The sequence below is a fragment of the Hylaeus volcanicus genome, chromosome 1, assembly GCF_026283585.1.
Source record: "Hylaeus volcanicus isolate JK05 chromosome 1, UHH_iyHylVolc1.0_haploid, whole genome shotgun sequence".
Classification (NCBI taxonomy): domain Eukaryota; kingdom Metazoa; phylum Arthropoda; class Insecta; order Hymenoptera; family Colletidae; genus Hylaeus; species Hylaeus volcanicus.
In genome coordinates this window covers 32,211,611-32,494,161 of record NC_071976.1, presented here as the reverse complement: position 1 = coordinate 32,494,161, position 282,551 = coordinate 32,211,611, and the positions used below count along the sequence as shown (strand labels likewise).

The following is a 282,551-nucleotide window of genomic DNA, read 5'->3' as shown; positions in this document are numbered from 1 at the left end:
CTTCCCGGCGAGAGGTGCACCGATAATAACGCGCTGACCGTTTACGCGATCGCTGAATAATTCCAATGTTTCTTACAGTAATTACGATTTCCCGTCGTGTAGCCAAATCGATATCGTCGATTAGCCTTAGAGGTCAAAGTATTCCAACAGAAGGGACTATGCTAATTGCAAACACCGTTTCGACGCTCCGACGACAAACCAAATCATCCCCCGTAAAATCCCCCGCTCCGCCCTGGTTGTCGCGACTCGTACAACAAACCGAACAATCGGCCACGACGAAACAACGGAACATCCATAGAGAGAACGAGCGAGAGTCGCGTCAGAATATATCGGTTATATTCCCCGAGATTTGTCTCGAGACAATCGACAGATTTGTAGAGCGGAGGTGAACGGCTCTAGAAACGAGAGATCTCGAGACGAGACAAAAGGCCGGATCGTCCTCCTCGGCCACTCTTCGTCGCTTCTGAATTTCAAATTTTCACCGAAACCCCCGGGCAGCCCTCCCGCCCCCTGGAATCGCGTCCTTCCTGCTTCGAGATTCGCGAACAGGGCTCTGCGATTCCAAGACAACCTCTCCAAAGGAGGAGAATCGTCCTTTGTGCTCTTCTCTCGCTCTCTCTCCAGCCTCCTCTTGTCGAGAGGCACTCTCTTCAAAGGTCCCAATTAGTCTCGGTATTCGAGGAGCTCCCCCGTCTTCGTCTTTCTTTCGGCACGTTTCGGTTCCTACGTTCGCGGCGGCGACCGCCGAAAACGCGGCACGGTCGACTTTAATCCGCCCCAGCGATCGGGAACGGGCATTCGAAATAATTAGCTGATCTCGCGAAGATACCGCGGATCATCCAGAGCGAAGGAGGATCCGCGGAGATCCTTAGCCAGCCGTTGCGTAACGATCTACGAGTATTTGGTAAACGATCTCTTTGCGATCCGATCGTCGCTTTGGCGTCGGCTAGGCAGCAGATCGTTTCATTATTGAAATCCCTTTAACGAAAGATTTTCGGAATACAAATCGCTTCATCAAGTATATTAGTCGACTTTGATTCACCAAGAAAAAATGTAACGTTTTTGCCGTAAAAAAAAGCGTGATCGGTGAATTATTTCGGAGAACGAAAATGGGGCAAGATTCGAGCCGGGCAAAGTCGGCGTTCGAAAGAGAATTCAATTGAATGCATTTGAAACAGGAACAAGAACGTGTCGATCTATGCATACCGATCGCAGCGAATCGGTAAAAACGTAACCTTTCGGAACGACTTTCATGCAAATTACTGAAATAATTAGCTGATCTCGCGGAGATATCTAAAACAGTGCCGATTGTATTGAAGAAAAGGCAAGGTGAAATCCCGTTCGTCCGGGAGAGCGCTCTTTGTCGGTTGCGTAACGTTTTCATGGGCCACGATTTCTCGCACAGTCCTATTAGCGGAGTCGATCGATAAACGGTAACGCGCATGAATTTGCTCGTGCAATTAATAGAAATCTAACTTCTCCAACCGGCCGCTCGACGTTGCTCGAATTAAAAAGTATTCGTCTCGTTTACTCCTATTGAGTTACCGCGAGAGTCACAATAAAGTTGCACGTGTTATTACGCTTTATAGATGTCGCGTTCTCGGAGTATGAATTTAAGTGACTAATTGATTTGTGCAAAAAAGTGTTACGTTCGTTTGAAAAACAATCGTAAACGTGTAATATCGCATTTGTACAACTGCGTCGTAAGAATAAATTGCATCGTTAAACTATAATTTCTATTACTAAATTCAACTTTGTCTATACAAATTTTTTGTTTCCTCGCTTAGAAGAAATATGCAACTTACACGATGTAACGCTACGTCATGCTTCTTACTCGAGCCAACAACGTTATCAATTTTGCTAACGAAAGAATGGTAGCAACACAGGTTACGATTGAAAACATTTCCTGAAGAGCGTTGCGAGAGCGTAAGTGCGAAGGCAACCCCTTGGCACTCCATCCCTTTTCGAGAACAGTCGAAGTAGAGTGCGGCGGAGTAAAGTTTGAAGGGTTATGCAATCTGCGAGAGCACCCTCCACGAGAGACCATATTTCAAAATTACGCTTGTTTCCCCTTGCGCGACTCGTCCGTTGTACCTCCTGCCTGTTTCGCCGCTAAGCGATTATGGGCGATTGTGTTCCGCATGCGGAACTCCCTAAATTGCGGCACAATCGCGCAACAATGATCAATAAATTGATACGGTGACCGCGGTAAAAGGCGATATCGCGCGTTAAAGTTCCGCTGGCTCGTAAAAGGATCAAAATCCAACTTGATTTTCGTCCTTTGCCATCGATATGGATGCACGTACTCGAAAAAGAGCGACGATAAAAAGTCGGAGTTCGTCTCTATGTGCGTTGCTATAGTCGAAGCAAAATAAACTGGCCGCTCGAAGCCACCGACGCAGCCCCCTCACCATTCGATAATTCCCCCTCCCTTCCCCTTCCCCTTCCAATTTTAAAGATACCACAGCGCGCGTGTCAATTGGCGGATAAAAATCGATTTTTTTTTTAGCGAGCAGTTTAATTTGCAGTTGCAACACCTTTTCGTAACAATCTGCCATTGTTGGTGTCGCCTGGATTCCACCGACTCCGACAAGAACCGACGCTCTGTTCGATCGCTCTGCCTCCGTGCGACGAAGCGAGAATACTTTGATTGCCTCTTTAACGAGAGCCTCTCGCAATTATCAAGCCGCGACCTCAATAATTAGTGTTAACGATGATTCAATCGCGACGAGTCATCCGGCGCGTTCCGAGAACTGCATTCCTTTCGCGGTGATTTTAGGTGAGTAGGTTTCGCCCCGTAATTGAATTGCAAATAACGTCGTCGCGTCGATAGAGTGTGTCTCAATTTATCAATTAGCGCTCCGCGAACTCTTTTCGCTCCTTTTAAACCAAACTTTTGACACCGATTCGCCGCGCTATCCGTCGCTCGTCCGTCTTAAAAAGGTAAATCGGTATAAGTTTGTTGGAACGGAAATGCCACGTCTCGCAGCTATTCGACGCAACGCGAAAATAGAGAAGAAAAGGATCGGAGGTTTGTCAGACTTCCGTTGACCGGTCAATGTTATGCCAAAAATATCCGAGCGCGAAGACGAGAACGGCAAAGAATGTCGGAGCCGTCGGCTTCATTGAACGAATCGCGACCGCGTTCACGATCGCGCTAACAGCCGGGACCCTAACCACGGACCGAGCCGCTTAACGAGTTTACAATCGGACCAGTTTCAGGCCAAGCGCGAACTACGAAAAGAATCCCACGACGAAGATCGCGTCGATTGGCGGCCAGCCAGGGGACCGAGTCTCAAAGACGAACCGTATGCGGCTGTCGTCGGCCCGGCAAATGGCAAATAGCTTCGCCAACGGGAAAAAGGAGAAAAGGAAAAGAGAGAGCAAAGTACTAACCGTTTAGTGGCGCGTGATGAGAGAAGTGCGAGGGGAAGAAGCTGGCGGTGGCGGCCGCTGCGGCCGCGGCCGCGGCTGCGGCTGCACCCTGATGACCGCCACCCCAAACAGCCGGATGGAGGCTAGGCGGAATGCCAGAGATGCTCCCCAGGCTGGAAAATCCACCGATGTAAGCTGGCGTCGGTCTCACGGGGGTTGGGCTGCTACCGAGATGCTGATGTTGGAGCTCTTCAACGTCGACCAAGCTGTTCTCGTCTTCTTCCTCGATATCCTCGGTCTCGGAGCACCTGGATCGAGCTCCGTGCGAGCTGCTCCTCGGGGACTGCGAGCCAAACTCCGGTTGACTGGCCGTTGAGGTTTTGGGAGACGTGGAACACGCCACGTCCGACGTTGACGCGGAGTCCGTCGATGTTTGAACAACGTAGTCGAGAGTTCTGGACGCGGAGCGTCGATCGGACGACTCTATCCTGTCCAGTTCCGCGTCGTTTAACCTGGTGAATATTCGTGCGTCGATGGCGTTCCTGGACGACTCGCAGGCAGAATACCGATTCGGCCTCGGCTCGTGAACATTGGGAGAGACGGAGAGGTACCTCGCCCTGTAGTCTACCGGGTACCTTTGTATCGTCGGATTTGGAACAAGCGTCGAGTGTTCTTGCCTGACGGGCGAATAGGATGCGATCGGCGACGACCTTGGTGACACCGATGACGTCTCCTGTCTGGGATCCGGCCTCTTGGTATCGGCCAAGAGCGCGGCGACGGAGAAGCTTAACCGATGTACCGGCTTCGAGGTAGGTTGGGGCGCTTGTGCCTCGTTCGAACCTGGACTGGTCGATGGAGGCGTCACCGGGGAGGTCATCCTTATTACTGTCATTCTTGGACCGCGATCGAACACCTGCGATGCGCGCGTACTCTTCGCAAAGTCACTCTATCGGAGACGTTGATCCCCTAACGTCTCATAGTCCGGAGAACTCGACGTAAAATCTTCTCACTGATATCGAGGAACGAGGCAACAGCGTGCGAATATCGTATCGGTAACTTTGTTTGTTTTCACTGATCGACCGGCACGTCGATTGGTTGCGTGCGAAAGAAACGATTCGTTGGTAAAACGGAGTCTCGATCTCTGATCGCGTGACGTGTCGACGTCGATAAACAAGCGGTCGATGCGATGTGATGCGCGTTTGACAGGTGCCGGGATCGACGGATCGATGGATCTCCGACCAGCTGACCTGAACTACCTCTACTCGACTCGAGCTCTCCGTGTGAACTGACTTTGACCATCGCCTGCTGCGGCGCTCCGAGTTTTTCGTTTTGGAGCCGGTGGCGCCGTGTTTGCGGGGGAAGAGGGGCGCCCACGGCCTCGTTCATTGGAAAGAGACAAACCGCGGGACTCGGGGAGGGGGATAAAGTGTGAGAAAGGGGAAATCCAAAAGGGGCGAGGCCTCCGTGAGGCAGAAGGGGCATGACTCGATTCGCTCCGCCTCTCTGGCTGGGTTCCTCTCCGTGGAACCGGCTGAACGCGGCTATAGACCCGCTGATTTTTCCTGTCAGGGATAAGTTTCTCTCTCGCGAATGCGACCCTGCCGTTTCAGGGGAGGCACGGAGGGCAGAGATTACCGTGCTCGGTTTCTGGTGGGGGTACCGAGGTCCGCATAGCGAGAGGGAGAGAAGAGATTTTATCGTTCGACTCGTTTCTCTACTACGGAGACGGTAATGAGCGTAATTGACCAATTAGGGCCGGCGATTAAGACTCAAAAAATTCAGACTCGCCTGGGGAATTTTCGATCGTCGTCTCGTTATCGATCCGACTCGAGGCTCCGATAGTTCGCGCATCCGGTGCATCGTTTTTGCGAAAGGTGCACCTCGAGTACTCCAATTTCACGACCGAGCCCGCGAGCAATTTTTGTTCGGACGCGAAGCGCGATCTCGATCTGAGAAACGTTCCGTTGGCGGTGTGTCGCGTCATATTTCGAAAAGCGTAAAAAGTAAAGACACGTTCGGACAGAGTTTTTCCCCGTAAATTTGGTTGGCTCGCGCAGCCAGGTAATATCGATTCGCAGTCGAACGCGGAGCGAGTGGGTCCCTCGCGGCGCGGAGGCTCGCCTCTCGGTCGTTCATCCCCCTAAATCGAGCACGTCGAGATTTTCGGGCCACGTCCGCGAACGCTCGTTTGTTCTGACGGCGTTGAGATCCCATCGTCGTATCCGTCCGTCATATTTACGGTGGCCACGTGACGTAGCTTTTAACGATAAGCAAAAACAAATGCCTGCCGATAGGGGCTGCCGATAACCGGACCGAATAAAACCTCATAGATGTTCTTCCATTTGCACGGAATTGGCTCCAGCCGTAAATTTCATCGCGCGAACTTCCGCCGTCTCGCGCTGCCACCTCATCCGCTCTGCAAAGGGGATCGATATCTTTGCTGGAATCGATGGAAACCGTTCCGTTCGTTTCCATCGCGCGTTGTCTTCCACGTTGCGCAACAAAAGTATACGGATGCCACGGTGTTGGTGGAACCAGTCGATCGAGTCGGCGCGATTTGCGTTTCTATCGTTCCTTTAAATTACTCCCTTTTCTAGTGATTTGCGTTCAAAGATTATCAAAGAAAGCGAAGCGTAATTTTTCATCCCCCTACGTGCATCAACCGTCCTAACGATAATCGTCGTCTAAGACGAAAAGCCTCGGAGTTGAAAATCTACTCGAACGTTTTTCAACTTTTCTCCCGATACGATATATTTGGATTTTCTCGTCCGACCACGAAGCACGATGGCAATTAATTGTGCCGCGAACACGGCGACTCGGCGATAACCGAAAGCAAAGCCAGAGGCCCGATTGAAGCTGTCGATAACGCGGCGGAATAAAACCTCATAGACGTTCTTCCATTTGCGCGGAATCGACTCCAGCAATAAATTTCATCGCGCGAACTTCCCTGTGCCGTCTCCCGCACGAACCCCGTTCCCTCTTTGTCGGTGTCGATGTAAACTCGTAGAAATTTATGGCGCCAGAAACTGCAGATTAAAACGGTAATTGTACATAGTTTCGCGCGGACAGATCGCTCTGTGCCAGGAAATCGGCTCGAGCGCGCGCGCGCGCGCGCGTGCGTTTATCGCGTCGTTATAGCTTATTGAATTTTTGATCGTTCGATCGTCGTCTTTTCTTTCAACTTTGAAACCGAGTTATCATGCGGAATGCACACGCGCGGCGTCACGAACCTGGCCGATCGCTAAGAAATCGGCACGGTGCGTTAAAGGTGAACGAGGTTATAACAGAGCGCGCTTCGCAATCTTTCATTACCGGAGGTATTACGGCTTTACGGACCATTGCCTTCCGAATTGGCTTCCGCGAACGTATCAATTTCGTTTTCCTTGATAGATAACTTTCACGTTTCGTTAGGCGACGATAACGCAATTGCGAAATATTTTCGAAGAATGGAGCTGAATACCAATTTCCATGGAACACATGTTAAAGGGTAGAGATTATGGATTACAAAACGTTACTTCGATCGAACCTCGATTAACGACAATAAATGAAATAGGCAAAATAAAGCGAAGTTTCCCTCTTCGTAAGCCAAGGAGTTTCTTTATTTCTCTAAAAGGCTTGAGTAATCGTGGTATACTCGCGCAATCGTCGTAGGATTCTCTGTCAGCTTCGGAACAACCAACTCCCCTGATTGCAACCGAACCGTTCCCAATCCCATCGAGCGTAATATTAACCCTAACGAGTATCGTTCGATTTCAGCGAAACGGCTCCCCGTTCTGGGATTAATTTAGACTCGAGCGCGGGCGAAATTCGAACTCGATACCATCGCTAATCATTTCTATAAATGAAACGACGCTCGTTGCTGGTAATCAAGCGTGTTTGCCGACACCGTGGGCAGGAAACGAGTGTTTTCTATTAAAGGTCGCGCGCGCGGAACCGGCGTTGACATTATTAAACATCGGCTTCCTAATAATTAAGGAGAACACGAGCAAGATCGGGAGATGTGGCTGGCAGCGCATAGAGAGGGATGGGCCAATTTGGATGGTTACCAAGGCAAACGATACGTTAAATAGATAGGACGGCCGAGCGGTGGGGAAGCCGACATAATGAGGACCACCCGCTAACTCCGCAAGACCTACTCGGTACACGTACTCGGTGTGTCACCGAGTTTCGCTTGCCCTTTTCGCTCTGCCATTCCTCCGGGCAACTATCTTCGCGGCATCGTGCGATTCTCGGAGAAAAACAGACGTTTCGAGATCGTCCAACGTCAAACTTGTCCAAATATCTCTCGATAACAAAACGTTAGACGAAAAGTGTCATTCTTTACTTTTGATTTATTTTCGTGGGAAGAATTATACCTTCCAAGATTCGAAAAATTCTGAGTAACTTACGAAGAAATATGTAAGCTTCCGGACACATCGATCGCTTCGACTTCCCCGAAAGATAAATTCCACGCTACTCGTGAATAGGACAAAATTATTAGGCAGAGGTGAATAATTGAGATGCTCGACGACTTCCTGATTCGGTACGCTCGAGACACCCTGTACACGCGGACGACAAAGTGCCACGTCGTGACCGTTAATTATTAGCGCGCCGCTATATTGAGCATGAAAACACTATTTCTTTCGTCCAGGAGAGATTCAAGTCAAATTGGCGTTAAAATTGCAATCACGGTGGTCCGTCTCCAGCTCTTCCTCCACCTCTTAACCCCAACCGCTGGTGCTTTCACTGTTCCTCGCTTCCTCCCGTTCACGGAATTAGATCGTCTATTCTCAGAGAAGTTCCACGCGCCGGACGTATCTAATAGCCGTTTAGACAGATAATTTCTTACCGTAAAAAAAGAGTACCCGTCCCGTTGGAGTACGTGTTCTTCTCTCCTAGCGGAGGGATCGCGGTCGATCGCGCTCACGATAATGTTCATTGTTGTTTCGAGCAATCCCATTAGCGTGGATGTATAAGGGATTCTCGATTCACGGTTGTCCGATTTGCATATCGAGTCGGTTACCGTAGGGTTCGACGTTTCATTTTCACAAATCATACTCGCCTGCGCGATCGCGGTCAAAAAGGATACTCGTAATTAACCTGTGCCGCGTACACTCGGAGTCTTCGTCAAGTTAATCGAGAAATGAGCATTCCACGATTAGCCGATGGAACCGGAATCGAATCACGGCACGCGTCGCGACGACAGATTCGAAAATTACACTTTACGATCTCTCGTTTCTCCTCGATTGGTTCCCCGTTCCGATGGAACGTCCCGAACGTTTCGATTTAAACGGGATACCGTGTCGCGGCGAAAAGCAACACGAGCGCGTATAACGATCCGGACGAACCGATTCCGCGCTTCCATCGGGACCGCGACGTAATCGTTGCTCGTTTGTTTCGGATTTCTGCGAGGAGTCTGCCGTCTCTTCGTGCATATTCCCGCGTCATTGAAACGAACGAGCCCGGACACCGTAAGCGCCTTCGTTTCCCGGTTTTTGCGAACCCTCTCCCCCCTCCCCCGCGCGCCGCACTCGATAATTGAATATCGAAGCTGGAATGGCGCGGCTGTTGGCTGCGCGACGAGGATGTTCGACACGGAGATGGAAACGACGCGCGAGGGTTGGAGACCGTACAGAATCGATCGGTTAATCAGTTTTTTGACAAACTCCAGAATTTCAAATTCCTGCGATGACAATTTTCGGTAGCTGCTCTTCGACGTATCCACGCGATGTACTTCTCCTCCTGTCATCCTTTAGCCGCTATTTTCCGCGAAAAAAATCACGCATCCCCCTCGAACGGGAAACAAAAAAGAACGTTAATCCGTCTGAAGCGTTGGATTCGGAATCTCGAAAAGTCTACGTTCACCTCTGTCCAGGGGGTGTCCATCGGAGAACAAGGGTCCGAACCGTTGGTGGGGAATCAGACGAGGGGCGGCACGGGCCGAGGGGAGGGTTCAGCGACACGGCAAAAGGCTAGCGTACTGGCGAGAGAGCCGCGACGGGGGAGAAAATCGATATTTTAATTGGACAAAATAATTGGAACGAGCGAACGAATGGAAGATCGTAATCTCCGGGTTCCCTTTTGTATTGGCGAACCTGCGCGTCCCGACCACCAGTTCTCGTTCCTCCAACCCCCTCGTCGATTTCGCTCCGGCCTACCGCTGCATCCTCCCCAGCACCTCCTCTTCCTGCCGTATCTTTCCCACCCTCCATTTCCTACAATTCTATGCGAGCCATTTCACGTCAAATCCGCGTATCGAGTAGTTTTCGCTTCTTAATTTAGATTCTTTTTCTTTTTTTTTCATTTTCAACCCCTTGGTACCGCTGACCTTCGTCAGGTTCATTATCCCAACGACTTCCATCCCGTGACCTCGCGTTTATAGCTTGATTAATAGTTTAAAACGAAATTTGCTGTGTCGGGAACAGCGATTCGTAAAGCTCGCGGAAGCCGTGCCTCGTGGATTCGTGATAATGGTCCTGCGATAATGGTCCCGCGAGCGCACCAAGCGTCGAACGGTAACGCGCATGCGTCGTTCGCTCGACTCGGTACTGTTCGGTAATGTTCGATAATTTCTCGTTGTTTCCAGTTAATTAAATTTCATTTTCCCCCTGCTAAGCCGCTTTCGCGTCCCAGCTGATCCCCGAGCGGCGCGACAATTGACTATTCTCGTCGCGGTCGGTGCGCCCTCAACGGGGTCAATTTCATCTCGGTTCGCTCGCGAAATTAGAATACACCTGCGCGGAAAACCGCCGTCGGCCCCTTCTCGAAACTTCAAAGAGCCACGGGAAATCCTCGAGTAACTGGCTTAAGATGTCCGAGATTTTCGAGACGGGCTTTCCTCCCCGACTTGAAAGATCGTCGTTGCTCCAGCAATTTCGAAACTCTTCCCTCTACCGAGGGACGGTTTGCCTGATTTCGAGGCTATCGCGTACGAAACGGGATATAAATTTGTACGATTAACCGTTCGATGCATGGTCGATCTTTCGTAACGAGATAGAGCTGTCCGTCGTATAACGAGAGGTGTAAAATATGATCGTCGTCGTTCTACGTATCAGCGTTTCGTTGATCGTTGGGTGATAAACCGTGACCGAAATCATCGGCGCGAAACGAGTCGCGCGGCCAATTGCACGAGGCGCCCAAATATTTTCGCTCGAATTTCATGCCGCGTGAAATGGAGCGCGACGCGCGACGGAAAGATCAAGAAAAAAAAAGCGAACGGGCGAAGGAGAAGGGAAGGAAAGGAGAAACGAGAAGGGTCACGGTCGAGAAAAAGGGTCGCGCCGAGGGCGCTAGGGCAGTCGACACCTCCACACGTGTTCGCCATGCGTGGCTAGTTAGAGAGGCGCCTAGTAGCCAACTCGAAAGCTAACAAGTATATACGGTTCGATGCATGTTCGTAGCCCACCGCGTATATAAGCTTGTTAGCCCTTAACTGGTCTACTCCCCGCCCCGTTACTTCCAACTTTTGCCTGCCCTCTAATAGTTCATTTGTTCCCACTTCGCTTCCGCTCTTTCACTCTCGACCCTCGATTACCTTCTTCGAGGGAATCTCGAGATTCGTAGGACCTACGTTACTTTTCCTTGGAAAATCGTTGCGAGGCGCGAGGGCAGCTGCGCGAAGCGGTCCAAAGATTTCGAGGACCCGGTCGAGCGGTGAAAGGACAGCCGTGAACCGCTGATCGGCGCAAACAGTTTTCACACGGCTCGAGAGTTTTGGGAAATCATTAATATCGCCCCGAGAGGGTGTCCCTCCGAGTAGAGTGCGCGAGTCGTTAATGGCCAGGCACGGAAGCGTGCGCGCGGTTCTCCGCGTCGCCACTTAATGCTTCCGCTTGGTAAAGGTTTTGTTGCCGCTTTTTAAGTCGTCGTCCCCCGAGATTTATCGCGTGTTTAGATCGCTCGACGCCTCGGGAGATTAAAGCATTAAATATAACCGTGCCGGCAACGCCGGCTTGCAAGCAACCAGAAAATTACCTCCCGTTCACGTCCTGGAACGAAAAACTCGCGTTTCCTTTGTCGCTCGGCACCACCGTTTAACCCGAATCGCTTCTCGAACTTCAACGAAACGACGATCCTGGCTCTCCGCGCGATTCGCGTGGTTTTTCTTTATCGCCGTAAATCATGCGTATCCGGATGATGGAAGGAAACATTATCTACTCGGCTGTCGGAGATGGCTGGGAAGGGTTGCGAGCGTTTAATTCGTTATACATATTAATCGCGGCGCTGGCAATTACGCGCTGCTAACGACCAGAGTGACGTACGAGCCGACGCGTTTTCGTAAACACGTTTACGGAGGCGTAACCGGCGCAGCTGCAACGGCCGCTCGTGTTTCTTGAATTTCATGGACCGCCTCGACGGTCATCTTGCAAATTGCACCTGTCACGACGCGTCGTAATTAGCGGGACGCGGCTGCGTGCGTTGCAAACGAAAAGAACTCTGGATTTTCGAACGCGTGAAAAATCCTCGAGAACCGCGAGCGAATCGTTGAACTGAAACGTAACTTAATAAACTTTCAGGCGAGAAACGCGAATTCCTGAACGCGAGGACGCATGGGAGCTCGAGTGGCGAGCAGAGAACGGGTTTTTTAATAGATCATTGAGGCATTCGTATATCACGGGGAACGAGAAGCGGTAACGAAGTGTTAATTGCAGGAGAAAAGGAAAGCGTCGCGGGGAAACTTCATCTCGGTGATTTAGCAAAACGCGGCCGTGGCTTGTTAGCGTTTCTCCGGGACGCGTGTAAAAAGCGCGAGCTCGAGCTAGCCCGTGTCGCATTAGCGTTAATTTCTCCGTTACGTTGGGAACTCGAGCAGCCGTGGCTCGTCGCGAGCCTTCGATTCTTTTTATCCGGTGCCCACTTCATTAGCTCTCGCGCTTAATCTTTTTGTTCGCTATTTTTGCAAGCACCGGTGGCCGATCGTTGCTATTCCAGCGACTTCGCGAAATACGGAAATCGTTTCTCGGAATGCTTTTTATCGACGACATCGGTTACTCGCTCGGCACGCTTGGTTTTTCCCGTATTTACGAGAAGCGATCGCTGACGACAACTCGAAATATCGTCGACGCAGATTTTGCGGAACGATCTTCTCCGAGTCGAAGCGACCGAGCACGCGCCGGTCTGGCCGCCATTATTTCGAAGACTTCAAAGAATGCCCCTTGTTCTGTTATCGGTACAAGATACCGGCGTACGCAACTCGTAAAACGAGTCCCTTGGCTCGTTTCAAAGCCTATGTTTAGCCTGGACGTTTCGGAGATGAATGGTCGCTGCGCGTCTCTTCGAGCCTCGTTTTCAATCTTTTTCTTTGGCCAGTGCAACACGCGAACTATTCTGCTCTCGTTTCAGCCAGAAAGACTGCTCGCATAAAGAGCTGCGAGGATTTCGCTAATTAGAAGTGTCAAGCGTCGTGCGTTCGACCGATTAAATCGACCTCCGAAAAGCCTCAAGTACCACCAAAATTGAAGGATTGAAAGGTGATTATCAAATTACGAAATGTGCATGCATATGTTCCGAGGCGTGCAATATTTGCGTTGATATTGCTTTGTCTTGAAACGAATTTGTCTCTGTTGGTGTTTGGTGTTGGAGCACACGCAAATTGAAACGGCCACGCGTAAACGCGCGTAGTTGCGCTAACGTTTAACGACAGGAAGCGTTGGTCGAGAAGAACACGTGTTTCGGGGGTTTCGCGCGCGTTCTTAACGATTACACTCGTGTTCGACAACTGCCTCGTTATTTCGCTCTTAATTATACCCTCGGTTTTTGCTCCTTTTTTTATCGCGTCCAAATTTAATTTAACGATTAGATGTAAAAATCTACTGAAGAATACCGACAAATTCCGGGACTTATTTACAATGAAATTAACTACCTTTAAAATTAGAAGCACGACCGCTGGCGAGTTTCGTTTACTTCGAAGGACTCGGGTCGAACCGGAAGCTCCGGCTTGTTGAACTCCGGACACTCGGCCGGGATTGCTATAAAGGAATTGGAAATAAAATTTATAACGGCGATTACGGAGTTTACGGCGATAACCTTATTAATTCAGTCGCATTTATCTTTTCGTAAAAATTCATTAAAACGCCGCCACGGCTGCGATCCCTCGTTTTATCAAAGGAATTATGGCGATGACATGAGTTTATCCACCGTTTATCTCGATTATGGTAATAAGCTCGCCGAGTTTACAGCGCTAAACTCCAACCAGGATAAGTTGCCGACGAGCTGGCCAATAAAATCTCCGCGATAATGACATAATCATCGATATCGCGATACGCGCCAACAGGCAGCGTGGAATCACGGAACGGCACGACACACGCACCGGCAATTACGCGCGATTGGCCGGTGCCACATCGGGCACAGATGAATCATATCTAGCGATGGGACCAAGCGTGTCGCAAGTGCCATCCAACCGATCCATTTCGATCCTCGTCGACCAGTCAGAAATAATACGAAAGAAATCCTTTTTCGATGTTTTTCCATCGACACGTTTTATTCGAAATCTATTACTCGCGCGATCACTTCGTTGGTGGACGCGGAATACAAGGAAAGAACCAACGCTCGAGGTTCTCGCGCGAGCAGTCGGTCGCTTCGCAATTTAAATTCTGCCAGACACCCTTAAACGTTCGCGAAAGAGAGAACCAGCGGAGAGCCAGAAGCGAATGGCGAAAAGAGAGCAATCGGAGGTGTCCGGTGCAGGCAGCGGTGGCTGCGACAGGAGAGTTTGTTTTTTGAAGTCTGTATTGCTTACAAATGTCTCGGTGTAAAAAGCGAACAGCATGCTCCTAATGAGTCTGGTTGTTAAAAGACCTCTCCCGCCTTTTTTACGCCACGATCATCCTTTTCGCTCCGTCTTCATTCTCTCCTTCTCTCGCCCTCGTTCGTCGTCGGTTCTCCGGTTCCATTAAGCCGACATTGTAGCGTGGAATCTTAATATTTTCGACAACGGACTCGCAACTCTGCCAGTGAGTTCCGTGGATTCGTTTATTTCGGGAAAACGAGCACGCGAGTCAGTCGGTCGCCGGGAAATAAAGTTCGGAGAACATCGCCTACGGTCGCGCCAACTGAAAAGTCTCGACGGTTTTTATGGGGCCCACGAATATTGGATTCCGTTTTCGGTCCAACAGAGGAATGTTGAATTTCCTCGAGGAATTCCATCCGGTGTATCGAGTGGACGTACGAGGCTCGATTAGGTTGGCTCGAACGGAGCACGGGCGAGCGAGGAAACGACTGTATGCAAAAATCGATAGCCTGCTCGGTGACCGAAACCTTGCCAGGAGCAGGCAGCGCTAATGTCGGTCGTTGTAAATGGTTCTTGGGCGCACTTAAACGCCCATTTCCTTCGAAATCCGGCCAAATCGCTTAGGTCGAGCAAAGCGTTCCAATTAAGAGGTATGCGTCTCGCTTCTGGCATCTCGGCAACGAGACGATATATTTTTTTCTCCGACCCTCCCTGCGTCTCCCTTTGTCTTTCCTGTTGAGAGCCAGCCGAGAGCCAGCCCGGCCCCTTCGTCTTCTTCTTGGCCTCCGCGCGAAACTTGGTGCGTGCACGCGCGAGCTGCTAGCCGTACCAGTTAAACAGATGAGAATCTTTCGGTCTATTAGTGGAGCTGCCACCGTTTTGCCCCGTAAAGAGAATTGATATCTCGTCTCGCGCACTCCGCGTCCATGGTCCTCCCTTTTCCTTTTCTTCCCGTTCTTCTTTATGCTTCTGTTCTGGACCATTTTATTTGCGATCCATCCGTGGCCTCCTCGCGCCCTTCGTTTTCCACCGCGTCCTCGTGAGCCGTGGTTCCTTTCCTCGATGGAAAACTGATACGATGTCGCTTCTGTCGAATTTAGGTGCTAAATTACTATCCATCCGAAGAGGATCAACGAGAAAGAAAGATCCCGTTATATTTAGATCCTCGTTCTTTGTCTCGTATCCGATCACGTGCAACGCGTACTGAAATTCATCGCGCAGTTCCGTCGACGATTCGCGAGGATCGTAAACCTGGAGCGCAACGTCTACGAGGAATACTTCTTGGAAATGGTTCGCGAACACGTGTTTAGAATTAGGTGGCGTAGCTCGTTCGAGGGGACAGTCCTCCGCGTCGCCGGTAAAATTTCTTTTAATACCGTGCGTGCGAGCGATCAACGTTCGATGAAACACGCGATGAAGTTTGCCGTTCTTTTTCCCAAGAATCGACGTTCGGATCGCGAGGAGAGCGCGTATCGGTAACTCGGTACGCCGCTAATCGTCTGAATCGCACGCTTCGGCTCGCGCGAGAAGGCTGTCGCGTTTTGCCGGGAGCGCGTACGCTCGAAAAAGCTTAAATCACGCAACAGGGAGTTAAGTGGCCGGTGTCGAGGAAGGGTGAAAGCGACGAACGCGAGCGAGAAGGGTGGGACGAGAAAAAGGATAACGAGGGAGGCAGAGCCAAGTATTCGCATTCCAAGAGCGCGTGCCACGATGTCAGTTCGGAAAGCGAATGATACGTAATTTATAACGGCGTGAAACTAAATACCCCCGTTAGGAGGAGGAGGAGGAGCGCGCGTCTTGAAAGGACGGACGTGAAACGGATCGTGGGGGAGAAGCAACCAGCGGGGAGAGAGAAAACGAGAGAATCTCTCGAGATGAAGAGGAGCCGCGCTACGAGGATGTCGCGCGCGGAACAAGGGAATCCGAGGCCGTAGACGAGAGTAGACGGTCGGTGTCTAAATATCGAGCACATGTCGACTTCCCCTGAAACGTGCCAACGAAAATAGAAGCCACAACCGCGGACCACCGTACGTCATCTCGCTGGATAGCGGCTCGAGTCGACGAGGACCGCTCGGTCTTCTGTTTTGCCGTATCGCGGCCTCGTGTTTGCTGTTAAGCGGTCCTGTTTTCACGTGTAAAGTCGTCCGTCTTCTTCCTGCTTCCCCTTTTCTTCCTTTTTTTTTTCCTCACTCGGAGGCGGACGCGTTTCTGGTTTTCCTCCGCGTCGACGGCGAAGCGACGCCTCGTTTCGCGGTACGTCGATCGAACTGATCGAAAAAGAACCAGAAATAGAAGGGAGAAAGGCGGCAGTTGGAAAAGAAGAGACACGGGATTCTCTAATAGGCTGGCTGTCTTCTTAATTGACTAGACGGCTCGTAAGTGCGCGATGAGTTACACCTCCCGAAACGAAGAAACGAGCCGCTTGGATCCCGACTGTGAAACTGTCGCCGCCGAATGGGTCACTCCGTTTTATATCGTTCCCGCTAAATCAACACGGCTGGATAGCAAGACGTATCGGAGCTCTCAACGAGAGAGGACGGCGACCAATTCGAGTATCGGGTAGCTAACGATGCGGGAGAAGTACCAATGTCACGAAATTGTCGTCGCAAAAAAAAAACGCTCAACTCCCGGTCGACGCCAGAAAATTGCCGCTAATGCGAGCAACGAAAAGACTGTCGACGATTTCCTTTTCTTTCGATTACCTCTCGTTCGTTCTTCCGTCACCCAATTTTCTCCCGACTCTGCCTTCTGGTTCTCTTATTTCATCGCGAGACAGACGGCTGAAAAGCGGAAAAGAAAATAAGACGGAGAGACGGAACGGTAAAGAGCAAGAAGGCGGAGAGTTGTCAGGCATCCTCTAATAGATCGGCTGTCTTCTTAATTGACTAGGTGGGTCGTAAGCGTCTGACGGCTCGCGCCTCCCGACTCGTAGAAATAAGCGGCTGGATTGACCGTGAATGCTAAACGCGGGATACCGTCGCTCGTACCTCGCGAATGATGGAGATTGATCGTGGCAATTATATAATCGACACCGAACCCATCCCCGAGCCGAGCTTCGACGTTATCGACGCTACCTCCGTTCAGAGAAGATCGCAATGCCATTTACTCCGACCGCAGGATAAAGAAACCTCGCGTAGACTCTTCGGTGGAAAATCCTTCGCGTGACTTTTAACGCGGCCACGACAACACCGGGGCCCAAATTGTTCGATTGTCCGTCTCGAGTGGCTGCGGCATTGTCGACCGGTCGCAGCTGTTCGGAACCTCTTAAATCGCAATTATGCGAGGCACGCCGAGCCGCGAAAAATAAGAGGGGACCATTTTCTAGCGTTTCGCTCAAAAACTGATTCTTCGAGTGGCTGACAATGGGCGCAGAACGAATCGACCCCGGACTTACCTTTATCTGCCCTTCTTCTCTTTCTTCGACTCGACCTACCACTTGGACCGAGATTGCCGTATTGTCGAGGGCGTGAGGCCTTTCGGAGAGACCATTTTCCTCCGTAACGCCATTCATCCCGACGAAAAATACCCGTTTCAGGACGTACGCGGTCAACTCCTGTATCTCGTGCACGTTCTGCTTCAGCCGAAGCCGCCGACCAAGAGTATCGTGCACGCTTTACGATTCTTCCGTATCCGGAATCTTTCGTAGCTCGTGCAGGACCGAGAGAAACGTACGAGACGGATGCTGGTCGAACGTACTTTGAAAGAACGAGCTTGTAGATCGAACTCGATAAAATTCGATCAACGATGGCAACATTTGCGATCCAACCTAAATACGATCAATGCTTACTACATCGACACAAAAGAGTCCAAACGATCCGTAAAAAAAATTCTTTTGCCGAACTATGGTCACCGACTGAGGTCTCATTTCCAGCGTTTTAATGAACCGAGCGTGTGGTCCTTCGAACGTCCTTGTCTCCGAAAACTATCCAATAGAAACGGTATGCCTCCGTGAATGACGAATTCGCGTCGCTGCAAAGGATCCAGTTGTAAAAGATCCGGCGGTGCTATTGTATCCCGTGCCGAACCGTGGACCATTCGAAGTTGTTTAAATCCTTGTAAAGCTCGAGAGGATGCGGCCGAGGTGTCGCTTTCCGCTCTCGAGTGGCTTCGATTGTCGACCTCTTGAAAAGAGTGAAATTGAGTCCGACAACCCAAACCCGCAGAGCTCGAGCAGGTGCTCGGAAACTTCCTCGTCTCCTGCGCTTTTCCAGGAAGGAGCCATAAACTGATGAACCCCGAAATGGATCCAGAACGCATTACAATTTACAATCGTGGTGTAGTACATCGGTATTAGTACATGGTAGGTAAAAATTTGTACCTCGAAACTTCCAGTTCGTGCATCGGTATACGCGTCGAGTTATTTTACCAAATGCACGTTCAAAATCCGAGTTCCTTTCCATCGTGAAATTTTTCGAAACGAGTCATTTTTCATGTCGCGCGTCAAGAACGTACGCTCCCTGTACCAGCGCGACGACGTTCGACGTCGCAAGTATGCGATCCGTAGCATCGATGGATCAACGTTTTAATAAAACACCCCACGGCAAGGTCCGACGGACCTTAAATACAGGTATTCTTCCAGTCGAGTGGCTCGAAATCAACGGGGCCCCGCTCGTCGATCGTATTAACGCAGCGTTTGTGAACTAACGAGCGGTTTGATGGACCGCGCGGAAAGAGCATAAAGGATCGAAACCTCGAAAAACATCCTCGAGAAATCTCGAATCGTTCTGCCTCGCGTCGCATTCATTTCTCCTACCCCGATCCTTTTCTCCGACTGTTGGAAGAAAATCTGGGGGCCGGCCTGGTAGAAACTAATTTATCCCCCCGAGAATAGATTCGATAAGTTTTACAAGGATTTAGTAGTCGCCTTTGCATGAGTGTACGGATGAACGACTCGGAGATTTGATCGTGTAGATAGTATTCGACGTACCAATATCTTGAACAGACGTAAGCCGATGAAATACGGCGGATCGCTAACAAAATATAACTTTCGATTCTTCATTGGGTTTGGGATAGCTGGTAAAAAAGAATGCCACGAATTCAACAGGTTAATGAGCGAAATTAAGGGGGCCGCGAAGTGTACGTAGAGGACGCGGGCTGAAGCAACGCTCGAATAGAAGGCAATATTGTGGCCAGAGTGTCGGGGGCCCCGAAAGTGATATACCGTTTGGTAATGGTGGCGGACGAACCGACACCTGGTTTCGTGGCCCCCTTTGTGAGAGGTGGCTGAAGACCGAGCCCTATGCCACCAGAGGACCCCCATAAACTCCGGCCGCGCATTCAGCTAAATGGTTCTAAAGTGCTTTCAAAATACGAGCGGTGCGTCGCTACGAAAATCGTCTCTTTCTCTCTCGCTTTACCGCTGGAGGGAGAACCGATCCCAGTTTCTAAACGATATGGGTGGTTTCTCGAGGATAAAAATGCAGATTAGGATTAACAAGCCGGGACGACGATTCCCGGCTTCCGTTGATTTAGTGTCGTATAATTTTGCCCCGCCGCGCCGCGTGCTCGCGCGCTTGGCCTAACTGGGGAACGTGATTTTTTTTCTCAACGGTTCGCCCCCGAGTTTGTCGGGATACGTTATTAGGATTATTTGCTTCCGTGTAATTTTCACTCGGCCGGGATTAGGGCGGAGACGCTTCCACCGTGGAATTTCCAGCGTCCGAAGATCGTTGCGCGGGAAGAATCGATTCTTCTTTCTAATAACCAATTGACCAAGTGGCCTTTTTTTTACGCGGTAGAGTTAATTTACGCGAAAACTAAGGGGCAATCAGCCAAGAAAGATGGTCGGCCGATAGTCTCTCCGACGAACGTTTCGACGGACGATCGTTAAAAGGACAGGGTGAATCCAGCTTATGAGTTTGGCTCGCTCGTTTAAAGGACTATAAAGCGGATAGCGAACGAATATCGAGAGAGGAGAGAGCAAAGACGATCTATAATTTTATTTATAAAGTGCCCGCGTGCAGTCGTTTACTCTGGCTGAAGGGACATTTTTGACGATGGCGGTGAGAAAAATTTGAATGATGCGCGTGCGTGGGTAGAAAAATGTGTATCGCATTCACGGCGCTCCATTGATCTCGGGAATCAAAGACGACGAGTCAGGTACAGCTGCTACGAAAAACGCGCGTTACGATGATCGATCTTTCGGGTCTCGATCGTCGGAGAGATCGTCGAAAATTCCTTCTAGGCCCGTCGACTGTTGTCCGTTACTCTTCTAGGTATCGAGAGTTGACGATAATTATAAATAAACGATACAATTTTTGTTTTCTTCGCGTACGAAGTCTGCAGATGTTTATCTTCGATCTTCGTTGCTTTCATCTGCTCGTTATCGCTCGGACGAGCAATTCTCGTTGAGTACGACCGACCGACCAGAGATCCATCCGTCCTTTTCACGGTAACTCTTGCAAGGATCTGCGAGCGGATCCCGAGGTAGCCGCATCGCTGGGATGCTTTTCGCTGTGGCTGTACGCCGTCCCTCGGCAAGAAGGTGTGACTATGTTTGAATACACTGTTGATTGGGCTATAAATGTGTCTCTCAACAGTACAAACAGTTTTTTTTTTCTCTCTTTTCCGGCGCAGTCATTTTCTCGTTCGGGTACCTCGTGGCTCTTAGGCCACACACAAGACCACCGGGAACTCTCCGAGGCGTTTGATTGGTACCTCTCAGGATAACGCGGCGTGACGCAATTGAATTCTAGTTTGAAGGATGGTCGTCGGACAATCGTCTCGCGGCCGTGGCTGAGTTGAAATTACCGTTTCTCGATTACTTTACACGAAAGGCATTTTCGCCTTTTGTGCTCCATCCCTTCGCTCGAATAGGAATGGGAAAAACGAAAAACTGACGTTCCTTTTATCGATCGTTATTTTACACACCTGTGATCGTTAACGGAAATTATTTTAAAGGAGCGCTCCGTTGAGGATAATTCTCGAACGATTCACGACTCTTTTGTCGCTGCCAATAACGAAGTTGATCGGGTGTGAGTCGTCCTCGCATGGAAATTTATTTATTCGATGATTACGCCCGCGCTTTCGATCGTTTTATATCGTGACACATAAATAAACAACTCGGGAGCTCGAAACGTCCCAAATCGTAGACGCCGCGATGCAATCGAAGCTTTACGTTTGAACGCGTGCCAAACGCAAACTGGACCGTTAAATCGAGTCGGATAATCGCAGCGACACGCAACGTAACCGCGTCGTCGCGACGACAGGCGTCCGAACGGGAAGTCCGTTCGAGAGGACGGTGCCGCGTGATTGCTTGGCGAATTCTTGGAACTGTCGACAATTCACCGCCGATGGGTGGTCCCCTGCGATGCAACGTGGGGTCCGTAGCGTGCCACTTAGCGGTGCATCGCGGTCGCTGCACCTTACCTTCCCATCGTTTACAGGAGAAAATGATCCTCTCCGTCCCCGCGTCCGGCACGATCGATGGCAAGCTTCGAATCGGTGTATTTCCAAATTTTCATAGGAATTAAAATGCCGCGGTTCTCGATGGATGCGTATTAGCTGCCTGGAGATATGTTCGACGATAGATCACAGAGAACGGTGTAACTTTCGAATAGCGTCTGTCTCGTCGTAATCGAGAGAAACGAGGTAGAAAGGAATCAATGATACGGTGAAGAGCGCGCAGATGCATTACCGGATCGGTGAAAAGGTCGCGCCGTCGATTGCATCACCGACAGACACCAACTTCCCAAGAAGGATTGATTTGACGGGTCCAATTAAGCGGGTACCCGGTAAGGTCATTAGCATTGATACTTAAAATCGTGTTCCAATCAAAAGGCATTCTTCGCGGCGCGCGTTCGTGCTGATGTCATGCCTCGTGGAAAGTATGGACGGTTTGAACGATCACGATCGGGTTCTCTCCAAAGAAATATCGACAAACGAACTCCAAGATCGAATTGCCCGATAATTTTGCGGGACAATTTCGTTACTGTTCGAAAATAGCCACCGCCAATTATCAACGACAGAAACGCGAGTAGAACTGGCAAACGTTCCTAACGACAACGTGATTCGGAAATCCGTGTCGTACTTGTCGATACAAAATACGAATCGATTAGGCGCGTAAACGTTGCGACGCATCCCGTCGACCGTGTCGAGTAAACCGTGATTCGCGCGAACGCGAAAACAAATGAGTTTCGCGCGGAGAAGAGGGAGAGGAAGAAAAAAGCACGTACCTCGAACGAAACAGCGCGATATTAAATCATTCGAGCGGTTGCGCGTCGATGAACCTTCGAAATTAATTTCTCTATTCACGGGACCAGGCGGCCGTGTATCAAGGTCGCGAGCTCATTAGCCATTGATAGCTGCATTCGTGGTCCAATCAAAGGGCATTCTTCGTGCGCGTTCGTGCTGACGTCAGGCCGCGTTGGCCAGGAAAATCGAAGTCCTTCGGGACGTGTGGCCGTGTCGTAGCGCGAACCCACCAAAGAGAGAGAATGCACGACCGTGGTGGGTGAGGAACGAAACGAAATAAGCCAGCGGAAGAGGGAGCGAAACGGGCAGACGCGAAGCGGCGATGGTAAAATCGATGGAAGAAGGACAGAGAGAAACTCGAGGCCCGTTCAGAGACTAGTTAGCACCTTCTCTTAAGTCCGTGCGTTCTCGAATCAAGGCTCGCATTCTGCTTGAGCCGGACCGGCCGACCCGCCACAATGCGGCATTGTACTTAAATCAGATTCAATTTGGGCCCCATTGAAAATTACGCTTAATAAATTATTTGGGCAATTCATAAATCCGACTCGTGCGGTGTCCGGCCGCTCGCCTCTGACTGCCTCCATTCGAGGCCCCGCTTACGAAACGGCGAGCCAAAGCTCCATTCCAAAGAACCTCTACTAATGGACCACGGCCGTGCCAGCGACCAACGTCCTCAGGGACGTATTTCCTTATTCCGAGACAATTTACTAACAAAACGTGCCGATAATTGATCGGACTTTGTAAACTTTAGCTCGATGCGTAGCTCGAAATAATTACGACGAAATAATTCCTCAAACCGAGATACCGAGAATTTTCTACTATTGATTCGTGTAACGATAATACAAAAACGTATCGATAATTAGGACGATTATTTTGTACGAGATAGTCGAATTTCAAAGATCGACAACGGCGATCTCGTTCCGGAAAGCCAAGTACGACCGAAAGGATCGATACGGTTACGAGTAATCCACCAAATGCGGCCCTGAGGACGATTAAGCTTCGCTCGGAGGACCACCAGGTAAATACGCACGCGCTCTTACATACGTGCGGGCCACGATTATCGACCTGCACGTGTACGTCGTTTATACTACAAATTAGTAGGCAGTTATAAATGACATAGGATCCTTATTATCGCTGTGGCCTTATTACGGGCCGCTATTCGGTGACGTTTGACCGACTGTCTGGGATCGTCCAGCTGGAGAGCGTGAAACGACGTGGTTTCTTCCGAGGATTCCAGCCATGAGAAATTATTCGCTCCATATATCTTTCAGGAAAGCCGACTTGTCACTGATTAATGCAACGCGTAACCGTGTTTATTGTCAACTGGACCCGGACGCGACTATCCGAAATGTCTTCGGTTGATTATTCCGACTATCCCGATTATTCCAATCCAACGATTGTTGGTCGATAATTAACGCGGGAACTATTTCTAGCGAGCTTTGGATCGATCGAGCCTGTTAATATCGGAAAAGATAAACGATCGGAAACGTAGAAAATCGGTACAGAAATTTATGGTTACGGAGAAGCCACGGAAAAAGGGAAAGGAGCCGTTTAACAAGCCGCAAACAAGGGACTGACACGTTCAAACAATCGTGGACGGACCGGCGAACCTATAATTAGCGTAGGATCCCTTCGAGGATCTTTTTTGGCGTTCGTTTTCTCGACCGAGCCAGCCGGTCCAGGGGGATCGAACCGAGCCTGTTTCCGTTCGTTAGATCGTCATCTGCAAATGTTCGACATGTCGGCCGGCTCTCCCAAGAGTCTCAGAAGTCACCGCGTAAAATTGACCCGAACCACGAAGATCCAACGAAAAGTTTTGTTCCGTCTATCGGTGAACAGTTTTCACAGAATGCGGTCCCAAACCGTTTCTTGGTCGTACAAATCTCGTCGAACGAGAAAAAAAAAAAAGAGGCAAAGAAAGAAATTGTTAGAGCACGAAAAAACCGAGGCGCGAAATCGAAAGCTTATTCCAACGATACGATAATTTGTATGTGCTCGATCGAGCGCGCGAGAATTTCTTAACCTCGAATTCGATATATCTAATTGCTTGGCGTAAAAAAAATTAAATGGAAAGGCTGTCGAGATCTGAACAGTTTGCGAGATATTTCGTATTTTATGTCAGGAATCTCCTCTATCGCAACGAGTTATTGATACATTTAGTATGAATTCTGAGAACGGCCGATAATCGTGTTTACAACATCATATCGTATCGTGTGCAGAATTTAATTCGCCACGTACGAACCGCGCCGAGATATTTAAGGCAGATCGGTGAAGAAAAATGGAGCGACGTCTGTCCTAATAACTTGGCGAACCCCCGGGACACAAATCTCGGATCTATGCAGAGAAAAAACGAAGAGAATCTCATTGAAATTCCCTTATCCAGTTGAAAATGGAAGAACGACTAGCGGCGTTATCGCGATCTGAACTATGCCACGTACAATTAGTTGAAAACAAGATAACCGACTTGGAAGCCGTGCCGGGAGAGGGGGACGTAGACTACCATAAACGTGCTTCGACCATGTATGTACATCACGCGTGTTCCCGGACGCGCGGGTGTGCAACCATTGGTACACGTACGCACCTGTGCCAACGTTTTAAGCGCGTTCACGAAAACCGTGTACTCTCGCTTCGACGAGATCGCGGTGAAATTCATTTAGCGCTGTCGGTCATCGTAATTAATTCCCGGCTCGTCAACGCCGGCAATTAAAATTATACGTTAACGATTCGCAAAAACTTGTTTTGTTGCGGATGGACGGCGGCATGGCTTATCCGAGGAGGCCTAATTATAGCCTCCGCCGCTCTGACACACGGCGTGAAACAAATGGAGGAAGATGAAAAAGCCTCGCTCCTTCTGGCCTCTTCTTCTGCTCGTTCCTCCCGCTTTTTTGCGCGGCTCCTTTTCTTGCTTGGCTCGTCCTGTTGCTTCGACGCGTATTTCCCTGGCTGGTTCCTGCTTTCTTCCCGTATCGGTTGATATTACAATTATTACGCAAGCCTGCGATCCGAGCTCCGAAGTTGTTTCGCGCAGAAAATATTGCGATCTCTCATTGTCGAGCTCGAAAGTTAGAAACGGCGACGAGAAAAACGGCATTCGCGTGAATCGAGTTCCCATTGACTTTTTTTTTTCACTTCTCCGCAGTGTTTGTTTACTTTCGCATGATCTCCGCTTATCGATTGTTTTCTTCACGGTTCACAGTTAATTTGTAAACGTTTCGCAATCATCCAATTCAGGTCAGATAAATTCTGCTCGAAAATATCGCGCGAACGTCGAGTTTCGTCGATTTACGTCATTCGACGGTTTCGAATCGCAAAAATAAATGGAATGTACACGAACGGACGTTTTTAGCGTTTTGTGGAGTGTTTTGCGGAGTGGGGGTGCCGGCGGGGGAGGTGGAAAATGCTTCGTACCGGGAAAAACGAACGAGCCGCGCGAGCGTTTCCGGCAAGACGGCCGCTGAACGTCGCTAACGAACCCAGTTGTTTTCCGTTTGAGCAGCTGTTAATTGGCAGTGACTAATTACAACGCGTTATCGAGAAGTTATCGCTATGCAACGCTTTTACCGAGCGTTCTTGTGATCTCTCCACGGCCTCCCTTGTCGCTAGGAACGTCGTTGTATTACGTTTCCATTTGTTACGTACGAATTCCGAGCTGCCCGATTTCATTCGTTGCTCGCTGCTCTTTCGATTATTCGCCATCCATTCACAAATGATTTACGGATTCAAATTTCGGAGTCAAATTCCTCGGTCTTCAACGAGAGACTACTCTTATGTTTCGATCCAAAATGTTCTAGTCAAACAAATCCACGACAAATAGCTGCTACCTATCTCGACTCGTTGTACACGAGGGAAATTCTATTCCTCGGCACGATGCACCCGACAAAGGTTGCTCCCGTCGATCTGTTCTGGTTCTCGTCCTAATTAGAAAAGTGGCGCCTCGAGTAGCCGGTAAGCGGATACCGGTATCGGATTTAAAACAATGACACCGATGACTAATTGCCGCCAGGGGTCGGTCACGGGCACGATTCCATGCAAATTCACCCTCGAGCCGATAGGGGAAAAGAGGAACCGAACCGAGAGGATAAGAAGGCGCGGCTGCGTTCGGACCACGGTCAGTTCTAAAATTCGAGCAGGGAAAAAAATACGGGCCTTGCGGAGGTAAAGGATGACTCGAAGACAAAAAGAAATTCGCGCCGGTCGTTCGGGTCGGAAACGCGGCTGCGCCACGCCCTGGCGACGTTTCAGCCTTCTCTCATGGAATTCTACCGCCCGTGGAACCCGAAATACATCCCGGTCCTAACCCTCTGGAAGCGGAATTTCGACCGAGGACGAGTTCCTTGGGCTCCGTTACCGGGCTCTTTTCCCGTTCAACTCGCTGGAAAAACCGGAAAACCCACCGAGATCTTCGGTTCTTTTTCGCGTAATCGTTCCCTCGCGATCGACGAATCTCCTCTTCGATGAAGCGGTCGGAAATACTCGAAATACGTTCACGATGTAAATTATCCAATTACTCCACTTACAGTCCGATTAAACTGGAATCGTACGATTGACAGCGTGTTACAAGCGCAAATACATTAGCCGCTACCATTTCCACGTTCCTCTCTTCTTTCGCCCCAACGTCAACGTGGCGGCTGTCCGTGAATGCGTTCATTGTATCGAATTAAAAGTGTTGGTAAATAGACACGATTGCGGTCATATCGCGTGCGCTCATGCGTGACAGCACGATGCTTGCTGACCGCCGGTCAAAGTTCGAGACTCTTTCTTAATTACAGCTGCCTCGATACAGATACGAATTTATTAGGCTGTGGCTCTCAGAGCCACACATATAACTATTTGCTCTTTATTCGATCTTGTGAATCTATTCGTTGACTTCGTTCGAGAATCGTTTCGAGCAATGCTTTCTTCCTCTTTTATTGAACTCGTCCCTTTATCTCGATACACCGAATCGCCCGTTGCTGGCCCATCGACAGCATCGAAAGGACCTTTTCCTCGCATTCGAAGGAAAGTTAAACATCCCGAGACGGCTAATTCACTGTAAACTCGTCGACGGTCCATTACCGGACATTTACAGGCGATTCCGGAACGGCCACTCAATGGATCCTTAATCGGCGTCAATTTCATCCGAATCACAGATGGGAAACTGTCAACGGTCGTGCATCCTTAAATCAACGGACAATACACCGCCACCCTTCCCGACAGTTTGCACGGACCATCGTCTATTGTGCGCAGCGACACGCTTGGTCGCTGTTCCGTGAAGAGCTGATTAAAAGTGTAACGCTTAGAAATTACAGGGACAGCCCTCCTGTATACGGGTTTCGGATAATCATCGTTAATGAGTTCGAACGGACGTGGCGTTATGGTTTTACCACGGCGGAGGATGTCGATGGTTCGAAGCCGTGTATCGGAGGACATTTTATTCGAAATAATAAGGCGAAGTGAACCGTCGAATCGGGTATCGCAGCGGCGAATTAGATTAAAAATCACAGGACGAAGGAACGAGCTTTATGGCGAAGGAAATTGCAAGTCGGCGAATAAATTGCATTTTTATTGCTGCTCGGTCCGGGGCCTTCGCGTTATTCGTGGAAACACGACACGACAGGCCGTCACACCGGTTAAATACATTCGCCCCCGGCTACTTAAGATAATTTTATTACGCATTTTCATGCGAGCTGTCGTGTCGCAGGCCAATTACCCGTTCCTTATACGAAGCGCGCCGCTATTAATTGCACGCCGTAATAGAAAATTACGCGTGCAACCGCGTTTCGCCACGCCGCCGTGTTCCTCGAAGTTGGTTACAACGAATTTGCAAACAATTCACCTATCTCTTTTTCTAACGGAACGATGGTAATCTCGTTATTACGGCAATTTACTCGCTGCGCTAAGAAAGCGGATATGTGAAATTTTTAAAACTAAAAGTGAGTCACGATCCTTAGCAGACGGAAATACGTAATGATTCGATGACGACGCGTCGTGAAAGTAAACAGTAAATTGGAATACATCGAAAGATGATTACGCGATCGAAGTTTCATTGAAAATGGAAGTTGGCGAGGGTACGCAGAGGACGAAAGAACAGAAGATTACCGCTTCTACCCCTGTTTCCTGAAATTTGAGCAATATTTTCCTAGAGCACGCGACGCAGGGGTCAGAGATCAACGGGGATCGATGACAACCCTCCGCACGAATGAAGCCGTTCCACGATCGCCCAGCTGTGATTTTCTAACGAGCCTTTGATGGAATAACGCCCCTTTCAATTTTCTCGAGTGCCCCAGCTTTGCTACGTTTATCGGTTCCGGGAACGAGATATACGTAAATGTTTCCATTAAATCGTTTTCTCGTGTTTTAATGTTTCACGCGATCCATTTGTCCAATTTTCATTATTGATCAAATAAAATGGATAAATAAGAAATTGTAAATTTCCGTGAAATTGCTGACGCTGAAGCAGCGGAAGGGCGAGAATCTCACCGTGAGATCCACGATCTTTGGAAACGAACCGGAAACAAGCACGAATGGATCGTACCGTTAGTACAACTATAGAAAAACCGTGGTTTCCCGCCCCTGGTATCTCGGCCTCGGTGAATCTTCGTCCGAAAACAAAGTAACGGTTGGTAGATTTTGCAAATTGGATTAGAGGACCGGGAAAGAGAAAAACAGCAATCACGAATGCGACCTAAGTCGCTGGTAAGTCGACTCGGGGGCCCTCAAAGTCTACCTGCCGGTTTGCAAATTGCCGAGGAGAGAGGGAAAAGGCAGCGCAGAGGCGACGAAACGACGCCGACGGTGACTCTAGAGACCAAACAGAGGGAATCATCCTGTCGGCAACCTGCCGAGCTCTTGACCCAGTCCCGAGATCGGATGAACCGGGCCGCCCTGTCAAAACTTGTCACCGGGATTTGGGATTAGAGAGTGAGTCCTCGAGGAGAAAAACTGCCGCGTGAAAATTGGTTAAGACGAGAGCAAATAAAAGTCGTAAGTGGCTTTCATCGGAACGATTAAAGAACGCAAACGCGCGCGGAAAAGATCGTCCGAGACCTCGCGGAACAGTTTCATAACGGATTCCATGCGATTATCGTAATAAATCAAGCCAGTGCAGCGGTTTCGACTCGTCAGGCCACGGCTCCATTTAAATCAACCGTCGTCGCGAAACTCTCGAGCGAAAAGGCGCCGACTATCGCGCGACAAATCAGCTTACTCCGGTTGCTCAAAAATGCCCACGGTCGCGCCAGCGAAGAACCGGCGTTCTTATTACGTCAAACTTATCCACCGGCATTGAAAGGATGCACGCGTTCGCGGTGGATTGAAGACGAGAATGGGCACGAGAGGGGGCACAGGAGGGCTGACTGTTAGCATGATACCGGAGCACGGGGTGCGAGGGGGTTGTTCGGCGTACCTCCCTCGTATCTCTCACGCTTCGCGGGTATTTCTATGGGAGGGAGACGCCCGTCTAATTTCCTGTCCTGAATTTCGAACGAGCAGGAATTTGCACCCTTGAGTTCACATCAACGCGACGATGGAAGAGCGAAGAGGCGAGAGAAAACTAGGGAGGAGCGAGGAAGGGACGGTTTGCTACAGTGGCGCGATTGCTCTTCCTTTCTCTGTTACGAATATCAATTCTTTAATCGTTGAGATTTTTTTACCTGTTTGTCTTTGTTAATTTGCTATGGTGTGTGGGTACGCCACTGGCGCGACGGAAATTGGCTCGTTTGTACAGCGGCCATGGAACGGGGTTGAATGCGCAAAATCGCGCGCGAGGTTCTCTTCTGGAGCGTCATTTTTCGATACCACCCATTTTTCCGGTACGTTCTCTTTTTCGGTTCAGCTTTTTCCGTTCGTTCGTCCCGTTTTCCTCGTTTTGCGATCCTTTCCAGGCGGATCCGGGCCCGATGAAACCGTGCTTTTCAATTCGGACGCGAGCGTGCGCGGACGTTTAGTGATCGACTGTCTTTATCGAGCTCGATTTTGATTCACGCGGACAGCGGGAACGCCGGGACGCGCGTTTTATCTCGAATCCAACCCCGCTGAAAGAGACTCGAACCGGGGCCACCTTTCCCCTGGATGCCGGTTATTTATTTACCCCGTCGAGCGTCGAGCGCGGAAGAGAAACGACGACGACGGAGCCGATTAATTTCCTGCGGAACCGGGCGAAAACAACGCCGAAGACAACGAACGGACGAACGGAATTCGTCGCGCGTTGCCGAAACAGGGATTTTAGAAGAGACGCGGAGAATATCCGGTAAAAGTCGTTCATTGTGCCGCTCTCGGCTAGCTCGAGCGTGACGGCGCGCGAGATCCTCTCCTTGAACCAGTCCGGACAAAGCCATTATACGCGGGATCCTATTATGCGATTGTTATGAATTTCCTATTAATAATAAATAAACAAACATAATGGGAGGCCGTCGCGGTGCGTTAGTCAGCGGAACGCATCTGGTTCCATCAGGGACGGGGGTTGCTCGACACCCTGCGTCCTCTCGACGGATTTAAGCGCCGAGTGCGGCTTCTCTCGCGCGCGATTGGACGCGTACAAGACGCGCCGCCACGTTATTGGCCTATGCTCGAACAATGATCGGTTACAAATCATCCCCTTTTATACCACGAGTGGCCAAGTACGCGTGACGATTCATTCTTCCCTCTCACGCTCTCTTTCTCTCTTGCGGATGCTCCATAGAGAGTAAATTCGATTCGCTATGTCGAACTCTGATCGTTTTACGATCGACCATGGCGATATGCGAACAGAAGAGACCCGGCGAAAGATTCGGGCAAATTGAAATTTATCATCCCTCCTTTTAGGCGTCCTTGTTCTCCGCGTGTCGCTCGAAATTTCGTTCTTATTTCAATTTCTGAATCTTTCACCAAAGAAAAGTTGACGTTCCTTTGAGCGCAACCGCCTAATAATTCGACCAGCAACTTTTCGAACGTGGCGAGTCGCACAACGCGCAGATAAGGGAGCAATCTTGCGGGAGGACAAACAGCCCGGTTAGGGAAACAAATTTCAACGTTCCGGAGGGAGAGGAAAAGGTAGAAACGTTAAAGTCGCAAAGTCAAGTTTACGCGGAGCAGGTAGAGCGGCGGTTTTTGGACAGCTCGGCCGGCAACCCGTCGCGCATCTCGTCCTAATCCTGTTTGCGGGATGAGCAAACCGTTGCAGCCTGTGTTTGATTACTTTAGAATTTCCCAAGGTTCGCGAGAGCTGGTACGCTTCCTTCGGGGTTTCGTGTCGGATAACTCTCTCGTATGTACGCCCACCGTAAATCCTCTTTGCGCTCCTGGCTTCGTCAATGGAGCCCAAAACTATCGAAATCCGTTGACGCGACCTACGGCGTCGCGTTTGTCCCTGGTGAAATCTCTCGCGATACAGACTCCGAAAATCGCAGAGTATCGTACACGCGCGAACACGTCGATTTTCTCGATCGCGCAATCTGTCTCGGTTCCCGATAGCGTGCTAGCAAGCGAAAACGAAAAGAGGTGGTGCAGGTTGGTCACCTGCGGAAAGTCCGGCTTTGGCCGCTTGCTGCTGGTACCTTCCTCGACAAAAGGTCCGGTATTTAAGATTCTATTGTACCTTTTAAACGGTCGACATTATTTCGTTAAACTGAAGGCGTGGTGCGAATTTCGGACTGCGCGACCCCCTAGAGACATCTGGATAAAGGAGCCAAAGCTGCAGGACGCTCGATGGACGTCCCCGCGGCACTTGGTACCGACGCTCTGTGCGCGTCGAGGACGATTCATCGTCGACGGCTACCAAATCCATCGACTCGGCTCTCCGAATCTCTGCCAATAGCAAGAGTAGACCGCGGAGTCGATTCCAAAACGGCTACTTTGCGTCGAAACGAGATGAGTGTCTCATCGGTGGTGTAGCTAGGGGAGTCGTTCTACCATGAAACGCCAAACTAAACGGCGCTTCGAGGCCCAAATACAAGACCCGGCTCCCCTCGAGATTGCCACTCCGCGCCCTACACACGTTTACCGAGTCCTGGTGCACGCACACGGAAACACGCATGCGCGCACCCCGACGTACACGAACAAGCGGAAACGCGTGTATTTATTCCAGTCCACGTAGGAAAGCGCAAAAAGGGCATAATGGACCCCGTAGCCAGATAGGTGTATATAATGAGGTTAGCAGAGGGGTGGAGTAAGGGAGGCTAGCGAAGCGGGGTGGATGTCGTTGTGGTACGATAGAGAGAGAAACATAGAGAGTTCGAAAGAGAGAGAGGGAGGCGACGGGAGACATGGTTGGGAGGGAAGAGGGGATCGTTCCCCTTCGGCCGGGACGCATCTGCCCCATTATGCTGCCCCGGGGCACTCCCGAGACCATTAATCCTCGCTAAACGACAGCCATTTTGTACCTAAACTGGATTGCCGACTCACTAACTGGTTTTGAGGACGCTTAATAGACTACTCGGCGCTCCTATTATGGCGATCGCGCATCCGCGCTATATTTCGGTGTCGTTTATTCCCTGCTAATGTGCAAACGGCTTTGAGAATGTCCCGAGAGGAGGTAGCTCCTCATCGAAGAGAACGAGACGAAAAACGATGCGTTCCTCCGGTCGTTCGATGCGACGACGACCCTTGGATCATTTCGGAGATCGTCGTTTCGGGTACACGAGGCGGTGTAACGATGACGACGACTTCTAACCAAGGACACCCCATGGGTTTCTTGTCGTGCAGTTGTAACAAGATTTTGGTTAATCGGCTTGACTCCCGAGGCTGCGACCGGAAAATCTTCTCCTCGCTCTACCAGGTATTCCCTAGGGACGCTGGTGGGGCTGCTGTCACTCCGGGACTATCGCCACCAACCTGCCAATCGGATTAGTTTAATCCTAAAATATTGTTCGTCTGGTGTACAACAACATCGCGAAAATCCGGCGACCCGATAGACCGAAGCTCTTTGGTCCCCTGTTTAGTTTCTTTCGCTTCCATCGAGTAGGTATCCAATTTTCATCTATCGCCTACGATTCAAACTTTTTCCAAGCGAAAGCTGCTGGCACTCGCGACAGCACCCAAAAGGCGATATCTCGACAACATCGTTATCCCGTCAAACCTCTAGACGCTCGGTCCGTGGACGTAGAGAGGAGCAGCGGTCTTGTACGCGCAGCCACGCTCGCGAGCGCGCACACAACCACAGACGCAACGGAGGATTGCCAATCAATTCGCGCATCGCGCCCGGGAATTAGACAATTAGGAGTCGTCACGTTCCCCGAGCAGTTGCCTCGTCGCGTCGTCCCGTTCCCCGCTTCGTCGTTCCGCTTCACCCCCTTCAACCGACCTTCCCCCACCTTGATAAGTGGCGTTCCATCCCCGCGCGCGCGCACCGAATTCGAAGCGCCACCGCTTCAAGTCGGCAGTGCCATCTGGCAGATGCCCGACGCGCGAAACCGAGTTAGGTTTCGAGATGGAAGGAGAGAGGATTCAAACGCGCGGAATGGTTCCCATTGGCGGTGTCAGGCTGCTAGGTACACGCCTCCTCCCGAGGGGTCTGGGTTAGGTCTGTGGTGTGACTGGAGTGGTCCGCATTGGCCGAGGACACGACACGGTACCGGTTCCACGGGTTCCGCGGGGGCGGCGCGCGAGCATCGGCGGCGAGCACCGCGACGCCGGCCGCCACCGAGAAGAGAGAGAACGCCTCGGCAGGCCTCTCCGCAGTCGAGCTGGTAATCAGTGTCGTTTCCGCGGCAGCAGTGGCCACCACGCGGCAGATTACGCAGATTACGACGCTACACCCCCCGCGTATCCGACGCCGACGGTTGTGATGCGGTTGTGACAGTGTTGGGGAACGGTACGCGAGCTTCGACTATCCTATTCGGACAGATAATCGCCGGAACTTCGGCTTCTATTTCCTCGTAAACGAACAGGCTCGGAGGAGATGAGCCGCAAACTTTCCGAGGGACCAACACTTTGACGCGGGACAACCCTCCATTTCGATCGAGACGAACGTTGGACTCGCTTCGTCTCTGTCCCGATATTCGTTGCTCAGAGTATCGCGGTCGATACGATTCGTCGTCGTTGACACGGAATAAATTCCAAAAATGGAGCCGACGGTGTGACGATGTCGTAGGCTTCGACCCTGGCTCGAGACAACTGACAAACGAACGGAGACCTGGCGCAAAGGTGGATGTCCGAAGAGAAAAGACATTCGATCCCCTGGTAACGAAGCAGGAAGATCTTGGCGTGCGTAGAGGGTTGCGATTATCGAGATCGAAATAATGAGTGCCTGACATAAGAGACCACAAGGAGTAGGGACAGTCATGCTGATCTCGTAAAGAAACTGATTTGTCTTTAATGGGGGGATCCGCTCGTGCCGGCTCGGTCGGTCCGCGGCGATGCAGCGGATTCCGAGAATAACGGGCTCTGGAATCAGCCGGGATGGCAGTCCGTGAACATTCGCGCTGATACTGCGGCGCAACCGATTACAACACGATAGACAGCGATCCAAGATCCGCTGTTGCGATGACAGTTCTCTGCCGCTGGTTGTCCCGTTGATGTTTAATAGTTTGCGTCGATACGAACCAAGCAGCGGACAACCGATACAAATAGAGGACGATGACCGCATCGCGGTCGATCGATGTCGTTGTAAACGAGGCCCTCAAACAATCGTACCGGAACTAAACAATCGTGTCGAGCGAGCGTAAAGTGTAAATAACGATGCGTGCAAAGTGAACACCAGGTGAAATCTTGCTTTGTACATAAAGGCTGAGACAATTGTACTCCAGATCATCCCTTAAACTCGAACCGTCTAACGAACCGTCTAGCAAACTCGGTTGAATCCAAGGTCCGAGGCTCCGCGAAACGCTGACTCTCTCGTCGAGCGTTCGTCGGTCAAACGTCGAAGGAAAAAAGTGGAACGGTATGAGCGGCAGCGAGGGCGTGGTGACGAGCCAGGGTACCGGGAGCGATCGGCTGTGCGAAGACGTCGATATGGCAACTCCGACGTCAGCCGCTTCGAACCTGAAACCGCGAAGCGGTAAAATCAGCTTCAGCGTCGACTCCCTGCTGAGCGACATGAAGAAGACAGCCGTTACCGGCGGAGCGTTCGCTAGACGAGAGAGCGAAGACCGAATGGAGTCCGAAAAGAATCTGGATATGGAGGTTAGGTACCGCGAACTAATGATGGAGCAACAGAGACTTCAGAGCAGAGAGCTGCTAGCGAGACTCAGTCCCCACGGGCTCGCGTTTACCAATCATCATCATCACCCTCCGAGTCGGTTGGAACAGGATCACCCATCGGCGGGGCGGCAAGAGATTCTCACGGTGAAGGACTTTTCTAGGACGACTAGCCACGACAAATCTTCGTCTCCCATTAGGATAGATCAGGAAGTTCAGAGGGATCGGGACGATCGACGATTGTCCGGCGGTTCCCCAGGCAACAGGATCGCCGAGTCCATGATCCAGAGGGAACGCGGTCAAGAGGAGGACGAGAGGATCGACAGGATCGGGAATCCTCGATCCGTGTCGCCGGTCAGTAGACGAGAGATCATGGACGATAGAAGCGACTCCGAGGCGAATCGATCCCTCGAGGGCGATAGAGCCGATCATCTGGACCTCGAGGATCAAGAGATCAGAAGCGTGGGTCAGTCCGAGGATCTGAATGTGATGGACTCGGACTGCGAGCTCGAAAGGGACCTCGACAGTAGCCAGGAGAAGGAGGAGAAGTCGAGTCCTGTAGTGCCTCAGCCGATTCATCCTGGGGTTCAAAGGCCCTCTCAGGGACCCCCTTACCTCACCGGGGCACCCGGTGCTCCTGGCTGGAATCCCGCGGGATTTCCGCATTCACTCGCGGGGTTCGCGTGGCTACCCCCACCCCCGCACCCACACAACCCTCATGGACATCTTTATACACCGCACGGAGGACCCACCAGTCCAAACGGTAAGCACGACGTCGATCCTTCCGATCTTTATCCGCTGTGATCTTCATCCTTGCGACTATTTCGATCGTACTCGTTTCTCCAAACTACTAGACCTGAAATTTAACTAGAAAAAGGGAGATCAAATACAGAAGTCTCTCTATCCGAGAGAAACGGAGAGAAACTTGAAATTGATCGTAAGATCGTTTGGTACCGGCGGAAGATGCGAGTGGTTATTATAAACCAGGCGATGAAAATGTTATCGCTCGTCTCGTATCTGGCGCCCGGCTCACGGTCCTAATTGCACGCACGATTTTACAGTTCAATTGATCCTTGCGCGGCGATTATTCGCGATAAAGTTCCCCTTTTATGCTAGTACAGCGTGCTTAATCTTTGGATATGAAAAACTCGGAGCGTGATGTTCGTAGCACGCGGAGACGAAATAGAAGCTTGCTAAATAACGAGTGGTCGAGTAGATTATGGAACGCGTACGTGCACAAAGAACGTACAAAATGGAAACCGGTTCGCGTAAACGGTTTGAAATTCAACCCGGCCGTAGAAAGGAGCATCGATTCAAGCGGCGAGCAGTTCGCCCGCGCGGACCATTATTCTTCCGCATCAAAGCCATCGCGATATTAGCTCGCGAGAATATTAGCCGAGCGTTGGGTACGCTACTTATCAAGCCGATTTACGGGTCGGCGTAACTAACTCGCCTCCGTGAATCGTTATTCTCGTTTCCTTTTCACCTATCGGCGAGGATTTCTCGGCCGGCCGGCTTACAATGTTGATGATTAGGAGGACTACGCCGACTTCTGGCGCAGCTCGCACGATATTCGTAACACGCAGCCCCATAACGCTCGATATTAGTGTCGCCGGTCACGCGAGAAGTCGGTTATTATCGGAATTACGCGTTAAAGTATTCGGTCGTGCTCCACTCTGCCGGGTCGTGTGTAATCGAAGCATGGAACTCGGAAGTTGTTAAGACGGAAAAGCCTTTCCTCTTCTCTTCGAACAGAGTTACCTCTGTTCGTAGTTCCTCGTCGACAATTATCGCGAGTATGGGGAGCCTCGTTGCTGACAAGAGTTTCACCGCGTTCGCGTAAGGCATCTTTGCTCGCAATTCAAGCTACCCTTCAGCCCTATCGGCCACCGATCTCGAGATCTCCGTTGGCGTTCTTAATTTCGTTCCACAAACGTCAAACGGAACGCCGTTCGCAGAGTTCCGTTCTTCGCTATCCACCGAGACGAGCACCGATCGAACCGATCGACCTCTCTCGATCGTTCGAGGCCGCGTATCTAGGCTATTAGAGCACGCGATCCTGCGTTTCCTGGCTTAACGCTAAACGATGATTTTTATCGCTCGTTAGGAGGACGGATTCTGTCGTAATAAAACTCTTATTCCGATCGCGATGAAAAAACGAGCATTGTAGCCTATCGGCCAAGACGAAGTGCTTCGGAGGTTCGCGAAACGAAGTGAAACGATGTTGCGAGATTATTCCACGTCTCTCTCGAGGATCTTATATTCGATCAATTACCCCTAACGACACGATCGCTCGTACGAGTCGGTTTGAGGGGGGAAAAAAAAGGACAATCGAATAGTTGGAATCGATCGAAGAACGTGGCTCGAATCGATCAAAGATCGACGCGAATGGCTTTTGTTTCTCGTCGAGTTAGAGCGTCGGGTGCGTCAGCGGCGCGAAATGATCGGTCGATTGAACGTGCCGGCTACCGGTTTCGATTCACGAATCGTTCCAGCCACGGAAACGCGCCGCTGGCGTGGCCACCTTGTGCCTCGAGCCTAGCATCCACGCCTGTTAGACTTAATTGACGATTTTACCTTAACGTCGGCCGGTTTGTACCAGCCTCTTATAAGATACTTCTCCTCGACTCCCGCTTTCGTCTCTTTCTCGTGGCACGTATACACCTGGGGGGCCAATTAAAATTTTTACCCCGGTATAAGCGACCGTTTACGTCTACCGGGGGAACGATGAGTTTTCCTCTCGATAGACGATTCGCGTGGACCCGCGTACCCCGACGCAACGTTCCTCCGAAATCCAAAGGTTTCCTCGGCTCGAAAGAAACGGTAGCAGCGAAGCGCGGTACTCGAGGTTTCAACGGACGAAATTACGAGCGGCGCGTAATGAGAAACTCGCACCGTTTCCAAGAAAGAAATCTCCAAGACCATTACGGGAGCGTTCACGGCGCGTAGAAAAGTCGAGGAAGGAGCGAACGGCTGGGTAGAAACTTCTCTCCCGTGTTTCCAGCGAGTCCGTTGCTGGATGAAGAGGTGAAAGGGGTGGAGCACGGGGAGGCTTCGTACACGAACTCGTGCATGATAGAGTCATACATAACTCCGAGCATCCATAATGCATTCAAGCCGGGGTAAAAACTGCCCTTGTTAGGTACGCCCTGGCACACCCAGCTTCCTGACCAACGTCATCCACTCAGCGTTTTTGCGGATGATAACGACAAACCGCTCGCCTCTGTCTCCTCTGTCGTTACTCCTCTCTAGCGGTGATACGTTCTGCTTTTCTTCCCTTGGTACCACTGCTCCCCATCCTACTCTTTTTCGTTCCCGGAGCGCGAGACCAATTACCCGCGTCTCTCGACTAGGGTTGAAACCTCGTCCGTTATGAATTTTATTCCCGCTGGTTAACGCAATCGTCCCCGAAGCACGTTTCTTCGCTGTTTCCCTGGATGGACGCTGATTAGACAGCCTTCGAGTCGACCAACTTTTTCCACAGGTACGTACATCGCGATTGTGGCTGTAATAACCACGTTGATTTTGGTGTTCCTTTGTCAACGTTAACCTTTCCACGGTTTACCAACGAAATATGGCAATTAACGCAATCCATCGATCAACGCGTTGAAACTCTATCGCGCGAGTAATCGGACTTTACGGTATTCCGAGGAACGTGACACCTATTATCCGTAGCCAGGTATGCGTAAGATAAAATATTTGCAAAGTTAAATACCGCCGTTGGCGATACTCAAGCCAAGTTTCCATTGCGGCAGGAGCACGCTTTATCGTTAATACCGGTTGCAGGTAATTTCGAGAGATCCTGAATCGAAAAATTTAGCGTTCCATCCCCGAAGTTGCGCGACGGTGATCATCGGTAAAAAAAATTAGACAGTGAAAACCTCATTAGTCGTGGGGGTAGCGTTTATCGGGGAGGTGAGGGGATACGATACGAGGCTCGCCCAGCCGATAGATAATCCGGAGGCCCGCTGCCGGGCGGTGGCTTTCGAAAATTATGAATACGGAGGTCATTTATAACGCTCGAGCGCCACCGTCGGCCGGCACGCATTTATCTGTCGGCCTCCGCGACCAGCAATGAATTAACGACGCCCGTCCCGCGTCCAATGACGTTCCACAAAATATTTGGAACGATTCATCATTCTCGGCCAACGTAATTATCGTCCATGGGGTGTTCCACCGACGAACCGTCCGTCGTTCGCGGTAGGACACAGTTTTTCCGGAAGGTCCAGCGAGACAATTCACCCCCTCGACGCGTTAATTGCCGTGAAACGAGTTTCTCCTTCTTGTTTATCGACGATCAACGCCGACGATTCCGACGAAACTGAGCTTCTCCAAGGGTTGTCATCGTGTACTCGTTTCAATTACGCTTACGTTATTTTGTATCGCGAGACTCGAAACTCGAAGATTAAAATTATGGGATAAATACCATCGGTACAGCTGCGAATCTCGCAGAAGCGAGGTGAACGTTATTGGGACGTCGCGTCATGGATGATAATGTAGCATCGCAGGGATTCCGGGGAAAATGATGGATGGTAGAAAATTGCAACGCTCCTGGAAAGGTTTCTAACGCGAATTGGTTTCTCGTTTACGGGAAGCTTTAAAAATATTGTTACCCGATGAAGTTTATACCGAAGGAACTCGACAGAAGTTGTGCTTCTTCTACATGGACTCGAGCGATCTGCGTTCCACTCGATTTTTCCTGTTAATTATCCGACACGTTAGTCTCACCTCCACGCGATTATTAACGAGTTAATTAGACGCGTTTCTAAAACACGTTGAAGTACGCGTTTCCTCCGTGAGGATGCTCAAGTTCTCGGCGAAACGACGCCGGAATATTCGACAAAGAGGCCGAACAATGCGATCGCGCGCCTAATACGGTCGACCTCGTTAGCCAGGCGCAACAATAATCGCGCGTCTACGAGCGTGTGGTAATTAACAGAAATTAATTAGCAACTGAGAGGTACGTATCGATCGTCAGAGTCGGTGATTCGTGGAGACGCGTTCATTGTGGGGTCTGTATATTTTCTCTTTCGGGCCTCAAGATGTGTTTCTCCTAGCGAGAGGTGCCGAAGTACGAACGTCTTTATATGGACGCGAATAAATACCGAAATCTGACTTTTAACGCTCGTTCACGCGTTAAAATATTTTAATGCGTTACCGTTCGCTTACATTTACAAAATATCGCCGACAGACGCGTAAATTCGTTAAAAGATGGACGAAGGGAAATCACGAAGGAAGGGATCGTCGTATAGTACGCCCGAGGACGACAAGTATAAATTATAATCAGCTGTAATTGAGTGTAGAAAGTGCGGAAATTTGAAATTACCCGAGTAACGAGGTATGACTTAATAAACGCATGAACATTTTAATGAAGCCGTTCGACGTCCATCCCCGTCGTAAACCAGAGGCGCAAACCACAGGATATCTTTGCCCGTCGACATCGATCGAGCCAGTCAATCAACGACGGCGCTAGAATATCGCGAGGAACGTACATATATATATATATAGTACATACGCGTGTATACGTATCAATCGTAAATCATGCGAACATTTAATTAGCAGGAATTAATTGGCGTTCATAAGAAACATATTGAACCGGGGCTGGTCATTAGTAAGATACGCGACTGGCCGCGATACGCGAATTGTCAGCGCGATAGCGCGAGAGCAAAAGACGAAACCCGTTTCATCAGCGACTATTTTACTCGGCGAGGAATTTATTACCCCCACGGAGCAACTTCATTGGGAATTCATTACGCTTTTCCCCGGTTCGATACACTTGGTATCTCACGGCTCTCGCCGATACAAATGAATTACGACAAATAAGCAATTAATAATGAAAATTTCTATACGACCTCGCAATAGCAATTATCAGCGGGACTAAGAGAAAAAACGAAAAAGCTCGCGAGATTTCGCGAGACGTTATCGGTCCTCGTCGAAATATTTCTACGGAACGGTTCCCATTCCAACGTTAATTAACGATCAGGCCGTCTCGATTTTACGGATACGTGATTTCGCTCGATCTTACAGCGGCCACGACTAATTGCTTTCTCCTATCGTTCACTGTCCCGATTACCGTGAAAACTCCAGCGATTCCAGTTCCCCGCCTTATCGGTGGCGCGCTTTACTTCTCTCCGAATTTTATAATATATCCCGGATGTTACGCGCTACCTGATACCGAACCTGGTAACGAGCTTTTCATCCGGTATCGATTTCCAAAACCTAGACATTCGCACCTCTTTAAACATCTACCTACCATCTACGGCAAGAGATCTCCAAAGTGTTGAAATGTGTACCAAAATTTCACTGCTACGTCTACCGCTGGTATTCGTTGCAAGAACGCGATCGAGACTACTCAAACCGCGCCGTACTCCATATCCAGACACCGCAAACGTACCGAGCACCCACAGGTTCAGACTTCCGTGTATCCCCGTTGGTTCGCCTCGAACAATGCTTCGATCGAACGAATACGAAAGAGAGCAAAAGTTCCGGCGGATTCGAGACAGCGGCCGACCGCAGGTGCTTTGTCCACGCGCTACGCGGAAAGTCACGGGGCGCAAGATATATTTCCTCGGGGATCCCACCGAGCGTTTAATTAGCAGAAATTAATTAGCGTCTAAGAGGAACATATTGATCGGTTATGTGAGCGGACTAGCCGACTAGCCGGCTCGATGCCAGCGAAACGGGGAACGCCGATCAGAATGGAAGACGTAATACCGATGTCGCGACAGATCCGCTCGACAATGCCGCCGGCCCGTTCCCTTTTTTTGTCCTACGGCCGATCGTTAATTAGCGCGTGGAATTCGCCGTTGCCCCGCGGTTGCCGCGAAATCGTCATCCTTTCGACTCTCCCGGCACCGGCGTGCTTTTTGCACCGGCCAGTCGCGAGAAGCGAAATCCTCTTCGAGTACTCTACCGATTCGTCCTTAATACACCGATCGACGATTAACCATCCTCGACCGATCGATCATCCCCTTTTTTCCCTCGAGCAGCCATCCCGTCGACCACGATACACCGAATTTTCGTCCCTTTTCTTTTCGCCGCGATTCCAATTACTCCGAAACGCGACGCCAAAACTGACGTCGTAAAAATTAATCGACGGACACTAACGGGAATTCCAAGATACTCATTGCCACGCTAAGGAGGGAAACAGTTCGAAAAGCATATCGAGTTAGGATAAACGTAAAGCCACCCGATGCAATCGCGGTGACTCGCCGTTCAACCGCAGAGTGTGTACAATTGTTCTGTTTACTGCAAGCGCAAACATTCAAACACGCAAAGTAGCGTTTTCTATGCAACGATCTTGTCACTTGGAGAAAATTTATTCCGAACTTCTACTTCGTTCGGAAGGTCGAGGTTAGCTTTCACCCTTTGGAACCGATCCGCGTACATAAAATATGTACAACGAGAAGATAAATGGGAGTCTACGAATCACTGTTAAAATATGATCGAACAAAAACGGCGTATTCGCGTGGATCGGCCTGACGTAAATGTCTGATTTCGAGTCGAAGCCTGTTTGTCGCGACGTGGTCGCAGTTGTTGGAAAAAAAGGAACATCTCGGGTCGGAGAAGAGAAAACTCGGCTAATTGCGCGCGTACGAGTCAATCACCGAGCATCGACACGACGATAATTATCGTTGCGAATGAAACGGACGCGTAACCAGGGACAATTTATTTTTTACGAATCAATTTCACCGCTTGTTGCCGACCAATTGGAAACCGTTCGTTCGCAAACGGTCGCTGTCGATACACGAACGGACTGTATAAATTGGGGATCAACGACGCTGATTGCTTGAGAAACGCGCGCGCGCGCCCTCGATCGACGACCGAGTAATTTATGTAGACACCGACGCGGAGCCTGATCGTTAACGCGAAACAAGACTGAATTTTCGCGTGTGATCGCGTTTTTCGACGAGTAATCGAGTTTCTTGCGCGCCATGAAAGTAATCGTTGTCCCGCAGGTGGCTCGTACCGTTTACGAACGAATTTGTTTGAAAATCGCGTCGACGGCCTATAGTTGGCTCCACTTTGAATTACAAATTTTTAGAACTATCGTTTTCGATTCGTTCATCCAAAGGTAAAAGAGTTTCGAAACGCAGGAACGTAGGCATCGAACGGCACGCGAGGTAACAGTAATTATCGTGATCAGTGGAAGATGGCGAAGGGAAAGTCTGTCGAAAATTCCTAGAGAGAAGAGCGCGTTTTCGATCGATCCGTTCGTCCCGCATTAATTAATGCTCGCTGGTGGACGTTATCGCGGGCTCGCAGATAATCATTATGCAATGCGTGCACGGAAATAACGAGCCGATAATTTTGCACCATTCGAACAAATCTGCGCAAACATGATTAATATTACAAAGCTCGTAGCGTTATCGGATATTCTGAGGATGGTTCATTTGTATCGGTGCTTGTGACGTAATTAACGATTACAAATCCAAAAGAAACGAGCCAATTATCGATTCGATTTGACACCTATATCGAAATAAATCTGCAAACACTTTTATCGGGCCCAGACGCGATACGCGACAAGAAAGAAAACCCTCCCATCTCTCTCCTTCTCTCAAACTGTGGCGACGTCGATGATTTATCAATCGACGATAGTTGGGCAATTATCGCGCGAGTTATAGCAGCGCGGAGAAAATATTCTTCGGGTTGACGGGCGATATCTTAATTCACCTTCGCAACGTAATCGACCGTATTAATTATTCCAGTTGTACATTGCTTAATCGTGTACCGCCAACTTTTTGGCCGATCGAGAACATATTCCCTCGCGCGACGCGGTCGAACGATACGAATGATTACGTTGTTGCTGTCAAACACACTCCATGGAATTGACGGCAGCGCGTTGGTAGCGAATACTTGTGTCTTAACGTGCCATATTTTATTTCGTCGTCTCGACAATTAGCCAAACATTCTCTTTCCTTTTCAGCGCGGAAACGTTAGCGTAGCCTATCTTAGCTCTGAATTCTCGTTACATCGAATTCTTCTCGATCGATTCGTCATCTTTCAAAGGCCGGCTCGACTTGATCCAACTTGCCACGAGACTTTCTAACCCGTTAGACTCTTTTACCTCCGACGATCCATCTACTTGGTGGTTTGCGTCTGATCCATAGTTTTTTGGATTGATTTCAGGCGATTTGAGGCTACCGGGTCCAGGACCAGGACCAGTCAGATGCACCCTGAGGAAGCACAAGCCGAATCGCAAGCCGAGGACACCGTTCACCACGCAACAGCTGCTCTCCCTCGAGAAAAAGTTTCGCGAAAAGCAGTACCTGACCATCGCCGAAAGAGCGGAGTTTTCGTCCTCCCTTCACCTCACGGAAACGCAGGTGAGACTCGCCACGAGCGGCCATTAAGCTCCGAACCAATTACGGATAACGATCAACCGCCAAAGAATCGTTTCTTTCGCGTCTCCCATACACCTAGGTATTCGGTCAAGACCCACCGTAGGTTACACCTACGATTCAATCATTTTTGTAATCGCGCCCTCCTCTTTCATTTCGTTGCAATTGCCCGTCGAGACGCAGCCGAAACGAGCAAATTCCCGTCTGCCTTTCGCATCGTAATTACACACCCTTCCACGAAGCGGTTCGCAATTAACATGATTGACGTTAATTAAATTGAACCATACGAAACGGTATTATACTTAATTTTTGTATCAGTCGAAATGATCTGCGCTCATTTGGCGTGGCGTTCTGCCAATGCCGCCACAAGAAGTTCCCAAACACCGCCTTCGCGTCCACGTAACGAATGTTTGCCCAAGTGCACGATTGTATCTATATATATATATATATTTAAATAAAATTAATACAGTTTTACGAAAAAGTAGACTAAATAAGGTATCGCGACAAATGAAATTCGTTCGAAAGATCTCGCCTATACGACGTCTGACTCGTAAAGGGAAGACTGACTGTCGCGCCGGAGTCGGTGTATCGCCAATTTAACTTGTAATTCAAACAGGAAATGCTCTTCGACACCTTTTATCGAATGAAAAATTCATTCTGAACGTTGCTGGACATACGTTGTCTCGTGACACGTGTAATAGCCAAAATGACCGTCGCGATGCGGCTATTATCGTGCAGTTAGCGTGTTCAGATACACTTTGCGCATTCATTACAATGCATCAGACGAAATGAAGCTTCGTCGTATTCATTTGCTTAGATAAGCTACCATCGTCCCGCCATCTCCTCGCCTCGTGTCCTCGTCGCCTGTCCGAAACACCCTGGCCCGCCACTCCGAGCTCTCCTCCTTTCATTATTCACTCGCGACGAAGAGGTATGTTCGCGATTTAGGCTACGATATTCGCGCAGTTAGAATGCAATAGGGGTCGTTCGTGGAAATACCCTCTAGTCGATAGTCGAAGATTACACGTCGGCAACGGTTCTAAATAATTTCTTTGTGTACCGTTAATCCCATAACGATTTATGCAATTAACGTGGGTTGTGGAACGTCTCGTCCATATCTTTCTCTTAACGCATTTAAATTACCATTATACAAATAAAGATGATTTCGGAATGCGTTACGTTTCTATTCGCGTGCCTGGAAAATTGTACGCGAGCTTCGTACCGCGTTTGTTTGCAACCGTGAAAAACAGGAAGCAGTTGCTGTAGAGAAAAACCACGTAAAATATTACGTTATGTATTTCCTTCGAGAGAACCAGTAACAATTTGATTGCACATTGTCACGCGACGCGAGATTTCTACTTTCTAAGCGACGAGTATCCTCCGACCGCATTACGTACCTCTACGTGTCCGACATCGTGTCTGATTTATTAAGAAGTTGGCGATTTATATCGTTTTTTGCGATCTGCATTTTTATTTACCCTCACTCCCGCTACATTATGCCGATTTTAGCGATCAGATTACGGCTCCTTGAACTCGTTACGCGTGCTAAAGGGTGCTTAATGCTAATTCCTCGGAGAGCTGCGTAGCCAGCGGGCATAATAATACCAGCGTGGATAATAACGATATCGTCTTCGGTAAACGCGTACGTCTGTCGATTATATTTCCATAGTCGATTAACGCACCGGGTGAATTTCAAAGGCACGATCGAATCGAGAACTAATTTTCCTATTTAAAGGAAAATATCACCGATTATAGTTAAGAAAAACAATAAGGAAAAACATAGAGCGGCACGAACGCTGAACGTATCAGGGAATCCAGACCTTACACATGGAGAACATTTGGAAAACATATTACCGTATTTCGTATCAAATTTCTACTGTTGCTTTCAGCGTTTGATATTAATACGAACAATTATCTCGGAATCGTGTGGTAACGAGGCTAAAAAAAGTCATTGCGAATGCAACTGTTGCAATTAGTTGCGGTACCAACGCAGCTAAGAGGCGCCAATTAATTCGCTGATTCTCAAACTCGTTAATCGTTCACCGCTCCCGTGTGAACGAGAAATTTTCCGGCAAACGATTTTCAAAAGGGAAATCGTTGCGACGACGAAACGATCGCGTGCACTCTTCCTCGACTCGGCGATACGTTCGCGCGCGTGTCGTAATTCGGTGGTCGATTCGCGGGTCCCATCTGTCCAAACAGAAAATCGGCCGCCGACTGTGCAAACGCAATTAGTAGGCGAGAGTGTTTACTCTTGGCGGGGCAAACGTTTGAGACGCGTACATATTTTTCTATAGCAGTCACTATCGGCAACGAATTCCAGCAGCCACGCTGGATCGCTGCTTTCACCAATTTGAGGCGGCTAATTACGCGCTAAATAGCCGTTCGTGTCCCACCGTGATCGGCTATTTTCTCTGCTCGCTGTTTGCCGATCGCGCGTCCCTCGTTAGACCGTTTACGTACGGCTGATCGATAGCGTAATTATTTAATTACGCTCAGCCTTATTCAACCTCCATGCCCGCCACCGCTGATCGCTGCCGGTTTTCTGCTTCGATACGAGTACCGAGACGATATCGAGCGAGAAGGAATACATAGAATTACGTACGTAACAACGAGTAACGTTCGAGATACTAATAAACTCTATCACGATCAGGGACGGAACAATGGCGTCTAGTAGTCATCCTCTGACCGATGTTCCATTTGCCGTGTTTCAGGTGAAAATCTGGTTCCAGAACAGGAGAGCGAAAGCGAAGCGACTGCAAGAAGCGGAAATCGAGAAGCTCAGGCTATCCGCGAGGCCGTTGTTGCACCCGAGTTTTGGCTCGGGCCTGATGTTCTCCGGAGTGGGGCCCCCTGGAACACCAGGAGTGCCTCCCTTCATCGCGGCGGCCATGGCTAGGCACACCGCGGCAGCCATGTTCATGGGGCCCCCTGGACACAGGCCTTAATAAGGCAGACTCGAGCTGCGCGAGCTCGAGTCGCTCGCATTCTGGCTAGTCTGTCTCCTCGGGACGGTGAAACGCGTCGAGCGATCCGTCTATCGAATTCGGGCTGGTGACCCACGATGATGGTCTTCTCTGGGAACGGTAAACCGAAGACGACTTCTCGGAAGCGACGATGGAATACCGTCTGGCGCGGCTGCAGGCTCGAGGTGAGAGGATTCTGGAGTGGTCGGGTGGACGGCGATGGCTTCGAGGGTTTCGAGAGGGACCGATGGGACACGAGGATTCTTGCAATTAACCAGAATCGTCGGGACCGTGTCGAACTCGTGTTATCGCGAACGAAAGCTCGATCGAGTTCGTTCGAAAACTGACGAGACGAACATGCGACGACAAAAGTGAAAGAGAGTTCAACGACGAGTCCGTGTACGGACAAGAGGATGGAAAGTACGACGAAGGGAGTACCCGAGTTCCTAGAAGCTGGAGCACGAAGATCGAGAGATCCGTTGGATTTGCGTATAACAGCGAATGGGATTTCGAACTCGCGTGACAACGAGAAATATAGAAGAGAGGAGGGGAATGTGTATTTTTTAAGGCAACAATCTAGATACAAAACGAAATTAGAACGCCAAAGCATCGAAACCATCGTCGTCGGAATTCCAAACTGATCGGCATTTGCCATTCCACCTCGTCGTCGAAATCTGACACAGTGCGATAGGCGAGTAAATCATCTTTATTCGTTGTAAAAAAAAAAAAGAAAAAAAAAGAAAACTTAACGACGAGAAGTTGAGTGTGCCGCGCGTGTATGCGAAACGATAAATCGACGATGACTTTTAGCGTCGCAATCTTTCGTCGGTCGGGGGGTCTTCCAAAAAAGGAGGCAATTTCGCGTCTCTTCGGTTCCCCACGTTTCGGATCGAAGTCGAAGCATTCGCGAATAACGACGGCTTCGCGGACCTCGGCTGGCCTGAATGGTCGCGCGACAAAGGGCGACGGCATTTAGAAGGCATTTCAAGGCACTGATCTCAAGAGAAAACCGCGAAGCCGATGTACATGTTGTAAATAGACGTCTGACAGCGGATAGATCGTAAGTGTACGTATGTATATACGCGTGTACAGGACGTTCGATTTCCGAGCAAGAAGCAGCAAATATCTAATCCGCAACGATGGACGAAAACGTGAAAACAAAAAGATAGGATCGAGGCAACGCGATGTTTCGATCGAACCTGCTCTTTTGGCTCGTTTATCTTTGGGAAAATTGATCGATCAGACACATGAGGTGGGACAAATTGACGTAAATAATCGCGAAACATGCCGTATCGTCTCGTTAACTTTCTGGTCGCGCGTATAAATGAGCGATCGTCTTGAACAATAACATCGTTGCTGGGAAACGAATTTCGCGTGTTTTCGGCAAACTCCGGGGAAAGACGAGATAGCATCGGTTGCTTCTATTTTAATTTGTATATAAGCGCGAGTGTCCTGGATGAAGAGAAATGTAAATTCAGTAGCTACGTGTGGCCACGATCGATCGAGGGAAACGGTGGTCCGCAACCACTGAAACTAACGTTGCAAACGCGTCGAGATCCCGAATGTACCTAAGCGCCCTGTATAAATGTAACATGATATAATTTATCCATGGAAGTATACCATAGCGAAATAAAAGTGATTTCAGTATTTACACCCTAACTTGTACAAATTATTGCGTCCAGTGTGGAACGAGAAGGTTCGTTTACGATCAGTCCTACGTAACGAAAACGAGGTGGAACGAAAGGTAAGTCCCGAGTCATCGAACCCGGATCAGTTGATGGACAATAATAGTCGGTCCAAGGATCGAGGGAGAGAAAAAGACTAGGAGTTTCGTTGAACGAAAGAAAACGTATCGCAAAGTCATCGACGGGGAGAGGTGCCGCGACGGCCCCTCGTACATGGCAAGTAGTCGAGGCAACGGTATAGGGCGGCCGAAAGTGTTCGACGGATAATTAGAAATATGTTAATCCGGCGTAGCCGCTAATTGGTTTTTGACTAAATTTTTAATTAAGTCTTAAGCCCGAGCGGCGCGCTGATTTATCGAACGCGGGACCCCGACTAATTATAAAATATACACGTACAGGACCCCCACGCACACGGAACACCGGCGTGTACCTACGCAAACTCGGGGCCAGTGTGCGCACCTGTCTCGAATAATCTGTCCATAAGCGTCGCCGTTGATGTTCTCGGCTGAAAAAGGATCGCGTCGCTTTAGTCGCGAATGGCCATTTCGTCGATTCGCGCGTTTGCCATACGGGCTTACAAATTCACGCGAACAAATTTCTAAACGGGACCAAGGTCCAGCTAAGGATGATCTTAACGTAGCGGAATTAGGTCTCGTACATTTTTAGGACAATCGGGACCTGGATATTTACACGAATTCGACGCCAATGAACGAATTCACGTATACATGCGCGGGTCCACCTTCCCTATCCGCAAGAACGGGGTAGCCAGAGAAGTCAGCCACCTTTTCGGGCTAAAACGAGAAGGTCGGGGATCCGTTCCACTGGCACGTCCGATCAAAGGACTTTGCCGCCTTCTTTGAATCCCTCGCTCGCTCGTAAATGTCGTCCTTTCGGTTGAGACCAGTAGCCTAATTGTTCGTACCGGTGCCACTGATATATGGGTTATTAGAACGGGCCAAATCGCCGGAAGTTGTCGCCGTTTTACGAGCGGTCAAGAAACGAACCCTTCTCGCTCGATGTTTGCCAGTCACCGACGTATTTTCGTTTCTTGCCTGAGTTGGCTCGCGGGACGTCGATATCCTCGCATCTTCGTACGCAAAAAACTGGGTAAACCGATCGGCAATTTAAAGGACGCCCACGATCGAGCTCAAAGTTGCTCGATAGCGTGACTATGGGCCGCAAACTATGCTCGAGTCCTCGTCGAAGCGGATGTTGGTCCGGCGAACCGACTTTCCACTCTTAATACGGAACTTGGTCTCGTTGGAAGCGCACCTACGCTCGCGTCATAGAAATCCCGATGAAATAGAGACGAAAGGAAGAAGGGAACGAGTAGATGCGCAAAGAGACCCTTCGGAGGGACGATTTACCGTTAAAGGGTTTACGAACAGGCGCCAGGTATTTGCTAGCTCCGTGGATCGGAAGCTCTCTCGACTCTCTTTATTTCTCTCGCACTCTTTCCGCGGCAGTCTGCGTTTCTCTGGATCCCTCTACGCCGAGGCTCTTACACGCGCTCAGTCGGCGCTCCCATATAGATGAAATTTATGTACGAGGCCGACCGATCCTACGCATGCGGCCACATTGAACGCTGACAATTAATTAAAGAATAATTTCTTGTCTTCGCGATACCCGGAGGAGCGTCGCCAGTTGGCGGCCAATTATGCCTCCGGACGAGAACGGAATACCAAGCAGGCCTGTCGACGACCATCGAGCTCCTTTCGATGTCTGCTTCGTGCTACTGCTCCTCACCGTCTCTTCTCCGGCCCGGCCGCGGCCGTCTCCCCGTTTTCTTCTCTCCCCGCCGCGTCGCGCCGTGCCGCAACGTGTGCTCCGGTACAATGAGAAACGCGGACCGCCGCTGATTTTCTGGAGAGCGGAACGAGTTCCAGGAGCCGATGCCGGTTCGCACCGAGAAACAACAGACCGATTTCACGCGCCATCGACGATTTCAACGGCTCGCAACTCCTGGCAGAAACAGACGCTGACGTCGCGCGCAACCTATCCTTTATACCGACGAGTTACTACCAGAGATTAAATTAACAACGGGAATAGTTTATCGAACGTATCGAACGTTAATTCGAGTCTTCTCTGGGATTAAACTACGATTACGCGGGTTACGATTAATTATGTCGGTTACTCGATCAGTTTCTCCGGTGCGGACACGGCGTCGTTCATCCCGTTCGACGATCCTCCGCGTCTCATCCCAATTACCGAGAAAATAAACGCGGTCGCTGCGAGAGGTTTCGCTTCCTTAAACGACAATCCGTATCGAGCGCTGACGATCGAGTCGTCTCGATCGGAAATTACAATCGTGTCATCGAAACCATCATCCCGTTGAACTCGAATCGCCGGTTTTCACAGCGATTCGTCGGGTCGTCGCGCCTGAAAAGGTTCGGGTCGAGTCGTCGGTGTCGACGCGCCGTGTGCTCGACTCGTCGCTGGACCGGAAGGCGGAGAGGGAGGGAGGGAGGGAAAAAATTCACGGTTAACGCGTGCATCGAAAGCAGGCCTCCCCTCATTCAGTTTATCCAAATTAATTGGTCGTAAATTAAGCGGCCGGTCTGACGAGCGCGGCGAAACGAAGCGCGAGGGGAGTCGAGTATCTCGGGGCCCGGAGAGAAGGTCTCGTGGAAAGAACAGGGATAAGGCTATTCGTCGATGGAGTCGCGCGACGAAGAGGACCGAGGAGAAAGGCTGGTCGGAAGAAGACGTAGATACGACAAAGAGGGCCCAGAAAGAGGGAGTTACCTGAGCGCGAGGGGAAAAAGAGAATTAAAAAGGTAATGCTAGCCGGGGGACAGTAGCGCATCGACACGCCATTATGTGGCGGCTGGGACTAATTTATACAAGAGAAAGACGAGGATGCCGCGGAAAGTCAATCGTGGCAGTGGCCGAGGGAACAGAGACGGAGCCAGGTAGGTGCCACTTGCCGGAGCAAGAAAAAGACAGGGAGAAGAGATCGCGGGCATTACTTAAAAGAGGGTTCCTAATTGGGAGCCAGCCACTGTTTCGACGGGTGTACCGATGCTCGGATTCGTGTCCTCCAGAAGGGAATTAAGGAGGAAGAAAAAGGGACCATGAATTCGGGGAAGGAAAGCTTCCTTTCTGCCGGCCCTCTAGCCGATACTTTGATCGGAATACCAACATCCGAAGATGTTCACCTTTCGATGCGATCTTCGACTCGGCCGCGATCGACTCCGAAACTTTTTCGATCGGTACCTTTCCGCTCATCGGGAAACCATTTTAAGTCAAAGAAGAGACCTCTTCGTTCGAATCCAGAGAATTCTTACGAGTTAAGCCAGCCACCTTTTCCGCTACCTCTTTGGAAGAAAATTATAAACGTCTAATCGAATATACCGAGAGGATATCTCTTCCTCGCTTAAGATCCTTCGGCACGTACGAGCACGCACTGCTACCGGTCGAGGAGATGTAAAAAGAAAAAAAGGAACGATCCCCCCGCGTCAAGTTCGACTTTCGAGGGAAGCGCGCGCAAGTAAAGTAATCGTTTCTTCCGAAGCTTACACGCGTTTCCCATAAATCGAGCGCATCGGTAGGCAGGTACGCGGATCATGTGCCGTTGCCGGTAATTGCCGGCAAGATGAATCGAGACGAAATCCCGTTTCCGACTTCGTAGGAAATTTACGAAGCCGGACCGAGAACGGCTGCCCAGTCGCGGCGTTTACGGCGAGAAAGTTCTCCGGCAAGAAAGTCGCGGCCAATGCAAACGCCGCGACGCGACGAGGCAGACGCTTCAAAAAGCGCGCGCCCGCGCCGCGCCGTTACGTGCTCCTAATTAGGTGCAACGCGATGACTGTTCTTACGCGTTCGAAAACCATACAACCAAATCGGTCGCGTATCCCACGGCGTAAACGACACCTTGTAAAAATCTATTCGACCACTTGTTTCGACGGGCGTATGTCATCGAGTCCGATTGAATATTCAATTTTGGGAGTTCTTCTTTGTATATTCGAAACTGACGCGGCAAAGGAGCTCGCCGGAAGAAGACTATCGAGAATCTTGAATTTCCAAGCAGCGAAGATAAAATATCCCCAACTAGGCGTTCGAGTTAAGCGTTCGTAATTTCGAGAACGAGGCTCGTAGGCCTCGAGAAACATCAAGAATCGAGATCACCGGAACGATAAGACGTTTGTTTTATTTTATCGTCGCCAACATCGAGAGACGAAGACGAATATCGTTCGTATCGATACGAGGCCTAAGGCGCTACGGAATGTCGAGAATCTTTCCGAAATTTCTCCATTCGCCTGTACGGTGAATTCCACGCGGCCAGCTCCAGCGAACGGTCTTCCATAATAAAATTTTTTATTGCGCTGCAGACGGGATCGCGTTAAAATCGAAGATGTCTCCGAACTTGTAACCGATCAAATTTATTCACGACGGGTGTCCGTTGTCGAACTCTAATACAGCGGGCATAAAATTAAAAAATTATCTCCGTATAACGCGATAGGGGGTTAGCTCGTCGACCGAATTACAACTTTCTAATTACCTATAAAACGGCCCCTAAAAAGTTTTAAATTTCGGATCGACGGTGCCGCGTCAGCCGAAGGAGAAGCGCATAACTTTCATACCTCCGCTCGACCGACAATTTGTCACCATTCGATTATCCTTTGCCGGTTCTTGTTTCTCGACGAATCACCGGCATCGCCATCGACGCGCTATCATCTCTCGCGATGGATTTCGATTATCCCGTTTCCGCGTAAACGATCCGAGTAAACGTAAATGCCTCGCGCGAAAAGAAAAATTGCTAAGCTTTCGCGATAAGATTTCAATTCGAACGGAACCGTTTCCCAACCTTCCTTTCCACCCTTCCGACGATTCGACCGCGAAACTCGTTTCCACGTTTCAAGAAATTACTTCGGAGAATTCGAGGGAGCCTCGGGATCCACTGTCGCAAACGACGGGACTTATCGCGGTGGGTTGATAGCGCGGACAACCGAAAAAGAAGAGTCGCGTAACAAATTTGCCGATTAAGAGGACGGAGAAGCTGGCTTCCGTTGATGGGCGGCGAAAAAAATTATAAATTCACGAGGCTCATTCTGGGAAAACGGAATCGGCAGACATTCGCGTGGCCCCGTCCAATCGGCAATAATTTGTCAGATACCGATGGCGATGGCTGTTTGTGGTCGTCGTTCAATTATTGTCGCCGGAGTCGATCCGGACCGGCACTCGAGACCTCGAAGACCGGACGTTCGCCTCTTTTTGCACGAGCAACGCCGCTCGCTGAGTGGCTCTTGCGCGTAAGACGATTGTCGCGCGGAATGCTAGTTTAAATAGGTGTTTCTCCGCGAACTACTCCCGGCATTCGAGAGGCAATTAGCCGGCCGGGACCTCGTGCACCTTAACACAAATTGAACTGGTCGGTGCTCGCGAACCGAGGTTCCAAGCTGTACGACTTCCTCTTCTGGCTCTCCCGAACACCGGCTGCCAAGAAAAGACCATGTCACCCGATACTTGTTAACTCCGGTTGGAATTTTACTCCCGACCGATTGTCTCGCGTTTGACCAGAAGCAAATATTGATGTCTGAATTGACACTGCTAAACGGTGATTCTCAGGGATAATCTTCTTCCGCCGATACGCGTTATCTATAGCTTGTAAAATGAAGTTGGAATTTTACGCGTCGCTAATATCCTCGAATTAATCGACAGTAAATATCGAGATTGAGCAGGTATCCGTAAGCAAAGGTTTCGAATGGTATGTTGCAACCTAATCAAGCTTTCGACTACCCGACCCGACCAGGTCAACGTAGCCCGACAAGCGCCGAACAAAATCGCGTCTATTCGTTAAACGGTAGACATCGAGCGAGATCCTCGCGACGAGAGCTCGTACGTTTCGCTCGAAACGCGACAAAATGACTTCCCCTCGAGAATTCCTTTTAACGAACCGAATCCTCGAAGAATCCGAACGACGCGAGACCGATACGTGGTTCTCCGTGCGAGCGCGAGCTCGTTTTAAGGGACGCGCGAAGGTTAATATCGTTCTTTCTCGACGCCCGTCGCGGGACCGGTTTCTAAATAGAACGTAACGCCGCGCCGGTCTCGCGTTACGAATCGTCGTCCCACAGCTCGACGGTTTCCGCGCTACCTCGTTCCCATCTCGCAGCGTGAAAAAGAATCGTTATGAAATCCGCATTAATTGACGAAGTCTGAAAAGCCCGCGGACGCGAGCCAAGCGTATTTCTTAATCGTGCCACCGGTTGGATTCCTCGGATGACGGAAATTTCTCGGGCAAGACACCACGGAAACGAGTATGGTAATGCGCTGTACCTCTTCTACAAATCCGTCGAATCAACAGTTACATTATCGTCGTTGTAGGGAATCGTTTAAGGGAATAAGGACAATTTCACCATGGTCGAACGCTTCCAGCGGTCTAGATCCGCGGGTGACTCTCATTCGAGCGGAGATTCGAAACTCCGACGATCCAACTAAGAATTTAGTACGATGACCGAGGATAAGGGTCCCTAGGGCTCTGAAAACTTCTTGGAATTCGACGACCTCGTTAAATTCGAGGGTCGTAGATCGAATCGTTATTATCATCGGCAACGAGGAAATATGCCTAGCGCGCGATGACAGCGATGCCACTGATCGACTAGGATAAGACGCTTCTCGCGTAACTAAAATGTTAATCGAAACGACGGCCAATGACGAAACGGCTCGAAAGCTCTTCTCGAAAGAGAGAGGCAGAGTTTACCGGCACGGTTACCGAGAAAAAATCCGAAGCGCGAATGGCAGTCGAATTGGAAACTCGGGGAATATTTCGGTGGGCCGGTCACGTTCGAGAGACGGGGTGCTCGTACGAACGAGCAAAAACGACGTCAGAATCCTGGGGCAATTAGTCGATATTTTAATGCGCAAAAAGCCAGGCGCTCGTTAGATCCTCACTGCGAAGGACCGGGCATCCGCCACTTCCCAAAGGGCCATTGATAAAAACGGACTCGGTTACTCGACCGGTGCGGCACCTTGTTAGCGCAAGGATTCTCGGGTTGACAGCTCGCAGCAAAAATAACACGGACGTTAACCCGATTCCGCTTGCGGACGAACCGTTTCGTGAATCGGATCGGATCGGATCGGATCGACTCGCGAGGCTGTTTCGTCGAAGAACCTGGATCTTCGACCGGTATCGCTGAGAGTTTCTCGCATAATTTCTTCTATTTCTTTGTCCTTTTTCGTTTCGATTCCTTTCCGCTTCTTCCTTTCCCGTTAATTTGTTCGACGCACCCGTCCCGTAAATCTTCGCTTCCCCGGCCAGCCGTTAATTTTCTGTGTAACCGTTTAGCGTTACACTAGCTCTCTCCAATTTATTTTGCTGTTTATGACCGCGGCTATGAATATTCAAATGGTTCGACCGAACCATGAGGAGCCCCTCCCTGCCCGGTTTTACGACCTTTAATTACTGTTTTGCGTGAATTGAATCAACACCCGAGACCGATACCATCGTCATCGGGCGCGCCTTCGAATACGTCGAATCGAATCGGGAATACGTGCATACGTGTCTCGAGTACCGATGAAACGCATCACCCGGATTCGCGGTCGGGAGTCATCTCCATCGCACGTAGGTAAAGATTTTTAGAGACCTCGAGTCGAAGTCGAGCAATTCTGCATTTCCAGATCGATGAAAACAATCGAACAAAATATTGTGTATACCAGACGTAAACCATCGCGCGCGTGGGTTATCTCGAAGATACTCGCTAGGTCTTCTCGTTCCACGATACGCGACGCATTAGTGCGTCGTTCGTTACCGTTATCGCGATTAGAATAAAATTCTAACGTTTCCCGTAATTACAGCCGGGGTATTATCGTTTCGACGGTCACCGTACAGTTTTAGGTTTCAGCCCACCCACCCCCTACCCCCTCACGGTTGCCGCTCGATAACGCGTTATTAAGCAAGCGGAGCTTTAATCCGGTTCCCCGGTTGGCGTTTCAACGGACCATCGCCGCAGAACATTTGTATACAAAATGCACAGGAGCTCGGCGTCCAAGAGACGTAATCGCTGCCATAACTGTTTCAACGATATTAAACGTACTTTATCTCTTTTATGCCGCATTACCCTCGAGAGTGCTCTCAATTCCGCTGGTTTTTACCTCTCTCGGTCTTCGGAAGGACTTTATAAAACGCCGCGAAACCTCCATCTAAATGTTCGTAGCGCCAATTTAACGTCCCGGTCCCGTATTTCCATCATCGTCTTCCACCCGCCCACTCGCGTCCCGCGTTTTTTCCCCTTCGTTTCGCGGATTTTCCGTGCGATATACTCGTTCGCGTCGTTAACGAGCTCGTCGGTGTTAATTTCACGTTTCGCGGGTAACACGAGCTATCGGTGTTAATCGAGTTGTCGACGCGGTGAACTACACGCGTCCGCTGGCCTCCAATTAGATATGCGAGCTACCAGTTTCCATGCCACGATTAATTGCACGCGCGGTTTTCTGCGAATCGACGCGTCGCGAATTAAGCCGCAGCGATAGACGGATCCGATCCTCGAACGTTAGGCAACGTCGCGCCGACGCCTCTCGTTCTTCCAACCGGTACCGTAAAACGACCCGGCCCAGCAGCCGCTGTCCAGCAACGTTGAGACTCGCGCAAATTTCGAGACCGAAGAAAGTCGGATCCACGTAGAAGGTGCGTAAGTTCGGCCACTGCTCGAAGAAGCGAATCGAAAGCGCAAACAACGCAAGCTCGTGTAAATGGAAGATGAATCGAGGTCGGTCGGTTCGAAACCGTTCGCGAGAAAATCGGCGCGGTTCGTGTCGAATGCAAAGCACGATTCACACTTTCGTTTCGCGCGGACATACCGGTTTCGAGTTATCGTTTTCTCGGTGCGGCGCGCCGTGCGAGACGACGCGACGTACGCGAACAGCCAGCCCGGAACGTGTAAGCAGAGGTCATTAAGGGACTTCCTACATTCCCCGACTTCCCCTCCGATCGGCCGAAAGCTCTAATTATTTCTTGCTCGCTTCCGCGCGGCCAAGTACGACTACAGGTGTACTTTATCTAACCGTTTACGGGAAGAACGTTCCCGATCGCGCGCTTAATTGGAATCCGATAAGCGTATGCCGACGTTTCGAGAACGGTTTGTTCGAGTGGGAGACGTCTAAATAGTCGTACTTTCGACCATTCGATGAAATAAGGTCGAGGACTCGATCCATGCCAATACACGGAAAGAAGAGCAATTTCTCGACCCAGAAACGAACCAAGTTCTCGCCTAGATACAAATTTCGAATAGCTTGCGAAACGTAAACATCTTTGAATGCATTTCACCTTTGGTTTACGTAACGAGAGATAAATGTTGGTACGCGATGGGCGTACGCCGACCGACTCTCTGTCTACGCATAGATGATTATCGATCGTACGCGAAACGCGATCCACGGAGAGCGGAGCAATTTGTAAAACGTTTGCGTACCGCGCAAAATGTGCAGGTAATCGCGCGGTAATTACATCTTCGTTTCCGAAATCACCGCCCATCCTGTTCCCGAGGTTCCGGCGATTCGATCAAATTACGCTAATTCAATTTTTAACGCGACCCTGACCGTTTCTCCTGGTAAACGTGCGCGGAACGTACAGCGAGCTTCGCATTGTTTTATTTTTCGCGACGATACGTCATGCGTTCTTTACGATCCTTGGCGAAAATTGAAGCCGAGAGATCGCGCGATTATGGCCGGTAATTGAACGAGTCGATTAATTTGCCGTATAAACGCCGTTACGTCGGCGTGAGATAATTAAAACGGGAAATAATTAAAGCGGAGCGAACTCGCTGTAATAATAATTGCCGCGGCACGGTGAAGCGGGATGACGTCGGAGACGACGGAGCTGATGAATTAGTAGAAGAAAAAGAAAAACACAGTTCTGGTTATGCGACGACAAATCACCGGTTGACCAACATAGATCTCAATTTTCATAAATTGCCGTATTTACTTGTCGACGGTGTACAACGAAATGACTTTATCGAATGGATGATTCACTGATTACGTATTTTCCTCGTCGTAACAAGTTTGTACTCGTCCAGGGGGCAGGGGATGAGTCGTCGATCGGCGAACGCAGCGGCTGCAGCGGCGGAGGCGGCGACGCACGTCGGCGTCATTCGGTAGACGCGATGACAATCTCTCCGCGGCAGGACCGGCTAGGTGTGGTCCTACGCTCGAGGCAGCGGGGTTTCCAGGAACGCGAGCCATTAGACCTTCTGGCTGGTGTTATAAATTGTACATCGTTTAATTAGGCTCTCTTCCCGCCCGTGTCCGGACGGCTCAGTTATTTACCATTTACTACCGTGGCCCCTTACGCGGTATCTCTGGGAGCTACTGTGCATCAAATTGGATCGGGATTGGGCCTCGGGGGCGAGACGGTATCCCGAGTCTCGTTCTAGGAGACGGTCACGGCATTGTCGCCGCGGGAGCAAAGGTTGGAACGCTCGCCTTGTCTGACATTATGACCACGGACTATCCTCGAAAGCGGGAAAGTCGGCTTTTTTCAGCGCGTATACGTGGAACCGTTCGAACCGAGAATTCTCTAGTCGTTCGGACATTCCTCGCGCGGAGAACATCGATCGTGGCATCGTCGGTATCTCGACCGGACGATAAAGTAAAAGTGTACAAGCGTTCGAGCGTTAAGCGTACTGTTCTCTGTCCGAAGACGATTAAGATGAAAGCGTTAGGTCCGTCGTTCGTTTCTACCGATACTTTCACGTCGATTCTCATTTTTTTATGGATCGCCAAAGCCACCGGGAATCCGATACGCGCTTCGGAGCAGATTCGAAAGTGCGAAACTCCTTCGAGAAGACTGTCGATTTGTCCGTTCGAAAACTTCTTCGCTTCCATCGGCGTGTAACTTTGTATCGATACAAGATTTCGAGACGTAATCAGGGATGCGGCGCTGCTTACTAATTTCGCATTATGTAGAAGAACGGTGAGCACCGATACCGAGGGCTCTAAAACGAGCACAACGATCTCCGGTGGAATTTCCACTTCGGGTTGTCGCGTCGTGCCGCGAAAATGAAGAAGTCTCGATTCGAAGGCGGCTCCGGCCGACTGAGAAAAATTCCGAGCTTATCTTCATCGATGAGATCGAAATTAGTAGCTCGGAGATCGGGACGCGCGGTCCGCGGAACCAGCCGCACGGTAGACTGAATAAAAACCGGAAATTATAACCGCAATTAGAGAGGATACTTCAGGGAAGAGTGGCTCCACCGGCGAAGCGATAAAATAATCAAATTTAATACGTCCATTTATTTTTTGTCCGCGCGGTGCCGCTTAAATTATAGCTAGTTAGCCTGGCTTCTTTTCGATCGCGTCCCTTCGACATTCACGGTTGACAAAACGAATCGCGCAATTACCGTGCCCATCCCACCGACCGTTCGGCTAATAAAAATTTCGAAGAAGTCAATTAGCTGTACGGCGCATGAACCGTCTCGCGTTCGGTGAACATCTTTTGCCAAGCACGCGGACGCGAGGAAAGGTGAACGATCCTGAACGCTATTCATTTTTGCTCCTCTACTCGTATCCCAGCCAGATTTTTGCAAACGTCTTCGATTTCTTATCGCGTCTCGGCCGCGGCCAACTAATATGACGACCGTGAAGCGAGATTTATCCGATATGAAAAATTTCGGAGAGTCGCGATTCCTTTGATAGCTTCATAGAATTCTCCTCGTTTTTAATGCGATCCGATATGATACAAAAATAGAATCTACTAATTACCGGCATCGGAATGGCTACACGATTCCTCTCGTGGACCGAGGTGGAGGGAGGGCAGAAAATTAAGGACTCCCAAAGTCCCGTGTTAGCGCCTGCGCCGGCTTCCTTGGATCGCAGTGGCAAAAATTCCGGCCTTATCTCGGCCGATGAAGTCGAAATTAGTAGCTGGCTACCGTACACGGCTCCGGCCCCGGCGAGTGTGTCGATGGTGGTGAGAATGGGTGATGACACCGTCCGTCGGTGGTAGTAACGACGGTAAGGGAAGCTCGCGGTGACCGTAGCACGGGCCGAGAATGTGTCGCGTCGGTGAACGTGACAATATTAATAGCCGGTATGCCAATAGCGGCCGTGCTGGTCGTGGTAACATCAATGCCGAAGTTCCGGTAATAGCGATCGTTCCATGTGGAAGGGGCAAGCGAATTAATTATCCTCAAAAATTCCTCGATAACGCAAACTCCGCGTCGCTATAAAACCACCGTTGCGAATTTCGGCTAATAATGGAAGACTCGTTGGTCCAAAAATATTTACCGCTGAAAATTTAAACCGTTTAATTAATTTCCGCGCAGACCCCGCTATTCTTTGCTGTTTTTAACGAAAAGGTGTCTCAACGAGCGCGAGAAGGGCAAGGAATTTTTAGGTGCAAATCGCATCGGTAATTCGCGACTCGCTCTCATTTTCACGGACAGGCGAACAATGCTTCGGACGGTCGAACAGCAACGCGAAACCGCATTGTTAATAGCAGGGTAATAACAGTTACAGGCGACGTTGGTAGCGAGCAACGATCGGCCGTGCTGCTGGTGGTTGTAATCTCGGTGGTAATGGCGCTCGCAAACCCACACAAATTTACCCCCTACGATGCGACACACCGGTTGACGTGAGAGTGGTCCACGGCAGCGTGCGCGAGAGCGCGCTCACACGTGGACATCCGTAAGTGTTGGATTCTCGGCCGTTGTTAAGTAAATTGGGTCCCAACCGGTTTCTTATTTCGTGGCCACTGTCTTACTCTCCGCACTCGTACGTCGAGCACTCACGAGCAAGAACCGCTCGGCCCGATCGGTTCCCTTCTTTGGGTTCGTTCAGGGCCGTACGATAATTCCGACTATTTTCGGCCTGCTACCTCGTGAATCTTCGCTTTTCGCGATCGCTTCTTTCACCGCGAGGTAAGAAATTCTCTTTTCCTTCAAGGAGGACGCTCAACGTCAAAGTTCCCTTGCCGTCTCGTGTAAAGTCAGAAAAATGGCAAATTTTTACATAAAATGCAACAAGACCATCATCAGACTCGAGAAACGTTGCGTATCGTAAGAAAGGAGCTCTAGTTCCCTTTACGCATTACCGTTTGAGGAATTCCTTCTCGGAACGCTAAACAAGATGGAAACATCGTCGAGCAGCGCGACGTACTACCGTGATATCCCTCTTGCCCGGAATCGTATCGATCATAATATTCCTCCGCGACGACCGGGTATCTGCGAAAAGCATCGGTGATATCTTACTTAATAACGCGAACTTTTCACCGCGCGAAGTCAAACGCGAAGACCGTAAGCGGGCACGAGCACCGCTCGTTTGCCATACCTAGCAGCTACCGTGAAAACTCGTTAATTGTTCGAGGTTCGTTAACTCTTCGTGGAAAAATCCGTTTGGACGTTAAACGGGCAGCTCGCTAATAAGGCTATCCGACGCGTTAAGGGAGAAGATGAATCGTGCGAAAAACGCGGGACGAGAACCGACCAAGAGTACCGAACGATAACGCGTCGGTTCTTACGAAATTTTAGCGAAACGAGAAACCTTTTCTCGGATTTTTTTCTCAAGGCCCATTTAGCATCGAAGAACGGAATGCGAGCATCGTAGGTGCACCGAAAACTTTTGTTCGACAACGTAAATCGCGCACGGCCGTGCACGATGTTGAAAACGGACGCGTGCACACGTGTTTCGAGAACACGGTAAGCGTGTGTGGGTGTATTCGCAGGCACGTGCGTGTGACCAGAAGTATGTGCCGCGAGGTGGGTCGCCTTTTGTTTTAGCATGGGGAACCAAGGGAGCCCTCGAGCGGGTTACCACGAGATCTCGCCAGCTGATATCCCCGCTTTTTTGTCAATTTATAAGGATTTATACCAGCGACCCGCGGATACGGTGCCTCCCCCTCGTCCTCTCCCTCCAGCCGCGAGACCAACGTTTTACCAAGGGGTGGTCCTCGTGGCCGAGGATCAACGAGGCCGGCCAGGAAAGGGAGAATAAAGCTTCGTCGAAACGAACACGGGGAGGAGAGAGTCGTGGAAGACTCCGACAAAAGGAACCCGGACCTGATCTTCGTCCTTTAGCTACAACTTTCGTTTCCAGAAAGTCCCGTCGTTTCGAACGCCGAGGTCTGATGCCCAATGTCATTATGCGGCAATTAATTATAACGCCCGGAAAGATGTGCGGTTCGCGCGATTAATTTCAAGCAAAATCTAGCGAAATCCGCGAAAGGAGCAAGTACTCGGACGTCGGTGTGCTCGAAGCGTGACGCGGAGATTCGCGAAACGAGTGAACCTGGACCGGGGGTTGACAATTAAGCAATTATCTTCGCCGGTGTCTGGCTGCTGCGGTCGTTTCTCCTCGCTTCACCCCTCCATCGCTGGGAGGAGAAGGAACAAGGAGAACGCGACAAGAGGGAAAGTGTCGGACGAGAAACGAACGGAAGCGGGAGGAAAGGCGAATCCCTGCTGCAAAAGGGGAAAAACGAGCCGTGTAGCGAGAGGAACGAAGACCAGGCGCCAGAAAGAGCGAGCGAAGATCAGCGAGGGGAGGGACCGTATCTTAATGATATTGTAGCCGGCGTGCACACGCGCAGGCTTCCTCTAATTGCGCCACTGAAGCGGCCATGTTACCTAGCCGGGGGTGCAACGGAGAGGGAAGATCCTCCGTCAGGACCACGTTCTCCGCGTGTACACGCTGCGCACACGCGCAAGCGGACGCGCGCGTACATGCACTCCGCGACATGCACGGCCATCGGACAAGGACGGAACGTCGCGATGAAACGCGCAGGAGAGAGACGGAGGCGAATAGGGGATGTACGTCGGAGGAGGACGACCGTAGAAAGCGGAAGATCGCTCGGAGAGGACCAAACGCGAAAGGACGAACGAAGATGGAGGTAAATAGAAGATGTTCTCGCGAAGAAAAAGGACGGCTAGCGTCGGAAAGGAAACGCCGGTGTACCTAGTCGAAGGGCGAGAGGAAGAGGAACGCGTCCCGTCGGGTAGAAAGGGACGCGAAGAGGGGACGCGAGCGTAGGGGGAGTGCGGAAAGACCGAGGAAAAAGACGCGAACGAACGAGCAGGAGAGAGACAAAGGGAACGGGTGGGAGATGCAAGCGAAACGGTGGGGGATCGCGGAGGTAAAAAGCTGGAAATGCAGCATGGCGGTTGAGAATCGGTAGCAATTATTACGAAAGGACGACAGTTGAATGCGAATAGTCGGGACCTGGGGGAGAATGGGGAATTTCGGGCCACCTCGTTGGACGCGGGTAGCGAAGCGTCGCGACAACTGTCGCGGAAAACTCGATTAGCTCTCGTTAGATTCTAATTGGTCCCGTGTATAAGTCCGCGAGTCTGCGTTTGTACTTTTTTCGATACAAACGGATCCAGCGACTGCAAGTCGATGACGCTGCTAAAATTCGCCTACAGGACGTCTTTCCCGTAAAATATATTCCGATACGATCATCGAATGGTGAAAACTCGAGGAGGTGGAAACCATACGCGCGCGACATTCGCTCGAATCGGGGAGAAGCAGCCTGGAGCGATTTTTATTGGATGCCGTTTTACAACGGCTGCCTTTTCACCGTACAAATGTTGCCTTTCGAAATAAGAGAGCAACTTAATCTCACATTAGCCCGACCATATCTCACGTTTAAGGCGAGTGCGCGAACGTGACTGCACTTCTGACATTTCGAATATCGTTGTGTTCGCCCGACGCGTATCTCGGCTACAAATGCCCATGCCTCAAACTTATCTGCCGCATGCCTATCCGTTTGTGATTGCTTGGCCCGACCTCGCGAGGAAACAATGCAAAGTAATGAGAATTTATTCTTCCCACCCTTCCGCGGAGTCGTGCGGAATTATTTACGGCGGGTCGCCGGGGGAAATAAAATAAAATCGCGCGCATAAACTATCGGTCGGAACGTCGATTATTCAACGAAACGCTGTTAACTCGAATGGCGGGAAATAAAATCTCAAGGAATATCGCTGACGGATTTGATAAGTACATTTAGAGGCTACGATCGCTAATAACGATACGCGGAACGATTTATAGTTTCGTCTCGTTGTCGAGCTAGAAACGATGTTTCGTTTCGAGCTGTTTTAACTAACGATCGGAAGGGCGTCGAAAAATTACCAAGTACGAAGGAAATTTCAAACCGAGACGATACAAACCGTGTACCATACCGTTGGCAGTTATCGCAATTCCTTCGGTGCTTATCATGACATTAACCGTGGAAGATCTCTCCATTTGAACTTCGCAAACGTTGGCTACGACCTGGCCGAGTTTGCAATGGGGACGCGTTAAGATAACAGGATTGTTTAGACATGCTGTTACTTTGGAACACTTACACATTGCCGGTTAATTGTGCCGTCGAGAATAGTAACTTCGTCTTCGGCCGGAAGCTCGGATAGATACGACGTCAGGAACGTTATGTAATTGTACGACACCGGTGTAGCGTAAAGCGATCCATCGATTACCCGAGCATCGAGCAAATTTCGAGACGAAACATTTTTAATCGCGACATTTCGTTATCGTCGATACGTTATGGCACAAACAGAGCGAAACACAAACAACGAAGGTAATGGAAGAGCGATAACAAGTAGTTGGAACAAGCATCGACGAATAAAAGAACGCGAGAAATTTTCGATGAGAGAAAAAGTCGCGCAGTTTTTACGACACGTGTAAAGTGTGAAAAGTAAATTACTAGAAAAACACGATTGCGATGGAAGTTGGAAAAGCACGCGCCATGAGCATCGAAGGGCCGGCCGGTGGGGTGGTCGAGGTTTCAGGGGATGCGAGTTAAAATGGGAGGGTTGTTCGGGCAAGCAACCACTTTGGCGCACGCGTAACCGCTGCCAGTCAATATTAACCGACGAGTCAGCCTCGAGGCTTCGGTGTCACCGGCGTAAAAACTACCCGCACCGAAATGAATTTTATCGCACCGATGAAATCGTTCAATGCTTCCGAGTACTTTTTCGGAATAGTCGCAAGTTCGATCCTGTTACTTCGAAAAAACGTATCCTACCGTTTTATGATAACACGATAGACTCCGATTCGCTCAACGATAACAAAAAAGCAACGAAAAGCTTTGACGAAAGCGACGCGCCCCAAAATAGAAAACGAAACTGAAAATATTCAAAACTTTGGAGGATCCGTTGAAGAAGAGAAGAAGGGAATGCGCGCGATGTCGCAAATAATTGGTCAATAACAGTCTCGCGGGTGGCGAAAAGCGCAGTGCTCGGGGACAAAACGTCGCCGGGTCGTTATCGTGAACAGTTATAGCCGTGTTCAACGAATACCAGCCCCTTCCTCCGGTCGAGCCGCCACCCGGACCCAACGCTGACAACTTCTCATTGTCTGGGATTCAGCTTGACGTCGCGGGGACGTGCTCATTGTTAATTAAACTACGCGTCGCCGCGCCATTGCCGCAGAACTCGGTGTTACCGATAACTGCGGCCTGTAGTTGCGCGTATCGAGCCGACCGCGTATTTTCTCTGCGCGATTTTCTCCTCGCAGCGCGACGGGTTTGCGGATTCCCGTTAAATACATAGCGGACGCGTTTCATCGAGCTGTCGCTAATAACGAGGCGGTTTAATTACCAGACCGAATTAACGTCGCTGCTCTACCGGTGAAACGTAGCCGAGGCTGCTACTTATCGAAATTGGTAGAATGTCTTGGTTTTTTCTCGTCACCCAACATTTTAACCGCGCGGTCGAATCGTTTTGTTGTTGAAGAGGGAAGTCCTCCTAGCGCGTAACAAGAGATCACGTATAACACGGGGAGATCGCGACGCCCATCCTAATTCTCACGATCGGGCGTCCCGATGCTCCTTAAGCGACCCATAAAACGCAGGAAATTACCGGGTAGGAACGCCGTGACGTTCTTCCCGATACGGGCCTTATCGCGCTGGGGCGACATCGCCTCGGGCTCCCGTGGATCGCGGAAGGGCGCGGGGAGAGTCGGGAGCGAAAGGCGCGAGATAGAGGGTAGTTTCTTCGAGCCTTTCAGCGAACCATCTCACGTGCAACGATTCCTCTATTGTGTGTCGTAGCCAAGCCAGCTTTTTCTGTCCCCAGGAATCTTCGAACTCCTAATTTCGGAGTCAGGGAATGGAAAGAAATATCGTGGCATGAAGCGGATATAAAAGATTCCGGACGTTTGCCCTTTTCCATCGAAGGCAAGGACAGCTTTTTAAACTTCTCGCGGAGGCTGCCGGTATCGCGATCGAGCAACGATCGGGAGCTTATCATCTTTCTTTCTCGACGATCGCGTAATCCTACTTTCGCGGCTGTTAACGAAAACGTTAGAGAGGCAGAATTGCCGGCTGAGTCTGACCAAATACATCGGAACAACCCTCCGATTTGATCCCCGAAGGGAACGTGTCCTCGGTGTTCGTGATCGAGCGTAAGAAAAAATTCCGAGAGACGGAGAAAACACGGAGAATCCCACGTGGACCGAGGCCCGCGTTCGCAGAAACGCGAGCCAGCAAGCTGGAGCGGAACGTTCGAAGAATCCGGATCCGCGACATTCGTGCAAATTAGCAGCGGCCGGTGACAGTATCCGTGATCACCGTGACACCGAGTAACCACTCGTCGCTCCGTACATTCCTATCTGCGATCCTCCGCTGGCCGTGACAGCCACGGGATGGCTGTCCGTGCGATCTCTCGGTGTCGGAGGATCTCGAGGAGCAAACTCGAAGAGAGTCGTCGTACGGTCTCTCGAGGAAGCCATAGAACGAGAGAGGTCGCTAGCTCGTAGTCCTCCGCTCCGGTCCGCTCCGTTCTTCCTTGCAACTTCTCTTTCGCGCGCGCACGACGCCTTTTGTCTCCCTTCTCCTCTGGCAGTCGTAGTCGTTCGCTTCGTTCGTATTCGCGTCTCGTTCCGTTACCGTTGCCGTTTCCTCGTCCTCCTCGTCGAGTTCCCGTATCTTTCCTCTCGGTCCGACCACCGGAGCTTTCCGTTCCTTCCCTCTCGTCGATCCTCCTTCTCTTTCGTTTCGGCCGCGTCTGCGAACGATAGTCGGAGCCAGAGGCACCAGAGTGGAGTAGCTACGAGCTCTCTCTGGAGCCCCGACAATACCCAGGAAATTACATAACTGTTGGAAATATCAACCAATACCAGTGCTCTGGCATAGCCGCGAGCCGGCGGCGGTAGCGGCGTCGGTGGCATCGGTGGTGTCGGTGCCAACCCCTCCGTGCCATTATTATAACTGGGTAGGTGGCGTATTATACGCGGCCGTCGGGGGAACTCAGGCGGGCGAACGAGATAGCACCGTGCTTGGAGAATGAAACGAGAAATTGAGTTGTGCTGAAACGGGGAAAGGGGCTGCACGGCGCGGCAGGGGTGGCGGAGATGCGGCCGAGCGCCTCGACGACCGGCGCGGCGCCGGCGTCGCGATGGACGCGAGCCCCGTCTGGAAACGAACAAATTTCTTTCTGGGTTCGTGCTTGCTCCTGCTCTATATTATCACCGACGAAATCTACGATTCTAATTGCACTCTAGTCGAACAGGTGGAGTAATAGCAACTCTTTTTCCAAAGAGTTTCGCGCATTGCTTTTTTGGAGAATTCCTTCGTTTGCCTCCTCGATCCAGGGTAGTCGATTCTCGAGTTGCAAAGTCGTCCTCCGGAATACTCGAAGGAGGACCGCGGACGTAATCGAGAACGCTCGGGTCCAAGATCGAAACACGAACGCCTCGAATCCATCGCTATTTAGGAGAGACGAGCAACGAGAACGAGGAAAGATAGTGCTCCAGTTGCGCGTATACCGGTGGCAGCACGTCGACTGCCGAGTAATTCGCAAAAATTAATTACTAACTTGTTCCACGGCGAGAAAGGAACTCCCGTGCCGGCTGCAAGCCGGAGACAAAGGAAAAAGGAGTTGCTTCAGGAATCGTCGCACAATGGAACGGGAACGCAACCGTTCCTCGACGAAACAACGCGTACTTACGGTTGCGCGTTTCGTCGACGACTTCGGCCAGGATTTCTTGGCGCTTTAGCTTTAACGACAGTTACGAGTACACGAAAGAAAACGGAGTAACCGATGCGATATACTAGGTTGCGAGTTTATCCCTTTATCGCTTCGATGGTAATAAAAATTACTTAACGATCGACGAAACGAAGGTGTCGTAAACGCGATAAAAAAGAATGTAAAGTAACTCGAGCACGGTTAAAGTACCGGCCGCTCGAGAAACACCGTGCACCCGATCGACCTGATACTATATGCATAGAGATAACGCCGACCCCTCCAAGACATTTCAATTCGTAGATACGGAAGGGTCCATAAAAACTGGTCGACGATATAAATAAGCGTTTAATGTTGCGCGCTCCTAAATTGAATCTCGGCCACCCAACGATCTGTGGACAAGATCCTTAGGGGTGAAATCTCCGGGAAACTACTGTCCACCCACCGGCATACGAGCAGCCCGTGCCGACACGCGACGGTCGAGACAAATCTTTCCCGACCCCTTATGCACCCCATAAAAGCTAGCATTACATACGAAAAGTCAAGCGCCGCGACGATGGACCCCATACGTTCTCTGTTTGCCTATTATGTATGGTTTACCGTGGTTTAACCAGGGGAAATCTGGTAGCGTTAGAGGGTCCCGGGGAGGGAGTGAACCCCCCGAGAGACTTACGAGTGTGATTAAACGTGATGTATCGAGAAATGGATATCAAAAGTTCGGGACGGATTTCACCCTCCCGCGACCACTGTAATTTTTTCCCTTCGCGCCACACGTTTTTCTCACGGTAGAACAATTTTACAGCTAAGATACTACTTTTACGTATCGATGTAACTTTGCAGTATCGAACCGCTCGACTGCTCCTCGAAATTTGTATATTTCTGGAACGTACCGGTCGATTTCTCGAACTAACCACTCGTTAAACGATCTCTTATTGTAAACGCGTGAAAAGGCATATACGTCGCGGAACGTGGCATTTAAACGCGCAACAACTAATGAGGAATATACCCGACGAGAAGGAAATGAGCTACGAACGTATCTACCTTACACACGGTTGAATGTATTATGCCTGCTTTTATTCGTTAAGAGACAATCGAACGGTCCACGTCGAGGATGAGAGACTGCTGTAAAAAGTCTCGCAGAAACGAGGAAATTCAGGCGTCTGCCTCGTGACACGATGGTATTCAATTATTACCGTTTAGAAACAATTCTTCTCTGAATTCTCCGCGGACCGTCGGCTGTGTGTTTTATAAAAAGCATCGTGACGTTTCGCTTCGAGCATAGCGCTATTGACGTCGACAGCCCTACGCGCAGGACATCGAGAGCAGAAATTCTATTCGCGTAAAGTTCAACGTTGATATTTATTTTAAACGGGGGAAAAGAACATTTTCAACGCGTCGACCGCCAACATCGAACGGTTCGTTACCGCGAAAACGAGACTCATTGTTAGTTTACGGAATAGGGGTAAGAAAGCACGGCAAATTCGATGAGAAATGATAAAGTGCGGATTCGAGGAAAAGACACGGACGTAATGTCCCGCGGTAAGAGAATATTGTGCCGCGTAGCAAAGGGGTAATTCCGCAGTAGGAAACCTTATTGGAAAACGGTAGATAAGGGGGTGGTAGGCGCTTCGAGGATGGAGGATGGTCCGAGTAGGTGTGAATGGGCGTGCAGACGCGCCGGTGTAGGTGGCCGCACGAATAAGTGCGGGAGCCGCGCGCGTGTGTAAGCGAGCGGGATGGGTGGGACGGCAGCGTTGAACGGAAATTAAATATGCCTCACTCGATAAGTCAGAGAGTAGCATAGGAGGGCTCCGTATCAACGCCGGGAGATGAGCTATTGTGCTATTTTCGAGCGAAATCTCGGCGAGGCCATCCCCTCGAGTTCTGTCTCTGTAAAACGCTTTTCGCTTATTCCGTCGCAGGAGCGAGCGGATATCGGGTATCGCCGCCAGTTCGACCGAATTTGACGAATTTTTCTTTCAAAGGAAGTCCCTGTACCGTGCAACTTTTTTAATGAAAACTTGAGGAAATATTCCCAAAACGTCGCTGTACAAGCTCGCGATGAATCGTTTGCGAATTATTCGTTCGTTCGTTTTATATATTTTTCAGGCAAACGAGAAAACGAGGTCGGCGCGGATACCGTGAATTTCCGGGAGCGAGAGGGGTGCACGAAACGCCAGGATCGATCGTTTCGTCCATATTTTTCTTCTCGCAGCTAACTGGTTTCCCAGCTTCCCCGACCCTTTTTGTTTGTTAATTAAGAAAGACAGGAAGGAAAGAATCGAGCGCGAAGACGTTCCCGGTTCGAAACGTTCGGGGTTCGTTTTATTTGCGCAACGTAACGAGAGGAAAGAAGATAATTTAAGCGTGGACGATAAAGTTCGCGACGCGAGCGAAATAATTATATCAGATTTATTATCAAACTCGGCGCAACGCGGCGAGCCCTTAGATAATAGGCTTTTTACGACCGGGTCGCCCGAACTGCGCGATTCGAAAGTTACGATACTGTAAAGCCCTCTTTACGAGGCCATTGCCGGGGGCTGTTACTCATATTTTTTCCACGAACCAGTCGAGAGACACTTGGACGGTAATACCGTGGACGAGTAGGAATCGTAAGAAACACCGAATATCGATTCTAGATGCCTCTCGAATATCCAAACGTCCAACTCGATGCCGGCGAAGAAAATTACGCGGCGACGAAAAGAATCGCGTACGTCGCTCTTAATTCACCGGTGTAAATAAACTAAGTGACTCGAAACAATTTGACAGATAATAATGTATAGGTTTTTAGTCGGCGGGGTTCGCATTGTGTCGAGCACGATACGATCCTGTCCGGAACACAACGGGGCCCGAAACGAAGAAGATGCTCTCAATAACGATTTCACATAAACGTATCTCGCCTCGCCGGGAATCGTTTGTGCGCGAGGACACTTCGGAATACAAACGTCCACTCGAGCTGCAGAATCGATCCTCTCGAGATCATAACCGCGGCCAGAGAGCGGCCATTCACGCCGAACAACTCTTGTGAATGAATTCGTCCCGTGAAATCCCGGACAAAGCCTCGCTCGACCGAACATCTTCATCCTCGAAATGATTTTCCAAAATCTCTCGATGAAAGGGACTCGACGTATTCATGGCAGTCGAGTCCTCCTCGAGTTGTTCGCTGTTGCGAGCTAAAGTTAATGAAGTTACCCCTGAAAAGGGACGCGACGGACGCCCGTCATCGTCCTCGAACGCGCCCGGAAACGCGAGCAACACTTTCTGAGCGGCGTTTCGCGGATCTTGGGGTGAATCTTCTAGCGAACTGTTGTACTTGCAAACAGAATGCAAATTCGTCGAAAAAGCGCAACGTTCGTCAAGGAAGACCAGCCACGAATAAAAGAGACTACCGGCCAAGTCTCTGGAGTACGAACCCTTCCCGAGTGAATGGAGTTTGGACGTTGACACAGACAATTTTCCCGATTTACCCTGACGAAGCAATTAACATTCTTGAAAGAAGAATCTCCAAAACGAGCCGACGCTCGTTCCGTACAATTCCAGTGATTCGAACCGAAGCTAATCGTGCCGAGGCGACGCGACGTAACCGTACACGGAAAGATGAGGTTGAAAGCGTCCTTCCCTCGATATATTACCGACACATTACTCCCCATAAAGTCATCATTAGGATCGAGTCCATGACAGACTCTCGATCGAGCCGAAGCGAAGGCGGCGCCGGGGCGAGAAATCGAGGCGAAAAATGAAACAGCCTCACGGGCCAGTGAGCTCGAGCGAATCGGGGCCGACCTCTCTCGGCCGTTTATAAATCCGACATAATGCGACCCGAACGAGATTATTTCACGATTTATCACCGAGTTCGCTGAATGCGTAGGGTGGTCTATTAGGTATCGGGAGGGTGGCCGGCAAGATGGCGGCCGAGGCTGGCGAACAATTGCGCCCTGGCCCGATGACAAATGACGCGGGAACCGTCTGCCGTCTTTGACTTACGACTTTTCCTTTGTGCAGCCGGCGTCCGATACCGCGAAACCGACTCAGGTGTTTTCTTCGAGGGGGGATTTTTCATGGACCGCGACGCTCGATTCATCCGGCTCCTCCCTTCGTATAAAACTAAAACTGTTATTTCGGACGCCCAGCAAGGTTGCTCGGTTTGTTTAAGTATAAATCTGAAATAGTTGATCGGAAATTGCGACGCGTAAATTAACTTTACCCCGATTTCAATATCGAAAACGCGACCCTCTATTCTCGTTTCGTAATGATCGCAACGGTATAATGACGGACAAGGTAACAACTTCTCACGGCCCGCTAATCGTATGCAAAACAATTACGAATTATATTAGCATCGATGAACGTCGCGTGATATTTCCACGGTGACGGTAAGAGGGTCATTCGTCGAGACCGCGGCACGTATTACCGATTCGAATTACTCATAGTTGCTTAATCGATGATAGAAGGAAAAAATGATTTACTATTTTTCAACGCGGTTTAGATAAAAATTCGTTTCCTCGACGCGCAACCGGGCTCGCAAACCAAATTTATGTATAAGTGTAATACTTCCGGCGATTGTCGACCGATTGTCGATTCGATTAGAATCGCTGTATAATGAAAATAATTAGAATACAATCACTTAACCGCTGGCCGGAGGTCAATGCTTTGGGCCAGTCCAGGGCAGGCATTGACATTTATGCGTCACATTTGTATGCATCAATCGACAGAAGGACGCGAACCGTTGAGTCTCGACTCGACATTTACCAGAATTAGCTACGACAACAACGGAAAGTTTTTCTCGATGAGTCGTGTAAATAATCCAACAGAAACGGGAGTCCTATTCGAATCCTCCGCAAAAACAAAGCGACCGCGTCGGAAATCACTTCGAGAAACATACCGTGTCACACCCTCCGTCCGAGAACCGTGTCCGAACAATCCCTTCCTTCGAGGTACGCTCCCAATGATCCTCGGAGAAAAAACCATACCGAATCAAATTTGCCGTGGTTGTGTCGACAGTGGTCGCACGATCGCGCGGCAAGATGGACGTGCGCGCCACGGTTCTTGTTCTTTCGTTCATCCCTTCGAGGAACAGCGAGCGGATCGAGGGAGAGAGCGAGAGGGCAGCGAAACAGGGAGAAGAAACGAGGCGAAAAAAGAGCGCGTAGAAGGAGTAAGGGATAGACGATATCGCGAGGAGTTCGCTCGAAACGAGAGCTGCCAACGAGCGAACACGGGCCAGGTGCAAAGTGACTCTGGTAGAGTTCCCTGAAGACAGAGGAAGAGGACCATCCCGTGGAGCTGGCCCGAAGAGGAAGGAGAGAACACCGGACAGAGTTCTCGTATGTCGGCCAGAAGTTTCTCGGAACACAATCGCATATAATACATATGCAATAGTCCCGCGGAGTCCGGTGGCAGTCGACCGGGAGTCCTGAACGAGTGTCCAGAATGGACACCGAAGGTGGACATCGGATCGTGCAACATGGCCGCCGTCAGGCGAGCCGCGCTCGATAATTGAAGGGCTGCCCCCTGAATCCCTTCCTCCTTCTTCTCCTACCGTTTCTCTTTTTTCCCATACTCGCTTCCCTCCCAGCTATCGGTAGCACCGGAATTATGAGTCCTTCGGATAATGTCGCTTGTTATTACGGACCCTATCGACGTTTCCTAATCTACGGTCTACGGTCCACCGTGGGTTGGACCACCTTACATCGGGGCTAATTAAGATCGTCAGCCTCCGGACGCGGCTCTAATTGAACTCGCGATCCTCGAACGTTCCACGAGCTCTTTGAGCCTGTTTCCCTTTCGGTCTGGACTTGGCTACTGTTTTAGAAACGCCAGGGATTACAAAAACGGACGAGTTCATCGAAACGTGACGCGTCGTAAACTTTCAATAATTCAAAACGAACCGAACGACGGCCACGACAGAATCCACTTAACAAACAACGCTTAGTCACCGATCGCCTCTCGATAGCGATTCCGATTTTCTCGCGCACGCGGCCTGCGAATGGAACAACGGGGGACGTCGCGTCGGGACGCCCGCACCCGGTCGACTCGGTTATCTCCCGACTTATCGTCAGATACAATAATGGCCCGGGAAAATGTCCCTGGCACACAATAATGGCCTGTTAAAAGAGCCACTTTCTCTCTCCCTCTCTCGCCACGTGTGCACCTTTCCATCCACCTCGATCGCCCTCTATCCCTCCGTTCCCTCGTCTTCTCCTTTCGACATCCCCCGCAACCTCGCGCGCAATGGCGTAGCTCGGTGATCGCCTTGGAAATTTGTGTAGCCTGATATCCGATTAATAGGGTTCGTAAAAGAACAAGGACGACGGGGCGGGTGTCACGTCTGCTTGAAACCGACTGGTTGAAACAGAGACGAACATTAAACTTACCCCAATAATACACGCATATGCGCGTATTCATCCGCCGCGGTCAATGGACCCGTCTACGCCTCTGCAGATATTACACGCGCGCGTGTGTAACCACGCAAAACCCTCCGAAACGCAGTTACATGCGCGCGCGAGAGACGCGAGCAGCCAGGAGGGGTGAAGAACTGCATCCTGTCGGGGGGGGGGCTGATTCGTATTACTCGTGTTTGCCGAAGGGATTTCGAGGTTTCTGTCCACGGGGGAAAAATAATTAAAAGCGTTTATCTTGCGTAATCCTGGTCACGAGCGGCTGATGGAACCCAAGGGGAGGATAGTGGCGTACGCACCTGCAATTTCTATACGAGATATGACAGATCGTCGAGAAATATCGCTTTCGACGACGGCCATCGGAAATAAGCAGCCGCGATTTATGTTCGAGGAATGAATTTTCCATTGTCGTACTTTTTCGAAACTTTTTACCGACGTGTTCGTTTCATCGTTAGGGACAAATCGACGGGGAAAAAAAGGATAATCCACGATTTCATTTTCGTACAAACCAAGGTTCGACGATCGAGTATATATTTAGTTTTCGAAGAGACCGAGATTTCGATTCGAACGGAAACGGTCGCTACAATTAACACACTAATGCCGTAGTCACATACGAATTTAAGTTAACGAGTTCGGTTCAAATTCAGGGTTCCACGATTACCAAGTACTTTCCCCGATGAATATTTATTAAATTTACCGATCGATGTCGCACGGCACGGACATCGCCACCCGTGTATCCCATGCATATGCACGATACGCCATTGATTTAGAAAACAATATCGCTATTTGTCCTTTCAGATAGAATTACCGAGCACGAGTTCACAATTTAATAAATTCTTCCACATCGAACGTGATTTCCATCGATTGCCGATGGAATTAAAATTGGTAATTTCCATTGTTGCGCGAGTCCCCCTCATTCTTCTTCTTTTTGTGTAAATATCGTTTCCTCGTAGCTATTCGCACCGACCGTTTGTTATTACGGACAGGAAGAAGAGCTGGTTATGACAAATAAAAGAGTCGAACGCGTAAATTACCCGAATTCTGTTGTATAACAAATTCGATATTTGCGCTGTTCGGGTTACTTCGGTGGCACAAGGTGTGACCTACGGCAATACCCGATTCTGTAACTCCTTTAAGGTAGCGTGGGAATTTCGTTAAGTAACCACCGTTTTAAGCATCGATCGTAAGAAAGACCAGGAAAAATGCAACGAGTCGGTTTCGTAATAAGCTACGTTGTGAAGATAAGATTTAAAAATGAATCCCCTCGCGCGCTCGATGTAAATCGGGGGCGATCGCTACTCTGAAAATCTGCAGCCGATGTTTAGTCACCGGCATGTGTCGAGGAAAGGGTTAGACGCGTTCCTCGGTCGAACAGCGAACAGCAAATAGTCCAAGGAAACAAGTTTACCGCTCTACAAATACAAATTTAACCGCAGTCCGCGTTTTACGACCGAGACATAGTGTTCCAGTTCGCATCCGCTGCACCTTCTTCGTCTCTTCGCCATCCTACGCGTATCCCACATTCGAGACAGCGTGTACGTATTTACGGTGTGCGAATCATACAGGGTGTCCCTCCAGACGCGAGCCTTCGTTAATAGCATTCCGTACCGTAAACGATCTTCGAGTTAGATTTTGTCGGACAAACGTTGAAACTAAAAGTCGAGATGCGTCCATCCTAAAATTAATAGTTGCCGAGATATCGAATATCGAGATGTAAAATTAACATCGCATAGGCTGAGCATATCGAAACACGATATAATTAACTAGGTTAATTTGTTATCGTCGCTGACATTAATATCGGTTCGTCGTAACAAGCGGTAAGCATGAACCGTCGACCGGGTCGTAAATTTGAAATGGTGGCGATTGGTTCGCTCACTTGCCGGCAATGAAATTAAATTTATCTCGATTTTAACGCCCCGCCATAACGGACGACTTTCACTTCGCGTTGCCATTGACTATGACTACTTAGTGGCACGCACCGATTCCGTAGAAAAGGTCTGCGATTTCCGCGCTGAAAAATATAGGCTTCCATATAACGTGGAACCGGTGGAAAAACGACGGAACGCCATTTCTTTCGAGTGTGCTACTCGGGAACGGAATCACCGGTATCGTTGCACCAATCGACGCGCAACAAAACTGTTTTCGCCGGGACAATCGCGCGCAACGTTCGTTAAAGATGGTGGAGAAATTTTGCGCGAAACCAGGATTAAGCGGTCGGTAAACGAGATTGCCGGCGCTTCATTGTTTCCCTTAATTTCGTTGACCCGGGGCTTAAAGTTTCGACGCGTTAATCGGCAATTTCGCGGGCGGAGAAAAAAAATTTCGACGATGTTACCGCGAACTAATAACGCAAATACAGGACGGATATATTCGTGGAAGGTAAAGTAAAGCCGCTTCAGCGCGGCGGACAGTTAATGGGACCACCCGTAGCCGCACTCTAATACCGGTACGATTAAATGCAGACAGGATATTAAACTAGGCTCTATACACCGTGGCCATAACACATTTTGACAATGCATCGTCCCGGCAATAAAGTAAAATCGTAAACCTCTTGCGTCGCTTATCCGCGCGCGTACGAGCTTCCACCGGTGCCGTATAAGTGGCCCGCAATGGCGCAACTCGAAAATTTGCTATTTCTTTTTTTTTTTTTTTTTTTTTCTTTGCGGCGATAGAAAACATCCGTTTCAGCGAAAAGAAATTAAAGGTGCGATCGGTCAAAATTCGAGCGTGCAAAGGTACAAGGTAACCGCGACAGTCGTTTCTCAGCGGTGCAACTGAAATTCGAGTCGGCAGATCTAATGGCGGCGGTGGCAAGTCATCACGTAGAGCTGAGAACGGGCCTGACCAGAGGCCACCGTTACGGGGACACGAAACAGAGAATGGAAATCACGAGCACGCGAAAGGGCCCGTGTCGTGTTGCGAGCATTAGCTAACGCGCGTGTCATCGCGTCGCGGATCGAGCCGTAGCGGCGCGCAACACGCGAGAATTCGCGGAAAGAAATCGTTTGCGAGGAACGATTCGTGTAACGAGCCTCGGTACGTGCATTTGCCCGGGTTGTTCGAGTTGATTGCTTCCACTTGGAATTCGCTGGAACGCTCGCAAGAAATTATCAAAAATTACTTATCGAATTAAGCGTGCAGGCGGTAACCATTTCGACTATTAGGCTTAAGAAGAACGAATTCTACAGCGCGTTCCAGAAATAATGACCGCTCGTGCCCATCTAACGCGAAAAGCCACCTCTCGAGTGTCGAACTTTGCTCGAGAATCAAAAACAATTTTGGAGTTATCGAGAAAATTTATGGCGGCGCCACGTAGACGGGCCCTTAAGAAATTCCGAGGGAAAAGCTTCGAGATGGCCACCCCTATTTTCACCTCGCTTAATTCATGACTCGCTTAAAGCGTTCCGTACATAAAAAGGGACACGCGGAGCGTCCTTAAAATGAAATACCGTTATCAGGATCATCGTCTCGAACAACTTTGGAGCGCTCGCGCATTCGACGCAACTGTTCTCCACGCTGACAAATATATTTCGCATAATATCCGGTCCGTTCGCGACGAGGATCATCGCGACGCATTTTTCATTTTCACAATATAACGGAACCGCCGCGAGATCGAGCATAATAACGTCGCGATAGCCCAAGGGGCAAGGTTCTCGCTTCCCTCCTTTCATTTCTCACGATTTGCATTTTCCTTCGTTTCGTAAAAGGAAACGCGCGCTTGGCCTTGAGAAATAAACGATCGACGAAATGATTTGATGGATGTCCGATTCTTTTATCGAGGTCTTCGCACGCGTGGACAATTATCGTATTCGATAAAAAGTCGTAAAAGTCGTGAGAAACGCGGAACGGGATCTGTGCTACGGAATCGTTGCTTTTCGTCGATCCGACTACCCACGAATATTACCTCTTGCGAGATACCCATCCGTTTATCGAACGATTAATTCAAGTGAACCGTATCCGCGACCAGACTCGAATCTCCGAATCGATCGCGTCAACTATCGACGTCTCGCCGACGATCGTCGATTCGAGATGCAGGTTTCAGTGTTTCGCGTGGACTCTCGATTACACGCGTTCGCGCGCATCGGCTGGTAGCGCGAGATCGCTGCCCACGAAGCGCTTTTTAATTTTGTTTCTTCGAGGGTCGGGCATTTTTCTGGGAACGCTCGGAGAGGAGGGCAGCCAGCCGTCTATTTTCGACGATGGTATACGCTAAACGACTCCAACGGTGACAAACGCCACCGCGAGACAGCCCGGGGACGACGGCGACGGAGGCTCGCGACGCGATTCCAACGGATGCTTGTATGTACACCGTTAACCGCAGACCGTGGATTAGGATAGATTCGTGGTCTAATGGAATCGTTGTAAGCGACTAAAGTGAGGAAGGAAAAAAAAAAGGGAACATCTCGTATCTCGTGTCAAACAAATATCGTCGTTCCCACGATGCATCTTCAGGGTGCGCACCATCTGTTTTTCGCCGGACCATTCGCCGTTACCGTTGTCCCGCCTTTGCGGTCATACCATTCCGTGATCGTTCATCGTCTTAGCCGAATAGGAAACTTTGCGATAAACCGGTTCACGCGATTGTCGACTTACTAAATCAACGTTTCGAAATTCACGTTACAGCAGATACGCTTAAAATATGTTTCCGCCTATTTAACCAATTATAACACCACCCCGTTAACGAAGGTTACGATTTAATTTCGACTCGTCGTCGAAGAATTCGAGAAGGGGTTCCTTGTTCGAAGAAGATTTCATTTTGAAGGATCGCATAGTTACGGCACTGCACTCCTCTCTCTTTCTCCGTCTGTCTTTCTTTCCGACTCTCCGGCGAGGTTTTAACCCATGTGCCGGTCTTTGCCGGGATATCATCTGGAAGGTGAGACACACCAGAGAAGCGCACCCGGTACGGTGGACTAATTGGCCGATAAATCAACCTCCGGCTTACCTTCTCTTCCACCGTACCTCTCCGCTGGACCTTTTAGACTCATAGGTGGACTTTCCGGACGTAAGGTATACACGCGCCCCGAGTCTAATTTTGAACGGCGGCTGTTACCTCGGATAAATTCACGATACACGACCGTTTCCGACAGCCTCTTTTCAACGCGAATCGTGATCGATCTTTCCTTGATTTGGCGATATTATTTCACCCTCTCGACAATGCTATTCGTACCTCCTCGAACGATAAAGTATTCATCGGATACCATGATACGTTGATTTTTCGGCGTCGTCTACAGACCCATTATAAGCCTGGTTTATAATTTTGACAGTTTTAGCGCAGTAGGCTTATACGGAGTAGTCTGGCACAAAACGTAAAAGAATGATTAAGTAGAGGAAGTCATTTCGAATCAGCAACTACCTAATCGAGGGTAAGAGACTCGTTAGGGGCAAGCCTTATGACGGGCATTCGAGTGTATCTTAATTTTTCGACACGGAAACAAAAATTTCTCTAACGGCGATAATTATTCGGATGGAATTACCTTCCCATGGATATGTTCCGGACCTATAAAGCACACGGTATGCCCTTGAAGTTTACGCCCGCCGTCTTTCACGATCCCGAGTCCGCTACGCATACGTTCGCGTATTTAATGCACCAATCAAGTCTCGGACAGAACGACGCGAGTGCCTCGGCCAAACGAGGACGACGACCAAGATATTTTATCAGCGAGCATCGAGATCACCACCGATAGCCGGGAGGCGAGTAGACCGACATCGCGATAAACTTTCGAATACGGTCGAGCGAGCCGACGAAAATTGGATATTCTTTAGTGAAAAACCGCGAGAAAGTATACGAATCCGGGTAGGATCGTCGAGACACGAGCAAACGACGTTAATCCTGATTATCGAAGTCGTCGTGGATTCGAGAACGGAAAAAGAACCGCGCGGACGACGCGACGGGATCGGTCTCGTCGCGGGACGGATCTAATAATCTCTCGTCGACCACCGGGAACCCCGAGTAGATTATCGTCCCGAGACGATCGGCTCGCGGTGCTCCCGTAATTTGTGTTTTCGTTATTGCCTTCGATTCCTGTTCGCCGTAGCCACGGAGGAACAACGACGGTATCTGGTGTCGCGGGAGCAGCCGAGAATGCGAGAAACCTCCACCGCGTGTGGAACAGGTTCTTCGTTTTCCGGGGGCAGATCGGCGTCCACAGACTTTGCTTGTTACCGCAGAGCAGAGCAGAGCACAGAAGGAGAGAGGACAACGTGTATGCGCGCACATCACACCGCACCACCACGTACGCGCACTAATCGCACCGAGCGAACTTGTTGGAATTAATTGGTCCGGCCAATTAACGCTCACGGCTTGAAACGCGTCGAAGGCAATGAAGGCGCACGATTGGCCTCGTCCCCGCCACCCTTCGGTGCTCGATATCCTTCGAACCGAGCTCTTCCTGCGAAGGACCTAATTAATTTCGACTCGCGGCAGTTCGCAGAAAATTGAGCGACCCTTCCTCGCCTAGCTAGGAAACTGCCTGGATTTCACGAACCGACGCGACGTATTATCGGTTGTTTACGATATCCCGAGTGGATTGGAAGTAAAAAAATGTCCAAGTAGAGGCTTCCGTGAAAACAGACGCATTCCGGGACGTTCCTGAGACGGAGAACGAAGTCGTTCGCGCGTCGCCTGTTCCTTTATCCCTTTCGCCGAAGGAAAACGTTGCATCCCGCGATAACTCGATTATTACGGAACATATTGATTCATGTGCGCTGCACGAGTCGGCGAGTAAAAAGCGAATTTGAATCGACCGGTAAAACAATGAAATAACGATGTAATCTTCGACAATGGATGGCATAACCGGGCCCGCGTCGCGCGTTGTCCGCTTGTTAGCGATGAAATATTACGTATGTACGGCAGCTGTCATCTTACTTGTCCTTTGACGGCATATTTATACCGGTTCTACCCTGTTCCACGGCGCCCGATCGTCGATAACGGATGCCCTCTCGCTAATGCGCCTTGCTCGCGAGAATCTTTTACGCTTCCGAATTCGTTGCTCGTCGAGCCGAGCGTTAAACTCGATTGTCATTTTATTTCCTCAGGTTAGAAAACCGATATATGCATTTCGCGACACGAACGTTGTATCGCGATCGATCGGGGAAATAGAACGATCGCGACCCGTGCGTGAGGTTCAAGCGACCAGCGCGATACGATATGTTCGGGAGTCGTATTTTTCCACGAGCTGAATAAACCGGAAAGCGTTGATATAATGGAAGCTGGGGGAGGGGGGGTGGTGGTTCGCTTATTGGGAGCTATATCGATCGACGTGTATCGAAATCCTTGGCGGATCTACCGGCGCGGGTGTCTTTACTGGCGTATTTATGCCGAGTTCGCACCATACATGACGTCCGATGGTCGATAACCGGCGCGCGCACTAATGCCTGCAATCAGGATCCGCAATCGGGATCGACGGTTATATACCCCGAGCCCATTACTCAAAGATCCGACGCATCGGAGAAAATATACGTCACGTGACGATTAAACGCGCGTCACACACGGCCCAGGTATACAAGATTCTCCTGACATTCGACGAAACGTTCTGGCCCGCGTCTAGGAACATTCGAAAATAGAGACGTTCGATTTCGCGTCGATTTTCTAGAAAATAGTAATAGTAGGTCCGTCGGGGGCCTAAAAAATCTGCAAACGTGCTCCAGGCGAAGGGGGAGAAAAAGAGGGGGAAAAAAGAGAGAAAAAAAAAACAACGAAGAGGAAAGGAGAATTGTTACGGTAGCGTCGAGTTTTCGATCGCGTATGATCCCCGTGGAAAAAACACGAAGTGAGAAGAAGAAATGGCGGATCCGTTTAACAAGGTGCTTCGCCTACCGGATAATACATAAGGGGTATTAAGGCCGCTACTCAATTGGGTATGAGCTCACCGAGAGGTGGACGTCTCAATTTTCTTCGCGACTTAATGACCGATCGTTAAAACCCGGCTTCGCCTCGAACCGGCTCCGCGGCGCACGAGAACCATCAGGAGGAAACGAGACGAAAACACTTGGCTCTTCTTCGAGCCATCGTTCTACCCACACCCTTGCACCGCGGTCTCGTCGTTCTAACGTAATCACGGCCGCTCTGTCGTAATGACATTTACAAGTATCGAAGCCCTACTGTTTTGTTACACCGGCCTTTACTTTAATGCGAATATCGTAATTCGGATTACCGCGAATTTCTTTCGATTAAATCCTACTTATCTCGTTTTAACCACGAAGACTGTATAAGAAGATCCAACTCCCTAAGAAAGTTACTAAAAAACTGTTGGCAAAATCCCGATCTTGAAGTTATGAATATTTCGTTCATTCGCGGCGCAAGGGCGCACAGACTACGATATTGTATATGTATGTCATATGTGTATATATTATGCGCACAGACTACGATATATACATGTCATATATGTATGATAATATATACACATATGACATATATATATCGTAGTCTGTGCTCACTTGCGCCGCGAGTGGTAGAAATATTCATAACTTCAAGCTCGGGATTTTGATACACTTGTACACTACACAGTTAGGACTCCTTGTACAGTCTTCATGGATTTAACAAACTTCCGGAGACTAATACGTCGCAATGCTATCCGAAGCACCGGTTTGAAACATTTATATACAGACAAAACATTGAACTGATCAACTGAAAATAAATAAAGAAACTAAGAGATAACTCGCCATTTCGCGGCAATGACAACTACATAAACAACGATGAAGGTTACTCGAGTAAGGTATTCTAAATATTATTTCGCCTACATATCCCTATTCGTTTCTGCCATCTTCGCCTGGTGTTTCGTCCTTTGGAGTCATCTTTTCATATTTTCGCAAAGAAATTACACTAAATTGATACACGTTGAAATATCAAATTTCACGACTAACGCGCCCTCTAGCGCAACGCCCGAGAAACGGTTTACTTTGATAGCACTTCAATCGGTACATCAGGTTCCAACACTCCGCAGACGGTACATTTTTTTTTAACAAAAATAACAAGTATAAAAAGATATGAGCATTTACATTTGTACAAAAGCGTTTTAAATAAATTTGTTTGTTACGTATTCGTGGAAGCATCGCGAGAGCCAACAAAAGAATCTGTTTGAAGAATCGTCGAGCCACTTGGTTGAGCTTTCGTCCGAAAGATTTCCGGGGCGCTATGCGCACGTTCCTTTCGGAATTCGTTAGTTTCTTCAGTCTGAATTTCTCGTACCGCGGTATTTACCTGTTTTCTCGAGTTGCTCGATTGAATTTTTGATATTAATTTCGCGTCACCAGAATAATCGACGGGATCTTGATAATTCGGAAGTTTATCGAGCGGCGCAGTCTTCTCGGTCTCGTCTTCGTTCGACCTGACGATAAACGATCGGTGATTTCGATCAAGTTTTATTAGAATTTTGAAAAAATGTCCGAGACGAACCGAATCATTTTCTTACCGGAGCGGCAGCCATCTCGTGGATTCCTTCCTATACTTCTTCCCGCTATGCGCGGCCAATTTGGCGATGATTTTAGCATCCACGTTAATTAATTTTGGTTTCTGTGAGTAACACTTCAATTTTTCTATATTTAGAGTGAGGTGCTGTATTTGGACTTTGAGCATCGCGTTCTCGTGAACTAGTCGTGCATTTCTTTGCACCACCTAATGTTCGAGACGATAAACGATTTATTTATTTTGCGACGATTATAAAAATGATCGATAACCAAACGATGTTAATTTACGAACGAGATTTACCCGTAAGAATTTTGCTTTGCTTAAAGGCAGGGGTTCTTGAAATTTTTCGGATACGATAATGTTAAGTTCTCCTCTACCCTCGTCTAGCTTTTCCATCATGTCTGCCATTACTTGCAGGTGCTCGTTCAACAGCTGATTTAGTTTTTCTCTCAACGAATCTTTCGCGTACTTCATTCTTAAAAACTTTATACACAAATTGTACGTTGTCTCAGCTTTTACGTTTAACTCTTCCCGCAACGACTTGTTTTCTTCTTCCAAGGAATTTCGTGCATCTTCCAGTTCCTTTTGTTGTTGTTGCAGTCGCGACGTTCCAGTAACGCAACGTGTTTTCTGCCGCTGTAATTCATCGTTGTAATAATCTTTTTCTCTTTGATAGAAAAACCTTTCGTCGTCCAACTGCTCTGAAATTAATTCGGTACATTTAAGGGTTACAATAAACTTAAAACAAGACTTTCAACAAATCTTACGTTTGATGTTCCTGATGCATCTTTGTTGCTTCTTTAGCTCGGTCGATAATCTCTCGTTATCTCGTTGCATATTTTGCAATTGCCCATCCTTTATATGTATGGTGTTTTCTAACGATACGACCGTTTCTTGCAAGTTACTCACCTTTCAAACATAGGTAAACTTTGATTAGTTTATTAGCGATAAACGATAGCTCGCATTATCTATACCTGTTGGCGTAAATCGACTAACTCTTCGTTAGCAATTTGACATTGTGTATTTGTACAAAAAACATTCGCATCTGTACTTTTATTAAAGCTACTTCTTGAACTGATATTCTGCATGTCATAATAACGAATATTACGTTCAACCGACGAGGAGTCTGAAGATGAATCGTAAAATATTTTTTAACGTCCACTGTTATATAGTTAACTTTAGTAATAACGAAAGCTTACCTTAATTTACAAGAATTATGTACTAAACTAATTTATAAACTTTTTAGGTTCAATTTATTCGAAGACAGTTTCAGAGTCCTTGTTATAGGATACAGGATATGTATACTTTTTACACATTTAAAGTCATTGACATGTTCTTAGTTATTTCCTCGAGAACCGTATAAACGAGCAATTTCTGGCGATCACATAATGACAAAAAATCATTTTCACTAAATTATTAGACGTGTCCAATTACTTCGACAAATGACGAACGTCCAAATGTCACGATATTTCTTACCCTTAAACTTTTTAAATACAAGTTTTTTTATTGAATAAAATAACATAGCAAACGATACTTCAGGAAGGGAATGAGGGAAGGATGTTCGAATAACCACTACGTCGTGCGATACTGATTAAAAGTTGTGAAATTTTTTATTGTATCGTATATGTACAAAATAGGTGTACAGACTACTTATCAATCGCATGAGCGCGTTTTATACACGCTTTACATATGCTTTCATTGCATATAACATTGATGTACGAGCATCATATTGTGTAGTACACCTGCAACCCCGTCTTCTGTAATCTTTCATCAAATGGAATGAATATCGAGATGACGCGTAAATGTTTTTTTTTTTTTATTTTATTCTGATCTTATCATTTCCTCCCGTCTTTAGTCATTAATAACATTCTGGTATAAGGGTTTCCGTGACTATTACCCTTTTCCCCATCTTGTACACACGAAAATAATAAATTACACTGGAACGTTATCTTCGCAATTATTTTCTTTAAGGAGCATAGTAATTCGTTTCTTGAATCGTGTTTACATAACTACGTTAGAATAGTGTACCTTCGTATATCACTGGAAGTGTCGATGTGTGAACCACGGCATCGGAGAAGACAAAAAGGAAATAATACGAATACACCTCATTGTAGATCCGTCCGCACTTTCCGCTGGTTTTACCGACAACAACTGGTCCGAACAATTCTTCGCATTTAAAAACTGTGTTCGCGTAAAATAAAACAAATTCTTCTGTACGAACAGCTCTCGGAAGAATACCCTCTGACCTTTCAGCTCCATAAAATTTTGTCAAAAAAATAATTTTCGATTCACATTCTTAATATCCCGTAGAGTTTAGCTAATACGATTTAAGGGTCATTCCTCTAAGGCATTTCGAAAAATGTACACATAAACAGACCTTGTTAATACATTTAAAGTCAACTCAAAGTATTGCTTATCTTTTATGTTAAATATAATATTATGTCAATCGATTGTAACGTATTGTCCACGAATCAATAAAACGATATTTCATTCAAACTATACAAGCTTAACATCCTATAGTGGTTCATTGGTCCAGTTGTGTCGTAAAAACGTGAAAGGCAACATATGTCGTCTGATAATCTGATGAAACGATACTAAATTCGCGCAAATGCGGATGATAATGATGGACTTACGCTTATTAGCCTAACTTAAAAGTTTTTTGTGTTTCCATAGTATTAAGGCTCGTGCTTATTTTTTCTTGTTCTTATTAGCTTGATTTTTGTATTTGGCTGCAGTTGTTAATTTGGCATTCTTCTTCTTGGGTTCATCTTCATCATCTTCCTCGACGTCTGGTTCCTAACATATTGAAATAAATAGAAATGTAACTATAAAAACTGAACTATTATTTTATTTACCGCCAAAGATTGTATTACTGACATTCTAACGTAACTCCCTTCCTGTAATCTTGAAAGTACTGTTCAAAGACAGAAATGGAAAAAGAGGAAACAAGATGAGTAAAGAATAAAAGCAACTGTTTCAAAATGGGATGATTTATTATGCAAAAAAAACCAAACAGACACATGGAATGAGAACACAAACGCAGAAAGTATATCCACGACTTTCATTTATTCCTTAGGGAATCTTCAGAGCCCTCCCTCCCTAAATCATATTAAAATAACGCGAGTTTAAAATATTCTCGATAAAATCATTTTTGGGGAACGTTTAAATAGTAGTATTTTAATATTAACATTCTATTTGTCTACAGCTTCATCCATCCTGGCACGCTTCGTACCATTTTTTTTACCCTCTGCAGAATGCTTTCGTTTCTTTTGCAGTGCCTGAAATTCGTATTCCTTGTATATAGAAAATGTAATACTATTGCTTCCGACAACATACATAATAAAAGTGTAATAAGAATTATTTGTTTGAAATGAGACTACTTGTATGTCTGGAGATAATTTTCATCGAAAATATTCTGCATAATTCTTTTGTTTGAAGTCTTACATGCTTTTTTGTATAACGTAATCAGAATGTCAGTTAGGAATACAATCTTTTCCTCAGTTTTAACGAACTTTTAATATGTACATGTACAAAATTGCATGCAACTATTAAACTTATTCCAAGTAATTAAAAAGTAGCTTATACCTTATCATCGTCATCGTCGTCGATGTTCTCTTCTTCCATTTCATCGTCCATATCGTCGAACTCTTCCATGTGTGTCCCTAAAATATTAAAGTTAATATGAAATCACTTAATTGTACATTACAATATGTTGCGATTTTCCTAAGAAAATATATTACGTAAATAATTTGAAAACATTATAGACTAATTCTGTCAACGAATAATTATCTCATAATCACATTTTTAATCATTAAAATGCATTAACACATAAACATATGAAAGTGTATCGAATGGGAGAATCGAATGCTTTGTGTATAATCCAAGATAATGGAAGTATGATATGTATTTTTTGAAAACGTCTCGTGTATCAAAGTTCTTTTACAATTGCATTTTAAACTTGTACAAAAATTGATTGTAATCTATTGTAAATTATGTTAAAAGGCGCCCAGCTGTAATTATCGCCCTTTTCCGAACAATCGTTATTCGCGATATAATTTAATACTTTAAGTAAAAAAGAATGTTATTAAATTAACATGCTTAGTAATTGTTACAAAGTAGAGTAAAATGTTAGCAATATTTCTGATCACACTATCTCTCATTCATATAAATAAGTTAATGGTAATGTATAATATAATAAGTTCTTACCAAGAAGATTGTGCCCTACTATGTGAACAGGACCACTGCCTTTAACCAAAGTGAACGTAACAGGAGGGTCGGGAAAACTGAGATCCAGAATAATCTGTGCTGTCTTTCCCATTTCCAGCAGAGCGATTGGTGTTTTAATTGGTCCCTTTAACCCCATTGCTTCTACCTGTAGTACGTTAAGCTCCCCAGGTTTAGCCTCTGGACCTAAAAGTGCCTATAAAAAATTGACACTTGTAAAACAGTTGAAACTAGATATTTCTATCAACAAATAAACTATTATATTAAATCTTCTGTAAAATGTATATGCATATAATTATTAAAGTAAATAGTTGAACATCATAAATTGTTCACTTTATTTAAGTTCATTCCTAGACATTATATTTAATTACACTTATGCATAAAATTTCTGCAGCTTACAAAACAGAAGTAGCACTAAAAGTATCTATTTGATATGACGTTGTAACAAACGCATTCAATTTATATAAATTTGTAAACGTTCTAATAATTACACAAAATCGGAATACAATGCGTTATCGATGTGTATACAGACGTTCTTAACTTTGATGGAACATGTTTTTGTTTTCTCGAAGATTCGAAGATTGAATAGGGTTAGATCAATTAGCGAAATTAAAAAGTTAAAGGTTACGATAATCTCCAATTCGTTACTTTTATATAGCAGTTAAACATTCGCGCGCAAATCTATGAAGTGTTGATGATAGCGGACAAAAAATCGAGATTACCAGTGACGCCAACTATTTGTCGTCTATTCTTATACAATAACAAAGGTACGGTAAACTGTTCGGAAAATCAGAGAATCCGTAGCAACAGCGTAGCAAAACGTTTATGTCTTGGATCGAATGGAAAGACCGTTACCGATGAAATCGCGCGTTAACGTGAATCCGCCTCTCGTAACAAAAGAGTACGTGAAATTCGATGCCTGGGGCGCGTCGAAAAACGACAAAGTACAAAGCAACTTGATGTTTCTCCTCGATATCTTCGACTTACCATTTTTATAATAAGCTTCTGATCGGCTCCGAAATGTTGGTTCGTGCCGTCTGCGTCATCATTCTTGTGCTCCGGATCCCATACCTCGCTGCAATTGGGTCCTTCGAGAGTGATTCCTGGACACACAAATCACAAGAGTACGCACACGAAATATAATAAATGCTTGCCGTTGCATTATAGTTGGATAAAAAACGCGAATTCGTTAGCTCAAGGGACAATGGGGATTCGTCACAATGGCCGAAAGCCAGCCGGCGTCCCGACCATAGTACCGCTCGCGTCTAATGGCCAACAATGACGAAAGTATTCGCGTGCGGCACAAAATAAAGCAGCCATCACGATTACGATATCGCGACTTCTGATATTTACCGTAGAGATACTCCTCTGCCATGGCGATCGACTTGATATTAAAGGATTCTCGTTAGCGGACGTGTAGACGGAACCCGATGGAGTGTGCGTGCCGAACGAAAGTGGAGAAGCTAAAGACGCCGCGCGCACAACGGTCACTGCGCGAAAGAACAGTGGTCGCACGTGCTAGACGAACGCGTAGCAAATGAGTTTCGCGTACTCGGCCTTGCGCGCCTAGAATACGTTCTCTTCTTTGATTGGTCGATACGCTCTCGGATCTTGTAAGCGACGTTGCCGTCTTTAATATCGAGAATCACCATTGAGTACTTTACGAGGGGTATCTTACCCCTGTTCATTACACCACTTACGAAGCGAATCAAATAGAAAATAAACGTGACCAGTACAGAGTCCTTCGTGATTCCTTTTACGCAATCATTTTAAGAGTCATTAAATAAAATAAAAATTTAGGTATATAAATTACTTCTACATGAATGTAAATATATATTCGTTAATCAGTTTAATATCAATATAGGGAATTTTTTGTTTTATAAACTGTTGAAGAAATCAATTTAATCGTGAAATACTAAGAAAACAATTACTTTCTATTTCTTAAAATATTAAACAATAGACGTACAATCAAGAGTTATCTTTATATATTTATACAGTTAAAAATGTCAGAAACGATATGGATCTGTGAGCAAGCACTACACAAGATTGGCAGATAAAAGTTCAGAGATATTTTTTGTATTCATCGTATAATTGTTTAGTCATCATTTAAAAATATATTAATGAATAATAACACAAATTGAATAAGAAGCTTGACAACATTGCATCAAGAACCTAGAGTGCGTTTCATGGACCAACAAATGGTATCAAAGTAGCTCTGTAGCACTATAAAATTTTCGATCAGCGTCATCGGTGGGAAAACGCCCAAGTTTGTAGTGAAAATAGTTCCGATTGTTTCTGCTGGATGATGCCACTAATCAAAAGATCGATAATTACTGCTGAATTAAGTAATTAATTATAAGAATGATAAATTGGATATATTAACACTTTATTGGAGTGTTATAAACCAAGGAATCCTATTAATTATGCATTTATAAAGAAAGAAAGAAAAATTGATTAAAATCTTTCGATGGCGCCATCTTACAGAATCGGTGGGAACTATCTTCACGAAAAACTTGGACGTTTTTCCACCGATGGTGCCACTGGTGTACTAGATCACTCGCCATCTAGCATCAAGAATAGAAACTAATTTTACTACAAACTTTGGCTGAAGATTCAAAAATTAGTTCGTCCCTTTGACCGGGAGATGGCTATACCAATCCACGGTACCCCCCACGGAACCCCACTCGCGACACTCACGAACATCGACACATTGACTGCTGTTGACTGCATAAATATCGGGCGCAACACGTGAATAATACTTTAATGGAACAAAGGCGTGACGAAAGAGTTTTATAAAAAAAAATTGAGCAATGCCCCGACACGGTTGACATAGATACATTATAAAATTCAAGTAATTTCACCAAAAAAAAACAGCAACATATCTCTAAATAAGCTGTAACCTTCGGTCAACGACAGGAACTCGTCAGAATGCGGGCCAATATGATTATTCTAACTTGTTTATATTTGTTACCGGTAATTTTGGGCAACAACGAAAAAAACGAGACTAAATTTGTACCAACCCGAGAATGGCAATCTATAAACAAAGGTGAGTGAACGTTCATTTAACGTTGTGTATACTTACGTTTTTAGGACTATTTTTTACGCAACTAATGTGCTGTCCGTAAGACCACGTCAGTAAAATTTGACGTCGCGTTTCTTCGCGAAAACTGATCGCCGTTTTTCTGTTATTATATACTCTGTACTTAAACGCATGATAACTGTTAGTATAAAATGATGTTATAAATATTTTTAATTCATTATTATTGAAAATATGCTGAATATATTAAAACGTGGCATAAATGATATAGAACAGTGACTTATTCAGAATTTGAATTAAAGGTGCTAATGGATTCATGTATTAATGTTATATTCCATCTTTTCTTAGGTACTCCTATACCAGCAGGATCACATGTAAGGCACAATTTTCGAACTGGAGTAACAGAAGTTAAATTAATGGACAACAAAGATGCAGAAAAAAAAAGTTCTAATGAGAGTTCTAGTCACTCTATTTCAAATTCGTTGACATTACATCCTGATATGGCAGTGACAGAAGACCATGATTCTTCTATAGCCACTGAAAAATCTGACTTGTTTGACTCTCCAATAGAAGAACTAAAAGCCAGATTAAAAAAAATTAAACAAGGTGATACAAAGACACCGCCAAAATTAAATGTAATCATTTCTTATTTTCATAGGATTCTTGGTATATAAAAAAATCTTCTGTTTCTATATCATTTATATTTCCAGGATGAGCATGTTCAACAAATAAAGCAAAAGTTTCGAGATTATGATACTTTGAAAAATGAGCTCAAAATGTTAGATGTTAACATTACATTAGACTCTGAGTTACTAAGTAATTATTTACAGAAATTTCAAACGCATAGTAATGCAATTACTATGGGAACTTTAACAGTTTTAGAAGTGGAAGAAGTTTTAAATATTCTATATAATTTGGAATACTTAGTTCACCATATTGATCATGCTAAAGTATTTACAGATATGCAAGGGTATGTATAATAATAATTTTTTTTAAATAAACTTGTGTACAAATTTTTATTATACTTTTTCAATTACAGTATGAGTAAAGTTATATCTCCTTGTCTCAATGCAACAAACAATGAAATAAAGGCTGAAGCGTTACGACTTCTGGGTGCAGCTGTTCAGTCTAATCCTAATGTCCAACTTAAAGCATTGGAAAACGACTTTGTCGAAAAACTTTTGCATATATTGTCTACCAGTACTAAACTGGAGGTGAAGTCGAAATGTCTGTTTGCTCTGGGTGCCTTAATCAGACAATTTCCAGCAGCGCAAAAAGTTTGGATCGATCACGGTGGCGTGGAAATATTCGGGAAAATTCTAACGGACGATCAGTTGCAAGTGCAAGTGAGAGTAATGCAATTGATCAGTGATCTGATCACAGAGAGACAAAATTTACAAGAGATCACAGATCCCGAACAGTTACAGCTGAAAACAAAAGCATACGCGGCTGCGGATGTCGAACAAAAACTATTAACGTATGGTTACTGTAAGCATTTAAGCAATTTAATGATAAAAAGCTTCAAAGAGGAACTCAGTAATCAGTTTAAAACCGAGAATTATAACTTCCTAGAGACCATCACCGAAAGTATGATCATTGTTGTTCCTGTCTGTAATCATCACTTTAAAAAAAACAAAGAAACGTTACTACTTATTATACAACATTTATTAAAATTTTATCAGAGCTCCGATCCTGCTATCAAAGAAGATGAAAGTGATATTTTGAAAAATCTTACCCTATTAATTGAAAAATTACAAACAACAGTTACCGAAATACTTCGCGACGAATTGTAGGTACAAAAGAGTATAATTGAACTGAAACATTCGCGGGGAAGAAAGTGCACTAATTTAATTTATGTCGCAAAGTTATAATCGTATAAAGTTTTCTGTCTAATGGGACATTTCCTCCTTAATATTTTATGAAAATTGTTACCGAATCTACAGTTGATAAACAATATTGTTATTTTTTAGATGAGTAACGAAATTGCTGCAAAGATAATTGTTATTTGATAGAAACGGTACTTAGTCATTTGTAAATAGATTAAAGAGTGAGGTCGATTTCGTGACGAATGGATGAATAACATACTATAAAAGAATGGATGTATATTAATCATACGTATAGCATGTAAGACATTTAAGTTACCTGTCCATACTTATATAGTAAATAATTGTTACATTTCTTGTGTTTTAAGATGTCATTGTTTTGATAAATTATTTTGTATTGTTCATACTTCTTATTATTTTGTAAAAATGTGATACCAGGATACCAATTGTTACAGAATAACATACTTTATTTACAAATTATAATTATTACATATGAACAATCTGCTCGTGTAGTCATAGTTCATAAAAAATATACTCGCCAAGTCGCTGATTAAATCAGCTTCATAAGTTTAAAGACTTCTATTTACATGTGATTGAAAATGATGCTCATGTACCAAGTGTATTTTTTTACGATGAAAGAATACCTTGTTTTCTTTTAAGTACAAGGATTATGTTTGTTTTTTGTGTGACTTGTAAAACATGCACTTGTAAAAAGATACATGAGCCTATGGGAGAAAACAGATAGACTCTTTCACGCCACTGTCTCAACTAATCCGTAATCGCGCAACATTTCTAAAATGTCTCAATTTTACTTACCCTCGCAAGTTTGATAATTATATCGGCTTTATATTTACCGATCGAATTTACACACGTTTTAAACAGTGTTTCTGCAAATTATTATTATTTTCTTTTGGTAACCTAACCTATAAATTTTGTTTCTTTATTGGTGCTAACATATTTTTTTTGGTTCCACTATAGAATGGATAAATTTGATGTCTTATTTACAATTACCTGTAGGAACTTAAAATATACATTTGTCGATGTGCACATGTCAAATAAACTGATATTTGCATTCGGAAATACGCTTCAATTACAATGTTTTTTTTTTTAAAGTAAACAAGGAAGCATAGACATTATGTACATACATGATTATTCGTTTTACAACGTGAAAGTCATACGTCAATACTGGTTTCGTAGATGTAATTTTTAGGCAACGTTTTAAGTGCGTCGACATCTTCGGAAACAAAATGGCGTCTCTCGCAAACAACTCGTTCACCGATATCTTACCGAGGAACATACGTACATTCGTGTATAAACTATATCAGGTTTCTAACAATATCTCTTAAAGTATTAATATAAATCGATAATCTCAAAAATGCCAATAATACGATTCCTCGATAAATAATCGAAAAATATAAAAGTAATTCGTACAAATACTTCCTCATTATTTGTTACTGCTTTTGTCTTGTTTTTATGATTCGACTATCAGAGAAACATTAACTATTTACCACGACAAAAGATCGACGATCGAAAACGCGTTAGACCGAGTGAAAAAATAACGATTCAGCCGTAATCTTGCAAAAATAAACAAACTACAGACTTTCGTTTAAAACTAGATTCAATATAACACGTTACATAATACGTGTTTGTGTTTTTAATCAGTTACCAATCGTCGTTCCTCGTTTCTCCGCTGTCTCTACACGTAGACCCATCTCTATTGAGCAATAAGTATTAAATGAAATAATTTCCTTTCTTATGGCAAACTCTGAACCTAATTCTACTTGAAAAACGAAATAATCCTAGTCGCAAAAAATCGTTAAAACCACCATCACTACGATACCTAAGAGTAACGAGGCGGTTTGTTTCAAAGATTCCTTCGGACTAGTTTCTTTTATTAGCTCAGGTAAGATGGTCACCATGCCAATGTGCAGAAAGCCACCTGCTGTGAATGGTAATATCCAACTCGTCTTCGCACCTAAAAATAAAAATAATTATTAATCAGAAATGTCTCCCGTGATTGTTACGCATAATTTATGAACAAAACGACGGATGCTACCCACCTACTTCGCCACCGGAAAAGAACACCGCGGACATGGCTCCAAAAATACCACCGCTAGCAGTGATAAGCTGCGCCCGCGCAGCATCCCATCTGTTAAATCCACTGCGTAACAAAATAGCAAAATCCCCGACTTCGTGAGGTATCTCGTGTATGAGAATAGCGAAAGTGGTGAGTATTCCTAAACGGAGAGACACGAGGAAAGAACCACCAACGGCTAATCCGTGGGTGAAGTTGTCGATGATATTTGCGATCAGATTCAGATATCCGGTTATATGCTTTGATTTTTCCTTCGTGACAGTCCTTTTATTAGCGGAAATATCAGTCGCGCTTGACAATTCGTCGGAGAACCCGTTCACTTTCGATCGGTTCTTCAAGCAATTTTTCGCTTCGTCTATCGACAGACCTCCATGGCTACTTGAGAATTCGTTGCAGATCAGTTGCTTGATGCCATTATCGACGAAACAGTTCTTGTTACGTGCGTCTTTGTAACCGTTCGGTAGTCGGGAGTATCCGTTCTGCTTCTCCAAAAAGGTCTAAATCGACAAAAATATTTCACCGTATAAATAGTTGGCACGCGAAAGATTTTTATGATACTTCGTTTCTGGAATGTACAAATTACCTCGTTGATGACATTGGACAAATCCGTGTCGGTGTAACGTTTCGAAAACCCGTTCTGTGGTTTGCTCCCAATTAATGTGATGCAATTGTTATTCTCCATTTCTTTCTCCGTTTCCATGCCTGTGTTTTCGCTATCGTCCTGCTCATCCGTTATCGCAGACTCGTCCTCGGCTTCGGATTCCCTCTCGATGTTGAAGAGTTTCTCTACTATGACGAATACTAAAAAACCACCGAGCACCCAGAAACCACACGCCATCGACGGATGGCCGCTGTCCGTAACTGAAATAATTCAATTTTACATTGTTACGATTATTATCTGTACTTCGATGATGTTCGAATCGCTCCGACAGCTGTTTCCGAGGCAATGAACGATTCGACTGTGGGAGGGGTGACTCGGAAATCGTACGTGGACTAGGATCGAGTCGGTTTAATTTAGGAGAGGACAGCGGCCAATTGAAATCGGCAACTGAAGCACAATAGGGGTTTGCGTCCGTCGCTTGGCCGTTCACAAAGCGCACGACGAAGGTAGACGATCGCTTCAAGTCTCGCTTAGCATAGATCTAATACCATGAATTGCCGTCTGGCTTAAATGATAGGCAATTTAGATACATAGAATTCGATCAAAAAGGAGTTCGATCGTGTCGATGTTTGCCCGGTGTAACCGCGTCCACAGCGTGGATTCCCAGGAGCCTGCGGATATCTTGCTGTGAGAAACGGTGATCTATGCGACACCGATAGGGGAGGAAACCGTGATCTTTGACCCGTGGTTTTCCCCGAGATGGTTTCTCCTGTCGAAACGTTGCGCGATAAACGATGATTCATCGACTGTTTAAACAATAGTGTCTAAACACTGCTTGTTTACAAGGTCACAATTCGCGTTTCGTTATTTACACCAGTTACCCAATTGTTTTGTCATTGAAATATAAACTTATTACAAGTTTTCAGGCATTCTAAACGATGTGATTTACACACTCAACGTTCAAAAGTTTAAGATCGATACATTAACCTTCCGTGTGTTTGCAAGCGTTCGATAAACCTTGGTCGACAAATTGTTACTTCGAAATTCCCGCGTGCAATGTCTGATAACTTGAGAAATTTTCCGAGAATTTCAAAGGAGGAAAACAAATGGGTGGAATTTCCCTCAAAGTTCACTCCCGCGGAAACGCATCTGATTCATCCTCGTATCTGTCTCAGTCATGCTTCGACTAATTGCAAAAGATTGCCGTTGACAGTTTGTATTACGTGATTGTAAACGAGGATAAACCGCCGATTCTAATACCTTATTACCGCCCGACGAAATTGTCAACAAGATTCTCATTGCCGAGGTTTCCGTACCTTTGTTCAGCGAGCTGTTTCCCCATGCTTCCGGTAGTAAATGCAGAAAAACGTCGCCCAACAGGCCCCCAACTGCGAAGCTCAATAATACTTTCAGCGTGCCAGCACCGTCTGCAACAAAATCATAAATCGGTTATTGTAAGCAATTACAAGGATTCCCAGTTTGAAATATCGAGTCGGTATAATCTGTACGATGCCAAAGAGATGATCGACTACTTCAAATGGCATTATTCGCTCGTGCGAATATTCTCGACAATCAAAAAAAAATATCGACACGGATAATAGGGTTCTCCCACGCGTCGATAAATTTAAAGTCGTGTAGCGCGACGCTGACAATTTCACTGTTGGTTGAGTTCTTCGAGCGCAAGGATCACTGGCCACGTTAAAGAATGATCGAGTCACGCCGATATCTTTAGCCAGCACTCGAGTCGTATTTCGTAACCCGAAGAATTAAAGAAACTGAACATTCGCCTGGAACATGTTTCCCTTATCGATTAAATAATGGTAGTCGAATAGAAAAATCGAATGGAAGATGGAGTTCGTGGTGTTAACGAGAAGAAACATAGTGGCTCGACGGTACTTGAGCCACCTCTTGTAAAACAGATTATTGAGTGCTTCGAGGCTTCTCTACTTCTCGAATGATTTACCATCGCACAGTATCGGTGGACCAGCTTTCCGTATGCTGTTACTCACCCTGAGTCACTAACATCTTCCGGCGAACAGTCGGAATCTGTACGCATTACATGGCATAGTGCACTTTCCAGTTCTAAGGTCAATTTAAAGCTAAGTCCGATTTCCGCCTTACGTAGCGATTAAAGGATAGATTCGTCCTCTCTCCACCGAACAACTTAGTACATATTTATATTTAAAACTGTACCTAGAAAAAGAGATTCAATTTGAATTCCACGAGCGTTTAATTTGATTTACTTCGCGTCATGTATCGACAATTAAGGAACTACCGTTGGAATATGTTATACTGTTAACGTATCAACGGTCTACGAATATTTTCCTCGGCTTCCAATAACATCCAGGGAAATTAAAAGAAACAGAGCAGTTGCTCGCGGCGATTTCCTCGTGAGAGTCGTTCAAGACATTTCCGTTCGTTAAAATGTACACTGAAAAAGAGAATAAAATATTTTCACGATTAGTCATTTCGTCTGTTTACGTTGTAGACTTGATCACTTTTCGAATATCGTTAAATCTCGAAACTATAATAAGAAAATTATTCGATCGACTAATTCGTGTCATTTACACCGCCGATATATGGAATAATAAACGGATTTATCTCGGAACGTCTGCCAGTCGGAGGTTAATAAAAACGATATCGCTCTATTTTTAACGTCTCGTCCCTGCGAATTTATTTGATTCGAGTATCGAGATATTTACTACGAGACGATGCGTTTATTCGTCTTTCATAAATTTCCTCTTCGGCTACACGAACCTTGCACCGACCTCTCGCAATCGATGTCACATCAATAAATGTTGCATTCTTGCGAAACGGGTCAAGTTTAAGCGTTGCACACGTTACAAACTCGATGTAACTAAAACTATTTATTTACGACAGAGACGACAAAATTCCGAGTGTACAGCACGTAATTATACGCCATTACAAGTATCGCGTATCGAGGAAACAGGTGCAACGCAGAGATTCTACCACGAGAACAATAAGTAGTTGGTAATCAAATCGACGATGAAACATCGCCGATAAATATTAACAGCGACGGAAAAACCATTTCGCCGTTTCATTTACAATCGCAAAATGCCAGACGGCTATTAAGTTACGCGAACTGTTTTCCATGATGCGCAACTTGCGCGTAATCTTTAACGATTATTTCACGAGTCGGACACTATACGATACAACGAACAAACATCAACGACATAACCGCAGCAATAACGACAGTTGCTTGAACCCTGTATCTTGTCATCGACCGATGGAGTAACATTCGTTATAGTTTCGTGTCAGCGTCCAATCATCTCGCTCGGAACAAACGTTGATTGCACACCGATCTGATTTCGCGCATTGACAATTAAGCAAGAATAAAATGTATGCGAAGTAAAAGGGCGAGATTGTACGAATAAGGTTAAGGTTGCTTGACGATCTAATCCAAAAAATAAATAGAAATAGAACATGTAGTAGACTTGTGAAACACAGTTGGACGTATTCCGCGGATACTGCGTTTCTAAACAGTTGCATCGAGGAAATGAGCGTATCTCGTGCCGCATGACCAATGACAAGTCCGCGTTATCTTCGTCAACGAGCTCTCAAGTTGCATCAAGCGAAACGAGTCAATTTTTGCTACTGGATCGAACACGGCGCCCCGTTACCTCGCTAATCAACGTGTTTAGCCAATCCCTACCCTGTGCGGAATCCTACGAACCATTAACATGAGCCTAGATCACGCTTTGTTCTTTTATTATTTCCTTCATGACGAAACATCGTACCACTATTGCAAGAAACGATATCTTGGAATCGAATCTATAATTAACTGCAATTGGCGTTGTCTTTGCATACCTCGAATCGATGAAAACTCGCCGTGATTCCCAATCGGGGATATTTTCGCGACTATCGCAATATTTGTTAAGTTTTATACAATTTTAATGCTAATCGCTTTCCAAAAATACAGCGAATGCAACGCTTAACATGTTACCAAGAATTGCGCAATCCAGAAAAAAAAAAGATAGTAACCGAACAAACAACATGCCGGTTCGATTTTATCGAAAAATACCATATCTCGGTACCATATCGAGATTGATATAATATCGATCTCCATTGTTTCGTTCCTTTTTAATAAGAAAGCATCTCTAATCTCTATTCGTTCGAATTACATATCGAGATAATCGCGATTTAATTACATGTTGGAAGATGATAACGACGATAATGCTCATATCGTTCCCTATCGTCGAATGTAAAAATGAAGTGTTCGTACGTAGACCAGCTTCGAAATGTTTTTGAGCGTCATTCGACGTTAAAATAGAAAACCGATAGGTTAGCGTGTACGAATGCATTTAGAGAAACCGTTTGTACGCGTGTTTCGGTGCAGCTGGCACTGTCGGATTACGAACGGCAAGTTAAAGTCCAATTTACTTACACGTAACGCGATCGAATCGAGCGAAATAGAAATGGAGAATGCATCTCCGTGATGATGCTCATGGACGGAACGCCGAGAGAACGAGGTTGATAATGGATTCAGTCCAGAACAGTCGGTGATGCGATAGACCAGCAGAACCGTAATTTAGTGCACCACAAGTGCGACGAGTCCCGGAATTTTTCCAGACACATCGCCTTTCATCGGTTAATTTCAAAAATACGAAATAATGATTTTAAATGTTAACAAAAAAAAAAAAAAAAAAAAAAAAAAATGAAAAAAAAATGAAAATTGCCCGGGATTAATGGAATTAGTCGAAGTACGCAGAGGCGTTTCAAAGCGGATTCAGTTGCCGTGCTTCGAATACAATTTACCATTTAAATAGCTTCGTCCGCGCTATCCGTCGTGCCTAAATTGGCTCAACGATAGAATCGGGCAAAATATAATTTATCGTTACGATTACTAAGTAATCGGTAACCATGATTAATGCACAAGCAAACGTGGTTAGTTCTGTAAGATCACAAATTACTAGTCTACGATTTCGGATTACCATACGTTACACATAACGGTAAGCCGATGCGTAGCTCGTCTAAAGATTAAACACTTTCGAAGTCAGCGTCTTATCTCCCGAATAAAGTCACCTGCATATTGCACAAGAATTAACGAAACCGCAAGCGACGCGATAACAAATATCAAAGTTTGGTATCAAGTTCGGTTTGACAACAACTGTGCCTAATCCTTGCGTAAAACAGGAAACCCGTTTCCGTACAAAGAATCAATAAACTGAAAATAATAATAACGGTCGAGCAAATGATCCACAGTTCGTTCTCGTTCTCGTTAAAATTATGTTACACGCATATGTACATTCCTCTGACGAAGGTATCAGACGTTCCATTCGTATTCTCCATTGCGTTCAATTAACCCAATCGACCTTGGAGATTTCACGTACCGCAACATAGTATCGACGAGCATGAACGTCCAACGCTGTTTTCAATTCGATTGCATTACTTTGGTAAAATTTTGTGACATAGAGCTCGTGGACTTGCTCTATCGTGTTCAACCACCGGTGACCCTGATATTATAAAAAGCAGCATGTGTGTTTCCTTTTGTTCGTCCATGAATTCCATTGTTGCAACGCGTTCCACGGAGAGCAAGTTCCACGACCTTGTTCGCTCGCATTGGCGTGGTAACAACTTTGCGTGTTAGCAGCGCAGCAGACTTCGCAAAAGAAACGAGAACAGCGGAAGGGTGATGCAGCCAAATGATACGGCGAAGATGGTCTCTCGACGAACGACATACACAATCTTGACACGATGCGTAATATTTCTCGATAGAAGACGAGAATATCCTTACAGGGAAGATGTTGGCACGCTGTGGTAGATAGCGACGCAGTAAACAATATGCGCAGCACAACCTTTCCACGTGGTCGAATGCATTTCTGTTTAAGCATACTACCCGGTATTTACAACGCACCATTATTTTTATCTCGACCTAGCACCGAGAGTTATTCGAGAAGTATGACAAATTTTACCAATTTTCGAGGCTAAAAAAAAAAAAGTCTTAGTCGACTCCAATTTCGAGTCAATCGAACAATTCTACTATCTCGTTTATTTATCACGATATGAAAAAAAAACACACGACAATGGAACTTGTTTCGAGAGAACAATTGTTCTTATCGCGACGGATATTTTGTAACCGCAAATTTTTTCGTTAATACATTTCAAGGTCTCTCCTTCCATTTTTTTTTTTTGTATTGCTAACGAAAAAGGTAAAATACAGTAATTCTCTCAAAGTTGTTACTCGCTCCAGGCTGTAACAACTACATTGCACAAGTATGCAATAGCCGAGGTGTTTTTTGACAGATTCGGTTTACCCGCGATTTCTAGTGAAATCACGGTACAGAATGCTATTCTATTACACAAGACTTCTATCGGCACGGTATTTGAACTGAAATGTCAACGTAAATATTACGCAAGTCCATTGAAATGTAAATTTTTGATGAATACGCGATTGAAAACTATAAAAACTGTAAAACCATGAAAGAACCGATTATCCTGTTTTAAACTATCATAACTATTTCCCGCGTGCGCGTGAAAATCATTGAGCTCTATCCTAACTGGAGTGTGAACTCCTGTAGGAAGAAGTAGAGGCGACGGAGGTCCGAGAGAAATGCAAAATGGGTGGTTCCGGTATTATCCTATAGCAAATTTATTTGTAGAGGGGAAACAAACGTACGCCGTAACATAACCTACCCGAACATCGCTGAGCATTGTCGAGTGAGTTACTTTCAGATTCTTTTCCGCATAAATATGGATAAATACAATATAAATTGAATTGTGAAAAATAATAAAATTTAGCTCTATACCAAATTGTATATATGTGTATGATCTAAATTCTGGTATGTAAATTATGTACTATTTCATTATTATGTCATTATTATAAATGTTGAAATAAAGTTCAAATCTGTACATAATTAATCTGTAAATAATTCCTAGAGTGCCGCGAAATTCAAACAAAGAGGAGTCTGTTCTCCCTCCACACATACATTTGCTATAGGATAGTACCACCGGAATCACTCATCTTGCATCTTTCTCCGACCGGCTTCTCTCTCGCAGTTCATACTCCAGTTAGGATAGAGCTCAATGGTGAAAATATACACATAACCTCCCTTGGCGAGGTAAGGAATCTCACCAAGCTAAAAATACTATACTGTATAAGCTGATAAGAAACACAACACGATAACAAGGGAGATCTTTAAGTGGCAACTTTAAGTTAACATTAAGATTAAACAAATGTATTACCTCCTGTTTTTAAATCGACACCTTCTCCGATAGGGATGATCCAAAGAGGGAAGATGCCGGTTAGTCCGATCACGGTGCTGCCTAGCAGGGAAAACAGCCACGGGGTGTACTGGAAATATTCCATCGTGGCGTCCCAAGACGTCCACATATCCTCCGTAACAATTTCATAAAAATATCCAGCGGTGTCGGTGCAATTCTCCATGCTCATATTAGCCGCCATGTTTGTGCGTTTTGTACGTAGATCACTTTGCTGGTCAAAATCTTTCGAAATAACTTAACGTCTCCCAGATTTCTGTGTCTCCCTCGACGATTACGCTTTCTCTGATTTATTTATCGTTATCGACAAACGATGAGAATTGTTAATATTTAACGTGCACCGATGCTATATTTCTTCGCGCGCGATCTGTTTACACGAAGATAACCTCTCCGCGTGCGAGTACAGCCTCGAAAACGTAACTATTCTCGGGTATATCGTTCACCAATTCAATAACAACTTTCGCGTACTAATTGTCTGTCGAGATATGTGGAATGTTTTTGTTCGAAGAAAGACTGGTAGATGAAAAAATATTTGGAAAAAATCGTCGGAACAACTACTGAGCGACCGACTAGCCTACACTGAGGACTGAGTACGGACGCTACGAATCAGACGGTCGTCGCCTCTACTGCCGCCGGTTTTGTCTATCAAATCAAGCCTCTTGTTATTTCATATCGCCGCAATGCGGGGACAAGAGAACCGTGATCAAACCTACGACGATAAATACACGATGACGGTCGTCAGACTATGCGTCCTACTCCTTGGGAGATCTCTTTCGTTCACTCTCGTTGGCTTCTCTAGTCTTGTTCTTGCTTTTCGCCGCGTGACTTCTTTCTCTGATCATTCGATTCGTCTTCGACGCGATGGTATATCATTCCATCGAAATAAGGGCACAATGGAAAGTGATGGTTAAATGTCAACCGAGTACGTACTGTAACCTCCGCTAGATTCTCTGCCACCTGTATTTCTTCAGTAATCGTTCTTAATTCGATCCAAGTTTGACCACAGATGAATCGAAGTGGCCACTTTTACCGCCAGAAATAATAAACACGATTACACAACGGCGCACACAACGAAACGCACCTCGCGGCGTTACGTCTCCTTGACTTCTCTTAATTTTCTTGGTTATGTTCGTCTCGTACTAGATTGTACGTACTTTCGTATGGATCCCAAGTGAAACGCACGAATCGATAGACAGAATCGCACTGTTGTTAATTATCTCCTCCTGTTACTTTACTTTTGTCGGTTAAAAAATAATGCGCAAGCTCATTCACTCACCACACCGACGCAACGTATAATGCGCATTACGACCAAGGCGGCCCCTTTTATAGCTACCGAAACGCCACGCTAGGCGGGTGCGCGTGCAAGAAAGAGAATGAGTGCGTAACCATTCCACGAAGAAGAGAGATAATAAATGGAAGTTCGAAACAGAGACAAGGGAGAGAAAAAAAAAAGACAACGGTAATGAATTTCAAGTGTATTATAAATATAAATTATTTTTCTTAGAGAGTGGATAAAGCCTGTATTTTGAAAAATGAAGAAGATAAAAATTCACCTCTTGTTGTTGAGTAACAAAATCAATAGGGGCGCTGCTGTACTTCCTTGCAAGTAATCGCAATTATTTGCCAATTAAACGGAGGATTATATCTGAATTTTAAATACACATATAATGTTGTTGGACAGAATATTTAATATTTTCGAAGCTACGAAAAATATACGTCTCAAGTCGTAAACGATTAGTTTTAATTTTATATTTGAATATATTTTATGAAATAGTTGCCAACGATAACCGTCTTTCTTTGCACAGATATTTAGCATTTTTATCACCGTACTTGTAAACATAATCCGACAGTATCTCTGATGACGCTGTCGTAGAGATAAAATGGCAATTAACGCTGCCCAATTTTAACAGTAAAACGATTGGAAATCACAGAGATAATTGTTTGATTTAATCATTTTGATCGTTATAAAGATTGAAATTTGTGATCGTTCTGCGTTCTTCGGTTTGAAAAATAATTAATTTCTGCGTAACTGTAGGACACTGCAATGACACGCGCTTTTGATTAAAATTATAAATACCACTAGCATAAATCGCAACGTGATTAGAAAAGAACGTAAACATCGTCGGTAAGTCTGTTACCATAACATTGTGAAATGCTGGTTTCCGTGGACGCCATTTTGATAATCGACGTGTTCTTTTACTTACTTAGATAACAACCGACGGGGAATAACAGTTGCCGATGGCAAAGAGCGGAAACAATGAACCGGTATGATAACATATCAGATATTACAATTGTTGTTGCAATGTATGAAGACTAGATCGAATGGAAACTGAGTTTTCAATCCAATGTAACATATAATAGCGAACATAGGTAGTAACAGTCGTTATAAACGGCCAATAAAGGCTCTGACTTGGACGTATATTATATTACTTTACACATATTCAAAAAATCGGCGTTAAAATATGAATTAAACAGAAAAACTTTTTTACCGATAGAAACATGTTTGAGAACTTGAAATTTTAGGTTTGGACATCACCGGTTGGTAAGGTGAACTCACAGCGCCATCTTTAATGTAAATTCTTAAATGTATACACATCTGTATCGATCGTATACATACTTTTTGTAATAATTTTCATGAATTTACTAAAATAAAAATTCTGTACTAAATATTATAGATTTCCATTTTATAAATATATACAAGTCCCGAATACGTTGCTTTAAGATTGCCTCGACGAAAAAAAAAGTTTAACAAATTGGTCCTGTAGTCGTAAACAACGTGTATACAATATATTTACGTTGTACAAGATTCTGTAAGGCGCCGCCGCTGTATCAGCATTATGTGTGGCCTTAATTAATCAAATTGCTAATGGCGCTGAGCCAAATGGTACCTATTTGGCCTGCAATCAAAAGGATATTCAACAACTGTCAGGCGTACGCGGCACTTGTCATACGTTCAATGTTTTTACTGCTTAACGTAGAAAATAAAAATCACAAAAAAATTGTTCTCGATCTAAAACTTATTTCGCATAATCCCAATAGTCCATTCGGAGTCATATTGTACGTATTTAGGTATTTGCATTGATTAAACTTATATTTCCGCGAAAATACTTTCTCTTCAAATTAATTCATCCAGATGTTTAGTCCACGCTGTTGAGCGCTGAACAAAACTGCTATGTATTACGAGTATCAAATGGTACGGCAATTAACCAAGATTTTTATAACTTTCGTAGTTTTTTTTGCGATAGAATTTTCGAAAAGTCCCGCAACGTAACATGACGGCCCTCTGTTGGCTGTGCATCCTTGCGTAGCGGAGCACTCCAGCGAATCTATTTTAGGAAACGACAGAAAGTTAAGATTATTTCAGTTACATTTTTTACCTCCGAACCAGAACACAGGTTGCTTAGCACAAGAACATCACGATGACCGAGTAGGTCGATTTTCGGCAACATCGAGGATTGCATACGCTTCGAATAAACCGGCGGACAGTACCGGATAGAAAAGAGCTCGCGAAAAAAATATACGCCAAGAAAGATCTTTTCGCTAGAAAAATTGAATCATTCTCGTAAGGAAAACGAAAACGAAGAGCGTACGCAATCTCGATCTTCGCCTTACGCTATAGATCGTGCACGGTTCTCAATCGTGCATTTCCGTGAAATCTTGTCGCACGATTGCATTCTTCTTGTTTGAGAGCTATTCTGTGACTGAACTGTATCGGTGTCATCGCGAAAGTGTATTTAGAATTATTCATTCGTTTGAATAGAAGAAATAGTGCGACATGTAGAGTGCGGTTCATCAACGGATGTACAATGTTTCCTAGTTTACATAAAGCAAAGATTTCCTTTAACTTTTAACATTCTAATGCTCGAATCTCTTCTTGATCGATCGTTGTATTTCCGTCATGGATGTGCGAAGAATGTCCAATTGGAACGTCCTAAACGTGGAGGTGGCTCTTCAACAGCGCAATAATTTCGAAGATGACAACGGCGAGACGATAAGACGACCGAACACGGTAAAGGACTCGGACAAAAATTATTTCTATTCCCTCCTTAAACAGCAATTCTAGAATTCTAAAGGGAACGAAAGAAAGTAACACGAAATACCCATGTCCCGAAAGTAGACTTCTTTTTTAGATCGCGTCGCCTATTCTTATCTCGTCTGCTTGCCTAACTGACTGACTGCTCGTCCGTATTTATAACTAATTAAGCTAGACTCGGTTCGAAGTGTATCCTGGTAAGGTTCAGTCAACCAGCAATGTTCTGACAAGTTGGACTCGGTTCTAACCCACGCCCTCGTGATTCACTAAAGCGCGAAAAGTTCAAAATGGAAACAGGACATCGAACATTGTGATTTTTATACATCGCGACGTTATTTCGTTAGCGTGCAGTGTACTGTGTTTGGATCGACTGCGAGCTTCCGGATAAACCGTACACGATGATGAGCACCTGGCATCAATTGAACGTGGAGCATGCCACGAGCGCTATTTCCAGGGAGGATCTCGGTATTCATGTTCATCGATACAGAATTGTATCGACTGCGGTAAATGGTTTATCGAACTAAGACAGCGAATAGTCGAACTTCGTTAAGGGCGGTCGTTCGTTAACTCCGAAATAGATTTTTTAATTGCGATAACAACATTTACTTCTGTATTGTGTAATCGCGACCAATACAAATGTTCGATCGTAATACGCAATCCGATTGCCACTTCAGGAAGCCTTTTAAGCGCGCGTGTTATTGATCTCTGCGACGATGTATGCTGTCAAAATATGTAACACGTGATTTTTCCTAATAGAAACCAATGCTGTAGGGGCAAATATTACACAGTGTGCATGTTGCTTGAATACTAAGTATGCAAAGTGATTAAACACCAGACGGATGCTGCTTCTACTGTTTGTTTCGTTAATCGATCGAAACACTCGAACCCTTTGTATCTCGTAGCAACTTTATCGTCGATCGATCGACAAATATTCTACACGGTATTTTAGAAATGTTTGAACCATATTTCAAAGAAAAATCGAAGGTTTGTTGCCTCGAAGAGAGACTTTTTATTACACTGTGACATATCGCCTTTCATTACCACGTGCATGAATTTGTTTCATTGTCGGTCTCGTGTCGGACAAGTTCCAAGTCATCGATCAACCAGGACGTCTTGGCAGATTTTTCAAAAGTTTACGATCCATCGAGAAAGTAACAAGAGTGGGTGGGCAGTTCCCCCTTAGTAACTCTGTCGTTTTTTTATGTACCATAAACGTACACGTTTCCATACATTGAACGTTCACAGACAAATCTTACAATTATTTGAAGAAACTTTTTCATACATCTTTCTGTCAATGTTAGCACGTGGAAGTTCGAATAAACTGTGTAAGCGTCAACGGTGTTCGAAAGAAACGCTCGAAAAATCCGTAAGTTCAACAGAAGCTCGTCCCGAGTTTGACGTTTCACGAGAAACACGAGGAAACGAACCTTGGCTGCGTGTGTCGAGTTTAAAATTAAAGCCGAGACGGACCTTCCAAGTCTTATATTTAGGACGACGCGCAAGCGCGATCCGATTGGACATGCTGCGAAGACTTAGAACTTCTGGTTCTTCGAATTCCACCGTGTGCCGCGATTTTCGCAAACCGTCTCCATCCATCGCGAACACGTAAATATTCTCCATTTCCTATCGGCGGGAATCGGAATACTTTCTCCATGGTGCAACGTTCGAGTTGCCCACGCCACGTCGAAACGCGAGTTCATCCGATAAATCGATTTCCGAGATCTTGAAATCTCGTCGTAAATAGAATTCGATCGAGCCTAAACCCATCCAAGTGCGCCCTTCGGCACTATCCGTGTAAAAAAAAAAGAAAAAAAAAATCGTCGCGTTTCGAATTCGTTTCGATAAACCAACAAGATGGATCTCGGGGGTGTCGATGTCTGGGGTCAGATCGCTGTGGAGACGTCCCAGATGTTCGTTTCCGAAGGTGGTGTGATTAAGAGTCGTTTCGCAGGAACAGTAAGTGATCGAGACGTATTCGAGGAGTTTGGAAAGATCGCGAGAACGTCGAGGCTTCGGTCGAGTCCATAGGATTCTCGACGTTTCCGGCGCGAACGTTTGAACGACCGGTGCTTTTTCACTTTTCCAGACTATAGAGAAGCTTCCGGACAAGGTGATTCTGAACGCCTTCAGCTACCTCTCCCACCGTGAAATATGCAGGGTGGCACGTGTTTGCAAAAGGTGGCGGCAGATCGCTTACGACACGCGCCTATGGAAACACGTATCTCTGCGCCCGGAGATTAGCGGGTTACACGTCAGCTCCTTGGACAATCTGCTGCACTTGATCAGGTAGACGAACACTTTCACGGGCGAGAAAAATGCAAAGAATTTTGGCAGTTGACGCTCGTTCCCGAAATACGTCTCCGAGGCGTCCTACTTGCCAAAATAATTTGTAAACACCGACGAACGTTTAGGATAACGTAAAAAAATGGAGATAATTTTCGCGCATTTTAAAGCCTATACCATTTCTGTAAAAGAAACGAAGAAATAATAACGGATAGATCGGTTGCGTGTGTCTGTGTGTGTGTGTAACAGTACACGGTTCGGCGCGTCGCTGAGGTACATCGAGTTGCCGATCGAATTAATCACCCACACCGTTCTTCACGAACTGGCGAACAAGTGTCCGAATCTCACCCACATGCTTCTCGACTTCTCCACCGCCATGCAGCTGCACGATTTCTCGGAAATGCAGGCCTTTCCCACCAAGTTGAAGTACATGTGCATCTGTCTATCGGAGGTGATTTTCATGGAGGGTTTCATGAGAAAAATTTACAACTTCATCAACGGTTTAGAGATCCTTCATCTCATAGGTTCGCAACTACTTAAATATCTAGTTAAATTCTTGCATCCTATATTTAACCATCTATCGATAGAGGGATAGACCAGCGAAATATGCTATTGATTAGACGTGATTATCGCGCAGGGACGTACGAAAAGGTGGAGGAGGAAGAGGAAGAGATCTACGAAGTTATAAACGTTCACAAACTAAAATCGGCCACTCCTAATTTAAGGGTGATCAATCTGTACGGGATCAACTTCGTAGACGACTCGCACATCGACGCGTTCTCCTCGAACTGCATCCAGCTCGAGTGTTTGGCCGTGAATTTCTGCTCCAAGGTCACCGGCTCGACGATGAAGACCCTCTTCCAAAGAAGCAGAAGACTGAAATGTCTCCTTATGCAAGGAACAAGTACTTACGCTTACCGCGACATAACTCGACTTTCTTTTATACGAATCATCGAAGACGTATCGCGAAACTTGTTGCAGATCTCCAAAGCGAGTACGTGATGCAAGTGGAGTGGGAAAAGTCGAGCATTCAGGAGCTGGACGTTACCGCAACGGACTTGTCCACGGAGTGTCTGATCGATATGCTGTCTAGGATTCCAGGACTTCGTTTCCTGAGCGCTGGTCAGCTGAACGGTTTCAACGACAGCGTGATGAAAGCCTGGGCCGAACTCGGCAATCCCCGAAACTTGATCGCTTTAGACTTGGACAGTTCCGATAACTTAACCGACGACGGTCTACACAAATTTCTATCGAGATACGGCCATCAGTTGTGGGGACTCGCTCTGTCCGGCATGCCACATATCACCGATCAACTTTGGCAGAGTATATTGCCGATATTAACCAATGCCAAGTAAGGCATTTGTCGATCGACGTTATTCGTGTTTTATAAAAGAAAAAAAGAAACAATTTCGAACAAATATTTCCAGGATTCTCGTGATGGGAACACAAGAGAGACTAGGCGTAAACATTCACGTGGATCAGCTGATGGACGGGATCGCGAATAACTGTCCAAACTTGGAGCGACTGGAGTTACGTTGGGATCCGGAGAATTTACGATTCTCGGACAAGAGTCAAAAAGCTATAGACATACTCCGCGTCAAGTGCATCAAATTACGATGCCTGAGTTTGAGGTAAGTTCACGATTCGATGTTCGAACCGAAGGGATAACTGTCGCGTACCATCGTCAGTTCGATATGTTCCAGCGATGGAAGGTACTACGAAATCGTTAAAGCGAATTTCGAACGAGCCGACAGAACGACTGTCGTCCGAACGTCGACGTGCTGCAGAGTGTCCAACTACTACTTGCTAGCCAATTACAAGGATTTGATCTTCAATTAATGAATATTTTTTTCTAACTACTACTTGTATATACACTACGAAGAACACATGCATAGGGTTTTCCATATCATCGACCAATCACCGAGGCAGATAAATATAACAACGAGGTAACGCGTTAACGTTGAAAAATAAAACTTGAAAAGGTTCGAGCGAAGCACGTTATCCATGATGCATATTTATTCCAGATAATGGAAATGTGACAATTACGACCAAACAAGACATCCACCTTCGACTCGAATATATTTATTCCTAGGATTACGACGAGAAACTTTACGCGACACATTAAATATATATGTGTATATTTTTATATACCATTTTTGAACATGTCCATACACGACTAATCGCAGAAGACCTGTAAGCAGTGGAAATATATTTGATCAAAATGGAGTTTTCCGAATGTGTACCTAATTCGAATTTTAACAATTTCAAGATCATTGTTGTACTTGTAGAAAAATTGATTACGGAAGAATATAAAGATAATTGTTTTCCCGATACTTTTTCAAAGAGCGATATCGACAGGACAGCTACGCACGACGGCGTTCGCAGCACTATCGATTATTCGGTAATTTATTCATGCAGCCGTGTAGACGACGACGACGTCGCACTGGCCACGGCCGGTCGGTCGATTCGCTCGATTTCATTCGCAAGCCACATGCCAGACCCTTCGTTTATATGTTGCGTTATAGTCGACGAAGAACCGTCGTGGCCGCTACAATTTTTCGCATGACTTTCGAAGTGTTCGCCGACGAACTTCTTCCTCCCCTGTTCTGCTACCTTGATCTTCCTCAATGTGCGACGTCGAGGAAGACTTGATCGCGAAGAGGCTCAAGATCGTCCTCGTCGGTGACTCCGGATCGGGAAAAGTGAGTTTCGAAGATCACGAAATGCGTACGATAGTGCGTCGTTAATGGTTATTCGTAATCGTTTACTTCCCGTTTTACTTGATTATCTTCTTACGTTTACGCCGAGGAAAGTATCGATTTCTGATCGTGATTTTTTAAAGGATGTTCGATTCTTTATTATTATTTCGATTCAAGAGAAAAAGATCGTCGTATGTGACACGACTTTCAGGCGGTCAACGTGCCGATTTAAATCCTTGTGTGCACACATCGAGCCAGTTATAGATTTATGCTATACGAACGTAAACATTATTGGTAGAATGTTCAATGTTTGTTTCGTGTTAGGGGTGGCTGAACGTGAAAGAACAAGGGCAAAGTATCGATTCATTTCTTTCGTGTGAAATGGTCGGTGTCACGGTTTACAATATGCTTTCACAGGTACTGGCAAGCGTTATCTGATAGATATTAAACTTATCTCTTCACTTATTATGACGCCTTTGAACTTTTTCACATTTCTATAATATTTAAAGCAATTACTTTCATCGATCGAGTTCATGTCTCTCCCTCTTTCGCTCTTATAATTAATAACGCAGAAACTTCATAAATCGTTTCAAGCAACTACGACGTACTCGCATTGTTAAGTAGGAAACGGATGTACCATGCAAATTCCGATCGACGCAAGATTTTCGTCGTACAATTCGGGTAAAAACACAAACTTCTTCCGATGGGTGGCAAAGAATCGAACGAAAACTTGGATATGAATGATATTTTAATTGAAAGAATGGTAAAGCAGCAATTCTCGATAACTGAAATTCAAGGATCCCTGTTTAGACGAGCATCGCCCAGAAATTTTGCAGCAACGAATTCACCAGACAGTACACGCAAACGTCTGGAATCGACTTCTTTTTGAAGAACATCAGCATCGGTTATTACAAGAACGTTAATCTACATCTATGGGACGTCGGTGGCCTTGCGCTTCACGGAAACATGCTGGATAAATATGTCTTTGGTGCTCACGTAAGAATACAAGAAAGGACTAAGATTTTCAGAATGTTTCATCTACATCTAATCGCTCTGTTACGAGAATGCTTTTTTTCAGATTATTCTTTTCGTCTACGACATCACGAACAGTTTCAGTTTCGACGTCCTGGAGGAATGGTTGGATAAAATCAGAGAAGTGAACAACAAGTACGAAGAAACACCTCTGATGGCTGTGGTTGGTAATAAATGCGACATGGAACATCAGAGAACGGTGAAGAAGGATCGAAGTCACAAATTCGCCGCGGAGAACGGATTTCCTTCTCACGATGTGTCAGCGAGGACCGGCGAGGCGGTAAAATTCTCAAATTATACGTTTTCTTGCCGCTCTCTAACATTAATTCCATCTTCTGGGTTTTACCGTTAATCCCGAGAAATTGCTTTAATTTCAGGTATCGTTGTGCATAGTAAATTTGGCGGCGCAAATTTTGGGAGTTCGATTAACGAAAACCGATCAAGACTACCACAAACCCATAATTACCGCGGAGATAGGCGACACAGTCGACATGGCCGCGATTCACAAAGTTGTGAAAAGAATTCCGAATAAGAGACAAAACCAACTCCCCTTCTATCCTCACTTATCCTCGTCGAAATCAACGGTGTGCGAATTGCAGTAAGAAAAAATTATACGAAATTCGATTGTTTTCACGCACAGAGATAACACGTATCGGACAATAGAAATTACAAGCGTGAAAGATGGAAGATTTGTAGATAAGATGTTAAACGAATATTTTTCGTACGTTTTCCTACCGTTACCTGATGGTTCGCTTGTATTCCGAGGGGCCAATGCAATAAACCACTGGTGTCTTCTCAATAGATTTAAAAACAGATTTATTTATCGATAAAATCTTACTACTTATGGTAATTAATGTTAATATAGTTTGACATAACAATATTAAAAATACTTTTACAATAATAATAGTATACATGAGTAATGTACATACACATCGTAGATTGACCTACATCTGCGATCTCGATATATCAGACTTCGGTAATTTTACAAACGATCATGGAAAAGTTTTTCAATTTCAATTAACAGAATATTGTGTCAGTTTGTGATAGAATCACGATAATATCGAACGAAAATCATTCAAAAGATCTATTGAAATTTATATTATTAAAAACTATTCGAGAACTTTCTCCCTGATACGTTATATTTATTAATGGCACTATTCATGCAAACGTTACGTATACGAGAAATGAAACACGTCAAATTAAAACACGTTAAATAAAAAAACATGTCAATTAATAAGAAAAAAATAAGTAAGACTGTAGCGTGTGCGTATATTCCAAACAATCAACTGCATAATGTATATGTAAAATGCAACTTGGAAGCATCAAAAGGTAAAAGTGTTAATAAATAACGATTAAATTAGTTGGCATCTTTTTTTCTGGGAATTGAGGAATTAGACATCCGTAAAATAATATGCAAGTAATTTTTTAAACGGCACTATCAACACTACAGGTAATCAACTATAAAATCAGTATCACGATCAACACTTCGTAGAATGAAGAGATTTTGTATCGATATATACAACCTTCGAATTCATATTCGCATTCCGGAAGTGCTGATTGTAAAATTTGTTGTTCGGTTTACAAAAGCTCGAATTTCATTGTTTGTAGAAGAATGAACGAAACTAATTTACGGACGGTGGAATCGATCGATTTAGAGCACACGTTTGAATCGAGGTATAGAAATATACAATTCTATGGTAGGTGGTATGCAAGGTGCAAAATTATAGTTCTGATAAGTTATTATAAACCTTCGATTATTACTCGTCCTTTTAGAAAAAAAGAATACCGAATACCTCGGCACATCATCTTTTGCTTTTAATCCTAATATGGTCTTCAGTCTCTTATTATGTATTGCGGTATCTATTCGTTTTTCAATGTCAGAATTGATCTCACTATAATTCAAGCTTTTTTAACGGTCTCCTTGGCCATACCATTTTTTCTAAAATTTTTTCTTTAGCTTCCCACAATTGAGTGAATTTCTCGTTCAAAGGAGCAATATAAGTTTCCAGCCATTCTTGGATCGTATAGTTGTCGTATATTTCTTCCATAGCTGATCGCATATCTTTCTCGATATACATTAATTCCATTTTATATCTGTCCAGTTCCACTACCGCGCGCTCTACATGACTAGGACTCGAAAATGAATACTTTAAGTTATACGGTTTCAACCATCCCTTGAACGTATTGTCCTGTTCCATTTTGGTAACCTCTTGAGTCAAAGAAACGAGTCGCAAAAGAGCAGCATAGATCGCTACGCCATGGTAATTACATTTGGTCCAACCATACTGTGGTTCTGGAATACTTAATGCAATTTTTCCCTCGCATTGTAACGCTTGCAATACAGAAGGAGACGCATCTCCTGGAAATCCGTTTAAATCTGGAGCTTGTAGAATGGCTAAATTCACAGCGAGCGATGGTATAGCAGAGGGTAAAAGTTCGCAAAGTACGCTAAAATGATCATATCTCTGCCATCCTGTTAAGATGGCACCCTTGAATGTAATTTGGGAAGAGTACCTATTGATAATTTCTAACCAACGTTGATGATTTTCCATATGATAAGCGATATCCGTGTAATACCTATCCGGTGCTGTGGCACCCTTGAAAGCCGTAGCTACCCAGATATCTTTCCAAACAGCTGCATAACTGTCCCACAATTGATCCGTTAACGACACTCCGGGATCGGTGGTGTATTTCCAAACGACCGGTTCTACCATTAAATGTAGTTCTCTGTCTATTATTTCCTCTGGAGAAATTTCTCTAAATTCGTCGTCCCACATGAGAATCGTGAGCTCTGGATATCTATCTTTGATGTATCTCGCTACTTTTGAAACATGATCCAAGAATAATTGCTTTTTACCTAATTGTCCTTTAATCATTGCATCTAAACACCTAGAACATTCTCCTATTTGATATACTTCGTCTGCTCCTATGTGTAAATGTTTTGCGTTAGGATGCGCAGCCACAACTTGATCTACCATTTCGTAAATTAACAGAAGAGTTTTGTTATAGGTAGGGCACAAAGCTTGAGGGTAACGAAGTACTTCTCGATAATCTTTATATTCGTCCAGCTTAAGTACAAATTCCATGTGACCAAAAGTTTGCACCAATGGTATGACAATGAGCTTGTTTTCGTTAGCTATCTCTTGAATATTTACGATATCCCTCTTAGTATAACAATTATGAGCACTGATATTTTGAATCTTCCCTTCGAAGGGAAACATATCTTCGTATTCAATGAGTATACCGGTTGCACCTAATTTCTTGAGCAAATGTAACAGGTACTTATAATAACTTGCTTTGAAGGGAGCACCCTTTAAATCTAGGTGCACGATTTTATGACCTTTGAATAAGGGGACAGTTTCTGCATATGATTTATCGTAATTGAAATCAGGAAATAATTTTCCTCCGTTACTTTTTAACTTTCCCATCATGCGAGCCTCTATCTCCTGTTTTCTGGCAAAACTACGAGGATTCTGCGTAAGATCGTTCAGTGAATATACTTCTTCGATTTTCAATCTTGGATTGAGCTTATTAGCTGAGATGTCCTCGACCTCTTTACTCAGAATAAAATAACTAACAATCAACAAAGTGAAACTGATCATTATGATGGCCATTAAAGAGGCTCGGCCTCTTAGACGTGTCATGACTGTCAGTACAGCAGAACATCAAGCTCGAATCACTTTGATATTACTTTTATTTAATTAAAGCTCTTATTATTTGTAACACGATAAAATTGCTCTTTTTCACCGAATATCGGTACTCGTATAAAAACGGTTAATGGCACTTGGTCGTTTCATTTAATGGCACTTGGTCGTTAAAAAGTAACTTAATGTCATCTAAGAGATTGTTCTTGCAACACAAAAAAAAGAGTTTTCTTTCTTCATCACAGTTCAATTAATGATAGAAATAGCAGATACCAGCAGACTGTTCCTTCTGACTATACAACGATAAACGTTATCAAGTGTCAAGAATCAGGCTGGGCAACTCTTCGCAGTGCAAATAATGCACGTTTTCTAACCTAGATTTTGTCAGATGTTTCAAATTTAACGATCGCTTTAAATGTTTCCGTTTACATGATGCTCGTAGATTGCATCTCAGAATGTCAGAAATATTGTAAAAACATTTCAAATTTAGAAACATATCTCTACGTAAGCGATAAGAATTTGACAAGAATATTCCCTAAACCGCGTACATTACCATCGCGATAATTCATAGTTTATAATATAATTGTACTTCTGGAAATGAATTTACAACATCAGAGCAGTAAATGTCACACGTTGGATCTACGAATAACGAAACGTTATTCCATATCAGATTTGCTTACCATCATAGAGTAAGGTTTTGGATAATAATCTTGGAACTCTGAATTACGATAAATTTACCATACCATCTGGGGAAGTAGCGAGAATGGTGAACACACATTAATACACAAACCGTGTACATTTATGCTCCTGTATTAGTATGCGTCTGTTTCTACTTCTTCACTAGGTAGTGTAATAAATTCGTCATAATTCAGAACTTCACGCTTAACTTGTCCCTGACTTAACAAGGTCCATCGAGAGCATCGTAATTTAGCAACGATTCTAAATCATGATCTACTGGGCATACTGGGAGATTTCTTTGCTACTCAATATCTCGCAATGCTCGATATTCATTTTCCAATAGAAGACGATGAAACAAAACGCTTCGAACATTCGCCAATTTATGTCCGAAGTATGTATCGATTAATTCATAAAATACAGAACGAAGGGGCACACCGGAGGAAGGAACGAAAACAGTTCTCGCGCGGTTTAACGAGAAAAGAATCAAAGACAAGCGAAACCGGAGAGGCTCGGTCGTGTAATCGAATCCTCTGCCGCGAAATCTTAAATCCTAGTCCTTTATCTCGTTTCCAGTTTCCGCGAACTCTCTGGCCACCCGTTACATACTTAATGAACGTGACTCACAGCGTCTCTTTAGTTATGACGAGAGTAGGGGAATAATTCTAGACAATAAAGCTGTTTAATGATGCCACTTTACGAGAGTTTAAACCACGCGCTGTGCGAACGCGCGTTTCGAGCACATCGCGATTTTTGCACGTGTTTCGAGGATGAAATATTCGAAGGCAAACAATATTATCTAACGTTTAATACGGCGCAATATACGACACTTGAAAGAAAAAAATATTTACCTTCCGAGAAAATATTGTTGCCAGTGTTTGCGGTGAAAGTTGAATTTTGAATCGCCACGTTCCTGCGCAGTAGATCGTTGCTGCGCAGTTACGCGATCTATAACCGTGCATGGAAGAATGAATGCTACATACATCGCAGCCGATATAGCTGTTCAATCTTTTACGTACAAAAACGAATTGGGTACGGCACAATTTGAATAACTTTTGAACGGTTCGGTTCTCTTCGTTGAAAATTCTCCGATAAGAGCGAGTTCTCGTAACTCGACGAAGAGGATCGAGTTATTATTATCGGTGACAAAAAACAACGGCGACGGCTGTGCTGGCCTCGGTGAACGAAACTACTCGATTCCTTCGTATCTACATTCGCGTGGACGCGTACCGCAAAGGCGTCAACGTGCTTCCGTGGCAACCGAACCGGGGACAAAGACTGACTTGAACGATTATTCAGAAATCATGACTCAAGTCTGCATACGTAGTCGTTGAAACTATGTTCCTACAGTTTTTCTTTCTTTCGCGTATGTGTGCGCAGCTGTATCGCAGAAAAAAATAATCGTATCGGAGAAACCGAGGAGACCGTTTCTCGAAGGCAACGTAACCATTAACGCACCTGACTTGCGTTACACATGCGATGACAACTGATGCATGTGGTCACCGAGCAGAAGACAAATTTTTTTATGAAACAATCATTTCGCAATTGTCAAACGAACATATTTCGACGATCGTTTCGATTAAGCAATGTTAATCACACATACGCGCAATGAAATCATATCACCTTCTCCCGATGAATTTCTCGTCTGTAGGTCGAACACGATATTAAAGCAGCGACATGCATTCTCAAGTGTCTTTCACGGCTGATAGGTGCGCGATAACGCGTTATTAAAGCAAGTTACTCGATGTGCTATGAAAGATTCGGTCGATTAGAAATAGTTGCGTTGAAATGTTTGGAGAACAAATGTTTCTTTGTTGCGACTGTACGAAACGATTAAATAGTTAGCGATTGGTACTTGTACAGAAATTACAGAAGAACATTTCACGATACGTAATTCTAATAAAAACTTGCCTCGCGGGATAAAAAGAAAAAGGAGTCGATTAACGTCGATCGTCGTCGATTAAATTGGCGCATTCGTAATAGCATTTCTTTCGAAACACCCACGAAATGATACGTAAACAAAAGAAGGACAACGCGCGCAATGCAGTTTTTCGCTGACAATAAGGAAGCCTTGCCTCCGCGCACTCACACATCGATATCTTTCATTAAAGGAAGGGCACGCACTCTCGGGGCTCTTTCGAGTCGTCCTGGAACCTCCCGAGATAACGTGACATTACGGTCAGCCGTATGAGCAGTATGCGCGCGAACGTCGGAGAACGCGCACCTTCTTTCTTATTCGTTGTAGAGTCTTTGTTTCGTTTCGTTTCATTCGGTTCCACCACGGACTATCGTTTCGTACAAGATCGTTCAGCGTTTCTTAGTGCTTCGCTAGAGTTTTGAAGATGCAGTGACTCGTTCGAACAGTGATTTAATATCGGTGTCAACATATAATAACAGCCTCGACTGAAACCGTAAGTTGCGCAGCTCGTTAGTGTCCGTCGTTTCGATTAATCTTTCGCGGTTCCTTTTTTCCCCCTTTTTTCCTCTAAAGTAACGAAACGCGTAACTCTTGAACGTTTGCCGCTGGGAAGAATGCGGGAAATCGTGTCGAACGAAAGTACGCTCGATTACGAGAACGGCGTTTGACGGCGTTCAACATCCACTAGCGCGAAACAGGAAAAGTGAAAGGACTTTGTCGACTTTTCACGAAGGCGATCGCACCGTATGATTCCGTAGTTCCGTATGCGAATAATAAGAGGGCGGTTTGGTAATTTCGAATTGAAATATTGATCTTTTTTAACTTTTTTTTTTTTTATTTTACATAAGAACAACGTCTCGTAAGTATTATCCTGAAGATTTGAGGATATCACAGAATCTCGAATACGAACTCTTGTATAATCGGCGCGATGTAAAATCGACGGAAGTTGGTTTCAAATCGAGCAACGATGCGAACAAGGCGATCGATTGAATCGCGAGTGGATGGCGTGGTGCACACGGAAAAGTGCAACGATCTACGTGACCGCCGACCTGCGCGCAGAGTCGACACTCGTATGACACGGCACGTTCGTAATTATCATTTCGCTCTTCCTGAAGACAGTGCGTTCCCTCTTCGGTCGGGAGCACGCTCGAGCTCGGGAGAATTAAAAATAGTCTTGGTCACGGGTAAAAATTCCTCTGGAATCTTTGGTATTCCGTTGAATTGTGTTGGCGCGTGCGGTACGAAACTGCTAGACTGCGGGGTCTCAGCGATTAGCCTTTCGATAAATGGTAGGAAAGGTCTGTGGGCTGATTAAATTTCATGATCAATTTTTTTTTTTTTTTTTTTTTTTTTTTAGTAATATCAAGTATGTGTAAAAATTCATCCAGCTTCGGGGTGGTAAGTATAGTACCGAGGGAGAAATGAAAATATTCGAAAATAGGACGGTTGCGTGGCATGCGCGAACGCGCCACCACAGAAACTATTCTGCTGTAGCGTATACGGGCTCTGCAGCGAACGTATTAAAAGTCCAATGTTAAAAAGCCAGAAGGCACTCCTAAGAGGATAACTGTGATTACGATTTGTGTAATTTAAGATCAACACTCGACTTAGCGTCGATGATAACGATTTGAGACGAGTGTGCATCGTCGATAGCTTTCCTGGCAGACTCGCCAAATGGGAGAGCCTTGGGCTTTCGATGCGCAGAGAGATCGTTAACCTGGCCCTTGTCCAAGCACTTACATCGCGAAAGTGGTCGGGACGTCAGACTTTCCTGAATGACGTCGCCGTAGGTTCCGTTAACGATCATCCTCGGTAACAGTGACGCACGAATTCCGGCGAAATGACTTCGAAACGTTTGCGGGAATCTCGCCTAACTCTCGCGACGGCCAACCACGTGCCTCGTAATTTCGAGTAGGGGAGGGGGGCAATGTTTTTCTTTCGACATTCACGTGTAACCATCAGGACGCGTCTGTTTCGCGAACAACATTATCAGTGACGATAACAGAGAATTATCGAGAAGCAACGCAGTGTGTTAATAATATTCCAAATTCGTGGAACTCCTGCGAGTTGGTAAATATCCGATTAGAATTTAATATTCTACCGATTCGTCGATCGACGGTGCGAATACAAGCTAGTATTTTCGCTTCCTTGTTAACGCTTATCGAAGTTCGAACGTGAGATCTAGACGTTAGACTGCAATTGGGCGGTAACTCGATTCGAGGTTTACTTTGCGTAACGTTTATCATTTCCAAGTAAGTATTCGTGACTCGAAGAACATCTTATCTCGGTGCTCTGTACTCCGAGATTAGCCACGGATACGTTTTGATAGCGTAGCTATTTCTAACGTGTTTTGACTACGGGGGGTGCGACCAATACGCTTATTTTTAGGGAACGCCGACGTTACCAACCCTTTGAGTACATTTCGATAGCGATACTGTCTCTTTGCTACATACAGAATCGTTTGTACTATTCGCTGGAAAGCAAAGTTCAATTGTACCCTTATTCGCAGAAGCGACATGAACAAAACGGAGCTGAAGATCGTTCTGAGCACGGAGCCGACGAGAACGACCACGGGCGTAATTCACTCGCACATCCCAGTGCCGAGGGTAACGAACGCGATCAAAGCACTAGAAAGATGTCCCCCGGCTCGCAGAGGATCCTTCGAAAAGCTGTCCAGGGGCGTGTCGGTGGCCGCTCAAAAGGCGTCCTTCGAGAAGCTCGACGCTTCCGTTCAGCTGCGTCCGAAGAACAACAATTTATCGGCGTCGAGCATCGAGATGCGAAACACCGAGGAGAAGCTGACCTCGCCGGTGTTTGCTAACTGGAGGACGAACGAGACGACCGGCGGCGTCGGCGTCGCAAAACTGAACCGGAGCAATAGTCTCGAGAGCAAGTGGAAGAACAAATACGAGGAGTCTGAGAAGAGACGGAAATTGTTGCTGCAGAAGAGCGAGGCCGGTAATTAATAATTAGCGATAAGTTCGACGGGCTAATGCGCGTTTGTATACACGCGCCTAAAGTAGCGAAGTTAGGGAACTTTATTACGATTTCCATTAGTCATCATTAACGAAGTGACGAAACACGGCTTCTTCTCCTACCGGCGTCGAGCATTAATTCGATTAAACAGCTGCGCGATACGAAGTTTGGTAAATATGGGACAGCGGCTGCACCCTTCTTCGCCGGATGCATCTTTCAGAGATATGTTCAGTTATACGACGATGCGAATTAATAATTCTCGGAGAAGTGGAATATTTTCTCGATCGTTTTATCGTCAACGCGTACACGCGAGATATCTTATGTGTCTTGTAACTCTGTGCTCTTATTTCTTAAATTCGAACGATTATTTCGATATACGTTGACTTCTATTGATTTGTTATTGGGAGAACGATCGGAGGTGTTTTTAATAGACTTACGTAAAAGAAGATATGCATCGACAAAGATGCACGGCGAAAGGGAAGTGGCTGATGCGTGATTATAGTTCACGGCCAATCATCTGTAATGCGACTTGACCATTATTCGGTCGTGATTCACTCCTGCATGCAAAACGAACGCTGTGTCGTTTTATTAGTCAGCGATCGTACGCGATAGTGTTATAAATCGATCGGTATAAAATGTCGCCAGAGATTCGAGGAGTTGTCCGTGAGATGCATTTACGATCTAATGATATTTTTTTTTCTAAATTGCAGCGAACAAGGACCATGTCGACCTGGAGAGAAAGTACCAACATTTACAGAAACAAAATAGCGCTTTGCAATCACAAGTGCAGGAGAACGAACAGAAGCTTCAAAAAATGCGGACAGGTAAAAACACCGTGCATACGATATTTGTAATCTTCATCGTGAACGTGTACACCAAAAAATTGTATCTCTCTCGTTTAGTTTCCGAGGCTGTGTGCAAAGAATACGAGCAACTGAAGCATCAATACGACGTGGAAACAGGTGCGATGCATAAAGCGATGCAACAGGCGTCACAGGTAAACTTGAAACGATTCTAGCCTCGAGCGTGATTTATCAACGGAATGAAATCTTTTTTAGTGGTACAGACAAAACCGTGAACTTAAAAGAAGATCGCAGATTATAACGCAAAAGTTCTTGCAAAATAATCACGACGGTTCGTTGGATATCGACGTGTCGGACGAGGTCGACTCGAATTTCGAAGATCTCGATCAGCTCAGGGAAACGGTGAAAGGTAAATTCGTGATTTTATTTCTATTTCATCGCGCAGCGATAAAGATTAATCGCGAAAACGTACGATTTTCAGAACTGAGCAAAGAGATAGCGAGGCTTCAAACAGAGTTACACTCCGCTCGACTTCAAGAATTCGAGGCCCAGGAGCAAGTGACGCATTTGACCACACAGTTGGAGGAGGAAAAATCTCTCAGGCAAAAATGTGATCGAACGATTTCCTACAATTATTCTAAAACATTTATCAAAGAGAGAATAGACATTGATTCGAATATTTCCTTTCAGGCGAGGAGAAAGTAAACGAAATGAAGGTGCACAAAGAGAACATGGAGAGAGTTACGAAGATGGTCGCGGAGGAAGTGCAGTCGTTGAAGACGCAGTGCGATCGAGAACGAGAAAACGCAAAAATAATGAAAATCGAGGCGGAAAGGGTACGGCATCAGTTCTCGTCGACTATACCTTTCGATGGAGTGGATCGATTATTAAAAGTATTTTGATTGTTAACAGGTACAAAAAGAGAGGAACGTGCTGGCGCATCAGAGCGCGCTCCTGATGGCCGAAGTCGGCGACGACCCCAATGGAAGATTATTGACGGTTCTTCAAGAAGTGGAATCTCTAAAGAGACTGTTGGAGGAAGAGCAACAGAGCCACGCCTCTCATATACAAATGCTAGAAGAAAAACTGGAAGAGAAAGAGTCAAACGTAGAGTTTGAGATAGTCGAGGAGAAGTTGAAGTTAGCGGAATCGGAATTGGAGGTGGCAATGCAGAGGGCTGAAAGAGCGGAAAAGTCGATGGAAAGTCTGGAGAATGTGATTCAAAGTTTAAAGGCGAAAATTGGAGAGCTGGAAGAGAAGCTTTCTAGGCCACCACCGCCACCTTTGCCTCCGCCACCGCCACCGCCAATGTTCAACAACGGCGGTCAGTCGTCGATGAAATTGCTGACCAAAGAAAAAATGAATTCGGAACGCAATGCCGTAACCGATATGGAGAACATGCTTGGCATCGCAAAGAAAACACCGACGGTTGCACAACAACCAGGTAACTATATTTTAATTATATTGTTGACTGACGAAAAAATGTGTCCAAAATTCGTTTGTAGAGCAATTTTGTTTTTGAAATCTTTACAGCTATCGACGATATTATTAACCAGATAAAAGGTGGACGTTTCACGCTAAAGCAGACAGACGTGAGTTTAATAATTGTGGAAATAACGCGTATCCTTGAATGGAATTCACTTTACGAAATGATTTATTGCAGAAACAAAGGGAGGAGGAAAGAAGAAGACGACAAGAAGCAGAAAGCGCACCACCAGCAGTTTCGGAAATGTTAAACATTTTAGGAACGATGAGACGAAGAGCCAAACCGGTAAAGCAATCTTTTCAATCGACGTGAAAACAGTTACCGTTAGCAACGCGCAAAATATTTTTAATAAATAAAATCTGAGGCACGCGCCACCTGATTGACCATTGTCGATACAAACAGACTTGTTTTACGGAGATGCTGTTCAAAGTAACGTTATTTATTTACCCGTAAAATAAATTTGTATACCATCGAATTAACGTGCGAAACGTATTTTTATATGTGTAAAGAAAATGAATAAATGATGGTTAAGGGAGAAGTGACTGACAACATGTTGCGGTAAGCATTACGAATAAAGGTGTATTATAAAAAGCCGATTACATGTTAGTTCAGTCATTACATACATTTTTAGGAATACAAGACGAATTTATTGTTAGACTTTTTGATTGTTTTTTTTATTCTATAGAAAAGAAACATGTACTTTTATTTTATCAATAATTTGCTGTAATTTCGTCGCTTCGAACAGAAGAATCCTTTTATAGGGTACCATCTCGTTATCCGTTTCGCTCCACGTTCCGGACAAACCACTGTCCGATTCTTTTTCGACGGAAAATTCAAAACTGAACGTTGCTTCCTCTGCAAAAATTTCTTCCTCTGGATTACTCCACAAAATTGTTGGTTCTTCCATGTTACTCTTTTTCTTATTTTTCAATTGTTTTCCAATTTTTTGGTCTTCCGTTTTGTATAATTTACAGATCAGTACGTAGTAGGAAAAGTTGAATGGCATTTTTTTGCTATTCGCTCGCTTTATTTCGGAAGTTAGACTTTCCAAAAGCGGCACGGAAATTCGTGCGGGAATGTTAACGAATCTTTCGTTAATTAATAAGCCTAAAGCTTCCGAATCGTTCTCGAGAACGTGTTTTATCATAGTATTGGTCGCATCTGTCGCATGTTCATTCGCTAACTGTCTTAACAGATCTCTGAGTTGTTGTATGCAGAGATGGTTCTGAAACAAACATTTCAGCGTGATAACGTGCCTCTACTCTCACCCAAGATATATGCTTACCTGTCCATTAGATAAATTAATTACTGTAGTAATACCAAACACGTCGCTATTATCTTCGTTGTCTTCGTCATCTGTATCTTCTAAATCTTCCGATTGTTTAACAACGGATCCCACATAGTTTTGAGAAATAATCAAATCTGTGAGACCACCTACATCGATATGTGCTTTCAAGAACAGTTGCTGTAAAAGAGTCTTAATCCCATGATAATCTGGGTCTAACGGACATCTTCCCTCAAAGTCTACTTGAATTACCATTCCCTAATCGTAAAAATTCAGCATTTTGATTTCTTGTTAAAACGAAGTAAACTTAAATAAAAACTTGCAGCACTCGCTCGTTCTCTTTATCCGTCATATTAAATGTAACATTGTACTTTTCTAACGCAAACTTATACGAAAAGAATGTATTTTATTAAAGAAAATATGTTTAACGTCGCCCCTGTCGAATGACGACCACGTTGGTTACAATGACAGTTGAGTGAATGATTTTCGAACCTTACACAATTTTCAAGTTTAAACATCATTTTTGATCATCGTAATCCATTCGCATCGAATCTAATCTTAATGACCGCGTGTTCCAGAGTAAGGTTAAGACAAAACAGACGTCCGGCGTCGTAGCAAATAATGTAAAAACATCTTACCTGTTCCTCCAATGCATCTTGCTCGTTACCCTCGCTGTTACAACTCTGATTGTCATCGTCGCTGCTTTCGGTACTTCGTTGAATATCACGTTTTTTTATCGGAGCAGTCATTCTCACCACACGAAATGACGGTTCAGCCGGATTTAAACCACGTGACACACCGTCCACAGACGCCAGATTCGACCAGAGGCACTGTCAGCGCCACAATTCTTCTGACAACAACTGGCCGATCGATAAAGTTTATTCAATTCTGTCACTTATTTATTTTCAGTTATTCTTTGGCAATCCGTGTCGAAATAGAAACACGAAAGCGCTTCTGATAGTAAAAGTAACCGATGTTTCAGAATTTTATGGATTTTTTGCAAACATGGAAAAGTTTTCAAAGATGGCGCTTCGAAACCACTAATCTCCACGAGGTCGGTATTTCAGTTCGCGAGACACGAGACATCATCGAACGATCAGTCTGTTTCAGTTTATTGTATACCATAGACGAGGTAAGAAATAGTATTTATATATATATCGTCTGACAAAAATGAAAATGTTCAAATGTATTAACAAGTACAAAAAAAAAAAAATTTTTTTGTATAAGTATGAAAAAGTAAGTGATATAGCAATGCGAGCCAAAGTATGAAGGAATGAATGATAGAACTGTGATAACAAAAATAGGTATGGAAGTATGAGAGTAAAAAAGGTAAATATTAGGTATGGAAGTATGAGAGAGGATCGGAATGGTAGGCAGAAGCAAGAGAGAGAGGTATGGAAGTATGCGAGTAGAAAATAATGTGAGGCGACAAAGACAACGAATCTACGGTAGCTGTAAACTACCTTATCACTTAAATAAAGACGCAAATACGCAAATATATCGTCTGTACTCACATATCGTCTCTGGAAGTATTTAACGCTGATAAAAACGAAAAGTATCGTGTCATTTACTTCAAGCAACTGTCTCCAGATGGCAGGGTATGCACAATTTACGCTGGAACGAGCGTAGAGCAATCAGTCACAGCTCATTACCCGCCCAAACGTTTAGTGTGCAGTGTCCTGATAATCTATTCAAGTTCTTTCTACCCGAAGGAAGGAAAGTTTCTTCAGAGCAACAAAAGGAATCCTCTTTAAACGGAATCATAGAAACGACTGTCACGCGAATGTATTATGTGGTCACAAATTTCGTATTCACCGCTTGCGACAACGACGCCATTTGCCATGCGCTTTGCAATTTTACCGCGCAAACGAACTTGTTTCTTCGAAACGAAAGCTTTCCGCGATTTTAATCGTGTCTGGATAACTCGATACTGACGAAACAAAATATCCGTTACGTTAATTGACGAATCCAACGTGTGTTTGCAATGCTAGTTCGCGGAGAGAAAAAGTTTCGAGTTTGAAATAGAACGATACATCGCGTTAAGCGCGAAAGGGGTCGTTCGACTGGTTGATCCACGAAATAAATTTTGGAAATAAATCGATGTACGGTGTTTTTCGTTCGTCGTCTGTCGTTCGAATAGAATTTCGTTTATCGTTGCACATCGGCGAGGCGAATGTGATTCGCGTGTTCGGCACTGTGATGGGAAAATTCGATTAAAGTTGACGCGCATGGGCCGAAGGAAATACTGTTTTCTCAAATTTCCCAGAGTCTGTCAGGTGGCACCACGGCGTTCACCGGTACGCATTACGGAGCAGTGCGATCGCTTTTTTAGGTTATAAAAATACGAAAAGCCTAGACTTTGTCCCCGCGTAGAGATAAATTATTGTCAAACGTAAAGACAAAGGTGGCCCGTTTTGTCGTGCTTGCCCTCCGTGAGATTTCGTGAGTGCTTTGAGCTGTGGCGGCCGGTGAGATGGCTGTCTCTCTCTGTTTCTACCTTCTTACTGTTTCTTTCCATATATTTGTCTTTCTTTCCTTTCTCTTTATCTGGTGTTTTTCTAGATGTTCCGCTGAATAGATGTTCTCGAATACTGTATATCGTCGTTGTATAGAAAATTACGCGTGCTACGTGTGCCATACCGTGTACACGCGACGCTTAAAGGGCCAGCTCGATTATCTGGAACGTACTCGGATATAATTCGATCGAAATTCATATTACTCGAGAGCAGCATGTATTCTACCTTCTTTGTTCTTCGTCTAAAGTAAAGACAATATTATTTTTTAGCATTGAATTTAATTAGATGCTTGCCAAGTGTTGTACGATAAGATATAGACAATTCCTACCCAACGATTAACCGTGTTTCAATGTAATAACATATGTTTCGACGCTCTCCAGCGTTGACGATCGCGGCATAGAAAAATCTCGAGTAAAACGATCGTTCTCTCATTCCTCCCGCGGATTTCTGCAATCGTGAATCGAGGTATTCCTGGCCGTCCTGTATACACATATCAAAAAGGAATGTTTTTCATTTTGGCTGCTCGGTGTTTATTTAGCGCTGCTCCATAGCATAACTGTCTCGCCCGCCTTGATCTGTCCTTGTCTGCGTTTCGTTTCCTGCTCTTTGCATCCCCCGCGATTACGGTTGTTCCTCGCTCCGTGGGACTGTTTTTTATCAATAATTTTCTTCCGATATTCGTCATCGCGATAGCCCACGAAAATGTGAGATATTTTTCATTTCGATCACGGTTTCGGGAACTCCGTCGACAATCGCGAACCCTTCCCGAAATGCGGATCGAACGCGATTACCGATTAATTGTCGTCGTTACTCTCCTGCACTCTAACTCGATAGCCCGCTGCCGATAACGCACAAACCGTCGAATCTTGTTTGATACGTCCCAGAAGGAAAACCGAGCATGCATTCGCGATTCGCGATTAACGATAGACGATAGACCCTAAGGACCACGTTATGGTTTTGGATTGTCAGCTCGAGAGGGTTGGTTTATTGATTTCTCCTCGCTGTTTTCTTAGATGGTCTCGTTACGCGTTGCTCCGTTCGGAATTAGGCCAAGATTCAAATGACTCGTTCCTAACATTCGTTCGACCCTTTATCTGCGCTACTTAAATTTATACAAACCACCACTACGCATAAGATAATTGTCACTTTTCGTGCAAGATCGCGCAAGTTTTTTCTCGCAGGTAAAGGGTTAGGAACGCGTACAGAGTATGGATTGATTTCAAAAATCTATTGGTCGCGCAGGTTTCGGAATCTGGGGAAAATTTTGTGTAACGCTGCCGCGAGGATGAGAGTTAATCGTTTATCGATTTCGCACGATTTTGAATGTGCTGTCCTAGCCTGTTCTATGCTGTTGCACTATTGGGCGACGTAATTCGCTCGTATCGGTATACGGCAACTCTGTTCTGGCCGTTTTGGTGTGCGTATTACGATGCGATAGATTGTAGCTGATAGATGTTATTATAGAGAACAGTACGTAAGTATTTAAGCATCTCTACATGCTACGAAAAGGTTTATATCTTTGATTACGTCGTATAAATCTGTACGCTTCACTCGCAACGATTACATCCCGACAATAAAATTAAATCAAAACATTGGTCCAACGACGTATCGTAGCTTACGATAAAATGTCGCTGTACCGAGTAGTTCTCGCAGTCCTTTTTTTTTCTCATGGGGTGAGAATTACAGGGCGAAACGAATGAAATTAAGCCATACGGTTATATCGCAGGGGTGTGCTCAGCTCGATGCGCGGCGCAACTGGTTGATTTATCGGTGCTTTCGCGTAGCGAAAACCAGCAAGAAGGCCGAATTGGATTACGCTACGTGCACAAATTGCTTTATTCAAATGCAATTTAGGGGTCGCGCGTCTTTCGCAGACTGCAAAAGAGAGTTTAAAGAGGCCATTGTGTCAGGCATCGTTTCTCGCGTGTACGCGAACCTATCTATCGATTTCTTTTTCGTTTTTTCTCTTAAACTCTCGACGTCGAGCCTTCAATAACGATTTCAAAAAATATGTTCGAGTGATGGGAGTTCGCGGATAGATCGTTCCCTCGCGTAACGCGCGGCGAATTTTGTGAAAATCGAGACGAGTTAATCGACTTTCGTTGCCATCGGTCCGTCAAAGCCCATGTGGGTGGTCCGTTCCGGCTCGACCTTTCGTAAACGGGTTCTCGTAGGTGGACGTCAAAATTATCTTAGCTTGACGTATATGCATGGCATTAGTGCCCCTTTTCGCGGGGGTTGAACGTCGGGGTCTGACGCGTGTCGCAACACGTCGCGATCGAATGCGTGGGCGAAGCTTTGCTTTCGTCGACGAAAATCTTTTACTCTCGAGACTCTTCGACGTACAAATGTCATCCGATACTTGCGGAAGGTATTTTTAGTAACCATTGCGCTAATACTCTGTACTCGAGTCGAGGGGTTGAAGATCGCAGCTTAACGTCGGTCGGAATAAATATATCTCCGCTCTTTTCAAACGTTAAGAGGCACTCGAGCGAATCACGAGTCACCGCGAGAGAATAGCAAAGGTTCCTCTTTTCGAATCTGGCTCTACCAAACCGTTCCAAGGGCTACGTTTAAGCTACGATTTATTTAAGCGGTAAGCACCCTCGGCCGCGTAATATCGTAACGTGATTCCGTGCTTTTCCGTTTCTTGACGTCCACGATGCTCGGGCTTGGGTGATCCTAAACTGTTTGCCGCGTGAGGAAACGAGCTTGGGCAAGGCCGATGGGAGGGTGGAGGTGCGTAGTTTTCGGTGATTTCGATGATCGACTGTTCGAGGGTAGTGCTGGAGTCTTGTATTAAAAATAATTTAACGAGGTTACTTTGCTATCTTCCATCAACGCACGATATCTGATTTCAAAGACGGAAATACTACATTTGCAAATTAACCTCTGGTTAGCATTCTTTACCCTCTTCGATGAAAGCTTATCAGAATATACGAGTAACGAGATTTTTGCTTTGTGCTCGCCGAGAAGTCGACGGGTCGAACTTACTCGGTGGCCCGATATAATACAACTTTTCACTAGATTTCACTTTTGCTAAGTCTTACTTAGCCAAGGGATGATATTATTCGCTGTCGTTTGTATCACCGTGGAAACTTGGCCCATTTCCCGCGCTGCAAATCATTTCAGTACGTAGCACGATTTAATGGCAGCAGCCCCTAAAGCTGGTGAATATTCTGTCGCGGATAAAGAGGAGCCCGAAGCGTTGTCGCGACGTAACTCCTGGCTAAACGGTAAATTCAATTCGATCGGAGTTAGTGAACGCATTATTTTCAACCCACGCTGTTCAACCGTTCGCGGTTAAACGGAAAAGGGAAAATATTTCACGTATTCGACATATAGCATCTTTCTAGTCGCGCCTATTAAAGTTCTTCTCGCTTTCGAAGCCACCGCGACGGATTGGGAATATCGAGTTAGTCTTTTCCGCCGTGACGTTGCAGGATCTTCATCTTCATCCTCTTCGGTTGGTTTTCCCTCGAAGAAGGCAAACGTCGTTTCCCGTTGTACATACCGTCTCTATCGTTTTATCGACTCTCCCGTTCGGATGGGAATTGAAGTCGATCCGGAGCATTATTATTCACGGAACGTTGCCGCGAGTGCAAGTAAGAAGCGTAAACCCCAGCTATTCACGAATGGTAGTTCCGACCAGTGCCGATGGTCTGTAATATTTACCTACGACGAAAATTACGACGAGTAGAATACGATCGTTATCGAGTTTCGACGACGATAATCATTAATCATACCGTGCTTGAATGGAACAAGAAGGAGAGAGAAGTCTAATAACTTGCTCTCACAAGACAGAATAGGCTTGCACGGTGAATGGAGGTAAGGCGTCGTATTACGCCAATGTTCCGAAAGAGAAATCCTCCTTATAATGTTGGACTGTTATGCAAGGAAGGCTCGAGCCGTGTATAATGCCATTGTATCGTCGGTATAATAGGGCTATTAAATTCGCAACACGAATATCGTTGGACGATAAAAATACTCGCGATCGTTTATTACAGTTTCCCGCGCTATTCGACGAATTTCACGAATTCTTTCGAGAATAAAGAGAGGATAACGCTTGGCCTTGATTTCAGCATGTACAATGCCAACGAATTTCTATGGTTAATTAACGATTCCGCATAGGAAAAGTTTCGATATTACTCGCGATATGCTCGATCCCGTCACCGACCGGGAACCAGGACTACCGACGATACAGAGGAACTAATTCGATAGCGTTTTGGGTCATCCAGGGCCGCACGGGAAAGGAAAGAGCCCCCGAAGGTTGCGTCCTACTTCCAACGTCGACGTCGCGACGTTCGGGTGGGAGTGCAACAGAAAGCAACGGGTAGGATAAGGACTGGGTGGATCTACGGGTGGGAGAGGGAAAAAACTCTACCGCGAGAGAAAACCGAATCAATAAACCTACGATCTCGCCTCCAGCCTCCTGCCTTCTCCTGCCTTGCACCTACTTATGTAACTAGGCGAGCAGTTACGACCCTTCGAACTGCATGCTTGCATTAATGGGCCGACCGAGGCACTGCGAATTACCCTGCCGGTCGGATAATTAATTAGCCAGGGGATCCTTTGGCTTCGGATGTTGATGCGGAACTCTCTGCATTCTCTCAACGTTTCTCCAGGCGTCTGTAATTATTCTTCGTAAATTCGTTACGTTCTTTCTTCGTCGGCTCGTATCGTTTATTAGTTATAAACCGAGGGTTGTTCTCGACAAATTTTTCTGCTACCTTTCAACGAGATTTTGGTTTTTCCTTTAAAGTTCGTACCAAAGACCGTTTACCGAGGCGTTTCGAACGAATTCTCGGAGAAGTTCGGAGCGTTCTCTTCCGAAATCAAAGGGAGCGGGTAACATCCCGAAGGTGTCCGGACAATGACCGATTTCATATCGCTCCCTCGCTGACGATAGACAAGGGGTGTGCGTAGCCCCGAGCAGCAATTTGATTATGTAGCGTTTACGATCTTGTGTGTTTGATGATGATCAATTAGGACGGAGCCCGTACGTCGAATGAAATTTGCGATATCGAATTTCTCGGTTATCTTTTATCTCGAACCATCGTATCGACAGGTTTCGGATGTAAAGCAGAAGGGACGGTAGGGTTGGAAAATCGAGAATTTGTTCCAATGCAAATTCGATCGTGTCGAGGCCCGGCGTTACTTCATTTTCTGCTCGGACAATTACTGTAATTCACGTGCAGCCAGACACCGTGGCAATTGTTACTCCTCTTTGTTTCCCCGAGACATTGTTCTCTCATTACGGCAGGATGTCACGAGGTTTCGATTTCCGCAGTACATTTAAATCCTTCTACTTCTCATTCGATAGCTTGTTAGCTTTAGCTCCCGCCCGCGGCCCAAGTAATTACCGAGCCGCGCTCCTCGAATTATTTTCCAAGATAAACCCCGAGACGGATGATTGCGCCTCGTGATTTCAGATGTCGCTTGTTGGAATAATACAATATTTTCTTGCAAATTAACATTCCCAAAGGGGAACGAATGAAACGATTAACATTCACAGGATCGAGGTTTAAACGTTTATCAATATCGTCTTCTATTCATCCTATTCAGTTTCGATCTTTCGAAAATTTGATTAACGCGTGCGATGATTTTACGATTCGCATAAAATTGTCCGGCTACCTTAATGGCGAGAAAAATGCGCTCGTTTGCGATGAAACGAGAGGAGAAGAAAAGGGAACGGAGCGCAAGGCCGAGGCACAATGCTGTCTGCCTTGAATTTTGATTGGAGCGTTCATTGTCTTCTACCTCTTAACTATCTTTATAATACAGGCCTCCTTTTCTCCAGTACTCCTATACGCATACCCCTAAACGCACGATTGCGTATGCACGAATTATATTCAGATCCGCAGATCTTCTCAATAACGACGCGCAATTAAAAGCAACGACCGAGATCGACGTAACGATCGCCAACGAAATATACGAAAACAACTTTCGAGTTTCCTTTACGTTTAAAGAAAAGTATGTCGAAATATCAACTTTCTTCTTGAGCCTTCCAAAATTAAACTTATGTTTGCAAACGAACAACACGGTTCGAGGAAATTGGGAAGAGAATTTGAGAACAGCTCCGCTTTTGTTCCTGGATCGAACGAAATATTTGGTTAGCCATATCGTCCACAGTCTGTTACACAAATACAGTGGCCACGTGCCGCGAGATGAACTTCAAAAGACTGCCTACGGTGGGAAGATATTAAACTTGGAACATAATACTCGCTCCCGTTCCGACTGGGAGCGTGTAACCAACGGAAACTTCGGGAAAGAATGCGAAAAATTGCGTTCCGTTTCTTCCGTCGACTTTGATCGTGAAAGCGAACGATGCAAATTTTCGCGAATTTCGTCTGGGTCTGTAAAAGCAGTAAGATGCGACGAGAAATGCCCGGGTCGTTCCGTGCCGAGTTGAAATTACTCGAAAATTTCGTCTGCTTCGTTTCCTCACGGCGTGAAAATATCATTTTCGAATCGTACCGTCGGTGGAAGCGGTTCGGAAATCGCGCGGCAAAGCCCGAGGTACGTCGACGTCGTGGCTCGCGAGCGTGAAAAAGGAACAGATTGCCAGGTAGAAGTAAATAAAGACAAAGGGTTCGAAAAGGGAGTGAGACCGAAGGGGAGGGAGGAGGAATCGTGCTCGCGCGCGCGCGCGTGTACGTGGCGGAAAAGAGCTTTTCAAGGAAGCGACGTGTGCGCGGGAAACGCGGGAGCTCGTGTGTCGACTGACTGTGGACAAAAGCGTGGCTCGAGCTTTTTTTAATTGTGTCCCTCCTACACCTGCTCCCCGGGCTGTCCCATTCACTCCCACCGTCCCGACACCTTCCACGTGGCCCCATTATCTTTTTTTTTTTATTTCGTCCTTCCTGAATCGGCTCGGTTTTATCGGAGTATCGCTCGACTTACCCCAAGGACGGCCGTATCGTCCGTGAAACCGGGACGGATTTCTACGGATTCTCCGATCAGGGCGAAGAGCACGAGGGGAGGAACGGTGACGCGTGAATCGTCGAGATAGAATTTTATTTTCCATAGCCGTGCTATTTGTGCTAGTACGTTGCGAACGGACTGAAAGACGATACCGAGAGCTCCCCCCTCTCAGCGTGAGAGGAAAACGTCGAATCGTGGGTACTCGGAGCGTAATCTTCGCGGACGTTCGATTTTCGACGCTTCGATTCCCCGGTTATCGCGACACGTTGTTTCACTTCGGAACAATGATCGAAGGATTTCGTTCTTTGCCGAACTATAAAGTTCCCTATCCGCGAGCCGAGCGTTCCTGGTAGCGAACGCAATCGTACAAATGCTCCGTCTTGCGAATACAAGGAATTAATTCGGCAGCCAGGAGATGCAACCTTGTTCCGATCCTCGGGCAACCCGATATTTTGTCGAGGTACGAGACTTTCCGCTCGCATCCTTGAGAGGGAACGCGCGACGGGAACGAGTAATTTGAAATTCAGCCTCGTCCTTTCTTACATCGCACGAACGAGCTCGCCTTCCATTGAAGAAAAGAAAGCGACGGAGAGGAAAGTCAGTGGTCAGGTAGAACCGAGAAAGATAGACGGTGGAACGAGGGGGTTAGATACGTTATTACTTTTTTTCCCGCGCGAAACCGATACGGACAGCGACGAAATGATGATGCGATTTCCTCCCGGAGGAAACAAATTTACGAAACCTCGAGTAACCGGCTCGCGGGAATCGAGGAACTGCCGGTTTATCGACGTGCGGTTGGTCGTGCGAGAATTTCCCGTGTCTCGGATCGGGGAGAAAGGGAATGGACGATCGGTCGCGTACAAAAGTTGTCGCGATGGCGGGACCAGCTTCCGATCATAAAGAAATTATGCAAACGAACGAGAGCTTCGAAGGGGAAACCTCGTTTCGACGAAATTCAATTCCTATTGTTCTTTATACTCCATTTGGACATGGATAAATAAACAAATATTAAAGATATTCTCCCACGGAGAAGAAAGATCGGCCAGGCGTCTCCAAAATCGATGCTCTCGAAAACTAGAACTCGTTTTCCGCCTAGTTTTTCCATGTAGAATCGTCGGGTGGTACCGATGCGTTACGAGGCACCTCGTATATAGTCGAAAAGTTCATTTCTCATTGAAATACCGCCATATTTCCCACCACGCCAATGCATTACGTGCGCATAGCTGACTAAGATCCACAATTCAGCTCGGTACCGCTAAGAAGCAAATCGCGGCATGCACTTTCTGTGAGTCGAATTGGAAATAATGCGAGAAACGAGACTCGCCGCGCCTGGGGACCATTTTATCGTCGATTTTAACATTCCGATAGCTGACAAATCTCTCGCGTCTCGAGACGGTCCATGCCGACGTTCGTATATTTCTTTGCGATACGCGTCGCTCTGAAATTTCACACGTTACGATTCGTCATTTTTTTTTTTCTCTTTTGACCAGATGAATTCGAGTATGCCCGAAGCACTTACCTTTAAGAGGCCTCCGCGTTCCTTTTATTTCGAATCCTTAAAATTTCGTTTAACCGTTCCGATAGAAAAAGGCGTTCGACAACCGATCGATTTAGGACACACCGGCGATCTACGTCCGCGTGTATCACGAAATTAAATCAGAAGCACGGTTTGCTGTCTATCAATCCTGGTCCACTCGGATATACGTATTCGATACGAGCCACGAAAATACGCATCGGCGTGTCCTTCTAGATATTCTGTTACGCGGTTATTATCTGTCGTTGCTCAATAATGGCATATGTTTAATTAAATCGTGGCGTGATTGAAATCAGATGGGACGCTCTCGATTTTAACGAACCTGTCAGCCTCGTCATTTTATGATGCAGCCACTCGATATTCGTTTCCGTTCGATCGGACCGCTCGAACGCGTTATTGTTTCGTTGTGTCTTTTCAAGCGAGAAACATTATCGGTCAAACTATTTTCTTTCCGATCGTTAGATATTTGCTCGACCGAAGAAGAAACGATCTCCGTAACGCGATCATTCGGTAGACATCTCTGGACTAAATCGTTTCTACGGTGAGCTTGTTTAAAAAAAAAAAAAAAAAAAAAGTAACATCGGTGCGCGAATAATAGCCGCATCCAGATTTCCCCTGTCTTAAATTCATCGTAACCAATTACAGCGCGACCGATCGTCAACGAAATCAATTAATTTTATGTGCTGCGTTCTATTTGCCGCGCATGGATTGCCATCGATTATCCGTTGCTCTGGATAGCTACGAGGTATTCCTCTGGGATGGAAAAAATCGTTGCGGGGAAAAAAAGCGGTTGCAGGCCGTGTTAAAAGCAACAATTTTATCGACCACGAAGTCATCGTGTCCCGGACATACTTAAAGTTCGCGTAAACGACCGGGGAAAGCTGGCTGCAGCGTAGCTGATCGTGGTATCGCGCGATACACACAGTCGAGAAACGTTTAAACGATAGTAACGACGGCGAAACGGCGATTCTCTTACACGGTAATTAACGCTGCTCGACCAGACGATCTTTAACGAATCGACCTCGTAACGACACGGAACTTGCACGTTGCAATTGCTCCGTTATCGAGAGACTTTCGCGGATCATCGTCTCTTCGAATCGAACCGCGATAGAAACGACGAGACGTTAACGTTTGCGTCGTTTTCGGCGTTTCGTTCTCCTTTTTACCCCGTCATCAACGAGAGTGAAGATCCACGGATTCGACGCATACGAGAAAAAAAACGAGGAAGAGATTTTTATCGGAAACGAAAATTGCAGAGGAGTGCGTTTGAAGGGCGATTAAGCGATCGAAAGGGCTATCGCTCGCTCGTTGCCGTGCGTGAGCATTCAGCAGCGCGCATCGGTCGACTCATCGGAGCTTGCTTATATCACCATTTTCGGAAAGCTGTACGAGACACGCCCATTCGAGCGAGGAGCTTCAGCGGCCACTCTGCACCAACACCCTGAAATTTGGCCTTTTTTGTTTTACGATAGCTCTCCTCTGCCTCCTGGATTATTTCTATATTTTAATCCCCTCTTTGTCTTTTCATATGCTGCCCATAAACTGTTTCTTTTCTCCCTTTTTCTTTGAATGCTCCACGTTTCCCCGAAATTAGCGTCGTTTCCCTTTCGGATCAATTACAATTATTATTTTTCTCTTGCTCTCAATTTTTCCCCTGGACTTTTTTGTCTCTTAATTCCTACCTCCACCCCTCCGTTTGCACCGTTTCGTCGTCTCGGCCACCCTCCTCCGCGAATACCAACGCGGCCGAGGAAACAGATAAAGCCGTTGAGCTGATTTCGAATTCTTTGCTGAGACAACGAAATCGTATTACATTCATTAAAGGCTACGAGCTGGCTAAGAACGCAAAACACGAGGGAGCGAGTCGCATCGCCGGGTACGCCGGAAACGTATCGAAGGACGAGGGATGCAGAGGTCCGAACCGGCTGAGACAGGCCAGAAGGAGAGAGCGAAAACTCTAACCGCGGTTTGCTACAAGAAGGCACTAGCTGCAGTTGCAGCTGCAAAAGGCCACCCTCCTCTTTTCGTCTGACCTCGCTTCCTGGTGCTCCGCCGAAATCCTCGACGTGCTTGCGGTCCGTTCCTCCTAGTTCAAATTTCGTCTACGTCTACCTAGCGATAGCGTCGATCCGATGATTCGCAATATCTTACGGAACGACGTTTGACTTTAACGGTGACATTTTCCGACGTGGAACAAAAATCAGCATCGACGAGAGTAGCTTTCAGCCGACGAACACTTTTCTCGAACTTTGGCCTATTCGAAGGACGTAGGTGGACAACGTTCGACAGCCTTGTGACGTATACGGTGGAGAATCTTGTAGCGATTACGGTATTCGCCGAATGCGTGGGAGATAGGTCGAACAGGCGCGCGTAGGTTGAGCCAAAGGTTTCGCTTGCCGTTTCCAAAAACTATTAGCTTTCTCGTATTCGTACTTTCTCGTAGTCTACCGTATTCGAAGTTTGGAGTTTTGATACTTGCTCGTTCCGTAACCTGAGAAGGATCGGAAAGGATCGCGTCAAGAGTCGGATCGTCGATAGTAAAAATTCCGCTGAACGTTTACCCTCTTTCCGGTGGTAGCTGTTGGCCCGCGACTTGGCGATTTTTCAGCCGACCGGCCGATACGGAGTACCGTTCTCGATAACAATCGGCAGTCTCTGAGGTATCGATAAGTCGACGCGAGGGTATTGGTCCCATCGCTAGCGACGACCGTAGCCGTGTTAGGCAGGGGCTCTTCAGGTAACTAGGGTGGGGGTGAGATTGGGCGCAGAACCGGCGTCGGTAATGGTGACTACGTCGGGTGGTAGGTTCCGGGGGTGTTTGCAGGGCCAGGGGTAGAGGAGGAGGACGAGAGCGGCGAGAGGGTCGGCGGGGGTGCACCGCAAGCTCGAAAGTTGGGAAAAAGCCAAGGAAGGGGTTGTGCTTGGAGCACGGAACCGGTCGAGGGCGCAAGCTCGAGGTCGTCCCTGTGCCCTCCCACTCTGGCGCGCGATAGGTGGAGCTTCCCTGGCCGCCAATACATGTTCCGGAGCCGCGTACGCTACGTGCGTAACCCCCAGTCAGTCCTTCCACGTCCGAAAACGCGCGCTCCACGCACCCGGTGCGAGCGAGCGAGCTTAGCGCGGGTTCTCCCTGCTCTCTCTGCCGCGCTGCGCTGCGCCTAGCGTAGCTGAACAGGTTAGCCCCTCGTCGAACGGGATAATTCGTCGCCAGTTTCTCCTGTGCGCGGTTACCTGGTTCCCGTCGCGGTCAAACTATTCCTTCGTCGGGTCGCTCGTCGTTCCTCTCGTTTCGTCCCGGTTGCCCGCTTGCCATCGCGCGTACGACGCGGACTAGTCGCTCCGCGCTGCTTGCGATCGTCTCTTACGTTTCCCGTGTGTCCAGCTGCGCGCTTGCCAAGCTCTCCTTCGGGGTGTCGTATCGTTCCATTTTATGGCTCGAGTTGCCCCTTTCCTCGCTGGCTTTGCTCGCATTCCGCACAGCCAGGTGCCCTGACTGCTGCACCAACTTGCCTCGGAATCCTACTATTCGTTTTATTTCGTTGCGCGTTTACTTATCCTTTGCTCGGACTCTTTTGGGATGCATCGCACGGTGGTTGATACACGCCGATGAAACTTGTGACTCCTGCGATCAAATTTGAATAATCGAAGGGATGATTAGGGGAGCGACGAGGATACGAAATGCGGGATGAAGTGAGGAATCGTGACGGTGCAAGGTAAATAAGGCCTAACAGGAATACTTTGTGTAACTGAATCGTAAGATAAGTTCGGAAAGATACGGTGAGGAATAGAAAAATGTTCCCGATTGACGATTCTTCGCTCGTCGTTAACGACGGAGGAAATAATTACATGTAAAACTCGCGTTGCAGTGAATTCTTGTATTGGAAAATGTCCGGCGAATAGCGTCGGAAATAACGAACGTTACTCTTCGATCAACCGAACCGAAAATCGTGCACCGATTGAAATTGTTTCTCCGACCGATATGGAAATGCCAGTCGATTTTCGTGTGCTCTCGTCCGGTAGAAAGAGATTATACCGTAGCTGCAACGCTATTCAACAGGAAATACCACGGTGATGTGCAAACACTGTACCGCGTTTATGTTAACAGGAATCGTCGATGTAAAAGTAACGCGAAAATGGGCAAAACGTAGCGTATCAAAAGTATACTTTCCAAATGCTGCACTAGATGATATTTAACGTTCGTAAAAGATGGCGCGTTCGGTCTGACCCGGTACGTTCCATTTCTACTTCCCAGCGTTACCGCTCAGACACACGACTATCGAAATCCTGCTTCGCGATAATGTAACTAGACGTTGTGTATTTTCGCAAATGCACGAACAACGACCCACGAATCGCGTACCAATGGATATCAACCAGAACGTACATCTTTCTTTCCGTCGATGAAATCCGACGCGATCCTACCGATGGCATTTTAATTGTTCTAAGATTGCGTTGCGCGTTACTCTCTCCTCCGGTTTGTTCCACGAGACCAGGTTCGTAATACGCGCGAAGCGCATTCGAGCAGCGAAACTTTCGTGGCGCGTTAACCGATTAAAGTCAATGTCCACGTTCTCCATAATGTCTGAGCCAGTTAGCTTCGGGAATCCTACGATTTCGGAACTCTCCGAGATGTTACTCGTCGGTAGGTTTAATTCCACAGGGCCGACTCGGCCGGTTACCGAATAAAATCGACGATAGCGCGGTAGGTTTTCTAAAGGGAAACCATCGACGCGATGCCAATAGAAAGTAGCAGCAAGATTCGTGAGCGCTCGAGGTCGCGCGGACTGTACCTCACGTTTTTCAAAGCTGCCAGGCCACACGGGAAAGGTGTGCTACACGGCCACTCGCAAATTTCAGATCAGTCGACGTTGTCTCGGTCAATAGTCAACACGTTCCGCAAGACACCGTCGCCACTCGTTTCTCGATTTGTTCTCTACGCAGAGTTCCTTCGACGGGTCGATTTAAGTATCAACACGATTCGCTTTGGCTAGTTTCTTCTTGTGGTTGTTCGCATTCGATATTTTACTCGTCGACAAACGTTTGTCTTGTACATTCTCCTCTCGTTACGCGACACAGAGTTGTTCCAATTAAATATAGAAAGGAAGTCGATACTCTTTACGACCTCGACTTCGAATAACTCGCAAATTGGAATTCAAAACGCGTGTACTCTATACAAGCTATCCTCTAGATTATAATTTTCTGTACCGACTACCTTCGTTTTTGATACGATTAGTCATACATTCTATTCCCGAATTTGAAAGGAAAAGACAGTCGAGGGTTCGAGAAGAAGGTCACGATTCACGAACGGAATATTTCGAAGGATACTCGAGCAACGCATCGCGCCGTCCGTTCTAAAAAACAAAGGTTTTCTGACCGCGACGCAGTTCGGAGCATGTAAAAGATAAAGAAAAAGAGCGGGCCACCGCAGGCGGAAATTCGCGTGGATCGTCGAGTCTTCAACAGTGTTCCTTTCGAATTCCAGATCGAACATAAGTGCGCGCGTGTGGTTCGTGTGTGTATACATGTTCCATCATCCGAGCCAACGGTAAGCGGGAGAGAAGAGGACTCGGGCCAACAGAAGCCGGAACCGAAAAATGGATGCGACGTCACTGCGACTCATTTCCGGACTGCTTTTGTTCGCCTACACCACGTCACACTCTGGTAAGTCATTTTGCTTAATAAAGCTACTCTCGGTCCGCGTCCCCGTGTGTGCGAGGACGCTTGTTGTGCTTGGCCCATTGTGACACGAAACCACCTAGTTACGCTAGTTAACGAACACAACAGCGAAACGCATCTATGCTTCGCGTACGGTTCTTGGCATGCTTGAAACGTTTAGATCGATGCAACGCGTTCGGGTTAGAGTGAAACGCATATATCTTAGAAGCTTTAACGAAAGAGGGGGATTTAAAGAGAATTTTGACCATCCTCGAGTTAACCAAATCACATCTGCGATAGTCTTAGACGCAAACGAATCTCGAGTAAGCTCTTTCGAACGGTCTATCGGTTACGTAACGAGCGATTGTGTAAGAGAAACATTTATTACCAATCGATGAACGTTACATAGTTGCGGTACGGTATTCCACTCGTTCGAATAAACAAATATAAATCGAACTGGTTACCGGTACTAAATATTTGACATATCTCCATGTTTATAAGACTTGAGCCTTGTTATTCAATCGCGCGCAAATTTACGGTTTAACTGTATGCGAGACGCGTAGCTCGTGTGAAAGTATGACGAGCCCAGACTTTCATGCGGTTACGTATCATTGGCAGCTGAAAAGAACGCCTGCGAGGGGTACCGACGATTCAAACAATTCCGTCCGTGTTACCGCGGTAGTGTAGCTAAAATATGTATAAAAAGCAATCATTGCAAAGAAAACATTTAAGGTAGATCCCTCGAATTCGTTCGTATACGATTGAGATTCTTGTCGGATGCGAACGATACGTGCTTCGATCGCGCAACGACACGAGTCGTCGGACGTTACAACAAAGGGAAAACTCGTCATCGACGATGAGGAATGCTCGCGGCGCTCGCCGAATCAACGACCTGTCGCCGAGAAACAGCATCTATGTACCGGCGGTGGCGGTTACGGTAATTTGGAAACTTTGAGCGATTTAGGCGGTAAATTACTAAGGGAAACGAGGACGTGGCTCTACGGACCGAGCCACCGCTGGAAAGACGCCGGCAAATGCGTCGCCGTAATTGCATAATGGCCCTGGTGTGTTCTCGTCGAGATACGAAGCCCTGGCCTGGTTTTTATTTGAGGACTTTCACTCCACGTCACAGACTCTTCCCTCCGTCTCTCTCTCTCTCTCTCTCTGTTCTCGTCCTACCACCTTGTCCCTGTCCTTACGCGTTTCCGTTTCTCTTTTTCTCGTCTTATCCCTTGCCGCCTTTATTTTTTTATCGGATTCTCCATCGATATCCTCGTAGTTGCGATCGAAACGATCAATTTCTCCGCGGAGAACGCAGGGCAGAGAGAACGCAGGGCAGAGAGAACGCCTAAATGTCGTTTTCGTAACGAATCGAGCGAGAGTGCAAGACGATCCGATAATCCTCGTGTATTCAAGACGAATCTCAATGACCGCTCCGAGGGCGGTTGCATCGGAGGCGATTTAATTGAAGCACCCGGTATAAGGAACTCCCCGGGACCGTTAGCCGGCATTAGTCGGCTTCAAGTACGGAATATTGTTTCTGGAGATCCCGCCGCTCAAATTGCTAGCATTTAGCAGCTTATCTGGATTATCGTTTCCCCGCGCACAGCCAGGGAGAAACGCTACCGTGGGGTAAAAACGCGAGATGAACGACCCGCGCTTTTCGAAATTCACTGCTTTCTCCCGAACGTGATTCTTTTTCTCCGGCGCGAGGGAAAGGATTACTCGGCGGAAAGGATTAGAGAAGCTTTTTTTTTCCTCCCCCGTTTCGTCTTCTCTCTATTTGGCTACTATAAAGGAAATAATTCCGTCCGAGGAAGCGTAAATTCGAATAAAATGAAACCCCCCTGCGATTTTTGATAAGCCGATTCAAGCCGAAGAAACTCTAATTTGGATTATTAACCGAAAGTATCTTGGCTGCTCGTAAACGTGAAATAAATACAGACGGAAAATAGAGAGAAGAAGGGAGAGAGAGAGAGAGAGAGAGAGGTAGAGATGGCGAATGCGCACATGTAGTTTCCAATAAAGCTCCGCTCGAGTGCTCGATCGGCACTCGACGGATCTCGAATCGAACAATAACCTCATGGTACGTCTATCTGAAATAACCCATAAGGTCACTCGAGTGTACATCTATATAGAGGCGGTAATGCTTCGTAGCACAGTTGCGAGTATCCTCTGTACAAGTATCAAAGGGTCAGCAGTCCGGTTCGATTGTGTCTGGTTCACAAGCTTACAGATTACCGGACACTTGTCGCTCGGCAACGCGACGCTTGTCGCGTCTAATCCACGGATGTTTCCGCTACGTTTTTCTTCGATTATATTTTTTTTTCACTACTACGACGAGTCCCGAGATAGAAACCTCCAACACGGATGAACGTTCCTTCAGCGCTCACGCGTGATCGCCAAGTTGCAGCGTCCATTCGTTACAAAAGTAACCGAGCAATTTTTCTCTCCTTTTTTTTTTTTTATCTTGGTTTCCCGTGGGATTACTTCCGGTTCAACGAATCCCGCTCAGCCGGGTTCAATCTCCGTACTCTGTGTCAGATTACAGAGTACTCGCCGTAGTAACATCTATAGTAACACGTGTGTAGTATGTAAACTTGTGGTGCGCGTGCGCACTCGCGGACCAGAGCTTCCATATGCATTGCCGTGGGCTGTTACACTGACCGAGGGATGAACTGCATCCCTGTGGGTTCGATGCATATAAAGGGCGACGATTTCTTTCTTTCGTTCGACGGAAAATTGTAACGCGACAAATAGAATACTTTATAAATAGAATATTCTACAATGTTTTATATAAAGCGAATACTGTGGGAAATTATGCTCTATGGTAAGCAGAAGTGCATAGAAAAGAAGTCGGACGATATTAGCTAAAAAAAAAAAATTGTGAAAAGCAACCCTACCGGTCGTGCGTCTAAACGAGATTGAGCTACGAAGCGTCGTACACCCCGGATCTTAACTAACCCCCACAGGCGACGCGCGCCGGTGGATGGGTCGTCGGTGGTGTCCCCACTACGGTTTTCGTCGGTAGTGGGGCAACTTTTCACCACGACGCGTACTACGAGACACCCCACCATCCCTACGCTTCTATGAAAGTAGAATAGGTCAGCCGGACACTCTCAATCAACCTTGTACTTACCACTATTCCTATTTCCTATACGTTTCGAAATTTTCAACCCCTCCCGACGCTTCTGCGAGTAACGCGTTAGCACCAGAATCCTCTGGTCGCCATCGTTACAATTTTATATTTCAAACGAGTCTAATCCGTCTTGCGACTCGATCGATTGTCTTAATTAAGTAAAAATTGCGTTCGAGGAATCGCTATGTAGCTTCGTCCTTTACCTCGACTCCCGATCTAGAACAATTACGTTCATTATTCTCGTTTCTCACACCTTGACACGAATCAAACGAATGCCCAACGGCATCCCATAGGCGGTAACGTCGGTCCTGGAATTCCATGTCGCGACATTCTCTCGTCCATGATCTAAATTACACGCGGACTTTTAATATACCGATTGTGTACATTACGCTAACTTGCTTCGATTAATTGAAATTCGAATGCGTCCAGAGGCGATCGTGCGATCAAAGATGGAGAATTGCGCGTGCAGGTGCGTACGCGGAGACAGGGCACTCCGAGTAATTGGAGTCGGTAACGGGTGTACATTTAATGCGTGTACTTGTTGCTTGCACGCCAGATGTGTGGCTCCCAGCGGAGCGTATACAGTGGTTCGAGCGACGAGTAAACGACGGCCACCCCGAAGTTCGTGGTTTACTGTTAATAGATGTAAACGACCAACTGAGGGTAAACCGAAGGGACTCGACGATCGGACGATTCTCAAATCGATTAACGGTTCCGCCCGTGGCCACTTGTGCGACGAAATCGAGTGATCGCGATATTAACGCGTCGACCGTCTGGATGGTATACCGTGGCGTGCAACCCTACACGCTGCGACTGCGATTTACGAAGAAAATTCGAAAAGCAAGACATCTGTATTCGTTACGAGAATCAAGATTCGTCTAGTTTCGATCCTTCTTATCGTTCATCCGTCTAGTTCGTCCCCTCGTCGAACACAAAAAGTTCAATTCCATTGTTGAATCGGTATCGCGCATTCACTGGTTGCCAATACAAAACGTTCGGTTTGCATTGTCAGGCGCTACAACCCCTATACCTTAATCTATCCGCAATCAAATGATCACCCGTCTCCCCAGGGATCCCTTTCTTCTTGCTTCATGCTATTTTCTTATCGACTCCTCGGGGAGAGGATAACCTGGAATCGCATCGCATCGTACGTCCGCCTATCCGATGGTAAAGTGAAATGAAAGCTGGAGTCAAAGAGCGCGGACGTATCAGGGAAACAATTTAACTAATGGAACGGTATTGCCCGTGGAAATCTATGATCGCGCCGGCGCGGCGCGCGTATGCATCTTTGCGCTACATTATCCGTGTCTTTCGTTGCTGCCCTTATCGTTATCGATGCCCGATTCCAATTTCTATCGTTGGATGATCTCGCTCGAAGAGGCGGACATCTTATAAAGAAGGATGTTTCGTATTTTTGAACATACAGATTCATCGACAGAGATAAAATATTTCAGATCAAGGAGTTCGATTTCAAACGCCGTTGTTTGCTGATAACCCGATTTTTTTCACCGGAAAATACTTAGTCTCTCGTTAATCGGAGGAAAAAGGAACAGATGCGCCGACACCCCGGCAACGAGATACTCGATTGGCTTCCTCTTGTCGACGGTATTGGATCCGAGTATAATTCGCACGTCTTCAGGGCGCATAATGCGTTGTTAGATGAACGCGTGACACGTGCTCCGACACGATGCCATTATCGACCGTCCTCGCACGTTTCTCATTGTCGCAATCGTCCCTCGTTTCCTGCTACGCGATTGTAAATTAACGCGTACGGAGTGATCGTATTTATTACCGCCTGTAGCCATCTTTTAATCAAACGCAAAGGAAATTTTACGAAGGATGGCGTAACGCGATTCGTCGTAAAATGAAATTTATTCTTTCGTACTTGGATCGACGGAACCGTGAGTCGCGATAGCTCCGTTAGAAACGCGTTGTCGAAATTGGCAACCAAACGTTTCGATATCAATGTAGCAGCGATCAAGGTGGCCGAAGGGGACGATATTACAGTGGCGTGTCTCGTTCCGTGTTTGAGTTCCACTGCGATATGAATGTCTCCCCATGGGGGTGTCGTCGCATATCGATTGGAATGAGGTGCTAGCTATGCGTGCGTGTGTGTACGCGTGTATGTTCGGTCCCGTGTCGAACAACCCTATATATCGCATCGCGAATTTGGTGGGAGTGCTAATGTAGAAAAGAGAAGGGCGACGATCGTGAATCGCGTTGTGAACGATGACACGGTCACCGCTGTTTCTGAACGATAATGGTATCGGCCGGGAGCATTTGTCACGTGCAGGCATTTGGACGCTAGCAGAAGCTACGAAGTCGCGTCGTCTAGCGTCGTCGACTAGTAATTTTTTAAATAACTAAGCGTGTCCACGTGTAGGTATATAAAACGATTATTAGGTTACCGGCTGATGGAATTACTTAAAAGCCCGTTCTCGATACTATCTAAAAGATAATGCTCCCTTCAAAGTTGCCATTACCCTAAGCTGGCTTTTAACGAGTATCCCGTTGATGAAAGATAGTATACCATCGTTGCCATGCATAAATAACTGTAAACATTATCGCTCGTTTGCAGTTATTTACCGATGAAATTATTGCGACGGGTCTTCTGCACAGCTCTATCTAAAAAAAAAAAAAAAAGAAAGAGAACTATCGATATCAGATTCGCGTAATATCAAGGCAAAAGTCGACGAGTTATTCGGGATGGGTTGTTTGAAACGACGTGGTCCGTATAATAAAGACGAAAAAACGTTTTTCTCCTCGAGTCGCGCCTGTATTTCGTACGCTGATCGTGTTTGTCGAGTACCTCGAGCCGCGGGGACCGTTCTCCTGGCATAACTTCTATTTCCCCGGAATCCCATTTCTTTTCCGCCCCGGCTCCCAGCGGAGAGTTAATCGTGCCGGATGGTGTCTCGATGTTTCTACCTCTCGCGCGACGCGAACGCTTGTATCGAGAACCGTAAAAGTGCCTCGAGTTCGTTTCACCCTTTACAAATGAGGCGCGAGAAACGCGATGTATCCTGCAGTGGGAGGAACGAGTCGCAGAGTCTGTTCGATATTGCGAACGGGGGTGAAGGGTGGTCTTAATGCATTTGGCGAGGTAGCTACGGTACGCATCACTAGCCACCCTTTATGCAAGCTCAGCACACCCTCTCCCTTCGCCCCCTTTCTCTTCGGCCCTTCCTTCGTCTCTCTTCTTCCTCTTCTTTTTCTTTTTTTTTTTACCTCTCCTCTCCTGTTTTCCTGTCCGCGTCTCTTCCTCTCGTCTCGTCTGTCCGTTGTCCTTTTATGCACCGACGAGATCTCTCTCAGCGTTTATCCTTCTCTCTTTGCTTCGCCCTTTCTTTGTATCCTTTATCACTCTCCGTTGTATTGTTTACGTTTCCTGGTCGTTGCGTTTTTGCCTCGTCCTAGCAGTGCCTCCCGTTTTTTCTTGGATTTCGCGATTTCGTTTCCTTCTCGAAGACTTGGTTGTTCACCCTCTACGCCTGTTTTTCCCTCTCTTCGGTCCCATGTACCTCCTGATCTCCTCTCCCGCGAGTATAATGGATCTAAAACGAAGCACCCGACCCCTTGGCTTTAATCTCTTAACGGGCAAACGACAAAAAAAAAATATCATTTGTATTCTTCTTAGAAGGCGGACAGAGGCTGCCTGGCTCGATCGATTAAGAGATTGCCTTGTCTACGACAATTATACGGATTAACCGGCAAGCGCCGATTGAATATACGGATTAAGAGGGTTCGTCCTTTCGGAGACTATCCATCGGTAACGAAGATTTACTCGCCGAAGCGGAATGAACGATACGTCCTCGCAATTCTATTTTAAACCCGTTAAACTCGGTAAGAACGGTCTCTTCGCGGGATGTATTTTTTTTTTTTTTTTTTTATGGATGTATCTTTAATTCAGCTAATCGTGCCTAGCGATCGAATAATTCCCAGGATCCACGGACATCCGGGTGTTTCATCTCGAATGCGGGCCTCCATCCCGCTAGTTTCGTTACTTTCGAGATCTTGCTAGTGTCGCAGCGACGCTCTCGGTCGGGAGCACTTAGAAAATCGATAAGCCCTGGCTCACTTGATCCGCCGTTGGCTGCTGCCAGGCCATATCTTGATTAAAATCAGTGCCGCCCGACGCGCTCTCCTTTCTTCACCCTTCTCGCCAAGATTCACCCCTCCGCTCGCGATGAATCCGGTTAGTCTCGTTAACGTCTTAAGTCACCGGCTCCTCCAGCCACCTTCTCAGTCTTCCTCTGCGCCACTTTCTCCTCTCGAGGACAATGGAACGTCGAGCTTCCTCGAAAACTTGTGCCGCCACTTCTGCTCTAACGCGTGTCCGATAAAATCGCCCCTCGACCTTGATTAAACGGAACCGTCGATGCATCCGGGAATCGTGCGCGCGCGCGCGCGCTGCCTTGCGATCTTTAGCACGGCTGATCCCTTTCTGTGTAACAAAAACAAACGAACGGTGCGATCACCGTCAAAGGTTAACAAAATTCTCAGAATCGAAAACAGTTTCTCCACGTGCGTCAAGTGTACGTTCTTCGAAAGTTGACGATACTTTCTTCGGCCAGTGGAACGACGCATTCCCATTAGGATCGGTTCGCGTGCATACGGTTCCGAGATCTCACGGTGTCTTGTTTGTTGTCCAACGAAGCCAACCGGCGAGATGAAAGTGAAAGTGCACGCATTTATAGGTCTAGTCGGTCACGTTCCGATCCGGTAGAAAACGGCTTGCTGACTCGCGTGTAAAATCGGATCGTATTCATTTTTTTGTGGTCTGATTATCCGTCGCTATTCCAGCGGGTTATTTCGGTCCCACGAAGCGAGGAGAGCGTTGCGAAATCAACTCGAGTAGTTTACCTAACGCGGCAACGAACCTAATACGCGTCAAACTAATAATACTGGAAACGGAGTAAGATTTCATTCCTAGCTTTTGAAGCTATAAAAAGTTATAGCGTAAAGTATCGTGGGAATGACTGACGCATCGTGTTACGTAAGAGGCGGAACCAACCGTTGACGCCTATCGCGTAATCGCATCGGTACAATCCTCGTCTTGAGAAACGGTAAATGTCAATTGTAAATGTCCGACGTTCCATGTATCCGAATAGCATGACGCGTTGTACGTATCCTGTTTAAAACGAAGCAAGTATTATTTTTCTCTTGTACGATAGGGGGAGGGATACGAAACTCGTCGATTTCGCGACGCAACAAAGAGGCATTCGTTGCTAATTGATTCTCCAATTAGCTATAGCAATTCCTGCGAAGACGATTGCACGTTTACAAAAGAAGTGCCGGACAATGAATCGCGCTTTTTTTCCAGCCGCTCGCCCGGAATCTTCGGAGGTGCAATAAGTCGCGATTCTTCGATCAACGTCGCGTAATTTTTGATTCTGAATGTATACAGTGCGACGAACGGACAGAAGTCACGAGTCGCGAGAAAGAACGAGGCGACTTCTGCGAGTTCAAAGTAACAAGAGTATTTCCCAAGACTTTTCTCGTTAAATGTTCGCCTCGAAAGGTACGTAAAGGCGAGCGAAGCCATAAAATCATCGACTTCTAGCGGCAACGAGGAACCGTTTGCTTCTAATTAATTTGCTGGAATTTACTGAAAATTTAGCACGCAAAGTGCTAAAGAATTCGAGAAAGGAATCGCGACGTATTTTGTATCGATTCGAAGCAACGGAAGTAAAATTATCGTAAAATATAACGGTTCGGATATTTCGAAAGCGCTTTGACGAACGCATCCGTGCTTTTGTTTTCGGGAGCCATTCTCGTTCCGTGGAGTCGGGCTTGAATTTCTCCGGCCAGAAAGGGGCAAGGAAAAGAGTAATTCTTTAATTTCATCGGGCATTCCCGTTTCTCTGGGAACGCGCGTCGCGTTGCACTCGAACGGTATCGTCTCGCGCCGCGGCTAGATAACGAGTGAATTTTTCACGACTATCCTCATTAAACGGGTGCCCGGGGGCAGACGAGGAGATCCGCTGAATCCGATCGAAAGAGCAAAGACCATCGACGCCAGAAGGTAACGAACCCTGACGCTCCCGGTTCGCAGCGCGATTGTGTGTTCGGAGCACATGCAATATGCTTTGTGCCAGGATGCCTGGGGGCTAAGGTATTCCCCGCAGTGGCCCATGGAAGCCCGCCTAAGACCGACGTGTGCCGGGGGAGTCTATTCGAAGGACGCTATGCGCGATTCGGAGTCTCATCGACGGCCACCGATAGCTAGGGACGAAGGGAAGAACCGCGGCTGCCCGATGTTTACCGGACTCAAATGTTTACCGAACTCCCCTCACCACTTCGGGATCATATCCTGCTTTCAGACGAACCTCTCAGGATATACGCGGTCCTTGGTCTCTCGCTAAGACGCCCGTCACGATTCCACGACGAACCGTACGGTCGCAAGTGATACGCAACTCGTGGATATCGGTTGGAAATCGTTGAATAATATCGAGAGGCTACGGACGTGGAATTAAAAATTTGAGTTATCGGTCATCTTTCGACGTCGCTATTCTAGTAATCGATGATTGGTCGAGTTGTTCGGTCAACAACGCCATCGCGAAGAAACGTCACGGTGCTGCGCTGTATTTAAAGTAGCGCCCCGTCGGCGTCGTCGTGTTGCGTTAATTCGTCCCGGTGATTATGGATCCATTAGTGTGGCAGCCAACAAATAGCACGGTACAATCCAATAACCGTCGCGGCCCATAATAAAAGGGGAGGCAGTTTAAGCACCAGTCGGGGGTAGTTTAGGTGGCGACGCGTACGCACGCAGCAACACATACACATATCGACGCGTGTATGCTAGCGTGTTTACTAGCAGACATCCTGCTCCCTCTTCTTCCTTCCGAAGCGAGTGGTCTCTCTGCGCCGCTCTCCGTTTTCCTTCCCTTTCTCTCACCCTCTTCTATTCTTTTCGTTTCCCGCGCTGTCTCTTCTTCTTTTCTCTGCCACCCTTCTCTCACTTTCCACCATCATCGGTCCGTGCCCGATTTAATGCACGCTGGTGCGACCACGCAGAGAGGGGCGACATCCCCAATACCGGCCAGATAGCGATCGCTACGTTCATTGTCGCATCGCCGTAATATCCTGCTATACCGATGGGGTAGCGACTACGGCGAGGATCAGAGGATGACGACGCGACGACGCCGACGCCGTCGGCTCGAGAAGAACGGAACCGTGGTTCGTTCACCAATACAACCGCGGCCGAACGGGGTGAATAGGAACGGCGAGGGTGGACTAAAAGCCTCGACTCTGAGTTTCGGACGAACGCCGGCATCAGCGACGTGTTAATTATTCCGGTGTGTTTCGCCCAGGACAAAAATCATGGGAACCGAGGCAAGCGTTCGATGGAAATTAATTGAAAACGGTCTTTAAACGTTTAAACGGGGACACGTTCTTAGCGATCGTGCTATTTTCAATTTTCGTTTAATATCGTTTCTGTTGCTCTACGTTACGAAAACGTTTATAACGAATGCTACAAACTTGCGAAATCCTTCCTCCCTCGACTTCCCTTTCCGAACTTTTAAACGCAATCGCTAATACCGAGACGGAGCGTTTCAAGACGATCGGTTCCCGCGGTTGAATCGAAACGCGCCTATAAACGTTCGTTGATCTTTACTGCCTGCGGGCTCTTCCGATCTACTCACTCGCTCGACTTTACGGGCCTGTCGAGCAAATGAAATGAAATTCATGCAAATCGCGGCACAGTCGACCGGTCTGCCACCGCTTTTGTATCGGGGCGGCGATGCGTCCAACCTATATCACGAGGGTGAAACCGTACTTCCCCCTTTGCAGCCACCGAGCGTGGCTCGGATCAACTCCCGGCCACCGCCGCCACCGTCGCGTCTTTTCGTGGTCTCCAACGTTTAGGGGCGATTTCGCTTGCGCACACGCCCGCGACGAACCGATTGCATTAAAATTTTATCTTTCGCCTTTATCCATCTGGTCAGCAAATAATTAGTCGTATATTATCCGAGAAGGAAAGATTCTTATCCCAAAGATCTTAAAGCGGGATCGTTCTTCTGTTACAGGTCGTGCGAGAAACGGACCCAATTACTACGGTAAATTTATCGGCACCTTCCAAAACTTTGCCCATGACGTTGCGGGCGACGCATACGCCGTGGACGACTATATAATATTCATAAAAGGATTCTGCTACGATGGGACCGCACCGCAGGCGTACTTCTGGGTCGGGAACGGCTCGGCCCCCAACCCGCAAGGTTACGTTGTCCCATATCCGGATGTGGAAAAGGGCATGTAAGAAACGATCTTTCTCTCTTTAATCTCTTGCAACGATATCCGCGAACCGAGAATTTCTTCTCACGCGACTATCCAGAAGACCGTGGAGGGTGGTCGCGTACGCGGTCATAGTTGGCGCGTAGAATCCGCAAACGTCGTGAAAATGGGGAACGAATGAAAAGAAACGCGCGAGGGGAGGTTACCGGACGAAAGCGGCATACCATAACCAAGGGATAAAATGAAACTCAAAGAGCTTGTTGTGCGCGACGAAGGGGTGACCGGGGGATGGAAACAGGAGGAAAGCCGGACGAATGGATCGTCGGGGTGCAGTTAATAAAACGGGAATTATACGCCGATCTCGTTCGGATTTCATCCACGCGAGCACTTTATTACGTTTCGATCCGGTACCGCTTGTCTCTTTTTCATCGAGATTCGGTGAAAAAGTCGTAAACAGTACCCGAAATCAACTTCCACCTTTCGACGTACTCTTCTAATCGATTTTCGTGGTCCTCCGCGGCAAAAACGTTGTTTTCCGCTGGAGAAACTTTTCCTCCGAAGGTTATCGAAAATAATCGATGCGCTCGCGACCTTGGCAATTTAACGCGAATCTCCTCGGGTGGTTAAACTTAATCGGCGGTGATCGTTTGCCGCTTATCAGCGCTCGTCTTTTCCCACGACGCGACCGTTTGTCGAAAATCGTCGATTAGAGCATTTACGATCGCAACAGCGGTTCGGAGATCCTACAGTATTTTTTTTTTCTATTGCTCTCTGCGCAGGGAACCACCGGTGCTTCAAGCGTACAACAATACGGACATCATTCTGAGGCTGCCCGACGGAAAACGGATACGGGACATCAACTGGCTCAGCGTTTGGTGCCGTCGATTTACCGTAAGTGAACTCGAACATCTCCGATTATTTTTCTCTGTACGTCGTATCTTTGGAGGATCTACGACATCGCGTATCGCGAACAATTTAAGATAAAGAAAATACCCGGGGCACGCGGAGCGGATAGACTCCTCTCTCTCGCTCTCCTCTGCCTATATGTATAAATTCTCCGATCTCGTCGAATCCGATAATAAAACGACAATCCTCCGTAATCTCGCGCACGGTATTTCCAATAAATTTGTGCGACATACTCGACTGGTCGGCTAAGGCGGAAAAGACGGTGCAGCCTAACGGAGCCACCCCGTGGCGCGACGTTTTATTCGAAACCCCACGATGCTGGTACGAAGCCAGAATGGAGATAACTTGATTTTTGAGGAGGTCCACGGGCTGTGCGCCCTATCGGACGTGCATTCGTGGTCAATGGTGCGTGCGAGATGGATACGGAAGCTGGAACCAGGGGCGGGCACGCGTTTTCGTACACGTGCAAGGGGCTCGTTGTGTGCACGCACCTAAGCATGCATTTTAGTCGTTTCTCGCTTCCCTGTCCTTTGCTCTCGTCCGTCTTCTATTTTTTCCGGTCGGTTTGGGACTGCCTCCCTGTCGACTAGGAAGGGTTTAAATGGACGATTTATTATATCGACGCGTCGTTGACGTTTTTCTTTACCAGCAACCGGTAATTATCTTTTAACAAACTTTGGGACGATTTATAGATTTTTCGACGACGATCAAATCTACGCTCGCCGATAAAATTATTAACGTCGAGTATACTCGTACGTTCGTCGAAGGCAGTCATTCGGAGCTTAATAAATCTGTCCATCCCTTTCGCGATCCACCCTCGCACGCCCACTCGCTTACCCACAAATCCGGCCCGGTCGGTTGCGCGCACAAAAGTCAGTATCGCCTGCCAGAAGATTTCAGAGGGTCGAGGAGAGGGGGACAGTTTGAAACGAGCATATCGACGGTGGAGAGCCAGAGCTTTTGCTCTTATATTAGGAGGGCTTTAATATCGAAGTCTGAGGGGTGCTCCCGTACCGTGACAACCCTCCATCAGACACGCTCTGTCACCGCAAAACGCGCTGTCCGCCGCCTATGGTCCGTTCTACAGGGTGTCCCGTTACGATCCACGCCCGTAAGTGATCGTCGAAGCTTTCGTTATAAATCGATCCGTCTCTCTCTCGTTGAGTGCACCGATCGCGAACACGAGTGGAAGCCAGACGCCAGGGGGATGAATGCACGATCGCGATTTTACGAGAGGAATATAGAAAGAGCTCTCGTAACGTTTCTGGGAACGCCACTACGCGTAAGATTATTAAATCGATCACTTTTGAAAAATCCACCTCGCGCGCTGAAAATAATAATCGTCGAAATCTGAAAGCTTGCGTTGCGAGGGTTACGATCTCGCAGAACGATCTATTGGACGAACTCGCAAATTCGATTCTTTTAATTGACGATCGTTAACTTTATCGTCTCGTAAAATAGAAGAGATTAGGAATCGGCAGTGATGCTGGAACAAAAAACCTGCCCTTACGATTAGACGCGATACGACGTAAAATTTCAAATACAAGTCCCCCTCCGACTATTTCAGAGATGCTTGCGGCTCAGCGATTTGTGTAAAGCGCAAATGAAACTTCTCCCTGTGCCGTATTTGTTCCCGTACGACCAAAAATCTCAGAGATCCCCAGATGCACTCTTGTTTCCCTCGGATACGTCCTCCTCCATTCTACTCGTGATTCACAGAAAACTCGAGGCTGGCTGATGGGGTGTACCGATCTCTCAAGGGTGGAGAAGGTGGCTGATACACATAGGGGTAGACGTAGATTTTGGGTTGGGTATCCGGTAGACAGGAGCTGTCTGTCAGTCGGCGCACCCTCGCGTTACGTCGAAGGAATAAGCCTTCTTCTTGTTCTGTTTTTCTTTTCGCTCGGTTTCCCTTCTTCTCGCGTACGATACACCGGCCCTGCGACGACGCTGGTTTTCTTTGAAAAGGAACAGGGGATATCCTCGGTCGATATCAAACCGCCGTCTCAATGGACCACTGATTCGGATAGGATTTAGTAATTTTTTTTCCATTGCCGTCTGCCCGTCCCCCTCGCCGACCATCGTCCGAAACGTTCTCGGCACTTTTGCGCGGAAAGGGGAAGTTGTCTGGCCTCTGGCTTTGAGATCTTATCCACGGGTTTCCACCGGGAATCCAAAACATTAAAGCCGTTGATCGGTCTTCCGTCTCGTTCCGATACCGTGCTCCATCGGAAACCCTTGGGAAGGTTTGTTTGACCACTGACGGGGTGATGAAAAAAGGCGCGCTACCGGCGATAGGATCCCTCGATTCCTTTTAGGTATGCATGGATCCATAACGTCGAGTATTATAAAGAAAGTGTTCGATTCGCGTGACAGCACGAAAAGCATGAAATTTGGCCGCGCGATCAGAAAGTACGGCGAAATTGAAACGCAACTTGACGATAGCAGCCCACTCGAATGCACGAAAAGGTTCGCGCCAAGTGGATCGTAGAAATAGGTCTCGCGGAATACCGAACACGCACAGCGTACGCGTCGGAAAAATGTTTCCCTGGCTATTACAGAGCGTTTCACTTTCCGGCTGATCAGTGCGCGACGAAACTACTGCGGAAGCGCTGCACGGAAATGAAAAAACCGAATCGTTTTATCTCTCGATCTCGTACGTGCCTCCCGCATTACGAGCACGTTTCGCGCTGCGCAAATTTAATCTCTCCGCGTATCTTTCGCGCGTATCAGAAACCGTCGATAAATATCTGTGCGATTAGAATTTCATTACGCGGTTTGTAATTACAGAAGTCATTAATCGAGGCTTAACGTATCGACGCTCGACGTATATTCGCCGCAATTTATTAATGACTATTTAAGAGGTACGATCGCAAGAGACGATCGAAATCGTTTTCGGAGTGTCCCGATTAGATTTCTTAAACGGGGAATTACATCATCCGGATGAATTTCATTTCATCGGGACGGGTATCCGTTCAACCAGCTGCAGCGGTCTCCGTTGATGGTTGTGTTTTAACCGGAAGAAGAAAGGGTCGTTCCGTGGGCGTGTCACGGCATTTGCATCTGAATTCTCGTTCTCTTTCCGCGAACACTGGAGTTAATTAAACGCCTCATAGTTTTCGGGGAGGGATGACGAAGTACGGCTGCTTGTGGCACCAAGTGGACGATCCTAGGCCGCGAGAGCGTCAATTAATAACCGTTTCAAACAGATTCTAAACACGAAAACCGTGCTTCATTTCCAAAATAGGATTCTTAATAGGACGGCCATTGTCATTGAGATCAACTCTTTGAAATTAATTGCGGGACCACCGCGCGAGTATCTTCCACGAAAATTGCGAAAAATACGTTGTACACGATGCGAGAAGATAGCGTTGCAAATTATACGGTTCCTGCGAAATCCTGAAAAATCCTGTCGAACGCTATCGCGAAAACATGAGCACCAGCTCTCGTATAAATCGTTCGCATCGACGGTGTGCGTTACACCGACAAATATTTTCCAGCCGCGTTGAAGGATGTCTATGAAAATGTTCCGTGACGTAGCATTTTGTTCTCCTCGACTAGACGACATTAATCGCCGATCGGAAACCAGTAATATCGTCTTCAAATATTTCTCGTTCGGCACGGTTACACATTTTTCCCGCAATCACACGGGACGATATTTTGGATCCCGGAACGATCACAATATTTTCATCAATCGGAATCCGTCGCTTTAACAAAAACGCGTGTATTATGCTAGACAAATTACAAAACCCTTCGAATCGTGCAAGAAGATGGCTCCCTGCGCGTGTACTCGTTCCTCCTGCGAGGTAAAATTGATTTAAATAAACGTGAGAAAGCTCTGTTTGCCATTGGCTCGATGAAAAGTCGAAAGAAAGAAATTCATACAGTTTAAAAACTTTCAACGACGAATCGTCGACAAAAGCGACATCCGCATCCTCTGCAATCAGCTCCTAAGAGCATTACAGTTTGAGCGCACGTGTCGATCGCGAAGCGAACGCATTTATTCCTGCGACAATGCATAGATTTCCTTTAACAAAAGTAACAGAAAGTTGTAAGGCGGGAATTGGATCGGGCCCATCGCTAGTCCAGGAGTAAGATTGTTGCGCATGGGCAGAGAGCAGCTCACCGGGTCGATGTTGGCCGGGGCTGGCTGACTGGCTGCCGGCTGCTACCCGAGGATGCTCTCCCCTTTCTCTTCTCCTCTATCTTCCCTCCCCCTCTGCCCTCTGTCCTCCAACCCCCTCGTCCCTTTCCTCTCTCGGTCTAACCTTCCTCTGTCTCCGTTCCGTTTCCTCTTTCCCTCCAAAATTCTTCCACTCCGTCTTTGTCGCCTCCGTTCTTGCGCTCGCTTCCGCTTTCACCTTTTGTACCGTTGTATCTGCAAACCTCCGCAACCCTTCGCACCCTCTCCCTTTCTCTCTACGTCTCTCCTATTTTTCGAAAAATTATTTCTCTCCGGCCCCCGTCCCTTTATTCCGTTATTGTGCTCTCCGTGATTTTTCGCGACTCTCTATGCTTCGTTTGGTCTTTATACCTGCTTTTATTTTTCATCTTGCAACAAACGACGCGATGGTGTCATGGCAGAGAGCCTTCTTTTCACGACGGTTGCCACCTCTTTGCGACTTCGTCCCGTTTTCAAGACTTCAAAGAGCCGCCATTTTGAGGAGTCCTGGCCGACGGCCACGCTTACACGTCGAGTCGTCCAAGTGTTACCGCGAAAGGACAGAGACGCACCAGTATTTATATAGATGATGCGTTACCTCGCGATAAACGTATTACGGTCGTACGTACAAAGAAAGGAAATGGTATTTTCGTGCGTGTTTTCATGGAAGAAAGAAAACTAAATTATGATCGCATAACGAGAGCTACCAATCAGAGAGTAGCGTGTACAGTAACGAGACGCCATTTTGAAGCCACCCCCAAAGCGTCGCACACATTTCAGAGCACCCACAACGATGCATCAGGTGTGTGTACGACGCTGCAGTCACGCATACAAAGCCGAGCGACGCGGCAAGTATCGCTGGCACCTCGCAAAAAGTATATAAAATTACCCGTAAAAAATCGTTGAAAACCATCTAGATCCTAACACGCGTTCTATCGTTTCCATCCCGGGTGGAAAAATCCGAATTCTACCGGTCACCGGTTCGTGTCTTGTCTCGTTGGTTCAAGCGCGGTTCCGTTAACGAGCAAACACCGCGAATAGCGAACGACGAAACGTGGACAAAAATGTAAAAATTAACGCGAACGTAAAACACCGCGCCAGGAGTTTTCCACCGTCCAAGTTGTCGAGAGAGGGGAGGGTGGCCGACGGAGCATTTCCCTGGTACATATGAACAGTACCTGCGTAGCCAGCATTCGGATACACATCACATAAGTGGTCGAGTATGTACTCGCGAGTAGACGTGGAAATGAAATACTGGGCGAAGTGGTTTGCCGGCGATGGAGCAGAAGAGCGCGTCGACGTCGCCGGTAAAGAGGAAACGAGCGAGACAAAACGAGTAGAACGAGCCGAAGTGGAGCGAAGTTTAACATCGCGCGTCTGACCACCGGCGTATTTCAGCGAAAAGTTATCATTTTTCGTTCTGCACCGAGTTAGCCCTCGTTCTCCCTTTCTCGCTGTCCTTATCGTCGTCCCTTGAACTTTGTTTTCTCTCCCTCGTTCGCTAAACTTGTCTCTTTCTCGTCGGATTTCTTCGCGGCCGGTGACATCCCTTTTGCATCCTCTGTTTTCCGCTTCTTCTCTATATGTATATGTATATACATATATATATATCTTTCTCGCTCTCGGCACGCCTATTGGACGAGAGCTTGCGAAAGTTCCAGGTATCCCGGAGGACCGCCCACCGGCCCCCCTGGCGTTGAGAAAGTTTCGTCGTTCCGTGCAGGACAGGGTGGGAATCTGCTGCCGATGTTGCTCGACCAATGACGCTGTATACCTTGGCAATTGGTCGGTTCTATTGAGAAATCGCGATACGCGCCAGTTTCTAATAACGTACCGTGACTCTCGATGTAATTAAATATCCAAGAACGTCGCGAGTGAACGTCGGAGCAAGTAAAATTGCCAAATAAACGACCACCAGTCTCCAAGGGGTGAACGGTCTCACTAGAAATAAGGGTTGGAGATGACACGAGAAATCCGTGAAATTAGATTGCCGGGACATACCATATTTAACGGGAGCTTATTCCGACTAGTATAACGTTTCGGTTAAAAAACTTCCATTAAATCCACTGCCTAAGATATAGAGGTATTACGAAGACGGGGGCTCCTTTAATTTATCACCTACTTAAAGTCCAACGAACGCTCCGTTGGAAGCAGTCCTTTTTAGCTCGGGTTTCAAGGTTCTTGCAGCCAATTGCTCGTACCCCGACTGCGGATTGGAATTTTATGAGAGGTGCGTAAAAACGCGATACATCTTGACCTTGTTAAACGCGACGGTGTGCCATCCGAGTCGGATATCTTAAATCTCTGTCGCATTCTTCACCGTAAGCTTTACGAATCGAATAAACGAACGTGAAACACGACACGCGTTCTAAAAAAGAACGTTGCGCATTTCTCATTGGCTCTCGTTATCAATTTAATCGTCCGTTACGAATGACCTTGTACGATAATCACGGTAGACGAGACGGGCCTGGCCCGAGAGCAATAAAGTGCAGCACAATGTGCGTTTGCTCTTGTTCGATGAAGAACAGGGATAAGGGGCGTTGCTATCGGACCTAACGAGGCTCGATGTCTCAATTTCCGTAAGAACGCACGCCTCGCAATGGGGGGTGACCAACTCGAGGGTGGAATACCCGGCTGACTAGGGATGATACGGACCTGATAAGGGGCTAAAATAATATACAGCTATGACCTGCTCGGAATCTCTTCGATAGATCGTGATCCTCTTTTGTTACGGGCAGGAGCGCGACGCGCGCGTCGCCGTCCCACGAGGGGATGATCGCGAGGGAGCCAAATAATCGGTAAACACAAAATAATGAGGCGAAAACGTTAGGATTAGCGCGTGGAATTCGAAGAAACGAGATACGGGAAAGTTAAGACACACGGGAGTAAACAACTTGGCGAAAATATTTCCCATGTGGAGTTTTGTATCGAGTACCATACCCCGTACCACTCTTCGGAACGGTTCGATGGAAAATTATCGGTTGAAAGAACCAATTCTCTGGACGGTGATCTCAACGATTCCTCCACGCGACGGATCGTTCGAAAGCTCCTGAAAGATCGTGGCAGATTAAATGACAATATCATTGCTCGAGCGTAAAAATAATACGGACGTCATATTTTTCCAATCGCCTGGACAAATTATTAGATTTCTCCATTCTTGATTGCGCAGTCGCTCCCTTTCCATGGGATTGTTTCCTCGATGGTATCTCCGCCTCTCCAGTTTGTTAGGGGGATTTATTTGATTGAATATCGACTGCTCGAGTAGTCGTCTGTTCTATAACGAGTATATCGATATCGGACGTATCGCGTCCGTCCACGGGGACTAACCCCCGTGAATTGCGTCCAGGGGGTTCCTACGTGGATCTTAATCCAGATCAACGTACCGCCGACTCGGTCACGTTTCATTTTTCCTAAAAAGCTAAGAGGAGAGAGAGAGAGAGAGAGTACCGGTGGATTGGATTCGATATTAGACTGTGTTCGTAGCAAAATAAAACGCGATAAAATCGAGGAAAAAAAAATTAAAGATGTAGACCCGTAGAATGGAATAGCAAGCGCATGGTTATTACCATCGCATAGATAATAAGAGAGGATATAGGATAATTTTCGAGCGATTGGAAAAATATCCCACAACCCGTGAAAGACATCGCGCTGAAGAGATTCGAGCGCTGGTGCCTACGCGGACTTGCTGCTCGCATAATAGAACCCGATCCGTATCTAAATCCGGGCTTACGAGATAAACAGTCTATTAGGGGACTGCAGTAACCCCCGTCGAAACTTCAGCTGGCGCATAACGATCAGATCAAAGGTATCGAATTGATGAGGAACCCTCGCCTCGCGACTACCGCATCCCGGTCTACCATATAAACTTGGTGTCTTTATCGTCCATATATATGCGTATCGAAATAGAAGCTAAATGTCGCAATTTCCGCTCGAGTTTCTTTCCGTAAAGAAAGTCTTGGATTGTAGGAATCGCGAGACGAATCCTGAAGCCACGCGCTCGTTAAAGAGCCAATTTTGAGTACATCGCGACCACTCGAAACGCCATTAAGCTCGAGTCCCGGTTCATCGACACCCAGCGTCTCTGGACTCCAGGAACCCGCGCGCCCAGCAAGCAGCCGAGGGTGGATATGATTGACGAGCCCTTAAACGAAATGGGATTAATGCGCGTGCAAATTTCGAACCCCCCAGAGGACGCTGGCTCGGCTTGCTAATAATGATTATTATTAACGATGGAATTAGCATTCGACGACGCGCAACCTGGGGGAACTCGATAGAAACTCGAGAACCACTTTTCGGGGTACCGACGCGACCATCGCACAAATAGACTTTTACAAATTTCCTGCGGGAATGACGCGAAATTTGATTTATTTATTTAGTAATGAAAAAGGTAGTATTCGGTAGAAAATAATGTAACGTGAAGAGAAGCGAGCAAAAAGTCGGCGCGAATTTGTCGACGGGATGGCTGAAAGGAAAGGGAATATCGGTGCGAGATTAATTTCTGAAAGCAATACTGCGACCGTCTTCGTGCTGTTGCCTTTGAAACGTGCCGGTTCAGTTAATGAAGAAGTTCTCTTGCACGGTAGCTTCCGGGCTTGGCGGAAAATTATTAATCGGTCTTACTCGAGCTCAAGTCCCGTTGACAAACATTTCTAAAGCTCGCGTCTTCCTCGTTCGGAATTTGCCACTGTTCAAGCATTTAAATAGGTACATTAATGGGGACCCGTATTCACGGATTACTACCTTGAAGATAATGCGCTACGTTGAAACAAACTTGGACTCGGAAGCTACGGAAGAACAATTTTAGCCGAGAGGACGTTGAAGATTCGCTACACTCCCTTGAAGGACGAGTTTTCGAGATAATATTTGATTCAACGTTAAAACGTTTACAAGTCACGCCTCCAAGTACTTACCAGAGGTGAACACCGCGTGTAAAGAAAGTTACTGAAAAATTGTTACTACTTTTATCTGAAATTCCATTGGCGAGTATCAAAGGACGTCGGTCGCACGGAAAGGGAAAAGCAAATAATATTGTATAACGAATCGGACGACCCTGATATGGAAACTCATATCGCCAGTTCAAGGTATCGCGTGTATCGATTCCTTTGTAGACAAAAGTCTGGGAGTCGGTTCCAATGAAGATCTGGAGGCGGCGGAATCAGGGCACGTGTACAGTAGCCTTGAGCGGAATATCGAAGACGTCCAAGATATTCACCGACTTTTCAATCTTCGACTCTTGGCACACTTTCTCAAGGGCCGATAAAAAAAAGACAATAGAAAAATAGGAGACGACGGGACCAGTTAATCGCCCCAACAACGCCCACGCTATACGTACATATGCATAAGGTGTATCGAGAATTGTCCGCGAAAATCCTGGATAATCGGGAGGAAGTTGAAAAGCAAAACGAGGAGGGGAGAAAGCGTATAAAACTGTATCGTAAGCGAATAGATTTGTCCGGGGTTTCGGAATGAGTTGAGAAATCGTCGCGAACGTTGAATTTTCTCCCATAAAACGTTCCCCCGGGGGTAAGGGAGTAGATCACCCTATATAGAGGGTGGAATCCGTTTCTCGGATTTTACGAGGTCCCGCTTGAGATCTTTCTTTTTACTTTCACCATTTTCCTTTCCGTTCTCGCGTTTCCTTTACCCTCCCCCCTCCCCAACCGCCGTCTCTCCTCCCTTCCCTTTTCGTCTCACTTATTCAGACGTTTGACGGAACTTGGAATATAAACGACCTCAAACCAGCCCCTATCGGAACGTCAACTTCAACAGGGAGTAAGGAATGATAGATCGACTTTTTCGACTGCGAGGGTGTAAATATGCGGTCTCCGAACGATAGGTTTGGCGTCTAGCGAGACGACTTCCGTCTGTAAGTCCGAGAACTTCGCTCTCCGCACTTAAACTTTTTTAATGGGACCAGTCGACCTTCTAATTTTTGGAAGTAAAATAGCGAATTCTTGTTTATACCCTCATCGAAAAGACCCGTACCCGGCGGGTGTCAAGTGTATCGTTAATCTGTTACAGATCAACTTTGGCGAGATTCGTATTCCGCCAAATCTAGTAGTGCCAAAGGTGAGAGTGCTGCCGGAATTTTCGAGGTTGGCCCACGGTCTTCGCAGCGGGAACATCACCATTCTAGATAGCAAAACTTTCTACATTCCGAATTTACATTACGATGGCGCAGGCCCGGATGCTTATTTCTGGATCGGAAACGGTTCGGAGCCCAGCACGTTCGGCACCAAAGTACCCAACGAAAGAAAAAGGTATCGAGTCGAACGAACAACGATCGGTGAAAGTAGTAGACTCCGAGAAACTTTATCTCGCTTAACAAACATTGTTTGATCGATGTCGCTGTTTCTACAGCTTGACTCCGCTGCAAGGGTACCAAGGCGAAGACATCGAATTAGTTTTACCAGGGAATCTGACCGTGTTCGACATCGATTGGTTAGCGGTATGGTGCGTCGAGTACAAGCACAACTTTGGACACGTTATGATTCCGAAGGACCTGAACGTTCCGCCCGCCCTTGGTCAAACCAAAATCACGGTAACTGGAAACGAATCATTAACTGAACGCAGAATTCTCATCGCTCTCGTGTTCATCTATTTCGAATAAAATATACACGAAACTTAGTATCTGATGAATACACAAAATTTAATTAATGAAATGTAATTTTATCGGGGATAGCCGCCTTGGTGGTACGATCCTGTAAGTAACGCAAAGTGTACACATGCAAACTAGCTCATTCGATTGAACGTACATCCTCACACGTGTCGGAAGTAATCATTCGTTGCGAACCCGTGTAAGCACGCGACTCAAAAACCGTACGGAATCTTTTTCAGACGAGCAGCGCACCAACGCAACCTCTGGTTAAACACGAGCTGACCAACTGCAAGGAGATGCTGAAGGGCCGCGTGCAGGTGCAGTGGGAGTTGTTCGGGGAGGACATAAAGATAAGGGTGTCGGGACGAATCGAAGAGGACCAGTACGTCGCCTTCGGTTTGTCCGGTAGCGAGGGAAAGTCTGAAATGATCGGCGGTGACGTCGTCGTGATCGCTTACAATAACGGGACGGGCAAATTCATCGCCGAGGACTACTACATGTCGAATATCGCGCAATGCGATGGCAGAGAGGGCGTATGCCCGGACGAAAGAGTTGGAGGGAAAAACGACGCCGTCCTTGTGCATGGAGAACGGAATAACGGAGTGACGACAGGTATCGATCCCGTTTCAAGCGAAACCATGTTTTTCGTCGGCCTGTTTTAACAACGTCTACACTTGTTACAGTTACCTATATGAGACCTTTAAGAACCAACGAGCCAGTGAAAGACAGAATGATACCAGACTCCGAGACCAGCGTGATCGCAGCGATAGGAAAACTAAATCACAGAGGGGAAGCCAACGCTCATGAGAGATTCGACATGACCACCGAAGATATTCGTATCGATTTTACGTCGAGGAACGTCCATGAATGTAAAAATTCCCTCTACAATCTTCCAGACATGTCCGACATCAAGGCTTGGACACCGGCAGTAATCACCAACGAAACTACTTTCAACGCAAGAATCGGGCCTACCGGTGGGAAACGAGGTTACTCGAGAATTACAGGTAATAATCGCCGACAAATCATTGTTCGACATTGTCGGAATTCTTAATTGCAACAAAGCTGAAAATCTCGTCACGGATAAACGTCGTCGCAGGTGAACCTTCTTGGGGCATCGCTTGGTACATCAACGACTTGCTGATCCCAGAGATCACCGTCAAGAGGGGAGAAACGTACACGTTCATAGTGGAGGGTGGAAACGATCCTAGTAATCAAGCGAGGTGAGTTGAAATTTCAAACTGTTAATAACCAACTTTACTATGTATTCGTTCCTCTTCGTTTCGGCACTGTTGTATCTACCTTGATTTATACCTTTATTATATCTGCTTCAAACTCTGCCCTTTCGATGCAGGTACCATCCATTTTATATCACCGACAGTCCTGAGGGTGGGTTCGGTCAAAAGACTGAGGAAGAACAGATGGATCAGAGAGCATTCGCCGGTGTAAAATACGACGAGGACGGAAATCCTTATCCGGACGCGGCTGGCCGTTACTGCGAATGGACTCACAAGACGGTGGATATGAGCGCAGAAACGGAAACGTTCGAAAGTTTCTTCGAAACTCTTAGACTGAAATGCGACGAAGGTGAACCGGCGAAACTTGTTTGGACCGTGGCCGAAGACACTCCGGATTTGGTGTACTACCAGGTATGATTAACCATAAGTTTATAATCGAACGATCGACGAATCGGTAGATGCCATTCCGTCGGTGCTTGTTTACCCCTCTTGCATAAACAGTTACCGGAGTTGTTTTATAATGCTTCATTAACGCGGTATCCAGATCGGCTCGAGCTTTAAACTAACAAGACGATAACGCGAGGTAGCAGGTGAACTTTCACGGTACGTCCAATATGGAAATTTTATTTTCCCAGTGTTACGTGCACAATAACTTGGGCTGGAAGATACACGTTGTCAGCAGCGCGCACACAACCGTACCGATCATATCGATGATCACAACGCTCGTCGTCGGTCTCTTAATGCTCTCGAGATGAATCCCTCGATCGTCTAGCGCAAACTACGCGGGGTAACGTAGAGAGCACACGAGAGGAGAGGCCAAAAAAAGAGACGATAAGGCATCGACGAGAAGAATCTCGCATAAGTAACGATGGTGATAAAAAACAAAAAAAAAAAAATATTCGATTATCAAAATCGGCTGATACACGATACAAGGTTGTAAGAAAGTACTTAGTGCGTAAGGTTTAATCTAACGTAAAAAGATTAGCAAAATATTTTTAAGATCTATCAGATTCAATATTTCGTATCATACGATATATGTATATGTATATTTATACATATGTATACATATACACAGATATATATAAATCTATATATACATACTTACTATATATTATATACATACATCCACACATATTAAACACAACACACGAGGAAAACGAGATTCGAAGTGATTTTTAATGTTAAAGAATTTAAGGGACTACTTAAGAAAACGGAGAAGGGATGTTTCTGACAATAACAAATCAGGACGGGCGAACGCGGAAATTCTGACAATAATGAGAAACGAACGATGTTCGCGGGGTAGACGATAGGTAAATTGTAAGAGGGAATGTCGAGTACATTGATGCGCGACGAAATTAAAAGAAAACCGGAAGAGCATCGGTGGTACGATATGTACAATGTAAATTTTGCACAAAGCTTTAGTTGAATATAACGTAACTATAAAATCGAGTAACCCTTCAGATATACATTTATAAATGCTGTCGACTTGACAATAATACGTAGGGTAGCGAACGACAAAGAAATCGCTGACGAAGAAACGAGAATTATGTACAAGGTAACGTCGGACAATATAATTAAGGGCGATACAAGTTACAAATTATCCCCCTATACGTGTAACAATGCTATAATATGTACATACTATAGAGTGGACCTTCCTAAAACGGAATGAAAGTATAAAATGTGCCTTGGGTACAGATAATGAACTTCTTTAATTACACGAATTAGGAACCACTCGGACAGGAGATGCCCCTATAGTACTTAGGAACTGGTTCCTTGCGCGTTCAGCGCCAAAAATATCAGAGAAACGATACATCGTTTCTAAAGACGCGTCGCGAGCAAATCTAGATTTCATCATCTAGATTCACGAAAATGGTGAACGAATAATCGAGAAATGCACACGTTAAAAATTGAACAAAATTGAAAGAACCGAACGTGGTATCTCGAAAATCCTTTTCCACTGTAAAAGACGCGAGACGTGCAACCAAGAAATCGGAGAAATACATAATCATTTTAAAGCAGTAGCGAAGATCGATATCGAAGCTTTCGCGTGTCCAGATTCTAAGTATCGGGGTGTCCTCAAAATTGCCAGCAGTGAAAATTCTTTGCAATTCCAATTGCTTATCGCACGAAGACCAGTCTGTATTTAACTACGTATGCATACATACCTAACATATACGTTACATATACAATATATGCATATATAAATATACATACATATATTAAACACACATACATAACACGAAGTACGTGTATACATACATATGAGAAGAAGAAATTTCGAAGACTTACGTCATTTCGCTGTCAGCGGTGTCCAAGCACTATTCACAGCTCGCAATTACCTCTGGTAAATGTCCACGTAACGGTGACAATTAAATAGACGTCTAGCATCAACTTTTGTCCATTCTTCTGTCTCGTTTTGTTCATGTCCTCGATGATCAGGGTCAATTTCTTTCGAAGCAAATCGCGTAAATCTCGAGCGACGAATACGTTGGACACGGCTGTTTTAGCTCTCGCGCGAGAAGCATCAAAACCAGTCTTAAGTAGAATTACGTGCTAACTACCACTGTAAGTTAATTAAGCGACAATAACGACGAAGGGCGATCGTGTCACCGACAATACTCGACGGCGATTCTCCGAAGGATCGAACAGAATTGTCTGCATCTGTATCTTAGAATACACATCGTTTTTTACCTTCCGTTTTCTCCGCTTCCGCCCGTCCTTCTCTCCCATTTTCACTTTTCTTTCGTCCTTTGTTTCTTTAAGCGAATCCTTCGGCAGACCGAGGCGAAGTCTAGTACGTAAGCGGATGAAACTCCTACTTCTGTGAACGACAATAATAAAGATACCGACTTGCCGGATTGGATTTTCATAGGGCTGCTTCGGAGAGAAACGACAGAACGCGAATCAATACGCGATAGACATACAATAAAGAAATCGTCTCCATCTTGCTGTCCCGTTTCCGAATCCTCTTCAGACAATAATTGTATTATCGCGGAAGTCGATGTTATTCGGACGATAATGTGGTGTTAATGTTAAGTCTATTCGCACAATAGGAAAGATCTCTATATTTTTGTCGAGGCAATGAAGCGTATTCGAACAACGAGTAGCGAATGCGACGATAGGTGCTCTTTCGAAGAAAGATCCTTCACCGTTGAACCTGTGAACGATATTTACGGACACGACGTGCTATTCCAAAATTTTCTAGATTATTCTGGACAATAACCGTACCCGATTTCTTTAAGTACAAACATCGATGATCGACCTTGACATTAGAGACAATAACGTAGCCAATGTGATAATACGATATAAAGCACGCTCTTTCGCGGGACAGCGGTTATCGTTCGTCGGAGAATAATCTCAACATCGGGGCGTTGAGCGAACAAAGTATCTGTACGGATCAATTATTCGAGGTGTAAGTGTACAATGATCGTGTCGAATGGCGTACGATATACCTACTGCAATAAGTTCGGTTAACAGCGACGTTAAGCTACTAGGTGTAACGATTGTATGTACAGATCGAGACGAGAAACGTAAGTAGCGATGTAAAATTATACCTTTTCATCTTCTCCCCTTCTCCTTTCTATCTATCTATCTATCTATCTATCTATCTATCTATCTATCTCCCATTTTTCACTTCATCTTTTAGGATATTAAGCGGTAAGCTGTTTTGAGCGTTCGGATTATCGCGGAGCAGCCCTGCTATGTCCCTCAAGTTGTTAGCCATTAAGAAAGCAAATACATACCGTAGTCGCTAAGGAAAAAAGAAACTTTTTCTTTTCGTTGTGTCGACGTGTAATTTTAAAAATGAAGAGCGATGGAATGAGTCCGGGAATGATTGTATTGCTGAATGCCTACCGTGAACGATCAAAACGGTCTTCTTGTTTGGTGTATCGTACACTCCCGGAGTGCGACATTCGACTCACTAGCGATACCTTAGCTGATAAAGATGTTTTACATTTTATGTCTCGTGTTGTAGTTAAGGTATGGATAGCGTTTTGCTTGTGTAACTTTTTCTTCCGTGCCCGCCGATTTCTCGTGGAAGTCGAGAGGGATACGCGCGCCGATAGACAAGCCGATGTTGTTTCGAGAATCAGCCGAAGAAAGAAGATAGAATACGATTCTATCTGGTTAGCGCTCAATTCGGTCCAGCTCTCCAAATATCTCGTAAGAACAACACCCCCTTGAGCAGTCCTTTTCTCGCAATTAACTCGAACGATCTGCGTTCTCGAAACCTGAAACTGTTCGAGGTTTCTAAATGCAAGACGTACATTCTTGTATTCCTATTACCCACACTTGATTTTCTTTCTCGATACCTGTTCACATATCCCTATCGAACATATCCCTAATGTAAGGTTCGAACACTTTGAATCAAGTTCAAGATCGATGTCACGGTTTCAGACAAAGGCGAACTCTCCTTGGATTTACTATAAATGTCGTTAGGTAAAAGCTGTCACGCGCTCTCAAGATCGGTGTTTGTATCTCTAATTTACCCCGAAAGCCGTCTGAGGATATTTCTAAATCTTGAGTCGAAAAAACGTAGGAAAAAAAAGAGATCCAGGAGTCGCGAATCGCTGGTCGTAAACAATATAGTTGCTTACGCGCGCGAAGAACACTGAACGATGGAGAAATGACACGCAACACTCTCTGTACGATGATTAACTAGAAATAAGTGAAAAGGAGCAACGTTCGAGATAGCGATATTAAGGGTTTGTCGCGCAATCGAGTGGATGTTATAACACTGTCAATATGCATGTAACGACGAAAGTCTTCTCGTTTCAACGATACCGCAGGGATACTCGGAGACTTTTAAACTGGATATATCTTTCTGAATCTTGTCCTCGTGGTAGAATATATTTTCACACTTTAGGAACACGGCGTGGAAAATCGAAAGAAAAGTAAGACACTGTATCGGTGTTTCGGCTCTTTGCACTCTTGGAACCGTGGTCTCGTCCTAATTAAAAAACAACACGGAACGCATAGTAAGCTGACATACTTGTATCTCTATCTGAATTGAAACTCCGCCGATAGCAGAATCGTATCGGAAATGAAACTCGAGAGAGTGCTATCGAAAGTGTGTAAAAAAAAAAAAGTACGTAATAAGAATTTGTTCGTTATAATAGACCGTCCCTGGGTTACGGTTGAAAATTTTAAAGATATATTTTTAAAGGGCAAATATCGTTAAGTGAATGTTACGAAACTCGTCGAAACAGTTTGGAAATTTCTCAAATGATCGTGACCCGGAACTCTGTTTATCCGCGCATGGCGGAAGATAAAACGGAACGACAGAGATTCACCTAATCTCCCCTTTTCGATGATTTCAATTTTCTTTTCAAGAAATTTTAAATTTCTTTGGATAAGTAAAGTTTTAGGACCGCCGCGCATTGTATCGTATATGTATAGCCTAGCCTACTCTAAACCAGTATCTTTCAACCGATTTTCTTGCGTAACAAGAATTCCTCTGGACTAGATTAGGCTAGACTGTGCCGTGTTCGATACGCGATGAGCCTTACCGTATCTAAAATCGATGGAACGCAGTAAAATAGTCCCGCAGTGGTCAAACGCGAGTGCGAAGAGTCGAAAAGGAGAAGTCCATGAAAAACCATTTCCAGAATTATCATAGATAAGTCGTTTTCGAACACACTGACGCGCACTCATTAGCAATTAGAACGTCCCGTAGAAATTATCTTAGTTCGTGAGCTAACAATGAAACAAAAAGAAAAAAAAAAAACGGAATAAGTAAAATTGATCAACCACCATCGAAGAACATGTGAAACGGATAAACGAAAATGAATCTATGCCCGGAGAGGCGAGTTTCGGCAAATTTATCAAAGTCTCGCATATTGAAAAAATAAAAAATAAAAATACATATATAAAATGTAGCATTATCAAGAATGATAACAATTGTCAACCGTTTTTTTCAACGTTTACGTGTTAGACTAGGTTAATCAACAAAGTAACTCTATTAATCGTGTACTCGTATTACTGTAAAGTCGATTCGATCGTCGAGATTCTCGTGTTTCCTGCTTTGAACGTACAATCTAGATTTTTGTATTCGTTGAGAAATATGGAATTGCCGCTTCAAAGGATCAGCAATAGCGAACGTGTGAATCGATTCGCATCAGTTGGAAGCATGTGAACATCGTAAATTCGGTCGATCGTTCATTTTTTTCTTTTCTTTTTTATTAATGAAACGAAAGCATTTCGTGGAGAGTTTAATTTTCTCGACATAGTCTATATGCACAGTACAGTATGTAAAGGATAAGCGAGTTTACTTATAGCGTTAATCTGTCTTTCGTGAACAAAGAAGGAAAAATGGATAGTATATACGCATAATATGCACCAAGCCGCACAGAAAGGAATGCTCGCGCGTGTTCCAAACATAAACAAACCTCGAAGTCGCATATAATAACGTTAATGGAAGAATAACATAAAGAAGACTGCTCTCGCCAGCAAAAAGCATCATCTCCCTTCAAAGAAAATAGATAATTAGAGACGTGGGGCGGCCTTGACAAGGACGAAGACAGGGGTAAATGTTGCGGAAACCCTGATGTATACTTTTAACAAAACTTGTCGCAAAGAAAAATTCACATCGTAGAAAATTGGAAGTTTGACTTTCTTTCCTACTTACAGTCAGATCGAAGAAGGAATTGTGTCGAAAGACCCCCCACAGCTCACTCCGATAAGGATAATTGTTAGACCACTCTATTGTCCATGTTTAAGGCCGACTCTGTATAGAAAACTCCAATTTACGCTACGCATTAAAAATACTTTCGTTCTTTATCCGTTATGATTTTTCTTTTTATGCGTATAAGTAGATCTTTTAAAAAGGAACAGAAGTTACTTTTAAATTTCGTACGAATCGAGTTTGTACGTACAGTGATTATTGTTTTCAACTAGAAAATTAGGTCTATTAATTCGCTTAAAAGCAGAGTAGACAGCGACTTTGATCTCGAACTGAGAAAAATTGTCATTTGAAAACGGAAATTGCTGTATTTATCTATCGTACGCAAATTCCACATACGAAGGATAGTAACGATGTATGGTATGAGGTTAGGAGTGGCTGCTCTAAAAGTTGTGAAGTCACGATGAGTTATTATTCTCCAATGGAAATATCTCAGGATATTATACACGTTCACTGTCCCCTAAGTTTTCTCCTCAACCTTTCACGCATTAAATCTACAGCTTTGACAGCGCTACATTTATTAACGATTGGGTAAAAAGAAGCGTCTAAGTCATCATGAGGTATATAATATATTATGATTATGAATTATTGAACATTGTATCAAATTTTATATTCACTTCTTGTGGTTGACAATAAACTGGTTTTATAAAAAAGATAGAGGCGTTTTGTACAAGTATGTTCAACATACGATTTTCGCACAATCGTATCGTGTAACATAAAATTACATATACATTCTTCTCGATTAAAGTGTAAATTCGCTACAAGGTTCACTTTGGATAGCCCCAAGGATCTTTCTTTTGATCCATCAAGATAAGGGATGATTCGCAGATTTTCTTGAACACCTCGCGTAATCTACTCTTCTGGAACACCTTGAACAAAATTAAAGCATTGATTATACTATTACGCATATGTAACATTGGAACGTTTTAAAAAATCGTAAATAAATACTTTATAAAGTTGATATTGTTCGGAAGCGAGGATATCCGCTAATTGAATGCAGCCAGAATGTTCGTTCATTTCAGACATCACCGAATGAAGAAGAAGCGTAATTTTTGGAATACAAAGCTCCCGTAATTTTTCCATCTGGTGTTCTCGCGATTCTTCGTCTAGTGTACGTGACTCGTCGTTATTATTATTTGAATCGACAAGCCAACCACCATCCGGAAACAACAGTACATTGAACAGTAGTTGTTTGACAGCCTACAAAAGAATTATTATTTTTTCAAATTTCTATTTTGTTCGACTATGTAACGAAGATTCTTTTTTAAATTTTTATTTCAGTTTTATGTAACGAACCTTCGTGTGGTGTTGCATCGTACATTTCCACCTTTCCATTTCTACGTTATACTGCGATTTCTTATGCTCATGTGCAACTTTCTCGGTAAAAGTGGCATACGGTGGTAATTCTTCTAAAGGTATAGGTTTTCCATGATGATAATGGGAAAACCATTCCGCGAAACCCTCTTGGGCATCGAGATAAGTTTTATAACAAAGATATTCTCGAATCGACGAGGATGCTCTTTTCGATAGATTGTCCGATATCGTGAGATTCGTTATAGTACCTTCCATTGTTGGATATTCAGCCATAACAGATTCGATAGAATCCTCTGGAATCTGACCATAAAATGAACACATGATAAAATCCTACTAAGAGTATAGAACAAAAAAATCATATTTCAACATTGCACCTTGTTAAAAGCTTTACGCGCGGCATCAATTTTTTCGTTGATTAAGAAAAATCTTATAAGAGCGTTAGTTTGCCACAATGCTTCTTCCCTTTGACTTGGATAAAATATTAACCAGTCTAACGCGTTAATCTTCTCCATGTCTGCGTCGGTTATAGCACCCTGTAAATCCGCCTGTACGATATCCAAGTTCTTAAACCGTATACTTTCTACCACTAATTTTGTGATCGCTTCCACGTTCAGATTCGCATCTTCTGCCGCAGTCAAGCATTTTTTGCGCTGCTCGTAATCTTTTATCATTTCTAGGTAGCTCGCGTAACTTGTTACTTGAGCCTCCTGAGGCAACATAGCTGTATAAAAAGCAATCAAAATCGGGTCGTCTATTTCGATTAGAATATTAACGTATGCCGATAGAACTTTATCTCCAACTTTGTCATTTACGTTTTTCCCAATTTGTCGGAAGAAAAATACTAAGTGAGCTAAAAATCGTAAAAAGTGAGGATCACAGGTCTTCCTGTCTATCATATTCTCTATTTCTTCCATCAATTCCGGTATTTGATCCAGAATCAAGTATTTCTGAATAAGATGATCAGGGTCGTTCGACTGTGCACGAGTAGTCGGATTTTTTGACGCGTGGAGTTCTTTGAACACGTCTTCCAGCGAAATTTCATTCTTCCAATAATCGTCAACCATATTCGTAAAAGTTTTTGTCGCTAGATCTCTCACCACTCTTTCGACTTTTATGTCCAACAGCGTTTTCATGTAAGCCCACAGCGCATCATGCCATGAAAACGCCACTTGTAACATTTGTTGGACATTTCCGCATAGGCTAGCGTACGTAGCGCGATAAAATTGACCTAAACGCAAGAAACAATTCCGATTATTAGAAACGGCAGTTATGCGAATAATAAAGAACTATTACCTATGCGTTTATCCTGAGAAAGATCCCATGCGCACAATTTCCAAAGACTTCTAGTAGGATTTCCCTCGATAGGTAATTTGGTATCAGATAACGGATTTTTATAATTAGGGTCATGATGAGGTATCCATCCTAACAAGCAAGCAGCTCTCCAAGGCTGTCCACAATTTTCAGCCAATGCTTGTGCCTTTTGGAGACGACCGCAACGTACCTATTTGATAGAATATATTTTATATTTTATATTTCATTCCCTTGTTTTATTTAATCTTTCAATCAAGAAATTTATACCTCTATAAACATTCTTTTTTCAAGTCTTGCATTATCTTCTCTGTCCAAGTCGTGTAAAGGTTTACCTTCTCTTATTGGAGCATCTGGATCAAGGGAGGACACAAATGGTCTAGACATATGAAAAGGAATTTGTTCTTTGTCTTTAATCGCAAGTTGTCGTACTGTATTCTCCCATGCAAGAGTTTTATCTGTAAAATGTTCGGCCGACGAATATCTATCTGCCTGATCCAATGCATTCTTTTCCAACCAATCTATTATTAATTGATATTCTCTGATATAACTTTCTGTTTTAAATAAGTTGTCTATTATGAGTTTTTCAGATATATAAGTATTATTTTCATCAAAATCATCCTCCATTGGAGTGGGAAAGTTAAGGCTATTTATTCGATTTTGATATAGACAATAAATAAGCCTCCATGTGTTCCTTTCGTTCTCCAATGAAATTTCTTCTTCCGACACTTCCTTGGATTCTACTTTTAATTGCATGCCTGTAAATCAAAGTTCACTATTATATGTCCTATGTCCTAATAGAAGTCTTATTTCAATTCATACCTCTCATTATATCTAACGTATCTGAACAGTTCTGTATAAAATCTGCAACAGTATCAAACACTTGTGTCTCTGAGAAGTTCATTTGAATACTATGTAAAAAGTCATAATACAGCTTAGACATGATCTCGCGCCAGGGTTCGTTTGCTTTCAAAATCATGCCAGTTGCTGCACTATCTTCCATCATTTCCCTTAAAGTAAGGTCATTCTTTTCCGAAGTAACCATTATATCACGTATTTCGTGGGGTGCAATCGTCAACGAATCGTCCATGTCCAGAACATCGTGAACTTTCATCGATTTTGAGCTCAGGTACGATTTGTTCAGCAGTCTTGGACTATTGATGTCATTCAGCTGACGGGAGTCATCCGAATCTTTTCGTACGTGAATGCTATTTTGCAAAGATATCCTCTTCGGAGTTGTGCTTTTTCCACTTAACCTCAAAAATGACTTTCGTTGAACATTCTCTTGATTATGCATTTGCATAGATCGTTCCAAATTTTCCGTAGTATCGTGTATTTTATCCATTGTTGAACTATTGATTAAAAATCATTAGCGTTAATCGACGCTATTATTTTTCCTCATTTGTTTTATACAACTGTATCCCATGTATCCGACGAACGATAATTTGATAATCGTGCCGGTTTTCGAATGACACAGTGTTGCCAATGGCACAAAATTTTCCCAGAAAATAAATTACCTAAGTAAACATTTGGGATATTCCGGAGTTTTGTCGTGCAAACTTGCATATCGCAGCTCGTGCTGCTCCCACTACTTTACTAAGCGGTACAGTACATACGTTATAATATTGACATTTGTAAATTTTCTGTGTCTGGCATACTCTGCTATCTGGGACTACCTTGGTCTTGGTCCATCCTGATCGTAAGGTTGTGTTCGTGCCAGTTGCAGCCAGTTGGGTGGTTGCGAAGTAATTGAAAATGGCGACTCGTCTAATTAAAGTTAGTTCTGCATTGCGGACTTATACTAACAAAACTAGTCTCGTAAAGGTAAGAGGATTTTAACTTTACAATATGACTTTAGTTGTTGAAATATATTACGACAGTTCCTTGAAATTTATATTCAAAACAAGATGTTCTTATCGAGACGACAAATCATCGACTCCATTTGCTCCTTACGTAATGAGAACAAAATTTCTAAAACAATTGTAACAATAAGAATTAACTGTTTAATTGATAACAAATGACATTTAATAAATGAAATTCGGTGATGTACATTAGAATACTTGTATCAAGATACCATAACCTCAACTTGTTCAGGTCACCTCATAATTGTATTTTGCCAGTGAATACGGAAATTTGACAGTTACGTTTTATCTTTCTCTAATTATTATACACTACCAACCATGTATCGAGTTATCTCTCTAATTAAGCGTTTTTTAAGGTATTTCTTTGTTACTTGCATATAATTTATATCCTTAGACACAAAAGCAATGGCACTCTACAGCACCATCCATGAAAGAGATCCTTATCAATCAACCACCCACAAGGGTCACAACTTTAGATTGTGGTATGAGAGTTGCAAGTGAGGATAGCGGTGCTCCAACAGCCACAGTAGGGCTGTGGATTGATGCTGGCAGTCGCTTTGAAACAGACGAGACTAATGGAGTGGCACACTTTATGGAACACATGGCTTTCAAGGTAAATTATTTTTTAAAGATATACCTCTGTTAAAATGCTAGAAGTCTTAATTGAAATGACAATTATTAACAGGGAACTACTAAACGTTCACAAACTGATTTAGAATTAGAAATTGAAAACATGGGGGCTCATTTGAATGCTTATACAAGCAGAGAGCAAACAGTATTTTATGCTAAATGTTTAGCACAAGATGTACCGAAAGCTGTAGAAATTTTGAGCGACATCATACAGAATTCAAAGCTTGGCGAAGCCGAAATTGAGAGAGAACGTGGTGTTATTTTAAGAGAGATGCAGGAAGTTGAAACAAATCTCCAAGAGGTTGTGTTTGATCACTTACATGCTAGTGCCTATCAAGGTACACCATTAGGAAGGACAATTCTTGGCCCTACTAAAAATATTAAAAGCATTACACGAAATGATCTTGTTGACTATGTAAAAACACACTATGGTCCACCTAGGTACGTAATTGTAAACTGTCAATTTTTATAAAATGTTCAACTTATGTCTATATTGTATTGAAATTCTTTTTCTTAGATTTGTTTTGGCTGGTGCTGGTGGTGTAGATCACAATACACTGGTAAGCTTAGCCGATAAACATTTTGGTAAAATGCAAGGACCATTTTACGACGAGATTCCACCGTATTGGGAACCGTGTCGTTACACGGGTTCTGATATACGAGTTCGCGATGACACTATTCCTCTTGCACATGCTGCGATTGCTGTTCAAGGTAGGAAAAAAGTTAAGTCAAACATAACTTTTATAGAACTTCAGCATTTAATAGATATTTTTTAAAGGTGCTGGGTGGGCAGATCAAGACAATATTCCCCTTATGGTTGCAAATACTCTCGTGGGAGCATGGGATCGTAGCCAAGGAGGAGGTGCAAATAACTCAAACCGCTTAAATCAAAATCGTTACGTTCGTGAACTGTGTCATAGTTACCAAAGCTTTAATACTTGTTACAAAGTATGTATTATCATACAAATGTTCCATTTTAAAGTGTATAGTAACTATACTTTTTTTTTACAGGACACAGGTCTTTGGGGTATATACTTCGTATGCGAGCCTATAGGATGCGAAAACTTTGTTACTAGGTTGACTCGGGAATGGAAAAGGTTATGTGTATCAGTTACAGAGAAGGAAGTTGAGCGCGCGAAGAATATTCTTAAAACAAATATGCTCCTCCAGTTGGACGGAACAACTGCAATTTGCGAAGATATTGGTCGACAGATTCTCTGTTATAATCGGCGTATACCACTTCATGAACTCGAGGCCAGGATAGATGTAAGTATAACCTATATATAAAATATTTTACATACAATTTATGTATTAATAAAATTGCTTGCAGAGTGTAACTGCCAAAAATATTCATGATATTGGGATGAAATATATTTACGATCAGTGTCCAGTAATTGCAGCAGTCGGGCCAATCGAAAACTTGCCTGATTATACCATAACTCGTTCCAAAATGTTCAGCTTGTTCATGTAAAAGCATTTCTCAACACAAATTTAGAACGAGTCGCCAGTAACATCATTTTTAGTAAAAAATTAGGATTAAAGTAAGATTGCAAATATTTAATTCATTTTTCGTAAATACTAATTGTTCAGATTTATTCATATTTATTATTCAAATTGCGATATGTAAGACAAGTCTATGTATATTCCAATAATAATTTGTAGTCTCACTTTAATACTTGTTAATACTTATATTTAAGTGAAATAATAATTTATCAATTGGTTATACCTAAATCATTGATGTTTACGAAATTGTAACAGGTATTGATGAAATTAATAATAAATCATGTGTGTACTCTTCCACACATCACATGCTATTTTATTTCTGTTACACTTTATGTACGTATGTATGTACACTTACATATTACTATGAAATAATTTCATAAGTAATGTTACCTAGTTATACAATTTGATTACGAATATAGATAGGAATTAATGTTGAAGTATGTTGATCACTGTGTTTCTACAAAAAATAGTATTTAGCACATAAATCATAAATGCATAATTTACTATTACTTATCATAATTAATTACAAAGACATATACTTAAATTAATAATTTTGTATTCCACATAGAAGGATTACTTTTAACGCAATGGTGGAATTGCGTTATTATTATAGTAATAAGATCATAAATTTGAGCGCTATACATAATAAAGCTTTCGATAAGATTCTTCCTCGAGGTACTAAATGCTAATAAAAATAGTTATAAAAATCATAGAAATATTAATATTTTTTAGCATCCTAATAATAAACAATTTTGTCATTACTTTTTTGTACTTGTACTTATATTAAAAGAAACTCACTTTTATAGTTTGATTACCATAATTATGCAATTAATAAGTTTCATGACTACCTAGCATTACTTTGCGGTGCTGTGGTCAATGTTGGTGATGCAGTATCTTTACAAACTTTAGCAGTCATTTCAGCCAATGGTTCTAATTCTTTTGTGCTTATTAATTCAAATTCTGTTACAAAATAGTAAAAATGTTTGTAACATGTATTCACGTGTGCTTCCTGAAACAAGCGAAATAAATATGAATACTATGATAAGAAATATTAATATACAAAGATATGAAACTTACTGCTCCTATTGCTACAATACGGTCAAAATGATGTATATAGACATGAACAAAAACTCTAAATAAGCGCGTTAAGATTTTTCTACACAGCGGTACAAATGTTTTTGGAAATGGTACATCTGTAATAAAATTTGTCCATAATTAATTTATATCATAATTAATTTAACACATCTAAATGTGTTACCTGTTGACACTGGAAATATGGTTTCATTATTTATTTGTGCTTCAATCCAATCCATCAGAAGACTAACATATTGTGGTGCTGGTAATGCTGTTGGCTTTTTATATTTTTCACCATCTGCCCATAAATATTCAAAACGAGCTCCACCACTCATAGTTGGACAGGATGCGGAATCACAATATTCAGAAACAGTGCCATATATTAGGTTTATTCTATTAAAAAAGTCTACAACTGAAATTATATTGTGTGTGAAAATGATAACTCAAAGGGTTAAAATATAAAAATTTCTTAACATAAACTTTTAAGTACCATGAACAGCAATCCAGTCATTAAGATCCTCTCCAGGAGGCAGTTTCACGGCAGACCTTAAATTAATTCCAGAATTAAGGGAAGCCTGTGCTTGTTTATACAAGGAATATCGTAATGTTCCGTGAGTAAACTTCTTCTTTGGTCTAAATGTCTATATCGAATTAAAAAAATTTGAATCAGAAGTGCGTAATAAAAACATTGAAGGCATATACACGTATAACAGCTTGATATAAAAGAATAAGTATAGTTATAACACGAGGTGTTTTTATATAAAATTCATCGATAAAACTATATATTAGGTTAGAGTATTTGTTGTAACGCGAACAAATACCGTAACGACAGAGAAAAATATTCACCTTTCCTTTCTGAAAGAATTCCATGAAACCACTCAACGCAGTCATTGCGGTTACAATTATACAGAAACAGTAATTATTAAACAAATACCGAGCTAACCGGTAGTGCAAATTTATTTCGTGCTATGTCCATGTGAGTACTACGAATCGAAATTTTGTATCACCCATGTATAACTACTAGATCTTCCCATTTTACAATTGCTTATGAGTTCTTTAATTGCATTCAATTTCAATTAGTATATTAACTTTCTGCAAATAATTCAATTACTTTAAAAAAGGCTATGAGAAGGACAGAACTGCCCACCAATTTGCCCTCTTTCTCAGCAGGAGAAATTTGGAACTTCCAACCAGTGATGCCAGTCGAGCCGGGTGTTAACAGTGTCGTATCAACGGTAACAAAGGGGGGCTGTGGCTATTGTCGTGGCTATGAGCACAAAATCATGAATATTTGTATATTGTCTATACTTTTATATTGTCTTTATATATTGTCCTATCTTTATCCTTAAATCATGAATATATTTGTAAAATTATGAAAGGGTAATTAAGATACCCTTTAAGATGCCCGGCTGCCATCACTGCCCATAGCCTAAGTTTATTGTAAGAGTAGTTCCCGTTTTGCCGCCAGATGGCGAGTGAAAAACGGACAAATTTTTAGTGAAAATAGTTTCCAGTGATCCAGCTAGATGGCGTCATTAACTAAAGAGACGATAATTATTGCTGTTAACGTTTAAATATTATGTGAATATAGTATATTATAGTCTTAGAAAGCAAAGAATCGTATTAATTATGCATTAATAACAAATAAATGTTAATATATTAAAATGTGTCGGCGGCGCCATCTAGCTGGATCATTGAAAACTATTTTCACTTAAAACTTGGGCGGTTTCCCACCGATGGCGTCACTACTGTACCAGATCACTCGCCATCTGGCGGCAAAAGTGAGAACTATTTTTATCGCGCGATACTATTTTCGTGTCCATGAAACGCATTACCAAAGAGTATATTAGATCTCTTGCGCATTACATTCACGTATACTACCTCTGAACTATACTAAAGTATAGAATAAACGATGCCGTGAAAGTAATTTTGCTTAATAACGATTATTGATAAAATGATTTTAACAGGGGGATATTCAAGGCACTGAGAAGTTAAACAGTAGCATCTAAATAAAGTTGTAATTGTAGAAGATATCGACGATCTTTTATTCACGTATCAAATGTATGTACGTGGTTGTATGGTACACAAGGTTTAATATAACAATGACTGTACGTGAATATCTTTAATAAAAATAATCGTACATTTAAATTAGAAAAAATATTTCGAATAAACTATATTTTTTACATAAATAGTTTATTACATAGACAGGCACTTTAATGCACAAAAGTAAAAAAGTAAATGTTACCCCGGACACTATTATTATTCGCGTATTCCCCCGAAATAGATATAATATTTGTATAATAATACATCGTAATTGTGTTGTAATTTTGTGCAAATATATGTCTGCACATTACTACACAGGCATAATCAATTTAATCTTCTTACCCCAGTTTAATGTTTAATTATTATAGCAATTATACATTATAAATTCAAACAATATTTACGATTTTCAATTATAATAAATATTTTACTTTCAATTGCCATTAATATTTAATTAACATTCAATTTGAGATTTTTTTTTCATAAGCAAGGTTTAGATACTTACTACTTAAATGTTGCATGCTTTATATAATTGTTTGTTTCTTTATATAATCAGTACATACATGTAATGGACAGTTTTTCTGTTTATGTACGTTACAATTAGTAAAATTACTTTATCTATAAATGTACATTATATCTCTTCTCAACCTCAAGCATAGAGGTAATATGTTAACAGTTTCAAAGCAAAACAAAAATGATCACTCATTGTCGGTGTATTATAAATCTGTTACAACAGTCAATACTCAGACAGATGGAATGATTCCTCATGGTAGTACAATATTTCGGAATTGAGTTTCACTGAATTAAAAAAACTGAATACTATTATATCCCATAGCCAGCCACCAATGTCAATTATAGTAGTAATGTCACGTACAATTTAAAAAAAAAAAACATTTTTAGCGTTAATAATTTATAAGCAAGGTAGTCTTTTCGTGTCCAGCACAGAGATATCTTGCAAATCGTGGATCAAATTATACATTGATGCCATTAAATGCATCACAGTCTTAATGACAAACTCAAAATCTGCTTTAACTATATAACTATACAAAAGTTAGGTTAATGTTATTTATCGGTTTTAGTTCAAAATTCTAAGTAAGAAAGACCATGTATGTAGAAGCAAAGTGCTTTAATACACACATGGAACTATTGCAATTATTTATTCTGTACAGTCATTTAGAGCTGTATATCTTCGAGGACTTTTTAAAAACGTACTTACTGTATAACCTCATTTGGTAAAGAAATAGTTCCCGATCATGTTTATAGAGATGAAAATGCCGTATCTCTTTCGATTAGTGTCCAGTGAAGAAGTTGTACTAATAATTACGTACATTAATTTATAGTTTATTGTGCGGTAATCATAGGTGCTTAGAACCTTCCGCTTTTTTTGTCGTTGGTGGAACACCAGGCGCTAATGGAGCATTTCTGACTGAATCAGAAGTGGTATTACTTTTAAGAACTGCAGCTGACTTTTCTCTTTTCTGTTCAGGTGAGCGTGGAGCATAATCTTCGTCTAATTCTTCTTTTCCGTAACCCTTTTCAGTCGTCACAGGTGTAGCAGGAACTGGAGATTTTGGGGAAACATATTTCGTTTCAGAATCATTTGCTTCAGTTGAATCATTTTGCAATGTTTTTTGCAATTGTTCATCCACTTCTAAAATTTCCTCCTTATCGATCAATTCAATCAATTCATGCACTTGATTTTTGCTGAGCTTAATATCTTCTTTTCCAATCAATTCCACTACCTATAAAAAAAATCGTATACTTTATACCAATTTACATTTAAATGTATATTTTTTTATTCGTATCATGTATTGGATATTATGTATTACCTTCAGAACGTCTTCGATCTTTATAGAGCCGTCTCTATCGTCATCGATCTGTCCCAAGATTTCTGCTATGCGTTGCAATCGATGATCATCAGGAACACTTTGAATGCGTTTAATAGCTGTGATTAATTCGTCTATTTTAACCAACTCTTCCTTTTCTTTTGAAGAAACACATGTTTCTACATCAGCGCTTCCTGCTTTTTGTTTAACCTGTTTTTCAGATTCAAGTTGTTCTAAAACCGCGTCCATCTTTCCTATCATCTTGTTCACTTTCTTAAATAATCGTTTGGCGCCCTTAGACACTTTAATATCTTCTATATCCTCTTGACCTCTTGCAGCTGCTTTAATTTCATAGAGCTCTTTTAAATCTTCTTGATAGTCGGCCATCTCTTCTTTGAGCTCTTTTAACTCCTCCTTCTGCACAGACATTTTCTGATTGTCCTTTCCAATGGAATCTAAAGCCTGTTCCAATACTTTTACATCTGTATTCGTAATCTCATCAGTTTGAGTGCTTTGCACAGTGACTGATGGTTGTGGTTCGTTTTCTTTCTGTTCCAGCCGCTCCTCTTCAATTTTGCGTTCTTCCATTTTAATGATCTCAATATTCGTTTTGTGGTCTATTTTACCTTCCTTCTCTCCTATCGCACCTTGGGTACGTGCGACAACCGTATCAGGAAGAGCAGATATCGTAGCCTTCAATTTGTCTGACATGGGTATTGTTTCTGGGACCATAAGTGCTCGAGAAAGAAGCAATAACGACGGCGGAACCTTCTTATTTAAACTTAAATCTAACCATTGAGCCAACTGCTCCCTCAATTTACTTTCTGGCAAGCCATATGCTCGCATTGCGCGTGCTCTACAAGCTTGTTGTAATTCGCTTCTAGTAAGACTGTCTATACCTTCTTTTTCGATTAGCTATAAAAATAGATGTAAATTATGGTACTATAGATTACGTTTATTGTCAGTAAAAAAAAAATTACCTTATCATCCGCTGAAAGACTTCTGAGCCTCATTCTAAGTAGAAATCGTAAAAAGTTTGTCGTTCCAAGTGTTTGCACATCCAACACTCTACATAATGCAACTAATTGTGGACGAGAAAGAGAATCTAATGTGATTTCATCCTCGAAAAGTTTACTAAATTGCATGATTTCATCGTTTGTGGCTGTAGCACCGGACGTTCGTACTTTATAGAAAAATTCTGCAAACTCTTTAGCTTTTTTTGATTTATAATCCGACGATTGTACTGCCATATCATCCAATGTTTTTTGTAGAAACTTAGCCATTTCGATTTTAATCTGAAATAAAAAAGTCGAATATACAAATTCAATAAAAATGATCGTAATATTAAAAACATTATAAAGTCACGAATTCGTACCTTCAGCGCTTGCTTTAATTTATCTTCTTTTTCTGTTGCTGTTTGGAAAGTAGATGGTAGTAAACCAGGGAAAAGTTTAATAGCAAGTGGTAGTAAGAATTCCATAAAGGGTACGATAATAAAAACAGAAAAGGGAATAAGCCTGAACAAATCGCCAGTTGTTTTTATAAGCTATTTAAAATACAATTCAAAAAGTCAAACAGATATTATTTGATAACATGGATAATAAATACACAACATTATTTATAACTTACCAGTCTGTGTTCTCTTCGACTGAGTTCTTTACCTTTCAAAATTCTCCAAACTAGCTTTGCAGAGATTTTCATATCAAGACCCAGTAATCTGAATCCATGATAATAATGTATTATTTCCCCTTTCACTTTTTGCCATAAGGTAGATTTTTCTGCCAATGCTTTTTGAGTACTGTGTACAACACTTGTTTCTGTTTTGTCTTTTTGTTCCTTTTGTTCCTTGATATTCTTCACAGTATCTTCTACCTTTGAGGATGATTCTTGGCTCTTCCATGTTGGTGTTATATAAATTGTACGGAGTTGTAAGTATGGTGAATTAATACTATTGCAGTTTTCTGTTATAGTAGAGCTTATAAATAATCTACTACTTCTTGAATCCCTTTTACCCATATAAATAAGTGCCGGGGATCCATTTATTTGATTGATATTATGCCACAATTTGAAACAGCAGTATTCTGAAATAAATGAATCTTGTCAAATTTTGTAAATTATATCTTCAATATAAAATGTAATTATATACACTTCTCTTTATCATTTCTTTAAATGTAACAAGCATTGTTGTATTATTCAAACATAAATCTTAAATGAAAACTATTATATCATTAGCAAAAAATTGATCGTAGATATATCAATATTATTATTCACAACAGTAAAAATAGCATTTCATTAGAAATACCGCTACACTGCGAAACCACGAACCGCATTATTATTAATACCTATTTCATAACATAACCTACTACTAAATTAATTTTTTAAGTCGTAATATTAAAGAAAGAAAATGATAAAGTAAAGTGTAAAAATGTTGTTAATCTGTCACAGATATTAATAACTCTATCTATAAATTCACCTGTTATATAAATATAACGTGTACAATATCTATAAATCACGCGTTCGAAATAATATTACAATTCTAATTTATTAACAATCGGAATTAATTGTACATACGTCGAATTGCTCTGCCCTGGCTAATTGCCAATGTTTTTCTGTGAATTAAAGTGTTCATCTCGTATTAGTTTTCTTTTTGTAGTTTTTGTACTTCTTCGGAGCCGTGTTTCTGTGCAAATATGTGGTAAAATACGGCCATTACACATTTTCCATTTCTGCCTTGAACATAGCGATGAGAGATCAAAGATCACATGTAATCACTTGTAGGTGTAGGTATCTGTTTGTAAGCTGGTTTTAATATTACTAGCGCGACTTAATGTTTGTTCATTTACTTCTATTTATTTGCGCACATTCTTATCGATATATCTCACAGTTAAATACAGCTCTTAATTTAATTAGAAGTCGCAGGCTCATCAATTTTAATGTGTTATCGACGATTTAAAAAAAATATACGTAGCAGTACTGCTACGTTAATCTTATTATTCATGTTGTTTTTTTATTGTTCGTTAAAAAGTCACCAAGCTCTGCCACCAATCAAGACTCCTTCTTCTTTGGCGAAGCGTCTTGATTCGTACCCAGATAGAGACTTTCTCCCTAGGGAAGAACAAATTCTTCGAGTATTCTTTCATACAAATCTCTTTATAAACGTATTTATATATTAACAATCTGCCAAAGACATTTGTCCTTTCTATTCAAAACAAATTCGTTCATTGACCTCTAAACGACCTCTAGAAATTGATCGACTTTTGGGTTATTACTAAGAGTGGTTGATAACGATCTGTTTGAAAATGATCAACACATTTTACGAACACGAACGCAGTGGAAGATTAATTTCAGAACACACTGGAAATCTTGTGCAAGAGCTGACCGTCTGCCAATATGGAACCGAAAGGAGGAGGGGTACTGAAGTTTTAGTAGCCGCCATGTTTTTCTCTGAGTGGGGTGTGTAGAAGAGGCCGGGGTGAAAATCATCTCTCGAGGCATGCAGGTACGTCAGAATTCGAACATTTTAGTTTATCGTCGTGATAGAAGTGAGTATTGTGATTGTCGTGAGTTGACAGTGCCGTAGCGTATGAAAATGGGTTTGTTTTTGTTTCGTAACGTCACGCAGTCCGCCGTTCTTGACGCGAGAACTATGACTCAGGCGAAACGCATAGCGCAATCGACAAGGTTATTTGCATTGCTCGAGTAATGTCTCTGCCAACAATCCATATAGACTTCGTGTTGGAGCGTTATGCGTACGAATTGCAGTTTGTTTTCGTGTACCAGTTCAAGAGACATCTATCAAGTGGACGAGTCTGGTTGACGATGCGTGCAAAACCCTGAAAATTCTTTCGCTTTTACGTTTGATCTCTTGCGCCCCCGTAATCTGGAGATAACCGTTTTTGACAACGTTTAAGAACGATTGTCGAACGGCTTCCGCCAATTTTTTGGCTCATTGTAATTTAGCAAATGCAACATAGCACAGTCGTTCTCAAAGTCACGACGTGGAATAATCGTTTTTAGATCCATGATTCGTGCAACGTGACTGAACAGCCTCCAACGTAAACGTACGTCTCTAACTGCGTCTTATGTTTTGCGCAAAAAGTTTACGATTGAATAAAGTTTAAACGGACACACATTAATAGTTCCCGTTGCGAACGTTCAAAGACGTACGATTCAAAGATTTAATTAATTTTGTATTTCCGAAAAAACAAGTAGACCAATGTAAATTTGTATCATTTTTTTTTTCCGTATGTAAATAAACATTGTTTCTGCTTACACTTATGGAGCCTTGTTTTATGATGTTTAATGTGACATAGATGTTTATATTTTGTGTTGTTTTGCATTGTTTACCAGTTGACTAATTTACCAAAAATGTCTACAATTCGTTTTCCTCTGAATTTTTTGTTGCATGTGGTACATGTACTTGAGAATACTTACAGTTATCATAGGAGGCTAAATAAACTCAATCGTAAAAGCGATAGGTATCGGTCTAGCCTTGTATCGTATATATTCTTTTTGTATATTCTTTCATTCAGCATGGTATTCACGTTGTTAATGTATCAGCACTAATATTTATTTAGAATTAGATAATACTAAGGTGAAAGTTTCGTATGGTTAATAGCTAGTAATGCTTATATAAGAAATGTATTAATGATTTTCTGTAGATTTAAGTTTACACAAAATAAAAGAAAGTATTGAAAAGAAAATCATATGCAGTTATTTATTTATTTATTTATAATGAATATGCTTTATATATTACAAATACTTGTAAGAATAATCAAAGAATTATGAAATTTCAGTGTCAAAATGGGAAGGAAACAAACTATACCTGTTATCCTTCGCTAAGACCTGCCGCCTCATTTACACAAAATATCCACCACCTGTGCACAAGAACTAAGTAATTTTTAATCAACGTAACTGAAACTACAAGAAGTATTACTACTGATTGTGGGTAACGTAACTAAAACTGAGAAATTACAAGTAACAAAGAGAAGCAACAGAACATTTATCAAGCTAATAAATGTTAAGGTGGTGGATTGAGTAAAATTGAAACATTAAAAGGACAATAATATAATACCGTAACTCTATTGTAAATAGGTAACTTGATTTACACTATTTGTTCAACGATTAATTAATGAAATGTGTAACGTATTAAGATTTCTGTAACTTTTAAGGAGAGAAGATGATCACCCTGGAGGTAGCAGAGTCTGTAAAAGTTCTTGGGTCTTGGGGGAACTTTATTAAAAGGAAATGAGGAATCCGGCGTTACACCTGGTTGGGATAGCGGCATCCCCTGGAGGAGGCGAAGTGTTTGATACAAGGGCCGAGGAGGAGTTGCGCCAGTGGCTGGAAGCACGCTTGGACGCATTGGGAATAGACCCAGTTGCGTACTCGCGATTTGTGCTTAGCCTACTGCGTCGCCCCGACTCGGCCCTCAGTCCTCCAGAAGAAGCAATAGGTACAGGTAGAAGTGGAGGACGTCGCATTCGTGCTCGTCCTAAAGCTAAGCTACCAACACAAGGAGACCGAGAACAGAGACGTGCTGTTGTGCAATGTCTGACGAGTGCTGCCGATAACGTGAGCTACTTTACTTATTTTCATCTTGTTCCATGAATATTTACATACATTTGAATTTTACCGATAATAATATGTGTATTATTTTCGTTACATAGAAATGTGGGGTGGAAACGCTAGTCGATGAATTATGTATGAAATTGCGGGACTTGGAAGGAGGTGGCTCAGACGAGAAAGAGGAAGTATCCGCAAAGTCTGATTGTGAAAATAAAACAAACTTAGAGTTGCTTACACCACGTGACAGAGCTCTCAGATACTACGCGGCTTTTCCTGCTTTGCAACCTACGCCCCTTAAAAAGGTTTCTCAGAGAAAGGATAAAAACTTTGGAAATAATAATAATAATAATAACAACAACAACAACAACAATAACAACAACAACAACAACAACAAAATCAACGGAGTCAAGTATAATAATAACAAGAACAACAATAAATCTCGCAATAAGAAGACTAAAATGTCCATTGTGAGTGTTGCGTAAAATCTATTTTAGTGTTACATACTTCGGCGGATGAATCTCTGCTTATGGCTTTATCTTATATTTTCAGAGTATTGACTCGCGCAGATTAGAAGACAAAGAAAGTTTTGGATTTGCTAAATCAATGGAGCTTGAAAGAGAAAAAGAACGAGAATTAGAATTAGATCAACTCAGATTGGCACAGTTGCAAGCAAAGTTTGACGAGAGCTTAGAAGCACTTTGGGATTCAGGACCAGGCAATGCACAGGACACGGCTTCTATTTGGGCAGCTCCTACTCTTTCTATTCCTTCAGGACCTCTTTGGCCGACAGACACTACCGAGACAATCTTTACTTTATCCACCTCGGACAATGGTTATGCTACTGACACACCGTACCAAGAATCTATCGTTGACGACTCGCCGCTCATTCCATGGGACATTGATTTAATCAGTATCGAAGATTATGCGGATGAATGTAATAACAAAAATAAATCAGGTCAGTATTTAAACATTATATTTAATTTATGAGTATCACGATATAGTAATATTGACTTAAGTATATCTAACGGATAGGAGACCGTTCTGAAATGTAAGTAAACGAATGTGCATAAAGTTAGATGTAGATTGTTATGGTATCTGTGTCGTGCTACAATGTGTCTTTTATTATTATTTTTATCTATTACCATTTGTGTAAGTTAGTCGACGTATCGTACAATCGAATATAAACAAATTGAAAAAATTTACCGTTACAGAGAGCAACGTTAACTGGTCTGATTCCGCAATGGATGGATCTTGGTGCTGGAAAGGGCTTGGCAGTAATTTAGCCGCCTTGGGTCACAGTCCTCAGACGGGCAGTTGCTTCTTTCCAGTTGCACCGCGTAAGACACCCATTGGAACACGCAAGGAATCTCATTCAAATCTGAAGGTGAACAGCCTTCCAGAACCTGACGAGGATTTGCTTACTTCCGCTCGCACACACTTTCGTCCGATAAAGGATGACGGTCAGTGGGCCGATGGAACTACGTTCCCTGTGAACAATACTGTAGAGCGGGTTGCGTATCGTAGATCCGAGTCAGGGAACTTGTTATACCTTCCTGGTGGAGAGAGTCCATACATGGAATATCGAGAGAACGACTCGCCGATTCCTCCAGTGTCTTCGAATTTAACGTTGAAATTTAGGGTGCGTCAATGTGACAAGTGCGTTCAAACCGAGCCCATTCGATCTCCGGTCAAACGCAGAATTCTCTCCGAACAGGATCAATTTCATTATACTCCGGTCGGAGAGGAAGATACAGTTATTCGCGAAGAGGAGAAAATCGAGAAAGATTGCTATACATTGGGTCAACTGGGCTGGGTACGATCTAATGTACCTCTGCACAATGATAGGAAGAGGTAATACATGTCACTAAGAGAATTCACATTACACGTCGAGCGCTTTATATTTTTGTCACTTTTTGTATACGCTCGTTGCACTTTTTTCACCCACTTTCGAATAATATCAAGTATGCATTACGTTACATTACATTATCTTACGTTATTGCGCGGTATGTGGATAACGTTACGTTGCTCCTTTAACAATTTTCAAAGCATTTCTTGTTTGTTCGGAGGTACGGACGTACTACTATTACATGGAAAACCATTGAACCCGTAACGGAAGCAAAATTTATGTTATTTAATAATACGTAAAATGTTTGTGCTAAAAATTTCGTAACAATAATTTTTCGTTGGTTGATCGTTGTATAATTTGCACAGACATCGGTGCATGTATATATGTATGCATGTGTCATACATATATGTATACGTATGCGTTATCGATTACATAGTATGTAACGTTATATTATAAAATTAAAATGTTATCCTGGAAAATATTAGAAGCAATTTATGTTGGTAGATCGAGAGTATCGCGTGCTATCGATTGGCTATTAACACTGAGCGCACGATTTAGCATACTTTAGTATATGATCTGAGTACTTAGATACACCGTTACATTTAATATCTAACGTTACATGTTTAATGTGTTTTTTTGCGATAGAAGGCACAGTAGCAGCTTCGGATGCCAGCCTCTGACGACTTTGCGTCCGTTGACCTTATGAACTGGATAAATACGAGCTGCTAAAATGCTCTAATGATTCAAGATCCGAGGTTTAGCTACACGTTTCTTTTCCAAGACGAAGACGCAAACCGTTAATGAACACGACAGAAAGGGGGGGGCCTCTTGGCATGTGGAATTTGTTATGCATGTATCCAAGACGGTGCCGTTAATAATAATAATAATAATAATAGTAATAATAATAAAAAAAAAAATATCCCCCGTTGTCGTTAAACAAAGAAGTAAAACAAAAAATGCGAAGCGAGATGAAAGGAATATTATATGTTCATTTAGATAATTATTATTAACCCTTTGACAAGTAAAGCAAAAAAGAAATGGAACAAAGTAAAAAAAAAAGTATATGTTACGCAGCATTCAATGATGTGCGCGTGTGCACGCACGCGCGACTGAAAGGGAGAAGATAAAAAAAAAATATATTGAGAACGTAGTCCACGAGATTTCGTTTGTAGCTTGTTAATAATTTTACGCGAACTTTCGGGAAGAAGAGAGAACAAACACCAAAAAAAAAAAAATTAGTGCGCTGATTTTCTATAGAGATAGTAGTAAGCAGAGTTATCCTTTTTTCTGTTTCTCATCCGATGTGCAGGCATTTCGTGTGCGCTTCATTGGATGACGTATTGCAAACAACGAGAGAAAAGAGGTAGATAGATAGATGTACATATATAGAGAGGGCGGAGGGGGGGGGGGGGGGGTGAGTATGGAATAAAAAAAAGATAACCATGAAAAAGTGCCCCAAAAAAAAAAAGACAGAATTACAATGAAAATCGAGAGACAGAGAGAGCGAGGGGGGGGGGGGTAATTTCGAAGACGGAGTACTTATATAAACGAATAAAATGGGAAAATCAATCATAAAGTGGCGCACGACAATTACACCACGAAATCATCGTCGAAATAATGTTCTATTTTCTTGTTGTTTTCTTTTCGTAATTATTAATGGATTATCTTAATTGTATCTCCCTAACTATAATTTAACTTCCTAGAAGAATAATACCCTGATTCCCCCTTCCACCTATCATCGAATCCCATGTTTCGAACATACCCCAGTATCCAATGCTTTTCCTGTGCTCCCTCGGAGGAAATATATCGGATAACTAAGAACGTACATGTGGGTAAACGAGGAAGAAAAATGAAATAACGTGTATGGTGGGATGCACGCCTACCCTCGGTGCGAAGGTACGGCGAAGCCGTATAAGAAACGTTATTCGAGAGTTGGATGCCTTTTAAACAAGAGAAACGTATAAATATATAAGAAACAAGGGTTGAAGTAACGCGGAAACATGACGCGAAAAGGGTTACTCGCGATAACGAACGAAATGTTTCGTATGAAAAGTGTGCGATGCGATGAGAAAGATGGAATAAAGAAAAAAAAAAAACAAAGAATCTAAACATGTATTCTCTGAGCGAATCAATGTACGCAAAGGGAGTAATCAAATAAAGGCATTGCAAACGCTGATGTTGCATATTATGGTATTTACTCTTGTTGTATCCAATCCATTTTTTTCTTTTCCTTAAAAAAGAAACATGTACTCCGATTCGGGGCTTCTTGTTTGACTGCGTTAGAAGTTATTAGTTCTCTCGTATAAATTCGTTTCTCTCTTTTTTTTTCTTTTTTTTTCTTTTTTTTTTTAAGTAATTAAAAAGTAGCAGCGAACAATCGTTGCCAATCGAGCGAACTTAGAATTAGAACCTCGATCTGAACTGACTAGTTTGGAAACCGTGCGTGGGAGCCGGTTTCAAGTTGAACCTGAGCGGCTTCACCTTGGTAAATTTACTTTTCTTTGGGCTGTTGCGAGCGATGTTGGTGTTCTTCGCACGGTGCCGATAGTACCAATATTCGAAGGCCAACGTAAAGCAAGCGAAAATGATGCCGAGAAATATAACGACGAACACACCACCGATGTTGTAGATACTTATGCCGTCGCTTTGGCTGTTCTCCGTGTCGCAATTTTTTCTGTCGGGATTCTTCTTCCACCATTTATGCTTCAGTTTCTCCAATTTCCTTTTGTTCAGCAGAATCAGAATTCTGAAAAAGAAAAGAAACGAATAAAAGTGTCGGATAAGGAACCGCGAAAAAGGTAGAGCATCTACGCACGCGTTGTTAAACTGATCCTTCAACGGTGATCCTTGTTGAACCGCGATCGCGTACGGTTTCCTCGAGAAATCCTCTCCCACTTGAACGAAATCGCAGTTTGTCATGGTAAGATATTTGATAGTCGTCGAATCCTCTATATAGGCGAACTCGTTGTTCGAGTCGAGACGGCGAACTCGTCGCAGAGCCTCCTCGGTCGTGGCCGGAAAGCCGGCTTCCAACATTGCTTGGAACATTTTCGAGTATTTGTCGCTGACGGGGTAGTCCCACACCGCTAGCTTAACTCTCTCGACTTCCGTCATGCTGTCGTTAAGGCTCATCTGCTTCCAGATACTACGATGCGCATTGTCTTCGGATTTAATATCGTTTAAGTAGCGATTCAAACTTTGCTCTACTTACTTAAAAAATGTCTGCTCGATCGCGGCCATCCTCTCGAAGTAAACGTAAGCGGGAGAATTCATTACAGGAGCGTACTGAATCTTGTACTGTTTGCTAAGGTCCTCCAAGGTCTCGATCGGTATTTCCAGCCTGGAGACGGTCAAAAACGCCGCGAGATTCGCAGTGTACGAAGCGATGATGATGAACCCGAACAGCCACCAAGTAGCGGCGACGAGTCTTCCGGAGAGGTTCTTCGGTGCTTCGCCTCCTCCCTGTGGCGTAAGGGAGGTCATGCAGAACCAGAAACACTCCCTTAAATTGAACTCCCTTTTCTCGTCGTCGTCCTTATATTTCTCCCGGTTGTTTTGATAACTATACGGCGACCAGCGGTCGAAGATCCATAACAGAACGCTGGTGAACAGGTAAGCGGCCAGTATGCAGAACCAGACTTCGTTCTCCAGAACGGTCAAGAACTTGAACAACGACGTCGATGTTTTCGTCTTCAGCATCATGATGGACAGACCCACCAGATCGTAATAAGGTACGGTGAAATCCACCACTTTTTCTCTATCCGCCGTCACCCAAAGCGAGCTAAGCGCGATGTCCGCTCGTTGATCGATCAACTCCTTCATCATTCCGCTCCAAGTGCCGTCTTCGAGTAGATTTCCGTACTGCTTGTCGTCCGTTTCGCGAATCTCGTATTGGAACTCTACGATGTTTTTGATTTCGTTCAAAAGGTCGATGCAGAAACCGTAGTACTCGTTTTTTTCTTCGTTGTACATCACGAACGGGGGATGGATCACCGTGACCACTCTGTAGCTCTTCACCGCGGTGGCATTCATGATGTCTTTGTTCGTTACCTGTACAGATACAGAGGAAAACTAGGGACGTTATTCGACGTTTTGTGCAATCGCTGGATCTCTTGGAAATTTATTAATTAACAGGACGAAAATCGACGACAGTCCAAGTATCGAGTGACAAGGAAAGCACTCGGGGTGCTCGACGCGAAACTACAACCACGAATGCCAGGTCGCGTTTACGTGGCTATCGGCTTTCGTTTTATATATTGGGTAAACAAATAAAGTTGCATGCGCTATCTTCATCAGCGCCCGCGGTTATCAGCGATACGTGTAAATAAATGTAACGACCGCGTGTCAAGGATACAACCACGGTGGCGACTGACTCGCCAAGGTTCATGGTTAGAAAATCGTTTTTTTTTTCTTTTTGCCGCAATTTCCCTCGCTGATATCGAATAGGAAGTAATTTTTGTTAAGTAATAACACGTTGAAAACGATAGTATCGCTGACAAGCGAAAAATAAACTCGTTAAATAAACGAACGCTGCAAAGGTCTCTCAAATATTCCGTATTTTTCAGCGAAGTTAAACAAATGGGACAGGGACCGTTTAAAATTTTCGACCTGCTCGTGTATTCCTTCCTACCGCTTTGTTAGCTATTTATGAAACGAATCTAGGTAAAAGATATTCCATTTCCAACGAACCCATTTTAAATAAGATCACGTTGCGATAGTGACAGTTGATGAAACAAAGTCTCATCCTCGCGTGACTAAAAGCTAGCATTTTTTCGCTGATCGATAGGTCGTCCTAATTTCGGTCGATAATGTCACGAGCACCCCCTATCAATTTGCTTCGTTGATTTGGTATGCTATCAATTTTCAAGATTTTTACGCTCTACGTTCGCCCAACGTAGACTACAAGAATATCGAACGGAGATGAAAAAATACGAGTACTATCTAAGATTTCCTATCTATGCCGACGTTACTTGCCTGTAAGGGCGCTGAGACGCTCGCGTTCCAGAATCCGCTATCAACCATGGAGGAAGCAACCCCATCGGCGATAGTCACCAAGTGAATGGACATGTTGAATCGCGCTTGATGCTCGCCGTTTCTTTTCCCCCAACGAATTCCTGCGTACGTAGGCGTCATATCGCGGTAGGCAGCTTTCAGTTTGCCGAACAAGTCCAGTTTCCTCTTGGGAGTGTTCGTGTTGTTGTAGTCGTCGCAGGTGATGTGTCTCGGTTTCAACGGCCATTCGTTATTGTCCAAGGCTAACTTCATCGCCCTGACGCCTAACTGGACCAGGTCGTAATAGAAAGCAGACGAGACGAACGGCTTGGGCAGGATACTTTCCACCGCCGGCGTCGACTTTGTTTGGTTGTTCGGTTCAGGCCTCATGAAAAGGACGGTGATGTTTCTGCACTCGCACTTGGGCCAGACGTTGCTCTCCGATGTCAACAGAAACCAACCGTATTTTCTTCCGGTAAAATTGAGAGATTCCGCTGCCTCGAGAGCTACATTGATGGTGTTCTCGTCCCCCAGGATGAAATAGTTTACGATATCCAAGTGTCGTAAACTTTGCAACTGATTCTTCATCTCTGTCACCTGTTGCGAGGCCTCGTTGATCACGTGTCTCGTCGGAACGTTCAACAGCAAGCTCTTGTATTTGTGATCCATGACGAAATTGTGATCGTAGAGAATCGCCGCGTTCGTGATGTTCAGCTGAATCGCCAGCTGCCTGATCGCTTCCGGTATCAAGTCCGCCGGGGGCATCACTTGGATCAAGTATCCCGTCTGATCAGCGTTTAAGTTTCTCCAGTAGAGGAGGTCTCCCTTTTGGCCGTATTGCGCGGATAGCGTAGGGATTCCTAGAGCGGCTGCGAACGAATTCGATATTTTCGCCCCCATGCCGGCTATCGTCGTGTCCACGATCAAATCAGGAACTGTCGTGGCTTTCCCTTCGACCGCGGACTCCCAAGAATTGCAGATGCGGTCCAAAGTGTCGTTTACGTTGGTCTCGTTCACCTGTACCATCCAGACTTTTCCCAAGTAACCCGAGTACTTATCCTTGATCGTTTTTAGAGCGGCCATTATGCTCTTGTTCGCCACTTTGTTGGTCTCGTCGTTCACGACAACTGTATCGGAAATGCGTTTCGTCAATTTATGAAACGCGATCGATCCAGGGTTATGGTTTGTTTTTAAAAATATTGAAATATTAATTTCAAAATGATCTTCATTATTTAACAAACAAGCACCCTGCCTCGACAGATGTCAGGAGTTATTTCGAAAGAAATTAGAGACTCTGTACGTAAAACGAAAAAGTAGAAATTCGTACGACGAGCTTCCTTGTGCATTTACTCACAAATGTTAACAGGTCTCGTTGCCGTCGACGAGCCTCTGCCAGCTGCTGAGTCTTCCTGTCCTTGAACCGGAATCGTCCCGCAGAATCCGAGGAAAGCGAACGCAAGAGTAGCGAGGCACGCGTACTTCATTTTCTAATAGATTTTCGGAGAACTAACTTTACGCTTTGCGGAACTTCCTTTGAAAGGTTCTTATCCGGCGGAGAGGCTCGAATACCAAATTACGGCTTGCTTTTCAGCAATAAGTGATGGTCGTGTGGTTAAATTCGTTTCGTTCGCTTGGACGTCGAGGGATATCGCGTGCGGAAATTGGTTAAGCAACTGAGGGTGGTCTCGAAACGCTGATCCAAGGGTGGTTCTGTTTTATTCGTGTTTGTCCATCGGTTGCCGCGGGGATGACCTAATCAATTGCTCGCACCAACGCACCTTGTCCCTTCCTTTTTTCACCTTTTCGCGTTAGTAAAAATCGTCGATCGTCGATCGTTGGTGAGCTCGGGGTCGCGCCACGGAGCCTCTCGATGCGTACTCCACGACCGACGCGAGTTACAAACACCGCGACGTTTCCCCACGTATTTGCATGTCACGCGTCGCGTGCTCGCAGATCCCGTTATCTGATAAAACTTGTACTTCGACGCGCCATCGATACCTTCGTGACTCGAGATCGCGTCGATGCGCGCCGTGCGCCTTTTGACCGTGCTTTTCTTTCCTCAAAATCGTCGGGGCATTGTTCCAGCTTCCGATCGCTTCGTGAAAACGACAAGTGTTCGCCGAAGCAACTCTGAAAGCCATAATTAGAGCATCCGGAATGCGAATGGGTTAAAAATAACGAGTATACAAAATTCGACCATGGTTCAAGCAAGACACGGTGTGCTCGATGAATCTCCGAGCAAATTTGATGTTGCCAGAGGTGCGAATTAACACTTCAAAGCGAAAGGTCGAGAGCTCGTTTTAAGATCGAAGTTCACGGCGAAAAGTCAAACACTTTGAATCGACGCGACGTGATTTGCGATAGCGATTTAGCAAAACAAAGTAAACGTCCATTCGTTAGTAGCAAATCGAATTGAATATACATTTGATACGATCGGTGCCCTCTCGTGTATCTCTTGACTTTCTACGTAAGCTCTTTGTCGGTGGGATTTGTTTGATCGAGCTACTACCCTTTTCCTAATGGAATCGTGTTTGAGTTGAATCTGTTCGGAGGATTTCAACGGATCCAGCCGCGATAAAAGATCTGAAAGGACCGATATCAATGATAAGTGTTTAACGTGAAATATACGTGAAATATCACGCTTGTTTAACGGTGTTTAATACATATAAGCGAAGAGAACGTGTACGTTTTTCTCGTCGCTTATTAAATTCGCATTTGTTTTGATATTCTTCCCTATTATCGTTAAAAAAGAAAAATGTTTAATGATAGTTACCCGTGGAAATAGAAAAAACGTGAACCAGCTGTTACTTCCTTGATTTTCCTCCCATTTTCGATTTTTCATGGGTCGATAACATCCTCGCAAACAGACGGACTTTTTTATTTTGTCGTGGTCCATAGAAATGCCACAAGTACTCAAGGCACAATGTCAAAATCGCGAGCAATACGCCGACGAGAATTAGCAAGAACACAGCTGCTAAATCGTCGAGCCCGAATCCCGCGTTGAAGTCCTTATCGGCCGGGCAATTCGCCCTGATAGGGTTCTCGTCCCACCATTTTTTTTCCAAGTCGTTTAATTTTCTCTTCATCGCCAAATACGCGATCCTTTAAATAAACGTTAATCGACGCGCGTGAACATTGCATTTTACTTTATCGGAGCCTCCAAAGAAAGGCACACAGTAGTCGCTACGAGCGAAATTCAATTACGTTCGAGAAACGATTCTCGCGGGATATCTGGTTCGACACTCACGCATCGTCAATTTTCTTCTTCAACGGGGAATCTTTCCGCACGGCGAAGGCGAACGGTTTCTTGCTGAATTCATAGCCGACCTGTCTGAAGTCGCAGCTCGTCAGCATCAGATATTTTATGGTCATAGCTTCCGCTATAAAAGCGAACTCGTAAGTGCGGTTTACATTCCGTACCATCTTCACGGCTTGCTCCACGCTAGGAACAAATCCCACTTCATCCATAGCGTAATACATCTTGGTGAACTTGTCTTCCAAGGGATAATCCCAAACGGCGTACTTGGATCTGTTCCACTCGGGTGTATTTTCATCTAGAGTCATTTGTCTCCACATCCTGTTCAAACAATTTTCACTCTTGTAAGCTTCGCTTCGATCGCGTGCATGCACGTAGATGCATTCATTTATGGATCACGAATATTCAACGGGTAGATACGAGTGCGTGGACTTTGTCGTCGGTTGCAAGTTAGGTCGGTATTAATAAGTAAGCAGAAACGACTCACTGGTAAAGCATGTCCTCCGCTTCTTTCATTCCATGGAAGTATCTGAACGTGGAAGAATTGGCCAAGGTGGAATAACGAACTCGATACTGTTTCGTAAGATCGTCCATGGAGTCGATGCTCCTCTCCAATCTTTCGAGCGTCTCGTAAGCCGCGAGATTGGCCGTGTACGCGGCGACGATGACGAAGCTGAAGAGCCACCAGATCGCCGCTGCCAGTTTCCCAGATAAATTTTTAGGGATGTCCCCTCCTCCTTGGGGAGTGAGCGAGGCGAATGCGAACCACAAGCACTCTTTCAAGGAGGAGAATCGATCGTCCGGCTCGTTTCGATATTTCTGTTGATTGTTACGGTAGCTAAAGGGCGAGTACTTTTCCAAGATAAATAACAGAAGTATCGTTAAGAAGAAAGCGAACGCGAAACTCAGCCAGACTTCAATCTCCAGGATCATTAAGAAACGAAGGAACGGGATCTGCCTCTTTCTCTTTAGCATCATTATCGCGAAGCCGCTTGGTCCCTGATACGGGACGGTGAAGTCCACTACCTGAAAAATGCGCGGGTTCCATTGTTTCGCGAAAACTCGAGTGGGAAAGATTTTATTCGAATTGTAGAATTAGGTAACCCGAACGTTAAGGGCGGAATCGCTCTGTTTAAAGTTCAAGTAACGCCAAAGCGCTCGTATAATATTTAATTTAGCGTTCCGTTGTGTAATTAAGACGAAACTTAACAAAACTAATTTTCACTAGCTACTCGACAATCGATATTTTCACCTGCGCCCTGTCAGACGTGATCCATATCGGTCCCACAGCGATGTCTGATATATTCTTTATTAGTTCATCAACCATGCCGTTCCACCTGCCATTGCGCGGATCTCTGTGCCCGTAATGTTCATCGTACGCTTCTCTGATGGTGTAATCGAAACCCGCTAGCGATCCAATATCGTTTAGTAGATCGATGCAATATCCGTAAAAACTACCAGTCGTGGTATTGTACATGACGTACGGTGGAGCGATTCCCGTTACCGCTCGATATACCGTACCCATTCCACTGCTCATTTCTTATTTTTATGCATTCCTTCTCAGTTCTGTAATTTTACGAAAAGACAGAACACCGTGGAGCTGTTCCAAAGTAATCATTGTCTACCATATAATAGAAATAATATTTCAGTTGTCATATATAATTGTTTAAATAACCATAAAATTAGTATCAACAAAGGATCGAGAGCATACGCGTATCGGTTCACGAATGGCTTTTCTTGATTCTCGTTTTCTAGTCGACGAAAGGGACGCGTCTCTAATCGTAACTAGAATAGGATCGCTGTCCGACCACGCGCAGACTCGTTCTACTCGCAGCGCAATATCAAGCGCAACTCCTTAATCTCGCGGGAGATTTTGATTGTTCCGTCTGATTTACACAGAACGTTGGTGTGTACTCCTGACATGGAACTACAAATGACAAGGTCCGGAGTAACCGGTTCGAGTTCATCCGCACACTTGATGCCAGGATACCGAAGAAATTCCTGCGATTCGCGCAGAACTTTGGATGGCGAATTTCGCAGTTAAGGCGTTATTAATCTTCCTAACTACGGACGGGCATTATACATGTAACTCTGATCGCAATCGCTAACGGCAGCGCAATGCCATAAATTTCCTCGGCTAAGCCCGTTGCCACGGTTTTCGGTAATTAATGCGACGACGAACGGATAGATAAATCCGATTCGGACAGCTCCTACGGTCCCAAGAAAGCTTTGACGAATACGGACGCGTTCTCGTACGATGTACCATAAAAAAGGACGTAACGCGGCGCTGGGTATGAATGCGTTCTTTTCGATGCGAATGCGCAAACTTCCTAGGCCGAATGTTTTATCGTATCTGCACGAGCACGCGAACATCCCGAGAAGAAAGTCTAACATCCAAGTTTTATTAGAGACCCGACGGGATCGATATCTGATCGCGAAATCGTATTTCCAATTTCGTATCGAGTCGGGCCGATGTCTCCGGTAATTGGACAATCAAGAGCCTTTGAATCTTTAACGAAATAAGAGAGCAAGGTTCGCGTTACGCGCGATATAATTACGAGTCTCATCGGGCTTGAACCCAGAACCGATACCTATATTGATTGGCCAATTATTAATTCGTTGGTAACCTTTTAGCGGGGCCGATATCGAAATCGTAAATTTATTGCCGTTGGCAGCCGGGCAACAAAGGCAGACCAATTTGGCTTTGTCGGAGAATTAACGACATAAATTTATCGTTCACCGTGCACGACTGGACTCACCTCGAGCCAGGCTGGCGCGTTACTGTTTTTCCGCCGAAATATCGCTATATCCGTGGGCGAGAGAGCGAGAGAGCGAGATCGCGGCTTGCGATTAATAGCCCGAAAAACCATCGGACCACTCGGAAATTGGATTATGGCGAGAAGCTCGGGAAGACTAAAATGTGACCACCGTTTATCCGGCGAGCGAACTTTAATTGCAACGCGACAAGCAAATCGGATACGGCAAACTGGTAAACGCAACACCGTCCGAGGCGTTAAATTTGTTAATTAACGGTGCCATCGGTGCATGGTTAAAAAGTCAAATCATATTCGAACGGTGATTGTATTCTCTTTGATCGTCGCACCTTTACCGAAGAAACGATATCGACGACGCTGTATCGGATGGTTGCGAAATGGAGTCTTTGCAGTGAATTTGCTTTAACACTTTCACAGGTTTGATTTGCAAAATATAAAAACATCGCACCTTGGCGAGAGCACGATCCAAGGTGAAAGTTGGCGAGATCTCTGCTCCGTAAGGTTAGAGCACGTCAAAGATTCGATTATGTATTACAGGTACAATTACCGTGGTATATCCAATGTTCGATTAAAAACCAAGTAGATCGTGGCGGCAAGTTTTGTGGACTCCCAGCGAAAGCCGCCGCGTTCGCGGGAAAGTTTCGATGCCTCAACGGAAGTCGTTCGACTGTAAATCTTGGCGAGGGCTGATCCTCAGGCTCGTTTATGTTTCTATACTGGTTGCCGCGGGAATGGCACATTCAAAGCTTACCCTCTGCTTTTTTTCCCTGTCGCCATTTCGCGTATTATCTCGGTCTCTCTTTTCCTTTCCCTCCTTTGAGCAAAGTACATATTTCCTTCTCAACAATGCCGGGCACTATAGTTAGGCGTTGTATTGTAAATCACCGGCAAGCTTTTTCCACGTACTCGCACGCAAATTGGGGCACCTTGACATGCGCGTGTATAGATACGTTTGTTCGTTTCCCACGCTTCGATTTTCTCAGCGTACGATATTGTCTACGGCGGTGTTCTGTGCGTCTATTCGGAGCTCGTCAGCCGAGAGACGACCGACGTCGGATACGAAAACGGCGTCCTTGGCGAGGAACCGTCGTGTCGTGCCGCGTACAAAAATGAAAAATATATTTTCGATTTTCCGATGTATCATTCCTGATTCCTTTATCGCATTATCCTTATAAACCACAAGTTTCGAAGATATCTGAGATACTAATAATCATTGCTCCACCCTGTATATTATGATTACTTTACCGAAAAGTTGAACGACTAAAACGTTGAGTTTACTAAATATATTATTCCATGTTATTTACGCGAGTGTATATATCCCCTTATTTTCGAATTATTTTCGATTTGACCGATTCTGCGCGTCGCGTATCCCCTAAAAGCACAATTTGCGTGGCGAATATTTTCGACGCCTGCGACTGTACGCGAGATTGAACTACCCTATTTCAACCGACTAAAATATTCCAATTAATAGCGCTCTTGCTTCAATTGAGATCGTTCAATTAATTGGAATCACTTCGACCTTGAATTTCAGCTCGACGCAGAGAGCACCTGGAATCGCGAAATACGTAATTCCTTTAATCGATAGCCACTCGATCGACGTCGCGGAGCTGGAAACTAACGCTTCGAGCCACGTAAAGCGGCGATGAAAACACACAACGGTACGATACAACGCCGAATATAATGGAAATGGGTGTGCGTGTGTAAACACGATTGGAAGACATCGGTGGAACCTGCTACGTACTTGTACCAAATATGAAAATTTCCCAGCGGTCATGGCGTTTAGTTAAACTTTCATTATTCCGTTTAGAAATTTAAGGAATGCTTTGCGTACAAGCATGCGTTGTAAACAAAAGCAACCGTTTAATGAAACATCGCGGGCCAGCCACGTCCGCTCTAATACATTTAAAAGCCGTTTGAATATTCTCGCTTCGAGTTCGCCCGAAACCTGGAAGTTTCCGCCAGGGAACGCGAATAGTTTTGCATATACGCGTAAGAATAAAAAATCCACGAGCCATTCCCATTAGTGACGTGGATTTTCGTTTGCATAATTAAACGCGAGGTTTAAAACGCAAGTAAACTATAAAATTCTTTCATTATTTTTACAAAAGCGAGATAACAGTCTGCAAGAAATTGGTGAACGCATCGATGTAAAACTGTAAATTCTACCTTATCAAAGTCCATGTACGAAAAGCTCGATCTCAGCTCGAGCGCAGCCGTGAAATTCCGGGTCCTCCCTTATCGAAATGATTCGCGAAATTGCATAATTTCAGCAGAAACTACGGCGGACGTGGAATCTAATATCGCAGCGAATATCAAGTACGATCGTAGCATGCTTATTCTCAGTTACAATTATGGAAATAAAGACTATTATTATCGGTAATTTATTTTCGAACGTTTGCATATCCGTTTCTCCGTTGGAAACGGCGCTATCAAATCTCCGGCGAGACGCATAAAGATCGCAACAACGATTTCGCAACGTAATAAAAAAATTAAAATGGCCAAGCTCGTCGAGGGCTGATCTCATTTGCGAGCGTGTTATCAACCCCCAAGAATGTTTCAACGAAAGGAAATTGCGCTCCAACGCGCTGCTTATCAAAAATCGAATGTTTCCTTTTAAATATAACGACAACGCAATTTTTATTGTAAAATCTGAGGACGCTGTCTTCTAGAGAAAATTTTCTTTCGAATGACACGTAACGCTTTACGGTCGTTACTTGTGCGCCAACCCGATTGGATTACCGTCGACAATTATGTTCCCCGTTCTTACGGAAAATTTTGTAGCGGCAGTAAACGCATCGAGAACGATCGAACATCCGTTTCAGGCAATCTTCGATGCACCCACAATTATTTCGTGCTCGAACCATTACAGGCGGCGCGGAAAATGTGCGATCGAAATGCAAACTACCGTCGACTGTGCTGGCGTGGCGACACGAGCATTGGGGAAGCGTAATTTTCCAACCGAACATTCTTGGTACTCGACCACAGAGACGCGTGAATTCTAAGTATTTAATAATACCACTTGCTAATAATTCAATGCTTTGAGTTTCCAAATCGCCATAATGGCACCGCGGCACCAATTTCGAGTTCGCTTTACGCCCTCTCATTATCATTTTGCCAACTCAACCTACGTTCCTGCAAACGGACTACTGTAAATATATATTATAAATCTATAGATTTTCAGCAGAATAATATTTCACTCGAAAATGGTAAATAAATGTTAGCTTTTGGCTGCACCTCTTTTGCTACGTTTACTACGATACTTTTCACGATCTACTCCAAGTACTTCACTTGGTACATCACAAGTATGGTACATCACTTCAAGTACCGTAGCGTCGATAAGAACACCGATGTCCTCGAATATGTACACCGGAACAAATCGGTTTTCCGATGTTTCCATCGCAACAGGGACCGTCAAGTTTTGCATTTCTAAATTCGTCCGTGAGAAATCGTTCGACGTTCATCTATCAAATACGTTCACGTCGAATGATCGCAATAAAATTGTATTACGCGGTGATTGTTGGCTTAACGAATATCAGTCCGTTATCAATTCGAAGCGATACCATCTACGACACGACGCGATACGTTCATTCGAGAATTGAACGAATCGGTTATCGCTGGTGCCGAACAAATTCCTTAACTACGCGTTTACGATTTTGAAATTACCCAGGGCACAGTGCGTTAACTCTGTAGAAAATTCACGCGAATATCCCGAGTTCGTATTTTCCGAGCTGTTTTTAACGGTCGTTTAAGATGAATCGGTGGTTCGAAGAAAAGGGTCGGAAAAGGGGTCGCCGTGTCGCGAGGGAGAAAGCCGTACGAAATCGTACGCGCGCACGTATTTTCAATGGGCATTAAAGCGTCCGCTCGGGTGCGCGAACGAAAATGAAAGAACAGTCACGCACCTATCTAGATCTCGGGGGAAAGTTTCATTACGGAAACTGCAGCGCGAGAAACCGGGAACAGAAAAGTGCGGCGGCTGTCCCTATCGCGATTTGCACGTTCGTCCGGTTCGCGTGGTGCTCGAGAATCGATGCCTAATGGTAGGAATTAATGAGTCGCGATCCGCGCCTCACGTGCATCGCTCCACCTAATCATGCGACCGTTTCCCCGCAATTCTACCATTACCTATAAATTTCGCTAATTCACCGTTCCTAAAATTCTCTTCCAATAACCAGCCACTTTACTTTGCCCTTTGAGAACTACGGTCAAAGCGAAATCAGCCGTTCGTTCAAAACCGACTCCTTGTCGCTGTGGACGGGTTAACATTTTATGTATTGGAGCAAAGTTGGCCACCAATTACCGTACGACTACTTTGTCCACGTTTTTCCAGAGAAATCGACGAAACTTACTCGAGGATCGCGAGCGGAGAACAAACTGCACGTGTTATCTCGGAACTGTGATTTCAGTGGATAGGTACAATGGATTCCACTGGCAAAAGTTATGAAAAATTAATGATCAGGGATGGTTAAGAATTACTTCGAGGTGGACCTATTGTTCCGATATCTGGTACAATTGGACCAAAATTAATTAACCGCTCGAGGCCACCGAGAGAACTATTCCCGCTATACCGTTTAGTTATTTCATAACTTTAGCCCCTCTCTTCGCCGAATTTAATAGGTAAACGGTCTCTATCTTTTGAACCGAAAGCCGAGCTGTCGTGGAATAAAGGTTAGAGGGGAATCGGTTTTGGACAGCCATTCGACTTGAACTCGACTATAGCCTTTAACCGGAGCGATTAACCTTCTAGAAAGAAGCTTTTTTGCCCTTCGCTTAACTGCCTCGTGCATGGTTGGACTGTTTTCATTAGTTCTGAATTGTAAGGTGCCACGCTGCGCTGGGTGAAGTACGCGAAGTGTTACGAGCTGTTTTGTCGAGAACTGTTAACTCCGCGGCGATGGCCTTTGTACGTAATACGGACTTTCATTTCTTCGCATGGATTAATATAAGTGCACGTAATCGTTTCGAATCACGCTACATTTTGCTGGATTGTTAAGCCACCCGTTATCTGTTACGTACTCGTGTTTCCATCTTTTGTCACCGGGGCCAAAAGGTAGGGCGTATGAATATCCATACGATTAAACGCAAAATCATAGGGAAAAGAATTATTGTACACTATGTGCCGTTTAAAGCGTGTTTTTACATTTTAAATGCGAAAATATTTTGCTCGCATTAAACGAACAACTCGTTGAAAGTTTACAAGGTAAAAGAGTTCAGCGGGATTTACCCACGGATCAAAAAGAGCACACGGCACACGTTGCCACTCTGGCCCGATTGCCTCTGTTGAAATTGTACGGTTATTAACTCATAATGATCCAAAGTAATTTCACGAATGTTCCATCACGGTTCCATTATTCTCTCTCTCTCTCTCTCTCTCTCTCTCTCTCTCTCTCTCTCTCTCTTCCAAACGTCCCGCGAATCGTACCTACCGTGCCGTTACGAAATAACGAATTACTCTATAAAAACCGTGCGACATTCCATATGCGATTACACTAATCCCACCACATCCGAGCTACCGATGAAAAAGTTGCAAAAGATAACGCGTCGCGATGTATAAAACATTATTTGGTTACATTAAAAGGCACTCTCGTTCCCACCGATTTTATAACTTACCTCGATAACGAAGTTCCTCCGAGGGCACTCATGTATTTTTCATTGAATTAAACGCGGTCGTCCGCGTTTTCCTTCTTTCTCGACATTACTTTCTGCGCGTCCGCGAGCCGCGATGACCGGGTGTATAAAAATAAACCGCGACGATCGCGTAAAAAAAAAAAAAAAAAAAAAAAGAGTACATCACAGTCGGCTTTAAGAGAGGAGAATTCCCATCGGAACGGTAGAAAATAAAGAGGAATAAACAAGCAAAATAAACTCGTCGTCGGACTTATTTGAACGTTACAAATATTGATGTCCGCGTTGAAAATTTTTCCTTTCGCGATCCAAATTTGCGCGTCCCTGTGCCCTCGTTAAAAGGAACACCGTGCGTACGCAAACGAAACGAAGAGAATTAGCGGAATTAAATTTGACGGGATTTCCATGTCGGACAGAGTGGCGCGAGTCGAATCGATGAATTGTTCGGTACGACAGTAACAAAATGACACCGCTGATTAATCAAACATTCCTGGACAAGATGACTGCCACCGCCAATGCCACGGGTATTCCGTCGTTGCGCGTTACGGCAAAAGTATATATATTAAAATTGTTTAATTGAAACGAATACTCGATCGATATTAATCAATTTAATTGTGTAATTTATTCCTTTGGGTGCTGCGGGCGCATCTGCTCCTGGCTGAAAGTCATTCGCGCGAGTTATGGTCTCAGGTGCGCGTTTGGTATACGTTTTAATTGAATTTGGTAAATCTAGTTATGCGTCGTAAAGTTCGATTCTACTCTGATTGACCTGTCAAAAGAATCCATTTCGTCTCTTGCCTTGTCGAGGAGAACTTCTCCCGCTCTTATTGCTCTGGGTTTGGCATATAAACTTGCAAATATAACTTGTACGTAAGGTACCTCCTTGTACGCTCGCAAACTGGTTCTTGCAAGCGATAGGAGTGGTACGATTCTCTCCAAAGGGTGGAGGATATGGAAAATGTGTCATACACGTAGCACAAGTAGGATCGATTATCGTGTACCTGTTTACCCAATAACCCTCAGTAGGTTGCATTAGCGACAAGCTCGAGCCACGTGGTGGGTTTCAGTCGCTTTTATTTCCGGTTTCAAAGGCAAACGCGAGTCATCGAGGAAACCGGCGCGATAAAACGAAGGGCCCTGTAATTCCGACGGACAATTTGTCGACGATTCAGCATCGCGTGCGACGAACTAGAAGCGCACTCTCGAGCTCGCGAGTTCGAGTAAAATTGCGGTAAAGTGCCGGTTGCGGCGTGAAATCTCTCCACGGAGAGGATTCGAGACGTCGAGTGATGGGAAAGAACTTCAACACGCTATCCGTACGTCTACACCGATCGTTTTATTTTCCGTTCATTAATTTATTTCGATATTTACACGCTCGAGCGACGGGCGTTCACGAATAATCGATAGACCGCGTCCCTGAAACGCGACCGAAGCATTTCCTTTCTCTATTCCTCGTTTCCGCTTTTTCTCGTTCCAGGATACTTTCTCTTAGTCGCGATCGATCGTTTTGCAAGAAGAGAAAGAGGAACGTAAATAAATATGTACCCAAAGTGCGTTACCAAGTGACAAGGAAAACGAATAGTGCCGCGACAAAAATCGAAAGTTTCACACGCGAGCGCGCCCCGCGCGATAACTTCGTCAGCGATTTTATTCGCGAGCCACTGCGTTCCCGTGGCGAATTTAATTAACACTGAAAACTCCAATGAAAATATGTTTATTCCGGTGATTCAATGTACACCATCGACGTGCGATGTTCAGCGATACTTGGATGCAGATCGATGCAAATGTCTCGCAACATCGTCGGAAAATTGTTGGCAAGTTTACAAACAAAGCATACCCTTTAACCTTCATCTTCCGAAATTTTATTGTAATTCGATAACTACAGACAAACGGAAGCGCTTAAAAATATTTTCTTTACGACGTTTACAATTCTTAACGTGTGCCGAAACTCTTGGGATGCTCCAACAATAGAAGCGACTCGATCGATCTCCGAACTTAAACGATTTTTTCTTCAGATTTTTCAAAATTGAACCCGATGTTATATGTTCCCGAAAATTCATACAGCGAGAAGAATGATTACGTTAATAAATTCATTGGAGAGGGATGCTCCGTGCGCGATTTAAGTCGCAAGACTCGAGCCCCTGTATTGCTGTACTTGTAAATCACAACCAATGGAGTATTAGTTTAATAACTAGATGTGTATATATACATATATATGTATACATATAATACATATAATACATATACATATATATATGTATATTATTTTTTATTTATTTATTTATGTATACGTTATACGTATCTAGCGTAGTGTTTCTCTCGATCGGGCGACCAGGCCCAATCACGTAATAATTTATATGAGATCGTCGCGCGAATTCACGAATCGATTCGCAAAAATAATTCAAGAAAAATATTTTACAACGATCAAGATTACGAGGCGTAACGTCGTTAAAACGAGGGGTGGACAGACGAGATATAGAAAAGTTTGAAAATTTCTGCGCTTCGATCCGCGAAATGTTTCTCGCAAAATCAACCTGCTGATACGAATGTATAAGTGATGTAGTGTTTAATGTTATATATAACGTAGTACAATAATATATCTACGCACTTCCGAACTTCCTATCCAAGAGTAAACCGGTTAACTTCGAGAGTGGCGGGAACGTTGAAGCTCGACCTCGTTGTTTCGAGACGAACGCGGTGTTTTGATATAATTAACCGTGCCGCGTTAATATATGCAAGGCGATGCCGAGTAAGGATATTATTCCGGTTTCCTTGATGCTCAAACGAACCGACGTGAACCCAAGGAACTACGTTTTGTACGTAAAGAAGACCACTGGTAACAATGGTTATTACAAGACGCGAACATGGAGTGACTCGTGAGTACTTCAACGTTGGTCCAGGATGTTTCGAGACTCGCGTCACGTATCTGGGAAACGAGATGAAGTTAGAGGAGGAAAGAGGAATCGCCTGTGGTGCGGATTAATTTTGATTCGACGATAGAATTTTCGGGTGTATCATGGAAGATGTTCAAGATCGAAGAGATCGACGGACATAGCGCTCGAGGGTTTGATGTTAATTCGAGCTACCGTGTGCCGGTACGAGGGAAAATATCGCAAGCGGAATTAATAGGAAGAAAGACGTACCACTATGAACTGCCAAGACACCGGATGGAAGCGAGCGGAAACGGGCCGGTTGATACGAGAACGCGTCTTTTGAAAACTTCTTAATTGCTCCGTGCAACGTAATTACTCTAATTTCTCGGGTTGTACGTCCGTGCTGTCGTGCACACGCGAAAAAAAAACTTTTTTGTGAACGAACCTGCTCGAGGCTCGTGGGTGGAAGCAGCCGTGGAACGCGTTCTTCCGTGAAAATAAAATTCGTTTCGGGTCGAACCGTACTCGGATCATTCGGCTGGTCGCCGGATAACGTGCTTTTCGTTGGAACGAGTGTTGTCGAAAACTCTGCGAAACTTTATTTTTTGGCACATTACTCGACGAAAAAAGGAGCGACGGGACAAGTCGTCCCGAAAAATGATTCCAACGTCCATTCCGGATGCGAGGAACGCGACGCGATCGCGAACTCTTCGAGTATACCGCAAAATTCGTCGAGCTTCGATTAACCCTTTCGGTCCTATATATTTCGGTCGATACACGCGAACATTTCCACGAGACTAAAATTTCGTTTCCAGACAATTACTCGCGCAGTCTCGCCGATTTCGCGAATGCGTTAAAGTAGTTAAATTAGGTAGCATTCGAAAGGGCTTGGCTCGAAGCTGTGCTTTTTCGAGGTCCGGGGAGGAACAAAAAATTCTTGAAATGCGCGCGAAACTCACTTGGCAGATATCCAAGCGGTGACTAATCGCTTCGCTTTAATCGCGAAACAGTTCACGTCCGTTTCGCTTTTCAGAGTACGAAAGCGATAAAAATTACCGTAAAACGCGTAACGAAGTAAAATCGCGCTAATCGGACGGTCTGACCCGTCGTTCGCGAGCTTAGGAGGAGGAAGGCGACGTCGGTCTCGTTTTACGAGCACTTCGGACGAACGTAAAGTCTGGCTTCAATCCGAGCTAGCCCGGGTAATATTCACTGCCGCTTTAACACAGTTTGCCGTCGTAAAAGGAACGGACAAAGTTTCCCTTTTTAAAGACGAGAACGGAATGGAACGACGGAAGCCTTGTCGACGCGACAATCGGTGAACGAGAAAGACGGGAGCCGAACGGGGTGGAAATTTTTGTAAGGGATTGAAAGAAACGCGGGGTCCCCGGAGGTCCGCTTCAACGTCCAATTGAAACTATTCAAGCGTCGCGTTTAATTCCCTCTTGGATAGGAATTCGTGCCGAGGTTTTGGACAGTGTCACGAATAAAGTGATGTTCATTTGTCTATCCTAATAATTAAAAATCTTGTGTTGTTCGTAGCACGGCTACGAACGTGTTCTCACAACCTTATCACAACCTTATTATAGAGTGCCCTGGTGACGAGGTCGAGTTTTAAATATCATCTTTTCCAAACACGATCTCCGCGTACGCGTTACCACGCACGACGCTTTCCATGAATGCCCTCTCGTTTTTCTTTTACCGTTTCTCTTCTTTTTTTTTTCTTTTTCGTTCTTTTTTTTATCCGGTTGCTTTCCCTTGCTTTTATTCGATTTGGCGCGGCACTCGAGGGGACGGCAAACGTATCACCTGTTCCCTCGTTAATCGGTAACGACTCGTTTAATTCGACTCCGTGCGCTTCAATCGTGCATCGATAAAGAAATAAACGAGCGCATCGATGATCGAGTACGCGTTCCGTCAGACGTATCGCATCGCCCCCGGTGTTCCGTTAACAAATTGACACGAGCGGCGAGCCCGTTTTAATCGGGTATTCGTACAAATTGAAAAGACATTTCTTTAAACTGGGGAATAAAAACGTCGCGATTTCTTCTCAACGGCGATGCATAGCTCGAAGCGCAGAGAAGCGAACTTTGTATTCCGTTCGCGTGGAATACATCCGTCCAGTGCGCGATTCGTGTGCACGTGTCGGTATAGCTGCGTGTCAATGGAAAGAAGACTGGAGGCGACTTAAATATAATTTTATACAGAGTACATGCAAACCACCGCATCGTCCTTCTTTCGTTTTCGTTTATCGGTGTTTATATATATTTGTACGTGTGTGTGTGTGTGTGTTTTCGCGTATGCGTCGCACAGCGCTCGTATGTATGTGTGTGCACGCGCACTCGTCGCCGAGACGTCAACGTCCTCGTCAACGACGAACGACGTTTTTTTTTTTTCTGTTTACAGTGCTTTCTTTAGCGCTTTGGATTTCTTTGTTATTAATATTCACAACCATAATACTTGCGATTGATAATGAATGGGTAGATACGCCTACCGCGGGTTTAAGATACGCGAAACCTCGCTCGTTATCGTTGCTAAGAAAAATTGAACGCTACCTTTCGCTCCTCGAGAGGGGATCAACGTTCTCTCTCGAGAAAATTCCTCGCAAGCTCTTTGAAATTGACTACTTCTCGACGCTGAAATCGACGACAATTAACGTTGCCGTTTTGCGCGTAATTAGAGCAAAGCAGGGTACGCACGTCCCCGCGTTACACGGGAAATAATTCCGCTTCGAGCCAGTTCGATCCTCGAAGACTAAGCTCGAAAAATAGAGAACGAAATTACGAAGGATTCACGCGCCCGATACTTTCCTATGCGCAAATGGAATTCTGAACAGCGTCGGACTCGTCAAAGAAGCAACCTTGACTCGATTACGTAGCGGGTCTTTCAATTTTCTGTCCGCGACCGTGGATCGTGACATTTCAGCGGCACTCCGACCATACGATTCTTCGAAGAAACGAAGGTCGAGCGTCAAGGAAGCAAGTAGTCGACTTCAAATAAAACGTTCTTTCACAAGGGCTACTCGAGGGAACGATCATCGGCTATCGGGAGGAGGGTAACCATCCCCATTGTTCCGCGAATAAATCCCCGCTCATTTTCTGCCATTAAAAGACGAGAGAGAATGTCGAACGTGTGTATCCACCTATGGCACGAACTTAGCTAGGTACGATACAATACGTGCGCATATCTAGGATACGTAAGTCTACCTTCTGAACGTCTTAACTGGAGTCTTGGTCGATTTCGTAGAAAATTCCTATCCGTAAACGTGACGTGCTCTGTTTATACCGAGACGCTGCGAAAAGAATCTTTGGCGTCTCGCGTTTTCCTCCGTGAAACGTTTCGTTTTTCGATCGTTCCACGACTCGCGCGATCCTCGACCGTTTCTTTTACAATTCTTGGATACACGTTCGAACGAAACTTTTCTCCCACCGAATCTGAAGAACTATCGTATTTATATTTGCGACCTTTGCTGTTCCAAGAGATAACGAAATACCGACATTCAATGGGAGGAACGTTGAAAAATTCGATAGCGTATATTTCCGTCGCGTTGAATAGCTTTTCTCGCATGACCGTTATTTCACGGGGTTTCTTGGAAAATGGAACGATCGACTCGATACCATGCTCGAGTTTCCATGCCGTACGATGATTCAATCGCGTCCATCGAACGCGCAGAATCGAGATCCATCGTTCCTCGATGGCGCGCACTCGAACGACCGTCCGCCGATCGAATCCATCGGTCAGCGTTTGCGCTTACGTCGCTTAACCGGAGCGAAACAACATGTAAGATTGCCGAGGTAAGATCAGCGGAGAAAACAGAACGACCCAGTGGCTGCTGGACGATCCAGCCTGTGACTTCATTTCCTTGAGATCCCCTATCCGCGTGCTTGTTTCCTCCGGTCACTTCGGAGGATTAATGGAGCAACTTTAATGAAACGACCCACGACGGTCTACACCCGGTGACTGCTACTGCGAAATTGGACTATCGCGCACACTGTTTCAGCAGTTAACCGTTTGCGGTCAGCCGACACCGTATGGGACACATAAGGAGCGTCTTCCGTAAGTTGGCGATCTCTGGATCGCGACGTTGTTGCCTTAATCGGATACAAACGTAAAGTAGCGTGTTTATGGAGACTGCAACTTGTTCGGAACTCGGTTCGAATGCAGAGATTATTTCAGCGTTTCGCGATGCGCCGGGTTTCTTGTTTTATTTGATGCCTCGGAGATTAATGAAATTTCTATTCGTCCTGGAAGAGTATCAAAGACGGATCGAATTGGATCGATAATTCGATATACGCGCGAGCGTATACCGCGAGCTTTGCAACATCCCATCTCAAGAATAATTTTGCGTGGTAACGAACGCTCCATGTTTCGTCGTGATCGCTCCCGTCGTGTTCCCGTGATGTAGCAGGCAGCTCTGCGCTTTTTTTTTTTTTTTTTGAGGTACGCGGAGATTGTAACTACCACTACCTGTATCTCTGTACGGTGCTCGCTGACCGTAAAGGGTTGATCTTTAACGCGACGCGAATTCGTACCTAGTTTTTTCTCGTTATCGTTGCTACCGAAGAAACGAACCCGAGGATCGCGTCATTAAAATTCATCGGAAGTCTACACGCGTGACACGCTCGTCGAATCTCTTCGGTTTAGTTCCCTCTCGACGCGGGTTGTCCAATTCCCTCGTAGTTTCCGAGAAAATACGCGTCGACGCACAACTCGTTCCATTGAAATTTCCGGGATGTCGTTTCCTCGTAATTTCGTCGACGGACGTCCGCGCGATCGAAGGTCGCCTCGATGGTTTCTCGAGTCGAAAAGGAACTGGCCTCGTGGGACCGTGGATCGACTAGTCCCCGCTGATATCTGTGCGCTCGATGCTACGTAGGCCTCTAGCCTCTGCGACGATGCGAATGGTACGCGGTTCATTCTCGAAGAGTGCAACTTTCGCATCGTCGCGGAAGCTTTCTACGTTTCCAATTGTACCGTATCCGGTATACAGAGATCATCCGGGCGAGTTCTTCGTTCTCGGAAGTCAACCAAACTCGCGATCGCGTTCGTCGACCGATCGCGACCGGATCGAGACGGTTACCGTGGTCGGAATCGCCGCGCCGGCACGAACAAAACAGCAACGAGAACGGGAACCGGCGTTTCCCACAGTTTCTAAACAAAACGCCCGTCGGGCCTGTTCAGCGAATACGCAGCAGCCTTCTGAAGGCTCTCCTGTAATCGAGATTGAAGATCGTGTAGATGAGTGGATTCAGGGCGCTGTTGACGTAACCGAGCCACGTGATGAAGTAGACCATTCGATCGGAGGGACAGCAAGCTGGACAGAACGGCACGATGACGTACATGAGGAAGAACGGGAGCCAGCAGACGACGAATACGCCCATGATGACGCCAAGCGTTCTCGCGGCTCGTCTCTCCTTCGACAGGGAGATCCTCTGTCTTTCCTCGATGAACTGATAGACGGTGGTGGTCGTGGCAGGAGCGCTAGCGCCGGCGGCCATCCGTCTCGAGGACGTGGTCGCGTTTCCTCCTCCACCTATCGTCACTTCCGTCGGCTCGTCGTCGATCAACGAAGGCTTCGCGTGAACACGGGGCGTCGATCTCTCGTTATGATTCGTCTCCGAGCTGACGGATTCCTCCGCGTCGTCGACCTCGCGATGCCTGGTGGACTGGACAGCGCCCAATCTGCTCTGCCTGGCCCTCTCTCGGAGTCTCCTTCTCGTCGCCAGAAAAATCTCGAGGTAAACTAGGCTCATCAGCAGCAGAGGTATAAAGAACGAACCGAGCGACGAGTAAATCACGTAACCCTGCCTTCTGGTTAGCTGACAAGGCGTTCCCGGCTCGAGTTCCTCCGGCCAGTCGTTCCAACCCGCCAACGGCGGCGAGCTGATCGCCCCCGAGAGGACCCAGACCCCAGCTATCGTCGCTAGAACTCTCTTCAGGGTGCGTTTTTGCGCATAGTTTATCGGATCCGTGATAGCCCAATACCGGTCCAACGCTATCGCGCAGAGATTCAGAATGCTCGCGGTGCAGCACAACACGTCGCAGGTGAGCCACAGTTTGCAGAGATGTATACCGAAGATCCATTTTCCTAGAAGAAGGTACGCCACGTTGAAAGGCATCACCAGAATCGCAACGGCGAGGTCCGCCACCGCGAGAGAAACGATGAAGAAGTTCTGAACGATTCTCAACGGTCTGTAAGTGAACACGCTGAGGATCACCAGCGCGTTTCCCAACACCGTCGCCAGAACGAGGAAGCCCAGTGTCAGAGAGGCGGCTGCGGCTTCCCAAACTGGCAAGTTCGAACCTGTTTCCTCCTCCGGCGGACCGCAGCCTGTTACCTCGTAGTCTTCGGTCATCGTGCCGCCTGATTCCCCGCTGGAGTTCATGTTGTCGAGCCTGATTCCTGGAACAATAGGCGTTCGTTAGCGATCGACCAAGAGACGACGACGAATTCGTGAATCGATCCGATTAACCGAAGGCGGTGCGTGTTTCGGTTTTTCTTCGAATTAAATTCCACAACGATATCGTAACGCGTTGAAAAAGAGATTCGAGAACGGGCTTGCTCGCCGATTCGAGGGCTGCCGATCGGAACGCGAGGTCTATTACAGAAACGATTATCGTCGATAAGCGACGAACCGCAGGGACGAACGAGCTTCGCGAGTCTCGGAATGTAAACGAACGTTGCTTGCGTTGGCTGTGAATTTAACAAGCGTTAGAAGCGCTGTAGAAAAGGGTCGAATGGTTGTTTGGATTCGAGGTTGGGCTTTAGGTAAATTGTATCTGAAGAGATTCCAGGAAAGTAAGTAGAGTTTCGGGCGTCGGAAAGAACGTGGTGTATGACGCTTGTACTATGGCTTACGAGTGTAACGTGGTCGAGGAGTACACTGGTTCGTTAGTTGGTTGTTAGTCGCGCGAGAGAGTCTGTTAGCGTTTGTTAACATTAGAAGGGAATAACGAGGTAAACAGGAAAGCTAAGAGGATAAGGATTGGAGAGAAAAGAGTCGAAAGTTGGAAGTAGGGGCAAAGAGTACAAATCTTCTTGTCGTTGCTCGCGTTTACTTTAACACTCGCATTCGATATCAAGTTTCAAAGTAATCGTTCAGTTTCAGAAACACTGTGAAAAATAGTGAAAAAGAGCTGCCTTGGGTTTAAGTAGCACGTAAATCCCGGCAGCATATTTTGCTGTCACGAAGTCTCTCCATCCGAGTCCACTTGATTTTTTGCCGGCGCACGGTGCAAGATTTTACACGCGGTAGATCAAAGCGATCCAGCACGGGATAATCCTTGATCGGTGGCATCAGGATTTCGCCAATAGGTTACGTAAATTATCCGACGCGTGGAATTTACGTATAACGTAGAATTTGCGTCACGGCTAACATTTAACGAGCTCGCTCGAAAATCACCTGCCCGGCTATCGGATTATTAAATCGCTGATTTTTTCATACCGGCTAGTCTCTCGAATCGCTGACTCTTTTGTTGACAAGCAACGCGGATCCCTTCGAACGTTGAAGCAACTATCGACGATAATCTCCAATGAAACGCAGCTACGCTCGGGCGTATTGGCTAACGAAGACGTTAATGGATTTCGCGCGGTGCCGCAATGTTGATCGATACTTTAATACGACCAGCGATATCGGGGATTCATTTTGCGGCCCATCTTGTTCCTCGTTCGAATGCAGCCCCATGACGGTTGGGAGTAATGAATAAAAATACACAGCTGCAAACCGAGGCGCGCGCGTTTTACGTGCGCTCATCAACTTTTATTCATCGAGCATTCGATATCTCGCGATGTACGCGCACGGATAGTCGGAATTTTCACCGATATTTATACGGTCCAGGTAAATTCCATCTGTCGTTCGTTACACGTTTCGCGCCAATATTCGTGGGATTCGTGCGAGCGCGAAAATGAAATACGCGATCTGTGCCCGATCGCGTTCTCGACCATTCGAAAAATTCATTCGCGAGCACACGAGTGTCGTACGAATATCCTGTGACACGGTGTGTCGCCAATGGACATCGCTCGATCCTGTATCCCGATATACCGCCGCCCCGCCCGCGCCGTCACGATAAATTAATATGGTTCTACAGCGTTCCATATCAGGTTGTCACGATTCCTCTCGTCGGATTGTCGCAAAGTTATTCCTGACATACTCCACCGATTTTCACTCCCGTTTTGCAATCTATGCAAAGTTAATAAATCGGCGTCCAAAGACTGTGAGGTGTCGAAGTTTGACGGTCGAGGCTTAGTCCAAACACAATTAAAGTAATTTTTACGGTTGCACGGTTTAACAGCGTCTTTCTTCAGGATATCTTGTCTCGTACACGAGAAAACGATAGGAAACACGGTTATTCCGACGTGGTTGTAGAGTCGACGAAGACGCGACGCTGAAGGAAAGAAACGATCGACTGCGGCGCGGCGAAACGAGCATAGCTCGTACGAAAGCGCGAAGCTGCTAAGAGGGAAGAAATTCGTTCTTCTCGATACCGAAAGTCGTGGGATTCCAACGGCGCAATCCTAGCAGATAGAAATAAACCGGATAAAACGGAAAACACGCTTTCTGTTTTTCGGAATCAACGAGCCGAGAAAGCGCCGCGTCACGGACAGAACTTACATGACTTTCGAATTCAACGAGCCCGTTTTATCCGAAACCGTTTGCTTTTTCAAACCGAGGGGAGGAGGAGCGAACGATACCATTATCGAGACGAAGTCACACTCGAGTGCCACGGCGTAAATTTGCGTTCGAGAATCTTTCGAGCCGTGGCGTACCATTAGCGACCTCGCTTCCCCCTTGGCGCGGAAATGTCAATCGATTCAAAACGCTCGATTGACCCCTTACTCTTGCCGAGGAGACCGCCGACGGGAGAAATATTCAACGGCGAAATCAGCACCGCGGCCCTGTCACGGTGTTTTTCATAGTTTACGCTTTAGAGCTTTTTCTCCACCCCAAAGCTCTGGGGAATCTTCTCGGTTCCAAGTTCCTTTGCTACCCTGCCGAGAAATGAACTTCATAAAAGTCTAAGTGCCGTGCAAACGAGATGGCCGCGGCGCCTAGACTCCGCCTACGTTTCCTCGGAATTTTTAATACCTTCAGCCGCCTCTTCCGTCGTTCTCTCGTTTTTCAACGGAAACAAATCATATTCTCCGTCTGGACCGACGGGGGTGGCAAATGACCGCATTCGACGGGGTCGGTCTCAACGATCTAGACCAGCGGTCGCCAACCTGTCGCTCGCAGCAACGAATTTAATCGCTCGCGCTAACTATCAGCTGCGAAAAGACAAATGGAGTTTATCGAGTAAAACTCCGAAAAAGGTCGACCCGTTAGCCTAATCCATCGCTGTAGTGTAGCAGCGTGATTCGTTGCGTAGGGTAGTATTTGCAACAAACATTCGATCTAATAATTCGTATATTTCGATTTCGCTAAAGTTCGTTTAATCGACGCTCCGGATTTCTTCCTAACGGAGATCGCCGAAATTGAGTGACGACGACAGAGATTCGGTCCGAGATTTAAAGGTAATTCAATCAAGTACGTAGAGGCACTCCGGAATTTTAATATCGGATGGGTCGCCGATGATTCGGTGTAATCAGCGGAAGAGAAAGTTTCCGAAATGATCGATGTCGAAAGGAAGCAAGAGGCAATGGAAGACGGGAGTCGACGAATTCGATGGGATCCAACGTTTCGCGAGATTGAATGTTACAATTTCCTGCGAATCTTCGGCGCACGTCACGTTTTCGACAATGTCGGCCGTATTAACGGATGTTCGAGGAAGCACTTAAAATTGTAATGAGCGGAAGAACGGACCGTGCGATATCGACCGAACGAGAGAACACGTTGGAAAAGTTGATATATGATAAGTAGAGCGACTGATGGACTGATTGCACTTTGAAGAATTAAAATTAGTCGAGACGTGTGAAGAGGAAGCATGGAGAAATCGAAAGGTAAGGTTTCGATGCTTCGAAAGCTTGATATCTCCTGCTGTTCATTTTTTCTTTTTTTGCTTTAACACCCTCGTGACGTTTCCGCAACTCGCACCCGATGCAACAGCATAAACGTCGCTCGATTCCATCCGATCTCTTCCAATCGCTATTCGTTCACGCCTTATCACTTAAATACACTCATTTCTCGCACGGTTGCGCCAACGATGCACCTGTTATCGCGAAGCCGGGCACGATTGCAGCCACGCGAACGCTCGAACGAGTCAGCTCTGTGGATTAATCGTAAATTCACCATAGCGAACGCCAACAAAGTTTCGGCAGACGGATCCATTAACAGTGCGCTCACGTTTGCCGTGTAATCCGGCCGTGTCAGCCAATACCACGATTTTAGATCTGCCGTTAATTTACTAGCGTTTCGGTGTACTTCCGTGGGGTAAATAGTTCCGGTGTAACGTTACCAGACATTACACCGCGACCGCGCAGAACATCGATCGGCAGCGTATCGACGATTCGGATCGCGGCGCGCCGACGATGACGATGACGCGATCGATGGTCCCAAAGCTAACACATTACCACCGCTGGAAGCTGTTTCCACCGGCGAAAGTGGTCTCGTAGACCGGCTGCGAAGCGAGAAATTAGATTTCACCTCCGCGAAGGACTGAAAGCGCGTAGAACGTTCCCCGCTAGGGAAATTCATTTCTAAGCTTTGTGCCGAGAATTTTCGTGCGTGCTTTTAATTACCGATCATCCATAATTCATGTACTTACACGCGTCGTTGTATAAACGCACGGGAATAAGCACGGCGAGAAATGGTACAAAATTCAGCACTTTTCCCGGTAGATTTCGCATTCCGTTATTCATTCTATTTATCGTGCATTAATCAGACGGTACGCGAATCGCGCGAATGTATATCATCAAGCATTCATCCTATTTAGAGGTGACGCTGTTTTCCACTGTTTGCGATATTCTTGATCATGATCTCTGGCTGTCATGAATCACGGTAGCCGGTATTTATTCGCTGCCTTTCCAGCTGCTCGTTTTCCATTATTTATGCGTTTCGCTCGCGACGATTTAGCTCGACCCCGGAAAAACCCTGGACAAATTGCCTCGAATTTTTGCGTCCGGTACGCAGAGAGCGGTGCCGCGATTGTAACGCTCGCTGACGGAAATAAAGGATAGCCTGTTCTTCGTGTCCCGATTCCTGCGAGCAGAACGCGTCTCGCTGCAATTGGTCCGGAACGGATTTCGCTCGCGTCTTCGCTGATCCTCCCGGGATCGTTGTCGAAGGAGCAAGATCTCTCGGCGAATTTCGTTGTTCGTTTGAAACGAATAAACGTAAACGAAACGGAACTTGGTCGTGAACGAACCAAAGGAGACGATGATATCGTCGCGGGAACTTTTAGTTGTCAAAGCTCCTCCTTTAATGCCGAGATAATTGCACCTTCCGGCGCATCTTTCTTTGCTATGTCGGTGGCAAAGGATGCATGGAGTTTCCAGTTCTTGGCGCGAGGATCCGCGGATTGTATTGAAAACTGCATTGTCCCGAAATCCTCGGCAGTATGTCTTTCGAATACCTGTAGTTTCTCTCAAACAATTGGTCGTTAATGTGAATCTTTCGGTGGACAGGTCGATAAAAGTGGATTAAGATCGTGATGCTCTGCAAGAGACGATCGCTCGCAGCGACGTTCTTCTAATGGATAGAATCCTCCCAGGAAAAACAAAGAGTGGCGTAATTGGTCGGAAACTTGACGCGCGTCTGACGTTTCCACGCAGCCAGTTCCTCCGCCTACGGCCGCGCTCGTTTCGCCCATTTATTCCCACGGGTTGTCTGGTTCGCAAATCAAGCCGCGTTTGTGTTGAACGTTTCAGACGACGATGCTCCTCTCCTCTGTTGACTTAATTAACAATCCGCGCAGCGTGAACGTAAATCGACACAGGTCAACTGCCTCCGTCGTGGTCCTGTCGGAATTTTAGACGAATAATTCTCTCGTCGTCGAAGAATATTTTGCACGTTCGATCGCGATAAATGGTGGGACGGTATTTTTAAACTACCTCGTTTTAACTTCCGCCGACGAATGGAGGATAATTGAATTTTCTAACAGAGGACTCGTCCAGCAGGAACAACTTACAGAATCCTAGAAAATGTGGGTTATAATTTGTCGCTTCGGTTGCGTTTGTAGTTAGTTTCCAGCTGAAATAAGGGCATCGATCACTCGAAATACAATGGACAGTCCAGTGATCAGGACAAAGTACTCGCGAGTATTATACGTTCTAAATTCTTCTTTGTACGTTGATCAACATTCGGATCCTCGACTGTTTCGGTGACTACTCTTCGCGAGTCGCAACGAGAGCGTGCGAGCGAGATGGTAAAATAGTCCAACGAACAATGGATATCGACACGGGCTTAATTATCCACGCGAAATCACGAATTAAACGCAATCACACGCGTCGAAAGTTTCCGCCGATATCGTGCTCGATAATCTGATATCTATTAACGCCTCGATTACCATATTCGGAATCCCGTTTATCCAATTGGTAAACAAGTAACGCGAGCCAAGCACGCGAGCGCCCTTTAATTCGAGGCTGCACGCGCGACGCGGTCACAGCCGAACGCGAACGCCGCGGCGCCGGCGCCGGCGCGTTTCGCTCGAGGATGGAGGACGTTTGCGAGCGATTCGATTAACAGGAACTTTCTTCGGAAGCGTTTTAATTCCGTGGAAATTTTGTTCTCGATATCGACGGCGAAGCAATATCGGAAGTGGAACGAAAGAGCGTCGCGGGGTCGAGGCTTCGAGGGGCCATTTTCACCTACTTTTGAACCAAGCCACAGTGGCATCTTCTACGCTGGCTACGAAGAAATTATTAAAAGCTACCGTGCTTCTCGTTCCTTTCTTGCACCTTTCGCCAGGGAAACTTAAACTATTCCGTGTAATGGCTGAAAAAAAAAACCCGAGAGCGTCTCGCGAAAATATACGCGCGAGTTACTCTCCGTTGAAGAGAACCGTCGTTACATCTTTAAGCAATGTTTCTCTGCCTCTAAATAATTTAGCGTTATCACCGTTATAAACGGCAATAATTTCGCGCGGCAAATGATTATGCATGGACCTCGCTGTATGCTCCCCGAATGCAACCCCGTAGCGCGCATAACGCTCGAGCTAGCGGACTTTATAAGCTCGATTAATTTACCGCAAAAATTACATCTTATACTTTGCCTTGAGTAGCCCGTTACGATGTTCGCGTCGTAATTAATATCGACTCGCAGTAGCTTACGAACGATGGAACGGTGTAAAAGCTATAATAATCCTGTGACAGGACTAAGAAATGATGCGTAAGCAAGAGGTAGCGCGATATTATATAGAAAGAGCGAGAATTTGATACGTCCTAAACTAACTAACGGCATTTTATATAAACAGGAGCGACTCTTCGGGCGTTGCGGACGGGTTTCGATTACGTTTTCGAGGGCCCTTTCCACACGGAGGCCGCAACTATTTACGATTCCCGCGAAACATTGGCAATTAAACATTGCGGCGAACACCGGGTTGTTCGCGTTGATTTATCACCTCGGACCACGTTATGAATCAATCAGAGCATACGTCGGACTGAATTCCCTTATTCGAGGCGTACATCCTACAGAACAGAACGGTTTACGCGGGAGCGCCAGTTAACGTTGTTCCTAACAAGTTGCATCGTCGTAACGCGTTCAAATCACGAACTCGGCTACCGTGCGAGAGCTTTATGCGCGTATATACCAACAATTGACCCGATAATAGGTGTCCCGACTGACGGGGAAACTACGAGGATGCGAGAACGAATTTTAAACGCAAAAAACGGAATGCGCTAATACGCTCACGATGAAATATTAGTACCTCGTCGCGCGTCAACCTTTGTTTTACTTTCATTGGAGTTTCGGGCGTATGTAACTTCCGTAATTCCATTTTTATGCTTCCCCCGGTTCCACCGAATTCCCTATCTTTAATTCGCAATTTTTGTTCACTAGAGGAACAACTTTGTTTGCCCATGTAAATCGTTCGCTCGTGAATCTTCGAGCTAACAGTTCCGAGAAACTCCTTGTAAAAGGTGGTCGGTAGGTGGTGGATTAGGAGTCCTGCTGGATGAGCTAAAGCGTCCGATACTTACGTGTTTAAATGATACGATAAAATCACTCAGTTCTGTCGGAAGTGCAAGCACGGTGTTTCTGCGAAACCTTTCTAGCGACACGGAAACTTTGCCGAAGGATGACACGCAGAATTTATTAAAAGTACGATAAATCGCATCTCCGGCAGCAGCGAGAAGTTTCGTAACTTCGCGCGCACGTTATAAACTGTACGAGAAGGACGACGCAGTTCTGCTTATACCATCGCGACGTCCAGATATTTCCGGAAGAATCGGCGTGATCCCAAACAAAAACGTTTAAATCCATAATCAGGGCTGCGCTTTCTTTGCCGATGCGCGGCTTACGCTCGTCTAGATTTGTCTCAATTATTCCGTGATTCGCACAATGTTGCAGAGCGTACAGACTTACTGGCAAGCTCCGCGAAGCGTGAGATAAGTCTGCATAATCAATGCATACCATTTCACGTGGCCTGGCGTGATATGGCATAGCATAGCGTGACGCGGGCAAGTATGTTTCTGCATTCATGCACTTTCGAACGTGCTTCCCGACCCCGAGGGTCACACAGAACTTCCACCTCCGCCCGAAGGGTAGAAAATTTTCAAGGACTGCTTCAAACTTTCCGAATCCCGGCCGGTTTTCGCGCTCGCGCGGTGGAAGTCATATTAAGAAATAATTACTCCTCGACGAGGCCCTCCATGAATCATAACATTGCCTACGGTTAAAAAGGGAACGGTTTCCATCGATCGGGTTGGCGCGGCGTTCAATTAAACTCGCGGACTTTCCTTATTTTCAGCGTCGTTTTGTCGCTACCACCGTTCGCGAAAACACCACTAATTTTAACGTTCGCAAACGAAGGGAGAACGAGCCGAGAGATTCTTATACGAAATGGCGTGCGAAAGCTCTCTTCTTTCATTAATAACTAGATTGTGCTTCGTTCCCGTTTAACGAAGGTCTGGTTCGATTAGAAAGCAACACGACCCGAATGGATTAAGACGTCCACGATGGCCGAGCACGAACGTTTGCAGAGAGACGAGAATTACTCGAGGAAATTAATCGATCGCTGTAACAACTCGATACTATCTCTCGCCTCTGTATGCTAACCGCCCGTTGCAAGGGAAAGAATCCTCCAACGCGGAGGAAACAATTCGGTCATAAAAATTTGCTCGCGATGGTTACGACTGTTTAACGTAATTTCAGATAATGGCTACACGACGTATCGTAGTTGTTGGCGCGCTCATGTAAAAAACTTTGCTCGACTCGCGCAGTTCGCTAATTATCGCGTAATCTCATCCGGGGGACTCGCGTGCAGAGCAAAAGCGGCTTAACGAGTCCCCTGGGAAGGCAGAAAAGAATCAAGGACGATCGTTTCGATCGCACTGACAACCTTACCGGCGACGCTTTCGTCCATTCGAAACGAGAACATTCCAGCTGACCGTTCCGCGAGCTTGCGATTTTTCCGTGACGTACGCCTTCCTTATCGGCGGATTTCTAGATAATCATCGCGCGATTCGACGATTGGAAAAACTGAGAAGAACGGACGCTAAAAGCTGGGAAATATCGTCGAGAAGAACAATTTCGCGTTATTACGATTTGATTCCCTGTTTGTCGTGCAGAAAGTTTCAGGTATCACGAGATGCCGACTCGACGGTCCGACGGTTCGTTCGTTCCATTTATTCGGAAAGTTTTCGCAAATTTCCGAAGGAATCGTGGCCAGAGTTGGTCTTGTTCCGATCTCTCTCTCTCTCTCTCGACTCGACCGCCATAAATTTTGTTATCGGAAACGCGCAGCCAGCCGAACTTACAAATTACCGTTCTATTCGATAATTGACACTCGAATGCTAACGTTGCTTTGCCGTTCCTCGTACAATCGATTCGACGATTTGAGTTTACAGCGACGCAACCCAAAGGGGGTTAAATATTTCGATAACTCTATTCCGAGCCGATCGAAAATTACTTTACGGTGCGGAAAACAACCGACAGAGTTGTCCGCGAGCGCAAAAATTTCTCGTCCAAGCGATTGGAAGGGAATTTCGAAGGTACAAATTTGTCGTGGACGAGCATATCGCCTGGATGCAACGTTTGTAATTTCGTCGTTTCTTCTATCTTCTTTGAAACAACGCCAACGAACCAGCCGAATAATACAGACGTGTCGTGAGTTCACTGGCCGTAAAAAGCACGCTTTATGAATTTCTCTACGAGAAGACTTTCGCAAAACATTCACGTCCGCGAGATACAGGACGAGTATCACCGCTACGCGGACCATAATCTTTTCTTTCCTTATTCTTGACTAGTCCGACTTTTCTCCTTTTAAAATTACGCGAAGGCGGTAAAGCCGGGTCCTCGTATTCCTCGTGCTCCCTCGTGCTCCCTCGGCCGTAAAAACATTCAGCGTCGGTGCACACGAATTGTGCTGCCCGCGACAAGGGAAGAGCCGCGAGCGCAACCGGCCGAGCAAACACACGGAAGTAACAATTTTTTACGAGACACGCCGGGGAAAGTGGGCACGAGGCGTGCGTATTCCGAGGGAAACGATGCCACCCGCTCGCCTCGCCAGAGAACGGGATGATCCACCGGAAACGATCGTTCGTAAGCCGCCACCGGCATTGCGTGCTCGAGGTAAATGCGTTTGGTACCCAATTTTTTCCAAAGTGTCCCGTGAAACTACCTGGCCCCTATTTTCAAGAAATTGTGCGTTATCCGACGTGTGTCCGCGGGGCGCGATACGTTCAAAAGAATGGTAAACCGTTCTAGCAAATATTGCAACGCGACAAAAATATCCATGCTTGGAACAAATAACGTTCCGGACGTTATCTCGTGGCTTCCTTCGGGTTTGAAATTTCAACTGTAAGAGGTACACTCTTTCTCGCGTTTTAAGCTACTCGCTTTGATCGTAACAGCGATCAAATTTCGCGTAGCTCTTTCTCATCGGGCAACGATGCGATCCTAGACCGATGGTGGTTTCAATGAAATTGCTGCAACTTATATTCGCAATTAATTTCCAAAGAACGCCGACTGTATTACGGCTTCGAGGCGGTGTAACCCTCTTAAGACACCCGATGTGTCGAGGAAACGACACGCCGTTCGATAAGAAGAATGATGTTCTTACCGTGAACTTAAAAGGGGATCGGTACAAAATATATATCAATTTTATTGAAAAATAATACTCCTCGAAGGAGCTGTAGAATTTAGAAGGGGATCGATACCGAGTATATGTCAAATTAAAAAATAATACTCCTCTCGAGGAAGTCGATTGCAGAAACATTTCGGCGGCACGGATTCACCGCGGCTTTCTTCGGTCGAACGACTCGACTTTCCCGGATCTTAAATAGTTTCCTTAAAAAATTCAATTCGATATTTCCTCCGCGCGATTTTGCCGATTCCACTTCCAGGCTTGATCTCGCTATAAGCAGCGTTCACGAGAAGATGAAAAGCCCACGAATCAGAAATAAAAATACGTATCGCAAGAATTAAAAAGCGTCCGGAACGAAAACGGGGACAAGGTTTTAGGGTGCACGTGCACTCCTCCGCAAGAGTGTATAATATACCATCGCGTAAAGAAGGTGGACATAGAGAAATTCTTACACGATTCTAACACGGTTTCTTAAAGCGAATCTTCCTTGGTCGTGAAAGATTACGGATTACAGCGACGTTTGACAAACTGTGCGCGCTTGATGGGGTAGCTCACAGTCCCTCTGTGTTCCGTACACGACGTAAACATTGCGTTGCGTGTGACGATGTCAACAGACGGATTCGTGGATTAGGATTCGATCTCTGTGCCTGTCGCTAGACATCGCACGACGTTTGCACTCTTCGGACATGCGCCGAGTCTCCGAGTTCCTACTTCGTTAGCAAAGCCATACGTTTTCTAAGAAGCCGATCAACAAAGACTTTTTACACCGTCCTTCGGAATAGAAGAAACTTTACCAGCGACGGAGTACCATGCGTTGGGAATAGCGAGGCAATATTTGTTTCTTTGACGTTGCTCGAGAAAATTGCAACGGAGACTCCGAGACCTCCGTATTCGCTCGCTGACCCGAATTCGCTATTCTCCAGGACTAATTAATCCGGTTTCCATTTGTCGAGCTCGCGATAAACCATTTCGCTATTGTTTCGTCTGTCACGCTATTAATACTCTCGGACGATAAGCTGGACCTCCGTTGTTCGGAACTTGAGGGTGTTCGTTGCTCCGCCGGGATTCGCATTAGGTATTCCATGGTACATATTTTATAGCGAAGCACTTTGCGGCGAGTTCGTCGAAGCTATTTTCGTGAGCCGATACCTTAATTCGACGATCGACCCGTTAATAAAGCGGCAATGAGCGCCGCTTCACGACCACGGAACGATACCGTTCGAGCAGTCCGGGGGTTTGTCTTTGTCGCCGAGGCAATCGATAGAGCTTAATTGACTCGAACATGAGAGGAGCATTGGTACGTTCGCCGTTACATCGACTTTGGCGATGAACCGGGTCATGGTTTCGACGGTTCCCAAGTTTTCGAGGGTTGGTGCTGAAACGTTTCGGGAAAACTCGATCGCACCGTTTCGACACCGCTTCGAGAATCTTTCTCGCCGCTGAAAGATTTCACCGGGAAACCCGATCCTTGATTAAAAGAAAATTGTCTGTTTTCAATGTCTTACGATCTGCGCTCGGAAAACGACGAGAGAAAGAGAGAAAAAATGTTATCGGTGCCAAATGCGGGGAATACAGTGGACGTGGCGTCGGCGTCGGTTCCAATCGCGATTCCGACATCTTCTCTTATACTGTTATCGCCACGTGTGGTCTAGCGTTGTCATAGATGTGTAGAATGCCCTTCTGATTTCTCAGAGATGGTTCCTTTAACTTGCAATTCCTGCCGCAATTTTTCAAGTTGCCGACGATACGAATCAGCATCGATTGTTACAATTGAATCGAGTAGTTCGTAGTAAATTGTGCCACACGTATCCCACGAGTAGCGAATTGAGGATTTTCTTCGACCAATTGGATTATTTCATTGGTTTATTTCGCAGGAAAACAGAATTTTCTCTAGCACGGCCACGCGATTACTGACGTCTCCTGTCGATTCGATAGGAAGTTATGGAGACGTTTATAATGTTTTATGGCCCCGAGATACGAACTGGCAATAAATTATGCAATCTTTCGTGCTATTGTTTGGTAAAAGATAGAGAGAGGAAACGAGAGAGGAGAACGAGATCGTCGGGTCATATTTCCTGCCATGGAAACTATTTTAAAAACCACGAGTATATCGGAGTATCGCGAAGCTGTCCATACGTCGCGGAACTTGAAATCAAACCGGCCGTTCGATTGCCATATTTTCTGTACGCTGCGATCGTGAATGTCAATACGTTGCCGTGGACGTCCGGGAGATCGTATCGGGAAATATTACATTCGAATTGTACATTCGTTCGTCCACTTGGTTTCTCGCGAAAAGTAAAAAGGCTTGGTAGCGAGCGTATTAAGAATGCATCCGGGTTTCCGAGTCGGAAAACACCTTCTACCGATAATACTCGCGACGAATCGAACGTCACGCTTCCAAGAGTCGTCCAGTTTTCTCTGTTCGAGCCCCGACCGTCGAGTGTCCGCCGCGCTCACATTTTTGGTCGTCTGTTTCCGGTAATCGGGCCCTCGAGCGGTCAATTTCGATGACTGGTAGAATCGGGGCGGATCATCGATTCCTTTTGAAGATTATAGCGCCCGAGAGAACGAGAAAAGTTAAGAAAAATAATCAGTGTCTATCCGAACTGTCGTTAAACGTCGGAGACGCGTAAGTCGTCGCGGCGCAAGAAATGGAATAAATCTTAACGATGTACGAGATATATGCTAACGACGGCTACGTCTCGAAGGCCACGCTGCGAGGGTGGCTGAGTTGCGACGAATAATAGCGAGTATGACGACACGTAAAGTTTAACAACCTGCAACAACGACGCCATCCTCGTCGAGTGACCTGAATAATAAACACGACTAGCGACATTACATTACTCCCAAAGCAACCGTAATGTTACAGCGTCGTATAAACTTCACCTTCCTGTTAGAATAGTTCTTATTGTTGGTGCAACTATTCCGGAAGGATAGCCATATGGGCCAACGTATCGTTCGCGTAATTGTCGAAAAGTTGACAACGTCGTTGCGCAACTTGCGAAATTCTGCAAACCGATAGTGACAAATTTTCACCGGTACCAATACGTATCAGCTGCATTAGCTAACAGCTATGTTTCTGACAATAGCGTATCGGGTATCGCGTACCCGGCGCAACTGCAACAAACGTCCACGTCGCGCGTTCGATAAGGTCAAGTTTACCATTCTCATCGGATTAGCTACAGAGGTCTTGTATCTGACGACCGGAACACAGCGAACGGAAAGTCGTTTCTACACCAGCGGTTCAGAAATTTCGTTTCACCTTACAATCCAGGATGCAAACGAATAGGATTTCGCCGCGGCTGGAGCGAGGGAAAATATAACTCGGTTCTTAACCCAGTTCCGGAAGAATGCGCATCGAGAAGAATCCCGAAACGACCGTCGATATGGTTTGCATGCGATTCGAGGACGCGTCGAAGTAGCTCGTATCGATAAACTAAACGTACGAAAAAAGCCGGACTCGAGCGTGCCGATCCCGCTGGGAGGAACAAAGTCCGCGGACCCTCTTCTCGCGGGAGTTGACGTTCGCGTACTAGAGGAAACAAAATTGTGCGACCTTCGTAGTCACAGATACCCGCCGTTGCATCGGCGCGGCGTATAAAATCGACTGGTACTCTCTACAGATCGGATTAGCCCGACGAGCATGTTGAACAAACAACATCGACGAAACGTAGGTGTACGCCAGCGATGCAGTTTTAAACGAGGTTAACGTATTCCAATTGCAAAGCAAATATACATTATTTATCGCGGCAAAATTGATATTGTAACGTACGTCAGATAAATTATCATGTACACGCATCACGGGTAACCGTAATGTCGTTTACTCGTAGCGTGCGTGGTTCATTTATTCGAGAAATCAAAGAGACGACACGGAATACTCGTAAAACGAAAGCGCAAATAAACTTCGTTTCGCGTATCCTATGGAGCCATCGACCACAGAAATATCGACTCCGCCGGACGTGTCCCTGGCATTTTTCAGATAGCGCAAACACCGTTGTTGTTTCCAAATTCGTTGTGCGTGCAAAGCGTGCAAAATCACTGTGTCCGACTCCATTCGCGCCGATGCTTGCGTCGACAGCTGCAAATTGAACGCCGATACGTCCTCTTGCAAATTCCGATCGCAACGTGCACCGTCCGATTCGTCGGTTCGACTAGCAATTTTGTTGGCGGTTACAAAACAGTGGAACTTTATTTACAGGGAACGCGCGTTTCGCAGTTTCCGTCGGGCGAACGCGAAAAGTCCTCGTTCCCTGGCGTTCCTTTTCGATATCGATCTCGTAATGTTCGTACCGCGTAAGAGAAACTGCTCGACAATCTTTGAATTCGGTGGCTTTGCGAATCCTCTCGGAGGGGCTGCGCGTTACACGGCCAGGAAACGAGAACAAGACATTCATCTTATTCCGAAATTTCCTTTGGTATCTCGAACGTCAGCGCACGAACAACAAGGGTCGGTTTATGGATGACGCGTTCCAATATCTGACGCGGAAAGCCTCGGCCGCGTCAAGGTTGATGATTTTTCATCGCGTAAGAGATGGCACGTCGAATTACCTATCGCTCCCCTCCCAAAAGGCAGCAGCGCGCTCGAATCGACCACGGGATAAAAACGACGCGAAAACTTCAAATTAAATTAACTTCCTGGTAGCTGGGGACCATTGAAACGTTCATTTACGTGTAAATGTAACGCTTTCATCGGCGCCGGAAAGCCAGACTGCAGAGAAGCGCTGGCAGCGACACGATAAAGCTATTACGCGAAACGATGTCACCCTTACAGACCTTCCACGATACGTTTGAACACGGTCATATTCGTCGCGAGGTCTCATCGCAAAATGCTAACCATTTTCCCTGGATATTTAACATCGGTTACGAGGCACGTATCGCGACGAGTACCTCGATGCCGTGGATTAAAGCGACATCAGCGCCGAACATTCCCCGCGAAGACAGACACGTCGTCAGCGGTACTCGCGAATGTTTCAAACGAAACGAATCGTAATTGCACTTATCTTTCTCGCTCCTAGTACGCGGATATCGAATTCGCCGATGAGTGAAATTTCGTTTGACAATTTTAAACCCACTGGTTTCGCGTATGATCGAACCGCGAATACCTAGTTTCTGCCAATACGTGTTTAATTCGGCGCGAGGAGAGAAACAATAACGTCATCGGGGCTTAAACGATCGCAAAGTATTCCTTCGCTCGCCGCGCGGTCCTCGAAACACGTCGTTTCGACGCTCTTTATAATAATAATAATAATAATAATACTTTATTTACGGGCTACACGCCCTTGATATCAAGTACAATGTGATAACATGACCGCAAGAAAAAACAAAAACAAAAAATGGAGACGAATACGGTGTCACTATGATGCAAAAGTGTTCAACCTTGATTTCGCATCTGTAAAATTGCGACTACTGATCTTTTAAAAACCAAAGGTGAGCTATGAAAGAGATCGATCGACATACTAAGGCTGTTAGCCATCGCACACATTCTTGTGACACAATTTTGTTTCGCTACTGAGGTACGGTATGGTTTAATGTGGAAAATATCATTACTACGTAGATGTCAGCTTGGAATATTGAAATTCAAAAGTTCTAGTGTCCTGGGACATACAATTTGACTATTGATTATTTTAAAAAGTAGTATTACGTCAGCAACAGTTCGGCGCTGCTGAAGCGTTTGCATTCGCGTAGTGCGAGGTATATTATCATATTCATGGTTTGCGATATCCATGGGTGTCCCTACCTTGTAAGAAACGTGCCTCAAGAATTTATGCTGGAATAATACGGTTTTTCCAGAACGAATTTGGATACACAGAAGGAACCCGCTGAAGACGAAGAAAATATAAATTTATACAAAACACATCTCTACACACCCTAATTCAACTTTGACCCACTCATCTTCCACCCTATCCCTCTGTCGCCTTATCCAGCGTACTCGCGTTTACAGTTACTTGTCCTACTCCAATTTCCTTATTTTCTCCTTACTTTGATCCGCTAACCCTATCGTCTGTCCTCTCGCCCCGGCACTTTTACCCACCCTCCAGAAGAGTATCGTTAGCGTTAGCCGCCGTTAATTACATTCACAGCGTAGTACTTACCGCTGTACCAAAATGCTGTTATAGAAGTATCGATCGTTTTCTAACCCATTTCACGGACGATGCTCGCAATCGTGTCTCCGCATCGCTCACGGACGGGCTACGGAGCCGGTAGGTGTACCCGTGTTTTTCGGGCAATTAGTGCCGCCACCCTTGTTGCATTATCTCCGCGTAATAACGTAAACGTCCCCCTTTTGTCCCTGTGGGGCCGAAACTGCCAACTCCTGAGTTCTCGACAACGCCGGCGCGACGCTCAAACTTTACCAAGAGAAATTACAAACAACAGCAACGATAAATCCCCACTCCCGAACCCCCTCGGACTATATTTACATTCGTGGAGCACGGGTTTGGCAGCGCGTGGGTGCAACGGACCAACGGAGGTGGACGGTTGCTGGACGCACGATAATTCTCCGCAGCGATCGAGTGGAACGGACGTTTCCCCTCGGAATCGATGCTCGAGACCGTCGATTCCATCGCGAATCGCGCCGGGATCTCTCGTCATCTTCAGCGAATCCTGATGGTACTATTCTACGAGATGGTGGTGTCTCGATAGACGGGAACGCCGCGGAATTGCCAGATATATCCCCGAGACTGATCGAGTCGCTTCGAATCTGCGATCCGAATCGTTTCAGATCTTATTAGCGATTGTAGCGAAATCGACGCAATCTATTCGACCATACATTCTGATTCCAAGAACTGGGGCAACTTGTGGCTCATTCCCAAACGTAAAAAGGATAACGTCTACTTCCCACTCTGTACAACGCAAGATTCGGTACCTTCTAAATTCTATTACGAAACAGAGATTTGAACACCCGTCGTTATCTATGACAGAAAAGACGATACGGTTGAAGCATTTAAACCGCGCTGTTACTCTGTCGCAATCCACCTCTGCAAAATGAAATTCTCAACCCGATGTTCGACGATATCGAATGCACCGTCTCCAATAGAAACTAGCGACACCGGAAAATGAATCGCGGCTCCCGTTTGATATCCGCAGCCCACTATTTGTCATCTTTCCGAGAGGAGTGTCGATCGAGAACGCTCGTTCCCAGCATGTCGCGACACACATCTCGATATCGACCCGAACACCTATCAAAACAGCTACGCGAACTTTGCATATTCGCTCCGATACATGCGATTATTTACGGTCACGTGCGTTACGGTTGGATGGAATTTGTTGATGTAGGAACACTGGAGTTAAACGGGTGGTTTGGGATCCGAGACGGATCGTCGTAGGAAGCGGATTCCAATAAGTATACCCATAAATTAAAGTTTTTGAAAATGTTCAGCAAGTGGACTCTTAAAAATGAAACGAACGATCTGCACCCCTTCTATTTACAAGTAGTATCGCCAATTACAGACCAGCCCGTACTACTCGGAAATACACGGTTGCTTATGGTTGCGCGTTTCACGGACAGCTAGCCATTCGAAGACGAAATATTTCTAGGTCAGCCAAGGATTAAACCTATCGCGTATCGCGCGCAACTGATCGCGTTCGTTCTTCCAAAACTCGCGAGACGTTTCGAGGGTGGAAGAAAAATTGGATGCGACGAAGGCACGGTAGGAATCTTTGATTCTGATTGATACGTCGACGGAAAAGAACCGTCGCGGTCCAAATGAAAACACGGCAAAAGTGGAAGAAAGAAGACGAAGAGACGGAGCAGCTTCTGAAAATAAGAGTGGCGTAACGGGCCAGGACGAACATCGCATCTATTATTTACACTCGTGAAACGAAAGGCGTAGGAAACGGTGGACGTAAGACGTTCATTTACGATTCCCCGGGATACGAAGTCCTTTTTTTGCCACTCCTTCCCATTCCCGAGAGTGATCGTCCACCGGGAAGCTCTTCTCGAAGATAGAGAGAGCACGAGAAAAAGAAACGCGTCGGGGGACTGGGACACGAAACTTCGAGCCACGGAGTTCGGTAGCGAGATTTCGTTAAAGGAGTTTGCGCCGCAGAATCCGGAGGACGTCGTCTAGCAACCAAGGCTCCATAAACAGAGAAAGCTTCATCAATGGTGATTTTACGCGGTAAACAGTAGCTCACTTTCCTTCGATAAGGGACGCCAACAGTATCGATCGAGGATATCTCGCTAGTCGATGCTGCCACGTCGCGTCGTCTCGAAGAGATTTTCGATATCGTTTTTTCCCACGCAAACTCCGGGACATAATGTAAGTGATAACCTTGCGACGTGCAACGGGGAAACACCGGGAGAGCGCGGCGAAATTTACGTCGAACCAACGTGCTCTGAACAAGATAGATACCATCAAATGTCTCGAAAGAGCCTTGACGGAACTACCAGACCGTTGACGGAAAACAGCCCCAGTGGTCGGAGCTTGGATAATTAATCTACGCGTATTAAAATCGTTCCGATCCAGGAACGACTCGCGCGAAAGTCACCGAAAACATCATTTATGCCTTTCGTAGACGACTTTTCGAATTTGAGAAACGAAAAAATGCTACGTCTTCGTGCAAGATAGATATTTCTATTTCGAAATATTTGCGATATCCTTCTTTCTCTGAATTCGCTTCCTGTTTGCCATTCAAGTAACGTCCCCGAAGCGCGCAATCGTCTCCCGCGAGGCGAGGCTCGCAACTCTTTCGAGGCTCGTTTCTCAAACATATTTACTCGTGAATGTACACACGTGCCAGATATCGAGGGGTACCGATGCACTTTACCGAAATTCTTCTACCAAAATCTAGAGACGCGAACGACGTCAACGACGCTCGCGTACGTTGGAATATTTTCCACGGAAAATACCGCGGAGAGCGCAGTTTACTTATATCAGTGATACTTGAAACTCTCGCGATAACGATATTTAACTTTAACTCGTATCCCGTTGTATCCTACAGCTATATTCGCAAGAATTTCGAGTCGCGATTAACCCAGGGTACGAGAACCTCGAGGATTCCCAACTCTTCGCGTGAGAGCTACGACACGTTCTCGTACAGACGCTCCGAATGGATGAAACAAAGCTGGACTATTTTCATTCTACTAGATAACTCTGAATCATCTTTTCCGCGAATGTCAGCCACAGTGCACGGCAACAGGGTGGCAATTTGCCAAAATCCAAGCCCTACGGGAATTGCTAGGTCCGCGAACCTAGGCCAAATGTTTCGACGTATGAACTATTGTCTACCAGAGAAAGTGGCCGAGTTTCGTAAACAGAAGCCTCGAGGCGTGGCTTCTCGCATACGTTTTGGAATCTAGAGTACACGCTCGCAAATAGTTTTCTCTCCGAGTAATCTGCATTCGCGAGAGAACCAACCTGCCAGCACCAACAAACTAACCTCCATAAATTCGTGTCGTCGATGATCCCTCAAAACCCACCAGAGATACAAGAAAGTCTCCGCTTTCGAATACCGCATTTTTAACAACGTCGAATCTCTACGCGTTTTGCGAAATAAAGTCTGTCCTTTTAAAGTAGCTACAGTGGGACAACTCTCGCGGGACACTCATCCATTGCCCGTTCAGCATATCGAGATACACGAATAGTATTCTCTATTTTCTAATATCAACTGCTCGAGATTTGTAGCGTTCGCTGTCCTCGATTCATAGCCTGTCAGTCGGATCTCGGTCCAAACGTAATGGCCAAGGAATAGACGAACGAACGAGCCGACTTCCCGCCAAATCCTCTTCCGTTTCGTTTCTCCGTCGAATTTCACTCCAGGAGCGCGAGTATATGCCTCCTAGCTGTCGATACAATTTTTCACCTAACCGGCGCACAATTTTTCGACCGATCGACCGTGTATCTAAACAAAACAGACGGTTACGGCCGAGCCTCGTATTTCCTCGGTCCGCACATAAAGGAGTTCGACGAGCGTTTTACGTCTGAATATTACGGTTTATAGATTTTCGCCGTCTTCCTAACGAAATTCCTGTCGGTGGTGCATGTTAGCAGCCGGGTAAATCATCCTCCATCCTTTTAGCAATATATATATTTCCCGCATAGTTTATATTCATGGAGCAAGTCGAAGAAGCACGTTTCGAAGCAGTTCGCAAAGGAGGATCGTTACTTCCCTCGCTGTTACGGAAAAAGCTTTACGAGACTTTTAGGAAAATTGAAAATTAGAATGTAAAGTTCCATCGAATTAAATCAAATTCCTTCGCCCTCGCACCGTTGGAATATCTGAAACTCGCATCTGTCGCGACTTTCGAGACACTGTTGTTTGCGAAAGATTGTTCATCTCTTACGGGAATAGTTATCGAATATTTTACGGTTTCGAAAGTAGTTAAAACGGGACACGTAAAAAAAAAAAAGAACAGGCACTGTTGTTTTACGACATCCTCGTAAATTTGAAAAAGCGAACGATCGCTTGAATAAACGCTTCGTTACCGAGTCGCTTGGCACGCGAGAGGCGTGATTCTGTTTCTGGCCGTGACTCGCTGTGAATTGTTCAAATCGGTATTCCATTTCGCAGGTGGAAAACATTAAAATCGAATTGGTTCGACCGCGCTCCGTGTCCGGCACGTATTCCCGTTGCGCCACTCAGAAATCAGCGCGAAACGAATACACTGAATTCACCGCAAACGCGACGAAACAGAGGGAAAACGATTGTTCCCGGGTTTCTTCATAATTAAAACCGGCACTGGTCGGGACCTGCGTTGCTTAAACAATAGTTTCATTGCGCGGAGAAGCGGGAGAATTCGCATTTCGCATTTACCGCGCTCCAACGTTGGGATGATCGAAAAAGAATTTTTAACGCGACCGTGAAGGTACAGTCTTATGCTAACCGAAGGCTAACCAGGTAGCGCGATGCGTTTCTCGTTACCGTTCGCCGTCTGACAAATCCCAGCGCTGTAACTCCGGACGGCCGACATTGACGATCCATTACTTGTATATGTACTACTTGTGCCTGACAAATCCCCCGGCTATACCGTGACTACTTAATGTCCGATACACGCCTTGTTAACCATAGTTACTCGATTCGAGCAGCTACATCCAAGCGCGAGGAATCGATGATCGTTGACGATCGATCTTTTCTACAAAAATATTGTCACGCTTGCAATCGCGCGCTATCCGTCGATTTGTCACTCGCGTGACAGACGAGAGAACGCGTCGAAGGATCGTATCGAGAAAAATTGATTAGCCGAGAAACCGATTTATCGGAATATCTTTTTCGGAAAAACAAGAAGCACTGTAATTGGATGACGCAACCGAAAGAAATGTTTGCAACGTCACTTTTTAACGTGCGCTTCCATAAAATACCGACGGATGGAAGACTTTATTCGCTCTCTTACATCGAAGACGAATTCGGAGAAAATTCAATCTACGTTTTCCTATCTAACGGGAAACAGCTGACGCTGGAACTTTGTCGAAGGTCCTCGCCACTTGTAAAGTTGACCCATGCTTTCCATTATAAAGTTTCGAAGCGGCTTGATCCTCGTAGCCATCGATTCCACCTCGCCTATGAACTTACTAGCCGCGACTCGAATGATAACATCGTTAAAAGACTTTCTCCGGACGGCAGATGAAAGAAAAACGCGTGTCAATTACGCGAAACGCGGAACGCGAAAGGATTACGATTAAAATTGAACGTAGCGTAAGAAGGAAAGAAAGAAACTAGAGAAACAAAGATGAGGGAACGCGATCGCGGGCACTCAAAGGTGTTCGCTCGAAAGCGATGCACTCCGGTAATTAAAATGGTAATTCCGGTAATGACGCGTTCCTGTTAACGCATCTCGTCGATTGCGTCGTCGTTATTACGTTAAAAAACAAGATCGCGATACGAGACGGAACAGATTCAGATATCGCAGAGAAATCAAACACCATCGACCGTAGATCTAGTTTAACGTCGGTACTTTGACGTAAGACGATAGATTGCGTTCACCGTGGCAATCGTACGTATCGAGATTTACGAGCTACGAGAAATTCGTAGGATGAACGGTGCTTACGTTTCTCGGGAATAACGATTTATATTTTCGTTGCGTGGAGCTTATCTCGAGCGAAGTTCGCGACACGACGATAGATGCCGACCTTCTTAGGAACCAGTCAGAACTCTGAATGGCTATTAATCCAGAGGAACTTAAGCAAGTGGCGCTAAAACGACCGAGCGAACTGTAAAGGTGGCCCATTTCGAAAAGCGAGAACAATCGGCACGAAATGGTAAGAGTAGTTACACGGTATTTCAGCTCCATCGCTTTTACGGAGAACATGGAACTAGCGACCGCGCGCTTGTCGGAGCTCTTCCTGCTGCATTTTTACAGCAGCCGGGATGCACGCGTCGTCTATTCTCTCCCTTATGCACACCGGCAATGCGCCTATAAAGCAAAACGTACTTCAACGAATGAACGGAGCACCTTATAAAGTTAAAAGTTCACCGCCTTCGAGGCAAGAAAAATAGCACCGCTGGTAAATAAAATCCTGTCAAGGGCGGAACTCAACCTGTCCCCCTCCGATCTTAACCTACATTTGCGGGATGGTTGTTATTTATGAAATATTAAGCGTAATTACTTAATACCTGTACAGGTAGAAATAATTAAGGTAACGCGCCTCGTTATACAGGCGATGGATAGTCTACGCAACAACTGACTTTCTACTCGATACGTGTATTCTCTTCTAAACAACACCTACACCGTCGCATTGAAAGAACACCGACCACGGTATTCGGACAGGTGACATTTGTCGCGAGGATTCGCCGACGTGCACAGGTTTGCTCGTCCGAATCACGATTTAAAGTGTACCATCGTTTCATTCGACGAGGTATCCTAAGAATGAAAGCGACGTCGGGCGTCGTCCAAATTTCTCGTCGGAGAGAAACAAGCCTCGTGTCGTCATCGTGTTTTCAAGAAAGAAAGACCTCCTGTCGCTTCTCAGGGCAAACGAAATTATACAAAGATAATTTAATCCGGTTGACGGGCTGCAGCGGCAGCTGGACCGAGCTCCTTCGCTTTGGCAATAAAAATTCGAATCTGCGATCGCCGTGTAAAGCTCGAGAAGAGGAAAAAAAGGTGGAAGGCTCGTCGCGCGCGTTTGAAAATTCGCGTTCGCACGGTCTACCCGACGGAACTCGACGTTTATCACCGTTTCACCGTGATGAGCGAAATAATTAATTTCCGTGCCATTAATTTCACAAAGTATCCTCGTAATCTCACGCGCACGCGAGCTATTTCGTATTCCATAATTCTCTGTGGAAAGTATTTCATAATGGAGCGAACGCGTCGCGCGGGAATCAGCTTTTCCACCGGTACGAGTCGCACTCTGCGTCGACCGCGTACGGTGGTATGCGGAAAAAGTCGAGACGACAAAAATCGAAACACGTCCGCCATTGAAATGGGAAGAGGCTTGTCCGTCGGAGGAAAAGTTACCAAAATCGTCCCGTTTAATATATTTTAGAGTGGACGGTCTTTTTCCTCGTACGAATAGCGACGGATTCGAGCGAGGAAACTCGAGATTGGTTTTAGTTTGAAACCGCGACACTGGCAGCGAAGAGCAGACCTCAGGGGTGAAAACGTAACGTCGATACCAGAGTAGACGTAACAAAGAGTCTCGAGGTGATGCTCGAGCGACGAGCGTCGATCTGAAAATGACGTAGACGACGAATAATCCAGGCCGTTTCGCAGCTCTTTAATTACATAAAGGCCTTTGCTATCGTCGGGAAAAGGACGTGGAGCTGAGCAGAAACATCTCGTGGCTCGAGTCCAAAGCGTCGATTTACAAACACCCGTCGCTGGAAGGTTAGGCGCAATTTAACTTTGACCCATCGGCTGTGAGAAGAAAGAGAAGACGCGACTCGGGAAGTACCGTAACACAGCCATGAACGTACACTTTTGCTGGACAACCGTGCCTCGATACATTCATCTTGAGCGTTCGTTGTTCTATCGAACTTTGTCATGAAAATGACGAACGTTCTATTCGTAACGACGACGGTGACCGAGTCTCGTCTACTGCTGCCTCCCCCTTTGAGCTGTAAAACTTTTGCATGCAACACTTTTCGCTATTTAGAGCCGCGCTTCTTGAAGTTTTTTACTCGAGACCCTATTCCGCGAGACGAAATTGTTGGCGACATACCGTTTTACGAAATATACGGAAACTGCGAGTCCAACCAGTTTCGTTCCGTTGTCTTTGGAAGTTAACGAATGAAATTAGCGTGGGCGCGTAAATGAACCGGCAAGCTACAAGTTAAACTGCCAGGACGTACACGGGCACACATGGTCGGGCACGTGTTCTGACGAAGTTAAAGCGTCGAGTTATTATCAGGAAAGTTCGGTATTTAAGTTAACGGAGGAGTTTGCGTCTAATTGTATCGGCAAATTTCCGGCGCGCAGCGCGTCGACGTCGATCCCGTAAGAATCGATCGACCCGTCCTCGATCGCTTCGCGCCGTGATTCGAAGAAGACAACGAACCGGGTACGGCACCGCGTCGTTCCCGAATAACATCGAAAACGAGAGGATCAACCAAGAGGAACACGATGTACAACGGTTAACCGTGTCCGTAAGTCGGATACAACGCGGAAGTACAATGCAACGCAAAGTTTTGCGGACAAATTAATGTTTCCTTTACATATGTAAACTGCGTCTGGTTGGCAGATAAGCGTCGCGAACGTTCCACCGGCCGCGGGATGAACTTTTCATCGTGACTTTTCATAGCGATATTTCGATGCTCGACGCTGCCTCGCTACGGGGTGCCAACGCGTGGTCTTCTTCTTCAGCGGTCGATCGAGAACAGGGAAACAATAGAAAACCAATGTTCGTACAATAGACACTCTAAAGGGCGATTTAGAAGCAACGTCACTGTCCGCGGCTGCGACGTTTTAATCTCTACTCTTTACCGTGGAATGGTAAACAAGATTAACAAATATCATTTTATTCGCTTGAAATTTGGATGCGAAGTAGCTGTACGAAATCGCGTCATTATGGACCGCTAGCGTTTCGAGTACGTTGCGCGCTTTCTGCGGAAATTCAATCAAACCTGAACTATCGATCTTTCCGCATTCTTCCATTGTTGCATCCAGCAGGAAAGTATACTTTGAAAATATTTTAGGAATTGAATCAGTCGATACAGATTGAATATCGCGATTCATTTCCGACCGATTAAGCACTCGGGAAAATGGAACGCGATTTGTGTTCGGTTCTCCTGGAAGCTAAATTCCCGATTGAGGGCGGCTTTTTCGTCGATAATGAGATCTCCAGGCAGCGAACCTGACATTTTCCCTCCGATGGAGATAATGGCAAACGGAATAGGTTCGCAACATTTTCGGTTTGCCGCGTCTCTTCGTGGATGGATCGATTTTCCGCGATCCCGTTTCGAACGGGTAATTTTCCGTCGTATTGTCGTAACCACCGCGCGAATCGATTTCCCTCGCGGCCGTTTCGTCCTCGATCCGAAAACGATAGATCGAGGAACCGCGTCGTTACGAAAGAAAAAAGCGTCCGGTGAATCGTTGCTAAGACAGCCGCGACGTTGTAAGAGATTTTTCGCTCGATGAAAGCGAAGCGCGACCGCGATAGAAGGCTCGCTTCCAGTCGATCAGCTTCACACCGTTCCACCTCTGGCAATTTTTGAAGAACGTGTTATCACCAACCGAGCACATACTTCCGCGTTTGCGTAAAATTACGTCGAGCTTCGCGCTCGATCCCACGTAAAAGAATTCAATGAAAATTCGGCCCTGGACGAAGGAAACAGATCCTAAATGACAAGCGAGCGATACGAGTCTCTCTTTAGAACAAAGGATCGATTAACCACTCAACGCGCGTTAGCTGCGAAATTTCGTAGCGGCTATAGAGTAATACGTAAACGTATGAAACACGGAACTGCATGAATATTCAAAGCATATCACTATCCGCGTATAGTATATTATTTGTTGCAGCATTTGTTTACTTTTCATTGTTTTGCCGGGTTTATTTGTACCGCTCCGTGTCTGCGACGGTATGTATCTACAAATTTAATCCGCCGCGGGCTTTAGCTAACAATGAATCGTCATTAGTTACTCGTTACCGTCGACATGCTTTTTACAACTGTTCCGATGGCAGACAACCCATCGCTATTTCTCTATCGCGCGATGCGCGACTTATCCAACGACGAATGGAGCTCGAGTTGATATAAAAAATATAGCGACAGAAACTAGATGTTACCAACATTTTACCGATTCACTCGCACCATCCGTGGAGCGTTAACCAGGCGGTGCACGCAGGCATGTTTAATTAAAAGAAACCACGGTCTAATCGAGTTTGACGGGGTTTTCGTGTCCTTCGTCGCTCTTCGCACTCTGATTAATCATGTCACGTGCACCTTCGTCACGCTCAATTGAAACCCGAAAGCAGGCTGGATTATAGTCTTAAAGTAAGCCGCGGGAATCTTGCATCGGGGTGCACCGCCGCATTTACGATCGTTTCGTCAAAAGACAGAGACGAGAGAAAGAGAGATGAGGGTAGAACTGTCGAGCGACTTTTAATCAACCTTCGGGGGGAACAGCCATTTAACAACGCCGTGTTACCAGCTGCTCCCTGAAAATTAACTTCACGTTATCGCGCAAAGAAAGCGGACGTTCAATATCCGAAAAATGGACCGTTAAAACCGAGGAACAGGGAGCGCAGCTTCCGCCTCGATCGCTCGCCCAAGAGGACGAAGCGAACGATCGAGTCGATTCGTCGCGCGCGATCCTAAATCGTTGCGTGGAAAAATAAAAGCGTCATTTAATTTCTGGGACTAAAGTTCCTTAACCGTGTAATCACGTGTTTCACTTTTATGGCTTGTCCACAGGGAAGATCGCAGAGAGGGTAGGTGCGAATGCACTATTACCCTGTAATTGCCTGCCGTTACGTGAAATTTATGCGACCGCTTGTTGAGTTAGGGAGGGCTGCGTCAGCCATCGTTTGCATACCCGACACTGCCAACGAATCGAGAAGAATGGAGTCACCATTCGGCAACAACGAATTGACCTTTTCTTTGAAATCTACTCTCAAAGCACCGAGATCGATCGACACGTTAGAATGTAAATAATACGCAACATAACATTTTTTACGATTACGTGGTCCCGTAACCGATAGTCGGCGAATCAATTTCCGTGCAATCGACGCTTCGGATAATTAACGTTCTACCACACTTATCTCTCCATTTAAATCTTTTGCTTGTTCGGTATACCGCTTTAACCGTAACGATTGTTTAAATAACAATGTAGCGTTTCCTTTCGAAGGCAGTCTTTGATACTTGACCGTTTTACGATTCCTTTTTCTTAAATCAATTCCCGGATAATCCGAACGATGAAACGATCTCAAAAGTAATTCGCGGTAAACGAAATTAGTCTCGTTTCTTTGGACGAACGCAACGATTCAGCTCGAGATCCTTCGGCAAACTTGCCCGAAGGAAGACAAAGGGAACGAGGAAAAGACGAATAAAGACGCGTTTCGTTCGAGAGAACAAATATTTACAGTCTGAGTTACGTTCGCTGTCCTCCCACCGAGGAGCCTAACAAGAAAATATTAATTCTGATTCGTCTTTTGTGAATCTGAACCGTGGCCAGGCACGTTCGCGATTTCGTTAGGGTCGTTAGAATCGAACGGACCATTCGTTGTACGTATTTATTTTGCGCTGTTTACGCGAGCCTGAATGAGAATCAACGGTACGGAAGTGGTTGCGCCGGAGTACAATCGACGATCTATCAGCAGTCGATGAGACACTTCAGTTACCACTCACCTTATTAAAGCTACTTTAACCGACGCAAAACACGACACTATTTACGTCCTTCTTTCTCGGGACATTTAACAGAGCGCGTCTCGTTACGTAAATAACACCAGATATCTAGCGGTTCGCGACTTGGACGCGTTCGAAGCTTCGATCGTCGATTGAAAAATGTTTTCCCTTTCGCGGGCAAGCTCTGCTCAGGTATTCCTCGAGTTCCTCTTCGAGACGATCGTTGGAACGACAAGGAAAACGAAAAGGCAATTTCTCAGTGTCGCGAAAGTATGGCGCAAACTCCGCCAAACGAAAACGTTAGTAAATTTCATATCGGTGGGTGTGCGGGTAACCGAAAGACCAAGTTTACAGACCGAGGGGAAAATGATCCGTGCAAACGCCGGGATTTTCTCTCCGAGTGTAGCGGTACGGCGTTGCGCAAACAAGCAATATAAACTGTGAGCCCTTTCGCGCGCACGAATACCGACCATCCGTCCGAGCTGACTATCCGCGCGCGACCGTCCGCGAATAATAGAACGAAAATGAGAATTCGAGGCGAATTACCAGGGTATCGATCAAACGCGACCGGATTTCTCATCTCGCGTGAGCCAACACGCGGAGGCTGGAGAAGCATCGCGGGTCGATTTTTAAAGAATCGCCTCGGCTAGCGATATTTACGCGTCTCCGGCGGGTGCTCCTACACGATCGGTTATTTATAAAGCCGTTCACGATAATCAATAACCTATGCCGCTCTCCCTGCACAGCGAAAATTCACCAACACCTCGAACACTTGCAAAACCCTCCCTCGAACGATTGAACCCGTGGGGTGGAGAATATTTTATCGAGAGAGATGGGAAAGAGAGAGAGCAAGAGACATGCCATGTAAAACAGAAAAATTCATTCAGAGATTCGCGAAGCGTATCGGGCGAGAAACGGTATCGAAACTTTCCTATCGTAGATCGTGAAATCCCACTTTAGCAGTTTAACCGCCGCTCGGGAGCAATGTTTATTAAATACTAACGCGGCGGATGCACGAATCCGGATACCACGGGGATTGCAGACGACGCGCTGGTTGGGGGAATTAGTTTGACCCGTTCGCAAACGGTCCTGTTTAATCAAATTCTTTAAATAAATAATCGTGTTTTTCCCGTGCGTCCCACTCTTTCATCCTCGCTAAACGAAATGCGAACGATGGTATTTAAAATAAAGCGTACTTAAAAGTGCAGGCGCGAGAGTCGAAGAGACGAGAAACGGGATGACACGACGGGGTGCTAGGCAAATAGAGGCGACGCTCGCGAGATGGGAATTCGCGAAAGAGTATCGAAGGCGAAATGCGACGGTTCTTTCGTCGATGTCGCGGCATTCCTGTCCGCCCGGTGAAATTGAAAGCGAAATGCGCGAACCGGGGAAACGTCTCGCATCGGTTGAAAACTGCTTCTCCCCTAACGAAGCGACAGCGCACAACTGAACTTTGTTTCGCCGCGGAGCGGAATACAGGACCGACCGGCCAACCGAAAAGTATCTCCTCTTTCTGTACCATTAATCCGGTCGCGCGGCATAAAGCCTGCGCGCGAGTGACATACAAGAATAGCTACAGGAATCCTCCTAACGAGACAAGACGGGACGAGCATTATTTCCTGTCGGCGAAAAATATTCCGAGCCGTAACAATGAAATATCTATTCTGCGCCGCGCCCGAGATACTCTCGCGAGTTCCTGTACCATAGCTGCTGAAGCGTAACGAAGCAAAAAAGGAAAACAGCAAGACGTTGTTTTCTGGACATTTGTTACTTTATTTTCCCTTCGTTTTATTCAACCAATTCTGTTTCCTTCCGAACGAAGCGACGCGATTCACGCACCTAAGAGGCAAACAAAACGCGAGAGAAATTTATTTCGAAATTTCCCGCTCCGATTGCGAATCGTGCCCGATCCGAACCGGCCTGATTACTTCCAATACCGTTAATCTAGATCCCGTAATACCGCAGTCTTCGCGGTTGGAACGTCACAGCGGTAGAGATCGAGGTTGGATAGTTTACAGGAACGCTGACAACACCACGGGTGTTCTACTTCCTTATCTATTTTTCCGTCATTTTTACCGACGATAACGCCCCTTTATGCCCATTATGTAGCATCGGCGCTACGTTACTCGTCCCGAACAACCGTTTGGTTTTTATTGTAACGTTGCGTTCACCGAAACGGTCTGTTTACTTTATGCGAGTGAACTGGTACTAGCGGTACTCGTCGTGAATATGGATCCGCGTTCTTTAACGAGTTTTAAGCGGTTCGCGAATTCGATTGGTTCGAAACGCCCCGAATCGTCCAGGCCATATTCACGATCAAGTTACCCCTTCGAAGGATATTTTCCCAGTTGTACTTAGAACCTATAAAACATTTACGTAAGAAACTTGCACGAATCAAAGGAGACGAAACTTTTTGTATAGTACCTCTGGAACCAATCGAATGAAACCAATGCTCTCTACCGATCGAATAAATACTTCAACTTTTCAACGAGTTCTGTTCCCTTCGTTTCACTATTAACTTTGCCTTTATACCAGAGTTTCCTCAACCCGAAGGGAGAAAATACTCGTTCCCTATGGGAAATAATACAACCATTCGCAAAGGAATCGGAGACAAATATCTTTTCAACGAAAGGTACTCGGAGTTTGTCGCGTGGGCCGCTGTAATTAAGGAGCCGAGAGAAATCGCTACGAGAGCTTCGAATCATCGAATTTATATGAATTTTACTTGTTGAAGTGTAGGTCGACTAGACTCGACCAACGTGTCTTCGAAGAGTCTGCGTTTTCCCGACGTAAAATCAAAGGTAACCGCAAACGATCCAAACGTTCAAACGAAATAATATTCCGATGTGCACTTTATCCGCAAAAAAGTTCAAAGGCTTTGGCTAATTTTTGGTTTCCCTAGTGGCTTAACCCCTGAACGGGATCTGCTTTGGGACTCGGCTAACCACGCAGAAGCGCAAAAGCGAGGTTTAAACAAGCAACCTTTAAATCTTCAAACGAAGAGAAGATCGGTTAGCAAGGAAGCGAGGCGAGCCGTCTCTCGCGCGTGCGGCGCGTTCATCAAAAGCTCTCTCTGTATCCGCTGGAAATCCGGCGTTCATTCCTTTCGCGCTTCTTTGATCTTCGACACAGACCCAGAACACACACTAAACGACCTTAATTATTTCACACGTAGTCCCGGACCGCGCACAGAAAACCACCCCAACGATACGACGATAAGGGGAGATCGCAAACTGCCCGAAGACCCACTTCGTACACTCGACCGAAAAGTATCCGAACCTTCGACCCTCGACCCCCCCCACCCCACTCTTGGCGACATCGCGAAGACCCTCCGAAGGCGAATAACGCTTGAAACGGACAAGATCTCGTTGGAAAACCTCGACGCATTAACGAATCACGCGCTCTTCGGATCGTCAACATCGAACGGGATTGAGAAACTCGACGGTGACTCGCGATCGAAGGGAGTCTATAAAACGACGGTTCCGCTTCGGCAGAAAGGAGGACGCACCGACCGAAGATGCATCTGGCTCCTACGATAATAACTTCCTCCCTCGAGTCCCGGTTCGTTTTCTTTCTTTTTTTATAATTAATCGATAACCGGTCGACGATTGCACGTCACCCCCAGCAAAGATCTGGGAACAACGAAGAAACGAGTGACCGCGATGGAATTCAACTTTTTCAGAATGGTTTGTCTTAAAATGATCGGTTAAAGGGGCGTCTCGACGGTCTTGGTCCCAAAGCAAATACTGCCAATAGTTTGCGAAAGACCTCGATAGTTTTATAGGGCACACTTCGATCGTTTCTCTATCGCACTTGGGAATCGTATCCCAATTGCGGAAGCGTAGATAGTAAAAATGATTTCTCGACTTTCTCGTGAAATTTTGTTTACCCACGTGTACGTTGTGTTATTTTTCGTAAAAGCCAATCGAACGTTCGCTCGGAAAACTCCCTCGTATCTCCGATAGCGTTCAGGATGGCACCAGAGGGGCGAATCATTCACGGACAGTTTCAACTCTTAAACTCTCTTTGCACTGTAGATAAAACGAAATACATGGCACTCAATTTAGCTTGGTCCGGGAAGCTTGGAAAATTTATTCGGGATCCGAGTCACGTACTTGGTCGAATGTTGGCCGTAAACCTCACGAGATCATGAAAGATCGGATACAATCGGAAGAGACAAACTGTGAAAAATCGAGGGAAACTTGTCACTGTCGCCACGACTAGGGGTCCGTTTATTCGTCGAACGATCGCACGATACCGCACAAAATCGTAGACGATCGCGAAGAGGGTGATCCCCACGAGACGGAGATTCATCTCGCGAGACGCGATCTATCCGTCCGAGGACACGTTCCGTTTCAGCGAAGGAACGCGATGGCAACGCGCGAGAATCACACAACCAGCAGCCGGCGGACGCGCCGGTAAATGGAAACGGTTTCTCGGAGAATGATAATGAATCTCGCGTACCTGAGATCGGTGGATCGGTGGTGCAGGGCGCGGCGGCATGGTCCCGTCGCAACACAGCGCCGTTCGACGAGCACTGAGCAGCTATTCTGCGCCAACAGGGTTGCGTCGACGTCGAAAAGACGTGAACGGTCGCCTCTCGCCCCTTCCTACCCGACGGTCTGCCACCACCCCGCGTACTACCGACGCCACTCTTCGGGCTACTCTCACACGTATCTCACCATCATCCCCCGCGCCGCTCGTCCTTCTTCCTTGCACAGGCCAGCATCCGCTTGCACTCTTTCCTGCTTCCACCCGCTGTCTACGGCGTCGTTACGTCCTCGAGGCTCTGCCACCCCCGCGGCACATGCGCGGATCCCCCCGTCCAACAAAACTCTCCTCGTAGAGCTGTCAGAATTGGGAAAAACGGGCCGGGGGACAAGGAAGAGGCCACGGGGATGGGGGTGGGGGTGATCCGGAGGGCGGTGTTTTCTGAAAAACGTATGTTCTCTCTTTCTGTTTCCCTTTCTCCCTCGCTCCCCGTTACTTTCATCTCTGCTTCCGTATTTCCTTTTTAACTCATCTCTATCCGTATACCTCGCTCCATATCCTTCTCGCTTCGTTGTCTATCTCCACGTCTTCCAGCGAACGGGCTACGTTTTTGTCTTCCCGTGACACGCGACGTCGAACTACCATCTCTAAAATGCGTGGGAAATCTCCCCCACCCCTCGCCAGACCCGCTCCCCGGCATCGTCCAAGTTTAATTCGATGAGTCTTCTATTTGCTTGCGCTTCTGTCTCCGGCAAGGATTTCCGGAGGCTTTTGTTGGCCGCTGGCGGTCGCGGACTAGAATACGCGACGATTCGACACGGTTTTACCGCTTCTGTTTTCCCGCTTCTACGTTCCGCCATTCTTTACCTTCGTCAATTATGCGCGCGCTGTCGGTTATGAAATGCAACTTTTGCTACGTCTGCCCGCCGCGCTCCAAGTCCCCCAAAAGACCGGATGGTTTTCTCGGTGGATGATCGCGACCAGAGCTCACCGAGAAGAACGCTTCGCCTTTTGAATGTTCCGTGGCCAACGATAGACGCCGCGGTAGGAAATAATGACCTGTAAAAGCAAACGAGAGAATCTTCGATGCGAATAGCTGACAAGATGTTTTTCGAAATCGCGAAGAAAAGAATTCTTCGGCGAATGGAACTGTCCGTGCAGACCTTAATTCGCTGACCGCAACAACGAGGATTATATCGATCGTGTTCCGGTCTCGAAGTATCGCGATTTTCTTGCGCCGCTCTCTTACGAGAACGTCGCTATAACGCTGGAAGCATTACTCTCGTTGACGATTCTTCGGAAATGTCTTTAGTAATAAATTATATTGCCCCGCTGTCGTTACGCGAGGCAAGGTACAGGCGCATTGGCTAAGAGGAGAAGATAATTGTACGGCGGTATAATGGAAATTGAAATGGTCTTACTCGGGGAATCCGGAGAATATGCTACTCGGCCCGTAATCGTTCCACGTAGTATTCGTGCCGCGAAAGTTCGCGTAAGCAGACCCGATTTTGGCCGGCTCTTCTCATCGAGTACCAAAAACAATGCGGATCGGGATAGAAATCGCGATAAACCGCTATCGCGCGCATTGAAAAGTACGTAAACGAAGCGAAGCGGTTTCTTGGCGTAATCGCGCTCTTCGCTTCTTCCTTTGTTTCAACGGTCGGGATTCGACGTACTTGCGTCAACTTTTACTTTGGCCCGAGACTCGCTCGGCAACTCGAGTAAACGCATCGCGGCGCACGTTGCCTATCAACGCCGACATTTCCTTCATTTTAAGTGAATCCACTGACGGAAGGCGGACGAATAACGAGCGGCCCCCGGTAAGTTTAAATAGCTTTCAAAACTTTTCACCGCTGCGGGAAGAATTACTATGTTTTAAACGGTGAACAAAGGGGCCCCTCGGTGCACCTCCGCCCTCGCATTTTTCCAGCATTCCCCGACTACCTTTTGGCGTTTACGTTTCGTACGCGATCGTGTACAATGATCGACGCGATATTTCGAGCGCGCGCTATTTCCGGGAGCTCTTCGTCGAGACGCGAACCCTCGGGGGATTCGTTCGCGTCGAATCGGTTTCCCATTTTGAGGAGCTTGGAAACAACGACGGAGCATGAGACGAGCAAAAAGAACACGCGCCGGAATATGGCGTTTCGGCCAAAGTGCTGACCCGATCCGCTAGTGGGCTTGTCGGCAATGTTTGGCAATCGACCAAAGGGTGAACACCACGATTTTTAAGGAGGGTGAAACTGTTCGCCTTTAAAAAATGAAGTTACGTGTTTCGGAAATATCTAGATTTAAATGTCGCGTTTAAATTACGCTATTAAAAAGAATCACGAATTAAAAAGATATCAGTACAGGTGTCGCGAAATTATAACTCCGTTCCAACTATAGAATTCGGGACGATATGGACACTGGAAAGTACAAACGCTTTGAATATCGCACCAGATAATATTCATCCGTCACGTAGTAATAGTTATACCTATGACCGATAGATACATAGCAGATAAATCACGGTAGTTGCGTTTACTTCGCGTTATGTTTTCAGTGAAATGCAATTAAACGCGCGCTCTCTGTATTCCCCACGTAGCTGTCCATATTACCCCGCTACGTGGGACACGCGAGTAGCGATGGGCGTTCGAATTTGCGTCTCGCGAGAGATTCGAAACTTCGCAGTCCTGAAAGTTTCGAATCGCTACGAACATTATTCGGTAGTGGAAAGTCTTGAAAGTGTTGGTCGGTCTTCGAGTCTTGATGGGTCTTCAAACTTTTAACGAGTCTTTAACGTTATTCGTATGTAAACACGCGAATCGATAGGCGTGCAAAGATATTTGTTGATATTTGTTTTCAAGACTCCTAAATTTACACGTTTCTCTTAAAAAAAACTCTTACGGTATAATGTTTGAACGTAACGAATAATGTTTGAAGCTGCTCGAATTTGATCTATCCAGTCAAAGCAACGGGGAATTTATTATTTTCATCGACTACTCTATCGTTACCGTTGCATTAATGAACGTAACACGCGCGTCCGTGGACGGTCAATTGTTTACGTAAATATTTAACTTCGCGTCAGTTTATTATCGATTGCAAATGAAATTACCGGCCTGCGAATTAAATTCGCTTTTCACGTTTCGTACGGCCACCCTTGCGCGCAAAGCGTAAAGCGAATAAATCTCCGCGCAATCGACGTGGCCGACACGAAATGCATGCGCAATCAATCGAGTCAAATCGTTGTCCACAATGACGAATAAGTAGTCCACTAGGAACAATGGATTCGACAGCGAGGATGATAAACAACACGCGTCGACATGATTTAGGGAGCCAAGCGATTCTTACGACCGAATAGCTATCGAAATACAGTAACGCGGAAATTAAAGAACACGATCGTTATGGAAAATCTGTCACAATATCAACGACATGATATCAACGAACCGTTACGATATATATGTTCGTGTACATAGTAATTCGAAACCACCGAGATTATCCATTGAAGCCACCCTTCGCCCTTTCTTTGGCTCTTCGCTTCGTCCCTGTTCGAAACCCTTCGGCGCCACATTTTTCACAAAAGAATTCTCAGCTCACCTGCGAACGAAGAATACTATTTGCGATAGCGTCTCTGATACGAGACTTATTTTCACATGGAAATCCTGCGTGTTACGTGTACGAGGTTTTCCACGAATATCGATAAACCATTCTACGCGTTTTTGCCGCTCCGAATTTATATTCAAAACCTGCTAAAACAAAAAAGATTCAATTCGTAACGCGAAAGCACGAACGGATCGGGGAACTTTTATCCGGAATGAAATTTTCACCCGAATCCGCGTTGCCAGTAACGATGGGATCGACCGAGTCACAAATACCGTAAACCCCCGTTTATTCTAACGAGATTTCACTCGATGCTGTTTTTACTTGACTCCCTGCCGAGCTCTTATTATTAAAACTTTTTGTTACTCGTTATTTATGACCCTTGTCTTTCTTTTCGGCTACCACTGCTTCCTCGGCGTACCCGAAACGCACGTTTCCGTTAGCCTGCTCTGTTCGAATCGATACGCGTTTCGAAGATTCCTGCGCTTCCTTTAAACAGACAGCTCGTTGTTTCATCCTTTCCAACCTCCACGATAATAAGTTCTCGTCTTCTTCTCGCGTATATTTCAACGCAAGTTATGCGATAACTTAAGTTAGATTAAGTTGTAAAGCAGCCGTTGAACCTCGACCTTTCGCCTTGCTTCGATACGGTACATTTAAATTTGTATTTGCTCGTTAATATGGCGAATAAAGTGGTTAAATAAATGACTGGGTGGTAGCTGGGCCAGCGAACGAAACGCGTACCCCCGCGCATCCAACGACGGTATACTTCGCGTTACCCGAGCGCGTAACCGTCCTACCGTGACCCGCATTTCAGAAGCGAGGCTTTCACGGTTAGGACTTTCGACTGGCGACTGACGAACGTGGAATGGCGTTCGAGACGCATTCACACATTTCTCATCTTTTGTTTTTCGTTTGCTGCCGCAAGGATGGAAAATGTGTGAATAGATCCCGAAAACCGGTCGACAGCCACCGAGTGTTCGGCTGAAAGGGCCATTAACGAATCGCGCGACGTTGGATGGCCATCTTCTCATTCCGGCGGCGATAGAAAACTCACGGCCCGATAGGCGTTCTGTTATTTGCCAAAAACTGACTGTACACCTAACAGCGAACGCGAAAGAAGGAAACGGTCGCTCCACTCCGACGCCGACGGGTTGCGTTCTGCTCGACGTTCCCGTTTGCTCTTTGGCGTACAGCCAGCCGAAGACGTGGGACGACGCCGACACGTCGAAGACAAAGCGCCGCGAGGTAACGCGTAATTTTTTTCTCGTGTTCGACGTGTGTTTCCCTCGACAATCGGAGGCTCCGCGCTTTGCGCACTATCTAACGACACTGCGCCGAGTACTCGAGAAATACCCACGTTATCGGAAGCACTTTGTCTCTTAGCAGCGTTCTACATACGCGCGTGTGTACGCTTCAGCTTGATCCAAGGTCTTAGAAATAGGACCAATCCAGGTCCAACCCAGACCTAACTCGGACCCAGACGTAAACAACGAACGGGGGTAAGAGAAAAATCCTGCAAAGGAAAATTGTGTCTTTCGTGAATTGGGAACAATACGGGAATTCGGCGTAACCCTGGGAACAGTACGAGCACTATTGTTCGAATGGTTCGCACATCACGATAGAAAATTCTTTTGACCTATCCTTGGTGCCCTACCTAGCTATAGACAATATCGTCGAATTCTTGTAGCGATAGCTAGTCAGATATGTGCAGAGTAAGTAAAGTAATGATCGCAGCATTTATTTCGCAATATATACGTAAATAAGAATACTAAACGACAAGAGTTACATACCAAAAATCGTATCATATTTACGAAGGACAAGATTAGCAGAAGAAATATAGGCCACATATAGACAGGACGCTACAACTAAATTATTAACTAATTTTTTTTTTATTATTAGATGTAAGAAATTTGTTATTTAAGTATAAGTAATGATCTATGTAAACTATTTATGACTCACATATGAAATTTATAGAATGTAAAGAAAATGTAACCCACAGTGGTCGCTAATGGCATAAATGCTGATGCGACATTAAATAAATTTAAAAAAAAAAAGAAAAAAAAAAAGAATGTATTTCTGTATTTCTCCTTCCTTGTTCAGAAAACTTAACGTTACTCCAGGTCCCGTATTCTTCGCTGCGCGAAAATGCCATTATTTTGTGCCCGGTTTTCGACATGGATCGGTCAAACCGAAATATTTCCGTTCACGAAATATGCAAAAACAAACACTCGTATCGCAACAGGCCTCTCGCGCGCGTCTTACACATTAGAATTTATCGCTAGCAGATCTATCTCGCACGCATACCGAGAAACGGGGAGAAAAGAATGAGTCAAACGCGAAGCGATAGCGATTCTGTTTGCTCGATTCCCGGGTCAAAGTTCACTGACTCGCGCTGCACCGCTAATTCTTTGCAAACAGGGCACGCGAAGACGGACTTTGCGTGGCCTTGGCTGGCAACGGGGAACGCGGGCGATTTTTGTCGCGCCGCGAAAGGTCGATCGTCGTACGAAACGTCAAACTCCCCGAGGAGAATCTCCTCCCACCCGCGCCGCGGTAAATGTTTCGTCGTGGATAGACGTCTAATCTTGACACGATAACGTCGATTTTTCTGCCACGATTTCGTCGAGTGCGAAGCAGTAGTATGTCGTGAACCACTGCGACGACCGCGACGCCGCGGCACCGAGGTCCACCTACGATCCAGTCTTATCCCCGACTTTCTTGCTCCTCTTTCTTTATCATCCTTCCATCTCCCGATAACCGGTGAACCTTCAGCGGCGTAATCCGCGAAGAACTCGCCCATCGAATCTGGTAATTAACTCAAACCCGCCCGCACCATCTTCGTCGTTCAAACAAGCTCCACGGCCGTCGAGAAGGAACGTCACGAGTTCGATTTGGAAAATCCGTAATTTGTGTTGTGGCCAGAGCACTCGAGAAAAGAAGTCGAATAAGCAGCAACCATGTACTCGGCGCTGTTGCTATTGAGATCTACCAAGCTCGGACGCTTTCCAGCAAGATTGGCTTCGTCCTCCTCGCCCCTAAGGATTCCCCAGCAACCGGTACGTGCAATTTTCTCTCATTTTCGCCTCTCGTTCCATCGAAATCGAGGAACCGATCGATCGTTGTTGGTCGATGATTGGGTAGCCGAGTCGATTTTTAACGTGTTCGCCGAGTTCGTGTTCTTAATCGAATGTTGCCCCTCGAAGAACGCCTTTTCGCGTCTTCCGACGATGAGATTAATGAAACGTTCGCGATGAAATTGTACGACGCGAACAAGCGCGGAAATTAATTTTTACTTTGCAAGAATTACGAAGGATAAAAATAAGATGCCCGACAAAGGTGATCGAGATGATAAACTTCGAGAGCCGTAATTGCAATTCGGAAAGAGCCGATAAAGATCGATATTTAATCTTTCGATAAAATAAATACTTTCACGGGATAAAAATATATAAATACATTTCAACATTGATAAAAACTTCTTTCGATGCTGAACCAAACGGATGGCGATAATTACTGGAACGGATGCATCTTTATTCTCTGCGTCCGTATACCAAACGACGAGTTAAAACGCACCCGTTAATATGCCCTTTCCCCTGACCCTTTGATAATTTTTTAATTGGATGCAAGATCGGGAGAATTAAACGCGCTTTTAAATGCAAAAATCCACCATTCGTTTTCATGGATCGCCAGTTTAATTGGGTGCGCTGCGACAAATGTAACGCGACGTTATCGCGAATACATGGCATCCCACGAAACACAATTTCGTATCAGCCGCGTAAATTTCGCATAATAGTCGTTGTTTTAGAGATATTAATTGGATCGCGTGTTCCGTAATTAAAGCAGCTAATGTATTCAAGTTTGTCATATTTTAAACAAGTCACCGTTACGTGTAGCGTATCAAAACATCCTTATGTAACGAGTACAGCTCGATATATATCGAATGCAATCCGTATCTGTTTCGTAAACTCTAAGAAATAGAACAATCGTCGAATTTACGATAAAGCAACGTAAACATCTTCGTCGACGATTAAGACTATTCGCGATACATGTTTATTTTCCGTGAAAACGAGCACGAACGGATCACGCGCCGTTTCGTTGACACCTTTGTCTCCCCGCGAGGAATACTACAAAGATAAAGATTGAGCTTTATCAATCGTCGCTGCAGTACGACCACGTGGCTGATAAACAAACGCGGCAACGTGAATTTTTCTTAAACTTCGCGAAACTGTCCAGCTCGTTTTCGTTAACGTCGATCGGTAAAACGTTCGGTGTTCCGTTCGAGGAGAATTCGAACACCGAAGGATGCAATAGCTGCCACGGTTGCGTGCGCGATCGCATGGTTTTCCCTTCCACGTTACAATTAGGAACCGATATAGCAGAAAGCAAACTACTTCACGAGAAGCAGATAACAACCGCGCGATATGATTTATGACGCGCAATCGGCAATTTCCGCGTTTACAAAACCACTGAAATCTGCATCGAAGCAGAATCGTTAAAGTTTCTTGCTGCCAGAAAAGTTCGAGTAACCTCGCGTGTCTTTCTTTTTTTTTTCTAATTACAATAATACTCCCGATATCGCGTTATAATGTCAATACGACGGAGACCGACAGAAACAGCGTCGAACGAAGAAGAGAAATTTGTCCACTCGTTTCATTCTTATTGTCTTCGATACGCGCAATAATCTTCCGGCTATCATTGAGACTGATACCGATTACGTAAACAGATCTATATTTTTATGTAATCGACGGAGTACCGAAGGAAAATCCACGTGTACACGTGAAACTGTGTCGAGTGGCAATCGAGTAAAATTTCGTCTTCGGAAATTGTTCGATCTCAATTAAAGTATTGCACGAAGATAACGTTTCAGGACTCGAGAAGTCTGAGATACGCGTCGCGTTGGTCGCAGAAAGTTCCGAGAGAAGATTGACAAGCTATTAAATCGGTCAAGTGCGCGTGGAACGTCAAAGAGTATCTTTTGTCACGGTTCCGTTTCACATTCTTGAATCGAATTAAGTAAATATATTTTTCCTAGAATTCTTAGAAGTAAGCCTGCGACAACCGATGGTCCGAATGACCTATATTCTGCCTCCGAGTTGACAGTTGCCCAAGAACCCAAGTTTATCGCGACTCGTGCAATGAAACAGTTTCCAAAATGTACGTCTTTGGCGGCGCAACGGTAATTATTATTCGGTTAATTGGATACTATTTTAAGGGAAACCGAGTGGATTTACGGAGAGAGCTGCAAACGGCGGAAAGACCTGGAAAAACTGCGGCGACTTTCAGCGATCGCAGCCAGCTGAAGTATGCGCGTCGTTTGGTCGTGAAATTGGGCAGCGCTGTTATCACAAGGGAAGACGAACATGGATTGGCGTTGGGTCGTTTGGCATCCATCGTCGAACAGGTAGCCGAATGCCAGAACGAAGGTCGCGAATGTATTATGGTCACCAGTGGTGCGGTCGCGTTCGGTAAACAGAAACTCACCCAAGAACTGTTGATGTCGTTGTCGATGAGGGAAACATTGAGCCCAGCCGATCATACCAGAGAACACGCAGGTATAATTCTGGAAAACAATAGGATAAAATTACAGGGAGTATTTATCTTGGCCATGTATACATCTTCGTGTCATTAATATCCTTAAAATGAAATAACCACGCGTTTGTACGTTTAAACGTAAACTCGGGAGGTACGACAGCCTGTCGAAACTTGCGAATTTTGTTTCGTAAACAAAATTTATTTAATAAGAAGAACAGGATTACATAACGATCGAGTTATTATGAATTCTTGAAGCGATGATTAATTTCACGGGTCAAGTGTTGGACTTTCTACGATTGTCGATTTCTCAAGCTCGGATTCGTACGAGATTTCAAGGGCATCAACATTTCCTTGATTCTTATACCAGGACGTTATCGTGCGAAGAACGATACGTTGACCTTCGAATGGCCTCGAATTGAAAGGCGCAATAATTTCAGAATAATTACAGTTGTTCTTTCGAAACAAGTAATCTATTTCGAAACGACGCGAATGTCGAACGGATCGAGACATTGTAGTTCTGGACTATACATGACGTTACGTTCTTTGTAGATAACTTCCCTTATTCCGTGAGAACGCAACAACGCGAGCCGGATATTCGAGGATCTCGAAGCTTTTGTCATTTCACCGCGAATTTCATACTTTTTTGCCTACTATCGGCTAACTGCAAATTGGAGTACACGAGCCCCATGGTTGGATTCTCTCGCTTCATGATCTTCTTTATATCTTTCCCGGTAATGAGCTTCGAGCATGATGAGCGTACTCAAATTTACCATTTGCCAACCGAGCGTACCTTTCTCTTTTATTATCTCCGCAGATCCTTGCCGAACCTTGGTCTACGTTAATTAATCATAATTACGCATCGCAGGGAACGGCGGCGATCCCGCGAAACAGGAAGAATAATTCTCGGCTATATTTAAATTGTCCGCCATGAATCGATTAACCGAGTAATTGAGAAAGTTACAACGATTAAATTCTTTCCCCGTATAAATTCACCGAATTAAAATGTACGATCTCTGTTCATTTTAACATGCGGCTTCTTCCCAGCCGGGCACAATTACGCCAATTTATCTCAAAAGAGTTACGTAGAAATTAAGCGGATCTCATTTTAATTAAATTCGCGATGAAAAGAAAAGTCACTGATAATACCGAAGATTCTTTGAAAAGCAAATGAAAGATAGAGGTAGATACTGTCTCGATATCCTCGAGCTGGTAGAACTCAACGGTCGCTCTAGGTCCCTTCCTGCTTTACTATTATTTGGACCGGTAGAGAACATCCCCTTCTCGCGAATTAGCGTTGTGGCCGTCTAAAAAAGATCGATACACAAATGGTCGTAACATTAACTGCGGTCACGTTTTGTATTTTGTACACTGAAATGTTCAGGAGGGAAGCGTCGGAACGTCCCCGAGGTACTTCCGGCTATCCACGGACTCCTCGGGAACTTGACAATGTCCGGCCCTGCCATGTAGGTTAAACCAACAACCACGAGCCGCCCAATTCTTTCACCAGCAATTCCCTCGAGATTCTATTTGCCCGAGAAAACATTCGCGGTAATTCTCCTTTCGGGAAGTAGAAATCGAACGACGATAGACAGAAATTGTTGTGAAAATAGTGCGGTCCTGTTTCTTATTACCCTCTGGGAAACATTAGCACGACGTAATCGTCGTCGACGTCTTCTCCGTTCTTCTGACGCCTCGGAGCGATAACGAGAGAATTCAAACGAAATCTAAGCGCCATTCGAAGGAAGAACAACCATATCGAAATTGTACATATTTCATGCATCTGCTTATTCAACGCTTCGCTTCAACTCTTTCGAGCATTCGCATAGTTCAAACTCGTTGATCTACTACATTGATCTACTAGATACACGTGCTAGAAAGGGTTGAAAGACGAAGCAAAAATCGTTCGCTTAACAACGCATTACGTACCACGTGACCTACTGACCGCATATCCAGCTTCACGATACAGCGGAGGAGGGTGGTGCGGTAACTTTGGTCTAATCTTCACGCAGGCACTCTTTTGGAACCTAGAGCAGCAGCCGCGGTTGGTCAATCAGGCCTCATGTCCCTGTACGATGCAATGTTTGCTCAATACGGTGTAAAGTTGGCACAAGTGTTGGTGACGAAACCCGACTTCTACAACGAAGAGACGCGCAAGAATTTGTTCAGTACCTTGAGCGAGTTGATCAGCCTGAACATCGTGCCCATCATCAACACGAACGACGCCGTCTCGCCACCGCCACACGTCGACGAAGAGGTAGCCGGTGGCGGAGGTCGACGAGGTATTTCCATAAAGGACAACGACTCGTTGGCAGCTATGCTGGCGGCAGAGGTCCAAGCCGACCTGTTAATCTTGATGAGCGACGTGGACGGGATCTACAACCTACCCCCTTGGCTGGACGGAGCGAAGATGTTGCACACTTTCAGCTCCGATCTGAGGGGCACCATCAAGTACGGACAGAAGTCGAAGGTCGGCACCGGTGGCATGGATTCGAAGGTCAACGCCGCTCTGTGGGCACTCGACCGGGGTGTCTCCGTTGTAATCTGTAACGGAACCCAAGAGAAAGCTATAAAGCACATCCTCTCCGGAAGGAAGATCGGCACGTTATTCACCGAAACGACCGGGTCCAGCACACCCATCGAGGTCGTTGCTGAAAACGGTAAATCGAACGTACTAATTACCATCTACCTATCACCGTCTCCCCGTGTCTTCCAGCTACCTTGCGTTACCTTTTTAAAAAGGAATCGTCGGGACGAACCCTATTGTCGCGTCGAACGCGTTATTTTTTTCGTAGAGGGGTCGGTCACTCGCGTCATTTTGTTCTACCGACCATAGCAATATAGGTTATCGATTATCGAAGGTAGAAACGAAACGGCTTGCGGTTGCTGTATCGCGGTCATTGTACAATTATCCGCGACACGTACCGCTCTCCAAGATATAGAAAATATCGCATTATTCGACAGTGTATTTCGATTCAAACGAGTTCGCGGCATCCCCATTGAGACCGTAAGCGGGAAGAAAAGTAATCGAGTATTCTTAGCTCGGGAGAAAATACTCTTCTTTTTCATCTTCGGGTCGTTTTTATCAACGGCGGGTTTCATTCGAGCTTATTTAATATATTACCGCTATTCTTCGAAGACGAAACTCGATTTTCCAGGGATAAAGCGCACGCAATACTTGGAAACAAGAATAACTCTTGAAATAAAGTGTTTCTCTTCTTTTAAGAGGTGAAATAAAAGCATGATACGTTTTCCAGCTCGCGTCGGGAGCAGAGCTCTTCAGGCTCTTCGGCCAGAGGAGCGCGCAAATTGTATTAACGCGTTGGCCGACCTTCTGGAGTCCCGTCAGACAGGAATTCTGGAGGCGAATGCGAAAGACCTCGAAGAGGCGCAGAAAAGTGGGCTGGCGAAGCCGCTTCTATCCCGTCTTTCCTTGACGCCCGCGAAACTGAAGTCCCTGAGCTCTGGCTTGCGACAGATCGCAGACGACTCTTTGACGAACGTGGGTCGCGTGATCAGGAGAACGAAGCTCGCGGAGGGTCTCGAATTGAAACAGATTACGGTACCGATCGGCGTGTTGTTGGTGATTTTCGAATCGAGACCCGACAGTTTGCCTCAAGTGGCCGCGCTGGCGATGTCCAGTGCCAACGGTCTCCTTCTAAAGGGCGGGAAAGAAGCCGCCAACAGCAATCGATATTTAATGGATCTCGTGAAAGAGGCGCTCAACGCCGTCGGTGCGTCGAACGCGATATCCCTCGTCTCGACAAGGGAAGACGTTGGCGATCTACTGGCGATGGAGAAACACATAGATCTCATCATTCCGCGAGGCAGTTCGGACCTCGTTCGTTCGATTCAGGAGCAATCGAAGCATATCCCGGTGCTTGGTCACGCGGAGGGCATCTGTCACGTCTACGTGGACAAAGATGCGGACTTGGCCAAGGCTTTGAGGATCGTCAGAGACTCGAAATGTGACTATCCTGCCGCTTGCAACGCTATGGAGACTCTCCTCATTCACGAGGATCATATGAAGGACAGCTTCTTCACCGACGTCTGCAACATGCTACAAAAAGAAGGGGTGAGTGTATTAGGAATATTAAAGGAGGACGGTATACGCTTGGAACATTGTCGATAAATCATCGTAATTCTAGGTAAAAATTCATTCCGGACCAAAACTAAGGCAGCTGTTGACGTTCGGTCCACCGGCCGCGAAGAGTCTCAAGACGGAGTACAGTTCCCTCGAGTGCACCATCGAGGTTGTAACGGATCTGGACGACGCGATAAATCATATCCACAAGTACGGCAGCGGGCACACCGATGTGATCGTTACCGAAGACAGCAAAAGAGCCAGCCACTTCCAAAGAGAGGTCGATAGTGCATGCGTGTTTCACAATGCCAGTACACGGTTCTCCGATGGATACAGATTTGGTCTTGGCGCGGAGGTAAGCGGTTAAATTCTTACGATTTCCAGATAAACTTGGACTTGTTTTGTAATCAAATTCTAAAATTCTCTTCGAAGGTCGGAATTTCCACGGCAAGGATACACGCTCGCGGACCGGTCGGAGTGGACGGTTTGCTGACCACGAAATGGGTGTTGCAAGGTGACGGTCACGCAGCTGCCGATTTCGCCGAGGGTGGCAGCAAAGTTTGGCTCCATCAATCCTTGCCGCTTAACGAAACAGCATGAATCGATCTCGTAAACTCAAGCAACATAGAGGATGTCGGAATCTTTGCCGCCGCGACACGGAGTATTTTCCATCGAGGGGTACCGCCGGAGAGAAATCGCGTTAATCCGCGACAAACGTACAAATTTCTCTCCACCCTTCAATCGCTCGTCGCTAAATGCTCGCGGATCGTTAAGAACCTTATCGGATAGCTACGTATACGGTCGCGTGGACGAACAAAACATTTCTCGCGCGACAACATTCGTACGCGACCACGAAATCATTGCTGCTGGTTCATTGCATACTCGTCAGGCTCTCAGAATTGAGTAACGATTACGGATTAATCGGTCACCGATTACTCCGTATGAGTAACATTTTACTCGATACCGAGATCCGCTGAAACAAACCGAATAAGTTTAACTTATTTTTTATTATTTTTCTGTTCGGCGTACGCGATCAGTTTTGTCCAGCAAATATATCTGCATTACTTTAGAATAAGTATTATTCATAAGAGAGCTGCTGCCGCTTAAAAATTTAGGGAAATACATTCTTAGAATCACCTTTCAACAAATAACATTCCGATTTTAGGACAAGTCGAAACTGTACAATGTATAATTAATTAAACTCTGTAAAGAAAAAAAGGTCTTGTTGTTCTACGTTTCTGTTTCTTATCGCAGAGAAATTAAAGGATTCGATCGATGTTCATTCTTTGGCTAATCCCGCGAGTGAAAACTAACGAGACACTCCTCTGAAACTGATTGTCAGTATAAAAGGAAATTTACGTTCACAGCAGAGGAACCTACCTGGTTGTCTTGAAAGTTTCTAAGAAGTTTGATAATAAAGTGAAGGCACGAGAGGGGCTCTCCTCTTCGTAATTACTCCGATTGTTCTGGAAGTTAAGCCGTCCGATTCCTTTCGGTATTCGCCGTTGAACCGTCAACTCGGAAACTTCTGCTTATTTTATGATCATTCGAGGGCTATACGACACGCTCAGATCGAGTAAATACTAGTATCTACCTTTAACCATGTATCGTATATGCAATTATTTGCAATCAGATTTATCGAAAATGACATGGAATTACACTCGAATGGTGGAGCTTGGAGTCGACGGAGTACAGAGTCCAATTTTAACGATTGTATGAAACACGTGACGGAATTCCCACAAATAGTAGCGTTCAGCAGTCCACAAATCTCTGTCTACGTTATCAGTACCAAATATTTCTTATCGGAAGCACGATAGTATTCCAGACATTCGAAAACTAAAGTTAGCCGATAAATCAAAAGGAATAATAATATAATAGATGTTGTTATGTCATGTATTAAAACATAAAAAGGGACAGGTAGTAAAGGATATATCTCAATTCATTCTTTCTATGTTACAAAATGAACGTATAGTTATCACTTGTAGTCACGGAAATAGCGTTGTCAAGTGGTGAACTCGATAAGTTCCTCGAATCATGCACCACGCTTTATTTGAGTCATTTCACATGTTTTCGGGAGCCCACAGTTTGAAAGTTCTGTCGTAAGAACTAGTCCCGATAAATTTATGGTCGGGAGAAATATCAACACACATGACCTTGCCGTCGTGACCGGGTAGCGTCTTCAGAGGTTGCCAAGTTTTGTTCGACCAGATTTTAGCAGTACTATCGTACGATGCCGTGACCAGGTACTGCCCCTCTAACCTTTGATACTTCACGTCGGACAATAAATTCGTGTGCGCAGGTATCGTGTATACGCATGATCTTTTTCGCAAGTCCCATATCTTGCAAGTGTTGTCCTCGCTCGCTGTGGCTATATGGAATCCGTTAGGAGAGAAATCAATTCCAAAAATAGACTTTAAATGACCTTCCATAAACATAATACATCTTCCTGTACGAAGATCCCACACTCTGCCAAAGGAGTCGTGGCCGCCTGTAGCACTTACACTACCGTCGCACTGAAAGCTATAAATTCATACTGATTTGAAGGTGTCTCTTCTTTTGTAACGGTCTCATACTTACCTAATACAATGCACAGCCCTCGCATGACCCTCTTGATGAAGAACTTCTGCTTGCTGTTCCAAGTCCCAAAGCCTCCAAGACGCATCGTAACAGCACGTTCCAAGGAATCGACCGGATGGATGGAATGCCAACCTTGAAACTCTGTGCGGCTCGTGACCTTCAACTTCGGCGAGTGGTTCCTCACCTGATCCTCCGCTCCACAATTTTACCGTTCCTGTATACAAAGTACAAATATTTTATTTGGTATTGTATTCGAATTATCCGTTATAAATACGGAATTATCGTGTACCGTCCGCAGCACAGGACGCCAATACGCAAGTCTGTCCTGCTTTCTCCCCTATCACCTCCTCGGTAATAGTAGCTTTTGGATGAAAAACAATGCAGCCAACATTACAAGTATGCCCTTTAAGTGTTCGCAACAAAGTACAGTCGGGTACAGACCATATTTTACACAAGCCTGACCATGAAGCTGTCGCGAACAGCTTGGAGTTTGGACTGAATTGACAGAAGGAAATTGGTCTGGTATCCCCAATTTGAGAACAATAAATCGTTAGCGCTTGCAATTTTTTCAAAAGTTCTTGACGACGTGCTGTACGCGTAGCCGTTGGTAACTCCAAATCCTGTCTTGCTTTATCCAATCTAGCCTTTGCCCTAGGTAATGAATATGCTGTAAAACAAATTAAATTTTAATGTAATGTTAAATACTAATATAATTGAAGTAAGAAAACTTTTTAGCAATATATCTTTGCTTACTAGCAATCCAAGAACGGGCTATCTGTAGCGATTCTGGTCCCTCGTGATACCATGTTGCTTCTGTATCCCTTTCAACAGCATGAGAAGGTTTCTCGTCTTCTTCGTGCTTCTTTTTAATTGCATCTTCCCCTAGACTAGCTAATAACTCTCTTAATCTTGTTCGTCTGTCTGCAGGTCCTTCACCAAACAGACAAATAGGTTCCCCTAATTGTCTCAAATTTTTCTTTACTTCTGAATCATCTGTAGATACATTAATTTGACGAGCTTTCTTTCTGCGTTCAAACTCCTCTAAGAGAGCTTGCCTGTCCTTGGACATCTCATCTTCAAGTTCCATATACTCATTGGATATGTGTACATTTCCCAAAGTGGCAGCAGCATTGAGACTATCCCCCAAATTTGTAGAATCTTTCTCCTCTTCAGAAGATTCTGCTGCTGCAGCCAACCTTGCACGTTCTGCTTCTTCCAATGATCCATAATGCACGGTCTTTTGCTTTTTGACGTAAACTAAGTCTTCGTCATCCGACATATCGAATGATTACTTATACTAGAGATGATCTACAAAAATGAATATGAATGTATACAACAATCACAGGCTAAACAATGTTATCATAACCTATAAAACAAAACAAAACATTGTAACTATGATTTTAGATAAGAACTTCTTACGTAATTTACGAAACCTAGTGCACAAAGTAAATGCAATGTTTGCCTAAATTTATTTAATTAATGTCATTCATAAAAGTGTTCGCCCAAGTTTGCCTCCCCTGTTTGGATTTCATGGACCAACAAATGATATCGCCATTTTGCGGTCAGGATCCTTCAGCTCAAGTTTGTAGTGAAAATAGTTCCCACTTCTGCCGCTAGATGGCGATTTGGTATTAGTGGCGCCACCGGTGGCAAAACACCCAAGTTTGTAACAAAAATAGTTCCTTCTGTTGATGCTAGATGTCGCCAAATTTAATATACCAATTTTTATCGTGGCGCTATCTAGCGTTAGAAAGTAAGAAGTATTTGGATACAAACTTGGGCCATTTGCCACGGATGGCGCCGTATACTAATTTCTATCGTGGTGCTATCTAGCGTTAGAAAGTAAAAGGTATTTGGCTACAAACTTGGGCCATTTGCCACGGATGGCGCTGTATACTAATTTCAAAACTAATATTTTTTGTAAACAAAATTCCATGTAGATTATTAATTAAAACACGATCGAGTCCGGAAATTTGTAAGAGCGTATCCGGTGCATGCCCGTGAGTGTTAATCGTATACTTATTCTGTTCACAAGTAATGTATTCTTACGTCAAACGCATCCGTGATCATGTAAAGCATTTTGATATGAACACAAAAGAGTATAGAGCATGTATAGCACAGTAAGTTATTTATTAGATGCCATTCAAATAATATAAATTCTACAGTACCTTAGTACTTACACTTAAGCAAACGCAACGTAACTTTGTTACATAAAGCGGTCTTTCAGTTTCGAACGTATACAAAACTAAATAAACTATGTATATTACAACCTCGTTATCGAAACGACGACCTTCGGACAGATGTCTCGCATCTTCCTCGATTATGCTAATCGTCGAATAGAACAGTTCGTTTCATTACACGTTTACAGAATGTGCAGAAAAAACCTCTTGATGCGTTAAATAATTTCTTTACCATAGATATATTTATTTATTACGTCGGGAGTAATGGACAAACGTTTCCACCTCGAAGATCCAATACAAAGTTACGCGAGCGTCGCCCAGGATTCGAAGAAGTTACTATTCTAAACGAATAAAATTCAGTATTCCTTAAATGGTCAGCTCATAAATAATTGAAAACGGACAGATAAATAAATATCTCCATAAAATCTTACACTATATGCGGAGAGTAGTAGCTTCGAGGAGTTCATTTGTCCATCTCGGAATTATAAGTGTTAATTAAGTCGTTGCAAAGTAATATTATCGTTAACGTTATTTTAAGTATCGCCAATTTTGATACGGGATTGATCCCCGTTCGAGAGACTTGCTCACGAAGGCGATACAATTAACTAGTTTTAAAGATATTAATTCAAAGCTGTGGATGTAAGAACGGCGACTCCTCTCTCGTAGAAACTGTGAGGATCTTGACTAGGAGCAATGTTTAAATCGACGGTAAACAGTAACTCGGTACGTGTGCTGTTCAGGTAAACTGGTAAGGACAGTTTGCCCTTACGAACTTCCTCGGTGGCAGAACGTATCCATCTCAACATGGTAACTGGTAAGTCGGTCATTATGGTCGAAGTCAAGTAAAGCTGATTATCCTTGCATTGTGCTCCTTGCAGCTTAAGGCCAGTTACAGCGAACGAACAGTCGTCGGTTGCGATATTGTCACCATCTCCTATGGTTACATCCAACTGAAGTTCTTCGAGTGACCAACTGTTCGCTTGCGCTATACATTGTCTCGTTGCCGTAATGTACGCTTCAGGATTCAGCAATCCACCAAGCCAAACGGGAAAACTCTGAGGGAAAATAGTAAGAATTTAATAGGCAGTGTTAGGAATGTAATATTAAAATAAGAAACATTTTATTGTTTTTAATTCCTACCTTGATCTCTTTAGCCCCTCCTTGAGATACTAGCCGTGAAACTTCCTGCAACTGTGACACCCTATGGCTAAAATCAGTTATCCACTGTATTACAGTGCAACCCCTAGGCACGGTATATCGTCTCCAACCACCAGGTAAAATGCCCTTCACTAACTCCGATAACATGGTCCTGTGATAGTTGGTCTGCTTCTTCTTACCCTGCGAATATTCCCTTGTAAGTTATAAATGCACGTAATTAATATGAATCGCAGGGATCGAAAGAATACCTGACAAATCAAGACTACATCCTCTAAATCGTGAATCACATCTTGGAGCAATTTAGCGCCACTGTTGACTTCCCTCTCGAAGTATCGGTAAAGCGGATCCTTTATGTTCTCTACAGTCCTCCTCAAAGTTGGCAAATTCTTTGGAAGCAACTGTAACCACGTGGAAGCCGAATTATGCAACGTTCTCATCCACGACGGTCGTCCGTCACCCTCCGCTTCTCTAGGCGTGTTCAAAGATTCATCGTTCGAATACGCCAATTCATCTTCATCTTCCAATTGCTGCATCTTCAACAACTTCGACACCAAATCTGTTCCTCTGGTCGTGAGCAGTACTTTCTCAGCGTTGTTGGGTAGCCCGAGCCAGGAAGGTGTTTGTCTATCGGACAGCGATTCGATCCACTTCAGGAAATGGTCGCGCCTCGTACCATCAGGCATGGTAATATTTCTTTGACTTGCTTGAGATGCATCGATGTTAGCAACTAGCGCGAAGTCTGCTTCGAAGGACCTCGGTGTAAAGAGTTTTCGAAGGAACGACGTCAGCAGACGTTGGTCGAAATCATTGTCGATCTTTCCACCGTATATACATTGAGAGAGTAGCGTCACCACAGCATCCCAAGGCACTTTCTCCGGAGGTAAGTTAGTTCTACCCATGGCGGTGGTCTCTATCCACGTATCCAGAGTATCGCAAGCTACTCTTAAGTCGCTTTCGTTGAATTCGTAATGTTTGGCCCATCCTAATGGTGCATAACGAAGACGTTCTTGAACGATGGCGTGGAACCACGCTAACAAGAAATAGAGACGAGCTCTTTCGTTGGGTGCTTTCATCATTCTCGACGCGGGTATAGTGCTGAACGTTCGTAGCAGATTTGCTCTGATGCCAGGTGGTGGCTCGAAGACGAATATTCTACCAGCTCTGAGCAGATTCACAGGTACTTTAGGATTGATCTCCATGGTCAAGAACAGTCTGAAGCTGGCGTGTGGTTGCAGACTATGCAATTTCTTTTCGAGTTGCACCAACCATTGTGGGGCTAAGTGAACGTTCTTCAATAATACCCATCTACCAGCTTTAACAGCCATGTTTATCGCTCTGTCGGCTTGATTGAATCCTTCCGAAGACCCTATAGCAATGCTGGCTATCTGTTTGCCAGACTCGGCAGCCAGATCATCAACCCTACCGGAGGCGTCGAAACCAGGCACCGAGCATAGCAAAGCAGGAACTGTGGCTTTAAGTTCATTCTCCACAACCGAAGCAAAATCGAGTTCAGCTTCTGCGGCGGCCATGAAGGATTCTCCCAAAGCAGATGTTACGACCAGAGTCGCAGCGGCTATTACGCGATCAGGTCTGAAGGCTTGAATCACTAACAACTGGTGCATAGACGTTCCTATAGGAGTCAGTGGCTTCTCTTCGTCCCAAAGTTTCGGGACACAGGTCTCTGGGGTCGGTGATTGCAACCACGCGTTGAACTCCGCGTTCTCTTGAATCTTCACGGACAGTTTCTTGAAAGCTGGCAACCTGAGACTCAAACGCATCATGGCTTCCTGCTGCTCCGAGCTTAGATTAGGTGCAAGAGGTCCTCGAATATTTAGAACGCCTTCTTTGCCCCGCAAGAAGAACGTGAATTCGCTGTCGTACGTGGATTCCGTGGCGATTCCTTTCAAATGTATTCTGCACAATAACAATGCAAATGTTAATCTATCCGTGTGCAACATTCCACGTCCAACGCGCTCGTAACAGGCAGAGAATAAGTCGCTGATAATAACGGACAACCGCTGAGTATAATCGGTAATATTGGTCAGTCTTGGGTTCTGAGACAAAACGGATGTGAAAACGTCCAAAAACATTTGCAGGGAATACTGGTATAAGAAGTGTACTTGATTCAAACTGTCCATCGTGAAGTACATGTTTGAACAGGCTTGAGACAAAGGCATATATTGCTGAGAAACCGTTTCAATTTCTGCTATCACTTTATCCGTCTCCTCGACCTTCTTGCTAATGTCAGCAGCTTCTTGTTTCAATGTTTCGAGGGTAGTTATCACAGAATCATCGTCGAGAATCTTTCCCTTGGCGTCGTTCAGTGCTTGAAGCAACGATTTCTCGAGCTGCCGTAGTCGCAAATGGAATTCACCTTGCAACTTCAACAAATCGGATCTCTTTTCGTCTATGTCGGGTCGCTCGGCTTTCAAGACTTGATTCAAACACTGACTCTGTAGAGAGCTTCTAGTAACGGTGAAGTTAACGAAGGTGACACGAGAGCAGATATCCGGCGGGAACTCCACCGTTGGGTCTCTCGTGGACAAGAAAATCACGAAAGACGGCGAAAGATCGATATCCTGATCACCAAGAGTGATGAGTACACGTCCGCCTGTCCTTCTTAATTCTCTGTTGAGTACAGGATTTAATATCGGATCGTAATTTTCGACATCTTGCACCAATAGGGGATTGCCAAAACGAAGAGCGCTCTCAAGATTCTTCCTAAACGAGTCGTCCAAGAAGCTCGTCTTGGTGATCTTTCGATCCTTGAATTCATTCATTATAAATTCAGTTGCTTGTCCAGATGGATCGATGATCAACGGATATCTGTTGAAGCGTTTCAGCATGATAGCATTTTCATTGCAAAGATCGTCTGTTGGCAGCGCGTTAGCTTGCCACCTCAATCGCTCGTCGGGATTAGAGAGATATTCCGTTCTAGCTATATCAGCTCGGAATTGTAGATTAGCGTGTTGTAGATGTTCACACCAAGTACTAAACAAATTTTGCCGGTACTGTTAAAAAGAGGATAGGTATGAATGTCGTTACTCTTTAAAGAAATATATAGTTACTCATTACTGTTAATCGCTTACGTGTTGGTCGAAATACCCAGCATAAGCCAGGAAGGCGGACGACAAGAGAACGTCTCCGATTATCGTGGACATTTGACTCTTGAATGTTTCGCTCGTCGCTTCCCATCGTTCCCTTTCGATTACCAAGGATTTGAGTAAAGCAATAGAACGATCGACTTTGGCTTGCACGCTCTCCAAGTCAGCTTTGATAGCTTGAGCTTGAGAAATTAGCTGAGCATATTCTTCCTTGTACGAGGCTATACTTTGCTCGAGTTGAGCGATTAAATTTTTCACTTCTTCGCCTTTCTGCATGTTCGTTTCAGCCTGTCGTTCCAACGAGTGGAGCTCGTCTCTCAGAGGCTCTACGCGTTTCAACATGTCTGCATATTCAATCTGAAATTATGGAATGTATGATAAATAGAATTATCTACTACTCTTTTTAATTTGAGAAGATTCAATTTTAAATTGTCTTCTAAGATGAAGCACGATACCTGTGCAGTAGCCCATTTGACGAGAGGTCCGCAAGCCAAGCTGGCTCGATTAACTTTTTCAAAGTTGTAGTCGGGATTGCTTAGGTAGCGACTCTTCATTTTCTCTCTCACCTCATCGCTAGATAAATATTTACGAAGATTATAATAACTCGTTCCGAATGTAATACCTACTAGACTTGATCGATTCTCATAGTTAAGATACACTTGGTTAACGAACGAAAAACCGTAAATTTTAAGCAATAGTTTAGTATACTGTATTATACACGTAATTTCGGTTAGTAACAAGTTTGGCGTTTGTCGTTCGCATCATGCTCGAAATAGTAGTTGTGCTTTAGTGAATTTTGCCGAACGTATTTATTTTATTTTAAGGTTTGAGATCAGCAAGCACTGCGATTAGATATACAACGAGTATTAGTGATACACATTATTTCAGGCGTTTCTTATGAATTTATTTATTCGAATAATTACTATCTTTCAAAATGAACTGTTCGAAAGGTATTCGTGTCAACGAACCGTGTTCGCTGATCCCTCGGTCAAATAATTCGATCGTTCATCAAGGTTAAACAAAAACAGTGAATGCATGCTTACGTAATGTCCTCGGTACTGAAATTAGAGACAATAGTATTGATAAAATTGTCCCTCATGATGACAGCGCGGATAGATTTCCAATCACTGGCATTTTCACCGAGCAATAAGCAGATAGACTCCAACGCGACCTTCACGATTGCCGGCGGATTTGCCATGGACCGAACTTCGACTAAATGTTGTTTCTTTATCGATTTCACAGCTATACGGAAAAACCAAACGAATTTTATATAGTACAGTTGAAAAAATCAAGTGCCAGGCATGGTGCAATTAGAAAAGTTATGAGAAACAATGTTATGAGAGAAACAAGCTCCGCGGACAGGCTGCGCATCGCTTCAGCTGACCTATAAAGTTAGAGATTAGGAGGACACGAAACGAATATTTTATTTACATAGTGATGCGTACAATATTTACGTACTACGTCGTGTCTTTCAATCGTAATTTCTTAATGATCTTTTCTTGCGTAGATTTAAGATTGTAGCATTCCAGATACAAAAAAAATTACTCCATGCGCTTTTACGAGAACGTACGTATACGTAAATAAGTGTACTGTATTCAGCCAAGACATAACATATATGTCAAGCGGTTATGATATCGTTTCCGTCTCGGTAAGTTCCCACTTTCGAGCATCGAACATTCAGTAGGCCCTAAATAATTGTTTTCTTACGTGATGGCCTCAGTGTTGAAGTTGACGATGGTCGGTATGAAGCTATCCTTCATAATGACGGCACGAATCTGTTTCCAATCGGTAGCATTCTCCTCAAGTAACAGGCATATTGATTCTAAAGCCAGTTTTACGAGGCTGGGAGGATTTGCCATCGAACGAATTTCGACAAGATATTGCCTCTTAATCCCCTTGACAGCTACACTCATTGTAAACGTTTCAGCCCAACGTACCACAGTTTCAACGTGATTTAACAATTAACAACGTAATTGCAAGTATTTGCAAACAAGTGGACATTTCATGTTGCAATCGTCGCGATGATTAAAGTCATAAGCGCATAAATGTTACCTACCGTTTTGTGCGTCGATGACAGCTGGTTCGACTTGTGCTAAATCAGCCATAACGTCGTCTCTCTTTTGATTAATGGTCACCGTCTGTATCGCCAATTGCTGCTGAATTTCTTGACTTTGTACCTTCTTCTTTTCTGCTTCTTGCTGATCTTTAACCATTTGTCGCAATTTCGCGTTAGCGGCTTCATTCTTTGCATGCAGTTCCTACGTACAAATAAAAATTCATGTAAAAAAAAAGAAGGAAAGGACAAGTTGGTCTTAAACATCTCCCTACTTAGCGTGCAGAATGATTTTACCTGAGATTTGATAGCCAAGCTTTTTTGCATTTCTTCCACCTGCTCCACCGTTTCCGCGATTTTACTTAAACCGACGTTCAGATGCAATTGCTGTTCCTCCAAGTCGCTCCTCTTCTCCTGATACAATTTCACGAAATGATTGATGAAGTCCAAGTAATGACGCGGTGTGATCGCCATGGTTCTGCTGCCTCGTTTTGCCAGTCTAGCGTTGGCCTTGTGCAACGTTTGGTGAACGTAAACGCAAGCGTTTATAACGGCGTCTCTATGCAAGGGTTGCGACGGAATCAGCGAGCAAACAGATGGGAAGAAATCTGGACATTTCCACGAGGGTCGTTCCAAATCTACGCGACTGGTGAATTCCTTTCCGACTTGGAAGAGCGCATCGTCCGACCAATCGCCGAACCAATTCAACACGCATCTGTTGAACAACGCAGGCGAGGTCGCGGCTCGATCTTTGAGTCCATCTGTGCTAGGATTCATTGTGAACACCACGTGCAAATTCTTCATAACTTGACCAGTAAACCATTTGTACAGTTCTTCATTAGAATCTAGCATAAGGCCCTCGCGCTGTGCTCCTTCTTTGCACTGCGTCATCAGCGTTGTATATTCGTCACCTTCGAACAGTCCAGGTACCTCACCGTTCGCAAGCAACGTATTCATTCGCTCGAGGAAGCCAGAATCCAACACGTTAGACTCGTCGAGAATGAACGCTATCTTTTCATCCTTACAACCAGAACGTCTCAGTACTTGGCGTAAATCTTCGTCGAAATCTTCGCCGGTGTATTTATTGTGTACCTTTACAAAAGAACATATAAATTCAGAATGAGCGATAACGTACGAGATAACTTATAAAGCACGACGTTGTACCTTTATTTGGAAGATGGATAAGCCGTTCATCCACGCAACGAATCTAGACAGAGTCGTCTTGCCAGCTCCAGAGACACCAATGAGTAACAAATGTCCCTGAGGCTGACGGAAGATTCTGTCAATCCGTAGAACGTGATCGAGAACTTCGTCAAAGAGTACCAGAGGCACGTCCAGTTCTTCTTCGTAGAATACTTTCAATCTTGCCCTAACGTAATCTCGCAGTTCTTGTCGATTGACTGGCACGTAATCCTTCGATAACCAGTTGCTGTACAAAATAGGCCTGGCTAATGCTCTTTCTCTGTCGACGCCCATAAAGTGTCTCATGGCAACGGTGTCAATATTCTTATTAGTCCAAGCTCTCTCAGAATCTTCCACCAGTCTGTCTTGGAAGAGACGAAGAGCCTCGTGAGCCCATAAACGTACCAGACCTTCGACCGATAGATTGTCGAGAGGTCTGATCGCTTCGCAGATACCGCGCACCCATCTAGTCATCTCGCGTGGAGAGTAAACGTAATGTGGTTGCATGTCTTGAGTAAATCTCTCTTGCGACGCTAGGTAGAACTCTACCATGGCATTTGTTAATGGCTCCGCGTAACCCCTCAAGGAAGGAGTTAGCCTGAAAAATTAGATCGCAAATAACATGACTTTCTCTTTTAAAATATCGATAACAGTAACCAAGAATCATCGTCCTTACCTAAGCATAGCACGAGTGAATGTACCGTAGATTTGTTTCAAGGATGTCTCTCCCGGATAGTCGACATAAATGATTGGTACGTGTCGTAGGAATCTATGGCTCAGAGGTTTCCTACCGGGGTCTGTTGGTGGATTGCAAGCACCGACAAACTGAATTCTTTCCAAAGTAACCCATGCTTGATCGCTAGTTCGATAGAAACCCCTGTGCTCTACCAATTGTCTCAAGAACGAGATTACACGTTGCGTTCCATAATTATCCATATCAGGTAAATTGATCTCGTCGCAGAACAGAACCAGCCATTTGCCTAATTGCACTGGAGATAGTACAACGCCATTCGGGGTTTTACGATATTCGCAGTAGTGATCAAATGTTTTGAGCAGTAACTCGGGAGTAGTAGCCGATGAAAAGTTAAGACCAACGACTTCCATATCAGGCAACGCTCGCAGGGCAGAGAAAAGCGTCATGGTTTTACCAGAACCCGGTGGTCCACAGAGCACTATAAAAAATAAATACAGCGTTTAATTATCTGATAATCATACTTACGAAAACAGATTACCTACCTAGTGGTTTGTGCTCCGCCAGCCACGTGTAAAGTAGACTTTCGTGCCTGACAGTGTCCAGAGTTGGTACTACAATGTCTGGACTAGCGACCTTGTGGGTTTCCACTTCGATCTGGGGCACCTTGTTACTCCAAGGCAACCATTCACCATGAATGCTGACTTCGAAGTCAATAATAGGAATATTACTTTGCGTTGGCAGAGGTACGGTTGTGATGGATCTAACAAAATCTCCTGAGTCGGATCTAACTTTCAGCTTTGCGTCTCCTGCAAAGCTCCATAGTAAAGCGTATACTAAACACTTTGGCATGTAACGCTCGAGTTGCTCACTCGGCAAAGGAAAATCTGTGTGAGAATGATTGTATTGCAGAACATTGCGCACAGATTGGTTTAACATGGAGAATAAAGAGCTCAACGCTCGCAAACGCGTAAAGTCCATTATGTGTTCCTGTTTCATGGCATATTCCAAGCATCTCACTACTAATCCATCTGGAGCAAAGTAGCTCTGTAAAATACTAGCAACTTCTCTCTGCACTGACAACGCAGGTGACACAGTATCCTCTTTATCAGATGTCTTTTTGCTTAGATTGTCTTCTTCTCCATCCTCGAGTGGAATGTGTCTCAAACGTAACATGTAGTGTTCGAATATCATTTCCGTGGAAAGCACATCTTCGGAGAACCAAACCATACCGCAACGGGAGACAGTAGCTAACGTGGCGTATTTTAGATCTTGAACTTCAAACATAACTCTTACATTTGGTGGTAAGCTCAAACGTTCGCCGTTTGGTAGCGTGAGCAGTTTATTGTCGTCCAGTACGGAATTCAAATTCTCGACCCATTCTGGATCCACGTCGCCGTCGAATATAATCCACTGTCTCTTATTAATTTCTCCTCTTACATTGTCGATAATTTTTCTGAGAATATGCGTGAAGAGACCATCCGTCCATTCGCGTGTGTTCGGATCCAACACACCGTATAACATTTCTTTGCTGATTGCTTTAGGATCGATCACGTGAGCAACGCCTTCCACTCCTTCGAATCTTTCCAAAGCTTTTAAGAGCACCTTCCACGCCATCGTCTTTCCAGAACCACTGGGCCCGACCATCATCAGTCCGTGATTCAGGTTGCAGATTTGATACAGTTGAAGTACCTAAATAAAAACGTTATTAGAGTCGAGAATTGATCAAAATAGAACAGAAATGATACTCATACGAATTTACGAGAAAGAATGTACCATCTAAGGAAGTAAAGAGATACCAATCATGCGATACTAATCACAATTTACTTTCTCTCACCTTTCCTAGCCAGGTCACACCGACCATTTCCTGAGAGTGCGTATGATAAACAATTTAAATGTTAGGAAGGCATCGTATCTAGATTATGACAATTTTTTTTAAATAAGAAATCAAATTTGCACGAAATTGCTCTCGCTTTATTCGTTCTACTTATCTCATGCTGCTATTTCTAATGATGGAGTATGAAGTAATACAAGTAATGGTTATTTACAGTGATCAATATTCTGATATTTCGTTACCTTTTCTTGCCAAGCTCCTCCTTGCTCGTCGCCTTCGCCGCATACGAGATACTCTTCCATACACACCTTCCTGATCTGATCTTTCAATCCTGCCAACACACATTTAGATCATAAGAAAAACGTTGATGCCATTAGGCTATAGAAGACGTAAAATGTATAAACAATCTTACCTTTCATTTCAGCACGCGTGTAATTTACATTCGGGAATACATCGTTCAGTAAACTAAACAGCAACGGAATATCTTCGGCGACCAATTTCGGTACCATCGTTTCGCAAACGGATTGGATAAGAATTTCTTGCTCTGGCAAATTTTCAGCGATCGAGGCCTCGTCGATATTCGTTTCGCCGCGACTGTGCATGCCTTCCTTGATTTTCTGAATGCGATCGCGTTTAACATTTCCAGCGGAAATGAGCACAGATTTCAGTGCTCGAAGACCAAAATCGTAATGGGATTGATTAGATAGTTGTTCATCGCATAACCTGCAAATATATATCGTGTGTTTCACAAATTATTATTTTCCTTTTTTTTTTTAATTATAAAAAGAAATTAAGAAACTTACTTGAAGAACGGTACAATTTTGCACGCTAATTTTTCAGCCGATCTGAATCCTTGACTGAAAAGCATGACCTCGGCTATCAATTGCCTATCCGGTGTAGTCATCGCCAATGATCTGAAGAGTTTCTTCAAGTTATCAGGAAGATTTGATCGTCCCGCGTAGCCTGGATTCATTGTAATAAAGATAGCCATGTCCGTGGATACCTTGACTTGTTTGCCAACCAATTCTACGCAAAGCATTCCTTCTTTTTTCCCTTCCATCTGACTTTTCAATGCTTCTTGAATAGTTTGTACTTGTTGAGAAACAGCTGAGAGCATACGCTCTTCTAAACGATTGAATTCGTCGAAACAACCCCACGCACCGACTTGACAAAGACCAACAAAGATACGACCCATAGCTTGAAAATCGAAGGTCTCGTCGCAATTGAACACCAATACAAATCTTCCAAGCTGATGTCCCAAAGCTTTCACCGACTCAGTTTTTCCTGTTCCCGCCGGTCCAAACGGAGAACCTCCGAGACGTGCTTCTAAAGCTTGAGTCATCGTTAAGTAACACCTGTCTGTCAGAGGTGTCTGAACCAATCTATCTTGTACTCCCAAGTATTCAAATCCGTAAAAGAATTTAGCATTTGCCATGTGTATCGTAAGCTGTTGCAGAACTTCGGTTTGTCTAGGATCAAAATAGAATCTCATTTCGCACAACCATTCAAATGCCTTTGGATTAGTAATGTTGTTAGCGATCAATCTCCTGGTTACTGTGCGTTTGTGCACAAACTCGTTGATTAAATGTTCCAGCTTTTTTCGCCTCAAAGCAGGCTGCTCTTGAAGAACAGAATCCGCTAAAACATTCAACGTATTCTCGACTTGGAGCAATACTCTTTCCAAGGGGTTCTTACTCGGATCGCTTTGCGATTCGTGCAAAGCTGCTTCAACGTCCTCTGACCATAAAATTTGGGCAGCTAGAACAATGATTTGAGCTTGGTAGTAATCGCACCATGTCATGAACGCTTGTGCATTGATATTGCCGTCTTTGAATTGTTTGATGTCTTGTACTGCTCTCGCAAGACTCGAAGCCAACGTAACTCTCATCTCTTTTTCTACGAGGCTCAACCACTCGTTAATTTTAGGGTGGTCGACAGTAGACACTGGATTCTGGAACAACACTTCCTCTCCTTCACGAGATGCTATGCCGGTAATAACGGTGTTGTCTTCGTTTAAGAGTATGGCTGCCACGCCGGCAAACATCTTTTTGAAATGCTTTTGTAACCTCGCGATGTTTTTACTGTTACCGATGATCTCCAACAAGTCTTCGTCGCCCACGAAATAAAATCGCGGGAATGACGTGCGTTCTCTTTCGAGATATTCTCCCAAAGCTTTCTGTATTTTCCCAAGCAAATCAGCTAACCGTTCG

General features: G+C 45.3%; 23 protein-coding genes across 46 annotated transcripts in view; 9 read left to right on the top strand and 14 right to left on the bottom strand.

Annotated features, from left to right (window-relative positions):
- Nucleotides 1-4,656, bottom strand: part of LOC128872364 (muscle segmentation homeobox) — a 7,203-nt gene extending 2,547 nt beyond the window's left edge. The window contains exon 1 of the mRNA XM_054115015.1: nt 3,397-4,656. Within this exon, the coding sequence (XP_053970990.1) occupies nt 3,397-4,267 (871 nt within the window). The 5' untranslated portion in view covers nt 4,268-4,656. The remainder of the gene's footprint in view (nt 1-3,396) is intronic.
- A 29,150-nt stretch (nt 4,657-33,806) lies between these two features.
- LOC128884644 (uncharacterized) lies at nt 33,807-49,377 on the top strand. Its single transcript, XM_054138170.1, has 3 exons — nt 33,807-36,131; nt 44,498-44,694; nt 47,424-49,377. Exons 1-3 carry the CDS (start codon nt 35,114-35,116, stop codon nt 47,655-47,657), a joined length of 1,449 nt encoding a protein of 482 aa, XP_053994145.1. The 5' UTR covers nt 33,807-35,113; the 3' UTR covers nt 47,658-49,377.
- A 35,296-nt stretch (nt 49,378-84,673) lies between these two features.
- On the bottom strand, nt 84,674-86,500 carry LOC128884320 (trichohyalin-like). The gene is made up of 5 exons (XM_054137634.1): nt 86,025-86,500; nt 85,818-85,959; nt 85,351-85,751; nt 85,055-85,257; nt 84,674-84,970 (listed from the first exon to the last, which is right to left on the bottom strand). The coding sequence occupies exons 1-5, from the start codon at nt 86,136-86,138 to the stop codon at nt 84,676-84,678; spliced, it is 1,155 nt and encodes a 384-aa protein (XP_053993609.1). The 5' UTR covers nt 86,139-86,500; the 3' UTR covers nt 84,674-84,675.
- A 135-nt stretch (nt 86,501-86,635) lies between these two features.
- Nucleotides 86,636-90,820, bottom strand: LOC128884338 (nucleoplasmin-like protein). 2 transcript variants are annotated; one of them, XM_054137665.1, is made up of 5 exons: nt 90,628-90,817; nt 90,262-90,377; nt 89,257-89,470; nt 88,636-88,712; nt 86,636-87,846 (listed from the first exon to the last, which is right to left on the bottom strand). In XM_054137665.1, exons 1-5 carry the CDS (start codon nt 90,647-90,649, stop codon nt 87,739-87,741), a joined length of 537 nt encoding a protein of 178 aa, XP_053993640.1. In that variant the 5' UTR covers nt 90,650-90,817; the 3' UTR covers nt 86,636-87,738. The 2 variants fall into 2 exon arrangements, with proteins under 2 accessions (XP_053993640.1, XP_053993647.1); XM_054137672.1 differs by lacking the exon at nt 86,636-87,846 and adding an exon at nt 88,023-88,328 and having other exon boundaries at nt 90,628-90,820.
- Nucleotides 90,821-91,831: 1,011 nt separating this feature from the next.
- On the top strand, nt 91,832-94,536 carry LOC128884303 (nucleotide exchange factor Sil1). The gene is made up of 4 exons (XM_054137604.1): nt 91,832-92,320; nt 92,660-92,946; nt 93,022-93,281; nt 93,351-94,536. Exons 1-4 carry the CDS (start codon nt 92,203-92,205, stop codon nt 94,102-94,104), a joined length of 1,419 nt encoding a protein of 472 aa, XP_053993579.1. The 5' UTR covers nt 91,832-92,202; the 3' UTR covers nt 94,105-94,536.
- A 44-nt stretch (nt 94,537-94,580) lies between these two features.
- LOC128884309 (zinc transporter ZIP13-like) lies at nt 94,581-105,381 on the bottom strand. 2 transcript variants are annotated; one of them, XM_054137616.1, is made up of 5 exons: nt 104,034-105,381; nt 98,147-98,257; nt 96,813-97,090; nt 96,195-96,726; nt 94,581-96,109 (listed from the first exon to the last, which is right to left on the bottom strand). In XM_054137616.1, exons 1-5 carry the CDS (start codon nt 104,251-104,253, stop codon nt 95,934-95,936), a joined length of 1,317 nt encoding a protein of 438 aa, XP_053993591.1. In that variant the 5' UTR covers nt 104,254-105,381; the 3' UTR covers nt 94,581-95,933. The 2 variants fall into 2 exon arrangements, with proteins under 2 accessions (XP_053993591.1, XP_053993599.1); XM_054137624.1 differs by lacking the exon at nt 104,034-105,381 and adding an exon at nt 98,840-98,986.
- Nucleotides 105,382-107,537: 2,156 nt separating this feature from the next.
- On the top strand, nt 107,538-112,611 carry LOC128884283 (F-box/LRR-repeat protein 7). Of its 4 annotated transcripts, none has more exons than XM_054137568.1 (8): nt 107,538-108,078; nt 110,189-110,388; nt 110,635-110,909; nt 111,023-111,289; nt 111,367-111,736; nt 111,813-112,016; nt 112,074-112,331; nt 112,410-112,611. In XM_054137568.1, the coding sequence occupies exons 1-7, from the start codon at nt 107,968-107,970 to the stop codon at nt 112,222-112,224; spliced, it is 1,578 nt and encodes a 525-aa protein (XP_053993543.1). In that variant the 5' UTR covers nt 107,538-107,967; the 3' UTR covers nt 112,225-112,331; nt 112,410-112,611. The 4 variants fall into 4 exon arrangements, with proteins under 4 accessions (XP_053993543.1, XP_053993559.1, XP_053993549.1 ...); XM_054137584.1 differs by having other exon boundaries at nt 107,552-108,078; nt 112,089-112,331; XM_054137574.1 differs by lacking the exon at nt 107,538-108,078 and adding an exon at nt 109,254-110,058.
- Nucleotides 112,612-112,708: 97 nt separating this feature from the next.
- LOC128884327 (ras-related protein Rab-28-like) lies at nt 112,709-114,766 on the top strand. 2 transcript variants are annotated; one of them, XM_054137646.1, is made up of 4 exons: nt 112,709-113,087; nt 113,895-114,080; nt 114,163-114,396; nt 114,494-114,766. In XM_054137646.1, exons 1-4 carry the CDS (start codon nt 113,013-113,015, stop codon nt 114,716-114,718), a joined length of 720 nt encoding a protein of 239 aa, XP_053993621.1. In that variant the 5' UTR covers nt 112,709-113,012; the 3' UTR covers nt 114,719-114,766. The 2 variants fall into 2 exon arrangements, with proteins under 2 accessions (XP_053993621.1, XP_053993628.1); XM_054137653.1 differs by lacking the exon at nt 112,709-113,087 and adding an exon at nt 113,094-113,501.
- A 140-nt stretch (nt 114,767-114,906) lies between these two features.
- Nucleotides 114,907-118,413, bottom strand: LOC128884276 (hexosaminidase D-like). The gene has a single exon (XM_054137556.1). It carries the CDS (start codon nt 117,758-117,760, stop codon nt 116,009-116,011), a length of 1,752 nt encoding a protein of 583 aa, XP_053993531.1. The 5' UTR covers nt 117,761-118,413; the 3' UTR covers nt 114,907-116,008.
- A 736-nt stretch (nt 118,414-119,149) lies between these two features.
- LOC128876974 (shootin-1) lies at nt 119,150-126,275 on the top strand. Of its 5 annotated transcripts, XM_054123882.1 has the most exons (10): nt 120,590-120,846; nt 122,863-123,311; nt 124,040-124,153; nt 124,232-124,326; nt 124,388-124,541; nt 124,614-124,742; nt 124,823-124,968; nt 125,045-125,576; nt 125,666-125,724; nt 125,796-126,275. In XM_054123882.1, exons 2-10 carry the CDS (start codon nt 122,870-122,872, stop codon nt 125,928-125,930), a joined length of 1,806 nt encoding a protein of 601 aa, XP_053979857.1. In that variant the 5' UTR covers nt 120,590-120,846; nt 122,863-122,869; the 3' UTR covers nt 125,931-126,275. The 5 variants fall into 5 exon arrangements, with proteins under 5 accessions (XP_053979841.1, XP_053979825.1, XP_053979857.1 ...); XM_054123866.1 differs by lacking the exon at nt 120,590-120,846 and adding an exon at nt 119,150-119,467 and having other exon boundaries at nt 124,388-124,742; XM_054123850.1 differs by having other exon boundaries at nt 120,584-120,846; nt 124,388-124,742.
- LOC128876997 (protein BCCIP homolog) lies at nt 126,172-127,885 on the bottom strand. The gene is made up of 3 exons (XM_054123898.1): nt 127,542-127,885; nt 126,904-127,161; nt 126,172-126,843 (listed from the first exon to the last, which is right to left on the bottom strand). Exons 1-3 carry the CDS (start codon nt 127,650-127,652, stop codon nt 126,298-126,300), a joined length of 915 nt encoding a protein of 304 aa, XP_053979873.1. The 5' UTR covers nt 127,653-127,885; the 3' UTR covers nt 126,172-126,297.
- A 1,278-nt stretch (nt 127,886-129,163) lies between these two features.
- Nucleotides 129,164-174,582, top strand: LOC128885140 (protein Skeletor, isoforms B/C). 4 transcript variants are annotated; one of them, XM_054114262.1, is made up of 12 exons: nt 129,164-129,235; nt 143,357-143,535; nt 154,699-154,924; nt 155,683-155,794; nt 165,993-166,231; nt 166,332-166,512; nt 166,654-166,674; nt 166,809-167,181; nt 167,253-167,573; nt 167,666-167,789; nt 167,921-168,215; nt 168,440-174,582. In XM_054114262.1, the coding sequence occupies exons 2-12, from the start codon at nt 143,469-143,471 to the stop codon at nt 168,557-168,559; spliced, it is 2,079 nt and encodes a 692-aa protein (XP_053970237.1). In that variant the 5' UTR covers nt 129,164-129,235; nt 143,357-143,468; the 3' UTR covers nt 168,560-174,582. The 4 variants fall into 4 exon arrangements, with proteins under 4 accessions (XP_053970237.1, XP_053995090.1, XP_053995004.1 ...); XM_054139115.1 differs by lacking the exon at nt 129,164-129,235 and adding an exon at nt 140,938-141,052; XM_054139029.1 differs by lacking the exon at nt 129,164-129,235 and adding an exon at nt 140,944-141,590.
- A 457-nt stretch (nt 174,583-175,039) lies between these two features.
- Nucleotides 175,040-178,606, bottom strand: LOC128885087 (nuclear pore complex protein Nup107). Its single transcript, XM_054138901.1, has 7 exons — nt 177,931-178,606; nt 177,379-177,866; nt 177,094-177,301; nt 176,175-177,028; nt 175,783-176,100; nt 175,435-175,686; nt 175,040-175,355 (listed from the first exon to the last, which is right to left on the bottom strand). Exons 1-7 carry the CDS (start codon nt 178,451-178,453, stop codon nt 175,254-175,256), a joined length of 2,745 nt encoding a protein of 914 aa, XP_053994876.1. The 5' UTR covers nt 178,454-178,606; the 3' UTR covers nt 175,040-175,253.
- A 152-nt stretch (nt 178,607-178,758) lies between these two features.
- Nucleotides 178,759-181,402, top strand: LOC128872090 (mitochondrial-processing peptidase subunit beta). Its single transcript, XM_054114471.1, has 7 exons — nt 178,759-178,932; nt 179,365-179,583; nt 179,656-180,041; nt 180,118-180,311; nt 180,379-180,548; nt 180,612-180,866; nt 180,931-181,402. The coding sequence occupies exons 1-7, from the start codon at nt 178,864-178,866 to the stop codon at nt 181,069-181,071; spliced, it is 1,434 nt and encodes a 477-aa protein (XP_053970446.1). The 5' UTR covers nt 178,759-178,863; the 3' UTR covers nt 181,072-181,402.
- Nucleotides 181,403-181,642: 240 nt separating this feature from the next.
- On the bottom strand, nt 181,643-183,388 carry LOC128872149 (MOB kinase activator-like 3). Of its 2 annotated transcripts, XM_054114680.1 has the most exons (6): nt 183,024-183,388; nt 182,668-182,818; nt 182,362-182,589; nt 182,181-182,296; nt 181,902-182,112; nt 181,643-181,788 (listed from the first exon to the last, which is right to left on the bottom strand). In XM_054114680.1, exons 1-5 carry the CDS (start codon nt 183,066-183,068, stop codon nt 181,948-181,950), a joined length of 705 nt encoding a protein of 234 aa, XP_053970655.1. In that variant the 5' UTR covers nt 183,069-183,388; the 3' UTR covers nt 181,643-181,788; nt 181,902-181,947. The 2 variants fall into 2 exon arrangements, with proteins under 2 accessions (XP_053970655.1, XP_053970578.1); XM_054114603.1 differs by having other exon boundaries at nt 181,643-182,112.
- Nucleotides 183,389-184,284: 896 nt separating this feature from the next.
- On the bottom strand, nt 184,285-188,975 carry LOC128885167 (mitochondrial proton/calcium exchanger protein). Its single transcript, XM_054139038.1, has 6 exons — nt 188,615-188,975; nt 187,673-188,124; nt 187,419-187,589; nt 187,024-187,338; nt 186,047-186,958; nt 184,285-185,959 (listed from the first exon to the last, which is right to left on the bottom strand). The coding sequence occupies exons 1-6, from the start codon at nt 188,670-188,672 to the stop codon at nt 185,573-185,575; spliced, it is 2,295 nt and encodes a 764-aa protein (XP_053995013.1). The 5' UTR covers nt 188,673-188,975; the 3' UTR covers nt 184,285-185,572.
- A 410-nt stretch (nt 188,976-189,385) lies between these two features.
- Nucleotides 189,386-195,640, top strand: LOC128885174 (myb-like protein Z). Of its 2 annotated transcripts, none has more exons than XM_054139051.1 (7): nt 189,386-189,542; nt 190,840-191,137; nt 191,215-191,617; nt 191,713-192,078; nt 192,161-192,566; nt 192,823-193,462; nt 194,103-195,640. In XM_054139051.1, exons 3-7 carry the CDS (start codon nt 191,291-191,293, stop codon nt 194,161-194,163), a joined length of 1,800 nt encoding a protein of 599 aa, XP_053995026.1. In that variant the 5' UTR covers nt 189,386-189,542; nt 190,840-191,137; nt 191,215-191,290; the 3' UTR covers nt 194,164-195,640. The 2 variants fall into 2 exon arrangements, with proteins under 2 accessions (XP_053995026.1, XP_053995034.1); XM_054139059.1 differs by having other exon boundaries at nt 191,197-191,617.
- On the bottom strand, nt 195,245-200,205 carry LOC128885154 (ionotropic receptor 25a). Of its 2 annotated transcripts, XM_054139024.1 has the most exons (5): nt 199,804-200,205; nt 198,432-199,576; nt 196,669-197,507; nt 196,273-196,602; nt 195,245-196,203 (listed from the first exon to the last, which is right to left on the bottom strand). In XM_054139024.1, the coding sequence occupies exons 1-5, from the start codon at nt 199,931-199,933 to the stop codon at nt 195,861-195,863; spliced, it is 2,787 nt and encodes a 928-aa protein (XP_053994999.1). In that variant the 5' UTR covers nt 199,934-200,205; the 3' UTR covers nt 195,245-195,860. The 2 variants fall into 2 exon arrangements, with proteins under 2 accessions (XP_053994999.1, XP_053994992.1); XM_054139017.1 differs by having other exon boundaries at nt 195,245-196,602.
- A 1,048-nt stretch (nt 200,206-201,253) lies between these two features.
- Nucleotides 201,254-203,242, bottom strand: LOC128876563 (ionotropic receptor 25a-like). The gene is made up of 4 exons (XM_054123035.1): nt 202,958-203,242; nt 202,193-202,731; nt 201,697-202,026; nt 201,254-201,551 (listed from the first exon to the last, which is right to left on the bottom strand). Exons 1-4 carry the CDS (start codon nt 203,240-203,242, stop codon nt 201,254-201,256), a joined length of 1,452 nt encoding a protein of 483 aa, XP_053979010.1.
- An 8,560-nt stretch (nt 203,243-211,802) lies between these two features.
- On the bottom strand, nt 211,803-252,504 carry LOC128875866 (tyramine receptor 1). Its single transcript, XM_054121817.1, has 2 exons — nt 252,344-252,504; nt 211,803-219,380 (listed from the first exon to the last, which is right to left on the bottom strand). The coding sequence occupies exon 2, from the start codon at nt 219,361-219,363 to the stop codon at nt 218,155-218,157; it is 1,209 nt and encodes a 402-aa protein (XP_053977792.1). The 5' UTR covers nt 219,364-219,380; nt 252,344-252,504; the 3' UTR covers nt 211,803-218,154.
- A 6,080-nt stretch (nt 252,505-258,584) lies between these two features.
- Nucleotides 258,585-266,761, top strand: LOC128875641 (delta-1-pyrroline-5-carboxylate synthase). Its single transcript, XM_054121400.1, has 6 exons — nt 258,585-259,008; nt 261,162-261,501; nt 263,491-264,138; nt 264,736-265,553; nt 265,627-265,917; nt 265,995-266,761. The coding sequence occupies exons 1-6, from the start codon at nt 258,910-258,912 to the stop codon at nt 266,160-266,162; spliced, it is 2,364 nt and encodes a 787-aa protein (XP_053977375.1). The 5' UTR covers nt 258,585-258,909; the 3' UTR covers nt 266,163-266,761.
- Nucleotides 266,762-266,940: 179 nt separating this feature from the next.
- LOC128875648 (U4/U6 small nuclear ribonucleoprotein Prp4) lies at nt 266,941-269,706 on the bottom strand. The gene is made up of 5 exons (XM_054121413.1): nt 269,559-269,706; nt 268,893-269,447; nt 268,429-268,806; nt 268,140-268,353; nt 266,941-268,082 (listed from the first exon to the last, which is right to left on the bottom strand). Exons 2-5 carry the CDS (start codon nt 269,416-269,418, stop codon nt 267,623-267,625), a joined length of 1,578 nt encoding a protein of 525 aa, XP_053977388.1. The 5' UTR covers nt 269,419-269,447; nt 269,559-269,706; the 3' UTR covers nt 266,941-267,622.
- Nucleotides 269,707-270,250: 544 nt separating this feature from the next.
- Nucleotides 270,251-282,551, bottom strand: part of LOC128880329 (dynein heavy chain, cytoplasmic) — a 19,014-nt gene continuing 6,713 nt past the window's right edge. For 2 of the 8 annotated variants that reach the window (XM_054130420.1, XM_054130763.1), the window contains 15 exons: nt 281,145-282,551; nt 280,754-281,064; nt 280,584-280,672; nt 280,345-280,374; nt 279,053-280,199; nt 278,493-278,988; nt 277,799-278,414; nt 276,932-277,726; nt 276,638-276,839; nt 276,289-276,484; nt 275,037-275,154; nt 274,567-274,938; nt 271,726-274,488; nt 271,460-271,657; nt 270,251-271,374 (listed from right to left, as the gene is read on the bottom strand). The exon at nt 281,145-282,551 is cut by the window's right edge and continues 2,339 nt beyond it. In XM_054130420.1, the coding sequence (XP_053986395.1) occupies nt 270,940-271,374; nt 271,460-271,657; nt 271,726-274,488; nt 274,567-274,938; nt 275,037-275,154; nt 276,289-276,484; nt 276,638-276,839; nt 276,932-277,726; nt 277,799-278,414; nt 278,493-278,988; nt 279,053-280,199; nt 280,345-280,374; nt 280,584-280,672; nt 280,754-281,064; nt 281,145-282,551 (9,175 nt within the window). In that variant the 3' untranslated portion in view covers nt 270,251-270,939. Of the gene's footprint in view, nt 271,375-271,459; nt 271,658-271,725; nt 274,489-274,566; nt 274,939-275,036; nt 275,155-275,624; nt 275,824-276,288; nt 276,485-276,637; nt 276,840-276,931; nt 277,727-277,798; nt 278,415-278,492; nt 278,989-279,052; nt 280,200-280,344; nt 280,375-280,583; nt 280,673-280,753; nt 281,065-281,144 lie in introns of all 8 variants that reach the window. The other 6 variants (XM_054130338.1, XM_054130679.1, XM_054130592.1 and 3 more) reach the window with 3 other exon arrangements.

Excerpts from the sequence above, each read along its gene's own strand:
- LOC128884644 (XM_054138170.1), top strand. The coding sequence starts at position 35,114 with ATGAGCGGCAGCGAGGGCGTGGTGACGAGCCAGGGTACCGGGAGCGAT. Across the intron at positions 36,132-44,497 it reads AGGACCCACCAGTCCAAACG|GCGATTTGAGGCTACCGGGT; the intron begins GTAAGCACGACG and ends GATTGATTTCAG. Across the intron at positions 44,695-47,423 it reads TTCACCTCACGGAAACGCAG|GTGAAAATCTGGTTCCAGAA; the intron begins GTGAGACTCGCC and ends GCCGTGTTTCAG.
- LOC128884320 (XM_054137634.1), bottom strand. The coding sequence starts at position 86,138 with ATGCAGAATATCAGTTCAAGAAGTAGCTTTAATAAAAGTACAGATGCG. Across the intron at positions 85,752-85,817 it reads ATGCATCAGGAACATCAAAC|AGCAGTTGGACGACGAAAGG; the intron begins GTAAGATTTGTT and ends AATTAATTTCAG. Across the intron at positions 85,258-85,350 it reads GCAAAGCAAAATTCTTACGG|GTGGTGCAAAGAAATGCACG; the intron begins GTAAATCTCGTT and ends CTCGAACATTAG.
- LOC128884338 (XM_054137665.1), bottom strand. The coding sequence starts at position 90,649 with ATGGCAGAGGAGTATCTCTACG. Across the intron at positions 89,471-90,261 it reads AGAAGCTTATTATAAAAATG|GCACTTTTAGGTCCAGAGGC; the intron begins GTAAGTCGAAGA and ends AATTTTTTATAG. Across the intron at positions 88,713-89,256 it reads AGTAGGGCACAATCTTCTTG|GGACACACATGGAAGAGTTC; the intron begins GTAAGAACTTAT and ends TTAATATTTTAG.
- LOC128884303 (XM_054137604.1), top strand. The coding sequence starts at position 92,203 with ATGCGGGCCAATATGATTATTCTAACTTGTTTATATTTGTTACCGGTA. Across the intron at positions 92,321-92,659 it reads ATGGCAATCTATAAACAAAG|GTACTCCTATACCAGCAGGA; the intron begins GTGAGTGAACGT and ends ATCTTTTCTTAG. Across the intron at positions 92,947-93,021 it reads AGACACCGCCAAAATTAAAT|GATGAGCATGTTCAACAAAT; the intron begins GTAATCATTTCT and ends TTATATTTCCAG.
- LOC128884309 (XM_054137616.1), bottom strand. The coding sequence starts at position 104,253 with ATGGCGGCTAATATGAGCATGGAGAATTGCACCGACACCGCTGGATAT. Across the intron at positions 96,727-96,812 it reads TGTCCAATGTCATCAACGAG|ACCTTTTTGGAGAAGCAGAA; the intron begins GTAATTTGTACA and ends TTGTCGATTTAG. Across the intron at positions 96,110-96,194 it reads CTTTTCCGGTGGCGAAGTAG|GTGCGAAGACGAGTTGGATA; the intron begins GTGGGTAGCATC and ends TTTTATTTTTAG.
- LOC128884283 (XM_054137568.1), top strand. The coding sequence starts at position 107,968 with ATGGATGTGCGAAGAATGTCCAATTGGAACGTCCTAAACGTGGAGGTG. Across the intron at positions 110,389-110,634 it reads AATCTGCTGCACTTGATCAG|TACACGGTTCGGCGCGTCGC; the intron begins GTAGACGAACAC and ends TGTGTGTAACAG. Across the intron at positions 112,017-112,073 it reads TTACGATGCCTGAGTTTGAG|TTCGATATGTTCCAGCGATG; the intron begins GTAAGTTCACGA and ends TACCATCGTCAG.
- LOC128884327 (XM_054137646.1), top strand. The coding sequence starts at position 113,013 with ATGTGCGACGTCGAGGAAGACTTGATCGCGAAGAGGCTCAAGATCGTC. Across the intron at positions 113,088-113,894 it reads GTGACTCCGGATCGGGAAAA|ACGAGCATCGCCCAGAAATT; the intron begins GTGAGTTTCGAA and ends ATCCCTGTTTAG. Across the intron at positions 114,081-114,162 it reads AATATGTCTTTGGTGCTCAC|ATTATTCTTTTCGTCTACGA; the intron begins GTAAGAATACAA and ends GCTTTTTTTCAG.
- LOC128884276 (XM_054137556.1), bottom strand. The coding sequence starts at position 117,760 with ATGACACGTCTAAGAGGCCGAGCCTCTTTAATGGCCATCATAATGATC.
- LOC128876974 (XM_054123866.1), top strand. The coding sequence starts at position 122,870 with ATGAACAAAACGGAGCTGAAGATCGTTCTGAGCACGGAGCCGACGAGA. Across the intron at positions 123,312-124,039 it reads GCTGCAGAAGAGCGAGGCCG|CGAACAAGGACCATGTCGAC; the intron begins GTAATTAATAAT and ends TCTAAATTGCAG. Across the intron at positions 124,969-125,044 it reads TGAAAATCGAGGCGGAAAGG|GTACAAAAAGAGAGGAACGT; the intron begins GTACGGCATCAG and ends GATTGTTAACAG.
- LOC128876997 (XM_054123898.1), bottom strand. The coding sequence starts at position 127,652 with ATGACTGCTCCGATAAAAAAACGTGATATTCAACGAAGTACCGAAAGC. Across the intron at positions 127,162-127,541 it reads AAGATGCATTGGAGGAACAG|GGAATGGTAATTCAAGTAGA; the intron begins GTAAGATGTTTT and ends TTTTACGATTAG. Across the intron at positions 126,844-126,903 it reads TTAATTTATCTAATGGACAG|AACCATCTCTGCATACAACA; the intron begins GTAAGCATATAT and ends TGTTTGTTTCAG.
- LOC128885140 (XM_054114262.1), top strand. The coding sequence starts at position 143,469 with ATGGATGCGACGTCACTGCGACTCATTTCCGGACTGCTTTTGTTCGCC. Across the intron at positions 166,232-166,331 it reads GTACCCAACGAAAGAAAAAG|CTTGACTCCGCTGCAAGGGT; the intron begins GTATCGAGTCGA and ends CTGTTTCTACAG. Across the intron at positions 167,574-167,665 it reads AGGTTACTCGAGAATTACAG|GTGAACCTTCTTGGGGCATC; the intron begins GTAATAATCGCC and ends ACGTCGTCGCAG.
- LOC128885087 (XM_054138901.1), bottom strand. The coding sequence starts at position 178,453 with ATGGATAAAATACACGATACTACGGAAAATTTGGAACGATCTATGCAA. Across the intron at positions 177,302-177,378 it reads AAAAAAGAATGTTTATAGAG|GTACGTTGCGGTCGTCTCCA; the intron begins GTATAAATTTCT and ends TCTATCAAATAG. Across the intron at positions 176,101-176,174 it reads CGCGTAAAGCTTTTAACAAG|ATTCCAGAGGATTCTATCGA; the intron begins GTGCAATGTTGA and ends TTTTATGGTCAG.
- LOC128872090 (XM_054114471.1), top strand. The coding sequence starts at position 178,864 with ATGGCGACTCGTCTAATTAAAGTTAGTTCTGCATTGCGGACTTATACT. Across the intron at positions 180,312-180,378 it reads TGCTGCGATTGCTGTTCAAG|GTGCTGGGTGGGCAGATCAA; the intron begins GTAGGAAAAAAG and ends TATTTTTTAAAG. Across the intron at positions 180,549-180,611 it reads GCTTTAATACTTGTTACAAA|GACACAGGTCTTTGGGGTAT; the intron begins GTATGTATTATC and ends TTTTTTTTACAG.
- LOC128872149 (XM_054114603.1), bottom strand. The coding sequence starts at position 183,068 with ATGACTGCGTTGAGTGGTTTCATGGAATTCTTTCAGAAAGGAAAG. Across the intron at positions 182,590-182,667 it reads TGACTGGATTGCTGTTCATG|TTGTAGACTTTTTTAATAGA; the intron begins GTACTTAAAAGT and ends ATATAATTTCAG. Across the intron at positions 182,297-182,361 it reads CATATTTCCAGTGTCAACAG|ATGTACCATTTCCAAAAACA; the intron begins GTAACACATTTA and ends ATTTTATTACAG.
- LOC128885167 (XM_054139038.1), bottom strand. The coding sequence starts at position 188,672 with ATGAACACTTTAATTCACAGAAAAACATTGGCAATTAGCCAGGGCAGA. Across the intron at positions 187,590-187,672 it reads GTCGAAGAGAACACAGACTG|CTTATAAAAACAACTGGCGA; the intron begins GTAAGTTATAAA and ends TATTTTAAATAG. Across the intron at positions 185,960-186,046 it reads AGATCGAAGACGTTCTGAAG|GTAGTGGAATTGATTGGAAA; the intron begins GTAATACATAAT and ends TTTTTTTTATAG.
- LOC128885174 (XM_054139051.1), top strand. The coding sequence starts at position 191,291 with ATGAGGAATCCGGCGTTACACCTGGTTGGGATAGCGGCATCCCCTGGA. Across the intron at positions 192,567-192,822 it reads TAATAACAAAAATAAATCAG|AGAGCAACGTTAACTGGTCT; the intron begins GTCAGTATTTAA and ends TTACCGTTACAG. Across the intron at positions 193,463-194,102 it reads CTGCACAATGATAGGAAGAG|AAGGCACAGTAGCAGCTTCG; the intron begins GTAATACATGTC and ends TTTTTGCGATAG.
- LOC128885154 (XM_054139017.1), bottom strand. The coding sequence starts at position 199,933 with ATGAAGTACGCGTGCCTCGCTACTCTTGCGTTCGCTTTCCTCGGATTC. Across the intron at positions 199,577-199,803 it reads AACGAGACCTGTTAACATTT|TTGTCGTGAACGACGAGACC; the intron begins GTGAGTAAATGC and ends TTTCCGATACAG. Across the intron at positions 196,603-196,668 it reads ATCGAGCAGACATTTTTTAA|TATCTGGAAGCAGATGAGCC; the intron begins GTAAGTAGAGCA and ends TGCGCATCGTAG.
- LOC128876563 (XM_054123035.1), bottom strand. The coding sequence starts at position 203,242 with ATGAGCAGTGGAATGGGTACGGTATATCGAGCGGTAACGGGAATCGCT. Across the intron at positions 202,732-202,957 it reads TCACGTCTGACAGGGCGCAG|GTAGTGGACTTCACCGTCCC; the intron begins GTGAAAATATCG and ends CGCATTTTTCAG. Across the intron at positions 201,552-201,696 it reads AAGAAGAAAATTGACGATGC|GATCGCGTATTTGGCGATGA; the intron begins GTGAGTGTCGAA and ends GTTTATTTAAAG.
- LOC128875866 (XM_054121817.1), bottom strand. The coding sequence starts at position 219,363 with ATGAACTCCAGCGGGGAATCAGGCGGCACGATGACCGAAGACTACGAG.
- LOC128875641 (XM_054121400.1), top strand. The coding sequence starts at position 258,910 with ATGTACTCGGCGCTGTTGCTATTGAGATCTACCAAGCTCGGACGCTTT. Across the intron at positions 261,502-263,490 it reads TCATACCAGAGAACACGCAG|GCACTCTTTTGGAACCTAGA; the intron begins GTATAATTCTGG and ends ATCTTCACGCAG. Across the intron at positions 264,139-264,735 it reads CGAGGTCGTTGCTGAAAACG|CTCGCGTCGGGAGCAGAGCT; the intron begins GTAAATCGAACG and ends TACGTTTTCCAG.
- LOC128875648 (XM_054121413.1), bottom strand. The coding sequence starts at position 269,418 with ATGTCGGATGACGAAGACTTAGTTTACGTCAAAAAGCAAAAGACCGTG. Across the intron at positions 268,354-268,428 it reads GGCGTCCTGTGCTGCGGACG|GAACGGTAAAATTGTGGAGC; the intron begins GTACACGATAAT and ends CTTTGTATACAG. Across the intron at positions 268,083-268,139 it reads AGGGCTGTGCATTGTATTAG|CTTTCAGTGCGACGGTAGTG; the intron begins GTAAGTATGAGA and ends ATGAATTTATAG.